The sequence below is a fragment of the Elgaria multicarinata genome, chromosome 12 (genome assembly GCF_023053635.1).
Source record: "Elgaria multicarinata webbii isolate HBS135686 ecotype San Diego chromosome 12, rElgMul1.1.pri, whole genome shotgun sequence".
In the NCBI taxonomy this organism is placed as follows: Eukaryota; Metazoa; Chordata; class Lepidosauria; order Squamata; family Anguidae; genus Elgaria; species Elgaria multicarinata.
In genome coordinates, this window is record NC_086182.1 from 25,024,756 (window position 1) to 25,313,113 (window position 288,358).

Sequence of the window (288,358 nt, forward strand, 5' to 3'; positions counted from 1 at the left end):
CTAAAATAACCCCTGCCTCTCTGTCCATTCATAATGGATCACAAATCCATTAAGGATGCAATCTTATCACAGAATAGTTGAATTGGAAGAGGCCTTTAAGTCCATCTAGTCCAATGCCCTGCTCAATGCAGGAATCCACATTAAAGCAAACCAGACAGATGGCCGATATATATATCAGGGGCGAGTAACATGTGGCCCTCCAGGTGTTGTTGAACTCTGACTCCTATTAGCCTGAGGCCAGCATGGCCAGCTGTTGGGGATTATTAGGGTTGTAGTTTGAATCCAATACCTGGGGGGGAGAAGGGCCCCACCCAAGTCAACACAGATTTCCCAGCATTTCGTACACACTTAACTGGAAATTGTGACTCATTGAATGTAATGGGACTTACTTCCGCATAAACATGCATAGGGTTGTGCCGTTTTACAGCACTCTCTCTCGCCTTTTATTGTACCATAATTACCAGTGCAACTCTTGATATGATTTTTATGGCTTTTTTCACATGAGGGTGAGAGTAAAATCTTGAGTATAGTAGACAGAATTGCAGGGTCATTAGGCTGTGTTCTCACCCCACTCTAGCAGTGTGTGGGGGGGGGGTTGTTTCCTCTGCAGCACCATTCCCTCTCTGGGTAATGTGGGGAGGTCCTGGCCCCATGAGATGCACCTATGCTATGATTCCTATCCCACACCAATATCAACTGTTTGGAAACTGGATTATCACTCCTGAAGGGAAGAGCCAGAGAAGTTTTCCAACCTGGTGCTCTCCAGATTTCCTGGGCTACAATCCTGCTTTTCTCAGGCAGAGAGAGAGAGAGAGAGAGAGAGAGAGAGAGAGAGAGAGAGAGAGACTCACCTAAGGACTTACCAGGTGATGGCAGAAGTGAGATTCAAACTGTGAACTTCTTGATTCATAGCTCAGTCTCTAACTTATATGCTACAGTAGACTCTAAGGATCAGATTCAGGATACAGAATATGGTCTCATGGATGGACAGAGGCAGATAGATTTAAAAAAAGTATTCTCTGGGGAAATGGCTCCCCAAGGGTACTTCATTTCTAGGCAATACCTGTTCTCTTTCTTTTGTTTAAACTTGAATGTTTGGGGAATAGACTCAGAAAGACTGCAGTGCACCATTGCTGATCTATCAGAAACTTGCCAGCGTATACTTTATAGTACCCAATCATTGCACTACATTGAAAGCTATTCCTATACCAGGTAAGCACTCAGTTCAAAACAGGCTTGTGATGCCCCTCTCTTTCATCACATTCAGGTAGCACCTACAGCAATGTCCCAAATAGTTCTTAAGTTTATGCACACATAAATTCTTCACTAGCACATGCACGAAGAGTACCTTCAGGATCCAGAGGGGAGGGTTAATAGTCTAAGGCCTTTGCTAGACCTACCGGTAAGTCCGCAACAGAGGAGGGGAGATCCCACGATGTGCGTATCACAGGATGTCGCCCTCGTTTATTTGTCAAGCGCAGCGACCTCCGGAGGAGAGGCATTGCGCCCGCCATTTTAATTTTTTTTTAAAGGAATGGAGCACACAAACGCTCGTGCGCAAAGGTAAGTTTTTTAAAAAAATTAACTTCATTTCCCTGCTCCCATCCCCAATGGACACAGCACTCCTGAGGAGCACTGCACCCTGTGCCCGGCTCCCGGCTCCACGCGAGTAATCGCGCGGAGCTGGGTAAACCCGCGGAAACGGGCCACATGCTCTGTGGTCTCGGGCTTAGCCCGAGGCTACGGAAAAAGTGGGGCCAAAGGGTAGGGCTATATCCCGGGGCCAGGGAGGGTTGATCCCTGCCTGATCCTGGGATCCCCTGTGCATCATCTGGATGCAAAGGGACGATCCCAGGTATCACCTCGGGATGTAGCCTGGTCTAGCTAAGGCCTAACACTGCAACCTTCCACTTAGGAGAGAGCTGCCAAATTGTCCCGTCCCGTTGAGAACACCAGTAAGGAATATGCTCTTTCAAAGCCTAGCTCAGGGCCATTTTGACATCAGCAGTGACTAAACCAGTGAAGGCTGGTGGCTCCAATTTCAGTGGGGTTGTGAATCCATTCTGGGTTTTAGTCAGAACAGGAAGAACTCTAAAGGAACTATCCAAAATTCTAAATAAAACCCAGAATGGATTAGCAGCCCCACTAAAAGCGGAAGCACCAGCCTCCAAATGCACCAAACCAATCTTCACATATTTGAATGTTTGACAATTCCAAGCTCCACTAGAAAAGGGCAGTTTCAGCTAGCTCTGGCCTAGCCCATTTATCTAAGGCCCATCCTTATGGCCACATTTCAATCCACATCACCACCACAGTGTTATATAGCATTTTGTTCTGTGTAAAAGTGTTGCTGTTTCTTCTGTTTATTTGTTAAGGGGTCAGTAACATCTTGAGAATATGTTTGTGCAAAGGCTACAGGTTGGATTGAGCTGCAAGATAAAAACGTAAGAACGTAAGAAGAGCCCTGCTGGATCAGACTGAGGGTCCATCTAGTCCAGCACTCTGTTCACACAGTGGCCAACCAGCTGTCCACCAGGGACCAACAAAGCAGGACACGGGGCAACAGCACCCTCCCACCAATGTTCCCCAGCAACTCGTGCATATAGGCTTACTGTCTTGGATACTGGAGGTAGCACATAGCCATTAGGGCCAGATACTGTGATGTGAGATGGACAACTGCAAAATACAGTTGTAATGAGTCTCGAGGTGGAAGCTTAGCAGAGATTAGCAATTTTAGACCTGACAGAACAGCTCATTGCAAAGTCAGCACTGCATAAAAGGGGTCACGAAACTGCTGATAAAAGTGAAGAGATGCCCCCAACTTAAACGGATGATGCCTCAGCTTTTAAGACGCATCAGAGCATATAGGTTTGTTAAGATGTGCTTAGCCTGCAGGAGATGACTGAATAGTTTTATTTAGAATTTAAAGATGAATTGTGGCTGGATGATAAAGTGGAATCTTCAGTTCTCCATTAACTCTAGTGGTCTATATTTCGGTAATACAAGAAAATGACCCCATCCCTAAAGACCTCTAGACTTTATAATTAGAAGAAGTGTGTTAAACTAGAGACAGCCAAATCCCTTCAGAAAGCTAGCAGACCTTCTGACAATTTTACCATGTATTAACCATGTATTTTACCATGTATTTATTTCTTTTATATTTATATCCTGCCTTACCTCACAACAAGCCTAAGGCAGCTAACAGCACATACAACACATGGACACCATTAAAATCATGTCTAAAATTACAAATGCAACATAAAATACAATGAAACCATCACTACAACGCCTGAAAATGGATAAAACAGTTGCCTACACTCCAAAAGTATTGTAAGGAGAAATGTTGGCCATCACCCAAACAAAACTGGTGAAGAGAAAATTCTGCAAGTGCTTTTCTTTTCCCGGGGGGTGGGAATAAATGGGGGGGAGTAAGAAAAGGAAATTCAATTCAGCTCTGCTTTTTACCAGTTTGTGCCTAGTTTCTTGTTTCCAGATTTGGGGTAGGGGAAAGCTTTCTTGTTGTATGGTCATTTGAAGAAATCTGGGCAAGTGATAGCAGCATGCTCAAAGTGACAAGGTAATCTATGGCTGAGTTGATACTAAAACTCTGGTCTATGCCCAACATCCCATTCAGTGTTACCTTGGGAGGGCTGACCCTTGTGTATACAGTTGGCAGTAAAATGTCAAAGTAGCTCTTGGCATAGCTGTTGGATGTAAGGAGTCTCCTTATGGATTGCCATCAAAGTTTAAACATTTCACCAAAAAAGAGGACAAAAGAGGACACTGATCTGCATAAAATTTACATAGGTTAATGTATGTGCGTAGATTGTCATTCAGAAATAATTATTGTAATTTAAATAGAAGTACAGGACATCTCACCATAGTGCAAAAGCTGTGATCAGGTGACCCATGTGCCTTGCTCAGTCTCCAGGGGAATCTACACGTCGTACTGAAGGCGCTTCCATGCGCCCCCAGTACGCCCTCAAAACGATGGTGTGTTCCTGCCTACCTGCAGCCCAGAAGAGACAGAGGAGGAGGCGGTTGGGGAATCCGGCCACGTCCTTGCCGCCGCCTCCCCGCCGGCCTCCTGCTGCCGGGGTAAGAGCGACCCAGGTCGGAGAGCTCGGCGGAAGCTGAGCTCTCCGACCTGGGTCGCTCTTATCCCAGCAGCAGGAGGCCGGCGGGGAGGCGGCAGCAAGGACGTGGCCGGATTCCCCAGCCGCTACCTCCTCCATCTCTTCTGGGCTGCAGGTAGGCAGGCACACACCACCGTTTTGGGGGCGTACTGGGGGCGCATGGAAGCGCCTTCTGTACGACGTGTAGAATCACAGGTGCTGTTGATGGGCAACTTCTTTGTCTTTTAACTGGACTTGGACTGGTCAGTCCGTCAAAAACAAGACACCTTTGAAACAGAGACAGTTCTCTAGTATCTTTTCAAATAGAGAACGAAAAAAGAGGGTGCATGGCCACCCTAGCTGGAAGCTGGAGAAAGCTGTCTTTTGCCTGACAGGGATGTCAAAATGGCAGCCTGTGACTCAGTCACTGCTGGTAACATCTCTGTCCTTTGCTGTTGCCCAATGTCAGACAGAGCGGAAGGTTCCAATTGCCTGACAAATGCAGATATTAACCGAGGGAAGCAAGAGATGTGAGATAAAGGAGAAACATATGTTTGCATCAAGAAAAAGAAAAAAGAAACGCCACAGTGCCCAGGTCATAAAACATTGTCCTGTGCGGATGTCAGTTGCAGACTTATAATACTTCCTAAGACAGTGTGCTCCGAAGGGAAGAAGTATGGAGCAGTTTGAGGATGACAGAACATGATGCCAGAAACATCTTAGACAGAACGGAAGGCTTCCAGCCAACTTGATGATGGGAAAAGATTCCATTTCTGCCAGCCGGTCAGCTGGCTAAAGGCATAGAACCCTGCCAGGATAAAATCTGTCAAACCGTGTGGCAAGATGTGGATTAGAGAAGGCCATTTAATACCAAGTATTTGCTTTACCCTGCAGTAAAAGAAACAAAGAGGCTACAACTATATTGAAGCAACATGGCATAAGGAATCAGCTAAAACCAGTGTGGAGAAGGTAATATTAACCCCTCCTGATGACATGCTTAGGGAAAGTGGCACAGATAGCCAGCTAGCACAACTAAAGTCAGGCTTAAGCTATGCCTGATGGGTTGTCACCCTATGCAGAGAGAGGCAGACATGAAACCCTCTACCAGTGTCTTCTCTCTTTTCAGGATTGGGGAGGACAAAACCAAAACAGAGAACAAACAAAAATAACACCACTTTAAAAAATAATAATCATAGTATATTTGCTTTACAAAATGCTTCTGATAAAGATATGCACACAGCTCTTTAAAAAAAAAAGCTGTTTGGAATGTCAGCTACTTTCAATAGATTTCTCACAGAACTAAGCTCTATTTTTTCCCTCTCTGACCCTTTCGTCACCACCACAGGGAAAAGGTAGCTGTAGCAAGAAATGAACAATGGGAGATGCAGCAGTGTGTTGACAAGCAATTCTTGTTACCTCTCAGACCAACCCAGCAGCAGCAGCTCAGGAAGGTGCTTGACTGCTGATGATAGAGTGTGTGTGTGGAGAGAGAGAGAGAGAGAGAGAGAGAGAGAGAGAGAGAGAGAGAGAGAGAGAGAGAGAGAGAGACTCAAATGTACAAAGCCAAACACACACAGGAGCTCTGGGGAGGTTGTGTATCCATTTGGGCTAGCTCTGCAGTCTGTTTATTTGTGGAAGAAGCAGCTGAGCTTTGATCCCAGGTGAACAGGCTCTGGGAATTCATTTCTTTCTGGTTTCCAGGGATACTGAGTGAGTTTGACAGCTCTAAACCAAGAAAACTTTTGTTTAATATATAGACAGGGCCGTGCATTGGGTGATCTGTGTAGCACAGAGTGTAATGAGATCAATGATGCATTTAACCCATTCTGTCAGCAGCCCTCTGGGGTTTAAGGTCAAGATCTTCCACAACCCGTCTGCCTAGGATCCTTTAACTGAAGATGTCAGAGAGTCAATCTGGCAGCGAAGACATGAAAAAGCACAGCCAGACCTATCATTAAACAGAATGTGGTGGCCATCTTAAGTGGATGGTGACTGCCGGTGAGACAAAACTGTACGTGTGGACGTGCCACTCTCTCAGCCCTGTGCACCTTAAGCTAGGATAACCATGTGTCCTCTTCTACGGAGGACCATCCTCTGTTTGAAAATCTGTCCTGTCCAATTCTGTTTTAAAGATAAAGAAATGTAAGAAATGTTGCCCATCAACAGTTAGCACCTGGATAACAGACTGGTCAGCCAGACGCACAGGTGAAAGGTACTATATTCCTGTTTAAATTATAATAACTATTTTGAAATTTGTATCCATGCATATAAATTCACATATGCAATTTTCAAGGAAATTACTGCCGTCTTTTTAGGGTGAAGCAGTAAATGAAGCTTCAAACTACTCCCCACCACCAAAACACTATTTCGCCTCACCACCACCAAACAGGAGTGTTGGCTGTCTTGTGACATTTGCTACCGCTGAAGCAAAATTTAGATGCTGAAAATTTACCTCAGAATTTGAAGTTGCAAACCAAAACATCACCTCAAGATTTGAAAGTCTCTGGTTTAGTTTCGACTGGTTTGAGGAAAAATCAGCTTTCAAATACCAAACATGGTTATAAGTCTGTTATCAGCTGCAGTCAAATAACAAAATCCCTCCAACATCCCAGGCACGCCTGATGGGTACGTGGGAGAAGGCCTTCTCAGTGGCTGCTCCAAGGCTCTGGAACTCCCTTCCCAGGGAGGCTAGGCTGGAACTCCCTTCCCAGGAACTTCCCAGGGAGGCTAGGCTGGAACTCCCTTCCCAGGGAGGCTAGGCTCCCTCTGTGCTACAGTTCAGGCAAAAACTTTTTTTGTTTCAGCAGGCTTTTGGAACTATCCTGGACCTGTGTTAATGTATTGGATTCCCCTCTTTTAATCTGTTACAGTTTTTTAATGTTTTAACATGTTTTTAATTTTACTGTAGGTTTAATTCTATTTTAACTTTTGTAATTTATATTTATATGTTTTAATTGCACATGTTTTAATCTTGTAAATTGCCTTGAGTCCCAGTACTGGGGAAAAGGTGGGACATCAACATCATCATCATCATCATCATCATCATCATCATCTAAAATGAAAACCATAGAGGAATATGCCTTTGGTGTTTACCTGAGGAGGGAACTAGAAGAACTGCTTTTGTTTCAGAAGAGCAGCTGTAGGAGTCTGAATAGAAAATGGAGGTTATTGTGAAGAGAGTATTCAGAGCTGAGGGGAAAACAAAACTTCCAGCTGTAGTGGGAGATGTGAGGGGAGAAGCCAGCAAAGGCCTTTGGCCAGCAGTCAAATGTTTGTACTGAGCAGGTGTTGGGGTTAAAATTGTTGCTGAACAGCTGGAATATAAATACAGATAGTCCAATATGTTACATTGTTATCAATTTAACATATTAATAAAATGTAATTTTGGGGGGGCATACTTGAGTGTCTTAGCAAATCATACAAAATGAGCCTTTGAATAGAATATTATCTCCACAAATGGTCAGAGAGAATCATAGAATAGTAGAGTTGGAAGGGGCCTACAAGGCCATCGAGTCCAACCCCCTGCTCAATGCAGGAATCCACCTTAAACCATCCCTGACAGATGGTTGTCCAGCTGCCTCTTGAATGCCTCTAGTGTGGGAGAGTTGCTTGTTTGTTTTGTTAATTGGAACCGGAACATTCAAAATATTGGAAATAATTAACAACCTTATCAAGCAACAAATGCCTTAAAAATAACAACAAATATTGGCCATGTAAAGGCAGCCAGCCAAAATATGGACATCTTCTATCAAAATTGGCAAGCATTTACCGTTTCATTTTGAGAGTTGTTGTTTTTTTTTCTGTAAAAGAAAATGTGTTTGATGTGTGGGAGAGAAACGTTTTTCTTACTTTTAAAATGTTAGTTGAAAGAAAAGCTGGAAAATTAGGAAGGGGAATTGGAATATCCTTGAGAAGGCCCTTATATCTGCCTCCCACACTTCAGCACTGATTGGCTATAGCCTCTCAAAACTGTTTCTGCAGGGGAACACAAGTGCTATTTTTGCTCATGTGCTATTGCAGCCATGTCTTGCTTTTCAGTCTCCCATTAGGGCAGCCTTCCTCAACCTGGGGCGCTCCAGATGTGTTGGACTGCATCTCCCAGAATGCCCCAGCCAGCTGGCTGGGGCATTCTGGGAGTTGTAGTCCAACACATCTGGAGCGCCCCAGGTTGAGGAAGGCTGCATTAGGGCATTGTGAGCACAGAATGCTAGACTGGATAGGCCTTTCATCTGATCCAACATGGATCATCTTTAATTATGCTCTTCTGTTTAGAGAAGGCCATATTACTATTTAGTAGTATTAGTTAAATTTTGTAGCTCGGCTTTCTTCTAAGGAGACCAAGGTGGCATGCATCTATCCTCACAACTCTGTGAGGTAGGTTAGGCTGAGAGTCAGTGACTGGCCTAAAGTAACCCAGAGAGGTTGCATGGCTGAATGGGGACTAGAACCCAGATCTTCCAGGTCCCAGTTCAGCACTCTAACCACTACATGACAAAATTAAATACCCTTGGATGTTATACTGAAGTCAAATAACAAATATTCATGAACTGGTCACACATTTAAAGAATGTTTGAGAGAACGTTCACCAAAAATTTCACAGATGATTATTTTTGGAAGCAAATTCATTTTAGCTCCAATATTTGATAGCTAGACTCAGTACTTCTTTCAGCTATTTCTCCCTGGAGTTTAATCCCAGGACTCCGTAATTTGAAGAGGTAGCATTCTCTTGTACGTGATCTCAAGCACCTCCAGTTCCCCTATTTCTTTCTCATTGGCAATTATTTCCGCTTCTCCATCTGTCTTTAGCATTAAATACAAGAACCTCCCTTTATTGAAAAAAAAAAGACCAGGCATCTGGGGAATTTTCAGCCTGGCTAAGTCACTAACTTTCTTACCTTCGTGGTATTTACAGAGCACTACGGTAGATAAGAGCTTTTTTGAAAGAAATGATTTTTTAAAAAGACACACATGTAGCATTTGCAAAAAGCAAACACCTTCAGTTCATTATACAGGCACTGCCTACCAAATCCAAAATCAAATCCTTCCCCTTTAGCTGGAGGAAATGGCTTTAGACCCACCTGTTATTATTTGCTTAAAGGTTTCTTAAACATATACCAAATCTGCCATAATTCTACTCCAAAAGGCAGAGTTCTTGGATTAGATCTTTAAGTAAAGTTAAGTCCATAATGGTATGATGCCATTCCCAATCATAAATAAAGAAAATAATCAGACAAGACAACTGTAGAAGGAGAGAAGAGAGTGTAGATCGGGGTGAGTTCAAAGGAAGTTGTAGATAAGGGTCTCTTTTTTTATTTTCCTTTTTTAACCATTAGCCTTTAACATGTACACGTTAATCAGACCATAGGGGTGTGTGCTCCACACCAAAAATCCGACGGTGATCCGATGGAGCTCTGAACTTTTGGTATGGTTAGGGGACAGTTTTAAAACTGTTGGATACCCGTGGTGTGGAGCGAAGGTCATTTGGAGCTCCAAAGTTATCCACTTCATTGTAGTCTATGGCAATTAACAAAAATGCTTACATCTCCATCATTTTTAAAGGTAATGAGATAAAACTTGGCAGCATGAATAGCTCTTAAGTAGGGCTTTTGGCATGCCAAGTTTGAAGCAGATCTGTTTATCCCTTGATTTTTAGGGGGAGATTTAAAAATCCTCCTCAAACCATCCGCCCATGCACGCACGCATGCGCGCACACACAAAACTGTGCAGGACCTTTTATCCTTTACTTTGCTGATGCACAGTTGTACATCTCCAGTATATAAAAATAGAGATTTGCTGTATGCCCAGATCATTTGCTTGAATGGGGTGAAATGGGATGTGTGTGTGCTCTCCCTATGAGAGCACCCTCACCCTCTCTTCTTTAGAGGACAGGGGGGAACATTGATTAAGAATAACCCTGCTGGGTCAGTTGACCAGAGCAAATATATATATATATATATATATATATATATATATATATATATATATAAACATAAGAAGAGCCATACTGGCCTATTTTAGCTTTTCACAACATGATGCCTTCCAGATGTGTTTGGCTACAAGTCTGGATGTGATGGAAGTTGTAGTCCAACACATCAGGAAAGCATGAGATTAGGCAAACCTGGCCTATCTAATCCAGCATTCTCATTCATGATTCCCAGCAATGGTATCGAGAGGCATCCTGCCTCTGATATTGAAGGTAATATATAGCCATCTTGACTAGTAGCCATTGATATCCTCCATGAATTTATCTAATCTATACTTGGGGTGAACGGGGCAATGACCCTCTGCCTCTCTTCAATCTGCTTTGGCAGAAATCCCCCCACAACCAGGTACATTTGCTCCAATGCATGGTATGCAGCTGCAACTTGTCATATATGATCTTCTCTAGCTTCCTCCAACAATCTCAGTAGATTACGGAATATCTGCCCTGCCCTCAGCCACACCAGCTCCACTGAATCCCCTTTTAAAGGCATCCAAGTTGGTAGACATTACTAAATCTTACAGCAGCAACTAAGTCCTCCCTTTCATCTGTCCTGAATCTCCCACAAATCACTATTGTGGGATGACCCTTGGTTCCAATATTAGGCGAGAGGGGAAAGTTTCTCCCCTTTGCACTTTCTCCCTACCATATATAATTTTACACACCTCTATCAAGTTTGTCCTTCTCTTTGGAAGAAGTAAGTCCCATTGGGTTTAATGGAACTTAGTCCCAGGTGTGTATAAGATTACAGTCTAACTGACAATCTAGTCAAACATCCTGTTCCCTGAAGGGATCAGCAGATGTTTCTGTCCTCCGGCAGCTATTATTGTAGTTCATTCTGGACCATCGTCAGTGTGGAAATGTTAGAAGGTTGTGGTAGAAGGGGACGTTAGTGAAGATGTATTAAAAATGAGTCACTACAAACTAGTTCATTGGACAGTGATTTATGCTGAATGGTAAAATGGCTCCTAAACTGGGTTAAATGCAGACTTTCTGAAAGTACCAAAAATACATTGTTACCTAGACTGTGTGATGTGTCTCTTAGGGTGACCATATGAAAAGGAGGACAGGGCTCCTGTATCTTTAACAGTTGTATTGAAAAGGAAATTTCAGCAGGTGTCATTTGTATATATGGGGAACCTGGTGAAATTTCCTCTTCAACACCACAGTTAAAGCTGCAGGTGTCCTGCCCTCTTTGAAATCTGGACACTCTAGTATAGTTCCTGCAGCTTTAACTGTTGTGATGGAGAGGGAATTTCACCAGGTTCTCTATATATACAAATGACACCTGCTGAAATTCCCTTTTCTATGCAACTGTTAAGGATACAGGAGCCCTGTCCTCCTTTTCATATGGCCACCCTAGGGACTCTGCCTTTAAAGAAATCAATAGTGTAGTGTGCATTCTTATCAATCTAGAGTGGCCTGGATCCAGCTTTAGTCAAAGCAGTTTCATTTAAATGAATGGGACCAACTTAAATCTCTTTGATGTCTAGGAAAGAAAATCACAGGCCAGATGGGGACTTCATTTTGATCTGTAGTATATGTGTGGGTTTTTGCATCTCACCCCCCTCCAGTTGAAAAGGCAGCTCCTTGCATATACACTTTTTCATGTGCTGAGTTATAGCCTGCACATATTGTGCAGGCTATAAGGACATGAAGATACCCATGTGGATACAAGAATTCCATGTGACAATATGCATCTATTGTGCTCAACTTCCATTAACCAATCTTTAAGTGAAGTGAGAGATTTTTAAATTGAGTGTTTTCAGAGACAGCTAACTCAAGCTTTTAAAGATTTCATGGGTTCCTTGTTGTGTTAATTTAGCTATAGTTAATTTATGAATTAATAATTTGCCACTGCTGGGATTGTTGTGGATCAAAATGACATTTTCTGAATGTAACTTTTAATAATTTATAACGTTAAATGAGCTGCTTTCCTGTTCAGAGCATGCTTACCTGCTGTGAATACAGATCTCCATCTCGTTTCTTGGTACAGTTAAATATGCTCAGAAACATGGGAGTCTGTGGCTGTTCAGATTAGAGTGTCATCAGCCATTAAGGAATAATTTCGGTTTTGACCTTATGGTTTTGCAATAACGTCATTGGATGTACTTGAGCACAACAATCTATCTTTCTCAGCCTCATTTCCTCATCGTGGGCTATAATGAAATTTATATGCAATGAATGTTTTTTTTTAAGTGTTCATCAAATTTAGATTTCAGATTGTGTACAATAAAACAACACGTTAGGGTCAACAGGATAAGAACATAAGAAGAGCCATGCTGGATCAGACCAAGGGTTGGCTGGGGAATGCTGGGAGTTATTGGATGTTTTTCTGTCTAAACATCCATAGGATTATGCCCTTAAAACATCCAAGCATGTTTTCTCTTTATCTGGGCCTATAGGAACATACCTATAAAAGCCTGTTTCATAAAATGCTGTTTCTTTCATAAGTAACCAATAAACTTTCTTCTTCTTCTTCCCCTCCTCCTCCTCATTATTATTACCCTATTTCTTCAATTCTAAGACACACTTTCCCCCCCATATAAACATCTCTAAAAATGGGATGCGTCTTAGAATCGTGTTGTGTCTTAGGGTTTTTTTTCCCTGTTGGTGGTACTGAAATTAGTGTGCATCTTACAATCGATGGCATCTTACAATCAAAGAAATACGGTATTATTATTGCACTCTCTACATCAGTCTCATTATCTCTATTGTCCTGGAGGTGATCTTCCACAGCAGAAAGAAAGGAACATTTTCATGTATTTCTGTCAGTAAGCATTTTGTTCAATTCTATCCCACCTCACATATAAGGCAAAAGTCAAAATGGTAGATTATTTTGTTTTCAGGTTCATTCACACATATTTAAAAGTAAATGTGCCTCATGGGAGAAGTTACTACAATAGTATATTACTTCGTTCATAGATTGCTGGGGATTGGTGGCATAGAGGTTTACATCGCACTTTAAACATGGCCTCTGAATTTCTCAACTGCAGTGAAATTTGTGACTGGCTGTGAACCTTTGCTTCAGACTTTCAATTAAAACAATTCTGCAAGTCCCATACCTGATTAACATTGGAATCACCCCTTAAATTATGTATGAATGATATATGCCAAGGCTGTGTGATTCAGTTAGCAAAAGACTGCATAATAGATTTGCCCGGAGACACAATTTTCTGTGTAACGTGCCCATCCAGTTTTCATAGTGAATAATCCCCTGATTATTATTTTAAATATCAATCAAAATGTTATGGTTTAGCTACAGGCTATTCCTAATTTTAAATACATACATGAAAATTAGAAGAGAGCCCATATTTCCCAGGGGGAATATTCCTGGAATATTAATAGTTATTACTTTAATATTAACCCTAAAAGAGCCCAAGTTTTCCTGAAAGACTGTCTGTCTGTGGTGTGTCTTGAGAGAACAGACTTGCACCATCAACGAATGGAATATTGTTTAAAAATGAACACTGACTTTTTTCAGTATGCCCATAAATTGTCTCCTGAAGTATTCACACACATTTGGGCCAAATCACATATAACATGGGGATAGGTGGGTCTGGAAGCTGGTTTCATGAACTTTTCCAACTTTAAAGCCATCCGGTGGGGAGGGACATGCTGATTTTGATTGGTGTGGTGACTCTAAGGAAGGAAGGATTCAAATTTCCTCCTCCTCTCTCTCACACACTAGGTTCAAGTTGCTGTTAGACCAGAAGCATAATAAATTAAAACCTACAAACAGGTAATTGCATTTTCCAGGGTGAAGCTAATAGCAGTTGGGCAAGGCTTAATTCAGAAAACAGCACTGGGCATGAAGGGTTAAATGGTCCTTCTGCATCAGAAGATTTGCTTATAGATCTCTCATATTATATATGGTTTGACATGTGGTTAGGGTGCAATTCTCTGTAGGTTGGCTTTCCTCAGACTGACAAGAAAATGTGGCGAATAAGAAAAAGGGATGTGATATACAAACAAACATTTTTTTTACTGTAATGATAACCAAACACATAAATTTTGGAATATTGTTGGTGATATTTCTATAATGGCATTATTTACATGATTACATGAATTATTTGATAACTGTGGTCAGTTATGCAGATTTATATTATACCTCAGTATAATGTTAGTGTGTGTGTGTGTGTGTGTGTGTGTGTGTGTGTGTGTGTGTGTGTGTGTGTGTTCAGCTATTTTTCTTTCTTTCTAATGAATTAGTGAACCTTTGTCGGTCTCCATTTTTTACTAGGTTCACAATATTGTTCTATTTCAGCTTTGTTTAACTATAGGAGTAATCAAGAGGGGAAAAGGATGGTTTATATCTTTGAGGGAGATGTTTGCAAAAAAAAAAAGCTAGAAGAATATAAGACCTGTTCACATGTTTCTGTTGTAGATCCAAATCAAGTTGACTTTTTAAGCCGGTTTGCACATAATGAACAGGTCTTGCAAAGGCTAATTACAAAGAATAAAGCATTAAGGGTTAGATCCAGAGATACTCAAATGGAAAAAAAATATCTGGCAATGGTGGTATTCTGCAAACTGTTGCATGAAAGCTAGCAGAAGATTTTGCACAACCTGGAATTAGCTTAAGTATGCATCTTGAGACCTTGTACAAGACTGTGATGCCACCACCTCACTCACCAGGCTTTGACGTGCACACCTCCCTCAGTCTAAAATACTTAAATACCTGAGGAAGGGGTAAAAAGAAACCCACAACTTTTCCCTTATAGCAGAGGGAAAAGGTAAGGAGGTTTGGGCAAGGCTTTTCTGTGAATATAGCAGGCTGAAAGTTTAATGTAATGTGTTTATTTATTAACCGATAGAGCAGGAGACATAGCCAAACTGACACGTGGTTTTGCGGTAGCAAAATAAAGAAAATGTTTATTGTTGTTTACAGTTCTTAGTTCCTTCAAATTCTATTTAACTCCTGCCTATTCTTAAGAATATTGGTAGTAACAAACCTAATAATAACAATCCTTAGTCCCTAGGATCTTATTTCCACTCACTCCTCACACAACTCCTGACAAGAACACACACAACTAAACACCCTCCAAACCCAACCACCAATCGAACACCTCAGACCACTCAGCTCCCCCATATATATGCTCCTCCCCCATTTCCACAGCATCACCAGCCACACCCACTCAGTCCAACATTCCGTACTCTCTAGACATACTCATCAGACATACCTAAGGGAATAGAAATGTGGGTAATGCCACAAAGACTATTGTTCAAAACACTGCTTTGTCTTTGCATGCATCTACAGACCTCACGAGAAAAGGCTTTGCAACACCTTGGGATTTCCATTCTCTTTTCTCATACAAAGATTGCACTGCTCTGCATCTGGCCCTGAAAATATACAAAACCTGCAGATAAAATTATTTTAAATTCCTTTTTCCCAGCCCCAAGAAGCCTATTTCAGAATTTGACGAGCTGTGTTTGCACTGCTTTCCTTCAAAGTTTTAAATAGCTCACTTCAATTGTAGACAGATATTCATGTATGCATGTTTGTTGTTCCTTTCTAATTGTGTTTGTAGGTATTTGCAGGTTTTGTAGTCACAAGGTTTCTTAAAAAAGTTTTTATCGCACAGGAGTGTTTCATGTGTTCAGATGGCTTACATGAAAGGTATAAAACATCATTAGAAGACAGATGGTTTGGTACCCAAAAAATGATATATAAATTGAGAGTATGAAGAAAATATGTAATGTTCATTCATGCAAATATGACTTGATAAAATCATGGCAGATACTGGATGAGCCAACCAGATTTATTTTTTTTTATCAGGATTCAGAATTGGCGGGACTGTCTTATTCAACCTGAATATTGAAGCTTTTAATGAATTTTACTGACAAGTCTAGTAAACATGCCCTTCTTTCACCCCCTTTCAAAACATTTTTTTCCACTTCATGTTGAATCACAATGTTGGCACATGTTGAATCACTCATAAGTTGAGTTCATCAAGGACAAATCCACTAAAATGTCAGACTGTATTGACTTTACATCAAAACTAGTAGCGCTAACTAGACTTTGGTCAAGCCATTTTGGGGATTGCATAATCTTGGTGGTGTCATTAATCATTACTACTACTATATATTTACTGTCTTGCAAGTGAGCAAGATGAAGGTCCCTCAGAACATATGCTCACAAAATACCATATACATCAGATGTTCATACTGAGAGATAGAACACTGGTAAAAAGCAGGTTATACTTTAAAGTAAACTTTATACATTTAAAGTTTATACTTTAAATGAACATTTAAAGTAGTGGTAAGTGGGATAATGAGATAAGAACATAAGAACAGCCATGCTGGATCAGACCTAGGGTCCATCTCATCCAGCATTCGGTTCACACAGTGGCCAACCAGCTGTGAAATAGCACCCTCCCAATTGTTTTCCCCAGTAACATGTCTACATAGGCCTCTCTGTCTTTTCAGCTCCCATCCTCCCTCCCTCTTCTAGTATGGGACTTAGCCAGTCACTCCCTTTGTGGGGAGGGCTGAGTAGGAATTTTTCCTTTATAAGGTTTTGCCTACTCCATACTGGAGGTTTTAAGAAGGGCAGATAAATAGGTCAATTTGTCAGCAGGATGTGCAGGAATCTGTTATCCCAGAATAGGGACAGTGACAACTCTGGCACCTTTTAGGTGATTGGCATAGCCAGAGCTCCTGCTCCTCGTGAGTTTCACGTCTCATGTGTCTGGATATGGTATTCCTTTGGAGATCCTCCTGCCTCATCTAATTAGGGTTTTATGGCTCTGTGTGGGGATGACGTGGGGTGGTCTACCCACACTCTCAAAGTGTTGTATAAGAAAGGAGCCAGGTTACCTGACTCCTGGCTTAAGAGAGTGGCTCGCCCTTAAACCAGGCGAGTAGCCTGAGATTAGTACATATTTATTCCCACACTTTTCACATGCAGTTCCAGGGAGGGGTTGAATCTCCTTTGTTGTTAAATAAAGAGGCCCTAGTTTATCCCAAGCTCTGGGGTCTGTGTCTTTATTCCATACTTCCATTTGCAATAGGATAGGGGGTTGCTCTCCATGGTGCTGACAGGCCAGAGCAGCTGTTCAAGTCATTTACTCAGATTTTATAATTGCTACAATTCTACTCAGATCCAATTAATCATTCATAAAATACTGCATTTGGTGAAGTAGCCATCTCCCTAGGGAACCCTGGAAATTGTAGTTTCAAAGAGGATGGGGAAGAGATCTACAACAGGATGTTTGGCAACTACACTGAACTACAATTCCCAGGATCCTTGGAGAGAAGCTGTGAGAGCAATATGGACCTGTAGAGTAGACATACTCTGCCTTAGTTCAGGCTGTGGCTCACTTTCAGCTCACGAGTTGAAGAACAGTACTCTAGGAGGTATTACTAATTTTGAAATATTACTTAGACAAATTACTTGCACCCTCTTTTCTCCATTCCTACTCCCAAAACCCATAATCATATATGTGTGTATTCTACACTTAAATAAAGTCAAATTCTGCTCAAAGATAAAGCTGAATTGTGTAGCTAGGATAAGTTATGGAAATTGGTAGATTGCATCATTTAGTCCGCAATTTTTTGTCATTTGTTCTTGTTCTGCTGTGAATGGCAATGTATAATACTCCCCTATGTGGATGATGTGTACATGGAGCAATGTGCATAGCTAAACAGAGTTCCATTTCTCCCCTTCTGCTTTCAATATGTCCTGCGTATATGTGTGCCCATGCACAACTTCAGTGGTCTGCAGCATGAGTGATCTATACATGCTTTTCATATCTCCATCCAGCCCTCAGTCAATCTCCAAAATCCACATCATTTGTCTGAGCAGAGAGGAAGGCTGAGTGGCAATTTGAAAGCATGCCAATATCCTGCAACAGGCTATCATGCTGCCTGTGTGAACCAAAGGGTGGTATCAGAGAAACACGGTTTCTTTAAAAGTACATTTGCCTCTTTTTTCATCTTAAAAGAAACAGCTCTTACTTGTTCTTCAAAACAAGCCCTTTAAAGAGGGGACTAAAAGGAAAGGTGTGTGATTTTACTTGAATGGCAAATGCAAATTTCATTCTAACTTATCATTGCAGGGAGCAAAATGGGTCTGCATGAATTGTTAAAGAGAAGGAATGCCAGGGTTTCTCTTGAAGCACAGAGCTGTGATGTGGCTGCACCCAGGGGAGCAAGTTCAGAACTCCATGAATTGTTCACAGCCGTTCTTTTTACAGACTTGGCTGTTTGGTTAGAACCCTTAAAGTAATCTCTAAATATATTCTTCACAGGTATATTTCCTCAAATTACATCTGGAGTAGTTGAGCCTGCAACACTTCAGGCTTAAGTGGCAGAATCTACAACAATTTATATGAATCACAAAAAGGTAGGCACCTTGTGCTTTTGGCTTAGGGATAGAGGAGTGGAGGGGGGAGATAGTTCCACCTCAGGTTGAAAGGCATTATGGAGACAGCCCACAGAATTAACACACTGACTTCAATCCCTGAGCAATTATTTCTTTATTTTAAATATTTACACCCCATCATTTGTCTGGCAATGGGCTTCCAAGGTGGCCCAAAATTAATCCATAATAAATGCAGCAGGATTTTTTCAAGGCAATGGCAGCTTATGAAAGGTTGGGGAGGGAGTGCTGATAGTAGAGAATATCCACTCCCCAGCCCAGATGTTCCTGCTTCTGTTGACCCTGTTCCAGCTGTTGCTCTATGAAGGCTCCAAGGTGTCTTCAAGGGAGAATAGTTCTCCCATGTGTGCTAGTTAACAACTAGATTCAGACAAAATGAGAAGTTGACCATTTATTTATTTATTTATTACATTTTTATACCGCCCAATAGCCGAAGCTCTCTGGGCGGTTCACAAAAAATTAAAACCATAATAAAACAACCAACAGGTTAAAAGCACAAATACAAAATACAGTATAAAAAGCACAACCAGGATAAGACCACGCAGCAAAATTGATATAAGATTAAAATACAGAGTTAAAACAGTAAAATTTAAGTTTAAGTTAAAATTAAGTGTTAAAATACTGAGTGAATAAAAAGGTCTTCAGCTGGCGACGAAAGGAGTACAGTGTAGGCGCCAGGCGGACCTCTCTGGGACCAAACTTGTTCCAACAACAGTAGGACAAGTTCATGCACAAATAGCAGTGATGTTTCATCGAGGGCAGCCTTATAGTGGGGTCAGACTATTTCTTCATCTGGTCCAATACTTTCTACTAGTCTCGGGCAGAGAATAGTCTCTCCCATCACCCCTGATCCACTTAACTGGAAATGCCTGGGCTTCTACCTGTTCCTTTCTGCATGCAAGGCACAAACTCTATCACTAAGCTATGGCTTCTTCTTTTTTTAAAAAAAACAACAACTCTTCAACACTCCGGAAAACTAATATGCTCTACCTCCAGCTCCAGATAGATCCATCACAGCTACTTCAATTCAGCAGAACTCAGAATGTGGCATGCCAGAATGGGTGCAAAAATCAAATCAGCTCCAACTACCCTATTGCCTTGCATTTTGCCATCACAATGAGCAAGCCCACACATGTTGCTAAACTCTAGCTGACACCACGTTCAGCTGGAGTGGGAGGAATCTGTTGTTGTTTCCATAAATTAGTCCTCCTGGGTTGCAAGTGTTTTGAAAACCTTTTATTGTCATGCTGAGTCAAGTTCAACCATCTAATCCCAGAAGAAGTGACATAGGTAGAAAACTCAAATCTGGTTATTCCTGATGCCCAAGCCATGCCACTGAGGACTGAACTCAGCCTGAGTGGCATTCAGCTGTGCTCCCACTCCTTTGTTTCTCCCACTGAGAAGCTGCAAGCAGAGGCAACATCTTTTTGCCGCATATTATTCTAGCATTAGCAGCAAGGTGAAATCCACTTCCTCTCAGTCCCTATTTGTTTCCTTGGTTACTGATCTCCAGCTACTCACCTGTGCTCTCCTGGTCTGTGCATGAAAATTGCCTTGTGCACACACAGATGCATGATATCAGAATGTCAGGGGGATGTGGTTCATTTGGATTTGGGTTTTTTAATGCTCTCAAATGAAAAGGCAACACTAGGTACTAGACAAAGCCTGGGGAAGGATGTGGAAGCATAAAACATACCACGAACCAAACTTCAGAGGACACATCATTTGCTTAATTGCTAGTGAGAAGGTCTGTGAAAAGAATAGTTTGTCTTCTTGGCCATACACTTCTGTCAAAGGGAAAAGCGTTACCAGTTCCAACTAGATATGACACTAGCATTTGGAATGATTGGACTTGCAAGACACCTTGTCTCGGCTTATAATATTCAGAGGTATTCTGAGGACTGTCACCTACATTCTACTGGCCAAGTAGTCAAAGAAATCCTCCTCAAATGACTCTCCAGCCAGACTCCTCCTGATAGATTCAAATTCCCCTTGTCAGACTTTCCATATCTCCTTATATTTGTTCTAGTCAGAACCTTCCAGCCAATCAGCTTTGGGGTGGGCAACATTCCCATGCCAGTTGCTGGGGAACATGGGCAGGAGGGTGCTGTTACACTCATATCCTACTTGGTTGCTCACTGTGTGAACAGAATGCTGGACTAGATGGACCCTTGGTCTGATCCAGCAGGGCCCTTCCTATGTTCTTAACTTCCATCACACCATCTCTGTATAAACATTCAACCATCTTTACAATGCTCAGTTATTCCCCAGTTAGGTGGTACCAATTTCAATCCAACTTTCCCAAATAAATAGAGAGAACCTGGTTCATTTTCACCTAGCGGTAACAGTTACTGCCAATTGCCAGAATACTATACTTACAATATCACACACACACACACACACACACACACACACACACACACACACACACACACACATATGCACACACACCTCAGACACATGTATTTTTCTTCAGTGTTAATCCCTTCAGAGTTTCAGTGGTTGAAATAAACAGAGCAGTAAAATGTTTTCCTCGGTTTTACCTCAGTTTCTTCATCAGGGAGATTTATTTAATTAGTTTATTTTAAATTACTTTTAGGCCACCTTTAAAGGGTAGAACCCACTCAAGGTAGCCCTGTGAGTATCCTTCTAATACAATACCCTCAGTGGGATCATACTGTAGCCAAATCTGGCTATGTAATATTGTGTTATCATCCCATTGACTATGTGATCACTGATTAGGTAGGGAAAGGGAAGAAAAACAGTGAGTAGTCTTGGGGTGGGAAGTAGAAACTGTGAGGAAAAAATGAACAGAGAGTGCAAGTCACAGGAAAAACTGAGGATCTTGTATTCATGCATGTATCAGTCAGAAATATTATTTCTTCCCCTTCTGCTGCTACAAAAGGAAAATTGCATAAGGAAACTAGATTTTCATAAAGACTTTTTGTTAATGAAGAAGGATTATTCAAGACAGTAGCTTGTGCTTCAGCTTTATCTAACTTTCAAGCTGTTTTGGCTGAGCCAATGTTTGCTCATTATATCAATTTATGAGATAGGAGTGTTATATTGTACCCAGTAACTTATGTTACAGCCTATGGCCAATATGGAAATACAACCGAATTGAGATTGTGATTCTCACTCCAACAGAGAACTGATTTGGAGGGAAAGTGCATAGTGTGTTTTCATCATTCTTGGCCTTAAGGAACAGGCACACACAGACACACACCCCAAAAAAGACTCCAAAAATTGGCACAGAAATGATGCCACCTTTTCACTAAAAAGAGGAAAAGGGAAAAGTGCAGGCTTTTTCATTGCAGTAACAACCAACTCATTATTTTTCTATTTAATTGTAAATTATGAAGGAAATGCAAACAATGACTCACAATGATAAGCAATGACTCTGAATCAGATGTTCTTCACTAATCCCACCAATCCCTAACACATTCCCTAGGTCTATGCCTTGTTCATAGACCACTTCCATCAGTCCACCAAACTGTAGCAAACACAAGAAAGTCCTGTTGTTTGAACTTTGAAAGCAAACACCAGGGTGGACCCTTTGTGATACTCCTTAATTTCTTCTATCATGTTTTATAATGAGAAAGGAACCCACAGTCCGTGTTGAGAGACCTTGATTCATGCACTGAAATCTTTGTAATTTTTAATTGCATAAACCAAAGTCTCTCAACAGGGCCTCTATGGATTTTTTTCTCATTATAAAACCTGATGAAAGAAATTAAGGTGTAACACTAAGATGAAGATTCCACCAAGGCATTTGCTTTTAAAAATCAGTTAACTGCCCTTCTATGTGGCTGCTTAATCCACTTCAGCATGAGAAGATATGGACTGTAGCCTACAAAAAAACTAGAATTTTAAAATAAAATTAATTTTTAAAATGTTACATCTCCAAAGTGTTACCAAGACTGAGTTATTTTCATTTTTGATAAACTATCACGGATTAACATGGTTCTGAATTTAAATCTCCTTTTAATGAAACTCATTCTGCCAAAAGATTTCCAAGACTTCAGCAAGTGAGGAAAATTATCAAGGGGATGGAGCAGCTCCCTTATGAGGAAAGATCACAATGTTTGGGCATCTTCAGCTTAGAAAGAAAAGGTTTATAGAAGTATGGAAAAAGTGAGGTGGAGAAAGTGGATAGGGGAACATTTTGCTCCTGGTCTCTTAATTTTAGAACCTGGTGCCATCCCATGAAGTGAATGGTGGGAGATTCAAGACAGATAAAAGGAAGTTCTTCTTTATGCAGTGCATAGTTAAACTGTGGAAGTCCCTGCCACAAGATGTAGTGATGGCCACCAACTTGCATGGCTTTGGACAGGGGTTCGAGAAATTCTTGGCATATAAGGTTATCAGTGGCAACTAGTTCTGATGGCTACATGTTACCTGCAATATCAGAGACATTATGCCTCTGAATAGAAGTTGCTGGGGGACATCAGTTGGAAAGTGTTGTTGCATTCATGTTCTGCTTGCAGGCTTCCCTTTGGGCACTGTGGGGATTGAATGTTGGACTACATATGCTTTCAATCTAATCCACCCCAGTTTTTTCTTATGCTCTTATAATGACTGCAAGATAGAACCATGGCTTGCATGTGTGCAGGAACACACACAGATTTAACAGGACAAACAGAATTTCTGTATGGCCTTGCACATGCAAGTGCTTTGTCTGTAGTTAGCATCTCACACAGCTCAGCTCATGCACACACCTTATGGCCCACACCAGAGCAAACGTTGAAATAAAGAAGTTCAGCTTTTGGAACGCTCAGGATTTATGAATCCCAGGCTAGTGTGGCTTGCATAATTGATTGCTCATGAGCAATTTGTCTAAAGCAAGTTAGCAAACCTTGCAAACATTTCTTAATGAATAAGTGGAAGAAAATTACAAGATGCCCTTGAGCTGAAAGGGGCAAGGCACGTTGAATACATTAGCCAGTTTGTTCTGATGCAAGGAGACCATACAACTCTGTAGTTCAGAGGTCCTGCCTCCATTTCACATGCCACTAACTTTGCACCAACTCAAGCTTACAAAAGTGGCACCTGAGATGATTTCATGATGAGCAAAAGCATTCAAGTATTTAAACAGATTTATAGTTTATCACACACCACAAAGACTCCACATGAGTACCATCAATCTTATTCAGGACACTTCCTCAGAGGTGGGGGGGGGAACTTCTGTCTTTCCAGATATTGCTGGGCTCCATGTCCCATCAACCCCAGCTGGCTTGGCCAATGTTCAGGGATGCTTTCTTTTTGTGGCAGCAATAGTTGACGGCAGCAATGGACAACTTCCTATTGTGGAAGGGATGTTCTGAACCCTTCCCAGTTTATATATTTATTAAATGTATATCCTGCTTTTCCATAAAAAAGAAATGGCACTCAAGGGGCTGGAGACTCTTCCTGCCTCAAGTAATTGTTAGCAAAAGTGGCTGATTAAATTGAATCCATGTAGTGAAAGCGTGGCGAAACAAACTTTACTTGGTTGCAAAAGGGATGCAAAAAAATATACCGACACAAGGACTGGGTTTTTTACTCTGTACAGAAAGAAATCCTGGTTAAACCAGAAGAAGAAAAAAACTTCTTTAGATCCGCTTTGCAGGTAGGCAGTGTTCTCTGCATGTATTCATGGAAGCTGTTTAGCTCTGTGACCTGGATGACCCTTGCTATTCCATCTTTAAAGGGTGAATTAACCTTTTGGTAAAACTTTCTTCTACGGTGCCATTGCTATTCCAACAGCAATCTGAGTCCTGCCTCCAAAATGGGGACTTGGCAGGTGCAACATCAGTGGCCTGTACTTCATTCTTTCATTATGTACATGGAGAGGAACCTGTCATGTCAGAACTGGCACAATGCACAGCTTGAAGTCTCTGCAGCACTGCTCTCTGAGCATCTGAACATCCTGGATGAGACCATTCATATATATTTTTGCAATGTGATGTATTTCATAAACATTGCCACAAAAGTCTGCTTGTATTTTTTTAAACAAATATTTCCTTGAAAATATTCTGCACTTCTTCCTTTCCACCACAAAACATTCCTCCTAGATACTGGTCTCCACAATCCTTTTCAATTTTGCAGCTACTTGCCCAAAAGCCAAGCACAAGTGATAATAGACAATCAAGCCATATTGTGAACGAGTGATCACATATGAAAATGCTCACTTGCCTTTAATTCAGTTGGCTTTCCCTCTTCATCCATCATTGTTTCACTAGAGCACCGGGATCTATTCCAGCTCTTTCTCCCTTTTGTTTCCTTTGTGTGTCTGTCAGCCAACCCTACATCCTGCAAAATTGATAACAGGGCTCTGACAACTCAATCCCATTTGCAGGTTTTCCCAGGTATTTTCAGCTGATTTCTCTGGAGAGGTAAGAACTAAAAACCTGAATAACCCAGCCCCTGATTCTGATCTCCTTAGCCAAACCAAAAACAATAGCCCCCACTTTGGAAAAGCTCTCAGCACAAATGTTGATTTGTTCCTACAATCAAGCAGGGCAGCCGGGTGTGTGTGTGTGTGTGTGTGTGTGTATGGGGCAATTCATTTGTCAAGCCCTAATATTATTGCTTCCTTTCAGCTCCAAAGGAACTGAAAGTGGATTATCACTACTTTGCACAGGGAGCTAATCCAGTATGCCTGATTATGGTTGGAATGAGCCCAAGGTACTCATGTTCAGGTTTAGTGCATCGATCGTGTAAAGTAGGACTTAGAGCATTTTCAGATCTGGGGTGGGGGTGGGGGTGGGGGTGGGGGCTGAATCACATTTCCCTACCCTTGCTTTGCCTCCTGCTTCTCTCCCACAATGGGGACAAACAGCTTCCTCTTTCTTCATACGGGAAAGAGGAAGCAAGCAGCGACCACATGGCCCATTCAATGGGTGTCTTTATATTGCAGCTTCTCCTGCACACAGCAGGAAATGGTGCCATTTATTTATTTATTTATTTATATTTATATCCCGCCCTATATCACTAAGATCTCAGGGAAGCGTACAAATAAAAACATACAGTATAAAACAATAAATATACACAGTTAAAAACAAATTAAACCATGATCCAAATTAAAACAATATATAATTTAAAAACAATAGATACAGTTAAAACAGTTAAAACAATGTGCCAGTGAGTTTCACCATCAAAGGCTTTGTTAAAAAGCCATGTTTTTACTTGGCGTCGAAATGAAATCAATGTTGGTGCCAATCGGGCCTCCAAGGGGAGGGCATTGCACAGTCGGGGTGCCACCACAGAGAACGCCCTCCCCTTTGTCCCATCATAATGTATATGTTGCATTGGTGGGATGCGGAGAAGGGCTCCTCCAACAGATCTAAGGTCTCGGGCAGGCATATATAAGGAGAGGCGCTTTCTCAAGTATCGAGGTCCCAAGCCGTTTAGGGCTTTAAACATCATTACCAGCATCTTGAATTCCGACCGGAAGTGTATAGGCAGCCAGTGCAGTTCCTTTAAGACTGGTGTTATGTGGGCTCTATAAGATGTACCCACCAGCAGTCTAGCTGCTGCGTTTTGCACTAGCTGCAACTTCCGCGTCGTCTTCAAGGGCAGCCCCACATAGAGTGCATTGCAGTAGTCTAATCGGGAAGTTACCAGTGCATGCACTACTGTGGCTAGGTTGTCCCTGTCCAAGAAAGGCCGTAGCTGGTGGATCTAATTATGGTTAGAGCCAAGAAGAAATGGATTTTCCGGTTCTTATTTTGTAGCGCAAAAAACAACAGAAGAAGTAGGACGGCTGTGTCATCAAAATGACCTGTGAAGATCTGTGAATGGCCAGTCGTGAGAATGTGATAAAACCCTTGTCTAAAGACACTCTTAAATTCAATATTTGCCCACCAAAACATGGAAAGGTTTTCATCAGCATCTCTATTGAACCCACACTTTACATCTTACAAGTAGAGTTTGCATCCTACTTGCAACTGTTGCTTTCTTCCATCCACATGTCCAGGATGCAGGAATATTAATTTCTTCATCTTAAATCATCTACAGTACTTCTGAGGACAGGCAATATTATCAGACAGTCTGTCATCTTACCGCTAACATTCTTCCTTTAGGCATTTTCTGAATTATTGTTAAAACAAAGAAATATGTAATGACATAATGCAATTGTAAAAAAAAAAAAAAAAAAAATTAAAAGCAAAAGCAAAAAACTCTCCGAAAGCTGGGGGTATCATTGTTAGAATTCTTCTGTTGGTAAATTATACTGGACTAGGTGACATAGTAATTAATCAAAATGGGAGAAGGGAGGCTGGTAGTTTTTGTTTGGATGCAAATGAGACAGGCATAAATGGGGGACATAAAGGCATGAGAGTGAATGGAACTTACACCACCTTCCGTTGGAGAAAAGCTGCAAAATTTCAGAGACCTTCTTTAAACTGACGCGATTATGTAACATAGCTGCCTCTTTCTTTCTTCACAAAAACAAACAAAGCCCCTTTCCTTTTTTTGAAAGAAACCCACTGTCATTTTCAAAGCAACAAGCAACTGTAAGTTCCCAAGATATCTGAGATGAGATTTTGTCTATCCTGCATGATGTGCAACAATCTCACTTTGTAAATCTCATTGAAAAGGTAATAGAGGCTGCATGAAAAGGCGGCCCATGGCCCAATACAGCTACAGTAGCTTTTTAACATAAATATGCATCAATGGAATGAAAGAAATAATGTCTTAGAGTCACTGGTAACCTTGTGTGTCTGTTCCCACGAAGGCGACACAAGATCACTGATGGTGTTATCTGTCACAAAATTCAGTTTGTTCGCCATCCTCCGCGTTCTTTTTTAAAAGTGGTTCTTTGCTTTATATCTGGGGTGGGGATATAAGTTGGAAAGATGGTGCTTGAAGACATGTAAGCAATTTCTGGTGAAATTCCAGTAAGCAGATGGGGTTGGACCATCACTTGTAGTGTTTGGACCAGTGCCTGTCCTGTAACTCCTCCTCTTATAGCCCGTGGTTGTAAATATTCTGCTCTCCTCTTTTTCTCCACACCTACCATCTGCAAAACTTTGGTATGCACACACACATTTCCATCGTTTCCTCAGTATTTGCCAGTGCCAAATTCTCTGACATCTGGGATGCAGGTTTTACAGATCCCTTCCTGATGGTGCAGCCTCAAGCATTTTAACATCTCTACAAAATAGACCATTCATTCGTTCATCTAAATATGTTGTGAGGAAGCTGTTGCATTATAAAACATGGGGTACCTCCAAAGAAAGTTTACATGTGTGAACCAGTTGCTGGGGAACATGGGTGGGAGCCTGCTGTTGCACTATGTCCTGCTTTGTTGGTTCCTGGTCAACAGCTGGTTGGCCACTGTGTGAACAGAGTGCTGGACTGGATGGACCCTTGGACTGATCAAGCATGGCTCTTATGTTCTTATGTCCTGCCTGGCCCCAGCACACGTATATAGATCTTCCAGTTTGAGATGCTTCTGATGAAGTGGGCAGCATCCACAGAATAAATTTGTTAGTCTTTTGTGGTGCCACAAGTTTCCTTGTTCCTTTTGGTCCTGAGAAAGATGCACATTGTTGAAATGAAAACAGTGCACCATTAGTCCCATTTTTATTAGCTCTCTCCTTCGTAGGATATTTAGAATAATGATTAATCCAGCCCTATGAATTAAACAAAGGACAAGGAAGAGGACTAAATCTAAAGCAGATTATTATTGTTATTATTATTATTATTATTATTATTATTATTATTATTATTATTATTTTGTTAGTCTTTCCATTTGCGTCAAAAACTAGTAATTCCCCAGTTTCTTCCATCAGTCTAAAAATACCTCCTGAATCTCAGTGGTATGTTTCAGCTCTGATAACAAAAGTGCTACAGCATTCCCTGGCCATCAGCCATTTTGCTGAAGCCTTGCAGAGAAGGTTGCTGCCCTGCGCACTCTGGAGGCTGATTTAATGAAACATGAAAGATGCCAAGCAGCTAGTGAAAGACTCCACTACTGCACCCTCTCTAGGGAGAGAGGTAGGATGTTATTTCATCCCTTCTCTATGCACACCCTCGGTGTTAATTGCCTTCTCCCACCCAGAATTGCCCCAATTTCCAGATTCAGGTGTTCTATACTGGGGGTAGCATCCTGTCATTTGGAAAGTAGTTCATCAGATTTGTACAAAGCGGTGAAATTCTAAGTGCAGGTTGTGCAAAATGTGTTCCAGATGAACTGTGGAGTTGGGAAGTAATGCTGCAATGTAGGCCAGTTCTCACAACTCCTTCAGGCATGTCAACATCACCACAAGTATTCTAGTCCATGCAGTTTGGAGGTGATCTTCAAAATGCCCCCATCCCAGGGTAAGACAGCAACTCAAGGCTTCAGTACATTTGTCAGCACTGAAGGAACTAATAAAAAATAAACTTGATGGAGATATGTGAATATGATTAATAGGAAAACTCAAAGTATTTAGGAGAGGTCACCTACATCTTTCTGGTATTTCTTCCTAATGATGTCTAGAACCTTCCTAGTTTTTAATAGAGCATTCACTATTGGCAATTTACTGAACCCCTGGTAAAACTGACTTTGTGGAGCACAAGTTGTGCAGTTGTGGACATTCACAGATTTGGATGTTATCCTAAATTACTCCACCTCCCCCACCCCCCGCACATAAAAAGAAAGAAACACACAAACACATTAAAAGTTGAGGAATTGTTATAGATGTTGAAAAACACAGAAAAATGAAAAGGAGTGCATCCCACCTTTTAAATTAGGTGTGTATTTGCAGCCAGTGATCAATGTGTGCTACAGTCATAGGGGCATTGAAAGCTGCCTTCAGAATATTTATTCCATTGATCCCAGTAGGCACTCTGGCTGGCAGCATTTCTCCGCTGTCTCAGGAAGAAGGTATTTCCTGTTCCCTGCTAACTGATCATTTTTACTAACTAGAGTTGTCGGGGACAATCTGGATGCAAGTCAGTTGGTCAACCACTCAACTATATCTCTTCAAATTCCAATAACTCCTGCTTTGTAATCTTCCAGGTAAGGATATCATAGAAATTTCCTACAAAACCAAAGGAGTTCAGATTTTTATGACTCTGATCCATGGATTCCACAGTGGACCAGCTTTCCCCCTGCTGGGTGGATTCCACAGATTTGCAGACTGTTTCTTTAACCTTTGGGGATTTTGTGCAAAATTTGTTGTATAAAAATATACAAAAAATATGCATTTTCTCCCCATAGGCTGTGTGAAAATGTGCATTTTGGGAGAAACTTTTGCATTTGGGGGGATTTGTGCATTTTTGCATGTGCAAATATCTTCAAATGTGGATGTGCAAATTTGCGCAAATTTGCATTTGCACAAATTTGGAAACTAAATAAAAAAACAAAAAACGAGATTCCATTGGTGGGAATGGTGCCTAACAATAATAATAATAATAAAAAACTCAGACAGAATAGATATTATGCAATTTGTACATCCTACCTTCCAAGTCACATTTACATGTCCTGAACACAGGCGCGGAAAACAGCTGACGCAGCAGCAAAGTTCAGTTGCATTTTGGTGACTCAGTAATTCATGGCAGATTCAGTTGGTACTTCACTGAACTCTGGCAGACAGGCCCTGATGCTGAATAATCCTAACGGGTTTACATGACAAGCAGGTAGGCATAAGAACAGCAGCAACTACAAAGCGGCATGGAGTGAAACCTGTTGCATGAATGTACTTGAGGGTAAGCAGGTGTAAAACTGTAAAAAGAAGACAAAGAAAGAGGGAAAGCATAACTGGCAGGCTGCGTGGACTTCCATTTATTGACTTGAATGCTGGCACTCTGGGAAATATCTATAATTTATTTTGCTGCACAGAAAACACTTGCTGCCAGCTTCCCCCATGAAAGAACAGAGTAGATAATGCAATTGAACCAGCAAATCATTACCAGTACGGTCCAGTGTTTAGAGCAGGAGTAAAATGAGGGGTAATGGAGGTGGGGGGACTCCAGGGTCCCATTCTTTGTCCTCTTGGAGGCTCCAGCTCAACATTTTTCACATTTATTTGCTGCTGCGGGCATCGTTATTTGGTTGGGCCAAACACTTGAAAGACACAGATGTAATTTCTGTTCTTGTTCAGTGATCTCTTTGCTGAAACGTTAGTAAAATTTGATGCTTTAACAGAAGTGGGCAGAAGCGGTTAAAGTTTGCCAACAGCAGTTTTGCGGTCTCCCTAGACCAGAGCATGAGGAAAAGGAGCAACTTACTCTTTCTTTCTTTCTTTCTTTCTTTCTTTCTTTCTTTCTTTCTTTAATACAAGTTTCTGGCCTTCATGATGGAAGTGAACACACATGCACACACAAAGGTAAATGATGCCGATTGATCAGAAGCAAAGATGACAGCACGTCTAAGATTTGGACAAATGGATACTATGAGTGAGGGAGGAAGCAGCAGCCAGGCACCTCTCCACCGTGCCTGGGTCCAGCCCCAGCTGAGAGCCCCCTCCCTCCTGCTGCCAACTGTCTCTGCAGAGGCCACCAGTGAGGGAGGAAGCAGCAGCCAGGCACCTCTCCACCGTGCCTGGGTCCAGCTCCAGCTGAGAGCCCCCTCCCTCCTGCTGCCAACTGTAACTGCTGAACTTTCCAACTAAGATTGTAGTGCCTGAATTTCCTTTCCTTTCCCCCCTCCTCCTCCTCCCTCCCAATCCCCTTTCCTTTTGTGTCATGTCTTTTAGATTGTAAGCCTGTGGGCAGGGACTGTCAAGAAAGACTTTTGTAAGCCGCCGTGAGAGCCTTTTTTGGCTAAATGGCGGCATAAAAATCCTTAAATAAATAAATAAAAATAATAAATAAATTTATTTATTTATTTATTTATTTAGAATATTTATATACCGCTCCTCATTGAAAAAATTTCGGAGCGGTGTACAAGGTAAAATGAAAATAAAAACAGAATAAAACAGTTAAAACAAAATTTAAAAAGAAGCAAAAAAAACCTCAACAACACAGAAATCCAAGGCTGCATGTTAAAGAAAGGCTTCTTGAAATAAAGATGTTTTCAGGAGGCGCCGAAAAGAGTACAAGGTTGGAGCCTGTCTGACCTCCAGAGGCAGGGAATTCCACAGGAGGGGCGCCACCACACTGAAGGCTCTTCCCCTGGTGGATTCCAATCGGAGGATGGATCTAGGTGGAACCACCAGGAGCAGGCCCTCGGATGACCTCAGTGACCGGGCAGGTTGGTGAGGGAGAAGGCGCTCTCTCAGGTATCCTGGTCCCAAGTTGTTTAGGGCTTTGTACACAAGTACAAGAACCTTAAACCTTATACTATGATGAAATGAGGGAGATTCCATGGCATACCAGTAGAAGACAGGTTGTGTGTTTGTGGAGAGCCAATCATTGGAGCCTTTTTTTAAAAAAAAAGAAAAGAAAGTGAAACATATGGGTGCTAAGGAGAAATTGAGTTATTTATTATATTCCACCCACCCATATGTGATACAGAGGGTTGCATTATTTGCAGCAAAAGCTAACAGATGTAAAGTTTTTGGACAGTAATGATGTGAGGTGTTATAAAGATTCAGAGATATAAACAAATTGTGATTGAGAAGTAATTAAAGGTTTCTGTATGGATCAACAAGGGATTTCCAAAACAGGTTGGGAGGGAGATGAAAGGGACCTTTCCCAACTCTCTCAGGTTCTCCATTTAATTATTCCATATTTTGTTTTTAGACAACTTTTCCAAACAACTTTATTTTGGCAAAAATGTTGGTCATGAAACTCTTTCATACATGCACCTAATTCCCAGGTATGCCTGATGCAGCCACCTTCGTGGAGTGAAGCAGTGCTGGTTAATGTTTGGTTTCTAGTCTAGGAATCCTATGCATGCCACTTTGAGCTCTGTGGAAGAAAGGCAAGAGATATAAATGTCAAATACATGCATTTGCACCCTCCCTTTCTCCCAAAGAGCTGGGAGGTATCTATATGGTGCCCGTCCCCCACCATACTGTTATCCTAACAACATTATAGTTACAGTTTAGTCTGACTCACCCAAAGTTAGTTGGTGGACTTTATGGCTGACTGGGGATTTGATGATCGCGAGATCATCCCCCTTGCCTGCACACAATGTCCCAGGAGGAAGAGGACGTCACGCCTGCCATTTTTTTTTTTTTAAGAAACAGGAGATGGAGCACACCAGTGCAAAGATAGGGGGGTGTTTCAAAAAGCCTCAACCCTGCTCCCCCCCAACCCCAATGGGCATGTAGTGCTTGCAAAGCTCTGTGCCCTGTTCCCCGTGTTTACTCACGAGGAGCCAGGACTATACAGGGATTGCTGCCTACACATCCCACAGTCTTGGGATCATCCCAGGACTGCAGGAAAAAGCGAGAAAAATATGTAGGGGCATATCCCAGGGAAAGGGAGGGATGATTCCTCCCTACTCCAGGGATCCCATGCGTCATGTGGACACACAGGGACGATCCTGGGGATATCGCCCCATCTAGACGATCCCGGGGATATCGCCCCATCTAGACGATCCCGGGGATATCGCCCCATCTAGACGATCCCGGGGATATCACCCCGTCTAGGCGATCCCGGGGATATCGCCCCATCTAGACATGCCCAAGGTCTCTTCTATGAGATGGTTTTATAAAGTTCCCCATTTGATCCTTACCCCCACCCTATCAGATGATTTTGTAAAGTTCACACTTAATGCAGTTCTAAAGTTATGATCTATTTTTGATGTAGTTTTGTGCTGAACAAGGTGTCTACCTCTGCTTTAGGCAGCATCTTCCACTATTGTTTTGCTGGGAAGGCAAGGTCAAATCCTGAACCATTCTGCAAGTTGTTTTTAATTAGCCTGGCTGCACACTCCAGGTCTGCAGATGTAGAGTGCCGGACGCTGGTGCCCCTCCCCCTTTTACGCTGGAGTGGAATTTGACACCCAGCCAGATCGATCCCTTCCCTTGGCTCATTGTGCTCCATCTTATTGCTGGTAATGAATGTTTGTTTATATACCAACCAGGTGCAGAACAAATCCTTGCCCTTCTTATCAACCGCTGCTGCTGGCTGTCTTTGCAGGCAAGACAGTTCATGGGTATCACAACCTCGTAGCCTGTGTTGCAGAGAAGGAGCTACAACAAATCATTGTCAGGGTCAGGCCAGCATTCACTCCCAGCTGCCTACCTGCACTGCCGACGTCAGAGCAGTGCTAATCATAGCGGAGATAGGGCCATGTAATGAGAAAACACATCAACGCAGAGATGATCTTTGGAACTTTTAATTAACATTTACCAGTTTAGAAGTAGAAATCTTGTAATTGGGCATGATTGAAAAGAAAGGGCAGAGGAAGGGTGATGAAGGGGGGTGATGCTAAGCAGCATGGTAGTTAGTTTGGAAAGTGGGAGAAGACTACCCTGTTTGTGCCTCTGGCTTTTCAAAGCAGAGATGTGACTCTTTCCATAGAATGGCAACATTTTTGTGGCCGTTGAGAGTTGGAAGATGGAGTGCCACAGCTCAATAGAAAAGAGAGCCTCTGGTTTAGGGGTCCATGATAATTACTGTTGATTCATACTTGTCTCTCTTTAGTCCTAGGAGACATTGACCTGGTTTACATCCCAACCAACCACCTTCACTGACTTCAGACATCACAACAAGCCACATCTGGTGAGGGTAATTATGTACATCGGCCCAGAGTGTACCTGGCATGGGCAGGGTGGTTAACAAGCGACTGTGGCTTATTAACCACTCTGTGATCAAGCGAACTGGCCCATTTGATGCAGATGGTAGCTCATAGGACTAACCAGAAGGAACCTGCACCCCAAGCACCAAGAGAAATGGTGTCTCCTCTGGAATACTGTGTACAGCTCTGGTTGTCACATTTCAAAAAGGATATTGTAGATCTTGAAAAGAAGTAGAAAAAGGCAACCAAAACCAACAGGCAACTGGAACAATTCTCTTACAGGGAAAGAGTACAATATTGGGAATTATTTTAGTGTAGGAAAAAAATGGGTGATGGGAGGGAGAGGAGACATGGTGTCAGAGAAAGCACAAAAGAATGTAACACTAGAACACGGCATCACCTAATTAGCAGGAGATCCAGGGAAGAATAAAGGACGTACTACTTTCACACAAAATGTAATTAATTTAGGGAATTCACTGCCACAGGGTATGGTGATGGAAACTAACTAATTTATTTCTTTATTTATTAATTACACTTATATACCACCCCCATAGCCAGAGCTCTCTGGGGGGTTTACAGAAATTCTAAAATTGAGATTAAAAACGAGTATACAAAATTTAAAATTCTAAAACACACAACATACACACATAAAGATTAAAAACTGTTTAAAATAAACATGTGGGTGATTAAGATGTGCTGCCATATGCCCGGGCAAAGAGGAAAGCCTTAACCTGGCACCGGAAAGATAGCAGCGTTGGTGCCAGGCGAGCCTCGTCAGGGAGATCGTTCCATAGTCTGGGGGCCACCACCGAAAAGGCCCTGTCCCTCGTTGCCACACTCTGAGCCTCTCTTGGAGTAGGCACCCGGAGGAGGACCTTAGATGTTGAATGTAGTGACCGGGTATATTCACGTTGGGAGAGGCGTTCCGTCAGGTATTGTGGTCCCAAGCCATGCAAGGTTTTATAGGTCAAAACCAGCACCTTGAATTGGGCTCGGAAACATACAGGCAGCCAGTACAAGCGGACCAGAGCAGGTGTTATATGGTCGAACCTTCTGGTTCCCGAAATCAATCTGGCTGCCGCATTTTGCATGAGCTGCATCTTCCGAACAGTCTTCAAAGGCAGTCCTACGTAGAGTGCATTGCAGTAATCTAACTTATATGGTTTCCGCCGGAAAGGTAAGTGGGGTTTACTGGGCCCTGCCGCTGTCGCTGTCGCCCATGCGGCGACGGCGGCAGGGCCCAGTAACCCCCCCCCCGCGCCCTCCTCTCCCTTACCTGGCTCCGTCCGCGGTCCGTCGGCTTCTTCAATTGAGCCCGCGGTTCAACCAGGAAGTCTGGGCCGCACGGCCCAGACTTCCTGGTTGAACCGCGGGCTCAATTGAAGAAGCCGACGGACCGCAGATGGAGGCAGGTAAGGCCCCCCTCCCCTTTGGTCCCTTACCGGGCTCTGCCGCCGTCGCCGCACAGGCAGTGACAGCGGCAGGGCCCGGTAAACCCCCCCGCCCTCCTCTCCCGGCCTTACCTGGCGCCACTCCCCTCCACTACGGAGCTCTGATTCAGAGCCGGAGCTCCGCAGCGAAGAGGAGCGGAGTATGGGCGGAGCGGTGTGGAGTGGGCCGATACGAAATTTTCGGATCGGCCCACGGGGCGGAGCGGGGGATCCGTGCACCCCCCTAATTATCTATTTCTAGCCCACCTTGGTCCAAAGGTTTGGGATGGGACTAAAATATGCATATAAAGTGGTAACTCTGTGCATATTTACCTGATAACTCCCATTCCGGGGTGTGTGTGCTTCACAATAAAGATGCTTAGGATTGGGCTTCAAAACATAGGGATAAACTGTATGCAATGATTGAATCCATTCACAGCAACTCTCACTTAAAAGAGAGAGTTAAAAGCAGTCTCATTTGGGGGGGGGTGGAATTAGGACCAATGCAAGAGCTCTCTCACCACTTTATCAACATGGAACCTTTGGAGGAAGATACCCATCTTCATGTGACAGAGAAGCTCCTCATATCTATCAGACACCAATTACCTCTTTGTAAACTGTCCTGTTGCACTCATCACCATCATCAGCCTGGTAGCACCACCTCAGCTGAGATGCTTATTAATAGCAAGAACAAATTCTGCATTCTGACAGCACCTTTCATCATAGCACCCGCGAAGTGACACCATTCTTCGGCGGCTTGAAACGCCGGCCCTAATCCTCAAAAATCCACTCCCTTGCAAAATTGGTCCCCTGTATCATCAATGCGTTTTGAGGACGTGATGGTTTGGATTAACTTCTGGTGAAAGACAAATGACCGTATGTGGTCAAGATTGCTTTTCCACGTTAGCACATCACAATAGCAGACAGCATTCTTTGTCAGGAATAGAACCACCAACACTTTTAGGGCCAGGGGCTTCTGTATGTTGGGAGACGCCCCTGATTCATGTGACCACTTTACTATTGGAATTGTGTGTGGTTCCCACCCCCCTCCCCAGCCAGATGGCACAGATTAATGAGGTTATGATGTGAAACACTTGAAATGCACCAAGTACTAATACAGGTATTCTCTTTGACTCTGAGCCACACTGCTTTTGCAAAGGGTGGTACCATGCCCAGCCTCCATCAATTCATCTTTATCCTCACACTTGCCATCTATACAGAGGCTCTTGCAAGTTTTCCTCCGTCTCCTCCTGCAGTCAGTTTTCCCACCCACCCTCTCTCAGCCCTGCCCTGGCTTGAGCTGTTTTACTGCATCTCGGTGGCACCCCAATTGTGGATTACCCTCTCCTTGGAGGCCTGACAGGCACTGATGCTGGCTTCATTTCGGCACCAAGTAAAACATGGCTGTTTATTAAAGCCTTTGAAGGCTAAAATCCTCCAAAATTGCACATAATTTTCATTGCCCTTATTGATTTTAAACTTTTCTACTGGTTTTAATTAATGATTTAATACATTTTTAGCAGTGTGTATTTGTTTTACATTGTTGATTTTATTTATTATAATTTCATTTATTATTTTAAATAAAATATTTTATTTTATACTGCCCAGGGAGCTTCGGCTATTGGGCGGTATAAAAATGCAATAAATAATCTGTACGCTCCCCTGAGATCCCAGTGATATAGGGTGGGATACAAATGTCTTAATAATAAATAAATGTGTACAAACAATACATTTTGGTGAGGATTTGGGGATGTTGTACTGAATCGGCTGGAAAAAGGGTAATTGGACTGTTAAAAATCAACCCAAAATGTAGAGTGTAGAATCATTTTAACCAATAATTCTCTATGGTTTGTAGACGAAAATCTAAACATGGCTTATGCCCCCCTGGGAAGGAGGGACATAAGAGATAATGGATTAAAAAGAGCACACAATTAAAATTGCAAGAATACTTTTCTGCATTTAATATGCTGCTGCAACCCTACATTTGGGTTGTACATGCCTGAGTCTGTATTCTCCACGCAGTCTCCTAAATTTCTAAAAGTAATTGCACCCTCCAGTGGGCAATAATGGGTAAAGCTGCAGGTTTTCTGGAAGACTTAAATGCTGGCAGCAAGCTTTTCACCAAGCTATGTCAACTGCTAATCTTATGTGTTGCATCAAATCTATTATGCTAGGCAAGAGTTTATGTTGCTCTATTTTAGTCAACTTCAGTGCAGTCTGTCCAATGGCTTTTTAATGAAATCCGTGTTTAAGTGGCTACCGAAGTATCTGCTTGCTAATGCACATTCCCTTCAGAAATAAATGCCCCTGAAGTGCAAGTAACTGAATGTTGTGGATGACTACTACATTAGAAAGTGTGATGCGCTTGGATGGCTTACCCACCTGTCTTAGCTGGGAAAACCCCATCTGTTGTCATTTCATTCTTCCATCACGGCTGGCTCTGAGGTCCATGCTCCATCACAATGATCTCATAATTAATATAGATTTTAGCAGAATGGGCAGAGATTGGGTTCAGATGCAACACTAAACTACGTGCACAAGCCTTGAGCCCGCAGTGATTGTGAAGGCAACAGAACTTTTCGCTTCCTTTCTCAATGAACCCTCACTTACTTTGTGTGATCCCAAAACTATGGTTAGTCTCGCCTATGGTTAACTTTTAGGGAAACAAACAGTCTGAAGTTGGCTTGTTTCCCTAACCATGGTTAAGTAACTTGGTTAGTCGGGGTTTGCACATGACAAACCAAGGAGTTGAAAAGAGAAGCAAAAGCTTCTGATCTCCTCATGGCTGCAGGAGAGGAGAGAGCTCACAAGCCACAAGTGCATTTACATAATGCTGAACTATGATTTAGGTGCAAGGTCTGAACAGTCAGTGGCTTTCCTAGACCAAATATCCAAGTATAGATACAGCCAACGAGCAATGTTTCACTACTTAAAAAATCTGGACATGCGAATTTCTGCTTCCATGAAGAGGTGTGAGACCAGACAACATATACCCACCTCCTTCCCTTGTGTTTCTATGCCCCCCCCCCCGCCCCAAGAGAATATATGGTGACAAATCTTCTATTTCACAACCTATCCTCCCTTTTCCCTTGTGTCAATGCGGGACTGTAAGGTACTCAGGGCAGGAACGTGTCATTAAACTTTGTACAGCACATATCAAGGATTCCAGGACAGCAAAGCAGGAGAATGAAGACCACAGTAGGGCCCTGCTCGTTATACTGCCCACTCCTTCAAGTGCCTTGTGGGATGGATCTGCCTTGTTCTGAATATTGTTCAGAGTGTTTTCATTCATGTATCTTGCCTTAGAAGGATTTATAAATAATTGCAATAAATAAATGAGCAATAGTTTATTACATGTGCATTGAAAATGCACACCAAAATAAATGGCTACCCCATCATATGTCCCCACTGTAGGAATCAGTCCAGCTGAAAATGAGCAGACTCCAGTATTTCATCCACATGAGATGTGCTAATTTTCGGAGTAATCACTTTGTGACAATGCTATTTTTGGCAACAAGAGGGGCAAAATGTAAGATCGTCGTCCAGCAGGAAATATGAAAAGTGTGTCCTCTCTTTCACAAGATGTGGTGACGGCCACCAATTTGGATGGCTTTCAAAGGGGGGTTGGATAAATTCCCGGAGAAGGCTTTCAATGGCTACTAGTCCTGATGGCTAAGTGTGCAACCTCCAGTGTCAGAGGCATTATGTCTATGTACATCAGTTGCTGGGGAACATTGGCAGAAGGCTGCTGTTGCACTTGTATCCTGCTTGTGGGTTCCTGGTTCACAGCTGGTTGGCCACTATGTGAAGAGACTGCTGGACTAGATGGACCCTTGGTCTGATCCAGCATAGCTTTTCTAATGTTCTAAATCGGGCTGTATGACTGGCCCCGAGACTTGCCTTTCAACAACTCCAGGCAGAAATACTTTGGCACCTGATGCACGATACCATTGTATATACAGAGTGGGAAATGTTGCCATAAAGTCTTCCTAGGAGAAGAAAACTAATGAGATTGTTTCAATGATCGTTATGGAGAACCTCTAATCACCTCACCTTTGAAGGCCAAAACTTTGTGGTAAATTCCTTAAGCACAACATTCCTTACATGAAAATTCTTGTTAAGAAAAAGTGTGACAAACATAATGGACATGTTATTGGAAGGTGTTCTTTTCTGAGATCGCTTATGTTATGTGTGTAGAACAGATAACTTCTAGGGTCAGGCAATCGACCATCCATCTTGAAGGACTTTGCACCATACTGGCATTATCTGTTGTTTAATTGTGAATGTCAAGTTCTCCTACCTGTGTAAATGCAGAGGAACAGAAACATAGAAAACAACAAAGTAGGTTTTAACCTGGCTTCATTAATTGTTGAGTTGTACATCTGAGTTTTGTGGGGCTGTTAGGTTGTTGTTTTTTAATAGCACAAGACACCTCAAGTCTGATCATAGCATTACAGTACAAATTAAAAAACAAAAAAACAAAAAACAAAACAAAATTAAACCAAACACGTCCGCCCCGTACAGTGTGGAGAAAATGAGAATCTAAATATTTACAAGGGATGGGTGGGAGTGAAAAGTCACAAAAATATTTACATTAAAAAGAACATGAGCTCATCGGCATATACATTTTACACCAGTTCTCACACACAAAAGTAAAAAATAAAGAATAAAAAATAAGACACTATATAAATTAAAGAGAAGAAAACACCTAGAGATCACCCAAGTCTTTCTGGGGTGGTTCTCTGATGTGGCTCAAAAAGGACGACTTGTGTTTCCCACAGTAGGAAAATAAACTGCACAACAACCATTTCTTGTTCGTTTTGCACTGAAACTATACAATATAAAACTTACTGGAGACACTGACGTTACTGAGCACATGTTGAACGGTAACATGCCCATTACATCAGTTTCCATAGCACAAGGTTCTGGAGAAAGTGTCATGCCAAAGCCACCTTTAAAAAGTAAAACAGAAAACCTAGAACTCTACAATTCCATTCCCTTAACACATAATTCCACGCTGCAGTCAACCAACACTTTGTAATCAACGTACCAAATGAGATGAATGGGGGGGGGGGAGAACCCGAGTACACAAGGGTCAAAATATTCTAGCTGAAAGCGAGCAACATTATTTCAAGCAAATTTTGGCTGTTTGTGGCAATTTCTGCCACGACTGTGCAAATTCTCGTTGTAATCTCCTCCAAGTAATAAGCCCCCTCCCTGGATCATGTCAGCAAAGACATAGGCACAATGTTTTCACTGTCGTCTGCATAAAACTGCGACAAGATTAAAACATGTAAAAGTTATGAACAACCATACAGTTTAACGCTGCTATAATGAAAGGGTCCCAATTTTTCTCCGAGCAGACATGAAAACTTGGATTTGAATGTGAGTACATCAAGTACAGCCGAAATATGAATCGGGGGGGGGGGGGGCTCCGTTGAAAGATCAGCAAATGGCAATTAAGATAAAGGCAGTGAGCAGCAAGAAAAGTTAAGAATTCATGTTCTCATCAGAATCTTTAGACTATAGATCAAATTACTACCGCTGATAAAGGCTAGGATTTATGGCCAATAGTTACATTCTTCACTCAGTTTGTCTTCCCTTGTGGAGGGGTGTGTGTGTTCCCTACTCTACCAACTCATGGGATTATACCTAACCACTTCGTCCTCAGTGTACTTTGTACCATTTAGCAATCTTTAGATTAGTGGAGATTACTGTTCCTTCACTTGTGGGAGTAGAGTTGTGGCTGGATTCCAACAACAAACACAAAAAATGGAGAAAGAGGCTCATCTCGAAAGGTTAGAGAGCTTCAAAATTAACCACAGTACATGAGCAAGACTGCATAGTTAATTTTATGGCTTACTTAGGTGAGAGAAATACGATTTTAAAAAAGTGATCAGCTGCTCAGGGCAGGCCACTGGCAAAATGTACAGAACAGGGTGATTGTCACGGCTCCTTCAAGCTTAGGAAACCTTTCTTAGTTTAATTGCTTCTTTTTATGGTCAAGGTTGTACTGCTACACAGAAGGTTCCGGACCAATGGCCCCAAAAATCATATTGGTGGCTTGACATGAACAAAGCATTTGAGCATGCATTAAGCAAGGGAAGACTGAATTCAAGGTCTGGTTTTGAAACTGCTTTGGTGGGATACACTGACCAGAAGGACTCAAGTGTGTAGTTGTTGCTATGTTTGAAAGAAGTGAGCACTCAAAAGCCAACCTTTGTGGGCCCTTTCTCTCCACAGGGAGATGAGATCTGAGACGAGAAAAAGCTTTCAATTTCAGGGTTTTGTTCAGTTCTGTTAGGCATACAATCTGCAGAAATTACAGATTCGTTACCTTGGTTCTGATCGTACCTGGAGGGTAGACATCACAAGGCTGACGTATGGAGAGGATACAAGGAAAATTAAGGCTTTTATGAAGACAAAGGTTTGCCCTGCAGTCCTCACTACCTGAACCTTAAATATCCTAAACTCTATGGTATGTCTCTGCTTTAACCCTAGAGGGAACCAATATAAGCTAGAGCTACACAGCTATTGTTGAGAGGGTGAAGAACTCAAAATGGCTGGATGCCAAAATTAAGGGGCTACTGGCGGGGGGAGCCTATGTGGGCCAGTTGGACTTCACTTGTTAGTATCTGCCAAGGAATGACTGTCCCAGATAGCAAAACTAGCTTGCTTCTTCACACAACTGGCAGGTTGGAATGGCCCTATCTAAACATTTCTCATTTTCATAGCAAAACAAACAATGCATAACTTCCTCACAAGGGGAAGGGGAGGCTGAGGTAAACCTGGTTCACAGTGAGTTTTCTGGCCACTAAATTTACACTTAGCACATTCAGGAACAATACTACTAAAATAAAAATAATTCAATGTTTAAGACAATGTAGATCACCACAAGAAGAGTCACCCTATTCTTATTGGAACAAACCTGGTCACGGTTGGGAAATCCAAAGAGCCAAATGACATGTTGCCTTTGAGAAGTGCTTTGTGCCCCTGTAAAAAGTATTTTATTACTTAAAAGCATGGAATGTCAGTGAACAAAACTTTCGTTCCGAGACGATTTGACACAGGTTCCTTCCTTGCAGCAACCTTCGCCGCCCGTGTTCGCAGCAGGAGCCTAGGTTACAGAGAGATGCTCCAGTTGCTTCCTGCGGATTCCAATTCAGCTAAGCTGCTATGGCGATCCAGAAGAAGAAAGCACCCTGTACATGGAATGGATTCTAGCCGTTTTGTAACTTTTTTCAAGTTCATGAAATCAAGTAAAATCTCTATATCTTGCCTAGTGGAATGTTGTATGTTTTTTGTGTTGTTGTTTTTGACAAGGCGGCTGCATAGCTAGAGCCTCTGCTGTTCAAAGTGGGAGCCTTGAGGCTTCTACCGGCTTCTGCTCCAGTAAGGACATTATGTGTAAAAGCACTGCATATTTATAACTTCACCAGAAAAGCAAACTAATATGCAATTGTGTTTCCACAGCTATCTAAAAAAATGTGGAAAATAATGATGCAGCAGAGGGTATACACAGCATCATCAATCTAAATGTATAGCACAGGGTTTACCTTAGTGCAGGGGTGAGGAACGTGAGGAATTTATGACTCTCCAAATCAGGTATTACTATAGAATTTCTTTGTGAACCGATGATGGAGTTTAGGTCCAATGTAAAGACTTAAAACAGTTTGTCCCCTTCTCACAGAGAATGCACCATGGCTCTCCTGTAGGCCTACTGAAATTACTGGGCGTTACACCAGAGCGCACCTCTTCTGCAACTCCTGATATTTCAGCGAGACTCACCCAGCAGAAAGACCCCTGGATAATCTAATGTTTAGAGGACTGTGCAGGAAAAGCATTTGCCATAAAAATTTTTGCTTTAAAAAGGATGGTTGCCTTTTAAAATAAAAGAATCTGCTAGGCTTGTCAAAACACAGCTCCATTTACAACAATAGTAATGCTGTGAAGCAGCCTGTTATGTATTTCTTAAGAGAAAATACTTAACTGGAAAACACCTCTTTGTCTTCCTTCCCCACCTCCGGGGATCACATCCTGTTCTTACTGATATCAATTTTTTGATTGACCAATTTCTGATTGGGCTGGATCTTAACAAGCAATGAAAATACATTTTAGGGGAAAGGTGTCAAGTGTTTAAAAAAGAAAAGAAAAGTAGAAAGGAACGAATAGTGGGAAATCATCTTTTCCCCAGAGTTTGATACGTTAAGCCTGAAGGGACCAAGTTAAAAGTATTTACCAAAGCTTGTCACTTCATAAATCTTTCTCTAGTGATCACATACAAGGGACGTTTATCTGGAGAAGAAATGTCTGCATCGACCTATCAATACATACATCATGCACAGGGCTCTGAAGGAGAGTGACAAAGGTATGAGAATTGCCGTTGTTCGAATTCGAAGGGAAGTGAGAACCATTCACAGCCCAACCCCTGTGTCTCGCTTTTCTCTTCTTCCCGGAGACTGGCTTTGTTTTCAAGTTTAACGAAAAGGAAAACCTACATGATTTCTGCAACCTACTTTTAAACGACGTGAGAGAAAACTATACATTTACTATATAAAAAACAGGAAGCAGCATGGGGGGGGCAGGAGCTGAGTGGGGGCGCAGGGTAGTAGTTTGCTTCGATGGGTGTGGGGAGGACGGGGGGGTTGTGTGTCATTGAAAAAATAAACCAGTCCACTGTCCAGCAGAGGCTGCTTACACTCTATCCCTTCTGACCCCGAGCTCACTCTGCATGGATCTCTGTCTCAGGCCTCTGTAGGCAGAGCTCTGTGGGAACGAACGCTCCCTGGCCCAAGGCTGTGGCGTAAGTCCTACTATGTGGATGAGCAAAAGGGGGCACAAACCCCCCTCCTCCGGCATAGCCCCCTCCTCTTTGGTGCTGAGGCATGGTATGGTAATCATCCAAATTATCGTACTGGGACACCACAGTCATAGTGCTTTGGCGTTTGCCAAGGGTTTGGTAAGGGTAAAGGAGGCCAGCGTCCCGCTCTACGCTCTCAGGATGTTGGAGTCGGAGGCTGTGGCTCCGTTCTGGCTTCGGGGGTGGTGCCGTGGGCTGTCCGTAGTGCTCCCCCTCTTTATAGCAGTCTCTGGAGTGCTTTTCAGCAGCAGCAGCAGCAGCAGCAGATGGCCTGGGTCGAGGTCGCTCTACTTCAGGCCTGTCCTCCGCCAGCTTCACCTCTTTATGATTCAGTCTCAAGGCATCATGGCAGGCTGGGGCATACTTCCCACTGGTGTGCTGATACCCAATGGAGTCTGGTAGTTCCTGGTGGCCCTTTGGTCGGTAATCAGGATAAGGGGCCCCGTTTTTAGAATCCAGAGGCTGCCTATGGCTCGCTTCATGCGCCAGGTGCGTTCTGTGCTCAGCCGAATTACAACCGACGTCATGTTGCTTCCTGCTCCGGAGGCTGCTTTGCTTTTGAGGGAGGGAAGGCTTCTCTGACTGCCCATTGCCATAGGTGCCATGGTAATGAGCTCTGTCTACATCAGGTTCCGGATGGGACGTGTAGTAGCGCTCCTCCCCCTCGGCAGTCCCTACCTTGCCTGGGTATCTCCCTTCTTTCCCATCAGCCACAGTGAGGAGTCCAGTTTTCCCAGGATCGGATTTGCTGCGCAAGTGAACGACGTCCACAGTCCGTAAGTCGTCCTGCAACAAAGGGGCTACGTTGTCGTACTGGGACATGACGGGACCTTTCACTTTTTGCCGTGCGCGGCTCTCTCGGCGGATGGACTGCAGGCGGTATTTTTCCATGTCTTCCAAATCCCAGGAGACATACATAGGTTTGACATCTGGGGCAGGTGGCACATCCCTGCTGATGAAACTGTGTTCCTTTCCTGCCAGGTGTCCAACGAGTCCTCCCCGAGGGTACGGTGGCAGGCCAGGGTAGCGATACAGACTCTTGGTCTGCAGCCTGGAGTACGATGCGAAATCTCTGCCTGGGAGAGGATGGAACTGCCTCAGCCTCATAGTCCCATAGGGGTCCAGGTCATAATATCCACCGTCTGCCGCAGTGCAGCAGGAAGAGCTCGAGGAGTTTGAGTAGGGGCTATACCGGTAATGGACCCGCCCGTTCTCAAAGTAAGGCTGCAACTGAGTGACATGATAATCTGCATGGGGCTGATATGGCTTATACTGATACAGAGGCCTTGGGCAGTACAGGGGCTCATCGTCAGGGGGCACCTCGGTCCGGGAGATGGGGACTGATCGGATGGTGGAGGGAGCAGTCACGTGCAGGGAGTGCACCCTTCGAATGGTGGGGTAGGGCGGAGTCTCCTCTGCGTAACTAGTGCTCCTCATTGTTGGGCTCATGGAGGACACGTACTCCACCCGGCTGCGAGGCTTGGAGTGATGGACAGATGAGCTCTTCCCTTGGGCGGCATACGTGTTATACCTGGGACCCATGGAAGTAGGGGTCTCCGACAGAGAAGGGTAGCCCGGATGTTGCTCAGACTTGCTGTGATAGAGGTGCGCAGGGATGCTTTCAGCCCTGTACTGGTGGATGGACGCAGGTTTGTGATGAACGTAGTTCTCAGGCGCCGGGGGCTCAGAGGAGCTCTCCGACTTGGAATGAGAGAAATAGGCAGACTGAAGAGAGGCTTGTTTAGGTGGCGGAGGTGGAGGCAGAGCATCTTCTACTGACGGCTGCAGCGCGGAGGAAGCCATGAAGGAATGGTAACCGGCAGGATTCATTGCATCGACGTTGTTCGAATGCATCGCAGCTGCAATTTTACTCTCCATCGTTCTCACAGGCGGGATTGGAGGGGTAAATCCATACGAGGATTGAGCTGGGACAGATTCAGACCTCGGGTGCAAAGGGGGAGCCCTGGCATTCTCTCGGGGCTTTTCCAAATGCCCTGGGTGGAACGTGGCTACAGGAGTGGCTGAAGTACACTGGATTGCGGCGCTGCCCTCTGCGACGAAAACGGGAGCTGGCTCAGCTGATCTAGGCTCCAGCACTTTCTCCGGAGTTGCCTCCCCGCGAACCTGGTATGAGAAAGCACACCAAAGATTAGTTCTGAGTTCAAACACACTCTGCAGCGAACAAAGGCATTAGTGACGAGCTGAACTGGCTTCTCTAGAGGGAGACAGGGACCTTGACACAGCCGATTCCTCTCTGAACCCACTGGGGGGGAAAGTGCAATGGCCTCATCCACCAGTACACCTAGATGGCAAACAGGCTGCTTATTTTTATTTATTTCGGAATGAGATTTTGATTTTCAGCGGACACTCCCAAAGCAGCCTTCACCCTTATCAGCCTGCCCGCAATTTTAAGATCAGAAAGAGAGGCCCTTCTCATTTGCCCACCTGTGAGAGCAATTCGGTGGGTGTCCACACGGGAGAGGGCCCTCTCTGCAGTGGCCCCAAACCTCGCCCAGGTTCCCCAGCAACTGGTGTACATATCTCTAGCATATAGCCATCAGGACTAGTAGCCATTGATAAGCCCTCGCCTCTTCCATGAATTTGTCCAATCCCATTTTAAAGCCATCCGCAGTTATGGCTGTCATTACATCTTGTGGTAGCAAATTCCATAGTTTAACTATATGCTGTGTGAAAAACTTGCCTTATCCCACAGCTTATTATTATTATTTATTTATATAGCACCATCAATGTACATGGTGCTGTACAGAGTAAAACAGTAAATAGCAAGACCCTGCCGCATAGGCTTACAGCTTGAAGGGATGACTCCCTCGGGTTCTAGTATTATGAGAGAGGGAGAAAAATACCTCCCTAACCACTTTCTGTGCATCATGGAGAACGTTGTAAGGCTTTAGGGTGGGACAGAGAGTATGGAACACTTGTGTAACATTTACCTGGCTGAAGCCACTTGAAATTTTAGCAGCGGTAGCTGGAGCTTGTCCCACAGCCGGCTGATGATCGCCCGGTCTCTGTACTGCAACTTGGTGATTGCCGGCAAGAGCAGGATGAGCAGTCATGAGATCCATTTCACCCCACGCGTTGCTGTTGGCGACTGTGGTAGGTTGAGGAGGCATATTCTGGCTGGACATGCCAAGATCAGCTTCAGCTGTTGCTGTCTGGTTCTTTATTATGTATGCCAGAACTGCTGTAGCTGTTTTCTCTCCAGTAGTTGTAGAAGGAAACGGGAGTTTGTCGTCTGCGGTGCAGACTGGAAAATGAAGCTTGTTGGAATGGATTTGGTTCTTATCCAAAGGGAGACAAGTGTGGTGGTGTGGGTTTTCTACAGGTATCGCTGTCGTGGGTGGTTCTGATTGAACGAATCCTCTAGCGCAGGGATGAGCTTGGTTCTGATCCTCCGTTACAACAGAATGAGCAAGAGGCTGTGCATCTCCCATCATGCATGGGTGGAAGTGGGAGTGGTCCCAGCCCATGTTAGTGCCACTGTGAAGGTCTCCAGACATGTCGGTATGGGGAAGAGGATGGTCCCGGTGTCCAAGGGTGCTAACAAGTAGGTGATTGCTGCCCTCAGGCATGCCACTGCGTTGGAGGCCCTGATCCAATGGTAATTCACTTCTGTGGTGATCTCCAGGTGCAGCAGCCTGAAAACTGAGCTGGTTCTCTGGCAGGGCAGCATAGAGGTGGAGTTTTTCTGTAGCAACACTAGAATATGGATGGAACTTTTCTATAGTTCCTCCGCTCTCCGTCTCTGCAAAGCTGATATAATCAGAATGAACATCTGGTTTCTTCTGGGACTGAACAGAGGCTTGTTGGGCAGACTCTGCTAGGGCTAAGGCTAGTATGCGTGCTGCATTTTTCGGAGGAGGAGGAGGAGGGACAACAGAGACAGAATTGACTGGAACAGGATCCTGGGGGGAGTCGAGGGCAACTGCTCCTAGTGGGAGGAAGAGTAGAAAAACAAACAAAAAAAGAGAATGATTTACGTTATCCTGTAAGGAGAGCGAGCAATCCCTACAGACCATTATAAAAAAAAATAGATCCTCCAACATTTCACAGTGGCAACTCCTTGACGTGGCAAAGTGCATCTTCTGCCATACATGCAAACAGGACAGCAGTTCGGCGTGAAAAGCGCAAGAGATTGTCTAAGGGTTCCTGTTGCATTCCTAGAGAGCTACGCAGTAGACAATGCGGAAAGGAAAGATCAGATCCTTTGATGGGATCTTTTGTACCATTTAATCACAGGTTACTTTTGGACAAAAAGGTCCCTTCTTCAAGTGTAGCCAGATTTATTCTATTTACTTTAGTTAAAAATAGAAAGTTTATCAGGCGGTATACTGATTTGCAAGGATTGCAAGAGATCATTTCACGTTATGAAAGAGTGAAAAGATACAGGGATATATAAAATATTCAAGCATTTTTGCGATGCAAGGAGGCCGCAGAGAAGCTTTGGGTTCCTTTAATGATCTCTATTAGGACCCGAGCAGCCTCCACACGCTCTGGAAGACACACACTCTGGCTTTTTATTGCCAGATCTTTTCCCCCTCTTTTAAAGGCACGCAGAGAAGCGAGAGAGCTGGTCGCTTGTGAACTTAAAGAAAGAATGGAGGAAAACACACTGTACCTGGCTGTGTCTGTCCAGAAGGTACAGGCTTACTCTGGCTGCTGCTGGGCATGGGTGGATCCACCTCTTCTTGAAGCTCTGACTTCTTAGCATCTCCCTGGTTCTGGAACTCTTGTGGGTACCCTTCACTTGGTCTCACCTCATTAGCTTTCAAAGGTGATACTATCAACTGGGGTAGGGGCATGCTTGTGGCTTCAGTGGTGCCAGCATTTCCTTTAGTCCAGTCAGAAGGGTCTGCACTCCCTCCGATGACAACATCTGGCATCCGGCTGGGTAGAGTAAAGGAGACTGGCTCTGATATATTCAGTGGAGGAGATCTGACCGGCTTTCGTCCCAACTTGGGAGAGAAGGCATGGGCAACCTTCTCAGAGAAAGACTGGGGCTTGGATGGTTTCTCTTCAGTTGGGCTCAAGTCTAGAGCGAAGAAGGGACTCATGGTCTTCTCTTGATAGGGGGAAACTGGCTCAGAGCTGGTGGCACTGCAAGGAGTCTGACACTGGCTGCCTGAGTCTAGCTCCTTCTTGAAGATGTTTTGTTTGTCTTTATTAAAGTCTACTGACTCCAACAGGGAGGTGCTGCTGTCGAGACACTCAGACTCTGCTTTTGGTGGGCTGCACTGAAAAGACATGGGATCAAAATCCAGGCTGGCTACACCAATCTCAGGTGGGCTCAGGTCAACATCTTCGGCTGACCTTGGAGAGATGAGAGCCGGAACATGGATATGCCCCTCATCTCCATCACTCTCATGGTCATGGGGCAGGTTATCATAGGAGTTGCAGCGGTTCATGTTCCCCAAGAGCTCCCCATTAAAAGAAGCCGACAAAGCGTCACTACTAGATCTTGGTCTTCGGGGCCGAAACAGTTTAGATTCGCCTAGTAGGAAAGAGAGCAGATATTCTATTAATATCTCCATCTGTTCAATTACGTAAAATTGTATTTTGCTGCTCGTGTTACCAGATTATAAATTACAGACAGGGTTGTATTTTCTTTCCTTGAGTGAATTTAGCATACATTTTCTGCTTAAAGTTTGGTCCAACCTGGATTTTCTATTCCTCCTCCTCCTCCGCCCACTCTGGGTACCTTTCTGCTACAATTGGGAAATGCATGTGGATTTTTTTTCGTGGATTTTAATGGTGGTGGAACTAAATGGCGGTGGAACTAAATAAAGGCTCAGTTCAGACAATGTGTTTCTCAATGGTGGTTTTAGAACTCCACAGTGGAGTTTTCCGTTGAGTTGAGTTGACTTTTCCCACTGGCTACAGAGTTCTCTGGCAAGGGCAGCGAAAGGAGGGAGCACTGCTCTAGGAGAGCACCAGGATAGTTTTTTTGCAGCAATGGCTGATGGGATAGTATTGGGAGAACCGGGAGAGGAGAAAGGGTGGAGCAATTGTCAATCAAACATCAAGAGTCCATGGTAGCATACATTCACACAATGGTGGAGTTAGAACATGCCCCCTAAAAACTCAGCCGTTAAGTGGAGTTTTCACACTGTGTTGACTAACATGTTGTCTGAACTGAGCAAAACTCACATTTAGACTATTTTGGCTTATTAAGGTATAGAAACTACAGCTTCCTTCCCATTCACAATTGGAATGCACCCAAGATCCCCGCCCCCCATCTTACCATCTATAGCATGCAAAGATGAGAGGGACTCTTCACTTTTAGCTGAGCGTAAGGTCCCACTGTCCCCTCGCCCTCCTGGACAGCAAAAAAACAGATTAATTGAATGGATTTAATAAACGCCCAAATATTCTCATAGACAGACTTTTTTTATTCAATAGAAGATACTATATTCTTCATAAATGTGGTAATAGTTTGAAAAATCTTTACAACATACAGGTTATCATTTGACCTGGTTATATTTACTGTTATATTTACAGGTTATATTTACTGTTTTACTCTGTACAGCACCATGTACATTGATGGTGCTATATAAATAAATAAATAAATAAATAATAATAATAATAATAATAATAATAATAATAATAATAATAATTGACTCAAACAAGGTGATAAGTTTGGTCCCAGAAATGCAGACTTTGGAACCACATAACAGACTGATCAGCAAAACAGACTTCTATTCGCTTTAGACTATCCAAAAGGCTATTTTGCAACAATAATCAATTAATTCAGCAGAGATCCAGTTTATTATTTATTTTATTTATGACATTTATATACTGCTGAATATAATAAAATCTCTCAGTGGTTCACAATTATTAAAATACAATATTAAAACGCAATATTAAAACACAGCATTAAAAATGCTTCCAACTACAGTAAAAAGGAAAGAAAGAAAGAGGAGTGGTGTAATTAATTTACTTACAGCCCAGGGAAAGCCTGGGTGTGTTTTCAAGGGGAATTTAAAAGAAGCCAGATTTTCTGCCTCCTGAACTACACAAGGGAAGGTTTTCCAGATGGTGGTTGCTGCTATGAGTTGGTCTTGTGAAGGATGGGTGCCACGTTGCAAGAAACACTATTCTATTATCCACAAATCTTCCAAAGACATTATTGATAAACACAGTATAAAAAACACACTCAAACTGTTCTAAATTACATGTCCATTCCATGATTTAAAAACCAACGAACAACGTAAGGCAAACTGGGGGAATCCAAAGTAAAATTCAGCCCTGAGATATACTCCTTGCTGCCATGGAAAAGGGGAATGCTTACCTGCTAGGGCTATTGCTTTCATTTCGGAGGGCTCGCTTGGGTTGCGTTGCAGTTTCCTTTTGGAGAGAGAAGATGATTTCCCCAGGTTAAAGAAAGAGCGCCAGCTGCCAACGGGGGATTTCTTCATCTTACTGGGTGGTCTCTTTCTGTAGTAAGATAGCAGGAAGGAGTTTGCATTTAGACCAGCGGTTCTCAACCTGTGGGTCGGGACCCCTTTGGGGGTCGAACGACCCTTTCACAGGGGTCGCCTAAGACCATTGGAAAACACATATTTCCGATGGTCTTAGGAAACTGTGAACTATGTCATGTATCATCTTTTGTATTATTAAAGCTATTGTTATGTATTATTTTCATTAGCAAACCATCCCATTACAATGGATTGTGTAGAAAAGAACGAAAATAATTTTATGGTTGGGGGTCACCACAACATGAGGAACTGTATTAAAGGGTCACGGCATTAGGAAGGTTGAGAACCACTGATTTAGACTATCAGAACGTTCCACACTGCACAAAAAACACCTTCCCAGGAGGAGGAGGAGGAGGAGGAGGAGGAGGAGGAGACAATAGTAGAATAATACTGAAAATAACTCTCTACCTTTCAGATGGAAAATCTATGATAGTATGGAATTTTCCTTGTAGAGCAGCAGGCCCTTCACCCACTTCGATGTACTTGCTGTCTGCCACTATAGGGGAATTTATCTGGGCCTGAGTCCTCGCCTGTGCTTCTTCCAAGGTGAGCAGCTTTGTGGAGGGAGAAGATACCAGCAGGGATTTAGGACGTGACAAGGAACTGTGACCTGCCAGAGAAACATAAGACAAAGAAAAGATGAAGATATGGGGGGACGGGGACGTGGGGGGGGGGGGGGCAATGACCATACTGGAAAGCAAATTGGGAGACATTTTCACAGTCACTACACCACATCCAGACTACAGCAGAGAATCATTTTCAACATATAATGTTCAATATTCCGAAGGTAGAAAAATGGGAACAAAATGGATACAGGGCCATATTTTCCACAAAGGAACTATCTTTCATAGTGAAAATTGAGTTTATAGAAAGATGTACATTTTGTCAAATTCTTTTCCTGGCTTTCAGATCACATTTTGGTAGGGGTGGAGGGGAAAGCTGGATTTTGCTTTGCAATTTGTTTTTAACACCCCAGAAAATTAGACGTTAGAATAAAAGCTCTCCCTTGCCTACAAATGTTTTAAGGAAGGCAGCCTAGGCGCCACACAGAGCTGCCTAATTGGTGTAGAATGTTCCTCATCACGCCACGCAGCATAAAAGTGTTTGGATTTTACCCACAAATTGAATGTACACCAGTGCAATGATTAGGACAATTACATGAATTCCCACAGCCCAATTTACATGCTGACTACTTTTCTTGTAGCACAGAGTTAGCTTGGAGATGGCACAACTGAGTGAGCCCTGGTAGAAATACGTTAGAGCAGTTCATGTACAGTTTAAGCTACGTTGGCTGCCTATTCGTTTCCAAGCCCAATTCAAGGTGCTGGTTTTAACCTATAAAGCCCTACATGGCTTGGGACCGCAATACCTGATGGAACGCATGAACCTACCCATACACTGCGCTCAACATCTAAGGTCCTCCTCCAAGTGCCTACTCTGAGGGAAGCTCGGAGGATGGCAACAAGGGAGAGAGCCTTTTCGGTGATGGCCCCCCCCAACTGTGGAATGATCTCCCTGATGAGGCCCGCCTGATGCCAACACTGTTATCTTTCAGGCGCCAGGTCAAGACTTTTCTCTTCTCCCAGCCATTTAACAGCATTTAACAATGCTAAGTTTGTTTTCTAACGGACCCCAGAACTGTTGTTTTTTAAATGGATACTGTTGTTTTTATGTCTCTGATGGTTTAAAAATTTTGTATACTTTTTAATGTTTACTGTTTAAACTTTTGTGAACCGCCCAGAGAGCTTCGGCTGTGGGCCAGTATATAAATGTAATAAATAAATAAACAAAGCAGAACACCTCATCCTTACAGACTTTTACACATCTGGGGGAGTGAATCAGTTGTGAATCAGAAGAACTGGACAATTATTAAGTCAACTACTTTGAGGAGCAGAGCAACATACTTCCTGGCAGTCCAAAGATGGAGCCCATGACCTCAAAAAAAGCTTTGTTTCAGAACCTGGCGATTTTAAGAGCTCAGTTAAAATGCTGGATAGAGAGGTGTAAAACAAATTCCTTTATGCGAAGTAGCAGGAAGCACAGCAGGGTTTATGGCAGCACGTCTCTATAAACCAAGCAGTTACAACTGCACATAGAGTGTTGTAAATCCATATTCTAAACTAAACAGGTCAAACTCCATCACCCTTTGCTTACAGGGCAAGGTCTTGCGATTATCTGTAGTTATGCTTCTTTGTCTATACACCTGCCTGAGCTGAGGGAGCAAGATCTAGATTCAGCACATCATGCAACATGCAAAATCAGAAGTGGTCACTGGGCTTTACTGGGCAACCATTTGTCCTTATCAACCTATCCTTCCCTTCTCCAGATTAATAACCAACATGCTGACTAAAACAGGCTCCACATTTTATTTATGCCACCTACTTGTAAAGGGCCTATTTATTTATTTAGCTATTTATTTATTTTATTTAATTTCTATGCTGCCCAATAGCCAAAGCTCTTTGGGAGGTTCATAAAGTTCAACAGGAAAGAACATTCATTGCATACAGAGGGCCTGTTCAGAAGACACCTTAAACCCTGCTGGTTAAAGCTTTTAGTTAACCCTGAGTAAACCCTGCTCACTCACTGACCACAGTCGGACCATCTGCAGCAGGGTTAGAAGCTCTAACCATGGCTTAAAGTGTTGCATGCGACAGCACAGCTTGTGGTTAGTGCTAACTCCAGAGAACCACAGTTTCACTAACCACAGGGCCTGAAGTATCGTCTGAACAGGCCCAAAAAGTCCCTGGTTCAAGCCTTCAAACAAACAAACAAACAAACATCTCTGGATAAAAATATATATTAGGTACTAGGACTAGAAAAATACTCTGCCACAGACCCTCGAGAATTTGTTTCCAGTCAGGGAAGACTCTACTGAGTTCTATGACCATTGGCTCAACTAAAGTCTAAAGCAGGCTACCCCATCTCAACTTGGTGCCCTCCAGGTGTTTTGGACTTCAACTCCCAGGATTCCTGAAAATTGGCTGGGTAGAGGTGGTGGGATTTGAAGTTCAAAAGAGCTGGAGGGCATCAGGTTTGGGACAGCTGGTCTAAAGCAACTTCACAGAATTCCACTGAACACTTTTCTTACACTTCAAATTTTGCTTTTTATTAAAGAATACTTCATGCTGGAACAAAAACGTGGTACGAAAGCTGCAGCCATTAACAATTCTTTTAAAATGAAATTGCTATGAGTAGAGAAATCAATGTGAATTAACAGAGGTTACCTTCTGATGTACCAAATAATTGCCTCTGCTTTATGAAATTGCTAGGCATAAATCCTGAAGGGAAGGGAAGGATTGCAAATCCAGCACTGGAAAGGTTTAAAGGATACTGTCAAATGACCTCAAATGACAAATCGTTGGTTTGGTCTTGAAATTGTTGCAACGTCTGATCGGGATTGTGGGGGAAACCTTCAAAAAGTTCCTCTAAAGGAGAGCAGACTTTTGAGAGGACCCCTGTGGACCAATTAATGTGATGGCTTTCAACTCCCCAGCACTGAAGGCTGCGACAATTATTTAAATGTCAATCAAGACTAAAAACACTCCGATGGGAAAATTTAGGAGGATTTTCAATAAAGTTAAAATTAACCCTTTAAAGAATATGTTGGAAATTCATGGATATAAAACGTGTGATAGTTGGGAAATACTTTTGATGGGTGAATGACTAGTTCCACCACCCATGAATCTAATTTTTCACTAGAAGACACTTGTTTCAACATCCACTGAGCCCCCCGGCTATGACCAGAGCAGGTATGTAAAGGCTTTCTTCACTTTTTCTTCATTTCTCTTCATTTCACTCTTCCACCTCTAATCTTCAGTGAACTTCTGTACAGGATTTGGGTAACTTAGGTTCTCAGATAATTCTAAGTCTTTGGGTTTTTTGTAGAATTAGGTCTTTTAAAAAAAACTGAAGATGGGTCTTAACTTCATTTCTCATTATGGGCCTTAGTCTAGAGATGGGACCGAATTATTTCAAACTTATTTACCTTAGAACCGAACTTAGTTAACCCTTTTAGCTTTGAATTAAATGAGCCATTTACGCACCATTAGCCACATAGGTACTAACTTTAATCCTTCATATGCCCAAAAGAACTTTTACATTCAAGTAGTGTGCAGGAGGACTTCAAGGAGAACTTAGAAAATTTAGCATGTTTTAGTTTAGCTTTAAGATACAAGTACAGTGAAGGATGATGCTATGGAGGAGTTGAATAGCAGTGTCAGTTTTGCAATCCTGCAATCCCTTACAAAAGGTTTAAAGTATACATTAAGTGCTAGACTAAAGGAGAATTTTTATAAATGTATAGATGATGTATAGATGGCATATGTCTCCTTCAAAGTTAGCGAAAATGTGCAGCGGTTGTTTGGGGGACTGTTGGAAATGTGAAGAACAAGAAGGAACCTTTTACCACATGTGGTTGTCTTGTAAAAGAGCAAAAGCTTACTGGGTTAAAATACATGCATTAATGCAAAAAATTTTTTAAAGATAAATAAAGAAATGAAACCAGAAATATTTTTGCTTGGACTTTTGGATGATCAACTAAAAGAAAAAGGATTGTTTTTCCATTATATGGTGACAGCAGCAAGACTACTATATGCGCAATACTGGGGAAAAAAAACAAGTACCATCAATGGAAGAATGGCTCCTCAAGGTATTGGAATTGGCGGAGATGGCGAAATTAACGGCGTTAGTAAAAGAAGGAACAATAGCTTCATACGTAATGGACTGGAAACCTTTTATTGAGTATGTACAAGAACTGCAAAAAGAGGATATATTTGTATGCGGATTTTATATATAACTTGTTATCTTTGCCTTTGCTATATACATTTGCTTGCTTTTATGTAATCTGGACCTGTCTAACTAGAAATAATTGATATTTGCCGTCTGACATGGAGATCGCTTTAAATGGAATATAGCCCTATGTATTTGCGTTTATTTTAGTAGATGTCTGCGTTGTGATTTAGTTTGTATAGTTTGTATTTTATTTTTAACCTTTCCTTATGTGTCTTGTCTTTGTGGAAAATAAGTAAAAGTATTAATTTTTTTAAAAAATAAAAAAAATCCTGCAATCCCTTTAGTTAATCCCAAATTTATATCATATTTCTTTTCAGTGCTGATAAAGAAATCACAAGGAAGCCAGCAAATTATGCTTATGTAACCATCAAGTTAAAGTGTGTGTGTGTGTGTGTTGGGGGGTGTTCCTTAAATCAAGCATTTAATGCATTTCAGTTTTCTTCTGAATTTAACCTGACTTGGTTACCCACCAGGGTGCCTTGAACCCAATTGGTGTAGGTCCTGAAACCGAACAGGACCAAATTAACATTAACAATGCTTTCAAAATGAAGGTGCTATGATTATGGATCATGACAATTAGAAGAGGTCACTTTCTGATGCACTAATTTCTGATGCATTTTATAAATTTGCTAAGCATCATTAACCTGAAGTGAAAGGGGGGAGGATTACTAACAACAACAAAAATTAAAATGACATTCTTTGATTATGTTCTGTATATTTTTCTCATGCTACTGGAACCCTTTGAATTTTAACCTCTTCTCTCTGCCCCTGCAAAACATACCTGCACTCTCTCGAATAACAGAGCTTAGTTTGGAGCTGAAAAGGACATCCACGTGATTGAGGATGAATTCCACAACTACTGACTGAATTCGCACTTCCATAAAAGCTGCCGTTCCACTGAAGCAAGCAGATTCTATCTGCTTTGATCTAAGGAAAGGGAAGAGAAGTTAATAATCACAAAAGGCAGGAGTAACTGTCAAGAAATATTTTTGTAAGTTGCCATGAGAGCCTTTTTTGGCTGAATGGCGGCATAAAAATCCTTAAATAAATAAATTAAAAAAAAAAACTCTGGATCAACACATTCATCAAGTTAAATGTTGTTACACACAATGACCTGGTTTACATGACACAACAATCCACTATGGATAATCACGCATGGTGGATTGTTGTGATGTCTAAACCTGGCAGGATTTTCTCAAGGCAGCTTTTTTTTTTTTTTTTGCAGACAAAGCACCCTGAGAATGCAATCACCTGTTGGATTAGTGAGCTAGCAAACATCCCGTGGTGTTTTAGCATGACGTGCAAGGTTGCCTATTACCTTCCATTTATTTATTTATTTATTACATTTTTATACCACCCAATAGCCAAAGCTCTCTGGGCGGTTCACAAAAATTAAAACCATGAAGAGCATAAAGACAACCAAAATAAAAAGCACAACCAGAATAAAACCATGCAGCAAAAATTAATATAGATTAAAATATGAGATTAAAACAGCAAAGTTTAAATTTAAGTTAAATTAGGTGTTAAAATAATGAGAAAATAAAAAGGTCTTCAGCTGGCGACAGAAGGAAAACAATGTAGGCGCCAAGCGAACCTCTCTGGGGAGCTCATTCCACAACCGGGGTGCCACAACAGAGAAAGCCCTCCTCCTAGTAGCCACCTGCTTCACTTCCTTCGGCAGGGGCTCACAGAGAAGGACCTCTGTGGATGATCTTAAGGTCTGGGCAGGCACATATGGGAGGAGGCGTTCCTTCAACTAACCTGGCCCCAAGCCATTTAGGGCTTTGAATGTTAATACCAGCACTTTGAATGCAGTCGGCTACACAAGTACAACATTAGTTTAGCAGCTCCAATTTATTCTTAAGAAGTTTTGCTTTCCTGGAAATGTCTATTTGCTTTCTTGGAAATGTCTTTCTAAACTAGTTTGCTTTCATTAGACTTGCTTGTCTTAGACTTACAGGGGCTGTTTTGAAGATCACGGAGGTAAAAAAACCCACATCGTGGCTTCTCCCACAACTTTCCTGTGTGCTGCACAAGTGCCCGTTATTTGCATTATCACCCCTTCAGCAGCATGGGTTGGTGTGTCATCTCAACCCAGCGCATGGCGTGGGTAGCTTTGTACCCATCCTTCAACCCCAACTGCAAGGCATGGGTTGTAGGGTGGGTACAACGCTATCCCCAGGCACATGTGCCAGGGTTGGATGACCCACCGACCTGCGCTGCAGTGCAGGTAATTATGCAAATGACGGGAGCATGCGCGGGCAGGAGGAGGGGGGAAGCAACAATGACGTCTTTTACCCCCGTGATTTTCTGAACCTGGAATCAGTGTTTCAACCTGCTCCACAAGGCAACTTAACCAATGGAGATGGAAAATGTTATTGCATATAAAAATACCATCCTTAAGTAATTGCTCAGATGAGAATGAGAAGATGTTCAGGGACTCAAGAATTCTCTGGTTGCGAACAAGGTAGCTAACTCGTAATAGCAATGAAAGATTGAAAGGAATATCAATCTTCATAAAGGAGCTTTTCTTGACAGAAATGAGAAATTATACACAGCTAGAGGACAGTCTCAGTGTGTAGGATGTGCACACAATGGTACTGACTGAGACATAAGCCTCTGTCTAGCACATTTCCTCTCTCTCCCATTGTGTGCACGCACTATAATGTGAGGCGGTACTTTCTACATGACTGAGGTAAACTCCACTTGTGCTCTGTCCCTTGCAAAAGAGGGGTGAATGGGTTCTACTTGCATGGACATTTGAAAAAGTATCACTGCTAGCTCACCTTAAAGGCTCAACATCCAGCAGGAGCAGGCAAGCAAGCCTGAGTCCACATGCGGAGTTCATATGTAAACCAGCTCTCAGCAATAGACTATTATAATGTAGGCCTGTTGTGGGGCTGACAGAGTCAGGCTTCATAGTACAACAGAAGGAGTGGCCAAGTTCTCAAGGTCACTCGGCCTTAAAGTCCACGCAGGTGAATCTTTGATCAAGCTTGATCACAAGTTGGGCCATTCCCTGAACACTTTTTTTAAAAAAATATAAAAACAATATAATTCTGCCTAGCTGCTACCTCACAAGATTAGAGGTCAGGTTTACTAGGGGCTGAACTGGCTGGAGACCATTCTCCTTGCAGGTTATCTGAAGGAACGTCTCCTCCCATATGCATCTGCCCGGACCTTAAGATCATCCAGAGGGATCCTTCTCCATGAGCTCCAGTGAGCTCCAGTGAGGCAGGTAGCTACTACGAGGAGAGCTTTCTCTGCTGTGGCAACCCGGCTGTGGAACGAGCTCCCCAGAGAGGCTCACCTGGCACCTACACTGTAAACCGCTCAGAGAGCTTCAGGTATGGGGCAGTATTATTTATTTATTTATTACATTTTTATACCACCCAATAACCAAAGCTCTCTGGGCAGTTCACAAAACTTAAAACCGTGAGGAACATAATAAAACAACCAACAATCTAAAAACCCAACTACAAAATACAATATAAAAAGCACAACCAGGATAAAACCACACAGCAGAAATTGATATAGGATTAAACTACAGAATTAAAATGCAATTATAAATGTAATAAATAAATAAATAAAAATAAATACTCCTTCAGACGCCAGCTGAAGACCTTTTTTTATTTTCTCAGTATTTTAACACCTAATTTAACTTAAATTTAAACTTTTCTGTTTTAATTCCGTATTTTAATCTATATCAATTTCTGCTGTGTGGTTTTATCCTGGTTGTGCTTTATATATTGTATTTTGTATTTGTGTTTTTAGACTGTTGGTTGTTTTATTATGCTTTTCGTGGTTTTAATTTTTGTGAATCGCCCAGAGAGCTTTGGCTATTGGGCGGTATAAAAATGTAATAAATAAATAAGCTGCTGTTCTGCCATCCTTGTCAACCAGTTTATCAGGTTAGAGGTGGCTGTGTGTCTGTCCCACTGTGTACTGCCACCCCCCACACCTTTCATCTCTGAGGCCTTAGCCGCTGCACGTTCTGTACAGTGCAGTCCACCAGGGAGAAGGCACATCTTCCCAAGACCAGGCAAATGCCACCTTGGGTGTGACACCCACTGGTTTCAACTAAGGCTGTGACACAAATGTCTTATAAAGAAACGATCAGATTTACAGTTTTATCTAAAAATCCATTGGGATGTTCAGTGTTCATCACATCTTGTGAAGAAAACATAAAACCGTCCTGGCTACGACAGCACATCTTCAATCTGATAATACAAAAAGGTACCTCAGCAGGTTTGGTGCCCAGACAATTGCTAAGTTCTTAGTGTGCATGTTTGTGATGGTACAATAATCGGCCAGGTGAGCCAAGTGCCTCATTAGGAATTCCAGTGTCCTGGAAAATAAAGGAGTGTATTAGTTCTAAGAACAAGTGCATATAAGTTAACTTACCACACTACAATTTACAAAACAGAAAAAGTAACGATAATATGAATGGGGTAGTCTAAAAATATGTCCTATGCAAAGACAAAAATTTTGCTTTTTGAAAAATAATTATTATTATTATTATTTATTTATATAGCACCATCAATGTACATGGTGCTGTACAGAGTAAAACAGTAAATAGCAAGACTCTGCCGCATAGGCTTACAATCTAATAAAATCATAGTAAAACAATAAGGAGGGGAAGAGAATGCAAACAGGCACAGGGTAGGGTAAGCAGGCACAGGGTAGGGTAAAACTAACAGTATAAAGTCTGCACAACATCAAGTTTTAAAAGCTTTAGGAAAAAGAAAAGTTTTTAGTTGAGCTTTAAAAGCTGCGATTGAACTTGTAGTTCTCAAATGTTCTGGAAGAGCGTTCCAGGCGTAAGGGGCAGCAGAAGAAAATGGACGGAGCCGAGCAAGGGAAGTAGAGGCCCTTGGGCAGGCGAGAAACATGGCATCAGAGGAGCGAAGAGCACGAGCGGGGCAATAGTGTGAGATGAGAGAGGAGAGATAGGAAGGAGCTAGACCGTGAAAAGCTTTGAAGGTTAACAGGAGAAGTTTATATTGGATTCTGAAGTGAATTGGAAGCCAATGAAGAGATTTCAGAAGCGGAGTAACATGGTCAGAGCGGCGAGCCAAGAAGATGATCTTTGCGGCAGAGTGGTGAACAGAAACCAAGGGACTGATGTGAGAAGAAGGAAGGCCAGAGAGAAGAAGGTTGCTTCCTTATTACATCACAAATGAAGGCAGCAACACATGCTTTTATTCAAGTTCCAAAATGCAAGGCAAGGCAGACAAAACACAGTATGGGGGAAAGCACTGCAATACATCTCTAACTGTCAGGCTCCTGAAGATCTATATATATATGAACATTACCTGATCACATTACTAGATTCATGGGAAGCAAGACTAAGAAGAAGTTGACTAATTCTGAAAACATAATGGCCGTTTACTTGTGCACTGAAAAATTCAAGATACCTGCCTTTGAAAATCCTATTCTAATGCATCAAAATCCGTAAGTACTTTTTATGAGGTGCATTTTTGTTTAAAGAATGCATAAATTGTACAGGCCCATATTAATACAAAATCCACTAGATCTTCAGTTGCTCGGGTAGCAGCAGCAAAAAACACATAGGTTCTAGTGAAACATCATCCCTCTTTGGTGGCCACAAGAGGGAGCGTTTGCAACATGTATCCAGCTAGAGAATTGCAAATGTAGTACTGGCCAACACAATTTTTTCTTCAGATTCTTATGTGCAAGGGAAAAAATCAAGACTGATCAACTTAGATGAAAACATCAGCAAGAGCTTACACAATGAAGCAGGTGGGATATTCAATATTCTTTTAAAAAACTCATTAGGCTTTGTAGGCAGATTTTGCTTATAGGACCAGTACGTACTGCTTTCAAGCAATTCTGGAGCTAGCGATCCTTTTCGAAACAGGTTCTAAGATGCTTTAGGACAAAGCGGAGTTAAAACTCTTTTGATTCTGCTTCCTGATTCAAGATTACATCCAGTAACTGAAGCTGTGATGTTTTGGCCTGCGAGTAAATCCTCAAGGTCTGAGCACGGTCCCACTGAATGTGGACATTTCGTTCATAGTACTTTGATTACAACACAGTGCGATATGGCTGCAAGAAAGGCAAATGCTATTTTGGGCTGCATTAATAGAAGTATAGCTTCCAAATCGCGTGAGCTACTGGTTCCTCTCTATTCGGCCCTGGTTAGGCCTCATCTAGAGTACTGTGTCCAGTTCTGGGAACCACACTTCAAGAAGGACGCAGACAAGCTGGAGTCTGTTCAGAGGAGGGCAACCAGGATGATCAGGGGTCTGGAAACAAAGCCCTATGAAGAGAGACTGAAAGAACTGGGCATGTTTAGCCTGGAGAAGAGAAGATTGAGGGGAGACATGATAGCACTCTTCAAATACTTGAAAGGTTGTCACACAGAGAAGGGCCAGGATCTCTTCTCCATCATCCCAGAGTGCAGGACACAGAATAACGGGCTCAAGTTACAGGAAGCCAGATTCCAGCTGGCCCTCAGGAAAAAAATCCTAACTGTTAGAGCAGTACGACAATGGAACCAATTACCTAGGAAGGTTGTGGGCTCTCCCACACTAGAGGCATTCAAGAGGCAGCTGGACAACCATCTGTCAAGTATGCTGTAGGCTGGATTCCTGCATTGAGCAGGGGGTTGGACTCGATGGCCTTTTAGGCCCTTTTCAACTCTACTATTCTATGATTCTATGACAATGCTTCTTTTTCCTTGGTAGTAATGATATATAGATATAAAGGTACAACCCAATGTTGGTGTTTGATGAACCCTACACACCTAGGGAAGACTCTGCAGTGCACTGTGTAGAAAATGAGAAGATACAGCTGGACTGAGGCGGAAAACATAATAAACAGAAATATTTAACTAGGAATTTGAAGACCTATCATACACCTATCATTCATGGTAGGATGCAGGCACAGGAACACACATAGCTGTGGCCAGTATGACTAAATAATCCAACATCTGCATAAAACAAATATAGTCCACATTAACCAAAGGCACAAGGCCAGGTCATGTCAAACTGTGCCCAGGGCAGAACTTAGGTATTCCAAGTTATTGATTATATGCTTCCTATAATGGGTGATATGAATGCTGGTGGTGGTGAGTGTGACAGTGCATTCTGTGCTTCCTAATTCCAACAGAAGCAAAGCAACTAGCCTGGTAGCATGAATCAGCCGCAGCAACCACCAATCCCTGCTTGTTCTAGATGGGCTTCCACATGCCAAAAAAGTAGCAAGAACAACCACAGGCTCTAGTAAGACTTGCCTCTTCTCCTAGTCATAAACCATGCTCTTAAAGAACACAGAGCTGCCTTCTACAGAACACACACTGCCTCCTATAATCTACCAAGGAGCCAAATTCTATATTTTACTATATTTCCACCACCACCACCACAGCTGATCCTGGATGCCCACACATGCTAGAAGCAGCCAAGTGCGGCAAACCTAGTTAGGCAAAGTCTTGAAAAGTTTGCCAGATCCCCAAACCACTTTTCTGACTCATGTTTGCCAGCATTCCTTACTTGTCCTTAATGTGGGCAGTACTGAAGCTCCACTCGGGTGAGCTGTCCTAGTTCCCTGCTGACAATTAAGCACATCTGCTGTCCCTGCTACAGTCAGGCATATTTATGCTTGCATTAGCGTTTTATTCAGTTCACCTTAATTGACAATCCCATTTGCAGAATCCTGCCTAAAAGGCAAGACGAGAGCCCTACATTCCTTGCAATTTCTTTCCATTTCACACCCTGGATTTTTAGATTTCTACAGCTTGTCCCTCGTGCCTCCATGAAAATACTATGCAGATCTTATGACCTCTCTTTTTCTTAACAAAATTAGGTAGTTCTAATTTTCTTCACCGCCTTCATACTCTATCGAACGTCAGCTAAGATTATGCATAAGATATATATTTTTGTCTTGTTACTGGTCTAATTAAAATAGAAGTCAACTTTACGCAGCTATACATCCTTCAGTGTGCACTCAACCAAGAATAATGCTGCCTCAGTAAGCCAGCCATCTTGGGAGGGGGGTGGGCAGAAATTGTAAAGCGAACAGAAAACGTCAGCCTTGCTTTTAAGAACAATTACATAATTGCATACTGACATCGAGGAAGTCATGAACTCAGGACCCTACACATAAATACAGTGTGAATTTATATTAGTGTAAATAGTCTTGGCCTATATCTGCATCCCAGGAGACAAGAAGGGCACTGCCAAGTCTGCTGGGAAAAGGGACATAGGCCTTAGCTAGACCAGGCTATATCCCAGGGCAAACCCCGGAATCGTCCCTGTGCGTCCTCATGACCATCTCTCCCTTGCCCCGGGATAGAGCCCTCCCCTTTGGGCCCGCTTTTTCCGTGGCCTCGGGCTCACGTGTTTGCACGGCGCCGGGAGCTGCGCCCATAGAAGGTAGGGTGGGGGGATTGGGGAAATTAATTTATTTTTTAAAAAAAAACCACTTACCTTTGCGCACGACCGTTCGTGCGCAGCTGTCATTTTAAGAAAAAAATGGCGGGCGCGACGCCTCTCTTCCTGAGGTCGTCGCGCCTTATGTGTAAATGGGGGAGAGATCTCACGTTAATCCCAATGCGAGATCTCCCCTCCTCTCTCCCGGAACAAAAGGTAGGTCTAGCTAAGGCCATAGTCTTATGGAATTAAAGGCATCAAGGATTATTATTTTTTTTAAAAATGGATCTGCAGGGGTGTGTGTGTTAAGATAACAAAATAATTTGTGTATTTAGCAATAGCTGTGTATGCTGACCTGTAGTGAGGTGGGGGTAACTGCTGGATGACATCATGAATTTTAACTAATCGTTCTTCATCTGTGGCAGCAGACACCGCATCCTGGAAACAAACAAACACACAAACCTCAATGTTACACATTTGTCACGTATCTTATTATTATTATTATTATTTATTTATATAGCACCATCGATGTACATGGTGCTGCACAGACCACACAGTAAATAGCAAGACCCTGCCGCATAGGCTTACAATCTATGGGTGCTTTTTTCGCAGTTATCCTGCGAATAACAGTAGTTATCCTGTAGACAATTAGTATGGAAATCACAATTCAATTAGGCTGAGAAAACATGAACACTTCAGCAAGCTTTGGGTTGCCATGGATTTACCCTAAATTAGGTCACAAGGATATTATTTATTACTGTGGCATTCCATTCTGATTGAAAATGGCTGGAGCAGCATATGTGGGGTTTCCTCGCTCCTATTTTATTCTCACCATGTTGCAATGAGATAGATTAGGGTGAGAAATTTTGACTTGCTCAAGGTCACAACACCGAGCTGCATAATTAAGTGGGGATTTCAACCTTGGTCTCTAAGTCCACCCAGTGCAGCACGCTGGCATTGACAAGTCTGCATATTTCCCTTGTAGGTGGAAGAAATTCACAGAATTCATTAAGAACCTCCAGTTAGCCTTGAGGCTTCTCCACTGGATCTTTCCCAAGATCACATTGAGCGCAAATACTCATGCAATGTGATGCATAAGAATGGCTTTTCATATAAATATAAAGCAAATTGGCACTCAAGGGGGGAATTTCTAAAATCTGACTTTAATCATTCTATTTTTTAAAAAAAATCTTAAAAGGTGAGATATTTCTAGAACATGATTTACACTAATGCTGCCCATACAGTAAAAATAAGGATCCCATCTTGCACTTACTGAAAATTTCTCATAGAGTTGGTAGGTGAGCAGAGGATTTGGGAGTTCTCGGAAATAGAGCTTACACAGTGAACCCACACAGTGTATATCCTGAATATATACATCTTTTGTCAAGTCAGGGATTTGCTCCGAGTCAAATTCATGCCTAGAGACAAAAGAAAAACAGAGGGGGTACAAGGAGAGAAAAATAGGAAAATATATAACAAAAAGACAAGGATTCTATTTACAGAAAGAAGAAAATGATCAACCACCAAGCCACATTTTTGCAAGTTCACATTTTTTTTCTAGCTGAAATGGCTTCTTGGGAGGCAGTTGTGGTGGTTTTATAGCTAACTATTGCTCAAAAATCATATTGTCTGTAATGGTGAAAACAGCATTACGAAAGTGATTTCATGATATTTACTCCATGTAGATGCAGTGCAAACATGGACAATTCCAATTATTATAAGTAAAGGTACACTTCCCCAACTGTCAGAATGAAAATAGTATTTTCGTTCAATCTTATCCACCTAGAAAGCAAAATTATGAACACAATAGGATGTCCAGAGACACTCCCAGTCCTATACATCCAAATTAGTGTGTGCAGGTATTCAGCAAACCTATGCAAGCCACAGAACTAAGAAGCCTAGGAGGAATATCTCGTGCATCGGTCTTCGTTGTCCAAAGAAAAAACAGAGAGCTATAAAGCAAAAGTTATCTTGCTTATTCCATGTCAAATAACATGCCTGGAAATTTCTGCTTGAGATTAGCCAGGCTTAAACACATAAGAACTAATAAGGCGAGTCAGACAGCTGGGATCAGAGAAGAGGCAACTGTCATTTCTGAAGCTCTCACTCACATGAGCCATAAAATAAACTGCAAATTATTTGCTATGCCAGAGATGCTCTATGTTCTGAAAGAAGCATAACTGCTTTCCATCCCAGCCAATAACATACTTTCTGTTTCTATGACACATGAAAAAATGGGTTACACTTCAAAATTGTTACACATATTACCCTTCAAGATGCAACTGCTTTAGGAATGAACTAGATTCTAGATCATTCCTAAATCAACTACATTTTGAAGTTTAACAAGTTACTAGTAAGTCAGTTTCCATGAGTGCTCTTCAGAACAGGAATGATCAAACAGAGAATGAACTTGTAGTTAGCATGTCCTAGATTTGAAAAAAAAACCAAACCCATACCGTAGCTTCTGGATATTGGATGCAATCCCAGATAGACGGTATATGCCATCGACAATGCCATGCTTTTCAATGAATTCAGTGCAGCTCTTGAGGACCTGTGGGACTTAAAAGCAAAAGCAACTATGTTAATTGACCATGAGATGTTTTCATTTGTGACCTTGGTAGGAACCTTCTATGCTAGACACGCAGCAGCCCCTTCAGAAATGATCTGGATGAGAGGTTTCTGAGATTTCTTCAGGGTAGCTGCAAAATGAAAGTTCTAGTTCAGCAGGTGCATTAATCAGGATTGAAACCAAACCATTTCTAAGGGCGGCTTCAGATAACCAAGCATCACATGGGAGCTGCCTCCAATGCTGGTCATCTCTAGCAACCATCTAAGTGGTGCTTTAGTGAGGCTTCAAACGTGGACATGTGGTAATGTCCCTGGCCCCTTGGAGGAGGGAAGTTTTTGGTTGTCTACCAAGGTTAGCACCACTCCAACCCAGCAGGCTTTGCTCTCCAAACTGTGACTATCTCTGCCCTTCAAACCACCATTCTATGGTTGATTCCTTCTAGAAGACTCCTATAGTTTATATCATGCAGATCTGAAGTCTGTCCACTCTTGTCCCACCCTATTGCAGATTAATAAAGACAGACAGCAAGATAGGTTTAGCTTTACAGACTGTTTGCATTTCTACACTGGAATAAAATTAGGTAAATCACAGCAAGAATTTCCAGGAAGAAGTATGTGCAATTAATCTGTAACTGAAAAAGCAGGAACTCAGATTAGCATCCACTGACAGAAAGGCAGCATTAGGCAAACATTAACATTCAGGCCATTCAGACCCCCCAGCTAGCTACTCAAAACAAATAGTTTCCTTCTACATACTCTTATCCTACATAAAGGAGCAAATCAGATTTCCCAGGCAGAACATAGCATGTATTGCCCTTGTTTAAATAACAACAACACATACCGCCCATCCATATTATTCCTATGTAACTTTGGCAGAACCCTTATGACTGTTTAAATCTACTTTTATCTTTTCAATTTTTTATCTTTAAATCTGCTTTTAGGAAAAGAGATGGTGAACAAAGCAAATACTTTCTGTATTGGGTAGTAAATGACATCTACTAGCCTGTTTTTCCTGAATGGGGCAGCTCTTAGATGCTATTTTCTGCCTAGTTGTAGAACCCCCACCCCCACACCTGCGAAGATTATACAGAGTTGCACTGACGCTGCGAGAGTCAGGATATAGTGTCATGTCTCAATGATATCCACTGCTTTACACAATTCCGTAGAACATGCTTGGCAAGGAAAATGCGCTGTCAAAATGAAGATTCTTTAAAAACTGGGTAACGTAAGTGCTCAATTGAGGAAGGAAACATTGTTCACTGTGGATAAAGAAGCCACGTGGCGGCTGCTCCCCAAAATGAGCACCCTGTGGAGACCACTGGAGCAGCTACCCCCCCTTCCAGCCAGATAGAAATTCACCTCTCCAATTGCCTTGGGACTGGAGTGGTGAAAGGTAGCACACCCCGGCCTTATCTATCATCCAGGTGACCTAGGGCCAAGCGGAGCCTGCACCCCCTGCCTTTTCATTGCAAGGGGGAGAAGAGCCTGGCCCATCCAAAGGTTGACCTGTCTCAAACAATGGCCAGACAGATGCCCCTGGGAAGCTCAAACAGGGAAAGATGAAAAATGTTATCCCTCAAGGCTCATCCATAGAATCGAGTGTCAAATTATACAATGTGTCGAGGTTGAATTTTGATTATTTTTATTTATTTATATAGCACCATCAGTGTCCATGGTGCTTTTTAGAGAGATCTCTCTCTCTCTTTCTCTCTCTCTCTCTTTCTCTTATAATTCTGGAATTCAGGATCACCCAATGAAACTGATTAGCAGCTAACAAAAGAAAGTATTTTCCAGACCAAATAATTAAGTCATGTCACTGTCATAAGTAGAGGGGACGTCACTCGCTTAAATGGTTTTAAGAGACCATCTTGTGGCAATCTCCTCTGTAAATAATTACAGATTCTATGAAGAATGAATTATCATTATCATTATTATTATTATTTATTACATTTATATACCACCCCATAGCCGAAGCTCTCTGGGCGGTTTAAAAAATTGGTTTATGTTTGTCCTGAATCTACTGCAAATTATGTTTATCAGAAGCTCCTTCAGGATGCTAAAATTTTTACATCTATTATGGCCAAACGACTAAATAAATTTTTGGCAGAATATATAGGAGCAGATCAATGTGGGTTTGTGGTAGGAAGACATATGCATAATTTAGTGGGTAGAGTTTTAAATGTAATAAATGTAATAAAAAAAGCAAATATTAAGGCAGGTATTATGGCATTAGATATTTTTAAAGCTTTTGATTGTGTGAGCTGGCAGGCACTAAAGAGTATTATAGATAAATTGGGATTTGGAAATAAATTTAAAAATGTAATAGAACAGCTATATTCCCAAAATACGGCGGTAGTGGTGGTAAATGACGGACTTACTGAAAAGATACGACTAGCCAGAGGAACAAGACAAGGATGTCCGCTCTCGCCGGTCCTTTTTGTAATGGTTATGGAAGTTTTGGCGAAGGCACTAAGGGAGGATAAAGAATTAGAAGGAATTGGAGAGGTAAGGGAAATAAAGCTAAACATGTTTGCGGATGATACTTTATTGACCATTAAGAATCCATTAAGAAAATTAGAAAGAATTAAATATCAGTTGAGGGAATTTGAGGAAATTACAGGGTTAAAAATAAATTGGTCTAAATCAGAGATGATGTTGTTTAACTATACTAAGAAGGAAGAAAAGGATTGGGAATTTAAGGGAATGGAATTGAAAGTTAAGAATGAGATTAAATATTTGGGAATTAAAATTACAAAAAATCTAGAGAATCTAGAAAGGGAAAATTTAACGAGGTTAAAGAAGGAGGTACTAGAGAAATTGGAGAAATATAAAAGATTAAATTTATCTTGGTTTGGGAGAATAGCTTTGATAAAAATGAAGATATTAGCTAAAATTAATTTTGTATTTAGGATGCTACCTATAAAAATATCAGAAACCGAGATAAAAAGTTGGCAAAATATTATTAATAAATATTGTAATGGAGAAAAGAGAGCAAGAGTGAATAAAAATAATTGGTACCTAAGCCAAAAAAAGGGGGGAATGGGTCTCCCAAACATAAAATTATACTACGTAGCAAATAGATTAAGACATGTTGTAGAAGCAATTATGGGAGTAGGAGATTTATATTGGATGGAAGAAAAAATCATAAGTAAGGTAGAGATGAATCTGGAGAATGTTTTTTTTAAAGATGGAGGAGGAAAGTGGGTTGGAAGTATAGATAATCCACTCCTGAGGACTCAATGGGAAATTTGGAGTAAATTTAAAGGGAAGCTGCTTCCGAGCAACTCTCCCTTAGCACCGATAATAATGTTAAAGAATTTCCCAGAGGATCTAAAGGGCAGATTATGTAAAATATTAAAAGAGAAAAATAAAATAAAATTAAAGGATTGGGTAAGAGATATTAAAACAAGAGAGGATATGGAAAATTTGTTAAAGGAGAAGAAGCTATCTTGGTTAGAATATGGTCAATTAGAACAATGGAATAAAAAGTGGATTAAAGATAATAGAATGTGCAGAAAGATGACGAGGTTTGAAGAATTAGTAGTAAGTAAGGAGAAAGGAAAAGGAGGTAGTATAGTTTCAAAAGGATTAATGAGTGAAATATATAAAATATTGTTAGAGAAGGAGTTTAGAGAGAATACAGAGAAAATGATTTGGGAATCAGATTTGAAGATACAAATAGGGCGACAGAGCTGGGAGGGACTATGGAAACAAAGAGTGTTGAGAAGTTTATCAGTAAGAATAAAGGAGAATTATTTTAAAATTTTATGGAGGTGGTACCTAACCCCGGTTAGATTGAATAAGATAAGTGATCAACATTCAGCAAATTGTTGGAGAGGATGTGGGGAAAAAGGAACGTATTTACATATGTGGTGGCAATGCAAATATGTACAAAGATTATGGAAGATGGTGTTCTCAGAAATTGAAGAAATAGTGGGAATGAAAATAGAACAAACACCAAAAATAGCATTGCTGTCACTATTTGAAGATATAAAGTGTGGAAAAGGAATTATAGAGCTGATATCGAGTTTGTTGGTTGCAGCACGATTGATGATAGCTAGGAACTGGAAGATCCAAGGGGAATATTCTATTGAGGAATGGTATAAAGTAGTATGGGACATAGCCATTAATGATAAACTGACATGCAATATTAAGTGGAGAAAAGGCGTAACTAAAATAAATGAGTTCGAAGGAATCTGGAAACAGTTCCTAGTGTTCGTGTTTACTAAGGGAAGTGGGAAACCACCAGCAGAAGAAATGATTAGATTTTGGACTCAAGAATGATCCCGAGGTGGGGGGTGCACTTTTATGTTAAGAATGAAGATGTTGTAGTGTGATAAGGCATATGTAATAGTTTTTGATATTTGTACTCAACAATTATTCAATATGTATGCAGCAGATATTTGATGTATTTTTTTTTCTTATTGTGTTTGTTTCAGTTATATTTTGGAAATGTTTATCTATGTTTATATAGTGTTGAAAATGAATAAAAATTATTATAAAAAAAAAAAAAAGAAGCTCCTCTATTCTAGATATTTCAGAAAGAAAACAATCTCTCTAATCACTAGGGCCGTTGCTAGACCACGGGTTAGCGTGGTGCAAGGCCCCTGCTCGTCCCTGTGCGTCCAGATGACGCACAGGGGATCCCGGCCTCAGCCAGGACTCGAGCTGCCCTGGCACCGCACTAACCAGAACCGTTTGTAGTGCGGTTCTTCCTGCGGTCCCGGCCTCAGGTCGTGCTGAGGTGGGGACCGCGGGCATGTGGACTGGTCCGCTGCTTTTCCCGGCTACCACACTTACGCGCGAGTAGCCAGGAAAAGCAGCGGACGGGCCACAGCGCTCCATAGGAGCGCTGTGCCCATCAGGCTGGGGGGGGGATCACGGGAGGGAGATGGGGGCCGGGGGGGGGAAGAGCAGACCTGGCGGGAGAGATGGGGGAAGGAGAACGGGGACAGGGCGACGAGATCAAGGTCGGGGGTAAGGAGAAGGGGGACAGGGCGACGAGATCAGGGATGGGGGGAAGGAGAAGGGGGACAGGGCGACGAGATCAGGGATGGGGGGAAGGAGAAGGGGGACAGGGTGACGAGATCAGGGACGGGGGGAAGGAGAAGGGGGACAGGGCGACGAGATCAGGGACGGGGGGAAGGAGAAGGGGGGCAGGGCGATGAGATCAGGGACGGGGGGAAGGAGAAGGGGGACAGGGCGACGAGATCAGGGACGGGGGGAAGGGGAAAGAGAAGGGGGACAGGGCGACGAGATCGGGGACCGGGGGTGGGGGGGAGAATATTTTTTTAGAAAATCAAAACCCCTACTTACCTTTCCTGGCTGCTGCCACTTTAAAAAAAAATGGCGGCCGCGACGGCTCTCCTCCAGAGCTCGTTGCGGCTCACATGTGCATAAGGGCGAGATCTCGCATTAGTCATAATGCGAATTCTTCCCTCCTCTCCCCCGGATTTTCGACTGGGTCTGGCAAGGACCTAGGAGTCCACACTAATTACATATGATAAATGCCTTAAAAATAAGCATATATAAAAGTACTTCCAAGAGAGCATATTACAGCTTTTTAATTCTACACTATGAACTCTGTGCTTCATCATACTTCAAAAGTATAAAAATGATTTTAATTTCTAAATCCATTCCTTGTCTGAGACAGTTTGAATTTAAGATCCTTATCCTTTCAATTCTCACTGAATTCAGACTCCTGAGTAATAGACTGGAGTAAGATAATGACATAAAATAGATCTGAGAAAGAAGAGGAAGGCAATAATAAAAGCTATGTGCACATCTGTGTTGGCAAATGGTTTTAATCTATAAGTAGTGCATTTGAAAAGGAAGTAGCGGTTTGGAGCTGTAAAACTGGCCAATGCATTAGAATCTGATCTTAAAGGACAGAGCACAAATAACCACCACGATTCTCCTCTAGGAGGAGTCTGGGTCCCCGTACCAAAATGGTCACGCACAGCATGAGTTCCCAATGGTCTCTGACATTGCCAACACCACCTGCCTGAATTGCCTAATTGAAGCACTGTGTCACAGATAACAAACTCAGCCCGTTTCCATGGCTTTTGCACCCTGGAGCTTTCTAGCCTTATAAACAAACAGCATGGCAGAGTGCTGTATTTGTCATAATTAAATTTCAGAAGCACCCTACTGTGACATTTAACAACAAGCCAAAGTAGGAAACAGAAAGGGAATAGGGTGCAGACATTGCAAGACGTTCAATTCACTGGCTCATTTGCTATATAGCAAGAAGAGTAGGAATGAACACTGAACGGACAATGCCTACAAGAGCCTCCTTTGCCCTGCAGATACCACTGGTTTAGAATTAATTCTCTAGTCTGATCGCCACAATAGATGAGAAGCTTCTCACCATTCATCTTTGCCAGAAACTGGCCAACTCAAAAACCTTTCAAAATATGAGGACATGGTTAAAGACATTGTTTGAATTAAGTGGATTGTACTGAGCCAACTACTGATAATTAGGAGATCCAAAAATATGCACGACTGCTTGCATAAGACTAAATGAGCTATTTGCTTACTTCATCCTCCCTACTTTTCCTGATCACTAATGGTTGTCTCTCCACATCTCTATGAAGGATGGATGAACAGGCATCACCAGTTTGAGTCCATTGTTTCTATGGCTTCTCACATGACATTAAAGTCCAATCCTGGACTAGAAAATGGGATTGCATGTATTGCAAACTTACATATTGGCGTTAGGGTGATGAGCTCATACTACTAATTTTATGGCGCAGAGCAGTAAAGCAGCAGTTTCTGCAGCTGAAACTCTCCCCACGGCCTGAGTTCGATCCCAGCGGAAGCTGGTTTCAGGCAGCCGGCTCGGGTCGACTCAGCCTTCCATCCTCCCAAGGTCGGTAAAATGAGTACCCAGTTAGCTGGGGGAAAGGTAATCATGGCCGGGGAAGGCAACGGCAAACCACCCCGCTATAAGGCCTGCCAAGAAAACGACTCAGTGCTTGCACGAGAGGTTCCTTTCCTTTCCTTACTTTTAAAAGGTTTTAAAATATTATTATCATTTTATGAGCAAACCAAGTTATACATCATTATAACTTTAGGAACAGAAAGGGTGATTTATATTCCTAAAACAGCCCTGCCCAACCTGGTATCCTCCAGATGTTTTGGACTACAGTGCCTGCCATTCCTGACCGTTGGCCATGGTGTCTGAGGCTGATGGAAGCGGAAGTCAAAAATATCTGGAGGGCATCAGGTTAGGAAAGGCAGTCCTAAAGCAACAAATTGATTTTAGATCTGTAAAGAGCACTAAAAAAAATGGCTTAATTTTTGTTTTCCCACAGAATTTCCATTTTTTCCCCATGGCCTCAAAATTTCCAGAAATTTTACATCTCTAGACCTAACACATACACTCTTGATCAAACACTTGTATCAGTTATTTAATCTATTTCTGATATCAATAAAATTAGCAGGGCAGCTCACAAAATTTAAAAACACAATATACCTGAGTTAGGAATCCTGTGTTACAATCTATTTGCAAATTAAACAATATGTGGAAAACATGGAAGCCTGCCAACTGATTAAGTAAAAAGCCATAAAACAAGGCAGGGACAAAACGACCGTAGATTTCAAAGTATGTTCAAAGGTGCACCTGTACTCCTTTCATACGATAGGTGTGCTACCTAGGTAACAGAATTCCCATACTAGATGAAGTGATGTATCATCAATTACAATGTAACTGTGATCTCTATTCTGATAGCCTGAAGTTGTTTGGAGTGTGATTTTGTCTTCTTCAGCCTGATTATAGAGTTGAAGCATTTTGGTTACATATACAGAAATCCATGAAATTGCCATTAATAATGCTCAAATCAACTCAGAAGCTTGGGTTACTATTTTCAGTTCTTCCGTTTCTAGGCAACACGCCATCCGTGTTTCCCAGATACTTCCCTATTTGCAGAAACCCTGATAAATTTAAACGCCATGAGCCTGTGGGATGCTGAACACCACAAACATCTCCTGTTGAGAGATAAAGCAAGCAGTTTGTGTTTCCTTTCCCTAATGCCAAAATTACTGCTCTGAATTCTAGAAATAGAAGTGCAAATTCAGGAATAAAGAATTAAGAAGGAGACGCTATATAGTTCTTTAACTTAAGGTGCAAGTAGAACATAACACCGAAGAGGTAATATCCCAGATGTTTCAAAGGTTTACTGCATTTCATTAGCCCTCTTCAGGCTTTTGCCTGAATGCATGAGGTCTTAAAGTAGGTAAACGGTAAAAGGTAGAGGCCATGCATGCTGGCCTTGCCCCTATATCTCTCCAGACGCTGGCCTGCCCGCTCAGTTCAACTCTTTCTGTGTTCAACTTGAAAGGGAGTGCTACTCGTGTTCACTTCAACGTGAGTAAAGCTCTCAAACACCTGAATAGGGCTATAGTGTTTAAGGCCTGAGTCCAATATGGATCCTGGAACTTAGATCTGATTAATATCAGGTGTGGACTCAGCCTACGTGCCACAACCAAGCTCTGGCTGCAGGAGGAAACTATGAGGTAATCATTAAGGAAGACTGAATGACAACACACCAAAATGGGTCTGCCTGAGCTCCACCTAATAAAACCCTCTAGCTCAGTGGCCTACTAGTCGGAATAAGTGGTGACTGCTATTGTGTGCCTTGTGACAGCTCACTGTTGACTTGACCCAACAATTCTACTGCTTTCTTCTAATGCCAAACAGTCAAGCACTGACCTGGAGTGACCCAGCCTCAGTTGCAAGCTAGGGAATTTGGTCCAACACACTGAACACAGAACACACATTGGAGCAACATGATTCAATGGTAGACACTTCTGAAGGTCACTCCAAGGTGAATACCATTGACAGAAATTCAAGGTAACCCATGGGCTGTTTTTGTGTTATGCGAGGATTGTTTAACCTTTGCATAAGCCACCCTCGCCAGGTTCGCACAACATGATAAGCCATGGTAGCTACTCACTGTAGCTTAAATATTCAAATTGGCCACCGGCACATGCTGCAACCATGGCTTAAATAAGGCACAATTGGGCTGCAGTGATTGTACAAACTCAGTCACTGTGTGAGGCACGGCCATTTATAATGGATAGCAATTTTTAACACAAAATTCAAGCTAAGACTTTAAAGATGTGTTGCCCTTGGCAGTATGTCATCTTGCATGTTTGGAATGGTGAGTCCTGTACTCATGCTCTAAAGCAGGGGTGGACAATTTGTGGCTTTCCAGATGTTTTTACCTATAACTCCCATCTTTCTCTGCCATTGACTATGCTGGCTAAGGCTGATGGGAGTTGTAGGCCAAAACAACTGCTCTAAAGTTTAAGAAAGCCAACAGGAATTACAAATAAGGGCACAATTAAGCATGTTATGAGTAGACTTAGTCTGAAATCTGTCAGATCAATTTCATACTAAACAAAGATGTTGTAGACAAGAAAAGTAGCACTGGTTCTTTTATAAGCAGTATCCAACACACCACCAACTCAGCACATCAATTGGTTCTACGACAGAACATTACTTTGAAATCTTCAGACTGTTTCCCTTGTCTTAAAGGTTCTAGAAAGTCAACGCCATGATGATGACAGCTTGAGGTTACAAAAACCTGGGGTACTTAAAAATGAGCACATTCCCACTGAAATCAATAATAACTGTTTTTAAGTCCCAACGATCTGTTGTATTTTAAGTTCCATTGATTTCAATTAGATTTAGGAATGCTTAACCTTCTCTGGATTTACCCACCTTTTCTTTCTAACAGAAGAGAAAGAAATGTAATTATTCCTAGTACATACTATTCCTAGTATATTACTTAATAAAAATTCTTCTCAGTCCTGCTTTTAGAATTTAAATTCACAACTGTGTACTTAACAAGCAATGAGCTAATGAGTATAAGCAATGAGTATAACAATGACTGTTGAGATAGGAAAACAATATTACAAGTTCCAAGCAATTTTATTTTGCAAGAAAAAAGGTTGAAATGAGCTTGTAAAATCCAAATTGAGTTACTGGTTTGTCATGTATATTTGAGACACAAGGGATTTCTAAAGCAGACTGTTCAGCCTAGCTAATATTAGTATAAGTAAAATCAATTCAAATACTGGAATGATTTGTAAATAGACTGTCGGCCTTTTGAAGAAACATGTCTTGGTGTTGCTTAAATCTATTTAATACTACTTATCCTAATTGCACACAAATGTGTATATTATGTGTCTTAATTACGTATTCTACATCAGTTACTAGAAATAAAGGTTAGAAATAATAGAAATAAAGACTGCCCCAAATAATACTTTTCTTCAGAGTCGTTAATGATACACTTCCCTGCAAACTGTGAAACATTTCTAAAGGAATTTTACAGATATATGGGGCATAAGCAGGTAGAGAACTACAGAATATTAAAGAACCAGATTTCCCTGTCAAGTATCTAATCCACAGCACCGTCCCACCCTCCCTGCTTATTAAAAACATACATCAACTGTTTATATTAATTAATTACAGAATAAATTAACAGAAGAGAAAGTATTGCGTCTAATTCTCAAGCAGCAGCCAATGAATATGCAAAAAAGTGTTGCAATTCAAAATTAGTACCATGAAAAGCAATAACCAATGAAGCTGAATGCTGATGACACTTCTTTCCATTTATGGCCGAATGTTAAAAGATTCTTATCCGTTTCCTTTGAGCAGGGCTGTTTATTTGGGCCAGTGGAACCAGTACGGTTGAACTCAGCTGCCACTAACCCCAGCTAATATTGGGAGGGTACATAGATGCCTCCCCAGTCAGACATGACAATATGCTGACACAGCTAGGTTGCATCACTATAAAACCATCCAGTATGACAGGTGCCAGCAAAGCAGAACAAATTGTGAGCCTCTCCTGGATGATGAACAGCTACTCCTTTAGAAAGCTTGGTTTGGTTCCAAATGTTTGTTCAGCACATTAAAATGGTGTTCAAAGCCAAAGAAACTGAAATACTTCAATTATTCCAATTAACAATAGGTCAATACAATTAAAGAGGGCAGCTAACACTGAGCTTAGTCACCAAGTTGGGTTGAAGGGAAAAGTTGGAACCTAGTACCCAGAAATGTACTGAGGGACTGTTCTTCCCATACAAGGTGGCCCAAAAGTAGGTATACAGTTGTTTAGAATGTTGATGGGAGTGGTATACAAAAGTAGGTATACAGTACAGTTTATTTGCATTTTATTACATTGTTTATTACATTTGTTTAACACTGTTTAATCTCTTAAGTGCTCGAAATGTATTCTATCAACAGTGCAACATTCCTCGAACCTGTCCAGAACACTGTGACACACAGTACAACACAAATTCCGGTCCGCATCAATGTCCGTAAATGCTTCCAAGATGAACTCTTTTAATTCGTTCACTGTCTGAGGATTCCTCTCAAAAACCTTATTCTTTACTATGCCCCCAAAAAGAAGTCTATTGGTGTTAAGTCGGGTGAACATGGCAGCCATTCAATGCTGCCACGTTGTCCGATCCAATGCTGTGGGAAGGTGTTGTCAAGATAGCCCCTTACTGCAAAAGCATAATGAGGAGGTGCCCCATCTTGTTGGAAGAGCAGTTCGGCAAAGTTAGCCCTGGTTCTGAGTTGTGGCACTACCACGTCGCATAACATGTTTAGGTAATTGTTACTATCCACAGTTGTATCGAAGAAAATCGGTCCTACAACATCTTCGCTGGACAGTGCACCCCACACTGTGACGCCTGGCTGGTTCAGTTGAAATGTGATAGTCAAATGAGGATTTTCATCTGCCCAATACACACAGTTATGCCTGATCACGTGGCCTGACAACTTGAAAGAAGCCTCATCTGACCAGGTGATCTTATCAAGAAGGTCTGGTTCGTTAGAGATTTGGTTACGCATCATCTCACAGAATTGCAACCAACGGTCTGGGTCGTCCTCCAGAAGACCATGTAACAGTCTTGGACGGAACGGCTTCAATGTCAATTTATGCATTAAGTGTTGCAAGGACGTTCTAGGTGCACATCATGTGGACTTTTTCGGACTGTTCACAAATGTCAGAGCAACTCTCATCTCATTTTCCTCTGTCATAGACATCCTAGGACGTCCAGATTTCAGTGCATTAGCCACTGCACCTGTTGCTTCAAATTTATCTCTAAGACGATAAATTGTCAGACGTGTTGGTGGAGGAGTGTCAGATGGTTCTTGCCACGCTGTGCCTCTCGGCATTTTCAGTCTTCCAGTACTGTTTTAGAATCCACTTTCTTTGTTCTTGACTTAAGTTCACTGCCATCATTCACAATATCAGTTTTAAAAAATAACTAAACAACTGTATACCTACTTTTGGGCCTCACTCTCCACACCTGTCACCACCTGTCACTCTTCCCAACTGTCATTCTGACTCCACCCACACATCTTCTACTCACACATTCTCTCCCCCCTCCCATCAACATTCTAAACAATTGTATACTTACTTTTGGGCCACCTGGTATACGCTCCATCCTCAGATGAGAATAAAGGAAAGCCTATACCACAGGTATCTCATAACACAATTTTAGACTACACCCATAGTTGCTGGCACAGAAAGCCAAGGTGTTCCCCAGCCAAGGACATATCATGCCATCCTGTAATGGTACTGGGGTTATGGTAAAGTTCACTACCCATGCCAAGAGCAGTCTGGCCACATTTAAATCACATTTAGACCTGCTGGTCTTAGTTATCTGGGCCTGTTTGCTCCAATCTTGATTGGCCTCTATTTACATAATATTTCACAGGGCAGTGTCAACAAAGCTACCAAGCCAGCATAATAGAATAATTTCTCAGCTCTCCTTCTTCCCTTTCAACCCTCCAATCCATTAAAACGAAAATAACTAGCAGAGATCAGATGCATTAGTTCCATCAAGAGTAATGCACAGTGGCCTTCTCTGAAAGAGACAAATAATAATTTGACCTGAAAAACTGTCTTTTGTTCTAAAACCCAGTTCTTTCTAAATGTTGCAGATGTTTAATATGTAATTCATTATTCTTCTCCAAAAATGGAGCTCCAAAAGTCAAATAAGGAACTCTAAGACAAGCACACTTGTCATGTTGTATTACATTTGCTTCTCCGACCATCTTAGAAGAAATTTTATTACAGTGCCTATTCACACATGCTTTCTCCTGGAACAGGGGGCTTTGATTTTATGGTGTTACAGAATCCATGCTGAAATTAAGGCATTGCATCCATGCCCAGCTGAATCAATATGACTATCCTCCCTGCAATAGAAACCTTAAGGAGCATATGAATTATATCTTAAAACATCAACACAGTATCTGACAAAACACAAAGTGCAATCTATTTGCAATTTTACAGTGTGCCCTGCCTTTTAAGGTTCAACAAGAATATCTTTGCTGATTTCAGCAGCTGTCATGGTGCAGGTCTTCATCCAATCAAGCACTTAAAGTACATGTTGGAAAAGAAGCTGGTACTGAGCCACAAGAAAGGCACAAGGAGTGTGAAACACATCTTAAAGCTCCCTGAGGCATAAGATCACGAAGCAGCAGTGGAACACACTAATTGCATAAATATTGACACCACGATGAATACTCAGGACTGAGACAAAGGGCATGTTTCGATGCGATGATGTAAGGTCTAAGTAGGCAATTTACATTGAACTGCCTAGCTATAAAAGGAAGAAATAATGAACAAACGCACCATTGGGATATTATAGAAGTCACATCTAAAGCTGCAACACACAATGCCTGTTCACATGAACAATTCCCTGCAGAATACACCTGGATGCGTATTTTGATAACGTTTGACTTGTGAGCATGCAAGATTGTCCAGCCTCAGTATTCGCATTACAGTTAATTGACATTCCACTAGACTATGGAACCTCAACACACTTCTGAATTTATACCGGGAATGTAATCTGTTATATTCCTCCCCACCCAACCCCACCCCTTGGGGTGAGTGACAAGTATCCCAAGGAAAGTTATTGGATGACAAACTGTAGATTGTACATACTTCTCCCCCAGCTATGTACTGGAACCAAGCATTCGTCCGTGGTGTAGCAGTTCAAATCAGTTGGCCTTTTGGTCCCTTTTGAGTCTTTAATTCTATCCCTCTATGACTCTTATGGCTTTAGACTCCTTCTTTATACAAATGCCAAAATACAACTAGAGTAAACTCAGATTTTTGCACTATAGCCTTCGCCCCTGTGGCAAAAGTTGGAAGATACAACAACTTGGACTTTTGTCATGTTGCCCAGAATAGTATTTATTATTTTCAAGACATTTTCTTGCAGCAAAGGCAAGAAAAACAAACAAACCCAAAAAGCAATGTATCAGGGAGGTGACACTTCATCTTTGGCTATATTCCAGATGACCTTAACTTCTGGGGAAACTGATTAGCCTGATTCTTTCTTAAATAATCACAGCCAAGACAGCTTGTTTATGCAAATGGTCTCTGACTGGTGTCAAAACAGAGTTCAAGAGATGCAATACAGAAAATTGTGATGTGACAAGAGTGCTTGATGCCAAGACAGGACATTTCTGAAAAACTCATGCCTTAAATGAATGGAAATCCTGGGCACCTGGGTTCATATCCAATGTTCCCCAAGTGGGCTTTTACTCCTGCAACAGAACTTTCCCTTCCTCTCCTCCCCATGTAGCCCTCCATGTTCTCCCCAAATGTGCTTGGTGGGTCCCCCAACACTTTGGAGCAGATCTGGGAGGGGCACAGGGAGGCAGACAGGAAGGGGAATTGCCCCCTCCCCATTCCAGTGATTTCACCCCTGAGCTTCACTTCTTTAGCAAGCACAAATGGTTAGATTTGGAGTTGGAGTATTCTAATGAGTTGAAGTAATACCAGTTCAGCCCAATTAGTTCTGTAGACTTTGCATTGTGAGAAAACCTTGGCTAAACCATAACATCTTTCTTTCTTACCATCATGGCCAGAGTTGAGAAGATGTTCTCCGAGGTCGCAGCCAAACACCCTCTCCTTTAAGATCCCACGTTGCTTCAGTTTCTGTTTCGTTGGCCGAGACTTCATGAATGTGCGCAGGAAAGTAATGAGCTTGCCGTGTTTTTTTGACACTGTCAAATTAAAATAAAAATCTCATTTTTGTGGGCAGATAACCAGACAGGAACATACATAATATATTCTACTAAAACACAGCTGATTCTAGTCAATTTCAATCACATTTATTTATCTATTGCATTTCCTATTGGCACCCACACAGCGTTTTAGTTTTCTAAAATAGCCTCCCCACATTCCCTTATTCTCAATACCATTAAATACAACTGATACAGGTGGGAAATGTGTCATGAAGGATATAATTAAGATATTATTATTATTATTATTATTATTATTATTATTATTTACATTTATATACTGTTCCATAGCCAAAGCTCTCTGAGTGGTTCACAAAGATTAAAACTGTGAACATTAAAAACAAATATACACAATTTTAAACTATAAAAAGCATAAAAACAGACAATATACATTTAAAACAACTATTCTGGGGTCAGTTAAAAGCCTGGGAGAAGAGAAAAATCTTGACCAGGCGCTGAAAAGATAACAATGTTGGCACTACCACTGAAAAGGCCCTCTCCCTTGTTGCCATCCTCCAAGCTTCCCTCGGAGTAGGCATCTGAAGGAGGACCTCAGATGTTGAGAATAGTGTATGGGTAGGTTCATGTCGGGAGCGGCGTTCCATCTGTTATTGTGGTCCCAAGCCGTGTAAGGCTTTATAGGTTAGAACCAACACCTTGAATTGGGCTCAGAAATGTACACGCAGCCAATGCAAGTGGGCCAGAGTCGGTCTTATATGTTCGAACCTTCTGGTTCTGGTTATCAATCTGGTCGCTGCATTTTGCACAAGCTGCAGCTTCCAAATCATCTTCAAAGGCAGCCCCATGTAGAAGGCATTGCAGTAATCTAACTTGGAGGTTGATAAATGTTAGACAGCAGTTGAAAATTCCATGCATTTGTAATGTAGCAGGAAGGACTGGTGGAAAGAGGAGGGAAGGTAGAAATTCTACATAAAAGTGACGTGGTCCATGTTTTTCTGCATAGTTTCCTTTCAGGCTGGTTGATTTCTGGGGTTAATCATTTCAATGTCAACCACGTATGAATGAGAAAAGGAAAGGAGCAGCCAGGGGCTGATTTCTTTATCCTGTGCTCAGCCATAGTGCAGCTCACTAGCCAATCCAGTTGCTGTCAAGCACTGGATCACAGCTCATGCCCAAATCCATTCTTTCAAGAGCACTAAAACCCCACAACTCCTTTAGAAACATCACACAATTTTAACCTTTATATAACTTTAGAATACGAAGTATTGTTCTCAGTATCTTGTGTTTTTATAGTATTAATGGATAGTTTAACGTCCTTTTTTTATCATGCTCCTGGCCCATAGTTGATTTGTGTTTGATTCTAAAGGTTTGTTCAGTTTGGACCTGATCATTGATATTGATACTATCTATAATGCCGTACCTTTTTAGCCCCTGAGTGTACTCTGTGATTTTAGATGGATTTATTGATATAACTGTTATGAACTCTGACTCTCTAGAAGTTGGTAGTTTTAATGTGTTAATGTATTTTGTATAGAGTGTTTGTTAAATGTACTGTTGGTATTGGTCAATGACCGTAATAAAATATATTCATTCATACTATCTATAGATTCTTTGGGTATTTATGGAGACTAAAGTTAGACTTTTCTGGACTCATTTCAGACACACAATGATAAAGGATTGTGTGACAGCCTGGTCCTCCTCTTTCGACCACCACTCATTCTAGGATGGATGTGTTTGTTTTAATGGTATGTCTCAGTATATTGGTTGCTGCAGTGACGTGTATAAAAGTATATATTATTGACTCAAGTACCTGTCGTGTGTTTTTATTATCTTCTTGTTTATTGAATTGTTTTATTTACAAATTTTGTATTGTTTATTAATCGAATTATGTTTTTTTCTTTTATTGATAAATTGTAGCATTTTTATTGTTAGGAGTGTTCATATCATTTGCTTTGCTTTGATTGTATTATATTTGTTTTGGTATACTATTGTTAGACACTTTGGGCTTCCTTTGTTAGGAAATACGTTAAAATGAAACAATGAAATGAATGCATACATTACAACTTCGGCCTTTAAAAGGCAAACCAAACAGTACTTTTGACAGGGATTTTTACATTTCTGGATCAATACCGAAGGCATTAATTTCTACTAGCCAGCAATGCCAGGAGTACTTAGAAGAATATCCATGAAAGCAAAATACATTCAGTGACAAAGCAACAAAAGGAAATTTAGTGCTGAATTGCGGCTGCTATACTGCCAATAGTATTAACTCCAGATTTCTTATTACCACCTTTAAAAGCAGGGATGAATTGATTGTTCACACAAAAAACTATATCCTGAATATAGTCCCCCAATAGAATGTGCTGCTTTTCTTGACCTTTAATGTAAACTGGAGTACAAGTTCTCAGTTGTGTTAAGATTTTCCAAGCTCCACTGAACTAGAGACAATGCAATGGAGATTTATACATGTAGCAATTACCCCATGATGGGAAGGAAATGGTCCTATGTCAAAAGGGGAATAAACTTAGCATGCATTTCAATCAGCAAGCAGGACAAAGATGTTCGAAGCCATGAAGTGGTGTACAAAAGAGGCCTCCTTATCTTACTGAATTGCTTTTGTTTGCAAGCAATTCCCTACAGACATTCTACTCAAATAAAAAGCCACAACATGAAGCAAGTTGCAAAAGGATTTCCTTTGTCTTCAGCTTTTTCTGTTATCAGGAAGTTATAAAGGCTCACTAAGGAGTAATATTAGCAATCAGGCTCCCTGTGCTTTTGCTCCTCAAAGGCCAAAAGCCTATATCTCATGAATACTAAAATAAATAAATAAATAAATAAATACTCTGGCAATTGAAGTACAGCAGAATAATATCCTTATAAGAAAACAGCTGTGATTTCTTTATTTCAAGTAGAAAAATAAAGTGGCCCCTACATCTGCGAGTACTCTGCATTATTGGGCAACTAACCTAAGGATCCAAAACTGGATTGGATGCTGGCAGTTCCAAAGCAATGATACTTATAATTGAAAAAGAGAATTCTTAATCTAATCAATAGCCAATTAGAAATTTTCTCATAGTATAATACACAAGCTTTGGGGGGTAAGGGTTGGCAGCAAAAGAGGGCAAAGCCATCTCTTATCTTTTGATATATTTTTTGGGGGGGTAGGGGGTTAGGGAGTCAATACTCAATGGCACTTCCTGCAGCTCTCTGCTGCGGTAGGCAGCCATTTTTAAGCCGTGAGGAATGTGGACATGTTTCACGCTCCCACTCTCAATATCCCCTCTCTGGCTGCTTTTAAATGCAGCTTTGAAAGGGTTTGTGTGGGGGTGCCTTATCGGCAAAGTATCTTTAAGTGTCACAAAAATAAAACAACTCTGTTGTGAATACTGCAGGACCAATGTGGTTGCCTGTTTTTTCAGTTGGTCACACAGACAGGCCTGAAATGCTCTTTTATCCTTTCGCCTCAGCAGAGAGACTGAATATAGGTTTCCTGTCTCACCTTAAAATGGGTCTTTAATCTCATTAGTTGATTGCATGGGGAAATGGAGAGTTTTACTATGAGAACTGCTTTAGTTTATAGTCTGGCTATATGTGAACAAGGTTAGGGGAGCTTTAAGCTCATGCATTCCTCCTTCTTCCTTTGGCACAAGCATGAAGAAATTGGAAGGTTCTATTTCCTGGTTTAAACTAAGCAGTTTATTGTTATGTCTGCACTAAGGTTTACTGAAACAAGCCAGAATCGGAAACCACTGTTTATTGTAGCTTGTTTCAGTAAACCATGTTTATTTATTTATTTACAATTTATATATAATGCTCCCCATTTTGGCTGATGTGAGGGCGTCACAATGTCATTCCTATGACAAACTTGCAATTTCGCAGCATCATTTCTGCAACATCATCAAACAGGCCATGACTGAGAGAGCACAGGTAGTGTTGCCATGGTTGCTAGATGTGTAGCTATTACCATTGCTCTGTTCTATGTTTTTAGGAGAACTGCTCTGTGCTTGTTCTGGGTTGGGTGAGTGCATGATATGATGGCCACTATGCCTGAGTAGTGACTGTATACCTTACCCTTTAGTTTATTGGAACATAGGACAGCTCCGTACAGGTGCTAAGTGCCTGCAAAAATAATATTCACACATCTTCCTCTTCAGGAAAAACATACACCAACTAAAAGCTCCTTAAAGCACATGGAAGCAAGCATGCATTTTCAATCCACTTATCGGATCTAGTGACAGTTTTGCAAGAGTTCACGGATGAACTGAAACCACTCATATCATACAGTTGCCTATTCGACACACATTTAAAATGTGCTCATTCCTGGTTTGGACGCCTGATGACAGTAGGATTGCTAATACAGGATTAGCAGCCTAGAAAAGAAAATCTTTCCACATACAGAATGACCCACATTTCCAGCTCATGGCCAGTATACTAGTTGCCTTTCCGGTTAACAAATGATTTTTACCCCCTGCTGAGAGGAAAATGTTGTGCTGGGGTCAAAAACTAGAACACATGCAGTTGCATGGATTTAAACAGATAACTACAGTTTGTTTGGTAGCAAAATAAAATGAAAAAAAGGCAGGAGGATTCAAAGAACCAAGCTGTTGAGTTAGCTTTTTGTTTGAAAAGAATCTGAAAACCCAGAGATTCTTCCAAAACTAATTCAAGGGATAAGGGGGACTGTAGACCACCATATACAAGGAAGTTTACTTTAAACAGTGCTGAAGAGGTACATTAAATTTCTGTACCAAAGAAATATGAAGTCTATGAAAGGTATAATTTATTTTAATTAAGCAAACATACATACACATTTTAAACTATTTTTTTCTGCTTCTGCTGTTTGTAATGAGGGTCAAGGAACCAATATCCCAACTCCATGGCAACTGCAAATTGTACCAGCTCAGCTATGGCTTTGGAGCTAAAGGATGGAATATGTATGCACGTATGCACGTATACACACACACACACACACACACACACACTATTCTTACATATATTTTATATTTTCTCATCATGTAATGCAAGTTGTACTTAAGCTGGATGACTTATACCATACAGAGGAAGTCATGCCATTGGAATTATGCATACACGAATTAACATGCCAGCAGTTAAAACCAGTCATGACTGAAGTTGCACATGTCTATCAATGTGGAGTTTAGCATTTGACAAGGAACAAGATTAGCCATGTAATGCAAGTTGTTTTTAATCTTGTTCCTGTGTCAAATGCTGAATGCTGCACTGATTTGCTTGTGCGGTTTCAGTCAAAACTAGTCTATAAGTGCTCCAAGATTAATATGTGCAAGCATCATTGCATTGAACATGTTCAAAGGTATATCTTACTATGAAAATGTCATTGTTCCAGGAAGCCTTTCCTTAATGAGCAGCCACGGTTCAGTTTTCATTTTGCTTCTTTTAAAAATCTATTTTGAGGTGTTTTATTCTGTTTTTATTTTATCTTGTACACCGCTCTGAAATTTTAAATGAGGAGCGGCATATAAATATTGTAAATATTTGTTTTAAATTTGTATTTCTGCACTGCTGCTGCTTTTATCCTGGTTGTGCTTTTATAGTGTATTTTAAATCATGCTTTTATACTGTTTTACTATGAATGGTTTTAATTTTTGTGAACCACCCACAGAGCTTCAGCTGTTGGGTGGTATAAAAATGCAATCAATCAATCAATCAATCTTCATGGAAATAACCATTTTTTATTTCTGAAAGTGATATCATACAACTATTTCTTAAAGGAGCAACTATGTCCTTCATAATAGAATGCAATTTACTCTCCTCTCCTTGGTCCTGCCAGGTCCCAAATCCCAAAGAGAGACATTTTATCAGTTCAGACATAAACCTCTCAGGCAGCTTCAATGTCCACCTCATAATCCTACAAACAGAATATTGATCTAAATTACCTAGATGAGTAGCTAAGACTAAAGCACATGTACCTTGGAATTCTCTTCCCTAACTTATATCTGAAAATAGTGAGGAATGTGCGAGTGTATACTAGGATCAAAACACAGCCCTCCAACGTGTAGGGCACTAACTAGCAAAAGCCACAAACAGATAAGGTAGCAAATACCAGATGACTTTTTGACTGCAAGCTTGTATGACTGAATGGTCCTCCACACAAATGAATCCTCATGTATAAAGTACTATCATGTTAGGGAAACTAACTGAATTTCCTTGACATGCTAGTTTTCTTTGTGTGGATTTAAAAAAAGGGGGGGGGGGAGAGAGAGAGAGAGAGAGAGAGAGAGACCATTTGAACACCAGGAACTGAGTTTTTACATCTGCTCTTTCTCTTTGCCACCTGTCTTTCGGAAGCTAAAGAAACTGTCCTGATGGCTACGGAAGGGACTGCACCAAAGGGAAAGTGGCATTTAGTTTTCAGAGGAGTAAGCCGTGTTAGTCCATTGCAGTAAAAACAACAACTATCTTGAGGCACCTTAAAGATTAACAAAACTATTACAACGTAAGCTTTCCTGACTTCACGCATCTGATGATATGGATTGTAGTCCATGAAAATATGTCTTAGTTAATCTTAAAAAGTGCCTCAAGATTCCTTGTTGACTTTTGAGAGCCAATTTGGTGTAGTGGTTAGAGTGATGGACCGGGACTCAGAAGAACCGGGTTCTAGACCCCACTTGACCACAAAGCCAACCGGTTAACTTTTGACCAGTCACTGACTCTCAGCCTAATCTACCTCACAGGGTTGTTGTGAAGATAAAATGGAGACGAGGAAGAAGAAAGGTGGGATAGAAATACAGTAAATACATAAATAAACAAATCAATGCTACCCTTTGTGAAGAGAGAGACTGCTTAGCTGGACAGAACACAGCTGAAGTCATGGGGAGGTAAGGCCAGTCAATCCTCCATGAGATTGATCTACCTGCCCTGGATCTGGAGTCAAGTGAGCTGGGTCCTTCAACCACTGCTGGCCCAAGAAGCCAACATATAGGAGTCCTGCTAGGGGCTTCTTGGTTCTGGTCAGCTACCTTTCCAATGAGAGCAGCAGCTAGAGGAAATTGTGGCATAGTATTGCTGCTATTTAAGCACATGGAAAAGAAACCTGTGATGTCAAAGTTCATCGGCCTCATACTACTGGCTTTTAAATATCACACTGCTAAATTACTGCAATGTCTGAATACTGACAAAACCCAGAAGTACGCACATCTTTTCATAAATGAATGAAGAATAGGTCAGGGGGCAGCTTCAGTTATTCCCCCCCCCTTTAAAAGATATATATGGAGTAAATAATAAAGCTACTACTGCTAAAAGGGGAGTTTATTCATCGCTCAGTGACAAGGTTCTAAATATTTCAAGAAAATAAAAATCTGAGGTACAATTTCAAAGCTAGAAGTAAAAGCATATGACAGTATATAAAATAAATGGAGATCCAGCTTAAGAGAGCAATCCTATGATCCCAGACAGTGTCAGGGGCGGGGCAAGAGGACGGCAACCTTGGAGCCATAGGATTGGGTCCGAAGAGTTACATAGGAAAGAAAACTGCCAGAGAACATAATAATAAATTCAATTTAAGTAGATAACAGGCATTTTCCAATATGAACTATAGTTCTTGGGGCGGGGGAGATGAAAAGAATCCAGTCCTAGTTTCTCTTACCCTGGCAGCAGTTTTCTCTACACATTATAATCAAGCTTAATTAAGCCCTCTTGCTGTGTTATTTCATAGCTTGGCAATCTAATGTTCTGTTTGAAAGTGTGTACTAGATCTCTGGTATCTGATTAAGCAGAGCTAAATGCATCAGCCATCAGTAAAGTAGTACTGTTCTATTATCAATATTCACTTTAGGAAATGCATCAGTATTTGATGAAACATAATCCAGCAAGCATACCGCTAATGTCTAAGTTCCTCAGAAAATGCTAGTTGGAGCCTTGGTTCAACAATTAAGTTATTTTCATTACAAATGAGCACCAAGTTAAAACAAAACGTCAATCGATATATAGATCAGCAGGCAGAATGTGCTAGGAGGTAAGGAAAAGACAAGTATCATTAAAGCAGTTTTTATTCTAGTGTCTACCTTAGTGTTTGAAAAACTTCTCATGAGGTCATTTCTACAAGGTGCTAAAGAAGAGCGAAGACAAAGGGCTTTGCTAGACCTACCTTAAAATCCGGGCGTGTGGAGGGGCGAGCCCACGCTGCAACTAGCGCAGGCTGTTGCTCTAATCCACATGTCAGACGCGACAGGCTAAAGGAAAACCCCGTCGCGTCCGCCATTCTTTTTATTTTTAAAGGGCCGGGTGCGCAGGAGTGCACAAGCGCCAAAGGTAAGTTGTTGTTTTTTAAAAAAGGTTTCCCCGCTCCCCCTGCCCCTGATCTCCCCCCCTGGCCCCGTGTGCGGCTTCTCCCAGCTACGCGCAGAAGACTGCGGAAATACTGGGCCAAAAGTGAAGCCCATTAACCCAGGGCAAAGGAGGGTTGACCCCTACCTGACCCCAGGATTCCCTTTGCGTCATCTGGACACACAGGGGCAAGCCCGGGTATCAGCCCGGGCTAAACCCTGGTCTAGCAAAGCCCAAAGTCTTCGCTGTTCAAACCAATCAGCTTATATTTTATTAAACCTAAACTTGTTAGTTAATACAATGAATTAAATTCAACAATATGAACCAGATAATCCAACTAAGCATGGAACATTTGATCTGTTTTACAAAACCACTTAATAGCCATGCCTGTTGAGATGATGGGAGTTGCAGTCCAACTTATCTGGAAGGTGACTATCGGCAAAGGCTGATTTAGTCTAGCATCTTCTTCCCAACAGAGGACAAACATAAATTTAGGGGGATTGCACAAGCAGAGCATATAGACAACAACCCTCCTTCATAGCTTGCCCCCAAACCTGATAAATTCATCTGGTGTAGCTAATAGCCATTGATAGATGTATCTTCCATGAATTTGTTCTATCTCCTTTTAAAGCCATATAATCCAGTGTCCCTCACCATGCCTTGTGTCAGTGAATCCCGAAAGCTCATTATGTCTTGCGTGAAGCAGCACTTCCCCATTATCACCTTCATTACAGTGTGTCATATGGCCAATTCCAACCAAACAGAACGCCCATGAAAAACATTAATATCCAACATCCTCATAAATTGTGAGAGTAAGATCTGCCAGCAGGAATCTGGTCTTCACAGGCCTTTCCTACAAAATCTGTGTGATACCATGGCTAGAGATCGTGGAGTTTGGATTTGACAAATTGCACTTGGGAGACTAAAAAATGCTTGGATTTCTCCACTATGAAATAAAATATGACCAGCATAAAGAGCAAAACTACATTTGAGGCACAGCCCTCCACTTTATGACACATTTCCATGACAATTTCAATATTATAAAACTGTCCATTCTTGCTAGTATGGCGGTGTCACGAGGTCTGTGCCAAACAAACAATACATTCTCCATTAAATGTGCAACTTGTATTATATTTTCACATATGTTTTGTTTTTGTGTTTGGAGAATTTAGTCAGTTCCCAAAAGAAGTCAGGAAGGGAAGAGAGTGGACATAAGAGTATATGGAAAACAACCACGGAAAAAGGTAAGTAGCTGCTGGACTGGTCTGCAAATAACACTATGGTTTAGCACAGTGGTTCTCAACCTTCCTAATGCCACGACCCTTTAATACAGTTCCTCATGTTGTGGTGACCCCCAACCATAAAATTATTTTCGTTGCTACTTCATAACTGTAATTTTGCTACTGTTATGAATCGTAATGTAAATATCTGATATGCAGGATGTATTTTCATTTTTACAAATTGAACATAATTAAAGCATAGTGATTAATCACAAAAACAATATGTAATTATATATTGTGAAATATTTATTTCTAATTACAAATAAATGACCATCGGAAATATGTGTTTTCCGATGGTCTCAGGCGACCCCTGTGAAAGGGTCGTTCGACCCCCAAAGGGGTCGCGACCCAAAGGTTGAGAACCGCTGGTTTAGCAGTATGTGCACAAGCCTTTGGCTTATGCGCTCCCCTCCATCCCCATCCTCCTCTGGCACAGTCACCCGAAGACTGGAAACTTTCACTTCCATTTTTAACCATTTTCAATGATGGTCCATTGTCTCAATCCAGACAAAATGTGGTTAGTGTTAACCGCCCAGAGAGCTTTGTGAACCGCCCAGAGAGCTCCGGCTATTGGGTGGTATAAATGTAATTAATTAATTAATTAATTAAGCCTCAGAGCAGCCTTCTCCAACTAGGTGCCCTCCAGTTGTTTTGGACTGCAAATTCCAGCATTCCTGACCATGGGCTATGCTAGCAAAGGCCGATGGGAATTGAAATTATTTATTGTATTTTTAATCCACCCAATAACAAATGACATGTAAAACATCTAGAGAGGACCAGGTTGGGGAAGACTGGTTATAGAAACAAGTCAATTTCAAACAGTGGATAATTATCCTGACTTGTTTCCCTAAACCAGTCTTCCCTAACCTGGGGTCCTCCAGATGTTTTGAACTATATCTCTGAGCATTCATGACTACTGACTATGTTGGCTGGGGTGATGGAAACTGAAGTCCAAAGCATGTGGAGGGCCCCAGGAAGACTGCCCTTAACACTAGCCACCATGTTGCTTTGAACAAAATAAGTAACTAGTTGTAAATGCAAGCAAAAAGCTTCTAATTTTCCCCTTGTAGCCACTGGATGACAGGAAAGTGGAGTGAGTAGTATGGCATCCCAAAGAGTACCCAGGCTCACCCCCATAGCACTAAGTTATGGGTTAGCATTATGTGTGAATGCAACCAATGTGTGATTGAAACTTTAACAGATACTACACTAGCTGTTCGCCTTAATTCCTAAATGTTCATATCCATTATTTATTTTCATCTCCAAAAAAACCCCAATTGAAGGTCAGGTAAATTTACCTATACAGGTTGCACTTAGCTATGGATATATAGGCATATAGGAGTCATCCCAATTTAGCATTTCTTCATACAGAAATGACGACCTTGGATGTTGCAGAGGAACAGAAAAACATCTTAGAAGTCTAGAGAATAATCTTATCCAAGTATACAGCTTGGTGTTTTTTTTATTAATCGATTAGGCCTTTCATTATATTAATGTATCATTTGTAAAAGGTATTTTCAGTCATCACTAGAATCATCTGGCCATGGCTGTTAAATAGTATGCTATTTTAAGCTTTTAGTTCCTTGGATGACTTAATGTGTTGGATGACATTCTCAATTAAACATCATCACAGTGTGCATACTGTCTACAAACTGCTTTTTGTCTACTGGCTACCAGTAAGGAAGATGGGGTTTGCAGAGGATTTCATTACAGGAAATATTAGATTGTAAGCCTATGCGGCAGAGTCTTGCTATTTACTGTTTTACTCTGTACAGCACCATGTACATTGATGGTGCTATATAAATAAATAATAATAAATAATAATAATAATAATAATAATAATAAATATTGAAATAATGAGATTTTTATATAAGTAAGCTCTTGTGTGGACACTGACATAGGCATGCCTCAGTTCAATAGTAATTTCTCTCTCTCTCACACACACACACACACGCACATTGTAAAAATGCTATTCAACTGACATATTTAAAAACTAATATTGAGACACTCCACTGTGCTTAGGTAGTCACTAATATAAGCTGCTGACTCAACAGCGCAAAGAAGCCATGACCTGAGATTTCAGAATTCCCCACAAGAGCCACAGTGGAGAATCAAGGAAGGCGTGGGAGAATGAAGTATTGGTTTCCTTTTTTGTGGTTTTTTACTCTAAGCCTTTTAACATATGCATAGGAAGTGTGTTTAAGCAGTTTCCTGTATCCATAACTTCTCCATTAGTTTGCTGTGAGCTCATGTCTACTTTAATAAAGTTTTGTTTTACCACTACAGAGTTAAAAAGTACAAACAATTAACACAGACTCAAGGCCAGACGTTTATGAAACGGCAAACAACTACAACAACTTCTACAATTAATGCAGATCAGGGGAAACAGTACTTCTTAAAAATATTTTATTGGCTTAAGAAGGGAGGCTCAGAGCCAAGCAAATGGCCTCAGGGCACAGATCCAACAATCCTACTGCTCTTAAAACAAGAAAACTAGTTTGTCTAGATAAAACAGTTATGGCCCCATAGGACAAAGCGTCATTCACTATTCTTGAGTAACAGGTTTTTTTTCCTCCCTGTAGCAGCAAGGGAAAAAATGATTGGGATCAGCATGGTGAAATGGCTGCTGTCCATAAAACAAACTTCAGTCTTCTGTAGTTTCTCAAGGTTGGCAGACCAGATCATATTGGCACACTGTACTGTGCTCTCTGGGGTGAATCAGAAAAACAACCTCTACCAGTTGCCCCATAACCATACGCCGCAGGAGAGGCATAGTTCTAATCTGTGGCCGCATCAGACAAATGCTTCAAACATTCTAAGACATCCGTGTTGGTTAACAGATACAAACCAACAAGTGAACAAAGAGAATGTACAGATGTGCCTGTCTCCCCACCCCTCACACACACCCCCAAAGGCAAGAAAGCAAACCAGCAGCATTCTCTTACCTTTGTCTTCCTCTATGTCAGACCCAAAGTAAAAAGTTCAGCCTCACTACTACCTGGTGAGACTAGAGTATCGCTGTACAAAGAAAGCAATCTTTCTAATCAGCTCAGCTTGCATTCCAGCCGCAGAGGATTACACACGGCAGATTGAAAGGTCAGTTGCACAGAAGAATTTCTTCACTGCAAACATCCACAAAGGAGCGATTTATCCCCTCCTTCCTTTGGCTCAGCCTTCCTCGTCCAGTTAAGAGCCTCTGGCTGCCTCTCCTGGTTAGCTATGCAACTGGAGGTGAGCTCCCAGTGACATCCACTCACTCTCTCAGGCTCTTCCTCCGTTTTGCCTGCCACGGAGGAGGCCCCTCCCAAAGATCTCACCCTTGTGGAACAAGCTACACTGGTCTAGCTCCACCCCACGGAGCCACTCCTCTGCTCCGGTGACTCTCAGACCCTGAGCAGCTCAGCAGCCCTAGCTCTTTTGCAGGAGCCTTGTCTGGAGTAATCTACGCACAGGACCACATTCCTGGTCCATACGCAAAGTGACTGAATCAACAGGAAGGGGGAAGGCGTGAAAGGAGCGGGGGGGGGGGAGAGAGACACAATTAAAGAGAATGACTCACTACATATATGGCAGTTTGAATGCAAAGACGACACACAAGAGAGTTATAATGAAAAATCATTTCTGTCCACATAGTCTTGAGTGGGAAGGGGAGGGAGTCCAGTAAAAGACATTCAATTGCTTTTCGATTTTAAACTGCAAGTTCCTTGAGATTCTTGAGCTCCCCTGATCTTCCGTGTATGACAGTGAAATATATATAAACGTTACTGCTAACAATGATGGGCAGGGAAAGGATAAAATAATCAAAATATTTTCATGTCTTAATACCTCTGATTAAGTCACTTGGAAAATTGATTTAAGTTAAATGGATTTAAGTAAGGTTAACTAGCTTTGGGGTACCTGCTTAAACAGGTCTGGTAAACATAACTCGATCTAGTTAAAATGATTTAAACTATACTAATACAGCCTTTCCGCTTATGCGAAGAGGTATCTGGAGTTGCCTAGAGTCCCGTGAAATGGTGCTTCAGCTGTTTGGACATCCTCCTTGTAAACATCAATGCTGCTTGGCAGTTAATTCTGGCTAAAATCTACTGCAATTGCTGAGGAATGCCAAAATTTGCAGATGGTTAAAAGAAGGGAAGTGATGCTATTAAAAAGGAATATTCATCTCATTCCATCAATTTTGAAATCATATACCCACTATTATTTCGAATAAGTATTTGAATTCATTTAATAAAATTGACCTACTTTGCTTAAACTGTCTAATTGTATCAGCTTATCTTAATGCCCATCTGTGTAACTCAGCAGCACCCACGGGCAATAGTGTTATATTAATAATGATGATAATAATTAGATTTAGAAAATCGTCTAGCAGGTGCTCAGGGCAAAGTACAATTAAAACTTCACATAAAATCCAAGGAACAAATGAACTAAGCCATATAATAATATTTGTGAGCAGCATTAAAATTAAAGAGCGGCAAAACTTTAGAAGTCTAATGAAACAGGACATTCTTTACTACCTGTCTAAAGCATTACAAGGAAGGAGCCAATCTCGGGAATTGGGTGCTACTATCAAAAAGGCCCTGTCTTGAGTAAACCCCCCCCCCCCCACACACAAATAATATATGATTGTACATATATGCAAGATAGATGTTTTGCCTAATCCCAACACTCAGAATATATCTACGTAATATAATCACTGTCAGTGGATATACAGTAATGAGAAAAAGAGGATTGTACCCTACATTTCTAATAAAGCTGTCTATTTGTGCTCCCTTTGTAAACTTGCTAGTTGTAATTTTAACAATTTGGACACGAGTAGTAATCTCTTTTCTACAACCAAAGTGGGAACACTATCACACGTTGCATACTCTGCCAACATTTATACTGTAAATGAGAATACTAAACATCTGGAATGATTAATTGTGAGGAGGAAGGTGTCGATACAAGAACATCTCAATTACACACACACACACACACACACACACACACACACACGAGAGAGAGAGAGAGAGAGAGAGAGAGAGAGAGAGAGAGAGAGAGAGAGAGAGAGACTTCAAAATGGACACAATATTGCTGCTCATCAGGCAATTCCACCTCCAGCCCTCCTAGACCAGCGTGAGCTATAAAGATGTCTTGGTACTGAAGGATATCTAAAATTAGTGAGGGACACCTCTGATTTTGTTCTTTATGATTATGAAGTTGAATTTTTTTTAAAAATCCCGTTTTTGTGCAAAATTGATAAAAACAGTCTACTGACCAAAGAAAATACTTTTTTGTAACAATTTTGAGGAGGAGGAGGAGGAGGAGGAGGAGGAGGATTTCTTACCCGCCTCTCCATTTGGATCGAGGCGGGGAACAACAGAAAGTATAAAAAACATGAAGAAGGTTACAAAAGAAGCTATGAGAAATGAATAACTGGCGTTGAACCTTAAAATCCTTCCCATTCATTCACACTTCTCTGGGGGTGGGAGGAATCTTTCAGTATTGAATTAGTTTCACAAATTGCGAGCATGTTTCCCAGCTGCCAATATGAAATGCTGTCAAATCAAATTAACTGTGGTGCATATACAATTTGTATCACTTGACATTCATATAAATGAACATGACAACAAGTGAGGTTTAAGGAATTATTCTATGCATCTAGTAAATACAAAGATCAATAGTTCTACAACCTAAAAAAAAAATGTGTGTGGAGTGCAGGGGGGACACGGTTAAAGCCTGTTCAGACACACTGAGATATATGTTCCCCAGGCAAACAAAGGCTGCAGAGTTCAGCACATAATGTATATGAGCTTAACCCCCATTGATTTCAGAAGATATGAAGTGTACAAAAATGCAGTGGATCTTGAGCATATACTGGTGGGTCTGTGCACCCCAAAAATGTTTCTGGTAAATATTTTTATTTATTTATTTATTACATTTTTATACCGCCCAATAGCTGAAGCTCTCTGGGCGGTTCACAAAAATTAAAACCACAGTAAAACACCCAACAGTTTAAAACACAATTACGAAATACAGTATAAAAAGCGCAACCAGGATAAAACCACACAGCAAAGTTGATATAGGATTAAAATACAGAGTTAAAACAGTAAAATTTAAATTTAAGTTAAAATTAAGTGTTAAAATACTGAGTGAATAAAAAGGTCTTCAGCTGGCGACGAAAGCAGTACAGTGTAGGCGCCAAGCGGACCTCTCTGGTATTCTAGTAAAGTATTATTTCATGATATGTACAATATCCTGTGAACCCTACTAAATATTTATATATAAAAACAATGACCTCAATGCTTTAAAAACTTGTTTCCCAACAATGTCTAAACTTTATGATTACTACAGCTGGAAAACATCTGCATTATTGATGGATTAGAAGATCAGCAAGGAAAAGAATGTGTTGACCTAACACAGTAAATTCTTGAGTTTATGTGAAACATTTTACATTCTTTCTTGTTTAGTTAAATAAACACCATTCAGTATAGAAATATGTTCAGAGAGCCACATTCATGGGCAAATACTATGACATTTTAAGTTACTGTGACGATGCTGTCGTGTTATCCAAGCACCTCTGGATTTTATATACCTGGCCACTAATCTTCCCTTTGTATAAAAAGCCAATTTACGTGGGAGTAAGACACATATTTCCCACGTCAGGGATGAAAACCACTTTGGGCTGAGGGCGAAGTGTGAGAAAAAAGTTGAAAGGAACATATAAGTTTGGGATTGGCTGAAAAAGTCACTAAGTGACATCTGAAGAAAACTTGTTTTGTAGGGAGGGACTTGCTTGATATTGTGCATTTAGTATGCAATTATGTACGCCTGCAGTCTGTACACCTATTATACAAAGTCATTCTCCTTCAAAAGAAAACTATCTCTACAAAGGCTGCTTAGAACTTTCCAACACTTGGGGAAAACACAAAATATAACTTTTCTAAGCCTTACTTCACATCAATAATCAGCTCTTAAGTCGTCTTCCAAGCTGGCAAAAACATCATCAATGCTGATTCCCTTTATTGGGATTTTATCTGGGCCTTGAAGCCAGATAAATAAACTGGCATTTGCCAACCTCCATTGGAGAAGCCCAACAGCTCTGTACTTCCACCTATCCCTCTGCTATAGCCCGATGGAATAGAAGGGAACACAATATAATTATCTTCCTTGTATGCCTCACTGTGCTTTGAGAGTCAAGAAATGTCTCAGAAATGGAAGGCTAGAAACTGCAACACAGGGGTACATGAAGGAAAAGTTGTTTCCTGTTCATATTTATCTTTAACACCCTCCAACCAAGAAACTGCGCAAGACAGGAGCCGTATGTGACAGAAAGAGGCTATGTCCATCCTTGGTCTAGACTGCTGTTCTCCCCATATATATGTCCTTTTTAATCCCACCTTCCAGGGCAGCCTAGATCCCCTCTTTTATCCTCACAACATCCCTGAAAGCAATTGTCCAAGGTTACCCAATACACTTTGTAGCTGAGCAGGGACCTGAACACAGGTTTCCCCAATCGAAGACAAGCATTTTAACAACTACATCACATTGGATTTTGTTTTCAAGGTCATAGCAATATTTTGGCACATTTGGGGGGCAGGCTGACGAATGTTTTTTGTGTACAGACTGGAATTACATGGTTTGCAATGCTATTACAAGCTTTATCATGTTGTGTTATTGTTATTGTCCAAGGCTGCAATTAAACAACTAGTTGCTCACCTGTGGTCAGTGGCTAAAAAGAAGTTTTGTGATGGTAGCACTGATATACCACTAAATTTCAGCAATGAGTTATGGCTGCAATGTTCTGCATCAAGGCCAGAAATTACAGCTTTCTACATGTGTTAGTGATGGCAGTTGATAAGGTAAAAAAAAGCATAGCTTCTGATACATGCTAAATAACGTATATCTTCAAAGCACTGTTAAGGTAATTAATTAGCAAATGGGAAAGAAAAGAAGGATGATGTCAACACTGGCGGCAGTGCAGAGTAAAAGTTTAAATGAATGCCTGCAAGGTAGTTGGTGTGTGACAACGTAATTACACTTAAAAGAAACATATCTACCAGAAAGCAGAGGTTGTGTGTAAAGAGTTGTGTCATAAAGCGAATTTTGGTTTTGTTTAAAAATAATCTACTTAGATTTTTACAGATCTGACACACACTGTGGTATCATGACTCATCGCAAGTTCCTGCGATGGAAAAACAAAACAAAAACAGTCAATACTGCAAGGAAGTGATCCCACATGCTGACACATTACATTGGTTGTTCAGCTTTATTTGTTAAACTCAAAACATGGGATAATGTTCAAAAGTAACCATAGCACCCAGCATTTAAAACAGAGGCATGGAACCCAGGAGACACTGCCTAATTTTATGTGGTCAGCGGCATCCCCTGATAATCAGAGAGGAAAGGGGAACTTAGCTGCAGAGTTTCACCGCTCCACAGCTCCGTTCTCAGCTTACTGTTGAGCAGCATGGGGTGCGTGCGAAGACTATTTTCACCAGGAAAATGGCGGCATAAAGGCTGAAGTCTCCAGGCCACAACCCCGATGAATATCACAGCATCCCACGTGGGGAACACCTGGGCTGCAGGGTTCATGTTTTCAAAAGGAGACTACCTGTTGTGCTGTGCATGCATACGGGAAAAAATATGAATGGACCTGGGGTTACAAGGAGAAGTAGGTCGGTGTGTGCGTTTTATGTGAGACACCGTATGTGGGTTCCTGTGCTATAGTTACTCCCAAATATGGCTGAGTGGATGGGCACAGCACAGAAGGTGACGAGAAGCCTTTAACATCCTATTTTCTGCTGTCAAAGAAGTGGATTCTGGTTATTAGAAGCTAGGCATACAGTTCTTTCATTTCACTGCAGCACTTGAACGGGACTTTAAAAGACATTTATCTGACAAAAGGGACAGATTTAATTCTAAATCAACACAAGGTTTCCTGTCCCATTACAGCTCTGCTGGCTTCCCTACATCTTCCCCACAGCTTTTATAAACAAACAGTATGAGTTGCAAAATGGAAAAAGAGTGTTTTAGTGAATGGTGCTAAATAATAATTTAAATAACTGTTTTAATACAGGCAGGTTATCCAGCCAGCATACATTGGTCACGTAACACTGTTTGGGTTATTTTTATTCCAATAGATGTTCCTCTTCACAAACTCTTGCAACGTAACCATGACAACTATAGCATACCAGTTTCTAGTTATAGCCTTGCAGCTGTGTACATAATATGGTCATTTGAGCTGCTGTTAAACAACAACGTTTCAACAATATTTCTCCTCTTCTCCCTTTCTATACTTCCCACCCCCATCCCCTAATTCTAAGCCAGAGTCCCCTGTGGTTGGCAAAATGTCTGTTTCGGATATATATGCATAAGCTCAAACAGCCTACGAACCTTTCTGGAAAAAACCTTGACGCTAGTGATCTCATTGATTTCCATGGCATTATATGCCTACTGAGACAAATATTCCACACACACACACACACAATGGAAGTAAGATTATTTTTTCAAGCATCTAGAAAACAAGCATTTGGACATGACTAGAACTATATTCTACCTTCTAACACCAAACCTATAACTATTAGTAGGTATTACTGCTAGAACACACAATGTTAGACTCTGGGTTAGTACACTTAGACACTGTAGTTAACTAAAGGTGTTCTACCTGAACTCAGCTGGGATTGGTTCAGAGGCTCTGAAACACATGCTGAACCTGGCTTTACACTATCCATCTCCAAATCTGCATGTGGTTTTGGGGAGGTGGAGAATGAGGCAAGAAAACGACAAACAAGTTTAATGCAAAAATTAAATTAAATTTTAAAATGCTAGACACTAGCATCTTGATTTGCCAAGACAGTATTCATGCAGTAGTACGTCAAATCGCTGTTTATCTTAGGTTTCAGAAGGAATTGGTTTGCAATTTCTTGCTGATATGGGTGTAAAACAGATATGCATCTGTAACACAGATGTGAGTGTAAAATAGGAATGTGACTCCTGTATCACCATTTACTATCTAATACCTCTAAATATAGTAAGTGCCACCAGATCAAAACTGATTTTGACCAATGTACATTAGAAATTTCTTCCATGAGGAAAAAATGTTTGTAGCCTTTTCTTACTACTTAGAAATAGATATACGACATGCACCTGCAGCAGACTTGTTAAGATGCAGCTGTTCCTATGGTCAAAAAGTACTGTAGAGTATCTCTACCTCGCAGAGAATGTGACATGAAGAATTTTTATTTAAGGCCTGCTAGGGCCTTTAGAGAAACCTCAGGATTCTCAGCTTCCATGGAGCATTTGACAAAAAGGTTTTATTAAATACAGTATATTCAACCAAAATGGAACAACTAGATGCTGCATGGAGGAAGAGGCCGGGTCTTCACCTTTCTCTTTCACAATTGCAATTTCAAGGAAGCCCATTCAAACTTGCTGGCTGGTTAGTTTGCGCCAAAGAACCATTTCACATCCCTAGCAATAATTTGATCAGCCAGTGAAAAGGAGAAAAGGAAGTATGTATGTATATCCTTAATTCGAAAGATGCTATGTGGAATGGCATCTGGGGATCCCCTTCGTTCTCTTGCTCTATTACTTCTTCCTATAATTTTGGAGCACAACACAGCTTCATTGTAATTAACAATGGCGACAAAAGAAAGCGCTCGCTTACTCCACAGTTAAGCTGAAAACATGAACACCTTGCTAATTTGGGATACCCCTTCTTTGTGTCTATGAGCCTTCTAGAACAAAAAATTATGGACGTCCACAATCGCTACAGCCTCTAAGCCAGCATTATGAGTCTCCATGAAATCCATCAGTACTATAAAGCTGTTTTCCTAAACTACTTTTAAAAAATATGTTCCTTTTTATTTGACGTATATGAACTATGTATAAGAACATATTAGTAGCACATCCCTTCTAACAGCATAAAATATGCTATTCAAAGGCCTGTGAAATACATCTCTTCCACTGCTGCTCAATTGTGTGTGTGTGTCTGTGTCTGTGTGTGTAGCAACCAAACATTACTTCTGAAGTTGAAGCTGAAGGAGATGCTTCCACCTCTCATTTTAAAGATTACAGGGGGGATCAAAATCCCTATTACAGAAAACACTAAAAAATAATTATTATATTTTAATGATGGAGCTTGATTTTTAAAAACGCCATTTTTTTTCAAGGCATGCACATTTAAGATTATCTCTCTCTGTTTTTGTGATATGGTTTCACAGTTGCTGGTTTTTATGTTGGCTCCAACTGAAATCGAAGTTATCTCTAAGAATCTGAGATTTTTTTCTGAGAGCTGGAACAAGAATAAATTAAAATTATTGCCATTCTTGTTCTACCCCCCTGTGCACCGTTTCTATTTTATGCTCAAAACTGTAATGGAATTCGGGTGAAATAAGGAAGAAAGTGCCATAAATTCCACTTTAACGTCCTTGTAAATTCCTAAAACAAGTACTGACTAAGTTGTATATGAAAGATGATGAGATAGAGAAAAAAAGAATAAATAAAAACGTACAAGGGGGGAAGTAGCTCCAGGACGCTGGACGGGCTCCATGGGCCGGGGAGACTGGGAAAGTACAATTCAAAAGAAAAATATATATATTATAATGAGCATCCATTTTAAAAACAGGACATTTTCATTTTAAAAGACTGGAAAGTTTCGCAATCATTTCTTGGAACTCAAGCATTAGACAATGGATACGGAACTAATTCTGCATGTGCTGGGTGCTCCCACAGTTGCACATACATGCTTCCCATCCCCTGAGATTCAACATTATATGGGAATTAGGGATGCATCAGCACAATACATTTAGTTCCACAGCACTTAAACAAAATAATTCAGTGATGTAATGACACAAGATTGGCCATTCCAACTCGAAGTGCAACATCTCTACACAAAGAGTTAAAATGCTAAACATTCAAGAAGATCCCAGCATTTATAAGCAAGTTCAATGATCTGCACACTTGAGTGTTTTTCCCACCAAACTAGATTTAATGAAACAAAAGTCAACACAGCTGCTTTTATTTATTTCTCTGTGTGCAGCTCTGTCCTTCTTGAGAAATGAGAAGAAAAATGCTGGAAATGAAGTCGGCCGTGTAACTTACTGCTACATACCATGAGAAAACAGGAGTTGTTTTTGACATGTTACTATAATCTGTGGGATTACAAATCTGCATGAAAACTTCCTTTCCGAGGGAAAGTGGCACAAATGGTTATGGTTGGACGGATCCAGGAGCTCCTAGATGAAACAAACTACCTTGACCCATTTCAATCTGGCTTCCAGCTGGGGGTAAGAGCTGAAACTGCTTTGGTACCCTTCTGGTTGATGACCTTAATCAGAGGAGGTGTGAGCCTCTTGATCATCCTCTATCTCTCTACAGCTTTTTATACCATTAACTATCCTTTCTGGACCAAAAGCACAGCATGGCGGGAGTAGAACCATTGGGTTACAGTGGTTCTACTCCTATCTGACCAGAAGGTTACAAAACTGTTGCTCTGAGATTGCTCCTCAGCTTGTCCTAAATATAAACTGGCGTTTTCAAGTGTTCAGTCTTTCAAAAAGCTTCAAGCAAGAGTTCAATGAGAACAGCTGAAAATTCCAATGTAGCTTCTACACTCCCTTCCCTGCTAACCCCTCCTTCCAAGCCAAAGAAGCCTTACCTTGGGGAAGTGGGTAGCAGGCAATGGAGTTATTGGCTACCCTGAACACAAATGATGTGCAAAGCTTATCACAAACTCCACATTTCCCTGCAGGAAAAGACTCTCCATGTGTCACTTCCCACCAAGGAGAAGCCCATCAGGACATTTTCTGTAAGGGTTTTTTTTCTTCTAGGAAGAATGTGGGAGAAAACTGAAATAAAGATGAACTGCAAGGCCTCAATGTAGCGAGATCCTCCTTGAATTGAATTTGGGTTACACAAATTGAGTGAAGGGGTGTGTTCACATTTCCTTTTTTGAGTGGTCACACCATCCCTACTGAGAGTAGTGTTTCTCTCTGTGTGAATTTTCTTGTGAGGTTCCACAGGTTTGTATTTCATCTCCTATAAAAGCTTTTCAATCAGGCTTTTGGCCTACATCATTTGTGAGATGTATCACCTGTTTTTGTGTCTCTAAGGCCATAGCTAGACCTACCTGCTATCCCCTGACAGAGGAGGGAAGATCTCACATTGTGTTTAACGTGAGATCCCTCCTCTGTCTACACATAACACACGACGACCTCAGCAGGAGAAGTGTCGCTTCCACCATTTTAATTTTTTTTTAAACGACCAGCAGCGCACGAACACACGTTTGCTAAAGATAAGTGTTTTTTAAAATTTAAATTATTTTCCCTATTCCCACTATACAATATACAAAACCCATTAGACATTTTACCCCAGATGACTGTTAGCAACCATTCCTAATCCAGAAATAATCTCTTACTGAATTATTGCATTTTAGATCTCATTAAGCCACCATCCCTTTAAAACAACCTGTTCAGTCTCCCAGCCAATTTCTGAGTAATACTCATAACAGATGACAAAAAGACAAAAAAAGTGTCTAAAGGATTTGACAGATGTGCAATTTAGGATCAAAGTCATACATAGAGCGAGAGAGTGAAGTAATCCCATAAAGTGATAGATGCATTTCGTCTTAATGGATTCAACAGGAGCTGAATAAATATGAACAAATATGGTGTCCTGCAAGACAGGCCACCATATTTGTTCATATCAAGGTTTTTTTTTGGTCTATTTTGCAAAGGAAAGCTTTTACATGTTTACTGGCTTCAGGAATGACACTAGAGTACAGAGTTTTGCAGTAATGGGTGATAACAGTAAGTCAGGAAGAGAACTAGTGTTTTCGTTCTAGCCCAACACTCTACACCAGAGATGGGGAAGGTGTGGTTATCCAGGTGCTGTTGGATTCTAACTCCCATCATCTCTGAGCAGTGGCTATGCTGGCTGGGGCTGACTGGAATTGGAGTCCAACATCTGGAGTCCACAGGTCCCCTTCCTGCATCCACCATCTCCCTGCTAATAGTCTGCTTATCATGTGCACACCTAGGATTAAACTTTGTGAACAACACTTTCGGGCATTTGTAAGGTGTGCCTCACAGGTAGCTGAGTACAACCAACTGGTCACAGCAGGGAGCCCAGTCATGCAATGATTCTCAGTCCAACAGCCTTGTAAAAGTCTTCGTAAGAAAACTTGGGTAAATCAACTTCTTGTTTAGATCAATTTAACGAGATGTTAAGACTCTGCATGTTTTAAAAGATTTATCAAAAAGTATGCTCAAAACATGAGCCCTACAGCCACATAAAGAGTAACAAATTTGTGACCCTTTATACACAAAAATATACTTGTATCAGGCACAATATGTTAGCATTTTACCATTCCTTACGAAGGATGAATTTCATAATATAAAGTAATTTTCGTAATATAAAGAAGCAACACTTAATTCAAGGACTACAATATCCACATGGAATATAGTAAAGTTAAAAGCTTTTAAACAGAATGATTAATTCTCTGCTTTGCTGTACTAGGAATCCTGAAGTGCCTTTTATTAACTTTACGCTGTTTCTAGAATCTCCCAACTCCATAAAAACAGTATCTAGGCAATATCTGATGTGCAGATGTAGAATAACATGATCAGCATACTTGATGTTAACAACACATGCAGAACATCCATATGAAGTTGCTCTTAGAAAATCCTCTACTAGTATGGCTGACAAACAAAGTAATGGTGGGAAAGGAACAGAAGAGACAAACAGAAAAGGCATGATACCTGTTTGCACAATAGTAGTGTAACAGAACAGACAAGCTGAGAAAGACAGAAACACCTGCCCAATCCTTATCTCTCACACCACCAGTCAAAAGCCTGACAAACCTGGTTTAAATACAACTAGATATGGAATTATATACCAAAAAGGAACACACAGTTCATGCAAGCAAGCATCAAAGTTGCATTAAGGAACCAGTATCTGTGGCCTTAGCTAGACCTAAGGATTATCCCAGGCAAATGGAGGGGTCGGCCCTGCCTGCGCCTGGGATCCCCTGTGTGTCATTTGGATGCACAGGGATGATCCCGGGACAATCCGGGGATATAGGCTTGGTCTAGCCATGGCCTGTGTTTCTATTTCCTCTGCCATTTTCAAACTCCATTGATAGAAAGCATTACAGACATTTCTTATCATAAGGAATAAATTCAGTACTCTCAGCAGCAGGATTAATTGGACTTGCAGTGCTGACTTTAATATGGCTGTCTGCGTGTGAAGAAATTTTCCTTTCCAGAGTTTTGTGTCTGGAATAATTAGTCACTATCAACAGTTTTAATTATTATTTCCATCTGATTTTGTTTTTACCCTTAGCACAAAGAACATCTCCTTCCCCATAAAAAATATAGAACAGTAGCTGGGATCAAAGGGTTGGGTATGGTGCAAGCACTTCTCCCTTCCTATTGCAGCCCATCTCCTCTCCACAGGGCGGGGAAATGCTTCTGGAGGTCAAGGAACCTATGGAGTAGGATTTGATACACTGTGGGGGCAGTGGCTAGTATAAGAAAACGATAGCATTCCTCTCCTCTCCCCCATGTGCAAGCCGAATAATTTTCTGCTGAGGGTTGGCGGGGGGAGAGAGGAAGAGAAGAAGGTGGATGAGAGGAAGATGCCGGTGGGGGACACGATCCCTTTATACCACATTCATAATTTCATTCTTACATTTTCCCTTTGAAAACAAAGAGGTAATGGCTATCGGACAATCTTTCACTCAAATGAACAGAAAAGAGAAAAGGGCTGAAACCCAAAGGGGAAATTTAACTTTTTAAAAAACCAAGGAAGAGAGAATACAATAAATACAGCTGATTACACTACAGAGAATGTCTTATGTAACTTGAGTGTTAAATGTTCCACCATTATCTGACACTCATTTAAGAAGTAACTGTCAATAGGGAACAAGGATGATACAGTGGTAGGTGCTATACAGATGCCTTATGTCTACACACAAGAACACATGTGCACATGTTTGCCTACACCTCTGCCAGACACTGATGAATCTGGCTGTGTTGTGGGCTGGAATAATCAGTTACACACTTCAGGCGAGGCTCAGAGGAAACGCTGCCTCCACACTGACTCACCATTTCCATTTCTTGAAGCACCTAGTTTTTCCTTGGATTGTTATCCAAGTATGGAATGGGTCTTTCTGCTGAGCTATAGGCTCTTGCTAGACCATACCCCAAGATCAAAGGGTTGTGGAATCGAACCTAAAACACATGGGACTTGAAAGCAAAGTTTGGCATTTATGAGCTTTTCTGCATTTTTTTAATTTTTTTTTTTTTTTTTTGCTTGTTATCTTAAAAAGCTATCAAACTTTTAGCCATTTTCAAGCAAAATGGGAGATCACTGTTTTTGGCAGAAATTGAATTAGGAATAATGCCTAATATACTGATGAATAAACCAGCATTTATATACAGTTATATAATCTGATAGCTGCTGTAAACCCTCAGTGCTGTGTGGAATATATATATATATAAGCTTCTTTGGAATCCTCTTCAGTTTCCAAACTGGTTCGTCATGCAGTCCAGGTGGGGACTATTCAAGCAATTAAAGCCCAATCTTCTATTGAGGGCAACTTTAAAAAGCATTTTGCAGGGGACTGCCTCTGAGGACTGCTCAAAAAGTACAGTTAGAGAAGCTAAGCTGTATGTGGTTGATCGTGTCGTGTACCCATGACATGCCCAATTTTTCTTTCAGAAAAACTGCAGGCATAGGTGACATGTGATCCACATCGGATCCACAGCAAGACAAGATCCCAAACGGTGACCCACCCTGGCTGTTTCTGAATTAAAAATCATGTACACAAGGGCAAACCTTGTGATCACATGTAGTTTGAACCTTAATTCAAAACAGAGTTGCTTGGCTGATAACTAGAACAGTATAATGAGACCCCAATTCACCAGGTTAAACAACTGCATTGGTTTCCAGTCCATTTCCAGGCACAATTCAAGGCATTAGTGCTTACCTTTAAAGCCCGTTACAGTTTGAGGTATGAGTATCTGAAGGATCATCTACTCTAAAATTAGCCTAGCATGTGGCAAACGAAAGAAAGGTTCTCTCTGATATGGCACACCGTTTATGGAATGCTTCCTCCAGGGGAGGTCACCTGGCACAGACTCTAATCTCCGTTCAGCACCAGAGAAAGGTCATTTTATTTTCCCATGCTTTTTATTCTTCATGTTTTTCCATCTGCGGTTTCATTGTGTGTTCGCTTTGTATCTGCTAGTTAAATGGCTGATCCCATTACTCTTCTTACCGTGATTTCAGTAAATAACTCTGGGAATGTTTTTTACGCTTGAAGGCAGGCTACATACATTCACAGACGCTAACAAAAAAGCCACTATCTAGCAACAAGAAGATGGTATTAAATTGGGCAAGGGACAGGATAAGAGTGGGGGTTAGTTTCTGAGTTTTGACTGGAAAGCCAAGCATTATTAGGAGCCAAGGTGAAGAGGATGAGAAGCTGTTAAATCCCTGTTCATTTTTTACAAGGCAGGTTATCAACTTCCCTCCATATGGTAACTTGAAAAGACACAACGACAGAAGAAATACCTTCTCACACGAACTACCACTTTTAAGGATATTGAGAAAGCTTACAAAACATATATGGCAATCATAATCAAAAGGCAAATTAAAATATTTAAACAGCACAAACTGTGCACTGAAAAATACTTATATGGATTTATACAGTGAAATAAATTTTATGTGGATGTTCAGCATGTAAGAACACATCAAAGCTATACCAAATTGGCTGAAAACAATGGTGTGGGGAAGAGGGATTTTCAACATTCTACCCTATTATACACATTCAATTAAAATGCACATACACGTACCTGGCTTTGGCACGGAATTGGTTACAGACTGAGGAACTTTGTCATTAATTAGTTCAACACATTCACTAGGAAAGAATCCCACCTGTGAAAAAGAGAAATAGATGGTTGTTCATGTCTGCAGCATATATAAAATGGTATCTGAACAGAACCACGTGTGAAGCCATGTTCTAATAGTTTTGCAGTAAAGGGGCTATTTCCATAACACCACAATATTCAAACTATATGTGGCCGGGGAGGGGAGGGAAGTAGTGGGTAGGGATGACAAATGGCTTAGCCCTGCAAACTATATCCTTGGCTGATTGCAAACTGCTATACTATATTATTTTAAGACTTAAAATAAGCAGATTATGGTCTGGGGATTCCTGGTGTTTAATGCTCTTGAATTCCTTGAAGGAAGGTTGTGACGTGGCTAACGAATTCTTATTCTTTAATCCCATCCAATTCTCCACTCAAACATCTGCTAAAAGGCACTTCTTTTGGAGGAAAGAAGATCATATAAATGTATGGTTAAAAGATTTTCCAAGACGTTATTTTCCTCCTGAGAAAGAGACAAGCTGAAAATGTGCAAGGCACTTAATTCCCTAATAAATGGGAACACTTGCAGCTTCTGCCATCCCCTCTTAAAATTATATCAGATACTATTTCACAAGTCATCATCTGCTGAAGAACAACACTACACCTATACCTTTTGAGTTACAAGAATGTAGTCGTGGTTGCTGAAGAACTGTAATCCCTGTGCCCATTAGTGATATGAAGATCTAGGTTTGCTAAGTGACATACAGTAATGGCGTTGTCTGCACGTAACAACAAGCCACCATGGGTGAATTGCCATTCTGCATTTGAAAAATTCAAGCTGCAGTGGGCCAGGTGGGTCACCCAAATCCAGTCGGATGGGCCACCCAGAACCCATGGTGTGTTTAAGGTTTGTGGGTCTCTTGTTAATCGTACTAACAACCCACCCTGGCTGGGTTCACACATAATAAGTTGTAGTGCACCACACCGCAACTTGAATTTTCAAAACGGTGGCCAACAGCACAACGACAAGCCCAGAAGGGAATTTCACCTACGGTTGCTTCCTATTATATGCGAACCGACTCAATGAACTCTCACCGGATCCCAGCAGAACAAGGATTCTATATGCAGGCTATCAAAGACTAATTTTCCCTAAATGGTATTTTAATGCCACCAGTTTACTGGTATTTCTTGGCTGCAGCAGTCAAAAAGCATTTAAAGCCACTTCCAAACTGTAAAACTACTGCTACTTTTAAACTGTCCAAAAAAGAAATATATTATTTGAGAAAGAAAGATAAGCAGTTTTCAGTTCCGTCAAGTAAGAGAACATGTCATATTTCAGCCTGGTTGAAACCAACATTGGATTCCCGTTACACCTAAACAATGGAACAATGCTAGTTATAAACCACTTTCCTTTTGCTTGATCTGACTGAATATCTCATTTCAAAACAGATAACGTTCATATTTTCTCCCCCATCACCCACCCACACACCCAGCCTTTCATACAAGCTACATTATAATAAGCAGCTCTTATTGTATGTCTGGAAAATAAATTCAAGAACACAGTTTCACAGAATTATGTGTTGGACCCAGACTTAGTCATTCTTGGGCTAGTCCCACTAAAATCAGTGGGGCAAAGTCTAAGCATGACTAAGTCTAGATCTAACCTTTAAACCTGCCAATGTTTGCACATTCCTTGTTACCTGTATTTACATGAGTTTGTGCAGCACAAGAAAGAAGGAAGTGAGTCTTAATCTCAGAGCAGTAACAGAAAATGATGCTTACTGTCGTGGACAGGTTAAGGCTATCCCTGAAACGTCATGTATTCTATATAATTTCCATCCCTAACTTATTAATTTTGCTTTCTATCTTGTTGAGGTCTGCAGATGTCTAAGTACATTCTATTTTAAGGTCTTTCCTCTTTCATAACTCCTCTAATTTCCCTTCCTGAAGGTCCTTGGGGCTGCATGTCATCACTGATCATTTCTGCTATTTTGCATTTAGAGGCCCTAATCTCTTTTCCTGTGTACATCACACTTTCTCCTTAAAATCCTCAAGCCTAAACTATTCCCACATAGTTTATTATACTTCACACTTTTCATGATACAGAGAGGAAAGCAATATTTTTTTTAAAAAAAAAAACCTGTGTATGTTTGTGTTTATGAAACATAAAGAACAAACCAACCAACTAGATACAGTGATTAGTCAGTGCAGATGTTAACTCTCTAGGAGCTCATCTACACCAAGCAGGATATTCCACCATGAAAGCAGTATGAATGGAGTATATAAAAGGCAGGAGCCACACTACTGCTTTATACCACTATTGAAGTGCACTGACAACTGTTGCGGCCCATTGACATGTACCATATACTGCTTTCATACCGCTATATCCTGCTTGATGCGGCTTCTGCCTTTTATATACCACTTTCATACCGATTTCATAGTGGAATATCCTGCTTGGTGTAGATGCATCCTAGGAAGGGCAACTGTACTTGAAGCTGCCTCGACCTAATAAATACCCACACACAATTATATGGACCAGGTTACCTTAAGGATTGTCTCCCCCTATATCACCCTCCTAGGCCAATATGATGTAGAGCATCACGGATGAAATAAAATAGCACAATTCAGCTGTTCTCATCTTCAGCTTTATGGTGCCCAGACTTTTCACAGGATTACAAGGAAAAATTAATGTCTTTCGCAGATTCATGGAAATCCACAGAGTATATCCCATGAGAGGTTTTTGAGGTTTCACAATATTAACTAATCTAACAATTGGCCATACCTGAAATCCATGCTTTCCCCTCCACCATGTGGTCAGTTCTTTTGGAGGCATGTCGATAACTGATACAATATCTCCTACCTGAAAATGAACAATATAAATTGTTGTCTCACTATGTTTTGAAAGGCAGCTTTGTTAATAAAAGCTACTGGGCTGTGGAAAAAAAATTCCAATGCTCTTATAAATAAACAGCACTATGAAATCTACACTTATAAAATCTGTCACTGAAGTATGAGCTAATGCATTATAAATGCTACATGGTGTACATTTTAATACATTCATAAGGAGCGGGCACTTGATCATAGCTAAAAAGCCAAAAGCTTTCTGATTAAAATTAGGAGTCTGGATTAACGGAAATATATCTTGGAAGCACAACATCCTTTGGGAAGGGTTCTTGAGCAAATGCACTCACTCGGTCATCTTTTAATCTTATACACATTGGTATATTAGTTTCTCTGCTCTGCTTTTTCTTTTTCTAATGAAGTTCAGAGTGACCTGACAAAGACATGTTCCTTGAAGTTAAAGCTAACAATGCAGTAAGGAAATGTGATGTTATATCAGCAGGATGGAAAGACGAAAGGAGACGTTGAAAAATTCCTTTGAGACCACTTGCCTAACATCAAACATTTAAAATAGTGTGCACGAGTCACTGAGTGCTTGCAAATGACACCAGCAAAGCTCAATCTATGCATATGAGACACTTTACTATTTCCCCTTGAAGTCTTTCAGTTTATCTCTGCTACCAGGAGGTCTTGCAAATCATTTTTTTAAAATGAAAACCAAAAAAATCCAGGGTTTTAATAGGAATTTGTGGACTACACCAAGTGCTTTACAGCACACATTTTATCTAGACCAGTCATGTGTTCCCCACAAAGAAAGTGGACATTTGTCAAAAATATATATTAAATACACCCCCACCCCCACACCACTACGTTCTAATTTTGTTAATAGAATTAGGAGATAGGGATTTTCATGTGAATAGGTTGTTTTAATTTGCTACTTCTTTACAATCTCCTTAGGAACTGATTTAACTTCCTGTATAATAAAATTAATAAACAAGGGAAATGTAAGTCACAAGACTTGGGACTGGGGCAGTTATTTAATAATTATGTGTAACAGATTGGAGAAGATCACATACTCTCTCCCTGCCCCCAACAGCCATTCTCTGACAGTGGGACCATTGTTAAAGGATTGGTAGCGGGATAACTTGCTCTCATGCTGGAATATTTTCACCTGTGAATTCTTAAACCCAATTAAGCATTACATCAGACGCAACTTTTTTTTTTTTTTTTTTTTAAAAAAAGGGCCGATGATCACCAGTGCTCCCTCTTATCCAGGATTTGAAGCCAGAGTCTCATTGTATAGCTGACTAGCTAATCTGGGTTTAGGAAAACCCTGGTTATTATTAACCTCATTTAATGTTGATATCAATATAATTCTGTTGTAGGGTTCCAGGTAGTGGTAGAAGGGATGGGCAAACTCACACTGAAAAAGAAGAATTAGATTCCACTGCCCACATCTGAACTGATTAAGAGATAATTAGCATTACATTTGGGAGAGGCTGATAAATACTCACACCATATCTTAAGGTGGACAATAATAGCAGAATTATTATACATTTATCTAGTGCTAAAAAATGAAACACTATGATCTGAATCATACCAGAAATAGCAACTTGATTGTTTTCCTTAAAATACTGCCCCAAAGCATCAGATACTAGCAGTGCAGGCAAGCAAACAATATAAACCTACATATAGCACCTAATGGGCATTCGCTGGAAAGAATAAAGTATTCAAAAACAGCCAGAAGCATATTTTCATTCCAGTACTCATTACTCAGCTACCAGCATGAGTCTAGGGTTCGAAAGAAGCACAAACATAAAATAAGCTTTCTGGGAGTGGGTAAAAATGGTTCACTTATTTTCATGCCCAGCTGCAGGAAAAGGGCTTTTACAACTCTGTACTCACATGTCCATTTTCTTAGCAGATGTACTCTAATGACCATGGTACCACACATACCGGGGGAAATCTTCCTGCTTATAATATATATGCAAGGAGAATTGCTAAAGTATTCCTCAAAACTAAAATTTCAGAGGCCCTGTTCAGAAGACACCCTTAACCCATGGCTTTAACCACGGTGAATAAGGGAAAAAGCCTTATTCACCGTGGTTAAACCCATGGTTTAAAGCGTCTTCTGAACACGGCTAGAATGTTGGCAATTGCTTAAGGAATGTTGCTTGACTGTTAGATTTTGGGTCTGATATATTTAAAGACCACCAAACAGATTTTCACTGAATATATGGCTGATTTCGTACATTCACTCTCATTTCCTGCAGATATTTAAAACACTAAGAATCCATATTTAATACATGCACAACTAGTACAAGATAGTTTCTTCCTCCTTCATTTGATAAGTAATATATATCCCTTCAATCATTTACCTCAAAGGACAGTTCGTCTGCTGCTTGAGCAATATATCTTTTAATAACGTGGGCAGCTGCAATAGCAGGAACATTAATGGACGATTCCTCGTGTACTAGGAGATGATTCCCCTTGTTATCAATCTGTAATAAAATATATGGCAGACTGTGAGGCAGTTGAGGACATGTGGCTCTGTGAATTGTTGTATTAACAGTTCGCACGGAGGAGGGATTTTATGGTAATTTATAGTGACAGCAGAACTTGAAGGGCTCCCTGTAAAAAAGAGAGCAAAAATACAATGTAGGTGCTATATACCAAGAACTGAATAGGAATGGTAGCAAATAAAACTGCAGGACAACATGCTTTAATAAACATCTACATTACCATTCTTGGGAACAAAGACAGCTCAATAACAGACCAACAGAATTTATGGTAGTATAGAAAGGTCATTCACAAGAATTTGTATTCTGGCAATTACAGTATTTCACTGTGCTCCAAACTTTCTATCATTTCTCTCTACTGCCTGAATGCAATAATCTTAGTGGACAATCTGCATATACATCCACCCCAGCCAGATAAGAGGAACAGTGTGTATATTATTATTATTATTATTATTATTATTATTATTATTATTATTATTATTATCATCATCATCATCATCATCATCATCATCTTGGTTTTTATGTTTTACCTTATTCCAAAAAGGGCTGGATTTACTCACGACAGATATCCCTATATATAATACAATGCTGTACACACTATAGTACCTCCATCCATGTGAGGGCAGGACCACAGTTTATCTTGTTGCCAGCAATGGTTGAGAGTCGTGACAGGTAAGCCATCAGCATCTGGGTGACAAGCTGCAGCGAGTAAAAAAAGGAACAGCGAAATTCATATGATGTAGGGTTTCCAAGCTTCAAACTTCAGGATGAGGTAGTAGAAGCCAACTATTTGCTGCAGAAAGCGTAAACATATTTTTCCTGCTCTATTAAACCAGAGACATCAGTGAAACATATTCAGTGAAAATGTTAGTAGATGATAGGATTTTTCTACCTCAAAAAAAACCCCAAAACTATTTAAGGTACCTTTTGCTAGATATCTTAAAACCTAAAGTATTCCATTTGGCATGAATTTCACGTACAAAATATTATAGCTATAATCCCAATTGTGCTTTCCTTATATCTGGAACGCCAGCTTTGAACAAAGCCGCTCACCAACGTGCTTGGGGTAAAAAAAAAAGAAAAAGTATTTGAACTTGGACAGTAGGGGCCAGATGTCCAGAGAGAAGTTGCATTATAGCAGCTAAATTACTCTGGTCTGGATTTTTGGACGAGGGAATCTCCGTTCTCTAATACTATTTTATCCTGTGCATGCACTCTGTGCTCAGAATTAAGTTCAGTCTTTTTCTCTCCTCAGTCCATGTGCAAAGCTATTTCCCCCATGCAATATTCATTTGCTCTCCTTCCTCAGCAATGTCCTCTGCCTCCTGGACATCATCAGCAGTCCATGGAGAACATTTGCAGCCCAGGTCTCAACCTGCCATCATTGCCCTTCGCTTCAGGTAGCACATTTGGGCCAGCCCTACTGTTAGGCAGCATTGTTCCCATAATTACAACTAAGAACTTTCCCTTATAGTTCAGAGACCAATCAAATAATCATGTTCAAAGGCAAGTTCTTTGAACAAGCAACCTCCTTCTGCCTGCTCACAGGCAGCTAGTCTTCTTTCAACTAATGACAAACTTAATATTTTACCTCCGGACTGTCCTTCAAGGCATCAGAACGAGGTAGCTCTGAGAGCTGAGAGAAGCGCCGGTCATAAATACATAGGTGAAGATGTTTATCAAGCACTCTGAAATCCTCATAACTCCGCTTCACAATCCAGCTCTTCCCCTGTAGAAAGAAGAACACAGTATTAAAGCATTATATATTTGCTGCAAATTCATTCTATTGTGACCAGCATCATAAACAGCAGTTTTAGCAGAAACACGGGGGAGACAGCTCCGCAGTGCTATCAACTCTCCTAAGAAAATTACCCAAGAGTTGAAACTCGGATGATCAGGCCAATGTCAAAGTTAACTAATATGAAATGGAACACGTTTGCTCTTAGTTTTATTTTGCCCATTTCTGTATTTATACTTCATCAAAAGACTGGTCCATCTAGCTCTATACGATCAATTCCAAATGGTATAATCCCTACAAAGTTTTCAGGTAGAGATCTTTCTTGGATCTTATATATTTTTAACTGGAATGCCAGCAACTGAACCTGGGCTTTTCAGCATGCAAACCATGTGTTCTGCAAGTGTGCTAGGGTCCCTCTACGTGCAAAATCACCTGTTTACACAATTCCGTGGATTTGCCTAAGTTTGTTATGCTATAGAAGCACTAACTGGGGAAGCTCAGGTAAGGCGGTAAGGAAGGTCAGGTGGCCGTTGGTGTTAGTATGGGCCTTTAAAGTCCTAAATGGTTTGGATCCAGGTTACCTGAAAGACTGCCTTTACAAATCCAAGCTACCAGCTCTCTGTTTGTGTACCTGCCTATAAGAGGAATTGGACTAACATAAGGAATAGGGCCTCTTTATACCAATTTCTTGGAAACACAAGCAGACAGTGTCCTGCTTGCATGTTTCCTATAGGTATCTGCTTGGACATTGTACAAACAGAATGTTAGGATAGAAAAGCTTTTGGTCTGGTCCAACATGGCTACTCTTATGTTCTTATAAAGAGATATGGCTGGCAGGCACAATCCCATTCCTCCCTCACACATTCATGAATGAATGACACGGGTCATGTGCCACCCCCACACATTAGCATCATCATTCACTACGGTTGAGAATAACCAGGTTTCAATTTAGCTAGGCTTTGCTAACTAGTTTCAACTCTTGATTAATACTCCTTAGCTTATTTGTAACACTGCAAATCAGCTCAACCATGATATATTGAAATGCGATATGAACACAAGTACACATCAACATCTCAAGCTTGACTAACAACAGCTCGATTCTCAACAACTATTTTCAAACAAGGAAGAATGCAGCAGATTGAAACATTTCTGCATTTCAAGTTGAACTCCAGTTCAGCCATAACACATATGTTCAATGGGGGCAACAGAAGACACATGATGCAATGCAATCCAGTATCTTCCTTGAGACAACAAAATTAGAATTAAAGCAATTACGCATGTTCAAGACAACATTGTACATTTCAAATGTGAATACCAGTATGATCACCACAACTATTCTCAAAAAAGCCAGGAAAGATGCAACACATAACAGAAAATCTCCCTTGAAGATTGGGCTATCGACAATCAAAACGAGTGTATGATTTCAGAGAAACACTGTGTATTTCAGTTTCAAAACCAGCTCAACTCCAAGCTCATTTTTAAGTGTGGGGTGAGGGGGAGGGCAGTCTGCAAAATAGATTGTAAAAAGACATCTGAAACAAGGCCTCTTTACTCACTCTAATTACTATTTATCCAAGAATTTGTATATGTATTACACAGTTATTAGAATACTCAAAACAAGTAATTTCTAGAATTTTGAATACAGAGGTAAAACAAAGTAATTGATATGTACAGTGACACATGAAGCACATTAATAATCCCACTAATTATGGAGCAAAGAGTATCTGAAGTTTTCCAAAAGATGTTTGCTGTGTAACACTGAGATTCAATGTAGATACATAACAACTCTGCAGTGTGCATAGAGCTAAAACCAGTTTGCCTTTTTCCGCTCAACCCAAATTTCCAAAGCAATCCTCGCCAGATATAGACACCCATTAGATAAATATACAACCAGTATGTTCACTGAGGGAAATTATTTTATGAAGCTGAAGAGGAACAAGAGCACATAAACATGCAATAATACAAAGCATAAAAAGCTGTAATGCTCAACTGTTTTCCTTGAATAAATTGGTTTCTGAATGGCAGGATGAAAAATATACAGCCTAAGTCTCTTGCTATTTGAAAGGGGATTTGCTTCTTTCAACACTTTATTAAATTCACTTCTTCTTTTACAGCTTGCAATTTAAACGATTTGTTATCAGTCACATATCCCATGTACAGTATAAGATAAGATCAATAGGTCAGAGAGAGGAGGGAGAAAAGAGGAGACTGGGTTTTGTCGTGATTACTAAATGTCAGAAAATTGAGTGCAATAACCTAACATAAATCTGTAGCATGCAGCAATCTTTTACCACTATGAACACTAGGTAGTGAAATGTCAACCAAAGAAAAGTGAGAAGGAAATGAATTTGTAGCTATTTGTAGGTCATTTTTAATCACCTACCTCATAAATTAATGCCCTTAGCCTATCTCTGTTACTGCATCATGTGTTCAATGTGCCACTTAGGGCTTTAATAGCATCTTCCATCTAGATATTGTAAAATTATATATAATGCATCAATGCCAACAACTTTTATTTTATTATTGACATGTCTCCGTGTCAGAGAAACAAAGAGGCTTACTCAATGCGATTGAAAAAGATGCAGTGGCAAAGTTGTGAATTGGCCTCCTGGATAAGAAGGTATCACGTTTCTGGCTAGTAGATATGCTTCATTGTGTGTGCATGGCCAGACTTGGTTCAAGAGGTCTATATTAAAAAGTAAATCCTTCCACTTACAAATGAATACATTGTTTTGTGATGACTTATCACACGCCCCTGAGCAGGAAGAGGGAAAATGAAGTTTTGTTCAAAGATTCACATCATTCATGGAAGAATCCTCCAGCAAGATCTGAGAGGGAGCTCTTTCTAAGCTCATTCTTGATAGTCTTTGGTTCTGCAACAGCAGGATCTTCTCCCCAAAAGTAAACTGCTTAGGTGAATAAAGAATTGCTAACCTGTGTCCATCCTAATGCCTCACCTCACCCCAGTCTGCTTTTTGGAGCTACTTCTATCATCTTGTTACAGGAATCCTTGGGGGACCCATCTCGACCATCTAGCATGATGACCACCACAGACATAAAGCTTGAAGGAAAAACAGATCCACTCCCTTGGGATAGAGAGCCAAATGTTCTTCTTCCCTGCTTCCTTCTCCTTTGAAAACTCCAGAACACAGTATCTTTTTGAGGTGAGTCTAAGGATTTTTTGGAGTGCACAGGTGATGAAACCCTTAGAGAGCGAAGTGCCTCCCTTGCAGATCAAAGGAGGCTGCATAAGGCCTCTCAGGTAGAATCAAATTAAGCCTGAGAAGGGTTAGGTTGGGGTGAGTGAGTGTATTCTGCTGGAGCAGATGGGCAGTCTCCATAGGATTTAATTTTGTTTTATTGATTATTCGGGAATTTTTTACCTCTATTTCTAAACCAAGACCTAAAAGAATATGTTCTACAGATTTTTGAGCAATTTAAAAGCTGTCTGCAATAACACAAGCTACAACTAACTTGGCTGTTTTCACTATTCTGTGCATTTACATCCCCTACCTATCTTCCAGTGCTTTGGAACAGCCTATTTGTATTGATAGATTGACTAATGCACAAAAATAAACCTATTCTACTTTGCCAGTCAATGAATCCTAACATTCTGACAACTTTCTAAAATTCACCAAGGCAAAAATTATGATTTCTTTTCTAGGAATTGCAGTCCAGCCGAACAAGTACTAAAAATACAGATGCCATTTTGACCAATACACCAAATTTCTTACACCAAACGTAATGCTAACCTCCTCTCGCCAATCCCCTATTCCATGTCCATATATCATTTCATAATATGTACCTATACTAAGTGCAGTCACCTGATTTAATAATGAAACTGAATATGTAAGGACCATGCACCAAATCAAATCTGCCATAGTCAAACATACTTAAAAGACATGCCATAATATTAGACTGGTATATGCCAGAGAGAAAAGGCAGACTCAAACTATGTAAAATGTATGAAAAAAGGAGGAAATTCGGTGAAACCAACCAATGGATTTTTGAGATTTGAGATAAAAGTGAAGTCCCATTTACTTTATCTATGCTATTTCAATTACTTTAGTGCACTGTATATTTTGAACATTTTCTCTATTCTTTCTAGCATTATGCAGTTCTTTTGTTATTAAAAATATATATTAAAAGATGTCTTGTTCAGCCTAGAAACTAGGCTTTTAGCAGCTTCGCTACTGATAAACTATTTAAACTCTCACATTAAAAATACTGTATTTCAACATTCAACAGCTCAAGCCAAGCTTATTTTATTTAGCTTCAAATGAGCTTATTTTGCTGCCGGCCAGCTTTTACTGTACAGCAAACATCCCAGCAGACATGCAGCCATTCCAAGTCAGAGAGACATTCCTGTTAAGCTACACAGCTACTCAATCAGCTATGCTCTCTTAGTTGTATGTTAGCAAACTCACATGTAAAAGACATGCTTATGCATTATTCTGGAATCCACCTGTGCTGATTTGGACAGATGAGTTCACACCCATGTAGCAGTGGGCAAAACCAAACAAAAAATACAGACTACCGTGCCACCCATGGCATTCCACATTTAAAATGACTCATTTGTGTTGAACACAAGGAGTTTTCAATAGAAGCAATTGATTTCATAAACGTTATTCCAGCAGCCAACATGGCACTGTCTGAGTGCATTATATTTTTCATGGCATACACTAATGCTGCAGAGATCTTCAAAATAAATGAACCTTAAATAATGGACTAGCTAACAACTAAATAACGTATATACATGTTTCGCTTTTAGCAGTAATACTTTAACAAATGCAAAGTAGTTTTAAGAGAATACTACACCAGGAGCAATTATTCCAGAAACGACGAGATTTTCATTTAAGTATTTCATTGAAATATTTTTGCAGAAGTTAGCAGCGTCTCAGCCTGGCCATTTGAAGTAGAATAAATTGTAAGAGGTCTTTCATTCATTTCACATTTTCCACTGTGTCAACTTGTAATTTTGTATGACTTTCAGACATTTTAATCCTGTCCTTCCAGCTGCTTTCCTCATTATAGGCAGGTAGGAAAATCTTGCTACCAACCAGGTGAAAAGAAATGGAAGCCGACATGATTAAAAGATCCTCTTTCATTTATGAACTTAAGAGTAACTCTGCTGGTTCAGACCAAAAGCTTATCTAGTCCAGCATCTTGTTTTCCATATTTTACTGTATTTCTATTTTGATCCTATTGTAAGCTGCCTTGAAAATTCTTTCTGTTGAAGGCCACATAGATTTTTTCTAAAATAATCCCCTAAAATATCTCCCCCAAATATTAACATATGGATAATATTTTGGCATACACTTCAAAGACGTATGAAGACAGGCAGTCTTCCCATTACAGATTTTCACTAAACCCAAACCTTACAATAGCTGCTACACAAAGAAACTGCTGAGATTACAATTAGGTCTGCAATAAATTTACACTTGTTTAGCGATGCAGCAGAAAATCTAGGTCTGCTTAGATTGCTTAAAGTAATACAGTGCTTTAAAACGTTCAAACTGCTTGATACGCATACTATCCCAGCCTTCCAAATCCCATCAGCCCAAGCTAACATGGCCAATTGTCAGGAATGCAGGGAGGTGGAGTCCAAAGCATCTCAAGCATCAGGTTGGGGAAGGCATCTTGTCATGGACCTTACAATAACCCTATCAGGGAGTGCAGTATTTATTTATTTATTTATTTATTTATTACACTTATATACCGCCCCCATAGCCAGAGCTCTCTGGACGCTTTACAGAAATTCTAAAATTGAGATAAAAAACAAGTATACAAAATTTAAAATTTTAAAACACACAACATACACACATAAAGCATTAAAAACTGTTAAAAAAACTAAACATGTGGGTGATTAAAATGTGCCGCTATATGCCTGGGCAAAGAGGAAAGTCTTAACCTGGCACCGGAAAGATAGGCGAGCCTCGTCAGGGAGATCGTTCCACAGTCTGGGGGCCACCACCGAAAAGGCACTATCCCTCGTTGCCACACTCCGAGCCTCTCTCGGAGTAGGCACCCAGGGGAGGACCTTAGATATTGAACGTAGTGACCGGGTATATTCACGTCGGGAGAGACGTTCCGTCAGGTATTGTGGTCCCAAGCTGTGTAAGGCTTTATACATACTGGAGATGGGGATTGTCACTTGTTTAAGGCCCACTGACCAAGTTCATGACAGAGCTAAGACTGGAACTGGGGACTGATTCATAGCCTAGTTGAAGCCGCTATGCTACATCAGCTTCTCAATTAAAGACAATTGTTCTCTTCAATTTGTGGTTGAATACAGCCTATATGACAACCAGGAACCCTGCCAAGCTGCATCAATAACTGAATTGGTAGCTTGTCCTCTTAGATTTCAACAGAAATTTCCAATTTCTCTTCAGATTTAAATGTAATACATTTGGATCGAAGTTAATTGATTTAATTCTAAGTTTTCTCTAGGCACACAATGAACTGGAATTAACCACTATCCATCTACAATACTAAAGCTACCCCATCACAGGAAAGCATATTCATATGATCTTTACATTTTAACTTATAATTTAACTTCAGTTAATTGACGGGTGGGACGATAAAGACAAACAACAAAATGACTGTCATCTATAAGCTGGTAATAAATGTATTTTAGAACAATACCGGTCTTATGAATTCATTCCCTCCAGCAGCCAGCACCAGTCTTCAGTAAATTAGTACAAGAAGCAACGTCAACTTTCCTAAAGTCCCGTCACAGACTCCAAGGTCAGTTGACAGAGGTCCTTCAACAACCTACAAGCCTCAAGTCTGAACAGCAAGAGCAGAGAAAATGAATTCCTGATGACACCCCATTTTTGAACCAGAATATTTTCTGAGAGAGATACACTGATTATGACATAGGGACTGCTTTACATGGGTTCAATTCCAAATCAGAACATTTCATATGAATGGAGCCATAACTATTTGCACTGTACTGAACTGGAACTATGCACATGAAATCTAAAATTACAAACTCTCCTAGCAATAAAGTCAAAGTAAAGGATTTTTATTTATTTATTTGCAACAGGCGGTGGTGTGGATTTTCCAGAAAATTGTCAATTTGATTTTTTTTCTGGTATTCCCCCCCCCCCCCCAAGCAAATTAGGTTAATTTGCATAGGGTCATTTGTATAGGAACATTTTCAGTTTGCACTGGTAAAGGTTCTGATGCCCTAGAGAGACCTTGTATTAGTAAACAAAGAAGCTTTTAAAAGCAGCCCATGTTAATTTCCAGCTCAATACACCACAAGGTGTATTGAGGGGGAAAATAAAGCATACTTAATATAATTTGTGAACCTCCCAGGGAGCTTCGGCTATTGGGGGGTATAAAAATGCAATAAAAAATAAAAAAAATAAAAAAATAAAATTTAAATGTCATGTTAATGTGTATTTCTTATTACTGAAATACTAGTAATAATTTAAAGACAATAGCATGTACTTCCTTTGCAATGTTTAGATGTAAGAAAAAAGGACGTACAGAAAACTGTTGACACAATAATTTTAGCAACTCAAAGAAATTTGCATGATATGTTGACACCCTCTCGTCTATTTCAACACTAAGGTTCTTGGGTACCTTCAGCATCACTGACACTACTTCCTAGTTCCATTTCTCTTTGAGACATCTATGTATTTCAATTCTCTCACATACTTGCTAGGGATGATCATTAGAAAAATAGTAATTAGAATTTTAAAATTGCCAAACTTGCTTAATATTGCATTTGCAGTTGGGAAACATTCATTTTTATTAATGAATATATGAAATGGAAATTTCTCTGTGGAAATTTTCCCGAGAAATATTCCATTTGGTAAAATTTTCCACCCAACATAACTGGTTGCAGGGAATAAATACTTTTGTATTTCTTTATTTCAGTTATGAAAACATTGAAAACAACTGACATGCAACAGCCAGAAAACCCCAAAATATACTTCCTATTCTCTCCTCTTAATTCAGCCCCAAACTCTAAGCAAGAAAAAGTGGTTAGTGCATTCTCCTTTCTTTAAAAGGCTGCTGTATGTGTCAATTTCTACAACTCATCTTTTATACACCATACTGAACCACAGTATCATTCCTCAAACAAAATGGTACAAGAGTAGATCAGGCATTTTGTTTTACCAGCATATATTCAAAACAAGATTAGTACAAAGTCCAGTTTGAAGGGGGGGGGGGGAATAACCACAAGTCATTTAGGAAAAATAAATAAAGAGAGAACAAGTGTGCATGCCAACAGAATTGTAGCAATGAATCAAAAACAAGATGTGAGAAGTGTCATTCTTTTTCTAGCCTTTTTCATATATAGCTTCCTTCATTCTGAAAACAAGACAGATGCTATGGTAGCCACATTGCAAACTTGCTACAAAATGTTAATGTGCTCTCCCTTGACACAATCAAGCACCATAGCTAATTACAATAAATGTCTATTATCGAGAAGCAGTTATTCTGTCAAGTAAGGGAGATTAAATCAATCATTTAATTAAATGATGCTTAATAGTGACAATAGAGCCTAGTGTACCTCTGTGATAGTTTGAGGCATACTGGTGCAGCGGTGTAACATCTTTGGCATTACAACAGTGTGAAAACTCTTTAAACCAGCCTTCCTAAACCTGGGACGCTCCAGATGTGTTGGACTGCGTCTCCCAGAATGCCCCAGTCAGCTGGCTGGGGCATTCTGGGAGTTGTAGTCCAACACATCTGGAGCACCCCAGGTTGAGGAAGGCTGCGTGGGCTGGATTCAGGATAACTTAGTCTAGTTCTAATCAATGCTGTCCTGATTTCTGTGTTTTGCACCATTCATCATCTTGCAGAATAGAGTGTTCACGATTAATACTCCAGGCATTTAACAATCATAAAACTCTCACAGTAACAACTTTTCTCCCAGCTATATGATAGCTCCTTAGTATCCGCAGGAGGACCAGCTATGCTACCTTGGCTTCTCTGATGGAAGAGGACTCACAGCATGGCTATGACTGTCTTTTAGATGGATGTCTCCTAATAGCATTGGACTGTAACCTGACATGCTGTACTGAGGATATTATCTGAGTACCCTAAGATTCCAAGCCTCTGCCAAGCTATTGCTTGTTCAACATTTCCAACAAGGCTGATGGGTAACACATTTGACATTTTGAGAAATGCACAAATATCACTGCAGTTCATTTTTTATTACTTCTTGGGGATAGTGGTATTGAGTTGCCTGTCAAGCACAGATTGTTTGCCTCATTTGGCCACCATATAGGTCTTCCCTGTTTCAATAATGGTATTTTATATTAAAGCTAAATGAGTAACCCTTCTCCTATGCATAAAACAAAACGTGCACAAAACAAAATTATTATTTTTTTAAAAAAAAACCCGGCCACATTATCAGAAGATGGATATACTTGCTGGGGGGAAATGTGATCTACAGGCTGCATTCACACAAAACGTGATGCAAAAATTCTCGCTTATCAGTAACAAGCAGGTGGCACGCTGCCCAATCACTCCAAGTTGGCTTCTGCTATAAGGAGCAGCTAAAATAAACAGGAACTAATCAGGGCAGAAAAGCCTAGTGTTACGTACAACCTGGGCTCCCTAGCTTTCTCTCTTCTAATAACCCAGAGTTTGAAGCCAGGTTTTTCAGTTAGCTTATGGACTATTCAGAGTGACAAGCCAGAATCCCACCCTAGTAATCTCCTAGTTACTTTAGCCTCTCTTGCTCTCAGAAGGAGCCAAGCAGAAGTGTTTGGGTAGTTCGCAGCAGCACACTTGCTTGTGAACAATAAGCCAGGATTCTGAAGAATTATGACCTAGCACTTTATGCAAATGCAACCTGACTCCGCTGAAGGAATACTACAAAGGTGTGTTCAACCATGAACAAAGCTAATTGAAGAAAGGTGAAATGACAGTAGGCACATAGCCTAAAGCATTACTCAGAGTCCTGAAGACAAAACCAAGAAGACTATACTCAATGGTTGAGTCTAACCTAAAAGAAAGAGGGTCACTACATGTGCAGCAACTAAAAGCACAATATGAGTTACATGAAAGAGAAAATGCTGATGATGTTTGTCCATACCCACACACTGCAAATTCATCTTTGGGAAAATGGGAAACGAGGGAGCAAATACATATAAATAACTAGCCAATTAATTACTGGAACAATTTGCCTCCAGACTTTTAGATCACCTTAGCAAAATTTGTCTTTCTGTTCATTTTGGCTTTACACACACATTTCCAACCCTATTCAGTCTACCAAAGCAGAATTCAGTCATTATTATCCACCAGGGTTTGTACCTGGGGAGATATCAGAAGCAGGCCTCTGATTCATGTACTTCCTCTGCTATTTCTCTCACCAAAGAAAAAGCAAGCAACTGAAAAGGGAGATCTCATATTAATTTGACAATAGAATCAACCCAAGTAAGATGGGGGGATGGGGGGGAAGTAGAACGCATGATGGAATCTCTCCCCAGATATAATCTTTTGGTGCCGGGAAGACTCTGGCTCAGTTCAGACAACACGCTTCTCAATGGTGGTTTTAGAACTCCATGGAGGAGTTTTTACACCATTATTGAGAAATGCGTTGTCTGGCAGGAAAACTCCACTCCACAGTGGAGGCTTGTTGTTTTTTGGAAAACACTCCACGCTGAATATCCATGCTGTGCAGAAGAGAGTTCCTGCACAACCATTGTGTTGCATGTTGTGTGGAGTTTCCGTTGCGTTGAGTTGACTTTTCCCACTGGCTACAGAGTTCCCTGGCAAGAGAGGCGAAAGGAGCAAGTGCCACTCTAGGAGAGCTGTCGGGATTTTGAATTATTATTTTTTTGCAGCAATGGCTGATGGGATACCATTGGGAGGACCAGGGGAGGAGATAGGGCATTGGAACTGTCAATAAACTGTTGCTGTGTATTTTACTCAACTCCACGGTAGCCCACAGTCACACAACGGTGGAGTTAGAACATGATGTGTGGGGAGTACCCCCTAAAAACTCAACTGTTGAGTGGAGTTTTCATACTGCGTTGACTAACATGTTGTCTGAACTGAGCCACTATCTGACTAACCCCAAGACGTTCTCATCTTACTCAAGCAACTCTCCAATTACTTATAATGTAATATTTCAACAAGGAAAAATCTTGTCTTAAAAACTCATTATGCCTCCCCCACCCTTGCAAATAAAAGTTTCCAGACTAGACTATAAAAGTTTAATGGGATTCAGCCAAGTTGCAGAGTTTGAGTTGGCCACATTGAAGGTGCAGTGCTTGAAAGTTTTTTGTCTGATTATCTGCTGCAGATTGAGTTGACAAACTAAAGTGCTTTCAACAGCTACTCAGTGAAGAGAACGTAACAGATTTTCCAGCCCAGGAGTTTTAAACGGCAGTTGCTGGGATGACTCATTTCTTTTGCTTTCCACAATGCTACTCTCATTTGCAACAAAATGCTCCTAAACATCTAGAATGTCTAAAAAGTACATGGATTTACGCCAAGCTAATAAGCTAACCACTGGACCCAATTTAAACAATGACATTCTTGCACTGGCTTACTTTGGTTTTATGCAAGTTTCATTAACTGTTGCAACAAGACCAATATCTTTACTCATTTAAAGTTATTTAAAGTTATCCCATATTGATTTGCTTTCATAGCTGTTCAAGTTATTTGATCTGATACAGAAGATTGCTTTAAAAACAACAACAACAGGCCGTGCATATTCACACAGCAGCCAACAGATCACCAATTTGACTCTGTGGCACAGAATTGGGAACAGTGGTGCGGGGGGCAGGCATTAAATCATCCATACAGAATGGCTGTATAGATTGCACAGACTGTTCTTAACAGTACCTTGTGGGCATGCACCAGCCAGGTCAACCAGCTTTATGTACATTAGCACAGAGGTGGGCAGAAAGTATATCTCCAGATACTTTGGAATTCACCTCCCATAAGCCCATAACTCATAAAACATCGACGGAGGCTCCTTATCCACTGAACAATGGAAGCTGCTGCATATCAAATCAGTTCTTTGATGATCTGAGGCAACAGTGAGGTAGCTGAATTACTGTTGATAATACATAGCAAGGATATTGACTCCCATGCCCAAGATGACCCAGCTGCTGATTTTCAGCTGATGCTTCACTTGGTCCTGCTCTTCATTTTGTGGAACATGTCTCTCCAGTGAGTGCTACTGACTTCCTCCCTGTGTACTTGCTTCACCTGTCTACCCTCTACTCTATACCTGTGCTCTGTAGTCCACCTCTTTTTAACCTGCCCTTTTTCTTCTGATGATGATAATATCCCCATTTCTCATCACTAGGAATAGCAACAGTTGCTTAGAGCCTGACTGCCTGTCACCCCTGGCAAGTAGAGATTGACTATGTTAAAGTTCTTAATAGGGTTTTCTAAACCTGAAGTGTGCAGATGGGATGGACGATATTTCTAAGTTTGCAGCAAACCATGCAGAGCAGAACTGTGTTGTGCTCTGCATTATAAATATCAACATTCTGTACAACAAAACGCTTTTCTGCTTCCAACAAGAATTCTGCAAAATTAACAGATTTACATGTTTTTGCCTAATTTAATTTCCACTCCACTTTTCTAAAACCAAGACCTCTTCTGCTTCTTCTAGCCACAGAGAGGGGGAGCAAGGAGCTATATCCCAGCCCCTAACGAAGGGAAACTGTGTCCCCTTCTTTAACTTTTAGATTTCACTTAATGTACACCACACAATTTGGAAGGTCATCTGGGTATAGAAATGAGCTTACTTACTTTTTCTTATTTCTTTTCTTTTTAAAGTGAAAGTCAAAATACTCAGGATTCTGAATTCAGCGCTAATATCAAATTCCACGCATGACATGATTGTGGAAGATCACAGCACAGATTACTGGGTTTGCTGAGCTCAAAATATCTTCATATTTACTAAAGAACTATATGTGAGTGTCCCTAAGTATCATGTTAGTTTAGGAAGGAAGTTTCATTTCATTCTTTTAAAAGCTCTAGGAAATCAGATGTTTCCAAAAGCAGTTTCTTTCACATTGTTAAATGCAGTCAGTTGGCTAGAGCAGCTGCATGTAAACTCAATTAGTTGCAATACTACTTTGTTATAAAATGCTTTTTAAAATGCATCATCCTATCTGCAGCTGACAAAACTGACAAAACATCTGTGAGGTAGTCATGAACATGCAAATTTTCCAGTTAACCACACAAGAATGGAATATCAGCTTTTTCCTTTCTGCTCTGTATTTCTGACAATGTATATACTATTTTTAAGAAACTTGTTCATGTCATATATACAAACAAAAACATACTAATTATAAATATAGTGGACTTTACAAATAAGTATGAATACAGTGTGTAAAAACCGTTATAGCTCAATAGAACAGAAGCCGACAGAGCCTAGCATGGAGTGAACTGTTTCCATTGCTGCCCATTTCACAGACCGTAGAAAGTAAAAATTGTCTACATTTCAGTTATATCCTCTCAAACGATTGTGCCATAGGACAGTAAATGATTAGTAGCATTCTACTTTATTCATAGATCTATAGAGGAGATATGACACACTCATTCACTGCTATTTAGCTGAGACTTTTCCATTGTTACAGAGATCATGGGAAGTACAATTCCCCCAGTTTTTCAAGATGGCAACACAAGTTAACAGATTGTATACTCATTGGAACTAAGAAAATAACAGAAAATACACAAAGATTAATCTACATTTTGACTTGGATATTCAAGAGTACTTTTCTAGGCCTAGAAACAATTGCTTCAATAGGTTAATTTAGGGTGACCATATGAAAAGGAGGACAGGGCTCCTGTATCTTTAACAGTTGCATAGAAAAGGGAATTTCAGCAGGTGTCATTTGTATATATGGAGAACCTCGTGAAATTCCCTCTTCATCACAACAGTTAAAGCTGCAGGAGCTATACTAGAGTAAACAGATTTCAAAGACGGCAGGACACCTGCAGTTTTAACTGTTGTGATAAAGAGGAAATTTCACCAGGTTCCCCATATATACAAATGACACCTGCTGAAATTTCCTTTTCAATACAACTGTTAAAGATACAGGAGCCCTGTCCTCCTTTTCATATGGTCACCCTAGCTAATTTACTTGTACCATCAACATAACTTCTAACTTGTAAATCAAGTTGCAAGTCAAACAACAACAGCTAGTGCTTTACAAACTCCAAAACAACAATTCAGCCACTGGTTTCACATTTAAAAACACATTTGTTTTTCCAGTACAAAGGTGTGTTTGCCGAGGTGATTCAATTATGGAGTTCTAGTTAGCTTAAGGATTCATCCATAAGCTTTAGTTTCTGTCAAGAAAACTACACATTTCAGCTCATCAGGTAGCTTTACTCAGCACCCACCTCTGAATAATTAATAAAACAGCATTCATGTTTCTACAACCCACTGCTAAGAGTTTAACCATCATTTCATTAGCTGGTTTAGGAATGCAAATAAGCCCACTACATCTGCAATATATACAAAGATGCAAGCGCACACATATAGATGAATTTGCAGTTCCAGGATAAATGTTATTACAACCAATATAGTACTTCTTCAGATATTTCTCTCATTAAGACTCCAGAACTTTTCTCATTCACCTTAATTTTTCTCTCATCCCAAAACATAAACAGTGGAAAACGTGACAGAGAAAGGGAGAAATAAAATATCATCCAGCTCACACAGTGTTTTGTAAGGTGTGTGTGTGTGGGGGAGAGAATGTCGTACAACTTACCTGACAATAAATTTGCACAAGGTAGACAAGTTCCTTGGATTCACAGCCATTCCTTGTTACTTCATTCTGTTCTTCTGGGAGTGAAAGCTACTCCAATAAGTAGGTGGGGGCAGGGGGAGAAAGAGAGAGAGAGAGATCAGGTCAGTGAATAGGGATAAGCCAGGAATGCAAAATGCAGCATATACAAATCCAAATTGCTTTAAGATACATTGCATCGCAAGGAACCTAAATGTCTGTTACCAGATTGAAACATTAAACACACTCGATTATAAAAGATTGTATACAGCAGCTGTTATGTCAGACTTAAGTCAGTACAGCATAACAATAAGACAATCCCAGGTATCAAAGAGTTCAAAGCTAAAGTTAAACCTGTAGGGCAGTATCCAACACAGCTGCAGCACTAGCAGAAATGAACTAGCGCAAGGGGGATTTAGAACTTCTAATGCAACTGGAAAATAGCCCCAATTAATCCTTCCAGAATGGGACAAGTCAGAACTAGTGAAGGACCTCTGCAGACTTGTCATAGGGACATAAGAAGAGCCATGCTGGATCAGACCAAGAGTCCATCTAAAACAGCTGTTGACCAGGAACCCACAAGCAGTACACGGGGGCAACAGCACCCCTCTGGCCCATGTTCCCCAGCAACTGATGTATATAGTCCCATTCTGGAAATGGTAATTTGGGCGGTTTCCAGGGTTATGGTAGCAAGCACTAACTCCCCGTTGTGCTAGCATTCGTTTCTGGTAGCACTATGGACTACCAACAACTGGATACTGCAAATGCTGTAAAATTAATTTTCATCAAAAGATTCCCACGGTCTGCTATGAATATTCATGAGGACCTTGTCATATCTAACCACTTTACTATATTTTAAGATAATTTGGAAGGTCCTTCCAATAATAAAACCTGCCTAAATAAAGAAATAATCTCTGTCTAAGTTTCAATGTCATTGAATACATTTACCATAACATGAGAGCTTATACCATAATTCATCAGATTCAAACAAGGACTTTGAGATGTTATATAACAAGTTTTTATAGGAAGATAGAGCAACTAGAAATCTCTAATCTTGCATGAAAACAGCATCAAAATGGCATGAGATGTGAATGGGAGATTTCTGTGAGGCAAACCTTTCCATTTTATTACCCGAGATGAATGCAAGATCCATTGAGGAAGAAATACAAGAAGATTAAGACTAGACCATAACGGAACCAAAAGAGGTAGTGAATGTCTCATCACAGTCTCGCTCTGCAGACCATCTTTGGAGATAGTTTACGTAATTAGTGAAAAGTCAAGTGTGATCAATGGCTTCTATTTTATTCAACTTTTTCAAATCCATGTGACCAGTATTATATCGAAGCCAGGAGGACCCCCAGTAGGAAGCAGGTTCTCTTATCTCTGCTCTTAACATATGGCGCTACTGCGCCTTTTCATTCTCTACCAGCCTCACTTCCTCAGAACACAATCTGGCACGCATCAAGATTTTTAAAAGCTCATTTTCAATAGAAACACTGAGGCACAAAGAAGCACACATCAGGGTTTTCTTGTGGCCTGCTTATATCAAGTGTCACATGGTATGCCAATACATGCCACTCCTATAACAGTAATGGCACTTTCAGACGTGTATGTGAAGTACATGGCATATCATTATCTCAATGTAGGCACACATAGTTACCAGAAACGAGTGCAAATAAAATGTAATGCTAAAATTCTAAATGTTCTTCAATTTGCTTCCAATTGCTTTTAAGTTCTTTGCAATATAAGGAGGAAGATTACTTTATGCACTGACTTTACCCGTATATTAAATTATCAAAAGGTTAAACTTCAAAGTGAAGAGGGGGGAAATTTCATCCCTCGGTTTTGCTGCCTGAAATGGTTTAATACAAATACTCTTCCTACTACATTTTGAGAACTGTACACATTGAAGTTAATCAAACACATTTATTTATTTAATAGTCACCTTCAAATGCTGCCACACACTCACAATATTTTCCAGCTATTTGTACAGTTAAGACCTTATATGTTTCAATATATATTTTTTAAAAACGATGTCTTTAAAAACAACCCCTGCCCATCCAGACTGCACTTACTTACCCTTGCTACAATGACCGATTCTTTCCATGGCTGGAATCCCTAGTCAAGGCCTAAGAGTTCCAAAACTGTCCTTAAGTTTCCCAGCAGCTAATTGGAAAAACCTTCCAGGCATCAGCTCCGAGACGCAAGAACTCCAGCCTAGCAAAATCAAATTAAAATCTCTACATTCCGCTTGGTCGCCCCTTTTTCCGATTCTACTGCCTCTTTGGATGAACGTGCCTATGAATAGGGATGGAGATCTCCCTCGGTAGCCCTGTTAGCCTTTTCCACACTGCCCATTTCATGCTCAATTTGTGCTGCAGAGAAATCAGTGCTGTTCCTTTCAGTCGTTCACTCTCACTCTCCCTGGAAAGGTCCCACAAGACAAACCATGGAGCTTGCCGAATGCCAAGAGAAACAAGGGAGGGAGGGAGGGAATGCACACAGGGATGGTGTTCAAGCTAGGCACTAGTTGGCTGCTAGAATTCAGAAGACAAAAAAATGACAGTGAACTGCCATCAGACGTTGGGAATAAAAGCACCACCTCACTGAATTTAGTATTCAATTCCTGCTTCTTTTCCACTAATATTATCCTCCCTGATCTTACAAGCCAGTGAAATCCTCTTGAAGTCATGAGTGCTGAAGAGAATGCAATTGAGGCCAATATTCAGAGTCTTAACATCTAACCAAAAATCGAGCACTGCTGTTGCATGCTTCACAGATTACTGGAAGAGAAACTAACAAAATGTGAAGGTCAATTTTTTTTCTGCTGCTGAGATCCAAAGAGCTGCCAGAAACAGGCCCTTGCACAGCATTACTCAAACGTGCTAAGACTGCAGTGTCAGTTCATACAAAAGATTTGTTAGAAGCGCATAATTAAAAATAAGTGTTGAAAAAGAAATTTAGGAAGAGAAAAATTAGAAAAATCCACAGCTTTTACATAACTCAGCACCTAAATCAGGGTACCTTTTTAAATTAATATTTCTTATTTAGATATGAAAGATTTATTTCCCATCAGGAACACAATTGGACTCTTAATTTTATGGTATGCATGCCACCAGTTAAAAAACTGGCTTTAAAACTACAATTAACTGTTGACTTTTTTTATTGTAAGCACCTATTCCCCGCTCTTCAATCTAACAAAATTCTTAAGAGTACCTGATGGCAGGAACTAGCATAAAAAAGAATAAGAATAATGTCTTAATGAACAGAATAAGCATCACAGAACAGTATTCAAACTAACAGATCTAACAGGCCTGGGAGAATTAAAAGGGTTTCACAATGGACCAAAAAGATACAGGACTTGACACCAGGTAAATATCCTTGCGGAGAGAATTCCATAACTGTATGTGCCACCACTGGAAAGGCCTTGCCTATGGTCACAAATCCACTTTACTTCGAACAGTGGTAGAACCAGACAGGCCACTTCCAAGGCAGATTTTCATACGCACATTTTTAATATTTTATTCTCGTAAGTTAACAACTAATAAAAAACAATTTACATAATGAAATTATCAAATTAACAAATCAAATATATCTGAAGAGCATAAGCAATAATTCACAAAGCTCCCTCTCTCTGTACCTTTAAACACCCATTGAACACATTGTTTTTATTTATTGAGGAAGGCCACCCTCTTTAAAAAAAAATAGTTGTGTTATAATTCAGTTTATCATTGTTTTACTGTTATTTTTCAATTGTCTTGTAAGCCACTGTGTAAGGTATTTTTCCCTAAAATTTGTGATATACATCTATCACACAATCTCGGCAGAAGAATAAAACCAGTTCATATGGCATTTTAAAAGGCTAGGGAAAATTAAGTAAGCCTTGGCTGGGTGTCAGAAAGGCTTAAAATTAGATGCCAAGCAAGGATCCTTCAGGAGAACATTCCAAAGACAGTCTGCTACACCTGAGTAGGCCCTCTCTCTGATCAACACTCACCAAACATCTGAAGGTAGGGACATTCAGAGACAATCCTTTGCACATGAGCTCAGTGACTGTACATTGTTTTTTCCAGGTGCTCGCCACCGCAGAAGGTGGTGTGAACTTCTGGACGGTCCAGCGAGCATCCGACAAGTGCTGTGGGTTGTCCATTCTCTTACGGAGTTTCCATATTGCGCAAAAGTGCCAGCTCGGGCTTTGCTAGGAAGGTAATGTTACATAAACGGCAGCCATACAGCATTACAGGCTTGGCAAGTGGGGTCCGGGAGGCCGAGCTGGGGGTGGGGGAGTCCATTGGACTCCACCCCCCACCCTCCGTGGAGTCTCGCAACATCCCTATTGTGGAGTTGTTCAGACAATCAGTAGGGGAAACAACCCAGTGTGCCAGTCACATGACTGGGATTACCCTAATTACTTTTTCACCTACTGTACAACCAATACTGCAAAACTACTCACAAACCCTGCCCATCCAGGGTATTTATTGGGGTGCACTGAGGTGTTTGTTGCGGGTGCATGTAGTTGCATTTTTTTAGGGGGGAAATGATTGGTGGAAAATACACAGCTAGCTGCTTTTTTGCATTGTTGCTCTTACCTCACAAATCAGAAGCCTACAGGGTAAAATAAGATGCTGACAAACATTTAAAAATAAAACACTAACACTCTACTCCCCCTCTCATTACAGAAGTCAAACTTCATACGCCCCAATCAAATCAAAATGTGAATTGTTTGGGGGTATAAACAAGGATTCAGCATTAATACCCAAGAAAGAGTTAAATCAGCCCTGAAGTGGTTGCTAGGTTACAATGTCATCTTTGTAAGAATCCAGTCTTCTATCTAATGCATCATTTGAAGATCTCACTCCATACTATTATGGATCTGTGGCAAAAAGTGCTCAAAAACTAACAAAATAATGATAGAAGTCCATTTGTGTGTTTTTAAGTAGTTAGCAATGCAAATTCAGCGACAAGATGGAAGGGGAGGTCAGCTTTAAATAACTAGATTATTCAGGAGATTCTCCAAACATCTAAACACAATAATTGTACACGTCCTCATACTCTGAAATGTTTTATGCTGCTTTGCTAAGGGTACATTCCTTTATTCTCTGCTAAATTAACATGACTCAGAGCTGCCATTTCAGCCCAAAACCTAACCTTAGCCACATCAAATCCAACCAGAATATTTCAGAATATAACTTCAGAGGGGGGAGGGGATCCTCATTCCTCCCACTTTCAGTGCTCAAACAACCCACCATAATTAAAATGAACTATTAATTTTGCCCACATGGTATCGCAACAAGCTGAAATCCTATATACACGTACTCAGAAGTGAGTTTTATGGAAAGCAGTATTTGCTTCCAAAAAGTATTGTATTTCAAATTGGATGCTATTTTTTAAAGAATATTAGCAGCTGGTCTCTTAGTAGCTCTGGGGTACATTTCGGTGAATATTTACCTGTTAGTAAGCCCCAGAGAACTCAGACAACTTGCTTCTAAGTAAACATGCATAGGATCAAGCTGTTGACTTACTAAACATTTTATTTTTGTGACTATGACATTTATTAGATTCATTTGAACCTCTAAAAACAAGCAAGTTTCACATAATTAGAAGATTCTGAAAATACCATTGCATCATAGGCAGTAAGATGTTTCCAGCTTTTTTCTTTCCTTCCTTCCGTCTTTTCAGATGCACCAATTTCAGTTTTGAGGGCTCAAGCTCCTACAAAACCATGTTCCAGCAAAACCTATTACCATACCCTAAACAGCAAGTAGATCCCTCCTTTCCCCATGTGTGGAGAACAGTAAGCATCCAAACCCTAGCAGAAATGCTGAAGGAAAGATAATTCATTAACCCTTCTTCATTTTTTTGGTTACAAGATATAAATGGCTATTGGTTAGCAACCAGTTACATCTTGGGAGTGATTATACCCTCCACAGATTTCTGTTCGAGGTAACCGTGACCCTATGCTCTCTCATTAAGTAGCAATTGTTGACTACTAAGAGACACAATCCTCACAAGTCAGAGAAACAGAAGAGATGGCATATACAAATCCTGCCACCAAAGCATCAGCTAGCTACAGCTAGTTCAAATCAGTCTGTGAAAGTCTACCTTTCTGGTCCTCTTTGCCTCCTTTGCATTGACAGGACACAACACTGCAGCGACAGCTGAGGCCACATGGCACAGTTTCAGGGCCGAGTTTATCTAGGGCAGCCTTCCCCAACCTGTGCCCTCCAGATGTTTTGTACTGCAAGTCACATCAGCCAGCATGTTCAATGGTCAGAAATTTAGTTAGTTAGTTAGTTTTTCACAGAAAATGCATTCACGTTCTGGAATTCAAACGGGGCATTTTTGAATGATTTTCGAACTGAAACAGAATTCTCATACATCCCTACTTCTGAGGAGGTTGAAAAGCACCCCCTAAAAACATGACCTTCTTCATTACTGCACTGCCCCCTACTGCACTGGTTTTTCATGGCTGTGCGCAGTCACTACTAAGAGACCAGCTGCTAATATTGTTAAAAAAAAATAGCATCCAATTTGAAATACAATACTATTTGGAAGCAAATATTGCTTTCCATAAAACTCACTTCTGAGTACATGCATATAGGATTTCAGCTTGTTGTGATTCCATGTGGGCAAAATTAATAGTTCCCCTTGCTGAAGGTGTGTTGTGGTTTGAAAGGGGCCTGGTGTTTAAGTGGGAAAAGTGATTTCCCAGCTTTTGTGTATTCAGTTCAACCCTAGCTCATGAACCACAGTAGGCTTTGCCACTGGTACACACATAACATATAATGCAGATAAAACAATGCCTGCACTCAGATGCCCATCTGGGCCAACACACTTTTGCCAAACTATGATGGTTTAATTTCCAAACCAATGGGGACATGTTCCCTCTTTCTCATGAATACTTCTGTACCCTTCAGACTTTCCAATTCAGCTCAAGTGGATGAATTTGTTTCATAAACAATGTCATCAACACTAGGAGCCAGACACACCTGTATATCCCTGGTCTTGTAACTTTGTGAATGATTGTGAGCGGCTCTGGGAGCCAATTGTGCTGAAAAGCAGGAGATATATATATATATATATATATATATATATATATATATATGAGCCTCGTGTGGCGCAGAGTGGTAAAGCAGCAGTTTCTGCAGCTGAAACTCTCCCCACGGCCTGAGTTCGATCCCAGCGGAAGCTGGTTTCAGGCAGCTGGCTCAGGTCGACTCAGCCTTCCATCCTCCCGAGGTCGGTAAAATGAGTACCCAGTTAGCTGGGGGGAAGGTAATAAAGGCCGGGGAAGGCAATGGCAAACCACCCCGCTATAAGGCCTGCCAAGAAAACGTCAGCGAAAGCAGGCGTCCCTCCAAGAGTCAGTAATGACTCAGTACTTGCACACACACACACACACACACACACACACACATATATATATATATATATATATATATATATACACACACACCCACACAAACCAATATCAATAAGGCTGTGTCAAAAATCATCCACCCAGCTGCACCACATGGAGTGAATTCAAGCTTCTGAATGAGCTCTTTTTCATCTAGTTAAATTGCACGATTTCATTGGCCACCCATACAGAACCCCATATGGAGCAAGTTCATCTGAAAGGCATTTTTGTGCTAGTATGGCCAAAATACATGCTCAACAACAGTTCCTCGCACTTCAGAAACATTTGAGCGGGGACGGTCTACCACAGTGACTGTTCATAGTCCCTAGATTTGAGTGGCAAATGGCAAATCATGATGACTGGAAGCTAAGAACCTAATGGACTTGAGAACAGACTTACTGAAAATAAAGCAAAATGAAGAATTAAGAAGCATGCATGACCTGCTTATCACCATGGTAACTGTGCCTACCTAGAGCTATTTCATCCATAATGCTTCACACACATACACACACATGCACACACGTACGTAAATTGAGTTCCGGAGTACAGAGGTTATTTGGCTATTCCTCTGACAACTGTCTGTATAATAAGCAACTTGAGGACATTGGCTTTGCTTCCTATCAAGATATAAGCTGCAGCTCCAATAATTAATAGGCTCCAAAGCCTCTTTCCAACAAACCAACCAACGGCCTACTGGCTCCTTCCTAGAGTGACAGCAGTCCTGCATCACAGGGTCTAGCAGGATCAACACAAACACTCTCTTAAGCTTGCTTTAGGTCAATTACCTACCTCATCGCTATGGTAACCAAATTTCAAGCAGTGCCATCAGAATCCTATAAGCCTCCAAACTCAACCCCAAAGACTACAAAATATGCAGAGGCAACTTCAAGATCAGAAATTGAATTGTCCCTGTGAGCCAAAGGGATATAATTAGGAACAAATTAATCTAAATTCATTTCTCAAGTTCAACCAAAGGGACTGTTTGATGCCCTTCTATGAGATAAAGGAACGCAGTTGGGAACTTAAGAACATAAGACGTGCCATGCTGGATCAGACCGAGGGTCCATCTAGTCAAGCACTCTGTTCAACCAGCTATCAGCTAGGGACCAACAACGCATGGTGCAACAGCATCCTCTAACTCATGTTCCCCAGCATCTGGTGCACATAGGCTTACTGCCTTGGATACTGGAAGTAGCACATTACTGTAAAAAGAAAAAAAGAAAAGATACGCGGGGGGTGGGGGGGGATTACTACTTTTGGCCACCTCAAATCCACAGTAAATATAACACAAATTTTCAAGGTGAATTTATGTATTGCCTTTGCATGTCATGCAATTAAACTTGCATCAGCCAAAGTTGGCTCAAAAAACACGTCAAACATTTGTCCACCCACCCTTCCAGAAATCATAGATCACCAGAACTACAGCACAACAGCCACAACCTTCACAGTCTACTGAAAACAGATGCTGATGTCAAAATAATACCACACCAGTTTGGTGTGCAACAACTTTTCCCTGAGCAAAAAAAATAAGCTGACTTGTCCATCTCCTAACTTGAACAGCTTCCGATGAGAGGCTGAATATGCAAAATGGCCACGGAAGATGTCCTAAGCCACAACTGGCCTCCATTACGTGTGAACCGACTCTTAGTCTGCAGTAGATGTGCCTTGATGGCAACGCAGGGTTTGATCTTTGCTGGGCAGTGAAAAGCAAAAAAAGAATAGGCAAGTGGTGTCAAAAAGTGTCGCCTCTCTCACCTCTTTCATTGATTTCCAATAGGAAGGACCCTGTTCAACAGCCAGTTATCCATACTCTGATAACCTCTCATTTGGATTACTGCAATGCGTTATACATGGGGCTGCCTTTGAAAACGGTCCGGAAACTTCAACTGGTACAAAACAGGGCAGCACGGTTACTAACCGGGACTGGCCGACAAGAACACATCACGCCAGTCCTTTTCCAGCTTCATTGGCTGCCAGTCCAGGTCCGATTAAAATGCTGGTATTAGCATTTAAAGCCCTTAAACGGCTTGGGGCCAGGCTATCTGAAGGAACGCCTCCTCACATATGTACCTGCCTGGACCCTAAGGTCATCCTCAGGGGTCCTTCTCCGTGAGCCCCAGCCAAAAGAAGTGAGGCAGGTGGCTACCAGGAGGAGGGCCTTCTCTGCTGTGGCACCCCGGCTGTGAAATGAGCTCCCTAAGGAGGTTCGCTTGGCACCTACATTATATGCTTTTAAATGTCAGGTGAAGACCTTTTTATTCTCCCAGCATTTTAACAGTCTATAAATAAATTTTAACTCGCTGTTTTAAATTTGTAATTTTGCATTGCTGCTGTTTTTATCTGGTTGAGCTTTTATATTGTATTTTATATTATGGTTTTATACTGTTGTTTTATACTTTGAATGGTTTTAATTTTTGTGAACTGCCCAGAGAGCTCAAGCTATTGGGCGGTATAGAAATGTAATAAATAAATAAATAAAATAAAATGTGTGCTCTTAAGATGGATATATACAGTCTAGGCTCGGAAAAGCTTAACAATAGCTTAACAATATAATTTAGTTCCTTTCCAATAAACGTTACTTCTGGATTCTTGCCCCTTACTGTGTGATGTTTTTATCTCGCCGTAAGAAACAGGTTTTACACAACTGTTCTCTGAACACCAGGTGGCAGCGTACTACAAAGAATAGTATGAATACTTTTTGCAACATGCAAAAAACGAAAAACATGTATTTTAATTTCCTAACCATACATGTGCTGAGAAAAATGAACATCAACAACCTAACAAAAAATTATACACTGCACTGTAAGGATACAGTAGAGGTTAACTTCTTTATGTGGGGAGCACACCTTTGATTCTCTTAGAAATCAGGTTCGTAGCTTGGGGGTTCTTTTAGACCCATCATTGTCACTTGAGGCTCAGGTGACCTCAGTGGCACGGAGTGCCTTCTACAAACTCCGGTTGGTGGCCCAGCAACGCCCCTATCTAGACAGGGATAACCTGGCTTCAGTTGTCCATGCTCTGGTAACCTCCAAGTTAGATTACTGCAATGCGCTCTACGTAGGGCTGCCTTTGAAGGCGGTTCGGAAGCTGCAGCTCGTGCAAAATGCAGCGGCCAGACTGATTTTGGGAACCAGAAGGTTTGACCATATAACACCTGTTCTGGTCTGCTTGCACTGGCTGCCTGTATATTTCCGAGCCCAATTCAAGGTGCTGGTTTTGACCTATAAAGCCTTACACGGCTTGGGACCACAATACCTGACGGAACGCCTCTCCCGACGTGAATATACCCAGTCACTACGTTCAACATCTAAGGTCCTCCTCCGGGTGCCTACTCCGAGAGAGGCTCGGAGTGTGGCAACGAGGGACAGGGCCTTTTCGGTGGTGGCCCCCAGACTGTGGAATGCTCTCCCTGATGAGGCTCACCTGGCACCAACACTATCTTTCCGGCGCCAGGTTAAGACTTTCCTCTTTGCCCGGGCATATGGCGGCACATCCTAATTACCCACATGTTTAGTTTTTAATTGGTTTTTAATGCTCTATGTGTGTATGTACTGTGTTTTAGAGTTTTAAATTTTGTATTCTTGTTTTTATCTCAATTTTAGAATTTCTGTAAACTGCCCAGAGAGCCCTGGCTATGGGAGCGGTATATAAGTATAATAAATAAATAAATGAATGAACAAGAATGTACATAATAAACTGCATCTCTCCATTCGTATCTGGGTATTTTAATATTTTAGAATACAAATGGAGAGATGCAGTTTATTATGGAAACTGGAAAGGAGCAATTTCCCATGCCACCACGTGGTTAGAGCACTTTTTCATATATATATATATATATATATATATATATATATATATATATATATTTTAAAAGTCTCAAACCCTTGTGGAACCAGAAACGCAAGGCAAAATGTATAGGCATTACTCTGCGCATTCATTTTGTGAGAAACTAGACTGCTTGCACCTGCCTTTCAGTATTTTCAGCCAGTGAGTGATTGACCTTTAGAGAAGCAATGTTAATGACATACACCAACAACAGAAAGAAGAAAAAACATGTGCGCGTGCACACACACACACACACACACACACTTGTTTGGAGAAAGGATTTCCTGGTTCATTTTGACAGGGTGTGTCTTCTTGTTGGAGAAGTGATTGCTTCTCATAGAAAATAATTGAGAACTCCAGGATTTTAGTGTAACTGGGCAATAGCACATCTACCCATATGTGGCAAACCAGTATGTTTGCACCTCCACCCAGCAAGATAGGATCGATTGCAAGACATCCTGTTGTCTATACTCCACAGAGGTAGCGTCACCATGACTCCACAGGAAAAGACAGACTATAGGGCTTTTATATATGGAAAAGCAAAGGACAGTTTTTTCTGAGCTTGCCTGAGAAGTGGTTCAAAGCATGGGTAAGCCAACTTCCAAGTTTCAACTCACTGACTGGGTCCTGATAACACGCTAACCCATGATGATTTATTTTTCCCACTAACCCATGCATGGTGAATTAGTGTGTCATTTGTGAGCAGTTTTCTTACCCATGGTGGCTTATTTAAGAGTGGGTTATGAAGATCGCCTAAAAATGCCACCGCTGCTCTGCTCCTCTCAAGTTACTTGATTTTCATGAACAAGCCATCCTGAGAAGCCATGGCTTGTTGTTGGGTTGTTTGGGGTGGCTTATTTTCAGGGTGGCTTGTTGTGACATCTGAACCCAGCACAGTGGCTTCACCACAACTCAAGGTGGCTTAGCATGACGGGTGAACTCACCCAGTAGGCAGAAAATTGGATTTGAGTATGAGACCCCTATCAGTCAAAGCTCAAGACCAATCACAATAACACAGCAACAAGCTTGCCACTTGTTCTACGCAAACCTCCTTATGAACAGAACACACATAACATTTGGAGGGAGTAATAGACATGTCAGAGAACCACAACCAACTGTGATTTCCAGGCCACCCAGGCTCAATATGTTAATAACTATTACTGTTAATTGGGAGACATGAAGTAAGTAGACAAGTGACAAACTTGCTAAGTGAAGTGTGAATCAGTCCTTACTGATGGCCTTGGGCAAGCCAGTATTCTCACATACTAAGGCTGCAATCCTATAAATATTTACCTAGCTGTAAGCCCCCTTGAATTCACAGGATTGCACTGTGAGGTGGCTATACTGCGAAAGGGATTATAAATCACTAATTTTCATGAGGGTGGGGGCATGTAGTAAACTGATACAGCAATAAGAATCAGATAAGAGATATAAAATTATAACATGCAATTTACAGTTATATTTGAGGATAAACCAGCATATACAGTTAAAGTTTAGAGCAATGCTAATACCGTAGATAACATTCATTTTTTAAAACCACAAATTCCCTAAAGCTTTAGATATGTTGCATTCTCTCTCTCTCTCTCTCTCTCTCTCTCTCTCTCTCTCTCACACACATACACACACACACACACACACACGGGAGTGGGGGTCTTCTTCCAAGAGACCTATCAAGAAAATACTTAGATTGGCTCCCACTCTCTCCCACACAACCTGCGTGGGTGGGTCAGGAAACTTCAACACTCTTTTCTATAAATAGTTTTGTTAGGAATTACATTCCTATATATAAACACACAGATGCACACCCCTTCTGACAAAGTCATGGCTTTGTCAGCCACAGAGACCACTGTCCAAATACCATACGATCATGTAGTTGCTGGGAATGCACAGAAGCTGGAAAAGGGCAAATTCTTGATCAACCAAGATGAAAGCCCCTCTTCTAGCTGAGCAGTAAGATGTGCACTGGAAATACAGGAAATTGCTTTCTGGGAAAACGTCCCTGGGCGAGAAAATGAAGAAGGATTTCAATGTAGACACATGCAAGATGAATGAGTCCAATGAGATTAAACTGCCTAGCTTTACTACGCTTTTTCTGCAATATCATCAAGTGTGGATTTTCTCATCCTTTTACACCACAGTTTGCTTCAACAGCAATTCTCTCTGTCTCTCATTATTGGACCGATGATGCTGTTCCACTTTTCAATCGTCTATCATCGAACTCAACTACATATGGGGTAGGAATAAAAGCTCAATTCTTTCTTATAATGTGACATTATCTTAAATAATGGATGGGCATTATCTTAAATAATGGAGGAGGATGTGTGTTTCAACAGAGGCTTTTTGCCTTTCCAGAACAATATATCTGTTCAGAAATGAGAAAATAAGACAGATGACACTAGAAAGAAATTATTTTCCCTTGTCAACCATTACATTTCAGAAGACCTGTTATGGACTGTTATGCAGAAAAGTCATTATTGGTTACAAATGCTCCAGTCCTCTGCCATGATGACTCTTTACTTTCCCATAAAGAATGATTATTTAAATTCCCAACTATCCTCATATGTGTGAAAGGGAGATCATGTATTACATAGCAGGGGACTCTGAAGCATGACCAACATGAACTTCTTTAAAGCAAGACTCGTTTTATTCACAAGAATAAGAGAAATTTGGTCAGCTGAAAGCTATAAAGCCATGTCAACAATTTTTTTCTCAGGGCCTCTGAAAAAATGCCAACAATTGTTATTGCAGTTGTGATGAAGATATATCAACCACATAACAAAACTGGTCCATAGAACACAGAATGCAAAAATGTGCCCATTCACTAACTTAAAAAAACCCAAAAACCCTCTACTCTCTACATGATTTTTAATTTTCTTACTGCCTAAATTTGTCTACTGCTCTCAACCCATGATAAGTTAGCATTTGGTCTGTGGGATGTCCCCCACCTCCACCCACATGGTGGATTATTTCCCCCAAATATGACAGTCTGCAGTCATAGTTATTTTACCTGTGCTGAGTTAGTGGGTTGTCTGTCTTGCAGTGTGGGTTATGGAGTTCACCTATAGAGCTGCATGGCAAGAGCGGCCAAAACCAGTGCTGGTCTTCTGTTCCTCTCAAGCAATCTCTATTCCCGCCACAAAGGAAGCTGAGATACCTACCTGACTGGGCAGGAGGACTACAGGAGGAGGAGCAGGTGAAATAAACTACTATGTGTAACTTGTTTGCCTGGTTATCTAACTGAAGCACAGTAGGTTGTTGCATAACCACCTATGTAGTTTGCCGCCCACCATAGGTTAAGCATGATCTGTGAACCCAGAAAGTCAAACCTTTTCTTTGATTCCCTAGTTAACTACACTCTTTTACCTTGTAGAATTGAAAGATGACTCGCTGCACTTTAACTTTCCATGATCCTGGTATTGTTTGCATCAACTATCACAATTTGTGTTTTTTTTTTTTATATATAATTTTTATTCATTTTCAACACTATATAAACATAGATAAACATTACCAAAATATAACTGAAACAAACACAATAAGAAAAAAAAACATCAAATATCTGCTGCATACATATTGAATAATTGTTGAGTACAAATATCAAAAACTATTACATATACCTTATCATACTACAACATCTTCGTTCTTAACATAAAAGTGCACCCCCCACCTCGGGATCATTCTTGAGTCCAAAATCTAATCGTTTCTTCTGCTGGTGGTTTCCCACTTCCCTTAGTAAACACAAACACTAGGAACTGTTTCCAGATTCCTTCGAACTCATTTATTTTAGTTACGCCTTTTCTCCACTTAATATTACATGTCAGTTTATCATTAATGGCTATGTCCCATACTTCTTTATACCATTCCTCAATAGAATATTCTCCTTGGATCTTCCAGTTCCTAGCTACCATCAGTCGTGCTGCAACCAACAAACTCGATATCAGCTCTATAGTTCCTTTTCCACACTTTATATCTTCAAATAGTGACAGCAATGCTATTTTTGGTGTTTGTTCTATTTTCATTCCCACTATTTCTTCAATTTCTGAGAACACCATCTTCCATAATCTTTGTACATATTTGCATTGCCACCACATATGTAAATACGTTCCTTTTTCCCCACAACCTCTCCAACAATTTGCTGAATGTTGATCACTTATCTTATTCAATCTAACCGGGGTTAGGTACCACCTCCATAAAATTTTAAAATAATTCTCCTTTATTCTTACTGATAAACTTCTCAACACTCTTTGTTTCCATAGTCCCTCCCAGCTCTGTCGTCCTATTTGTATCTTCAAATCTGATTCCCAAACCATTTTCTCTGTATTCTCTCTAAACTCCTTCTCTAACAATATTTTATATATTTCACTCATTAATCCTTTTGAGACTATACTACCTCCTTTTCCTTTCTCCTTACTTACTACTAATTCTTCAAACCTCGTCATCTTTCTACACTTTCTATTATCTTTAATCCACTTTTTATTCCATTGTTCTAATTGACCATATTCTAGCCACGATAGCTTCTTCTCCTTTAACAAATTTTCCATATCCTCTCTTGTTTTAATATCTCTTAACCAATCCTTTAATCTTATTTTATTTTTCTCTTTTAATATTTTACACAATCTACCCTTTAGATCCTCTGGGAAATTCTTTAACATTATTATCGGTGCTAAGGGAGAGTTGCTCGGAAGCAGCTTCCCTTTAAATTTACTCCAAATTTCCCATTGAGTCCTCAGGAGTGGATTATCTATACTTCCAACCCACTTTCTTCCTCCGTCTTTAAAAAAAACATTCTCCAAATTCATCTCTACCTTACTTATGGTTTTTTCTTCCATCCAATACAAATCTCCTACTTCCATAATTGCTTCTACAACATGTCTTAATCTATTTGCTACGTAGTATAATTTTATGTTTGGGAGACCCATTCCCCCCTTTTTTTGGCTTAGGTACCAATTATTTTTATTCACTCTTACTCTTTTTTCTCCATTACAATATTTATTAATAATATTTTGCCAACTTTTTATCTCGGTTTCTGATATTTTTATAGGTAACATCCTAAATACAAAATTAATTTTAGCTAATATCTTCATTTTTATCAAAGCTATTCTCCCAAACCAAGATAAATTTAATCTTTTATATTTCTCCAATTTCTCTAATACCTCCTTCTTTAACCTCGTAAAATTTTCCCTTTCTAAATTCTCTAAATTTTTTGTAATTTTAATTCCCAAATATTTAATCTCGTCCTTGACTTTCACTTCCATTCCCTTAAATGCCAAATCCTTTTCTTCCTTCTTAGTATAGTTAAACAGCATCATCTCTGATTTAGACCAATTTATTTTTAACCCTGTAATTTCCTCAAATTCCCTCAACTGATATTTAATTCTTTCTAATTTTCTTAATGGGTTCTTAATGGTCAATAAAGTATCATCCGCAAACATGTTTAACTTTATTTCCCTTACCTCTCCAATTCCTTCTAACTCTTCATCCTCCCTTAGTGCCTTCGCCAAAACTTCCATAACCATTACAAACAGGACCGGCGAGAGCGGACATCCTTGTCTTGTTCCTCTGGCTAGTCGTATCTTTTCAGTAAGTCCGTCATTTACCACCACTACCGCCGTATTTTGGGAATATAGCTGTTCTATTACATTTTTAAATTTATTTCCAAATCCCAGTTTATCTATAATACTCTTTAGTGCCTGCCAGCTCACACAATCAAAAGCTTTAAAAATATCCAATGCCATAATACCTGCCTTAATATTTGCTTTTTTTATTACATTTATTACATTTAAAACTCTGCCCACTAAATTATGCATATGCCTTCCTACCACAAACCCACATTGATCTGCTCCTATGTATTCTGCCAAAAATTTATTTAGCCGTTTGGCCATAATAGATGTAAAAATTTTGGCATCTTGATTTATTAAAGAAATAGGTCTATAAGAATCGGGATTAGTCAAATCTTTATCTGGTTTTGGGATCAGAATTATCACTGAATGTTCCCATGATTCGGGTATCTTCTCTCCTGATAATATCCTATTATAAAGTTCCATTAATTTTGGAACCAAATAGTCTTTGAAGACCTTATAATATTCTGGCCCCAGACCATCTGCTCCCGGTGATTTACCAGCTTTTAACTTATCAATAACCTCTTCAACTTCTCTTTGAGTTATTACTGACTCCATTAACTCCTTATATTCTAATTTTATTCCCTTCTTTATAAACCTTCCAATATACTCCTCCACCTTTTCTTGTTGAATTTCTTTACCCTTATACAATTCCTGATAAAATTCCTGAAAAATTTTTATTTTGGCTTTCATTGCATGACAATAATTCCCTCGGCTATCTTTCAACGTTTCTATCCCATTCCTCCCTTTTTCTTTTTGTGTGAGCTTGGCAAGCAACCTCGAATTCTTATTGCTGTTTTCAAAATATTCCCTCTTCATATACATTAAATTCTTTTGAACCTCCTCTATATTTAAGTTTTCTAATTGTTTCTTCTTAGCTTGTATTTCCACTAATTTATATTTATCTTTGTCTCGCCAATATCTTTCCTCCAAATTTTTAATTTCTATCTCTAACTTTTCCTGCTCTACACGTTGTTGTCTTTTTAAAGTACAAGTTTCTCTAATACAGATTCCTCTTGCTACGGCCTTCATGGTGTCCCAAATGACTGACCCAGCTGTTCCTCCTTTTTCGTTAATTTCCCATGACTCCGACAATTCCTTCTGAATTTTCTCTACTACTTTATTGTATTTCAATATCTTTGTGTTCAGCTTCCATCTATATGCCTCTTTATAATCTTTCTTAACTGTAAATTCTAAACTTAGCAAGGCATGATCAGTTACTTTTATTACCCCCATTTCCATCTTACAAATCTTCGTTGCAAAATCTTTTGAAACAAATATATAATCTATCCTGGAGTATGTATGATGAACTGGGGAGAAATATGAAAATCCAGGCCTATTCCTGTTAAGTAAGCGCCACGAATCTAGGTAATCATTTTCTTTTACTAATTTATTCAGTATAGTCATATTATTCCTCTTTTCAGCATTAGTGGGATTTGACCTGTCCCATTTATTATCCATAACAGAATGCAGATCCATGTGCCAAATGTAAGCCTTGTTTTCTAAACAATCTTATTCTTGATCCTTCAATGTAGAAAGATGCAAGGTGTGAATGTTGGGTGAGTGGTTTTATTTACAGGAAGAGGCCTTGGATGGTGGTGGGGTGCATGTAAAGATGGTAATTACGTTTCAACTTAAGAAGATGTAACAATAACAGACATTTTATGGACATCAGAAAGAACCTTGAGAGCAAATAACACCAAGCCCTTAACGTTATATCCCTTGAGCATTTTCAAAGGTACAGAAGTTTCCTCCTGAGAAAAGCAGGGCAACAGTGGACATTCGGACCCCAAAGTGCACACTTCGTTAACTTAACATGATCCAAACAACTATACGATACTATTACCTGGCCAGTAAAGCTTCATGAGTGCATGAACTGCGTAAACATGAGGAAAAAGTCTCTATCACTCAGTGCTTAGGTATAGGGATAATATCTATTGTAGTGACATACTTGCATTTTGGGGCAGCATAGCCAAACTTAGGGCTGTATAGTCAACTCATTGGAGCTGCATAGCCAAACTTGTGTCCACTGTTAACTTGGGACTGGAAGTTCAATTTTGGGTCTTTCAATAAATCCTTAACTTTCCTTCTAAATGTTGTGTAACCACACCAACACACCAACTCCAAATGTGTTCCAATGACCTATTTTTATGATACACAATCATGCTTTCTTGCTCATACAGACACAGATCTGTTCTGGCTGAAGTACTAATTTCTGTCAAATAAAAAATTGTGTGCGTGAATATTCATAACCTTTGATTGCATTATGCCCGTATGCAACTTTTAATCACATTTTAGACTGCTAAAGAAACAAAACCCCGGGCAAGAAAGGTTATTCGGGGATATGGACTGAAGTGTTACCATTATGTGGATGACACCTCTGTAACTCTACCTTTTCTTTTCATCTAATAAAGGTGAGGTGAGGCAGTTGATGTTCTGAGCCACTGTTTGCTCAGGGCAATCGACTGGATGAGGGCCATTATTCAATCCAGACTTGTTATGAGTGGTCCATTTGTCGAGTTCAGTGGTATTTAACCTGTTCTAGAGAGGGTTGCACTCCCCCTCAAGGTTCTGCATCCCCATTTGCCTCAGAAGCTGAGCTCTCTGCTTCCCGTAGATCTCAGGCCCTTACTCCTGGGAGCCCAGGATCATATTGGGCAGTGTCAGAGTCCTCTGAGGCAACTTGTTCCCTGGAGACATTTAGCTCTGAAAGTTTGAGCTCTTCCGCTGAAAGGGAATCCCCTATGGGAGTCATGACATCAGCTCCTATCGGGCTATACAGTACAAAGGAAATGGGAAGCAACCTGGGATACAGTCGAGATGGTGTAAAACCTGTCTGATTCCAGAGTTTGAGATCACCAGGGGCAGGTTTAGCTGAAGCCCATCAATACTAGAGGCCTTTCTCAACACATGCGCAACTGTCATAAAAAATGACATTTTGCTAGTAGATAATAACTTAACTTGGATATAAAGTTCACAGTGATGTGGTAATCCTGCGGTGTGTGTGTTTTAAAAAAAAATACATTAGCCTGTTCACACTGGTAAGGTTGTGCGTAGTTTGCTCACAGTTTCAACAATGCTGAGCAGTTTCCAAATAGCTGAGTATTGCAGAATTCCCCTTATTACAGCTACATAACAGTTTTTCTCAAGCAAAGGTGGTACTTGATTCATAAAACAACTCTCTTCTATTTGGACAGTGACTCAACTGACTAACTAGTATGGTTTTCTAATCCTTGTTTAAAGTTATAAATGGATTGATTACACTGATTAATCAAGTCAACCCTACTGATGGCAATATTTGGTAAAGTGTGCATTCCAGTTGTGTGCAAATATTATTTTAGCAAGATCAATTCTAGGTCATTTTGTTTCTTCTCTCAATATTCTCAAGTGGAAGAAACACGCACATACACACACAGAAAGAGACAGCCAAACAATCAGGAAGAATGGCAGACATTTTTCCATTACCTATAATAGGATTACCTGACACTCACCATTTGTGCTACTGCAACTTCCTGTGATATTAGAACGTTGATGTAACATTATTTCTGACCTTGCTACACCCCACTGTAAGCATCTATTTGCTGGCACAGCAAGTATTTGGATCAAGTCCTATCATAATTTAAAATGAACTAGTACTAAGACAAGAATATATTCAGCAGCTACTCAGTACAAAAGCTATAAGACAGACACATTTACATAAAATTGCTGTGTAGATTTTAAAAAATACTGTAATCATTGCTAGGCATTAAATGACAATATAATTAAGGTATAGATAAGTTCCAAGCAGAGAGGGGGAGGAAGGACACTAAATCAGTCTTATAGTTGATTTGCAATATTGATACCTATTGCTTGGAATGGGTTTAACTCCTCTTTTTTCCTATCAAGACCAGAGCTGCAGACATCACCAATATAGCAAAATAAAATTTATCATGCAAAGAATGACCTTTCAACATACACTTTAAAACGCACTAGCTCAGTCTTGGAAGGATTAATACAATAACAAATACAATTTACCTTCTTAGTACACTGGTGAATTCTAACAAAGCACATGCTATTTCTGAAGGGCAGATAGCGTAATAAATCCAGTGATTTGCACAGCTAGCTAATGTTTAGGTCCTCAGTATTTCTGAAAGAACTGCAGCATTTTTCATGGAAGAAGAACTTCATTTCAAAACATTAAACTAAAGCTGAATGAACATACACACACAAACACATTTTATTGATGGTAAAATTAAGTTTCTCAGAAGATCAAATAACACTGTTTTTCTCTGACATTCAGATCTTATTTGCCATTCAAAGGTAAACCAAGTTTTAAAAGTGTCAAGAATTAGCATTCCTGATTCAAGGAGGAAACGCAGAGGTTCTTCAACACATACCCTGTATTTTACATTTTATTTTTGCCCTTAATGCTGTGCAACTAATTACAAACAGGAAAGTGTCTCCTAATTTCTGCCTTCAAATTTCTGCCTTGCAGAGTTGCTTTCAATTCAGATGTCATACCCCAAACATAGCGCAACTGACCATGCAGCTAATCAAAACAAGCAACACAGCTAAGCCTATATAGCCAGTTATATATTTAATAACACAGTTTCCATGTTCTAATACTTAATAATCAAAATTGACACCCAAATATCAAATTGTGTATTGGTTCGTAACATCACTATTCTGAAATTCAGGAAGCAATGCTCTAACTAAGAAGTAATGACTAAATTTACATTTTCCCCCATCCTCCCTCAGAGTCTCTTTTCCTTTTGCCTTTCACATTACAGTCATGAGGGCAGGGAGTGTTTTTTATTAATCTTGATAAGCTACTCTGGGAACCTTTTCTGGCTGAAGAGCAGGATAAAAACACATCAAATAAATAAAAAAATAAATTGTAACAAATACATTTTTTCTCTGATGAAACTCCAAACTTAAGACAATAAAATGCATCTTTGGGAGAAAGCAAAGATGAGAAGCTGTTTCAGTCGCTCTCATGCGCAAATAATCTACAAGACTTGTGCCCAATGAAGTCTATACTTCTTTAAATTACGTAAAAAAAAATTAGATTTGATAGCCTATAATGATATAGAAGCTTTGTATCTAGATCCAATTTAGCCAGTCGCTTAAAGTAACTTTAGGAACAAGAGAGCAAAGCTAGTGGTAACTGGGAATCTAATTCAACAAAGCTTTTATTATTATTGTTTATTACATTTATATACCGCCCCATAGCTGAAGCTCTCTGGGCGGTTTTAACACAGGCCTGTTTAAACCATGTGGGTAGTGTTATTATGTTAAGCTAAGGAAGTATTTAAAAGCTTTGATAAACAAGGATCAAGTTCACAATTAAAGATTCATTATCATAAATGAACAGAGATATTTTCAAGACTGCTTTTATAATCTCTCAGATTCAGTTCTCCTTTATACAAGCCATTTAATCAGTCTGGCTTCAATTAGGATACAAAATCTTAACACTTACAACAATAATTTTACTGTGGAAATCGGTATGAAGCAGTGGGCAGATTCAGTATTAGTGTCACATTTAATGATAGAAGAAAAATCTCAGAGGAATATGCAACCAAGAATCTAAATTTGAGGTGCATTTAGCATTAAGACCTATATATAGAGAGAGAGAGAACTCATTTCATTTAAAATACAGGGTAAATAAAAAATGATGCAGAGTTCAGTAGGGAACAGAACAGGTCACATTCATTCTAAAGGATTCAAAACAGGATTGCCCATGTACCAGGAAGATTGGGAGAATGCAAAGTCAGTCAATAGCATCAAGTTAGTCAGGCAGGTTAGAAATTAAAGAGAAGATTACAAAAGACTTGGAAGACAACAATGTAGGACCACTTGAGAGATTAGACCACATTCACAGCTTGTGAATAACTGCTTGTGAATAATAACGCAACATGTGAAACAATATTATAACGGAGCTCTTCAAACTATGTTTAAATAAATAAATAATAAATAGAGTTACCTAATCTAAATTCAACAGAGAAAACTCACCTGAATATTTCCAAAGTCCACATTTTCATAATGGAAGTGTGCGCATTCAGCCATCTTTGGAAAGTGGCCCTTGGTAAAAGATAACCTGAAACACAAGTAATAGATTAGATGCAAGTCATTTTAGTGACCAGAGCTGATCGCACTAGTAAAACTTAAAGTGTGATTCAGATACCTAATAATCCCAAATCCAAGAAAACATGGTGTTGTTTATGTGACATAAGAAAGCAGTGAGAAAAAGAATTCTATGATGAATGCAATACATTAAAAGTTATTTATCATAGGAGTTTAACAGGACAAAGAGTACATTACAGCCCAACGAAGACTGGTGCCTAAAGTGAGAATGCAGGGAGAAGGTGTTCATCTTCAAATGTGGGGCAGACAGGGGAGAGAACCAAGCAGCATGAATAACCTCACACAAATAAAACCAAAATTTTACCTGTTAAAGGAATCATAGTCCATCAGACCTGGTTTGGTAGATCTGGGGACAGAACATTTTTTTTTAAATTCCTTTGTCTAGTTTAAATCTGGTTATGTACCATAATTTCCATTCCAAACTACAGACACTGGTAGAGGCTATACTTCAGCAGTTGCTGAAGCTGTTTTGGACTCCTGGAGCAGATATTTTTGGTTGTAAAACAAGGAGACTACTTTCAGCACTCACTCTTCCCATGGGTATTTAAGAGGGAAATGAGATTTAGCATCTGGCCTTCCCCACTAAAAAAAAAAACAGGGTCATCAGCTTTTCTAGCAAAATCAGCAGATGATAGATGGGTGCCCTGTATAAATCCATCTCTGCTGGACAGCCCTCTGAACCTTAAATCAACATTATAGCTAAAGATGGGTCAAACACAAATCCAGCTAGCAGATTATATGGGAGTGCATTTTGCTTAGGACAGGAAACAGAGAGAACGAGAAAAGAGAACAAAACAGGGCACGGAAGGACAGTTAAAGATATAGTCAGAATGACATTTGGAAGAAAGTCAATTTCCCCCAAAGTCATGACTGCTGAGACACACTCTTTGGCACACATCTTTCTTTCTAAATTAAATTAAGAGGCTGGCAGCTTTGCATTTGCACCAATTCCAAAATGTTCCCAAACTGTTGGGAATAAAAGATGCTTTGAAAGAATAGTGCAGAAGCTGGGATGTTTTTGTGAATTACCTTCTGTTGTACTTTCCTGATTTCCAAGCACAATCAGTTGAGGAGTACTGAAAATGTGGGTGGGTTCTAAACTCATTTGAATGTATTTCCTGACATTTGCAACACTAGTTTGTTTGCTGTCATTTTAAGTGCTCATCGGTAACAAATCTACCAGTATCTTAAAAGTCAACAACTGAGAGCCCAGGGGCAGTAACTGAAGCTGGAAAAGTAACAATGATGAGATCAAGCAGCTTACTTTTTCACATTCTTTACTTTCATGCTAGCTGTGCTGCCACATGTCCGCAATGGTAGCTCTCCAGAAATTTCAGGAATGTCTGCTCCTCTTGCCTAGGGGAAAGAAAATACAATTGGAAGAAAGTTTTGATACTTTTAACAGCACTGTCAATTCCAAATACTTAGAAGACTCTTCAAGATCTTACAGATTACGTATATAGTTTTTTTTAAAAAATGCAGAGGGTTCATGCTAGGCTTCTAAATCCACATTTAAAGTTCTAAAATGGTTCCAAAGAAAACAGTAGACACACAACCTGCCAGAAGGATAATCATGAATTATCTCTTCATTTGGTATACTCAGGAGTGAGGTGTAGCTAAGCGAGCAATGAATCTGAACCAGAGAAGAACAAAGTTCAAATCCTGAGAAAACACTGGTGCCCACTGAGGAATTCTGCAGTTTCCACACATTCTTAGCTCAAATTCCTTTAAAGGGGGATAGAGCAAAATTTGCAGATTTGACTTCTTCAACAAAGGAGAAATACAAATCGCTGTATTAACGTAAGAGGTCATCAAGCCTTTCATTTACAGGGGGATTTAAAGGGTTCAACATTACAATTAAGCATACACTGCCTATTACCATGTAGAATCTGAACTAGTTACTCTTATTTTGTAGAACATTGACCTACATTAATAAACCTTAAAGGGTTTATCACTACAGCATTCAGGTGTGACAAAATAGGTTTTACTGTATTTCGCAAAACCAAGCAATGCAGATTAAATGCTCATTTGTCATGTAACACTTCAGCTTTCTCATGTGGATAGCAGTGCTTCTAGATTTCCTGCACCACTCAAACACAGGATCCAAAATATCATGAAAACTGTTCAAGCCTTTCATACATAAATCACCGTACCCTTAATTTATTCAGTGTCTCTATTATTGGATGTGGGAAGCACAACAAAATTGTGTGTGACAAATATTTAAACAATACATGAAATATGGCATGAATCAAGGCACTCTTAAGAAATTTGCATATTGCTCAGCAGCTTTTCAGGCATACGTAAAATACTGAACCACAGAACTTTTGCACAGTGCCACCAAACCAAGTGTGAAATATATTTTAAATGTAATTGATTTTCTAATGGGCACTGCATTATAATCTCTACTGTTGTCAATCTTATCTAGACCCATTCCAGTTGGGTTTCGACATGGTTACGGGACCAAATCAGCCTTGGTTGCCCTGATGGATGACCTTTATCAAGAGGCGGACAAGGGGAGTGCAGTCCTATTCATTCTCTCAGCACCTTTTGATGCCATTGACCATGGTATCCTTCTGGATCCGTCTATGGTCATAGCACTTGCATGGTCCTAGATTGTGGGTAGTGGGTAAAATGAATGGTAAGAGTGGAGGGAGAGATGCAGAAACAACATTGTCCTTATATTATTATATCCCTACAGAAGACAGCCAACTCTAGAAGCAAGTTAGCAAGCACAAAAACTGCCTGTTTTACTCCAAAACATCCAAGAGACACTCACCTATGATTAGACACTTCCTCAAATACAAACAGAATCCGCTAAGAATTACATTTGTCATCCTTTTGTACTTCTTGCAACAGTAATTTGATTTTTAAAAATTAGTTTGAAACAGCTGAATTATTTAGATCTAAAAATTGGCTGGAAAACATCTGAAGTAGCTGCTTTTCACCTCCTATATTTTATGCATCAACATTCTGTAAAAACCAAGTAATTGCATAACCAATCTGCTTATGCAAATGATTTACTTCAACCTTTCTGCCTTGACATTACTGCACTTTCAAGCTATCATTCAAAATTTTGATAGAAGAGTTTGAGCATGATCAAAGTCTGGATGCTAACAAACAGTTGGATTCAACTTTAAAAACAAACGAATTGCTTTTGGGGGAACTGAATCCTATATTAACGAGAAGTGTTTATTGGAACACTCTAAATACACTGTAAATAGACAAACACAGGTTTCTCTAGAGGACTAAAATTAAGCCTTATTTTCTGGCACAGAAGCATTCTTAAGGAATGTTTCTACGGTTGTAAAAATGCATTTTAATATGTGCAGGCAATGTGTACAAATTTCTCTAGAATTCTGTAAATTATCTAGTACCCTGAATAGCATTCATTGTTATTTATTACAGTCGCAGACCAGCAAAATCAACACCAAAACATGCAAAGGATAGATAAAAAATGACATAAAAACAAAATACAGTAAGTACAGTAAGTAAATGAGTTGCTGAATAGCTGCCTCACTTATCCTCTGTCACGTGCCTTTACCCAAACAGAAAATTCTAACTATTAAAAATAGCAAGCTCACATTAAAAGAGGTCAATAAAGCATGTTTATGCAAAATAAGGGCACAATCCTATGCATGTTTATACAGAAATAAGTCTTACAACTCTCAACAAATGGGATTTGTAGTGCTTATTTCTCTATAAACATGCATAGGATTGCACCCAAAGTATATTTGCAAATTCAAAGTAAGACTAGAGCTATTTTATCATGTTTCAGTAGTGGATTTAAGATTGAGCTTGAACAAAATTGCTGACCCACATAGTCCCATAAACTAGGCACAAAGTTTAGTATGATTTTATATTTATAATTAATCTACATGTTGGAGCTATATACTCACTCCCATTTTCCCCAAATCATAGAAACCTATGCTAAAATCATGTTGGAGCTACATCTTCGCTCCCATTCCCCCCCACCCCAAATCATAGATAGCTATACTAAAATAAGCCTACCCCATCCCACCTCACCCCCAGGACAACCTTCCCATGCCATCCTTATATAGATCTGATTTATCGAGTGAACAGGGCAAGTTCCATGACTCTTGAAAAGCTGCTCTGGAAAGCCAGGCAAATCCTCTGGAGCAAGTTCTGATGCAACATAAGGAGCAGCAATCTTTTTGATAGAAATCAAAGGTTTTTAAAAGTAGTGTTGGCCATCATACTAAAAGACTGAAGATGTGACCTAAATCTCTTGCCTGAGGGCAAATCTTGATGAAGGGAAAAGAAAACTAAGATAGCCGCTGTACTTAAGTACACAGAACGTTAGTGCAACACAAGCCAAGTTGCAGTCCCAAGCTGGTGTATGGTATCTACAGCAATTGACACTCTGACAGCTCAGACTTGCTTTGGGGGTTGTGCAGAGAATCAAAGTGTGGAGACTGTACAGCCGTTTTCTCTACGACTACAAGAACATAAAAGTATTGATTTCAAAATGTAATATTGAATGTTTTATCACAAAATAACAATTCTGAACTATCAAAAATTGAACCTCTTAGCGTTTTCTGTGTTTCCTCTCTTGTTTGTCTCATTAAAGGTGTGATCCTATGTATATTAGATAGGGAGGAATCTTACAACTTCCAGCAAATGTTGTCTGGGGAATGCTGGGAGTTGTAGGCCTTTCTTCTGTCTGAACATGCATAGGATTCTGCCCTAACAGCCTTTAAATTTCATTTTCTGAACTTTGAATTATGAAGTAGCCTAGTTCAGAGGATTCTGCACTTTCAACTTTAAATACCAAACAGTACTTTTAAGATCTTCCTACACCCAACCCAATCACTGCACCATTTCCTATTTGTTTGACATGACAGACAACTATTAAACCCTTTTAGTTGCGCTCATCAGGGCTGATCATGAAGCCATGGTTATAGACATAAACCTGGCAACAAAAGCAACTTATGTACTGTATGTTCTTCAAAGACCAATTAGTGATGCAAACTGAGGGATTTATTCCCTGTTTCTACAGACACCATAATGGTGTAACTGGGAAAGCTGCAGCGCTTTCTAGAGCAAAGATCTAAAGTGAAGCAACAGTTGCTAAATCCAACACCATTTTTTAAGAAGTTCTTCACTTTGGAACACAGAGCAAAATGTAAGGAGAAAACATACAAAACACAATTCCATCTCCAAAGCTTTGAAAGCCTGGGGGCCTTGGCCATTATCCAGATGGAAAACCGTTAGAATCTGCATTACTGACTTCATTTCTAGTACTTATATCTATAATATATATCCAACCAGGGCAGCTTTAAAATTTCCCACCATCTCTTCTATGAAAAGGGGCATAATGTTCTTGAATCTTCAAATAGTTGACAAAGTAAATCATCTGAAAGGTTCTATTGGAGACAGTAGCTGACAATTTGTTCTAAGCAACTCCAGCACACATCTTGAGGGAAACCCTTCAGCACTAACTGAAGATCTTTCATTCTACGTGATGATAACGGGCCAAGAACAGACAGACAGACGGCAAAATTGATGTGTTAGTGCGTACTGCCAGAAAATGGTGCCTACTGTATATTACTGGGAGAATCAAGCACCCACTATTCTTATGACTGGATTACATCTTCCTGAGGCTGCTTCTCCAGCCATGGTACTGAGCCAATTATGGAGGCTCAATCCAGTGGAGTCAGTGGATTTCCAATCCTTTCTGTCGATTTCTCTCCTGTCTTTGGCAGTTAGTGGAGTACAATGTGGAACTGCAGGTTGACCTTGGTCATAAACAAGGTTTCTTCTGAATGCATTTTCTTGCTGTTTTTATGTTTCCTAAGACCGCAAGGAAGCTAAAAGTGGATAAAGTGAAAAATTAGGCCACTGGAGCACAGCTGTTGCTTGACTCACGCCAAAGCTAAGGAATTGTGGTGGCCAAGAGTAAAGGAATCCATATTTGCTGCTATTATATTTGCAAATTGCCAAACACAGCTATCCTGCGCAGTTTCTGACCAGAGATTCAGCTGTGTTTTCTGTGCCATAACAAATGTACCAATTACTTGGCTAATACAATTGCTTATATTCTGTGTAACTTGGAGACTTCACATATGACTACTGATTTAAATTTTAAATATAAGGATTTGGACTTAAGAGTATTTAACCTGATACTGTTTATTTCAGTCAGCTTCAATTGGCAGCAATTGCTTTTGCTGCATTTTTTTAAATGATGTAATTAAGAGATGTTTGTAGGCTATGAACTCATTCATATGACACCACAAGCACATTGGGGATTGTTTAACGATGATGAACGATGGCACATACCCTTGATGAACGATAACACATACCCTTGGTTTGTTGTAGGGCTATGTGAGGGTTGTTTAACCCTCAAATAACCCTTGGTGGCCAGGTTTGCACAGCACAGCAATCCCCGGCTCACCATGGGTTAAATAACCCGTAGTGAGCCAGCCATATCATGAGAACTGGCTGTATGTGCATTTCTGTTTATTTTTAAGTTCACAATGAGGTTTGTTTTCTCTAGTTAATTTGCAGTGATTTACAAACTAAAATGCATCATTTTTAGGTTAATAGCTCTGTACTCCCAATAGCATCAAGATTACAATTTAAGAAGCAGAGAACTACCTTGCTCCATTAGACTAGCATTCAGGGGTGAGGGGGCACAATAATGCTGTGTGTGTTCTTGTTGTTTTCTTAATATCAGACATTGCTAACAAAGTCATCCTATAGACAACATCTTTTTTAGAAACTTGGTATGAACAATAAATTGAAAGGCTATCATTTTAAAATATTAGTCACTCAAATAAGGACAACAGAATAAAACCATTTGTTCTGAATGAAAACTATACACATAAAATGGGGCAATAAATCACTGCATGCATTACTATAATGTCACTGGCAAACTAATTCTATTATGGGAATTCTGTATTATTGATTGACATTGGTTCAGAGAAAATATGTGTGTGCACTGTAGGTCTACGGGTAGCTTCAATACAGAAATCTAAAGGTCATGCACTATAGGCACATTTTAGTACCACTGGAGAATCTTCATTTTTCAAAGAGGTTGAACTTTCAGCAGAGAAGAATGGCAACTGATAATCAGTGAGCTCTGCCATGAATGCAAGGAAGAGTTTAGAAGCTTTCACTTCCATTTTTGATTAACCACGGTTCATCCAGTTAGCTTCAGTTAAGCGTTTGATTAGCTACAGCCATCTTCAAGTCATGGTTTATTAAACCAGCTTGTTTCAACAAACCATATTGCAGATTAACAACAGTTTAGTGCAAAGATGGGCCATTTGTAGACCTCCAGATCTATTAGCATACAACTCCCATGATTCATCACCATTCACTACACTGGCTAAGACTGATGGAATTTGTAGATCAAACCATCCATAACTTGCCCACCTCTAGTTGAATGTATTGTCTGAACCCTAAACTGTAATTAATCTAAAATGGAGGCAGACATTTCGAATCGTCTCCTCACAATTGTGCTGTTGGGGGGGGGGGGGAGTGCAAGACTGTGAGAAAGCCACCCTCATTCTCATAATGCTAAATCATAGTTTAATATTATATCTCAATGCAGCTATTGTGACTTAGGGCTATTGGTAAAGAAAATCTCACACGGAAGTGTTGAATATCGGCATAATCATTACACATTTGATTCTTTTACTAAGGATAAAATGGACTTTAACTGCCTTGCTTCATCAAAGGTGTTAGTTATTTTATATGCCCTGTAGCCGATTTTCAGTGGGAGGCTGCTGCACTCTGCTGATCAGATTGTGAATAGTTTCTAAATCAACAAACTGTGAGGTCCCTACTGACTGCTTAGATACCTAAGTGCTTTATAGAAATAGATCTCCTGTCTCATGTAAGACTGTGGCTCCAAGTTATACAATGAAAAGATTGAAATATTTCTTGGATTTAAATTTCAGAAACCTTTTATTTTCTAATGATTTTATAACTATAAATACTATATTATAATTTAATAATCAGTGTATATAATGTTTTACACAGTAATCCAACAACAAACCATGGGTTCTTAGGAATAATAAGCCACACTGCATGGTTAACAAGCTAACCAGTGGAAAATGTCCCAGGTTCAGACATCATGCTAACCCATAGTTCGACAAACAACCCACACTCAATCACTGAGTGTGGGTTAGCATGTTGTTCAAACCCAGTCATAAAATACAGTCCATGGTCAAAGTTGCCACATCGAATCCTATGATCTTAGAGTAGAAGGAACTGCAAAAGGTCATCGAGACCAATACCTTGCAAGGTAGAAAATCCACTCCTACAGCACTCCCAACAACCTCTAACAATGGACTATCCACTTCTTTCCAAGGTCATCTCTTCATGTATAACAACGGGTGTATCATGTTACTCTACATTCAACAGAAGTGTGGGATAGAAATATTTAATTCATTAGGAGAGCCAGCTGGTAAAACACAGTCCTGGAAACAGAACTCACCTGATCACCTGGATGTAATGCTGCATTGAGAACCATATTCTAATGGTGAACCAGCTCTTTCAGTGTGGAGTGCAACCACCAGAACAAGCATTACTCCTAGATCAACTATACTGCCATCAACAGTTCAATCTTGTCTTGCTAAGCTGAAGCTTGTTCACCCTCCACCCAACCAATTACCAGCTCCAGACACTAGATCAGAAAAAACAATGCAAGACCCGGATCAGTAAAACATGAGAAACGAGAACTAGGTGTCATCAGCATAGTGATGAAACCTTACCCCAAATCCCCTCACAATTTCACGTATTTGCAACAAGCCATTCTAGAAGAATCAATAGGGTCACACTTCATCTCCTTCCACCTCCCCAATCTTCTGGCATACGTACAGAGAAAACTGCAGCTATCAAATGACAATAATAAACATGTCACCCCACATTAAATACCACGTGTAAATACCCCCACATTATGTGTACCTCTGACAAGTCATGACTGGTAGCTGTTCTTAACTGCTTAGTGAATAAAATGATCCTTGATGGCTAAACACTACAGGAGTTCAAGAAAACATTTTGTACTAGGTCATCTTTACCTGATTCCTTTCAAGTACGGCCAAGGTACTTGAAATGCTGGTTTCGATAAAGGGATTAGGATTCTGAGTCATGAAAACAGGAATCTTTTCTTAGCTTTCCTGAATCTGAAAGAACTTCAGAAACTTGTTCTGTCCCAACTTAAAACAAATTCCAGACATATACTCATGTTAGCAGCAAGAATGAAGACTAACATGTTTATTGTGGCAAGAGCTTTATAGGCCTTCTGATAACTATTGGTATAGGGGGTATATTTCATACACAGCTAGAATGATTTCCAATCTGAGTTTCCAAAGCTTGGGCTTGCTTTAGAGAGCAATAAAAATAAATTGCCAGATATTGAAAATAAATATTATAAAATGCAATGGCCACTGTGTTTATCCTTTCTCAAAGGTCACAGTAATATGAGGTAAAATTCTGGAGTACATCCCCAATCTTACTGTACTTTAAAGAACACCATTTGTAATATAGTTTGAAGAATGTATGTGAACAACAGCCAGTAACAAAAGTCTGTGGAATATTAGAAGCAGTGTACAATGGCTGATGTGCTATTTCAATTCCTTTAGTGATTTTCTTTACAAAGGCATTTTATAGAAAAGGGCCACATTAGTTTGGGTTGCAACACTGAAATAAAATGGCTTTAGTTGTACAAGGATAACAAAAATTACTGGCTGAAATCAGCCAGGGATAAAAAAATAAAAAAGCAGGGTTGGCATTATTCAGAATTCTTTAGATTTATATAAACACATACACCCCTGTATATAATACTGAATATATTTTTTAAAGTGCCTACAAAAAGCAGTGAGCGTGCAATCCTTTTGAGTAACTTTGTGGAGCAGGAATAACAGACTATACTCTAAGTTTGGCTTTGCCTAGTTAACAATATGTTACATTATCACACTGGATTGGTTCACATGATCAAAATAAGAATGGTGTGCCAGGCACAATTTATATAATCACCGCACCGCCGCTACTTACCATGTTGCCCAAACCCAGGCACCATGGGTTGTTGGGAGGGTTAAACAACCCCCATGGGGTATTTAAGGGTTGTTTAACACACACACACCCAGCAAGTCATGTCGCCCTGGTCCCAACGACATGACAATCTGCAACCAGGTGGTGATTATGCAATGTGTGCTCAGCCCGCACCAGGGCTCACCAGAAGTGTTGTGGCTTGTTCTGATCATGCAAACCAAGTCACTGCACTGCATGATGCAGAAGTTCATATAGAGCAGGAATTACTTCGTGTGGAATAGAAAAGTATGACTACCAGAAGTTGCTCCCTGTCTCCTCTTACCCCCACATACAGAAAAGGTTCTTTGACTTTCACGTTCCTTTAGAAATTTTAACCTACTTCCAAAATTAGCAATGAATGTTGATTCTAGACATGTATCCTTTTACTACGTTTTGAATTACTTAAGCTTCAGCAACACTACATTTTTAAAAGGCCAACGGACTCTATCCTATAGGATTTGCACTGTGACAAAAGCTTTTAGAAAGGTCATACAAGAACTTTTTTTTTAGCACCAAACTGGTCTGAACAACAAGGAGAATTGCTGAAACTTAACCAACTGCAGCATATCAACATTGGCAGAAGCATACGGGAACGCATGGCTTCTCACAACCATTTGCTGAACAAGATGTTTTTGGTGGAGGAGGCTAAACAGACTGCGACCATTAGCAGCAAAGCGCAAACCCTTCACTAGTTAAGCTGAATAACAAGATATCCCCTTGTATTTTAGAAATGCTTTTTTTTTAAAAAAAGTTAAACACTAGCTCTGGGTGAGCTGTCAGAAGATGTCAATTACAAGTCTCATTTAAGAGGGAAAAAAGCCCTCTGCAAATATGGTTTTATTTTTAGGCAGCCTAGTGATGGCAAAATTTGACAGCAGCTGAAGCAAGATCTTAATTATTGTGCACGAGTCTTGCTTTTTTTAAAAAAAGCTACCTCTTCTATGCTACATCACCACTGTTTATTTTAAGGGTAAACCCTCTCCTTTTGACAAGAATATTCAGTTTCTAAACCTCCTCCTGTTGCTGTTCATCAACTGGGATGCTTCCCACAGAGGCAGCTATGGAAGATTGTTGCAGCAAATACAAAAAAGAGTCTCGTATCACCTTAAATATTAACACCTTTATTATTGCATGAGCTTTTCATCAGAAACATGAACTGTAACCCTCAGTTGGTAAGTATATATGCATGTTGCTGTGTAGGGGGATTTAAATAGCAAGTAAATTTGGAGTTAAATGGCAAAAAAAGCATAGTCTGTAAGATCACTAGAGATGGTAATACCTTTGACATCGTCATCAAAGACAAACCAGAAGAGTTTGTAAACAGAGTATGATTAGAACAGAAATGCAGGTTGCTTACCTGTAACTGTAGTTCTTCGAGTGGTCATCTATGCATTCACACATATGGGCTCTGCGCCTGCGCTGAGACCTAGATCGGAACCTCCAATAGCTAAGCGACACGCTTTTGGGCGGGAACCCCTCCCCCACGCCACTGCGCATGTACCGTGGGTTCCCGCCCTTACCTCAGTTCATAGGAGTCTGACATCGTGCTCCCATAAACATGAATATAATTAATCAGTTTCAGATGTATCATAACACATGTGTACAGTGTACAGTGCTCTAATAAAGAATAACATATGCCACCAAGCGGGGTTGGTGGGTGGGTTGTGTGAATGCATAGATGACCACTCGAAGAACTACAGTTACAGGTAAGCAACCTGCATTTCTTCATCGTGGTCTCTATGCATCACACATATGGGCGAGTAGCAAGCTGACATACCTTTGGAGGTGGGTTGGTGCATCATGTCCCAGCCTCAGAGCTCTTTAGGTTAGCTGTCATCTCAGGACTTCCGAGAGCACTGCTCTCCTGAAGGTGCAGTCCTGACGGGCTCGAGTGTCCACGTTGTAGTGCCTGACAAACGTGGATGGAGTAGACCACGTTGCAGCCTTGCAGACATCTGTCAGGGAGACTCCCCTGCTGAATGCAACTGATGTTGCTACAGCTCTAGTGGAATGAGCCTTAACTGACTGTTGCAGTTCCAATTTTGACAGAGAGTAGGCAAGATTAATTGTCTCTACAATCCACCTTGATAGTCTCTGGCAAGAGACGGCCAAGCCCTTAGATGGCTCTCCATAACAAACAAATAACTGCTTAGTTTTCCTAAAACTTTCAGTCCTAGCTTTGTAGAAGGCTAGGGCTCTCCGTACATCGAGCGTATGGAGAGAAGTCTCGATTGCCGTCGTTGGGCTCGGGAAGAACGCTGGGAGAATAATGTCCTGGGAAGCATGAAAGTTCGACACCACCTTAGGTAGAAATGAAGGGTCAGTGCGCAAAACGACCTTGTCCCTATGAAACACTGTAAAAGGTGGGTCAATTCTGAGAGCTCTAAGCTCGCTTGCACGTCTCGCAGAGGTGATGGCTATCAGGAAAACTGTCTTAAACGATAAAAGTCTAAGGTCGGCTGTAGCCATGGGCTCGAAGGGTTTAGCAGTCAGTGACTGTAAGACCACAGATAAGCTCCATGAAGGTACGACGTTCTTGATGGTCGGTATCGTATTCTTTAACCCCTTCAAGAATGTTTTCGAGAGGGGGTGTGAGAAGGGCGAATACCCTTCGACACCGTCATGGAACGCTGCTATCGAAGCTAGGTGAACCCTGATCGAGGACAGTCTTAGACCTTGTCGGTAAAGCGACAGCAAATATTCTAGTATTGTAGAAATAGGACATGAGATTGCTGGCTGATTGCTCTTTGAAGCAAAAATTAGGAATCTTTGCCACTTCTTGGCGTAAGATTTCCTCGTCGACGGTTTCCTCGATGCCATCAGTATTTGATCAACTGTTAAGTTTACGGTACCGAGAGAGGCGTTGGGATTATCCTCCACGCCGTCATCTTCAGTGTGGATAAATCTGGATGCCGAACCTTGCCCCGGTGTCGAGACAAGAGGTTCGGTATCGACGGGAGCCTGATGTAAATTTGTCTCGATAGACGAAGAGCATGCGGAAACCAGGCCTGTCTTGGCCACCACGGTGTTACTAGGATGCAGTCCGAATTGTCCATCCTGATCTTCGCTAGAACCCTTGTTAGGAGAGGGAACGGAGGGAAGATGTATAGGAGATTTCCTTTCCACGTTCTTGTGAATGCGTCTCCTAGTGAATTTTCTCCTTTTCCAGCTCTGCTGCAGAACCTGGAGCAGGCTGCGTTTCCCTCGGTGGCGAAGACGTCGACGGCTGGATACCCCCAGCATCGAAAGAGGTGTTCCCTGGTATCGACGTCGAGCTCCCACTCGTGGTCGGTGTGGAAGGACCTGCTGAGTGAGTCTGCGATGACATTGTCCTTCCCTGCAACATGAACCGCCACAAGGTAAGTATCCCTCTTTATACACCAATTCCATATTCTGGTTGCAGATCGAGTCAACGGGTACGACCTGGTTCCACCCTGTCTGTTGATATAACAGACTACCGTGGTGTTGTCTGTGGCTATCAGGACATTTCTGCCCTCGATGATCTGGGCAAAAGTCTTTATCGCATACTCCACTGCCAAGAGTTCTAGGTGGTTGATATGCTCTTCCTTCAAGAAGGGGGGCCATCGCCCTTGTGCAGTAAGGTTGTTGCAATGGGCTCCCCAGCCTTCCATGGAGGCATCGGTAGCGATCGTTACCGAAGGCGATGGTCGTTGAAACGGAACGCCCTCCAACAAATTCCCCATCGAGCGCCACCATTTCAGCGACGCCCGTACTTGTTTCGGGATGGAGAGAAAAGTTCTGTGGGCGTTGAGGCGAAGGTCGAACGTTCTCAGAAACCATCCTTGTAAAACTCTCATGCGAAGCCTCGCAAACGTGATGACGGCCGTAGTGGCTGCCATCAAGCCCAGTAGCCTTTGAACTGTCCAGGCTGAGTGTCTTGTTCGCTTCTCGATATCGACGATGGAGTCGTGAAGCGTCTTTGCTCTGGCCAGAGGAAGGAAAGCTTTGCCATCCAGGGATGATAAGGTCACCCCTATAAAGTCTATCTTCCTTTGAGGCGTTAGAATGGACTTCTCTTCGTTGACCCAGAGGCCTAACGAGTTCAATAAATTGAGGGTCGTAGATATATTGTCTCGTAGCGTGGATTTGTTCTCCGCTACCAGCAGCCAGTCGTCCAGGTATGGATAGATGAAAATTTGTTTTTGTCTTAGGTGGGCGCAGACGACTGCCATCGTCTTCGTGAAGACCCTGGGCGCCGTCGAAAGTCCGAAAGGAAGAACGGAAAATTGGAATTGTTGAGTTCCAATGGCGAATCGCAGGTAAGGTTGATGTGATTCCCTGATCGCTATATGGAAATAAGCATCCCTCAAATCTACCACCGCGAACCAAAGGCCTGCGTGAAGGAGTTGGAGTACCGAAGAAACCGTTGTCATACGGAACTTCTTGGGGCTGATATAGTTGTTCAGATTTCTTAGGTCCATGATAGGTCGAAGACCGCCATCCTTCTTCGGGACCGTGAAGTAGCGGGAGAAGAATCCCTGGTTGATTTGATGTGGTGGCACCGGGGAGATAGCTCCCTTCGATAGTAGGGTTTGGACTTCTAGGAGAAGAGGTGCGGACGGTGCTGTTACTTTCGGTCCCGAAGGAGGAGGAAGGACATCGAATTCGATGGCGTAGCCCTGCTTGATGATAGTGAGCACCCAGGAGTCGGTTGTTATTAACTCCCACTGATGGAAATGGGGTGCTAGGCGGTTCAAAAATGGTGGTAGATTTGGGGCACGGGAGTCAAACCCGCTGTTTTTTGCTAAAGTCAGGTTGACGTTTATCCCCTTGGAATCGACTTTGGAAGGGTCTCTTCTTCTGCAATTGCTGTTGTTGTTGCCTAGGATTGGGTTGATAATATGGCCTGTTTTGGTATTGTTGGGCAGGTGGTTTTGTCCAACGACGCGGTTTGTATTGTTGGGATGGTGCATTGAAACCCATCCTTCTAGCTGTCGTACGGGCCTTATAGATGGTATCTAGTGCCTCGTCCGTCTTGGAGTTGAAAAGTCCTTCCCCGTCAAAGGGTAGGCTTTCAATTCTGGTTTTAGTCTCCGTTGTTAAATTAGCAGATCTGAGCCAAGCGTGTCTTCTTAAGGCTACGGCGCCCATCATAGCCTTGGAATGGCAATCCGTCTGGTGTCTCGCTGTGGACAGTTGCTGCCTGGCTATGGCAGTAGCTTCAGATTGAAATACCCTGGCTAATTCCCTCTTATCTTCTGGAAGGTGATCACACAGTGACCCTATCTTCTGCCAAAGAAATAGTTGATACCGGGCCATTGTTGCCTCATAAGTGGCTGCTCTGATGCCAAGTGATGAGGAAGAATAGATTTTCCTCCCAGTTACATCGAGCTTCCTGCCCTCTTTGTCGGTAGGTGCCGAGTGGGTTCTTTGTGATCGGCCTTGTGCCGATTCCACAACTATGGAGTTGGGTTTTGGGTGTTGTAATAGAAAACCCGCGTCCTTGTCTTGAATTCTGTACATAGACTCTAATTTCCTAGAATTAGGCTGATTAGATGTAGGAGTCTTCCATGCTAGCTGGGCAGTTTGTATTAACGTTTGAGGCAATGGGATGGCCACCGGTGCATTATCTTCGGTATGGAAGACATCATAGATCTTGTCTTGCACCTGATCTTCTGGTTTTTGAATATCTAAACCTAGGGATTGAGCCATTCTTAGGACGTGTTCAGCAAATCTCCCAGAGTCATCAGACGGCGAAGCTGGGTCAGTTGAGTAGACCGCGTCTTCTGGTGATGGGATTGATGGAGCGATAGAGAGTGCAGATTCCGAATCCGAAGGGTAGTCATTGTCTGGTGAAGAGGGCGCCTCAATTTGCTGTTGAATAGGCTGCAGCGCTTGATCTTGTTGTGGTGCTGGTCGATGCGGAGACGCATCGGCTCGACGTCGAAGGGTTGATGCTGGCGATGAATGGTGAGACAACGGAGGAGCCACCGGCATTCGACAGACCCTTGTTGGAGGCGGCGGATAAGCAAAATATGCTTCCGGAGGGTATTGTAGCCTCCTTCCCTCGGGAAGGTAGTCGTGTGGCCGATAGCCTTCCCAGTCATAGTACCTATTTTCAGGTCTATAGTAAGCAACTTGGGAAGATCGATCCCAATCCGGCCTAGGAGACTGCTGCACTTCCACTGGAGCAGGTCTAGGGGTTCCAAGTCTAGGCACTTCGGCTGCCTCATCTGTTGTTGTGAGGCGTGCCGGGTCTCGTGTTGAGGCCGCTGAGGCCGAATCTCTGATTTCCCCCTCTGAAAGGCTCGGGGGCTCATGTTGTCTTTTCCTAGCGGGTGTCGATACCATAGACGGTATCGATGGCTGGTTCGGTACCGAAGAAGTTGCCGTCGCTGTCGGTAGCGAGGTCGGCACGGTACTGCTGGATTTTGATTTTCCAGAATGCCTCGGTGAGGACTTTTCCAGCCTTTTCTTCTTTTTCTTCTTCTTCTCCATTTCGGAGGATCTAGGAGTCCGGGCTTTTATTGAAAGTTTTTTAGCCGCGGAGCTCGCTAGCGACCGTCCTGGCGTGAGGGGTATCTCAGCCCTATAGTGCGCCACGGTCTCATCTCCTACTACGAACGAGGATATTTCAAGTTCAGTATCGGAGGTTTTTGTAGGTGGTTTGTCCATTTTGGCCTTCTTTGGCTCGGTAGCTCGAAGCGCCTTCTCCCACAAGATAGAGCGAAGTCTGTCTGCTCTATTTTTGCGCGTCTGCTTTGTGAACGCCATACAGTGGTGGCACGATTGAACTTTGTGGCTCTCTCCTAAGCAGAGTACACACAAAGAATGCCCGTCCGTAGGCGGGAGTTTAGCCCCACAGGACACGCATTTACGAAATGGGGCCTTCACTGCCATTCGCCTCAGCCGAAGCGTTGAAAGTTTGTACTATATCTACTAACTAATTTTTTTTTTTTTTTTTTTTTTTTTAGGAGAAAAAGATAGAAGAAGAAAAGGTAAGTATTAATAAGTAATAAAGTATTAAGTAGAAGAGGTTGAAATAGTTCTTTTCTGGAGGTATAGAAACTAGCGTCTAGCACGATGGCGGACGGAAAAAAACTGAGGTAAGGGCGGGAACCCACGGTACATGCGCAGTGGCGTGGGGGAGGGGTTCCCGCCCAAAAGCGTGTCGCTTAGCTATTGGAGGTTCCGATCTAGGTCTCAGCGCAGGCGCAGAGCCCATATGTGTGATGCATAGAGACCACGATGAAGAACTGCTTTGAAGAGAACTCTACTACAGCTTGCAGTGTTCAAAGTTACCTGGGTGTGTTACTTTGGTTTCTGGACTTATGTGCGGTTGTTGTTGTTTACTTGAACATTTGTGTGGTTGTTTTGTCTTGCTGATCAGCAGAACTTTAATTAGTTTGCATACAATGATCACTTATCAGGTTAGGGACAATCATAACTGGCATTTACAGGACTAATATCCTAGTTATTCGTGGTAACTTCTTTTAAAAAGTTCTTGGTACATCACTTTGGGAACCCTATGGGGTAGAAAGTCAGTTGGCATCTGAAAAATAAAATAATCGTTCCCTTCCAGTTAAAAGGTGATCTTCCCTTCAGATCATATAGTCTTTAGTGAAACACAACAGAAGTGTGGGAAGAGAATTTCAAACTAATTTATACCCTATAATTTTTTTTCCTGTGGTGTTAAAGACTTCCTCAATCTGATCCCTTTCATAATGACCCAACTAAAGCCTTTCATTTGATTGTGCTTGATCTTGGCAGCAATACCAGGAAGACCTGTCTTATTCAAGAGAACAAACAGCTTTGGATTTTTTTTCCCCTGTAAGAGCGCATTTTGTTACTGCAGTAAACTTCCCCGATGTCCCCCTGTCGTAAGCATTAACCCAATTAACAAAGTAGCTATAGTAAAATCCATTTCTGTGTTCTGATTCAGCAAGGCAATTCTTATGTTCAACAATTACATTGACTTGAAAGCAAAAATAATCATTCCTCAACAACACATTTCTCCTTTTTAGTTCTCCTTTTCTCTAAGCACAACCAGTACAAGATGTAGAAGTTTACCTCTGCCGCTAGGACTTGGCAAATAGAGCCTAGCAACCAATATTTGGAATACAAAGACATTATAATGCAATGCGTGCAGGTAACCTGTGCCAATATTAATTTTCCATTTTCCAAATTAAACGAAGGTTAAAACTCATTAGCTGAATTGTTCAAAACTACTGAAAATGGCTGAATAAAAGTAAAGACAGATAGGTAATATACACTGCATTACAACCACTCTTTTATCCCTAAATGACTTGCACAAACCTCTACGCCTCTCCTTCAGTTGCTTTGACAAACATGATTTCAAATGCAAAGTGTTCTGCTTGCTTTTTCTGTCTGATTCCCATATGACTGAATAATATGGTGTTTCCTTTGGACTGAATCTCAATGAGGGTTATTTGCTCTGTGAAACAAACTCACAGCCTTCCTGTCTTACTTTAGAACTTCATTGATGTGGTATGCTCAAATGGCACTTGGAAAAACAATTCTATCTAAAACACTGAATATTGGACAAGACAGAAATGCCTCACTTTTTCCTCACATCTACTGCAGTGATTTTGTTGCAAAACTATAATTACTTGATTTAATTTCTGAATCTTGAAGCTTTTAACTACAAAGCCATAGTTCCCTGAGTAACATGGGAAGTGTTGTGGCGTGTTTCTAGTTTCATGTGTATAATTAAGGAGCATGTAAGATAAAGTAATTATTCCCTAATTTACCATTGCTCCATCTAGCAGCACTAGCATAAGTATATAAATTCATCCCACATGTTCACAATGTACTTGTCAAAGTTAAGGTTTTAATTGGACCATAGATATGTAACCACAGATTTATCACATCATGTCCTGCTCTTCTTCTAAGAAACTCAAAATAACATACAATTGGGGGTGGGCATCCATTTCATCAAACATAGACCTATGAGGTAACAAAACAATGTGATCCTGTAGCACCTTAATACATTCAACATGGAATAAGGTTTCATGAACTATAATCCATTTAATCAAACGAAGTATCTTATGTTGTAGGTTGGCATAAGAAAGAAGGACTTGCCCATGGCCACCCAGTAAACTCTGGTCTACTTGGTCCAACTCCAACACTCTATCCATGACACCACAATGTGGTGGACCAATATAAGATTGATTTACATCTTTACATTTATTCATTTAGGGACACAGAAACATTAGTTCAAATCAGTTTCTCTCCTTCAAGTAGCATTCCCATGATGTTTACCACAGATACAGCTCTTTAACATACGTAGGTAGGGGCTGACCCAGTGGGTTTCTGGGGGAGGGAGGGGGAGATATATAGTATTAAAGGCCTATCTAGAGAACTAGAACAGAAGAAGGACTCCTCCGTTAGAGAAGAACTTGCTTCAGCAATTAGCAAGTCAGGTCCTTTTGTCATAAGGTTCAAGGAGAAAGCTGCAGCAGCTACTCCTATGGGAAGCAGGTAGAGCTCAGTATTTTCAGCACTCCTATCATTTTTGTCTTCTTGACAGAGCAGAAACGAAGTAAAAGTATAAAAAATGAATTAGAGAAACTTCACTTCTCTTGTTATTCAACTGCTGCTTGTGAAATTAAGCAGATGAAGTAGAAATTGTTCCAGTTCGTTTGTTTAAAAAAATAAAAATACAAAATTGACAGAACAATTGAAAGTCCTTGAAGAAAAGTGGGGAGAAACCATACTAAAATTAAAATGTTCCGCTTTTTTCAGACTGGATTAATATTGTACTATAATATTATACTAGTATTATTTGTTACATAATATAACAAGCATTTTCCACTACAGGGTGAAGGATCACATACATTATGGCTCCAAGCTGAAAGAAAGGTTAATGCAGATTTAAAATCACTTCAATATTATGGAGCATTTAAATATTCGCAGGGCATGCTTCAAGGCATATATTCATGGGACAGAATCACCAGGCAGCATCAATTCCTTCTCTCTATTGGTATACGTCCAAAGAATGGAATGCTTTCTCACAATGCTCAAGCCTATAAAGAAATTAGTGTAATGATCTGGAAACAATATAACAAATCAAACTCTTATCAGCATTTTAAGGATCACAAACAACAATGCCTAAAAGAAAGTAATGCCTTACCATTGCACTGAGCGTCTCTTCCCAATCTGGTCTTTCACGAGGATGAATGCTTCTCTGAAGCTCTGGTACAAAATCATCTTCTTCTGCATGTAAAGAGGACTTCATCATCCTAGAGGGAAAATATGGACTCATTAGAAGATTTACTAATTTTAAAGTTCTGATCATTTTGAACATTCTAATACTTTTAAAAACAACCCAACCTCAATATCATTGTGCAATCTTGGTCTTCTTTTCTGGTTGTTGTTGTATAAAATTTATAAGCCCGTCTGTAAGTAATCTGTAGGCTCACAGTACAGAACAGTTATCCTAATAGTAGCATTCCATTTATAAATGAACGTTTTACTTAATTTTTCTTCTGTAAATGCACAAATTGCGTGATGGAATAAAACTGTGAGGCAATTGAAATATGATTTAAATGCTAAGGAACACAGATTTTCAAGCTGTGTCCCAGGAAAGCCTGGAATTCTTCAGTGACATCATCCGACATATCAAATAAAGTTTCCTTGGAAGACAGACGACGTCCTCACCACCATGTGCTGGGTACATTCCACAGGTTATTTGAAGCAACACTGATGCTCAACAGCCTTGACTAATGGCCAGCTCTTTCTTCTCCCAGAACACACCTCTCTCTCTCTAACATGCCTGGAAGTCAGGGTGGAAGCTTAACAGACATGTTCAGGCAAAAAGAAAAGGTTCCTTAGCAGAAAAATGCAGAAAACAGCAGCCTTGTTTTGTAAAACACAAGCACCACAATGTTATTTCTTCCAATGAACTTTCCTTCTGATAGCACATCTCCGCAAAATATATATATATATATATATATATATATATATATATATATTGCATCTCTTAATGTCTGCTTGCATCTCCTTTGTGCAAGCTTGAGCTCTGTTTTGTTTTCCTCATTTGGGCGAGGACATTCATTTTCTGAAGGAAGCCCTCTTTTGTATAATACCTTCCTTGACCCTGCTTGCTATCCATGCTGGTGACCTCTTGGACTTGGTGCTACCTTTCCTAATCTGTGGTATACAATTTACCTGAGCTTCTAGTATTGTGGTTTTGAATAACCGCCAAGCATTTTGAAGAGATTTAACCCTCTTGATTAATTTTCATCTTTTGTGTTACCAATTCCCTCATTTTGAAAAGTTTCTTCTTTTGAAGTCAAATATGACTGCAGACAAGGTAACTGAACAACATGAAGACTATACAGCTGTATCAAAGTTAGTTATTAGGATAGGCTTTGTATGATGGATTTGCACTTGTAATTGCTAGTAAAAATGGTACTTGCAATCCAGTAGCCAATATACTCTTTAATTGATCACCATTACAGACACTTTGGCCTTAGCTAGACCTACCTGCTATCCCGTGACGGAGGAGGGAAGATCTTGCGTTGTGTTTAACGCGAGATCCTTCCTCTGTCTACATGTGACACGCAACGACCTCAGCAGGAGACGCGTCATGTCCACCATTTTTTAAACAAATGTAAAGGACCAGCAGCGCACAAACCCTCGTGCGCTAAAAGTAAGTCCTTTTTAAAATTAAAGTTATTTTCCCCGCTCCCCCCACCCTACCCCCGATGGGTGCAGCACTCCTGAGGAGCGCTGCGCCCAGTGTGCGGCTCCCGGCTCCTCACAAGGAATCACATGGAACCAGGTCAACCCATGGCACCTGGCCACACGTTCCGCAGTCTCGGGCTCAGCCCAGGACTGTGGAAAAACCGGGGCCAAAGGGAAGGGCTATATCCTGGGGCAAGGGAGGGATGATCCCTTCCTGATTCCCGGGATGAAGCCCCGTCTAGCTAAGGCCTATATCTCTAGAACAATCTAAATAGTTACAGAGTCAAATACATTGCAAATTAAAATGGGACACTGCAGAGTCCAGCACTACAAATTCCATTTTCTACAAAACTGACATTTCTACATGAGTTACAAAGATGATTTGTCTATAGAATCAATACATACAATATGACTGGACAATGAAAAATAAGAGAGAGGCAGACAACATGCTGAAATTCTACAACAATATACCATGCAGGATGCACAAAAGGCAAACTAGTTCTACAAACTATGGAAGTACTGCCTAAATTTATCTTGCAGATTCATATACTATTATCATTTCTGGAGATGACACTACATGACAGATTTACAAATAAATCCATAGGTTACTAAGCTATGGATATTTTTTCTAACTTGCCTACTCACACAGTGGCCCCCACAAATGATACATAGTCCTACTTATGATTAGACCCACTGAAATCAAAGAGACATAAACTTGTCATTAAGTCCTACTGATTTCAGTAGTCTACTCTAAGAATGACTAAGTCAACATCAAAACCATTACCATTTCTAAAACATCCTTGCTAGTCACCTAGAGGATTTTTTTACATCAAGCAAGTGGCTGTTTAAATTCCATTCATATGTTGTTTTTTAGCAAGTTTTACTCCCTGTTCTGTATTAAACCAGAGTCTGAGACTACTGAAGATGAGAAATTATACAAAATCTCCTTGCATTATACACTTATATTTATTTATGTAAGATGTTTATATGTATGAATATTCTGTTTTATTACACAATTATTATTATTATTATTAATAATAATAATAATAATAATTTATATAGCGCCATCAACATTCATGGTGCTGTACTGCTGTGAGGTAAAGCATAATAACGAATGTACATATTTTTACTGTGAATACTGGGAGTCCCAATCTGATTATTTATTATTTCTTGTCTTTACAAATAGTGTCACTCCACTTCAGGAAGGAGAGGTAGAGAGTTAGTTGAAGTGAAGGGGAGTCTAGACAACTTGTTGAGCAGTAAATCAAAATATTAAATCCTGGCAAAATCACATGTTCATGCTTCTAAAGATGAACATACAAAAGGTGTGAATCATAAATAGCCTGCATTAACATCAAGTAATAAGGCTTCCCAAAAAGTCCTTTTTGCGAAGGAAAAAAAAATCATTTTATGTTTTTTGGGGTTGTTTGTTTTTTAATATCACTCTCTCATACAAAGTCTTCCATGCTGTGTCCAATATTTGGGAGTTGTGAAAAATGGTGGTACATCCATCGTTGCCACACATGACAATCATCCCCATTCTCGAAGTGCTCAGACTTAAGTCCCCTCTGGGTTCATTATGTGTTGTTGACAGACTGCCCTCATAATGGCTCTTGATAGTTTGGAAGCATAGCATGGATTCAAAGATATGCATTTGGTGATCCACAATCCTCATATCAGAAAGTTAACTGTCCATTTGTCAAGTAGCCCATTATTTGATGCCTATTACAGCAGCCACGGTAGTGGCTGCTGTATGTTAAGGCCCGTCAGTAATCTGAGCATTCTACCATTATAATTTATTAGCGGGGGGGGGAGGGGAATTTAGGGTCCTAAAATGAAAAATATTTCAGGAGTCTTTCTGAAACGCGGTACTGCCAGAAAGAAATGCTGGCTTTACATTCCCTGCGCGTTTCAGGGAGATTCCTGAAATATTGAGGTCTGGGTGGGAGTTTAAAGGAGAGAAAGGGAGAGAAAGTCTGTCCGTCACAATCTGCTTTGGTTCTCCTGGGGGTGGCGACTTTTTTTTTGCGCACTCACAGCGCAAAAGGGGAAGCCTCCCGGAGCAATCTATAATCAGGATTAAATTCCCCTATCCATCCGATTGATGGAATGGCCTTTCTTTTTTCGAAAGACCGTTCCATCAATTTTTAATTAATTTTTTAAAATCCCATGTTTCTCAATGGGGAATCTGATAAGCTCACGCATGCGCGTGAGCTTCAGAATCCCCAGAGAGAGGAGGGAGAAGCAGGGAGAGCGCGGCCGGCGCTCATCCCCGACGGGTCAGGTAAGTGGGGTGAGGGGAGCTTGCCTGGAGCCGCTGCTGCATTCGTGCAGCGGCGGGCCCAGGCGTAGCGGGAGGGGGGAAATCGGGGGGGGAGTCGCCCCCCACCCACCCCCGTTTCACCTTGTCCGTCGGCTGCAGGCTGAGGTTTCAATTGAGCGCTCGGCTCCACCCGAAAGCAAGCCGGGCGCTCAGTTGAAACCCAGGCTTGCAGCTGACTTGGGCGGAGGGGGGGAGGGGGGGAGGAGGGGGCCCCGCGCCGCGCGTGTGTGTGTGTGTGTGTGATTGATTCCCTGGTCTCTGCTGCTGCCAACTGCGGCAGCAGCCGGAGGCTAGGGAAACAATCAATCACACACACACACACACACAGAGACACACACACGCGGCGCAGGCCTTCCCGGCTGCAAGCCGGGCTTTTAGCCGACTTGGGCGGGGGAGGCTAGGAGAGGAGAGGAGAGGAGAGGAGGGACTTACCTTTTACATCCTTCCTCCTTGCTGGTCTGGCGGGAAATGGTTCCTTGCCGGAAACGAAAGTGTCGCAATAGGCCTTTGCGACACTTTCGCTTACGTCAGAGAACTCCATTTCCCACCAGATCTGCAATGAGGAAGGAGGTAAGAGAAGTCCCTCCTCTCCCCCGGGGTACGTGTGTGTGTGGGGATGAGGTGGGGGCGGCGGCTGTAGGTCGGGCCGCGCCGACCTCCTCTCCCCCGGGTACATGTGTGTGTGTGTGTGTGTGTGTGTGTGTGTGTGGGGATGAGGTGGGGGCGGCGGCTGTAGGTCGGGCCGCGCCGACCTCCTCTCCCCCGGCGTACGCGCGTGTGTGTGTGTGTGTGTGTGTATGAGGTGGGGGCGGCGGCTGTAGGTCGGGCCGTGCCGACATCCTCTCCCCCGGGTACGTGTGTGGGGGGGGGATGAGGTGGGGGCGGCGGCTGTAGGTCAGGCCGCGCCGACCTCCTCTCCCCCGGGTACGCGTGTGTGGGGAGAGGGGGATGAGGTGGGGGCGGCGGCTGTAGGTCGGGCCGCGCCGACCTCCTCCCCCCCCGGCGTACGTGTGTGTGTGTGTGGATGAGGTGGGGGCGGCAGCTGTAGGTCGGGCCGCGCCGACCTCCTCCCCCCCCCCCGGCGTACGTGTGTGGGGATGAGGTGGGGGCGGCGGCTGTAGGTCGGGCCGCGCCGACCTCCTCTCCCCCGGCGTACGCGTGTGTGTGTGTGTGTGTGTGTGTATGTGTATGAGGTGGGGGCGGCGGCTGTAGGTCGGGCCGCGCCGACCTCCTCTCCCCCGGCGTACGCGTGTGTGTGTGTGTGTGTGGATGAGGTGGGGGCGGCGGCTGTAGGTCGGGCCGCGCCGACCTCCTCTCCCCCGGCGTACGCGCGTGTGTGTGTGTGTGTGTGTATGTGTATGAGGTGGGGGCGGCGGCTGTAGGTCGGGCCGCGCCGACCTCCTCTCCCCCGGCGTACGCGTGTGTGTGTGTGTGTGTGTGTGTGGATGAGGTGGGGGCGGCGGCTGTAGGTCGGGCCGCGCCGACCTCCTCTCCCCCGGCGTACGCGTGTGTGTGTGTGTGTGTGTGTGTGTGTGGATGAGGTGGGGGCGGCGGCTGTAGGTCGGGCCGCGCCGACCTCCTCTCCCCCGGGTACGTGTGTGTGTGTGTGTGTGTGGATGAGGTGGGGGCGGCGGCTGTAGGTCGGGCCGCGCCGACCTCCTCTCCCCCGGCGTACGCGTGTGTGTGTGTGGGGATGAGGTGGGGGCGGCGGCTGTAGGTCGGGCCGCGCCGACCTCCTCTCCCCCGGCGTACGTGGGGGGGGGATGAGGTGGGGACAGCGGCTGTAGGTCGGGCTGCGCCGACCTCCTTGTGTGTGTGAGAGAAAGAGAGAGAGATGCTGTTCAGATGACATTTTAGGAAACGTTATGCTAACCACATCTTGTTGTGGTTACCACTGGCCACACATAGTTCTGTTTCACAGAACCATGGAACTACGGTGAAAATAGTTAGAATGGCCTGGTTCAGACTACACGCTAAACCATGCTGCTTAACTGCAAAATGGTTAAGGGAATGCATGCATTCCCTTAACCATTTTGTGGTTAAGCATCATCATCATCATCATCAATTTATTTCTTATTTCCCGCCTCTCCCTTTGGATCGCATGGTTTAGCGTGTTGTTTGAACCAGGCCAATGTGGTTATACAGCAACCATGGTTAGGCAAATGTCTTGCACACAACATGCTAAGCCCTCATGGTTAGCTCAAATTGGTTAACCAGCATGATTTCGTGTGTCATCTGAACAGGGTCACTGAGAGAGAGAGATGTGTGATGGGGGTGGATTTGAGAGAGTGAGAATGAGAGGTGTTCTGTAGAAACAGGTGTGTGATGTGCGTATGACATAGTCATGTGTGTGTAAGTTTTAAATGGCATGTGAGTGGCTCCTGTGAATGTGTGCATGTTTACGTACTTGTATATGTGCATGTGTATGTGTTTTGCATGAACACACACACACACAACTGCCATATCCCCAGAAGACAGCTGATGTAGCCCTCATGGCACCGTGACGTAGGAACCGGAGATGTGCTGATGGGTATGTGCTACCTCCAGCATCTGAGGCAGTAAGCCTATATACAGTTACTGGGGAACATGGGTGGTAGGGTGCTGTGGCACTGTGTCCTGCTTGTGGGTCCCTGGTTGACAGCTAGTTGGCCACTGTGTGAACAGAGTGCTAGACTAGATGGACCCTCAGATCCAGCATGGTCTGATCCAGCAGGGCTCTTCTTATGTACTTACGTGTTGTTTCAGATTTAAAGCCTATATCTGCCTGTCGAGGCATGTCTGAGGAGCCTTTCTTGGTGCCCTACCAACACCAGATATATGCTATGGTGGAACATGGGACAGGGCCTTCTCTGTTGTGGCACCCCGGCTGTGGAATTCCCTCCCCCTGGAGGCCCAACTGGTGCCAGCCCTGGCTTCATTTCGGTGCCAGGTTAAGCATGGCTTTTTAAAAAAGCCTTTGATGGCTAAATCCACTGTTTCGTTTTAATTGGATTTTACTCTTTTAAAATTTCATATTGGTTTTAACTAGGGTGACCATATGAAAAGGAGGACAGGGCTCCTGTATCTTTAACAGTTGTATTGAAAAGGAAATTTCAGTAGGTGTCATTTGTATATATGGGGAATCTAGTGAAATTCCCTCTTCATCACTGCAGTTAAAGCTGCAGGTGCCCTGCCCTCTTTTAAATCTGGTCACTCTAGGATAGCTCCTGCACCTTTAACTGTTGTGATGAAGAGGAAATTTCACCAGGTTCTCCATATATACAAATGACACCTGCTGAAATTCCCTTTTCTAGGCAACTGTTAAAAATGCAGGAGCCCTGTCTTCCTTTCCATGTGGCTAGGGAGACCGTATGCAAAAGAGTACAGGGCTCCTGTATCTTTAATAGTTGCATAGAAAAGGGAATTTCAGCAGGTGTCATTTGTATGCATGTAGCACCTGCTGAAGTTCCCTCTTCATCACAACAGTGAAAGCTGCAGGAGCCTTGCCTCTTTTGTATCTGGTCAAGATGGCAGGGTTCCTGCAGCTTTAACTGTTAAGACGAAGAGGGAATTTCACCAGGTGCTGCATGAATACAAGTGACACCTGCTGAAATTCCCTTTTTATGCAATTTTTAAAAATGCAGGAGCCCTGTTTTCCTTTCCATGTGGCTAGGGAGACCATATGCAAAAGAGTACAGGCCTCCTGTATCTTTAATAGTTGCCTAGAAAAGGGAATTTCAGCAGGTGTCATTTGTATGCATGTATGTAGCACCTGGTGAAATTCTCTCTTCATCACAACATTTAAAGTCGCAGGAGCCTTGCCTCTTTTGTAACTGGTCAAGATGGCAGGGTTCTTGCAGCTTTAACTGTTGTGACGAAGAGGGAATATCACCAGGTGCTGCATGAATACAACTGACACCTGCTGAAATGTACTTTTCTATACAACTGTTAAATATGCAGGAGCCCTGTACTCTTTTGCATATGGTCACCCTAGCCACATGGAAAGGAAGACAGGGCTCCTGCATCTTTAAAAATTGCATAGAAAAGGGAATTTCAGCAGGTGTCATTTGTATATATGGAGAACCTGGTGAAATCTCCTCTTCATCACAACAGTGCAAGCTGCAGAAGCCCTGACCTCTTTTGTATCTGATTACTCTAGTATAGCTCTTGCAGCTTGCACTGTTCTGATGAAAAGGGAATTTCACCAGGTGTCATTTGTATATATGGAGAACCTGGTGAAATCTCCTTTTCATCACAACAGTGAAAGCTGCAGGAGCTATACTACAGTAACTGCATTTAAAAGAGGGAAGGGCTCGTTATCCTTTACAAAAAGCCATGAAATTCAATGAACAAAAAACCTACGGTTTATAAAACAACGTTAAGGCCCTACACTTTTCCACCAAGCTCCAAAAAGCGGGGAAATTGGGAGTTAAGGCTCGCCAGCCTTAACGCCACATCCTCCCTAAGGAGGCAGAAAGTACCAGTGAAATTCTCATTCTGCCAAAGCAGATAAACCATGAGGACAGGATGGAGAATAGGATATGCAGAGGTGACTGTGGGGTTGTGGAAAACTGATGACGAACAACTTAGAGCCACCTACTTCTTTTTTTGTTTAGAGCAGCCCTTCCCCAACCTGGTGCCCTCCAAAGGTGTTGGACTGCGACAACGGAGCAGGTAAGAAACCCCACCCCCTCCTGCCTGGCCCTGCTGCCAGGTAAGCCCCAACCCACTTACATCTTCCATCGTCACTGGGCCCGGGCTTGAACTGAGCACCCTGGTCCATCCGGAAGCTCAATTCAAGCCTGGGCCCAGGGACGACGGGGCAGGTAAGCACCCCCCCTCCCGCCTGGGCCCTTACCTAGACCCACTGCCACTGCTGTGCAAACTGCGGCACCTGCTCCAGGCAAGCCCCCACCCCAGCCCACCCCACTTACCTGCTCTGTTGTTGCTGGGCCCCGGCTTGAATCGAGTGCCGTGGTCCACCCAGAAGCAAGTCCGCACCTGCAGCCTTGCTTCTGGGTGGACTCAGGGGCTCAATTCAAGCACGGGTCAGGCCATGACGGAGAAGGTAAGTGGGGTGGGCTGGGGTGGGGGCTTGCCTGGAGCTGCCACCGCAACAGTTTGTGCAGTGGCAGCTCCAGGTAAGGGGCCAGGCAGGAGGGGGGTTGGCTGGAGCTGCCACACTTTGTGCAGCGGTGGCAGCAGGTCCAGGTAAGGGGCCAGGTGGGGGGTGTTCTTACCTGCTCTGTCATCGCCTGGCCCTGACTTGAATTGAGCCCCTGGGTCCACCCAGAAGCAAGGCTGCAAGTGTGGCCTTGCTTCCGGGTGCACCAGGGCGCTCAGTTCAAGCCCGGGCCCAACAACGACAGAGCAGGTAAGCGGGGTGGGTGGGTAGGGGGGGCTTGCCTGGAGGCGCCGCCCTACGTTTCCCATCCTGCTGTCCCAGCATTCCTGACCACGGGACATACTGACTTGCAATGATGGATCATCACAGTCTAACACCTTTGGAGGGCACCAGGTTGGGGAAGGGCTGCTCTAAACAAAAAAAGAAGTAGGTGGCTCTAAGTTGTTCGTCATCAGTTTTCCACAACCCCACAGTCACCTCTGCATATCCTATTCTCCATCCTGTCCTCATGGTTTATCTGCTTTGGCAGAATGAGAATTTCACTGGTACTTTCTGCCTCCTTAGGGAGGATGTGGCGTTAAGGCTGGCGAGCCTTAACTCCCAATTTCCCCGCTTTTTGGAGCTTGGTGGAAAAGTGTAGGGCCTTAACGTTGTTTTATAAACCGTAGGTTTTTTGTTCATTGAATATAATATATTGAATGCTACACTTGACCCTTGGGTTGTACTCCCCAAAGAAGTGTACAAAGGAGGTTTTGTGCTTGTATCTTTCTAAACAGCAGACCACCATGCAACATCAAAAATTGCTTTTGAAACTGAGAGGAAGTTCAAAATCAGTTACGTCCATGGACCTATTCTCTGAGAAACACAAGTTCAACATAAATCTTCACAACGTAACTGTATGATGAGTTGAGTTGGTATTTTCAGTATTGTACTCACAATGTCACTCATTATTTTACCCCAAAGTTATTTTACCCCAGGTATTTCACTATCAACAACTGAAACATACTGACAAGCAAAAACGGTTACTTCATAATTAAATATCCAACTTGAAGAGATATTAGGTGTGCTTTACTTCATCCAACACATTTTGTTCTTTAAACAGCTATTTTGGTAGACCCAAGGTCAATCCCACACAGATGCTTTACAGAGGAGATAGCTAGATAACATGGTGGTGGGGAGAGGCCTCCCTAGTCCCAGTCTGACACGCTAACCACTATGCAACACTGTTCTCAGTAACAAGAATACATAAGATGAATCTATTTAAAAGCCACATTGATAGCTATGTAGCTATTACATGGGAACAATGCATTGATGTTCAAATTTGTAAACAGTGGAAGGTATTTTCAGGAGATATACAAATACCCCTGAGCCCAGCCAATTATCTCTCCAAGGCCTAAGGGTTTGTTCATTAAAATGGAAAAGCTACAGAAAAGGGACATTCCTACTGAAAGTCATTCTAACTATCATCTAGTCATTGCTTATTTTCAGACTGCCATTAGTCCAGGTAGGAAAAGAATTAATATTAATTACTGTATTTCCTTGACAGATTTCTAAAGACTTATGTCATGAATGACATCAGGTACTAAAGAACTTTAAATTAAATTTAATAGTTGAGGAGGATGAAACAATACTCCAGTAACAAATCAGTGGCTTAGTTTTAAAAGTGTACAAGTCATAATGCACATTTTCCTCCTATTGAATCTAAATTAAAGCAACCTACTTTCCAGAGGATTTGACTATTAGCAATATGCTTAACTGCAAGCTACTAACTGATTGCCCACTAGAGCAGACTTGACACAAATGCAGAACTTCAAATTTCCCCTGAGCTGTCTTCCCACACAACATAGTAAACAAACAGAGCTACTTAGAAGGTCTACTTAGAAGAAACTTGGAAGGTCACAATCTAATGGGTCACTTCATTGGCTTCCAATTCACTTCAGAATCCAATATAAACTTCTCCTGTTAACCTTCAAAGCTTTTCACGGTCTAGCTCCTTCCTATCTCTCCTCTCTCATCTCACACTATTGCCCCGCTCGTGCTCTTCGCTCCTCTGATGCCATGTTTCTCGCCTGCCCAAGGGCCTCTACTTCCCTTGCTCGGCTTCGTCCATTTTCGTCTGCTGCCCCTTACGCCTGGAACGCTCTTCCAGAACATTTGAGAACTACAAGTTCAACCACAGCTTTTAAAGCTCAACTAAAAACTTTTCTTTTTCCTAAAGCTTTTAAAACTTGATGTTGTGCAGACTTCTACTGTTACTTTCTACTGTTAGTTTTTCCCTACCCTGTGCCTGCTTACCCTACCCTGTACCTGTTTGCATTCTCTTCCCCTCCTTATTGTTTTACTATGATTTTATTAGATTGTAAGCCTATGCGGCAGGGTCTTGCTATTTACTGTTTTACTCTGTACAGCACCATGTACATTGATGGTGCTATATAAATAAATAAATAATAATAATAATAATAATAATAGTGCATTTTTTCCTCTGTGCGTACGTTCCATTTGTTATTCAATTTGTAATATGAATACAAAAACTACACCAGCCACAAATTGTACACTATTTTTAAATGGCTCTTCTGCTTTCTATTTGTCCCACATTAACACCATACATGGCACAAATAGAGCAAATTAAATTCAAAGGCATCTCTCTTGTGACATGTGCTGGAACTCCCTAGATTTGTTTCCCTAGCAAAGAAGAGCGGGTACAATCATCAGTGCAATGTCAGAAGGCATGACGTTATGCCTGTATTGCTAGCAGATATGCTAGCACAAATGTTTGAGATCAAGATGCCAGTTACATTAATATTTCTCTCCAGTGCACACTGCCTTGTGCTAGAGGCAGAAGTATTTCAATATGACCTTTTTAATTATCCTGAGTTACACTGTGGGTAATGAAATGTTTTCATGAGCGAAGAATAAAAAGAACTTCAAAGCCTTGGCACTGCATATTACGGGCGCAATTCAGGATGCTTTTTCTTAAAATAAAAATAAAAATGCAAGGATATAAAATGGTCCATGGATACTTAAAATAATTTCACTTGAAAGGGTAGTATGATGCATAGAATGGAAGCTGTCATGGTTGGCCATGGTTTAAGCCTTGAAAAAATCCATCTCAGAACCCATTAAAAAGTGCTGGAAGAACAATGACTAATGCCAGTTATGCTGATGCTAGTGAAGGAAAGTAGAATAATGAAGTGACCGTAATATCAGCCTTACACAAGAAATGAGGCATTTCAGTCAAAAGCAAGCTGAGGCAGTCTTCATTACTTAGAGAAACCAAGGAAACCGGCAGAACCAATTTGTTTCAAGGTCTGGGATGATGATGGTGATTTTAATTGCATCAGGGAAGTTTGAAAATCAACAAGAACAAACTGTTGCACAAAAGGTATGGCTAACAAGAACTTAAGCAATGTAAATATACATTTTTAATGATAATTCCTGTAGCCGCCTTGTCAGTGCTTGATATCTCATAGCTACATAAAATTTGAACCATGAGCAAGTCAAAAACGGAAGCTTTACTCAATACAAGTAACTATCTAATTCTAATTACATACTAACTAGTGAACTAGTACATGTACATCAAAAGTGAGTTATTTGGGGCCTGAACAAAAATTGCACGATGGATCGCTGTTTCTAAGGGTTACTCTTCCTTGCTAGATTGAGGTAATTTTCTTCCCCAAAGCCAGAATTGAGATCATTCCAACAGTTTTTATCAAATGTCTTTTCAAAATTACTGAAATTATCTATTGCAACTTCCCACTAAGGCAGAAAAGATAAAGAGTGATTTAATTAGTATCAGAGGTATATTATGTTAATTAGATATTTACCCAACAAACTCTTAAAAGCAGAGATTTACTGACAAATTCTGCAGATTTTTCAGACACACACACACACACACGCACACACACACACACACAGAGAGCATTAGTTAAGAGTTTTATCAAAATGGCATAATTAAACATCTTTAAACAAAACAAAAATGTTAAATATCTGCCATTGCCCTGGCAATCTTCCTTTGTTACTTGGAATTTTACTCTTATTATCATTCCTGTGAGATTTTCTTTAAATGTCTATCCAAAAGTCAAAGGGCTTTTGACTATGTCTGAAGGATTTTCAGTGAATTACTTTAGCACCTTACCTAGGAGTATTAGTTGACTCAAATAAAATACTTCTCATCTATCTTACAAGAATATAAATTCATCCTGCCTCACCAGTTGATGAGCTTTTTCTGCTTTTGTTTTATTATAAATTTAGGAAGCACCAAATGAGCCAAATATAATGGCCTCAGTTTGATTTTCATCATTTCGTCAAAACCATGTTTCAGAAGATCACTATTAAGGTGAACCAAAGAATTAACAACTTCTTGTGAATTGTAGCATTTCTGACTATTCTCAGTGAGATTTCTCCTTCTCTAAGATCTTTCTCACCCAGCCGGAAACACCTTCCCCTATAGACACTTGATTCTGCTGCTACCAGGGCCTTTAGGCTCAGGTTTAACCTACACTCTATCCTCTATCTGATTGGACGCACAGGCTTTTATTATCACCTACAATTTTGCCCTCTTATGTAGCCAAGAGCAAAATGCATAGGATTTTTTTTTATAAACAAAGGAATATTTACTAATTAAATCAAATTGTTCAACAGTACATATACTCTCTCATACGCAATAAATCTAATCAGTCTCTCAATCAAACATTTCACAATCAGCACAGACCTTTCTTTCCTCTCTCAGTTCTCAGTCTTACCTTATCTAAACCTTTTAACATCAATTCCCTATCTCTATCCTATCTCACTTGCACAGCACAGGAACAATTATATAGCACACACTATATAATTGTTCCACCGTTCTTCCAGACACTCATCTCCCCCTGGAAAAACCATAAAACACAGAGACATAGCAGAACCATAACGGTAGACTTATAATAAGAACACATTACTATACTTACAGATTCCATAAATACAGACATGTAGCATCACATAGTTTCTTCCATCCATATGTTGATACGCTACTACTTTCTTCTTCCATTATATTTTTATTATTAGGTTCAGTTCATTAACATTGTAAGCCATTTTGGGAGCCTTCATCAGATGTTTTATAAACACGTTGTTTAAATATAAATGTATATTAGCTACTTAGATTTATTCTAGTGTCATGCTGCCTACTCAAGTAAACTCCATGGTAGATGTTTATAACTCAGTACAAATTCTATGCTATTTCAACAATGCCAGTCACACAACCAGGGAGGAAGAACACTATCAGAGGTACGGGGAGGGGGGGGGAGTTGAGGACAATTCACGAAAACTGCTAGTCCTCTAAAGATTTGCTTCTGCAGTTAGTTGCCTAGGTATAGTTCTACTGTTTGTATGAAAACATGCTAAAATATTATTTTCACAAATATATACACACTCACCGAAAGACTACTCATGCTTTAAAAGAAACAGAGGTCACAATGGTAGCTGAACTTCAGATACAACATACTGGAAGCAATGAAACCCCCTATATTAGAATGATCATTTCTGCCATGCTTGGAGGCAAACAGCTTGCATTAGATAAACACAACATGTGCTGAACCATTTTTTACCTGCTTCCTTTCAAGATTAGCAATGTAATTACTGTTCCAAGTAATGATTCTGCATAAATCATTATGAAATGCACATTGTGTGTTAAAGGCATAATTGCAGGCAACTCTTCTAGGAAAGTAATTAGAAAAGACTAGAGCCTTTGGCTCCTATATATTGAATTCCCTATTCTAGAAGGGGGGGGATATATAAAATGACTCCCTCCCAACAACTATCTAAAATGTTGATATTAAACTATTACTCTGCTGTAATCTATAGGTGCAAGTTGTACTATGAAGTTCCAGGAATAAAGCAACATTTTTATTGGGCATAATTGTCATCAGGGATTTTATTGATACGCTTCCTTTATTTATTGACATTTATTTAAAATGAAAGATTAAAACGAGCTTGTAGTGCCACTAGTGGACAGCAGGGATCCATGCAGTTTAGCGTACCTGTGTCTTTAAATCATAGTCAAGTTATCTGCATACTGCATTTGCCACAATACATTCCTGTTAAACAGCCCTCACATGACACATAGTCTGGAGGGGTTGCATTCTCTCTTAAGGAACAGTCTGGGAATGTTCCTTGATCCATCATTGTCACCAGCAGCCCAACTGACCTCAGTGGCTCAGAACGCCCATTCTGAAATTCGGCTGGAGCACCAACTTCACTCATTCCTGGACAGGGATAGCCTACCTACTGTAATCTATGAATTGGTGACCGTACAGTTAGAATACTGCAGTGCACTCTATTTGGGGCTGCTCTGGCACCTGGTTCAGAAGCTGAGGCTAATGCAAAATGCAGGTGCCAGGATGTTCATTGGAACACCTAACTAAACACATATTGTACCTGTATTAAAAGAACTGCACTGGCTACCTACTAGCTACCAAGCCACATTCAAGGTTTTGCTGTTGACATGCAAATCCCTACATGACATGGGACCAGGATACCTAGCTGACCATCTTCCCTTCTGTATACACAGTCAACCCCCGAGATCTTCCAAAAAAGCCACATTGGTCATTATAAGGCTAATGGAGTGCATATAAGGGCTCTCTCAGTGGTGGCTCTCACCCTTAGTAACGTGTGACTCGAGGAGCAGAAACAGTGGCAAGTTTTAAATTCCTCTTGAAAACACACCTATTCAGATAAGCTTTCCCTGACCTGTGAGTGATCCTGTTACTACTCCGTTGAAATTGATATGGAATTGTAAAGTGTTTAATATTTTGATTAAGTATTATTATCTGGGCTGTTATACTGTTATGATGTATTTTACTGTGTATTTTAATGTAAACTACTTAGGGATTTTAAATGAGATAGCAGCATATTAATTAATAAGTAAATAAACATTATCTCAGGCCTTAGCTAGACCTACTGGTTAGCCCGCGATGGAGGAGAGAAGATCTCGCAATGTGTTTATCACAAGATCCCTCCTCTGTTAACACGCGATGCACAACGACCTCAGAAGGAGAGGCGTCGCACCCGCCATTTGGGGGGGGGGGATTAAAGGGGCAGCAGCACACGAACGCTCATGTGCAAAAGGGAAGGTTTTTTTTTTAAAAAAAATATTATTTTCCCCATTCCCCACAACCTACCTCTGTTGGGCACAGCGCTCCTGAGGAGCATTGCACCCTGTGTGCAGCTCCCGGCAAGGAATCGCAAGGAGCTGGGTCACCCAGCCACACGTTCTGCTCGGGCTCAGCCCGAGACGGGGGGAAAACCAGGGTTAAATGGGAGGGTGAGATCCCGGGGCAAGGGAGGGATCATTCCTCCCTGATCCCGGGATCCCCTGGACGTCATGTGGACGCACAGGGATCACCCCGGGATTTCACCCCATCTAGCTATGGCCTCTGTTATAGTTCCTTTAATAAGTACAAGACACAGAAGAAAGAATTTCAGCAATTTCCCCATTTTAGTGGTTCAGATGAGCCTCTCACAGGAGGGAAGAGCACTGAAAAAACTCAGTCCCTCAATGGAGTCACACCACAAGCACTTTCAGAAATTCCATTTTCATCCCTGATACCTTATATTCAATTCGTTATGTTCAACTCATTATGACTTGGAATTGCACTAGAGTAAATATTAATCTCAGGCTTTTAATAAAATGTCAAGCAAAGTATCCAAGAACTTCAGTTTAAAAGCCTCAAGAAATTCTCACATACCCCCCAAATTAAAGGTTATGCATGCAATAACCCTCCTCCCTAATGTAACTTACTTTAAAGTCTTCACCAGAATCAAACACTCCATCTTTCTAATGCATCATCTGGAATAATTAAGACTGTATGCCTATAATCAATGTCTGAGAGTGTTTTCTAAATAGAACCATTAACAGGTAGCTATTTTAGACAAACCATCAACCACCAGCAGCACTCAGTGCCTTTTGAATCCAGAGATTTACAAGTACTTTTTAAATAAGAGCCTTTTCACTCTTAAAAAAAGATATCCCATAAAGCTCCTTAAACTAAAAACTAAAAAGAAGAATAAATGATACAGATCACTTATTAGACAGATGTGTTAGCCACAACTCCTTGCTGGACATAGACTCCATGTCAAAACCAGGGTTGCCTGTTCAGAAAAAAAAATACCAGAGTAAAGTCTTCACTTAAATTTCTCTCCTCTGAATCTCACTTGATCAATATTATATTGCTCTGCACTATAAGAATGAATTACTAGATTTAAGAAGCAGCTGCTTTTCAGCTGACACATCCATCCATATTTTACCACACACAGCAAGCAGCTAAGGATACTCAAATTACCCCATCCTCAACTTATTTTCTTATTATGGTGAACTATATATTCTGTCATCAGGCCTCCAGTTTTGTCGCCTGTAAAAATAGCGTTGGGAATCTGTAATTTTCTATGCTTCTAAATTTAGTGGAAAGAACGAAACTGTCAAAATTATATCATAAAAGTTAAGTTCCACGGCTTTATTCTTTTTCAAATATATGTCACAGAGAAAATTTCTGTACACAAATAAAGGTGGCTTTGAAATCAAGCTAAGGCATCTCAGAGAAATCAGACTCCATTCCTGTATCTGCCATTCAAATGTCAGTCTTGACTTCAGTCACTTTGACTGCCTCAGTCCATCTTCCTTAAAACAGAAACATTATTAATTTATTTAATCCATTCTTTGCCTCATGTTACAATATTGTGGTAAATTATTGTTGTGCTGCTCCTATGAATGAATAATGAATTTTAAAAGGGATAGTTTATCAAAGCACCTTTTGTTTGTGAACATGCAACCTATGGCCCTCCAGATGTTACTGGATTCCAACTTCCATAATCCCCAGCAAGAACGGCCAATGGCCAATTATTACAGGAGCTGCAGTCCAGCAACATCTGGAAATCCCCATATTCCCCACCCCTGATATAAAATGTTTGTGGCTTCAGAAGCTCTCTTGCCTTAAGTGTAAGCTTTTGGAACACCAAAATCTTGCACGCATTAACCTTTTATTGAAACAGCCTCTGTTATCTCAATCTATCGGCCACATTTACATATCACGTTAAACCATGACTTAATATGATGTACATGAGCTGGAATGAGCCCACATGAGCCTTTGGCTCACATGCTCCCACACACAAACACACCTACAGGAATTGTGGTTTACCACAAACTGACCAGTTTAAAACAAGTTAAATTAGTTTAAATCGCAGTCTCAGGTTTGTACACATCCAATGTGTCTTTTAGTGCATGTCGGTGTCAAAGTAGATGTGGCCTCTAGACCACCATTCCATTTAATTGAATACCTGTATCTTTAGGCAGGAAAGAAATAGAACAAGCATGAACATGTAAGTGACCGTTACTTCATGCAGCTGAAGTAGGAAAGATTATCATTTTTTCATGGGATTAATAATTCTATTTCCATGATGGATTGCAAATTAGTGCTGACAAAGCTGGATACAAATAAAATCGTTCAGTGTTATACATAATGTTAAGTCAATCACAATGAAATACGGAAAATGTCTGAGATGTACAAGAGAGCATACTGGTGGAAATTAAACTTGAAGTGATTAAATATTATTAACAGCTATTGGGGAAGAGATGAATTTGAGGCAGAAAGAAACAAAAAAAAATATCAAGGTAATTCCCACTGAGATACGATATTGCTTCCCAAAGTTCTTTATTTGGAGGAAAAGTTCAAAAGTTGTTGCAAACATGACTTGATAACACTTGATGGTTGCTATGCATGACTTTTAATAGGTAACTGCTGAATTATTCTAAATAGTCATAAACCCCTGTATATTGGGAAAGCACTATCCATAATTTTAGATGGGTCACAGCACAAACCCTCGAGCGCACTGAATGAAAATTTGGCCTGCCTTATTGGCTGATCCTTTAAAAGAAACCTTTTTTAAAAAATATCCAAGCGCAGTTTTGTTTTATTTATCTCAGAGACTGCTTTCACTCCTTTGGATTTCTATGGCTGTTAAGGTCAACTAAGAGCCATCTTGCCATAATTATCCGTGTGTCACTTTACAGCAGCATATATCTATGTGCCTTTGCTGCTCATGGTGGATGTCCCTATAATGTGCAACTCCGTTTCCTTTCCTTTACTGGAAAGTCAGTAAAGTCAAAAGGCTGAACGCATTCTGAAATGCATTCTTAATCTTTGTATACCACCCAGAGAACTTTGATGGTATAGCAATGTGATGAATAAAATATCTATAAACCTGTCATTGGGCTGGCATTCAACAGCTAGGATTAAACAGGGGTGTGTGAATTTAAAAAGTAATTTGGTATACTGATTTTGTTCAAATAGTATTTCAATTTTAACTGATGATACTTGCCCACATCCTTTGGGAAAGGTTGGAGCAACTCCTAAACAAAAGAGCAAGAAGCAATGGTTTGAAGATTGGCCTAGATACAAAGAACCAAGAGGAAGAAAGAAGAGAAAAAAGTTAAAGGATACTTTCTACGGCTCCTTCCCCACAAACACACACTCCAGCATAACTGCTCAGTGGGATGAAAGGCATATTTGCCTACTTTACAATTAGAAGCATTGGTGAATCTAGGTAATGAGTACCTAGATTCTAAATTCTAAATCCTTTTAAAGCTGCTTTCAGAGAAAATGCTCTGGAAAGTAAACAATGCTATAATAATTGACCATGGCCTAATCTACACCAAGCAGGATATTGCACTATGAAAGCGGTGTGAAAGTGGTATATAAAAGGCAGGAGCCACACTACTGCTTTATAGTGGTATTGAAGTGCACTGACAACTGCTGGGGCCCACTGACACATACCATATACTGCTTTCATACCACTGTATCTTGCTTGGTGTGGCTCCTGCCTTTTATATACCATTTTCTTAGTGCAATATCCTGCTTGGTGTAGATGAGGCCCATAATCCAGCCACTTCCAATGTTAATTTTTTTCCAATTACTGTTCTTAATATATAGAGAGGGGGAGAAGCAAACCAGGTGCTTCTGCCACCTGAAGTGGTGTGCTCTGCTGGTGGAACTCTTTCCCTAAGAAAGCTCATCTGACACCTCATCAAATTCTCATTTCCTCTCATTCTCCTACTACTGCGTGAGATTTTGCCTTTAATTCCTCTAAAAACTCTACTTGTGCTCTAGATCCAATTCCCACTCGGATTTTTGGCTTTTGCAGTTCTTCCTGTTGTAATATATTTAGCCTCTATCTTTCTATCAGTTTCTTTTTTTCTTTTTGTCCTTTACAGGCAGATCTATCACCTTTTAAAAAAAGAAAAGAAGCAACACCGTTGATACAGTTCTTCTGTCAAATTATCAATCTCCTTTCTTTTCACTGTTTCTTGAACATTCTGCCTACCCTTGCTATACTTTTTGCACCTATCTCTCTCCAGATACTTATCAGACTGTCATCCATGTTCTTCAAAAACTGCACTAGTTTGTATTTCTACTTATCTTCTCTCTAATAAAAAGTAAAGGCCTTTACCCTGTTCCTGTTTGCTCAATCTTACTTCAGCTCTTGATACTGTCAAGTCATTCCTTTCTTGGTGAATCTCTTTCCAATTTAGGGTTTTGTTACTATCTGAACATTCTTTTTGTAGCTCTGTTTATGGCACTCTCTCAATCCATTTCACTCTTTCATATCCACCAGCATCTGATCCCTGATCTTATTTTCTATATTTATTGCTGATCTTGGTACCTTTATATAGCCTCTTGAGTTCAAGAACCATTTTTAGGCTAATATCTAGTTCCTTTGTCACAGTCCACTACCTGGTGGTGGTTTAGACTTACTAGAACTTGGGAGCCTCTACAGGAATGGGGAATCCACTATGATGGTCCACCAGAGGAGGCCAATGGATCAAAATGTTTTCCTGATAGCTCTTGAGGATATTCCTGTCATTTTTGCAGGAAATTCTGTCAAAGCCGTAGTTGACCTCCAGAGTGGTGAACTGGTCCAAACAACTGACCCAACTGCTCCTGAGCACCCTCTCCTGCTCAGTAAAGCCCCATGGTTTTCAAGGAACTGAGGGCAATGAAAAAGTGAGACAATGGCTAAAGTGGCATTGGTGAAAGAATGAGTCCAACAAAACACGGGTTAGACCATATTTGAAAGACAGTGGTAGTGATGGCAGCCAAATTATTCTTCTCTGCCACTATTGCAATTGTAGAGTCATCCAACAGACCTTTCTAGGGTGGTTAAATGACATGGACCTACATTCTAGACCACGAGAAAAACACAGCAACCTCTTGATAGCCTTTGTGACCAATCTGCACAGTATTTTGCAGATATACCTGTATCTGCTGGGTGAGGTTGTCCAGTCTAGGAGTTCAGTGCACCATGTGGAAGGGCTGTGGCTCAGTGGTAGTATGTGCATGCATAAGGTCTTCTAAATTACCGGACACATTTTTACAGTCAAGAAAATCATATTGGCCATGTTTTAAAGGTGAGCGAACATTGTCCCAACACTATTTTAAGCTGTGAGTAGGCACATTTAAAACAGTCAGTCTACCCCCTCTCGTAATGTATCCATTTTCCTGGCAGCTACTCTTCCACATGCATATCAAATCTCACAGCCCCACCTCCCTCTAGCATCTTTCCCACCCTGTTTTCTTTTCCCTTTTCTCAATCCACACCATGCCTTTACTTGAACTTTTTATCAAGTCCAATCTTGTCTGTTCCACACTGTAAGCTCTGCCAAGCCAGAATACTTCCTACTCTATATTGCAAGCATTGTCTACTACAGAAATCATTAAATAATAATTAGAGAATCTAAATCAGATATTGAACAGCTTCTGTTCATGACTTCAAAACATAATCATGAGGGCATCTGATATTTAGAAGCAGGTAGAAGACCAAATTATTTAATGACAAACTCTCTCACCATGGCAGGATATTTACAAAGTCAAACAGAGAGTAATATTGTCTTTAAAAAGTTTCATGATAAAAGAATCAAAGCTGTAAGAAACAAATGTACCAGCTCAAATTAAACTAAAAGTTCTAGGAGTCTTTGTGGCTAGAAGGATGTGCATGCATTTGTTTAGGTAAAAACGGTTCAGTTCAGACAACACGTTAGTCAATGCAGTGTGAAAACTCCACTCAACCATTGAGTTTTGAAGAAGGTACTCTCCACACAACATGTTCTAACTCCACTGCTGGGTGACTGTGGGCTACCATGCAGTTGAATAAAATCCATTGCAACAGTTCCTCTACCCTATCTCCTCCCCTGGTCCTCCCGATGGTATCCCATCAGCCACTGTTGCAAAAAAACCCACCCAACTATCCCAGTGGCTCTCCTAGAGCGGCATTCGCTCTTTTCACCACTCTTGCCAGGAAACTCTGTAGCCATTGGGAAAAGTCAATGCAATGCAAAGGAAAACTCCACGGAGATCACCCCACAACACACCAATAGTTGTGCATGAACTCTCCTCTGCAGTGTGGATATTCTGCATGGAGTGTTTTCAAAATTCCACCATCGCATGGAGTTTTCCTGCCAGACAACACATTTCTCAATTGTGGTGAAAAACTCCACTGTGGAGTTCTAAATCCACTGTTGAGAAAAATGTGTTGTCTGAACTGAGCCAATATGTACTATCACCACCTTACTACCTTTCACAGTAGATGTCCCTTAGCAGAACAAGTTTTGACGTTGGTGAACTGGGTTTCAATTCCTGCATACTTACTAGGTAGCATTATGCACACCTCTCTCTAGCCTTCTATACTGAAGTCACTGAAAAATTATAAAGGCTTTCATATCTGATAAAAATGATTTAATCAATTCAGCAGTGATAATGAATTAGAGCTTGCAGTCCTATTGAAAGAAACTTTACTTACTTTCATTCTTGAATCTTATCTAGGAGTAAAAACGCTGATACCTATTTTTAGCAATTTTAGAGTACATTTTGCCATTACACACCACTGCAGCAGAACAGAAGGCCAGGAAAATAAAAGGAATTGTGTAGTAAAGGACATACTTGGAAATATGCAATGCATTCTGAAAAGAAAGACAACTACCAATTATTTCACTAATAAAGACTTCTACTATATACTCTCATAGCTACAAGCATGCATATGACAATTCTGTGCACAAATTATGTAGTCAACACAGATATTTGAATTCTGTGGTTTCAAATTCGTGGTTTTCATTCACAGAAGCCTTTCATTCTTACTTGCACAAGAGCAAACTGTTTTGTAATATCAATAATCATTCAAAAGCACAGGCACTTTAGTACTGGTATAAAATGTTTTGATTGATACGTTTTCCAACAGCATCAGAAAATGAAAATCTGTATGAGATGCAACACATCCAGTATTTCATAGCATGACGTTATTCTGGACATAGCACAGCTATTCCGAGGGGAGGGGTGGGAATCACTAGGGAAAACACTCTGTGCTTCTTTTCAGTCCTCTGTAGACTACCAGTAGCTTGCTACTGAGTGCATCAAGTGGGTGGAGTCCACGTTACAAAATATCTGAACTTTGTATATTTGTATGTAAACTGAAACAGGAGAGCAAGGAACCACCTACTTCCTGCTCATAAATAACTTTTGGTCTTGCAAAACAACCTTGGTTTAGAAAAAAATCAGGTAGGAGGTTGCAGTTGTTCCAGTCAAGGTAAGTTTTCAGTTTAACGACCTCTCCGCCCTCTGTACGCTCTCTACAAGCAAACATTTATTCCATTTTTGCTCAGAAGAAAATCCCAACTTAACTGAAACAATAACAGTCTTATTTCAAATCAGTCAAGACATAAACCTAAGGAAAAAGTGAAGCTATCACCTGAAGTTATCAACACTATTTCATTCCAGAAGAATTTTAACTAAACAACCAAGGCTCAAATTAGTTTTTAAGGACTGCAGTGCTAGATTCACCCCTTGAAAAATAATTACGAAATGCAGACACATACATTGAACAATTCCTTGTAATTCACCTCATATTGTATATTATCCAATTTAACTCAGTATTAAGCATCAGATTATATATTTAGACATTAACATTGCAGCATTATTCTACACAGATCATAAAGTGTTAAAGATCACGACACAAAAATGGGGGAGGAGAAAAAGCCTACTTTTTAATACATCAGTATAATTAAATAAAGGACAATGAAGGACAGGCTTTCTTTTCTTCCTTTTTTTGCTCATTCCCAGTAGCTATGATTTTTCTTAGTTTTTGTTTTATTATTATTTTCATCTTCGTACTATGTATGTGTTAAAAGGCATTTACAATTATGGAAAAAATACTTGATTCATAATACCGTGGTTTGTATTTTCATTACAAAATTACTGGCTTAATCAGAGCATGGAACAAATATTCCTCCTTAGAGACAGCAGATAGTGGGCTAAAACGTCTCTCAAATACCTTTCTGTGGGTGATTTATTGATAGTACTGACCTTTTGGATTCATCAAGATTGCCTCCAGCTCTTATCGCCCCTGCAGTGGAAGCTACTGAATAGATATTGGTAAAAGCAGCAGCATCTCTTTGAGTCACTCCCTCCATGTTGCACACACATACACACACTGCAGAAGCAGCTGGCTAAAGGCAGCGAGAGGAGTCGAATGCACAAGAAGCCAAAGAAACAGAAGTTGCTTTTCTTGTATTCCTTCCCCAGCCCCCCAGCAATCACACAGTACACAGGCTGCTTTTCACCTCTATCAGGCTCAAAAAATGTCAGAAATTAACCGAACCTCCTCAAACGTGTGTGGTGAAAATCCTAACCAAGAACCATAAAGCAGCTTGCAACGCCAGGTTCCCATTCTGTCTTCACTCAATGATTCACAATTTTCTCCAGACTGCTACAGGCATTTCAACTGTAACCCTTTCCAGGCTGAAGCACAAAAAAAGATAATGTGTTTCCTACATGGTAAAATGCCAGCATATATTCATATATGCATTCATCTGCTGTGGAGTCTTTTTGTGGTTAACTCTGTAGATACTGTCTAATTAGAATAAGATATTTAGAACTGAATTTGCACACGGTGTGCAACCTAACCTTGAGCAGGTCACTTAATCTCTTTGAAATTCAGCTCTTCTTCTATGAAGGTTCGATGCTGCATCGGAAAGACTATTAATATTTATGGTGCACTCAGACACCTTTGTGTTTATGTCACTTTCCAAATTTGCTGCAGTATATAAAACTTGGACTGCAAGCTTTAATTGATGAATCAACGAACAATATATAATAGGACACTAAATTTAGATTCATTCTTAAGTGAACATCCAAGAAGTTGTTGTATTTATTTTTTAATAAACAACAACCACAGCAATTTAGGGAGTAGCTTACATGGTTAGTTAGCATGGACTGGTAATCCCATCGCATGGTGGGTTAAATAATTTGATAAAAGGAATAATGTTATCCTTTGCATATGTCAAAGGAATATTAGATGTGCAGTGGAAATTCAAACTGATTAGAAAATTCTAGGACTCTGAAAACATAATATTGACCAATGGGGCAGGAAAAATGCATCCTATTAGAAACTTTATCCATGGACAAGAGGAGGCTCTTGCATAAAGGGATATGTAATCTGCGTTAAAAAGAAGGTCCCCCCCCACCTAAATTATAAGCAATTCATTTAATCCATGTAAATGATTTTAAGTACAAAGTCATGAGTATTCTGGAATAACATTCTTATAACTATCGAGGGGGGGGCAAGTGGATACAAACCACTATTTTTCTGTAGTTGTATTACAATGATAAACAGACATTTTAATCAAGATGGAACACAGATTGTGAAAGTGTTGTCAACGAGGCAAGGTCATCAATGCATGGATTCTGCTCAATATAACGGCCAGGTGGGTCTGTCACAATTTGTTCATTTTAAACAATGGCTCATGGGCTATCAAAACAAAACAAAAAATTGAAGTAGTAACAGCTAAACATTGCGCTGAACAGTCATCACTATGCATGCTGTGTGATCACAGAGCTAAAACACATCATAATGCATTTTTTAAGAAAAATGCTATGAGTTCTAAACAGCAAAATCTTAGACAATGCCTGCCTAGGTTTATAATGCAAAAACTTAATGCACAAATATTTCCTTTTCAGCAGACAGCTGCACATTGCACCAGAAAGTTGTAAGCATGTGGAAGTTTGCCAGTCACTCCAGGATACAAGGTTTCTCAGTGTATCAGAGACTTTCTTACAAGTAATTTTGCATGGAATTGTGTCTTTGATGGGTGGAAGGCCCATCAAACTTGGAATATTAATCTTACATACCTTCCCAAAGAATCTTCACCATAAGGGATAGACAGCTGCCATGACTCAAGACATTTTCACAGGCCCAAATGACATTCTGAAGCCCAAACTCTTGCCTAACCATTTTCCTCAGTGACTTGGGTTGAAACTGTTCTTATAGACAGGCACTGTTGATGTCTTCAAATCCAAATTCATTAAGTTTATGAAGAGGTTCTTCAAGATGTTGTCCTTCTATTGGAAAGCAATGTCCAGAATGCAAAACACTATGACTGTGAAATAGCTCCATTAGTAGGATCTGCTCTAATTTGTGCAGCAAAGTTCCTTTTGGGAGATATATTTGATGAATATCTAACTTTTGATGGGTCTTATACTACATAAGGCTCAATCTTCTGCAAAATTACTTGCAAGAAAACACCAGTGATTTCCATGGGGTTTACCAGCTCCATCTGCTGTGCATGAAAACCATCTCCTGAGGGATTTGCAAACATCCACCTGCATACATTTCCAGTGTAATAATTGACCCTATCTTGTGCTAATCTTCTGCAATATTAACTAGAGTGCCTTTCCCAACTCGCCCACCCTGGATCCCAATGTAACCACCTTAAAAAATGTCAAACATCATGTCCCAGATTCTGGGCTATCCATCTCAAAAGCATATATATGCTAGAAACTGGTGACGGGGTTGTTTGAATGTACTTTATAAAAAGCTACAATCCCAAGAGTTGCTATAATCTACAGAATAGCATAGGGAATCAAAGAATGGGGATCAACACTTTGATACAGAGCCAGACAAACTCATACGACTGATTGCACATCAAAGTAAGCCAGAATGGCTGAGAGTTCTGGCTTATTGTGAACAAGGAAGCATCCTCAATCGCTACCAGTCACTGGCCTGGTTCAGACAACACGCTAAACCATGCTGCTTAACCACAGAATGGTTAATGGAATGCATGCATTCCCTTAATCATTTTGTGGTTAAGCAGCATGGTTTAGCATGTTGTCTGAACCAGGCCAGTGCCTTCTACCTGAGGAAGCAGTAAAAAAACCATAAACAGGAGGCCTCCGTCCATAGTTCATTTAGTGTTACATCTGAACTGGGATCTCTGCCTTGCTGCTTCCCTAACGGGTCAGAATTATAAGCCAACCACAAACCCTGGCTTTACAAGATTACAAGGTTGCCTTACTTGGCAGTAGTACATAAAACGTATAGCACCAATCAACATATAATCTATCTATAGTTAATTTCAGGCAGTTCAGACCTCAGGCTCCATGGAAGATTGACTGGATCACTAAATATTTAGATACAGGCATTCATAATGAGCTGTAGGATAGACGGAAATAGATTACCACTTGCAATGATAGCATGTCCATTATATTAGCATACCAATAAATGTTTCTATACAAAAACACTGTGAAGTTCTGGGTATTCTCAATAGCCATTTCTGGGAAATTCCCAAAGGAACATCATCTGTTTTCATTTGAGGAGACACTTATAGAAGCCTTAAAGTAGGTCAAGATTAGTTCTGCTTCCTAAATTCAAACAATGCACTAAAACTACCAGCATTCAAGCATTCTTCTTGTTGGTGGCAAGATGAACGAAGGATGATTTGAATGCTTACTCATACTCAGAAATACATAAATGTCCCCATTAGGTTGGGGTGGGTGTGTGGAAATTATTTTTACATTTTGTTCACCCTATTCAATATTAAGTAGAGTTCGTATACAGTCTGACAACTACTAACAGTGCTGTTGTCTCATCTGTGGTTAACAGTGCTTTTTTTTCTAGGCAATGAAAGCCAGGGGGAAAATACTGATCAACTACAAGGGACATCCAAATGAGATGTCCCTTTCTCTAGTCTCAAGTAACAGCAGAAAATTTATTTTCTTTTTGCCTCTTCTCCTCACATCAGGTGGGAACAGCGATGTGTAGCACCTGTGCACAGCTGTAACCTGTCCTGGAAGTTGCACATTTGCAACCTGTCCTAGAAGTGTATAGCATTATGTGGACCTTATAATCAACCACGGTGGGAAGCCAATAGCTGCTGCCCCAAGTCAGCAAGCAAGTAGAAGCAGCTATGATTGATGGGCAGTCAGGCAAGCGAGCAGTTAGCAGTGACTGGGAATGGGAGGATGGATAGAAAAGACATGATGGCAGCAGGAAGAAGAGGGGGGCAATAGTTGGAGCTATCCAATCCTCCGCCTTTATCAAACCCACTTGCCAATGAACTATGGGTGAGAAAAGTTTTGATTTAAATGAGCAAGAATGCTTAGAGAGGCCCAACTGGCGCCAACATTGAGTTCATTTCGACTCCAAGTAAAAACATGGCTTTTTAATAAAGCCTTTGATGGTTAAATTCACTAAGATGGCACATTGTTTTAACTGTTTTTACTGCTTTTAAATTATATATTGTTTTAACTTGGTTCAAGGTTTAATTTGTTTTTAACTGTGCATATTTATTGTTTCATATTGTATGCTTTTATCTGTATGCCACCCTGAGATCTTAATGATACAGGGTGGGATACAAATGTTTTAAATAAATAAATAGGCAAAATTAGGCTGCCAGAAAAAGCTAAAGTAATTTTTGAGGGAGTATTTCTACTTCTGAACGGCATCACAAGGGTTACTTTCCTTTCCCTTTTCCCTTTCTGAAAATAGAAGGGTTGTTGGGGGGTACACAACTTTCATTTTTTCCTCTGGTGTTGTTCAGTTCATTTCCCTCCCTCTCCTTGTGCAAAACTGCTTCCCCACACCTGTTTTGCTGCCTTCTCCAAGGACTAGTCTCTTTCTGGAACCCAGCAGCTTCTGATGTACAACTGAAACAACAGAGTTGAGCTTTTTGTTGATAATTGAATAATACTTTACACTTGCATGGTGCTTTCAAGTGTTCAAAGCATTTTACATGTATTATCTGGGCAGTATTATCACCAATATTGCAAATGAGGGACTGGGGCAGAGAGAGAGGCTGTTTCTACACCTGCCTTTTTTCCAGGGATTGTCCTGGGATCATCCCTGTGCATGCAAATGACACACAGGGGATCCCGGGAGCAGGCAGGGTTGATCCCTTCATTTTCCTGGGATAATCCTTAGGTGTAGAAAGGGCCAGAGAGGGGTGGGGGCTTGCCTAAAACTACATAGTGGGTTTATAACAGAGTTTAGTTTAAAACTACCGTATTTCTTCGATTCTAAGACGCACTTTTCCCCCAATATAAACATCTCTAAAAACGGGCTGCGTCTTAGAATCTATGGCGTCTTAGAATCGCCTGCAAAGTGCGCTGTTATCCCTCCACCCTGCTCTCAATGCCCAGGCGGCTCAAGGGCTTGTTGAGCACCTAAGCAGCTCTGCACTCACCATGTAGGCTGGGGAATGTGCTTGGCCTGATTGGGGGCCTCAGCGACGATCCGCAGCTGCCCTGGGCCTATTTGTGCTCCCCAGAGCTAACCGGGCTCACACACACACCAACAGAGCTCTGAGCCCTAAGCGGGCCCCGCCCACCACACCATGAGCACAGCCGGCCCGGTTAGGTCTAGTGGGCATGGCTATGCGGCTCCGTTCAGGTCGGGCCTGGCGCACGCCTCGCCTTGCGCATGGGGCCGGGGCGGGCGGACGGGCGGGCGCTGCAGGGTTCGCGGAGGGTTGTGCGAGGCGGGCGGGCGCCGCCGGCTTCTTGCAGCTGCTGGTTCTGTGCAGCAGAGGAGGAGCAGCAGCAGCGGCCGGGAAGACGGAGGCGACGCCTGGGAGGTGAGTTGCTGGAACGGGGTGTGGGCAGGACGTGCAGCTGCGCCTCGCGAACGACCCCCTCCCGCTCCCTGAAAGAAGTGGTGGCAGCTGGTAAAGCCTCCGGGCCCTTGCACGTGCTCCCCGGTTGGCCCCCACCCACATCTCTTCCCTTACCTGCCTGCAATCCGCTCCCCATGCATGGCAGAATATTTCCCCCCCCCATATACACATCTCTAAAATGGGGTGCGCCTTAGAATCGATGGCGTCTTAGAATCGAAGAAATACGGTAGAGACGTCCTGATATGTAGCTAGCTCTTAGCCACTATGATACAGGAACTCATTCTTTAGCACCCCAGTCATATTGTCAGAAAGGTGGTTAAAGATGGAAAGAGGGGAGATTTCCCCCATCTGCTCATTCAATACATGATTATTGGAGAAATTCAATACATGACTATTGAAGAAGTATGAACTAGAATCCATATTAGCAATTATGTAACCAATAATGTGCAAGGCAATAGAGCTGTCTGAGCCAGTTCTTTTGAGTCCAAACTAGTTGTGTTTTTACACAGGTTATGATCTTATGTATAAAGGAAATAAACTTTGGAAAGAGTGTGAGGGGGAGGGATGCTTTTGAATACAGTTCTGGTGTGTTGACCATTATATCCCAAGATATTTGGGGGGAGGGATGCAAAATGCGACTTTGCCTAAAGTGGCAAAACACATTGAGCTCACTCTGGAGAAGAATTTTCAGTATCTGGTTCCAGAATTTCCAGGCTTGTTCCTCCGAAGACTGCAACCTTATCATCTTCCAGAATAAGATGAGGTAAGAGAGTTGTAGCGCTAGTATTTAGCAGACGAGTGCAGGTGTTTCTTTTAGTGGTATGTTTAATACATTTGATATTGCAAATATTCTTTTCAAATGTTCCCTTCTTTAAGCATTTGGGAATTTGGATGAATTAAAATTCCAAAATTTAGAAGAGACTGCCTCATGGTAGGCATGGGCACTTGTCTACTTATGTATTTTTAATGCACCCACCATCACTGAAATCAGGGTGCCAGGATTTTAAAAGCAATGAAAGTATCGTGCATAAGTAGAATAAGCAAAACACTCTTGAGGACTGCAAGTGTAAGTTACATCAATTATTTATCTTTCAAACGCATTACTCTAAAAATAAACATGGGTCTATGAGAACCTCCAATAAAAACTGAATAAAATTATTTGTATGAGTCCTTTTCTTCAGATTCTTAACATTTTGAAATAAATTCCTTGATGATCAATACAGGTTATGGGTCCATTCTTCTCTAACTAACCAAATGTCAGCTTTGCTATTGACTTTAGTATAAAGTAAAGCGTAATTCGAATAAACAATCCTTGCCACAGATGCTTTCCCACAGCAGTACTTTTACAGGGCTATTCAGACACTATATTTTGTTATAAAGGAACAGCATCTAGATGGAAAAAGTGTAGGATCAGTGAATAATACTTTTCTTTAATGGAATGGCCCATCAAGAATCTGACAAAGCCTGGCAACAGTGACTAACCACAAGGATAGGTTTTCAACATAAAGCAGAATAAGCACTTCAATTCAATTGCAGGTTCAAAACAAAGAACAGCTTGAAAATTATTCTTGTAAGGTATGAAGTATTATTCCTGAGAAAATAAAAAAAAATGATGAACCATTATGGGATAAATGCTCCATTTTAAGATCAGACCTTTCAACCCCAACCAAAACATTTCCATAGTTCTTCAAGAAAAGGAACTTAAGTGCCATGCTGGATTGGGTCCATCTAGTCCAGCACTCTGTTCACACAGTGGTCAACCTGCTGTCAGTCAGGGACCAACAAAGCAGGACATGGTTCAACAGCACCCTCCCACCCAAGTTCCACAGCAACTGGTGCATATAGGCTTACTTAGGGTGACCATATGAAAAGAAGGACAGGGCTCCTGTATCTTCAACAGTTGTATAGAAAAGGGAATTTCAGCAAGTGCTATTTGTATGCATACAGCACCTCGTGAAATTCCCTGTTGTGAAAGGGGCGTCAGAGAGCTCTGACATTTCAGAAAATCCAAAAACGTTGCTTCTAATTGATTTAAACCAAGTCATCATTGAAAACTCCGCGTCTGACTCATTTTTTTCTCTCATCTAGAACACTCCCAATGTGCTCCTAGCTTCCTGTGTCTCCTCATCATAACAAGTTGGACTATAGTTTTGAATAAATTCCATTCTCAAAAACAAAAGTAACTGAAATGTACTATTATTGCTTTACGTAAATAAAGTTTCAGACACTATCATGAAAGCCAGTAGAGTTGTCAAAGACCTGCAAATCTGATTCAAGCTTTAGCTTGATTTTCTACGTGGCTCAATTTCTGATCCCTATCTCTAAAATGGGAGAGGGGAGGGTAAGTAAGCACTCACTGGATTTTGTGAGAGAACACACCTATACTCTGAATGGAAAACAATGGATACACCTAAGAATGTGTAAGCAATATATTCAAAACCACTTCCAAGATAGATGATGCATGTTTCCGGTTCTCTGGTCTTGCAGCATAAGAAGAATTATACTTACAGCATTAGTCATAATAAAACGTTTGTGTCATCATTAGACACCTCAGCAATCAATCATCTTCACATGTTATTTACTGCTTGAACTCAATGACAATTATCTTCTTGGTAGAGCCTTCTGCACCAATCCTTACATTTAATACAGAATGCACTCAAATAAACTTCTGTTTTCCTTTTTCTCTCTCCCATGCACACCCACAAACAAACAACACAAATTGTCTGCTGTGATTAGCAGAGAATGAATAATAAGAAGGACATCAGGGGACATCTCTTGTATTTGAGCTTTACAGAATGTATCCATACATGGCACAGTTGAATAACAAGGCATTATCTTCCTCAGAACAAACTAAACTGCAAAGTCCATAGAATACATTTATTAAGACCAAAGAAATATGCACAAAATTGTGACCAAGTTATCCATTTCAATTTATCGGGCAAGATCTCACAAAAGCAAAGGGGTGGTGGATAGGGATGAAGGCTGACGATGCGGAGGTCATGAATACCTGACTCAAAAGGAAAGAAGTACTCAAAAGATCAACTAGTTCCAAACACCAACTCAAATAGACTAGAAGAATTCTTAATTTTTTGCGCACTCACTATTCAAACTGACAGCCAGCTATATTGCAAGAAATTTAGTGGCAGGTGTTAGACAGCGCCTTCTCAGTGCAAGTCCCAACCCTAGGGATTTCCAGGGAATGGAAAGAAAATAGTTAAATTGATGTTTCTACAAAGAATAAGTGATACTTTGATTTAATTAAAAAGGCTTCCAAAAAGACACCTATTACCGAGAATTTCGTTATGCAAATTTACAGACAGGGATGACAGCCCTTAAAGTATATTCCAGCTAAACAGTAGATCTTCCCCCCTCCCAAACTGCATCATTACAAAACAAAACTTATACATACTAAATGAAGCTGGGCTTCATTTAAATGAAGCTGAGCTGCTTCTGAAATCTGAAGCTGGCATGTTAATTTAAGATTCAGCTTTCTGTCAACCACCGTTGGAGAAACAGACAGATTTTGTGAGATTCTGCTATTAACACACTATTCCTACATATGTAGAAACCAATTGTGAAGCTGACACTAACCAGATGACTAATTTTACTATTTCCATACTTGGCTGTTCTTCAAATAAAAGTCTTAACAACTGATTTTTACTGCAAACGTGTGGCGGAGGGGGGGAGTGTGTATGAATACACATACACACACACACGTATGTCTGTACAGCCGGTCTTCAAGGAGTGCCAATAGCAACACCTGCTTATTTCAATTCCTTCCAAAGCCACAACCCTTCAGCCTTTCCGGAAGTAAATACTGGCATTCATGTTTATATGTAATCTTCCCTCACAGAGGGAACAAATATAGCATAAGTTTAAATACCATTGCCAAATATATATTTCTAAACTTCAAAATTATGTATTATAAATAAAAATGAAGCTTTACTTCAGCTCTAAAAAAAGAAGTGACTAAAACCAGCTGTCCATGTCTACTGAAAGCTCTTGTTTATCTATCCTGCCTCACTCCTCCATCTCAGTATATAGATAAATGCAGGTTGCTTACCTGTAACTGTAGTTCTTCGAGTGGTCATCTATGCATTCACACATATGGGCTTTGCGCCTGCGCAGAGACCAGACCGGAATCTCCAATAGCTTAGGGAAACGCTTTTGGGCGGGAACCCCTCCCCCACGCTACCGCGCATGTCCACGGGGTTCCCGCCCTTCCCTCAGTTTACAGGAGTCCGACATCGTGCCCCCATAAACATGAGTGTAATTCAATAAATAAGATAAAATATAATGTATAGCCAATCATGTCATTATTAAATATCACACCACCAAGAGGGGATGGTGGGTGGGTTGTGTGAATGCATAGATGACCACTCGAAGAACTACAGTTACAGGTAAGCAACCTGCATTTCTTCATCGTGGTCTCTATGCATCACACATATGGGCGAGTAACAAGCTCACATACCTTTGGAGGTGGGTTGGTGTACTATTTCAACACTTCCGAGAGCACCGCCCTTCCAAATGAACAGTCATGTCTGGATCGAGTGTCCAAGCTATAATGCTTGACAAATGTAGAAGGGGTGGACCAAGTCGCAGCCTTACAAACGTCCTGAAGTGGAACACCCCTGCTGAAGGCCACCGACGTCGACATCGCTCTGGTTGAATGAGCTGTCACAGGTCGATGTATCTCTAGTTTAGAGATAGAGTAGGCAAGTTCAATTGTCTCTACTATCCAGCGTGACAATCGCTGGCATGACACCGGGAGTCCCTTATAAGGCTCCCCATAACATACGAATAGTTGTTTGGATTTTCTAAATCCTTCAGTTCTAGCTCTATAGAAAGAAAGAGCTCTTCTGACGTCCAGCATGTGGAGAGCAGTGTCTGCAGACGTTGTAGGGTTTGGAAAGAAGGCTGGCAAAATAATGTCCTGAGCCAAGTGAAAGGGTGTCACGACCTTGGGTAAAAAGGATGGGTCTGTTCGCAACACGACCTTGTCGTTATGGAAAATTGTATATGGCGCATCAATTCTTAGAGCTCTAAGCTCACTTGCACGCCTTGCTGAAGTTATGGCTACCAGAAACACAGTCTTGAGAGTCAAGAGTCTTAAGTCCGTTGTAGCCATGGGCTCAAAAGGTTTCTTTATCAATGCATGGAGCACCACCGACAAGCTCCATGATGGTACAATGTTTCTAGTAGTCGGTATGGTGTTTTTCAAACCCTTTAAAAATTCCTTGGATGTAGGATGGGTGAAAGGCGAGAACCCTTCTACACCTTCATGAAAAAACGTGATGGCAGCCAAATGGACTCTGATGGACGAAAGTCCTAAGCCTCCTTGGAACAGTGAGAGTAGGTATTCTAGAATCACAGACATGGGACAAGCCTCAGCGATGTGATTCATTTGCACCGCAAATTTAGAAAACCTCTGCCACTTAGCCGCATATGATTTCCTTGTCGAAGGTTTTCTCGATGCAGTCAAAACACTCTGTACCGTCAACTGTTCGATGCCGGAGGTTATGGCAGTATTCTCCATGCCGTCATCTTGAGAGTCGAAAGGTCTGGGTGTCGAACTCTGCCTTGGTGTCGAGACAGAAGGTTCGGTATCGATGGTAGCTCGATGTAATCCCCTTTCGACAGTCGAAGAGCATGAGGGAACCATGGTTGTCGAGGCCACCACGGCGCGATCAGAATACAGTTTGTGCCGTCTGTTCTTATCTTGGCCACGACTTTTGTCAGTAGTGGGAACGGTGGGAAAATGTATAGTAGTCCCCCTGTCCAGGTTCTTGCGAAGGCGTCTCCTAGCGAGTTCCTTCCGCTTCCTGCTCTGCTGCAGAAGTTGGTACAAACTGCGTTTTCTGCAGTGGCAAAGACATCGACAGACGGATCGCCCCAATATCGAAAGAGGTTGCTTCTTACTTCGATATCGAGCTCCCATTCGTGATCGACGTGGAAGGACCTGCTTAGGGAGTCCGCTACGATGTTCTCCTTCCCCGCTACATGGATCGCAGTCAGGTAAGTTTGTCTCTTTATGCACCAATTCCAAATCCTGAGTGCAGAGCGGGTTAAGGGGTATGACCTCGTTCCCCCTTGCCTGTTTATGTAACAGACAACAGTGGTGTTGTCTGTTGCAATCAGAACGTCCTTGCCCTCGATGATCTGGGCAAACGCTTTCAAAGCATTTTCCACAGCCAAGAGTTCCAGATGATTGATATGATCCCCTTTCTGCCGAGGGGACCATCGACCTTGGACGGTGAGCGAATTGCAGTGAGCTCCCCATCCATCGAGAGAAGCATCTGTCGTGATGGTAAGCGACGGTGCTCCTTGCTGAAAAGGAATCCCTTCCAGGAGGTTTCCCATCGAGAGCCACCATTTCAACGACGCCCGAACCTGACTCGGTATCGAAAGGTAAGTCCTGCGAGCGTTGCGTCGAAGATCGAAGGTCTTCAAGAACCACCCTTGAAGAATCCTCATTCGCAATCGGGCGAATCTGATGACAGCGGTAGTCGCCGCCATCAACCCCAGCAATCGTTGGATTGTCCATGCCGAAGGTCTTGCTTGGGTTTCGACATCGAGAATCAGGTCTCGAAGTGTTTTTGCCCTTGCTAACGGGAGGTAAGCTCTTCCATCTCGAGACGACAGAGTCACTCCTATGAAGTCTATCGTTCGCTGAGGAGTCAGTATAGATTTTTCCTGATTGACCCACAGGCCAAGGGATTCTAAAAGTTCTAGAGTCGTGGTTATATTCTCCTGGAGCGTGTGACTGTCCTCCGCAACCAGGAGCCAGTCGTCTATGTATGGATAAACATGTATTTCCTTCTTTCGCAGGTGGGCACACACAACAGCCATCACCTTCGTGAAGACCCTCGGTGCCGTCGCGAGGCCGAAAGGGAGGACGTTGAATTGGAACTGCTCGACGCCGATGGAGAAACGTAGGTAAGTTCGATGCGACTTCCTGATGGCGATGTGGAAATACGCATCCTTCAGGTCTACTACCGCGAACCAAACCCCTGTATGCAACAGTTGGAGAATAGAAGTGACTGTTGTCATACGAAACTTCCTTGGGGTGATATATTTGTTCAGTTGTCTTAAGTCCATGATCGGTCGAAGACCTCCATCTCTCTTCGGGACCGTGAAGTAACGGGAGAAAAATCCCTGGTTGAGCTCCTCTGTAGGTACGGGAGAGATGGCTCCCTTCGATAGTAAGGTCTGTACCTCGAGCAGCAGAGGAGGGGATGGTGCTGTTATCTTCACTCCCGAAGAGAAAGGAAGGGCATCGAATTCGATGGCGTAACCCGTCTTGATGATAGTGAGCACCCAGGAGTCGGATGTTATGAACTCCCATTGATGGTACTTGGGTGCTAGACGGTCTGTAAAGGGTAGTAGGCCTGGTACGGAGAAGTCAAAGCCGCTGCCTCTTTGAGAAATCCGGCTGATGTCTGCTTTGCTGGTATCGACCTTGATAAGGTCTCTTTCTCTGCATCTGTTGTTGTTGTTTTGGAGGTTGCTTGTCAAACTGAGGACGCTGTTGGATCTGCTGGTACGGTTGTCTAGTCCAGCGCCTTTGCTTAAATTGTGGTTGGGGTTGTGAGAAACCCATCTTCTTGGCAGTCGTGCGAGCCTTGTATATCGAATCTAAGGACTCGTCGGTCTTATTGTTGAATAGCCCCTCTCCGTCGAACGGCAGACTTTCTATTCTAGTCTTCGTCTCATTTGTCAAGTTGGCTGATCTCAGCCAAGCATGACGTCGAAGGGCTATAGAACCCATCATCGACTTGGAGTGGGAATCCGTCTGATGTTTTGCAGAATTGAGCTGCAGATGGGCTATTGCAGTTGCCTCGGTATGGAAAATCCTCGCCAACTCCCTCTTATCTTCGGGCAGATGGTCAGAGAGAGAGTTTAATTTTTCTAGAATGAATATTTGGTACCTGGCCATAGTTGCCTCGTACGCAGAGGTTCTTATTCCTAAAGAAGACGAGGCATACACCTTTCTGCCGAGGTAGTCTAATTTTCTGCCTTCTCTATCGGTAGGAGCTGAATGCACTTTCTGAGATCTTCCCTGGGCAGATTCCACAATTATCGAATTAGGTTTCGGGTGCTGGAATAGAAACTCGGCATTGGCCTCCTTGACTTTATACATTGACTCCAATCTTTTTGATGTCGACTGTGCTGCACACGGGTTTTTCCAGGAGATCTGTGCAGTCCTCCGTAGTGTAGGAGGGAAGGGAATCGCGATGGTCGAGCTAGATTCCGTTCGAGTCACATCGTAGATTGGGTCATCATCGATCTCTGTTGGTTGATCGATGTCGAGACCTAGGGACTTGGCCATTCGGAGTACCTGGTCAGAGAATTTCCCCACATCTTCTGAGGCGGAGACCGGTTCATTACTATTTACAATATCGTCAGGTGAAGGCATAGATGGGGTTACGGACACAATAGAGTCTGAATCAGACCTATAGTCCTCATCAGGAGACTCTTGAACCGCCCGCACCGTTTGATGCACTGGCTGCAGAGCTTGTTGAGGTGAGGGCGCAACGACAGTTGCAGTCGGTATCGATCGGTGTTCAATACGCTCAGTCCTGCTATCACGGCTGCGAGGTGTATAGGATCGAGGATCTGGAGGAATTTGCAAGACTCTTGAATTCGGAGGAGGCTGTGCAAAATGCTCAATACGTCTGCGCTCAGAAGGATAATAGTCCTGAGGCCGATAATACTCCCAATCATAAGGGTAGTCCCGTTGATATTCAGAGTATTGAGACACTCGATCGAAGTCCGGGCCAGGAGATCGGTGCCGCCGATGTGGAACAAGCCTAGTCGGCTCTTCCAACTCAGTCGTGCACGGTACCTGAGCCGATGGTATGGACGCAACCGATACGGAGTCCCGAATTTCACCCTCCGACATCGAACTCCTCGCAGTCGGTAAAGGTGTTGGTATCGGCAATTGCGTCGGCAATTGCGTCGATACCGAGGTCGGCGCCGACCTGGCAGGCTCGGTGGGTATCGAAGATAGGGTATCGACCCTCGAGGTGGAGCATTTTTCTGCGTCCTTCCTCTTTTTCTTCTTTTCCTTTAGCTGTTCCGCCGATTTAGGGGTCCGAGCCTTTTTTGAAATCTTCTTGGCTGCGGAAACCGCTAGGGATCGGCCTGGCGTCAGGGGTATGGCCCTGTTATCCGCCATCAACTCCTCACCAATAACGACTGATTGGACTTCTGGGCTAAGAGGTTTTTCCATTGCCCTTGAGGAGTGTTGCTCCTTACGCTTATGAGGCGAAGGTTCAGTTGCTCGCAGAGCTTTTTCCCACAGTATAGACCGCAGTCTATCTGATCTATTTTTCCGTGTTTGTTTGGTAAATGCCATACAGTGGTGGCACTGTTGAACCTTGTGCGCTTCACCCAAACACAACACACACAGGGAATGGCCGTCCTTAGGTGGCAATTTAGCGCCACATTTAACGCACTTCCTGAAGGGGGCCCTTACGGCCATGCGCCTCAGGCGCCGAAAGCGATCAAAGATCGCTGGAAAAAGAGTATGAAACAACAATAATATATATATTATTTTTTTTTTTTCAGATAGACAAGAAAAAGAAGAACAGCGCAGAAAAAAGAGTCAGATAGCGAAGCAAAAAAAGGTAAGTACTACACAAGTTGGAGAGAACACGGTTTCTACGTCTGTGCACGATGGCGGACGACGAAAAAACTGAGGGAAGGGCGGGAACCCCGTGGACATGCGCGGTAGCGTGGGGGAGGGGTTCCCGCCCAAAAGCGTTTCCCTAAGCTATTGGAGATTCCGGTCTGGTCTCTGCGCAGGCGCAAAGCCCATATGTGTGATGCATAGAGACCACGATGAAGAACTGGAGAATCCTGGTTTTCTGGATTAACTGTTTCCACTTGCAATAAACCACAGGAACATGAGTCACGTCAGTGTGATAGCATACATTTAATGTTGATTTTGGCTATACTTTCACTTTTTAAAGAGGAGTAGATACCATGGAGCATTAAGTAGAAGCAACAGCATTAAACATGCTCTAGAAAAGATCCATCTTATAGGAATGGGTAGCGAGTCAGACTAAGAGTGGAGAAATCCAGGGCCTTGCTAGACCTACCAGGTAATCTGGTGGGGAGTAGGGGCAAGGCCGCCCTTAGCTAGACGTAACACGCGACGGGGTAAGGGAAAGCCCCTTCGCTTCGGCCATTTTTTTAAAAAAAATTAAAGGGCCATGTGCGAAGGAGAAGGTAAGGCTTTTTTTTTTTTAAAAAAAAAGAAAGGGTTCCCCACTCCCCCCTGCCCCCGATTCCCCCCAATGTCTGATGCCCCCCGCTCGCCCATCCGCTCACGCCCGTCCACTCACCCCCCGCCCCATCTCTCTCCCCCCCCGCGATTCCCTTGCCCCCGACCCGATGGGCACAGCGCTCCATAGGAGTGCTGCGCCCAGTGCACAGCTTCTCCCAGCTACTCGCAAGTAAGCTGCGTAGCTGGGAAAAGCCGCGGAACCTGCTAGACTTTTCGCAGCCCCAGGCCAAAAGTGGATCCGGTTATCCCAGGTCAAGGGAGGGTTTAGCCCGGCCTGACCCTGAGATCCCCTGTGCGTCATCTGCACGCACAGGGGTGAGCCTGGGTTTCAGCCCAGGCTAAACCCTCGTCTAGCAACGGCCCCAGATTCAAATCCCCCACACAGCTATGAAGCTCTATGAGTGACATTGGGCTCTTCACAAAGCAGACAAATAGATACGGGTGCATTTTTTCTCCTGGAATGGGCAGAAAGTTATGAGAATAAAAGATGTTCAGCAACATAATGTAACTAAAAATGTCAACGGCCTTGTTGATATGAATGTTCATATTTCTAAAATATTTGCAACAGAACTTGCCACTTTTCTTTCTTTAATTTCATGGAGTATGATTCCACCTATATTTACAGGGGCTGGAAACCACATGTGTAAGCATGTTTTATTGAAATCACTGGCTTGATACACAGAAATATACACAAAGAGAGAAACAGACAGACATAGACTTATAAGGAGAGGTTTGCAAGGAAGCCTAGCTAGCTTCCTGAGCACGAAGGGAAGTTCTAGCTAAAAAAGGACCATGGTAGTAAGAAATTAAGAACAAAGGAGAGTTAAGAACCTGAGGGTTTTCACTACAGGGCAGTCAAGTGAGTCAAATTCCTCCAGAACGCTTGGCGGTTACTCGAAACCACAGCTAGAATGTATATTAAAGATCAGGAAACATACCCCAAAATTCAAGGGGTCATCAGCAGTGAAGCTATAAGAGAAAATAAAGTTTCCTTCAGAAGGTGGAAGTTTTGCCCAAGCAAATAGAGAACAAAACAAACAAAGAACAAAAGAAATGCAAATAGGCGATGAGAGGTGCAAAGAAAGGGGGGTTAAGAATATTACAAACAACATTAAGACCAAGAATTTTAAAAAAATAATTAAAATGTGTGAAAAGCAAGAAACTTTTGGGGTCCCTCATCAAAGAGTCTTGAGTAAACTTAACACTCTTGAGCAAACTTAACAGTGTTGGGGTAAGAGGAAAAGTCCTCTTATAGATGAGTAACTGGTTAAAGGACAGAAGGCAGGGTGCAGGAATCTCTGGACAGTTCTCACAATGGAGAAATGTAAACACTGGGGTCCCGCAATGTTCTGTATTGGGACAAGTGTTTCTTCATTTATTCATTATGAACAAATGAAGTTATGGTTATGGGTGTGCAGTGATGACACCAAATTATTAATGGTGATAAAAGAGTGACAGTCAAGAACTCTAAAAAGATCTGACCTAACTGGAGAATGGGCATTAGAGCACATGTAAAGTGATGCACATTGGCGGGAATTCTAAGATCCAAAATAAGGGAGTGGAGTCCGAGCTAGTAGTGATTGACCAGGAAAGCGATCTTGGGGTTGTTCAGGATAAGGTAATGAAAATTTCATTCCAGTGTTCAGCTGCTGTGAAAAAAGCAAATTCCATGTTGTGGATCATTAGGAAAAGAATTGAAAATAAAACTACCAACATCATAATATACCTTTATACAAATGTATGGTGTAACCACACTTGGAATACTATACATTTCTGGTCAACTCAAAAAGGGTATTACAGGGCAACAAAAGGTGCAAAATATGGCAACCTCCCTATTGGGAGGAATCATAGAATCATAGAATAGTAGAGTTGGAAGGTGCCTATAAGGCCATCAAGTCCAACCTCCTGTTCAATGCAGAAAAGCCTCCACAGGCTAGATGTGGAATCTCTGTGGGCTGCAGGTTCCCCATCCCTGCTCTTTTGTTTCAGAAACAACTTTTTCCCTTCTCTGCAACAGTATTTGACTTATTCCACATTCTTAACTACTCTGTTTATGTAAGACTAACTTAACTTAATGTTACTCAGTCAATGTTCTTTAAAAAGAATGATTCAAAATTGGGAACAGCATTGTTTCTTACATTCATCTCAGTTCTCAGAAGGCTATTGAAGTTAATTGAAAGTTATAAAACTACAATTCCGTTTAGCTCATTTTTAAATGCAATACAATGGATGTTCTTAATAGGAGTTTAACAAACCTCCAGGTTGCCAACATACCAAATGTGCATGTCTCCTCAGCATGGAAGTAAAGGATGCATGTCAAAGAATGGTCGGTCAATAACATTTATAGGTGCTTCACAATTCAACACAAATCTTGATTTTTCTAGATGAAAATTAGAAAGCTTGCTATCCCAAGGGAATAGACTCAGTATAATTCACAAGAACAAAGCACATTTTGAAGACAGATGAGAGCTGTCTTTGAAAAGCAGCAGCTGAAACACCTCAGAATAATATTTCAAATCCAACCAAGCAAACAAAATATTGTCTCAGTGTGTTTTATTTGATAAGACATGTGACCTACTTTAGGCTTTGCTTTGATTATAATTAACAGTAATTTGTACAGATTCTAATTTAATTCATGAACTCACTCATTGAGAAAGAAAACTGGCTGATTTAAAGATAAAATGCACACAATTAAATAGGCTTCCTAATGTTTAATTTAAAACAATGAAAAAATTGCTTATCAGGCTTCTTGAAATCTTTATGACATAAAATTGGGATAACAGTGAAGAACAGCTAAGTTTCTTATGGGCAAACCTTAAAACACAGATCTAAGAAGAAATCCATGTTCCCGTTAATTGACGTATTTGATTATTATGAGTTTTGATAAGGCTTATTGGTTCTACAGCTTGATGATGAACTATAGTGATAGCACAGTATCTGTTTTGTTTTTTATTCTTATTAAAGATCTACATGTAATAGTATGTATGAAGATATTAGACTGAATCCAAACTTGGTGCAAATGGAAGACCACTTGCTGAAGAGTCTTTCCCATCCCCTCCTCTGTCACCTGAAAAGCATTTCCCACAGGGTTGTGGGACCTTCCTGAACAACGTAAGCCATGGATTGGGAGGCTGTAGTGGGAGGGGAGAATCAATCAAAATCAAGGAAGCTCTGGGGATAGTAGAAGAGATGGGAAAGATATTTTTCAGATATAAAAGAAAGTGAATATTGATGGACTTTATTCAGGCAAAAAGAAAACAATACACACATGACCAAACCAAGGAGCAGGTTGGTAGGAAGAGACACCAGGACACCAGGAGTAGAGATGAAACTATAGCAGAAACATCAGAAAATATTTTACTTGTTGCTCAGTTTTACTATGCAATAATGTGTGAACTGAATTTCTCTGGGAGCACTTTGAGGCTGATGAGTGGCTCATAAATTTATGCAAAAAATACATTATGTTTTCAAGATATGGATTGATACATATGACAGATGGTTTAGGGATCATTGGTGCAGAAAAATAAGTCAATGTGGCTGTAGTTTTATATTCTATAGCTGTATAGCTCATAAATGAAGGGACTTTTGTTCAAAGCTTTTAATGTCTTAATTCTGTTCTTGAAAATTAGTGAGGTCTCAATGGACCACTTAAACTTTATTTGTTCTACAAATTAAAGCACATACTTTTCACATTTTCATAACCTTTTTTTCGCTTCTGTACTGACATCATCATCATCAACAACATCAACATAAAAACCAGTGTTGTATTATGAAAATCAAAGGTCCTGAGACAGGTTGCTGAGAAACGCTCCATTAACTAGTCATTAATTAGTAGAAATTAGCAGACCACACCACTACCACATTATGAAAACCACAGGCCCTGTTCAATAATCTGGCACTGGTCAAAACTGCCTCAATCTCAGTCATCAGAAAAAATAAATCAGTTGTGAGCCAAGTAAAGGTACTCTTCATTGTTCTACAACCTTTCCACAAACCATCTGAATGGAGTTTGCAGCCAATAATTAACCAATTCATCAGCCCCAGGATTATTCTACTGCAATGCATTCATTAAAAAAAAGTGCAAATATTTACACTTGGGCTGGGAGCTAAATCTTTAAAGAGAAAGAAATGTGGCGGGGGAGCACTAAACACAAATCAGCTTCCTGCATTACACTGAATGCTTCAAATTGACTAAAATGTTCCATTTCAAGCTTTTGAGGCACAAGATATTGTACAATTTCATAAAGAAGAATTGTTTGGTCTCCATTCTGCAATTACTATTATACAGGAGGGGTTTTTTTCAACACCATAAGGGGTAAAAGGAAGCCAATAAAAAGTCAAATATCTACTTCAGGTTATTTTCATGGAGTAAACTGACTGAAGTAATCCAGTTCTCAGAAAACACCCACATAAAAACCATGATTCACCACAAATCCGAATTATCAGCCAGAACTGCAGTTCTAGTTACTATGACAATGTCAATATCTCTGAGATGTATAGTCTTACCCTACAAGGTAATCCATTCAAAATAAATCATGAACCAGAAAACCTGAGCGAAGAAATTCAAAGGAAACTATTTATCATAGTCACTTTATGGAAAGGCGACAACTTCAGAAAGTTATGGTAATTCAATCATTCAATGTTGCTATTTCTAGACATGAATACCAACTGATTTGCCTGAATGTGTCTTGTGTGTCACCTCAAAAAGCAATGTTTTGTTCCATACACTGTTTAGAAGCTGCAGCTTTTCAAAATGCGTAGGATGGAACGGCTGTGTTTGTACATCTGCTTACTATTACCTTGAAGGATGCAAAATATATCTTTGTAAGTCATGTTAGCTCCTGATCTTGCTGTGGTTTAAGTCAATGCCAAGCTGACGGTGCTAAATATATAAGGTTGTTCATTTGGATCAGATGGAGTTAAAACTACATTCAGTATTTGCTTATAAATCATTTACACTTATTAAAAGGCATCTACAGGTGCGCACGGGTTTAGTTTCTGCTTCTACCATTAACTTCTCTAAAGATAAGGATCTCTTTTTGACAGTTCCAGTTTACCAAAAACTAGAAATAGCATGAGCAGGTTAGAGAACTTTACAAAGATAAATTAAGGCCAACCATTCACCAATTACAGGATATATAAAATCATCCTATATCAATTTTTACACACAGTTGACAGACTCTTTTTTCCAGAAATCAATCCAGCCTCAAAGAGCTGCCCTAACAATTGAAATGCACTGAACATCTATGGATCTATTCTACAGTGATGGCTCAGAATGAACTTTTCAATATTTAATGGCCCTTAAAAGCATTTTGGTTTTTGGCAAGCTGCAAGTGCCAGTGATCTGACTTTAAAACTGCAATTCAGAAAAAGTATGTGCTTAACAGCACATTAAGAAGCTCCAATGACTTTAGGAAGTGCAATATATTTATTAATACTTACTTTTCTTGTCTCTTATTAAATTTCTTACATTTGCTCTTTGGGAGATACCACAAACCCCATAACGGTTAACTGTGTACTATATTTTTCTGAATGCAAAGCATCACTTCATTTTATGTAAGGGAAACCATTTAAGGAAACCTGAAGATGAGAAAATGCCAAAAGAACTGTAGCTACAAAAATGTATAGATTATTTTAAAGTGGCATACATCCATTATGTGTGTTCTGTTATGGGTCATTGATATTATCCTTCCGCTTTAATAAAGTAGCTGTATAGCTAAAGACAGAGCTTAAACAACAACATACTTAACTCATCTTTAGGTGGGACAGGCAAAAATACTTAAGACTCTGGAAGACTTGCAATATAAATGCACAGAAATCTCCAGTGTCCCCTTTTTTCCAGATCTTTTCCCAGGAAGTAATCTCAAAAAGATTATCAGTAAGGAATAGCAATCGGAATTAAGTCAGGTGTTGGAATTGATAGTGAAATCACAGCATTGTTCTGTTTTTCTTGCCACTTCCCTGGGGATTCATTATAAAAGGGCTGCACAACTACTACATCAGGCTGATGCAGCCTAGCTACCAACTATTTATTACGTCTTGCCTGGTATTTGATAAGTCTCTTTTTGCAATTCCAGAAACGCAGCAAACACAAAGGTTCCCCAAACTTCTGATGAGCTGCGGTTTGCTTGGGTCACAAGTGGTGCAGGTCTGCCGTATAAGACGCTTGCCTTTGGAACCCAGGAAATAATCAGAGCGAGTGGTTGTATTAATTCTAAACAGCCAAACATGAAGGACATGGTAAATTTTGTTTAGCTGGAGATAAATTTAGAATTCACTTCTCCATTGTGTTGGAGTGGTCTCACTCAAAATAAAAAGAAATATTTTCAAGAGGGTGATATAAAAAGGGGGGAATGGGCATTAAACATTTAAGAAAACAGAAGGCAATTCAAAGGTTTCTCTTCCACATCCTATTGAGATTCTGAAATTTCCAATTAAATCTGACAGTCTTATGCTGAACACATCTGATAAGCCTCCTTTAAAAAAAATCTCCCCGCCCCGCCCAGCATATATCTCATTTTCCCTCTTTTTAAAACTTATTTTCTTGTAGAATATATGCTGAAATGCAGCTAGCCATAAAATGACAGTTCAGTTTCACTAAAAGCTTACTTCCCTCCATATATTGAACTGTAATTGTCAGCCCAAAGCACCTGAGCCCAAATGCTACACTGCATATGCTAATTCATCTAAATATATGAACATTTAAATGGGTCTACTGAGTAGCTGTGAGAGTGAATCAAAAGAAAGACAGGTGGCCAAGCAAAACCTACTCACCTCTGATAAGATTTGTTTTAAAGTTTGTCTGCAAAGATAACAAACCCAGATATGCCCAACCAGCTAACTTATACAGAACCCTTCAACAATGGTTTTTGACAAGCTAGAAGTATTTCCAGAAAAGTATTTCAGCAAGGCGAACCGGTTCAATAAATAGCATTTCAACTACTACTGCTCGTTCCTTTGGGATTGTGAGGGGGAGGGAGGTTGGTAGTTGAGGCACTGCTGGGGACACACACAATAGGCAGGTGTCAATAAGCTGAGCAGAACTCAAAATCCTGTCTATACCAGATGTGATGGGGATGTTGTGAAAGAGTATTTTTGGTCTGATGTATTCAAAACAGTCAGCCTGTTCAGACAACATGCTAAGCCATGATTAGGTCGCTAACCCTTTTTCAGTAAGTGTTTAGTGAGCATGTTTAAAATGTGGTTAGTCATGGTTCATACAACACGCTAAGTCATGGTTGACATGACACACTAAGCCACAATATTTAGCTCAAAATGCTTAACCACTATGACGTAGTGTGCCTTCTGAACAGGCCTGATATCAAAAATAACAGAACTATGGGATGGATCCAGATTTAGCCATGCTTAGAGTAGATGCATTAAATTCAGTGTAATTTAAGTTAGCCGTGACTAATTTGCCCCATTGCTTTCAATGGTTCTACGCGAAGCATGACTAAGTTTGGATCCAATCCAATACGTACAAAAATAGCTAAATTGGCAATATTGAGAATATACATGGAGCAATATAGGGGAAACATTAAAGATCACTACATAAGTATCTAACAACATAATTGTAATATTAGAGAATTGCAAGAATTGAAATTGTAACTGTTAAACGTTTCTTGTTGCCAAAATTTCGGAAGCAGCCAATAATGGCTCATATAGGTTATGCAACAAGAAAGATTTGGTGACTTTAAAACTGACTGGAAATTGTTATGTACATATGAAATCTATATCAGAAGCGCCAATGCATTACTATGCTTTGTTGAGAGTACTTCAGAGTAATACTAACCAACAATGGACACCTGTCTGATGGGATGTAGGATGGGACAGTGGAGAGCCCCCGAGTTCACCCATGAAAACTCTGTGGGTACACAAACAAGGAATTCTGGGGGGCATCAAGAGCAGCCTTAGATCCACTGGTTCCAAACCCCCCTGGCCCTCCAAGAGACCCCAAGAATGGCTCCACTAATTACCACAACCTGGGGCTGGTATAGTCATATATATATTCTCTTTCATTACCTTTAAATAATTATAGTTGTTGCTATTTGTTTATATATGATATGGCTTTATTAAATGTTCTTCTAAAAATTATTTGCTCAAGTTAAAAAACCTCCCTAATTCTAATTCTAAAAAACCTACAAAGTGTCTCCACTCCTGTAATTGGAGTGTGATTACCTGGAATTGCAATGGGAAAAAGACATGCCATGGAAATCATTCATTTATACATCACTTGAGCATAGCCAAAATCTGTTGGGTACAACTGTAAAATGAAGGTTAACAGAATAAAAAAGCATGTGACTACAGATTATTATTAATTTATCCAAAATGGATTTTTCCCCAAGCCAGGCAGGTGTTAATAATTCTATAATGAGATCCTTCCATTTCTGCCCTACCTTCCACAAATATCCCTGGATAAAGAAAACTCTGAATGAGACACTGAAAATGGATAATGTTGCCTCTCTAGTTCTCTATGTTATTTTTAACTTCATCCGTACCCTGCTGACAATCAACCTAAAACATTTATCAGTGCATAGGAAATGCACTACTGACTGGAATCCATAAGGAATCCTGCTGACACAGATTTAGATAACCACTGGTTCACTGAATATTATGATGAAACATTCTTAAAACGCTGACTTCTAAGAGTCATTAAACTTCTGCTTCACTAGCCTTGCTAAAGAAAGAAGAACAAGAGACAAATAGCTTCTACGGTGCACTAAATTAAGAGCAGCTGCTGTGCTCCAGCTTTTTGACAGCTTTAAAAATTTCCCCAGTCAAATATTTTTCATCCTTGCATATAAATTTTAATATCATTTTTCATAACCACCACTAAAAATGTGTTTTATTTCTAACTAGTAGGCCATTTCTAACTAGAAGGACTACAGAAAACACCACTCCTAGCCATAATAGTGTGGGAGAGAACTAGAACTGGCACTATTGCCAGCAAATGAAAAATATAAAAATAAGTTATGCATAAAAATTTGACGTGAATCGTTATGTTGGGGTTTTCTTTCACTCAAGTTATTAACTGTGGTACTGGTCCATGAGAACAAATGAAGAAAAATCCCATTTCTTGGCAAACCAGTTGCTTCAGAATAACAAACATAATCAGTACATGTTAATCATCTGGAATAAATACATCTAATGAGATATAAAAGTGGGTCTTATTATATACCCAGGTTAAGGGCTGTGTATTTCTCAAAATGTTCCAGTTTTTGTTTGAACTTTGCCCTTATCTATTTCCATCACATAACACCTGCAGAAGCCAGAAAAGGAGGCACTATAATGAGTGACTTGGGCTGCCTGTATTAAAATTGGCAGAAAACGCCAACAAAAAGTACTATATAGCCTCAGTTAAAACTTGTAGCAGCCTTCCAACTCAAAATTTCCCTCCCTCACATTACTCCTTTGCTTGACACTCAAGGCTAGTGCTAGATCCAGCTCAAGCAAATAAGCAATTTTTGGTGCAAGGAATGTACTATAAGATACAAGGAAGTCATATAGCTGAATGATACTTCAAATATAGATCATTCATGACAAGGATAGAAGTAATACAACCAGAACATTAACTAGCATGATTCCAATGTGCTTCCTAATGTTCCTGCAAGTCCAAGAAGCAATAACGGACACAGAGACAAGCTTCCAGACAAGTTAAGCCCCTAACAGAAAGCTACTATAAGTATAAATTCACATCAAAAATGACAGCAGGCCAAAGGGTGGATTGTTCATGAAAACAATGACTATTAGAAACTTGGGAGGTTTGGCAAAACCAGGTTATAACTATCTTAAACAAAATCCCTTTGAATTTCAGCTTGCCTCATCAATGGAATCACCACCATTGTGAGTGACAACTACTCCCTCTTTCTCACTTCCACAAAAATAACTTCACAGCAGCAAAGTTCACCTAGAGTTTTGTCCTGGGAACTTCTTGTTTGTAATGTTTTAAGGGCTAATAAAAGCCATAAGCAGCTCTCTTCTTCCCCAAAGGAAGAAAAGCTGTGACTCAGAATATTTTCTCCCTTGGTTTTTCAAGAAGAATAAAGGTGCTTGGATTAGAGGTATCAAGTTAATTGGCTGCTTCAAAAGCAGAGCTTAATTTGGGGAAACTAAACCTTTCAAATTCCTTCAGGTGAGGGCTTTTGCTCATTATTGTGTATGTTTAAGGGCCAAATAACACATTATATATGACTGTAACCTCCAGCATAATTTTCTCCATGAAAAAGCAATCACAGGAGTGGAGGTAGAGACATGCTAGATGAGAATATGGGTTTAAACCTTTGTCCCATGCCAATTACATAATTTCAAATCCCCACCCCCACCCCGAAGCAGCTAACAGCAGCTCCAGGTCAATTTGGATCAAGCCTACAACATGGCAGGTGTGTGTGGTCTCAGCTGCCTTTTGACAAAGAAAATTAGACATTTCTATCACAGAACACCAACATAATTGTTTAATTTGGTAGTAAGAGAAAGGAATATGGACCTGGCTTCAGACAAAGATAATAATCCCTAATCCCTGTTGAAATAATTAGGACCAATACCGTATTTCTTTGATTGTAAGATGCCATCAATTGTAAGACGCACACTAATTTCAGTACCACCAACAGGGAAAAAAAAAACCTAAGACACACCCGCAATTCTAAGACGCACCCCATTTTTAGAGATGTTTATATGGGGAAAAAAGTGCATCTTACAATGGAAGAAATAGGGTAGTAAAATGAGCAGGGTGCCTTTCCTTTCTATACTCCAGTAGCAAAACCATTTTCACATTTCACAGATACCTCCACTTAGGACAGAATAAAACAATAAAAATGATGGTCTGAACAATAATCTAGATTGCAGGTACAAGATCTGCATAACAGGCTATACAACATGAGAAGCTATAGAGTAAGAAGGTAGTATATGCATCCCATGCATCTTTGAAGTTGGAGTAGCAAAGGTCTGCACAATGTTTGACACACCAAGACAAACCCAGCCTACCATCCATGTAGGCCCAATAACCCACCTGTGTTCACTACCTGCCTGGAGCTATACAAATAGTAGTGTATTGTCAAGCACCTGGCAGACAAATACATGGCTTGAGGACTATGCTTGGCTTGGTGGATCAAGTTGTGCTGGCCTGGAGTTTTCAAGAATACATACTGCTCATACGCTTAAAATTATGCTGGAGTGCTTTTATGATACTGCTGCACTACTGTTGTTAGTGCTCTACACTGAACCAAATGCAGGTACTATCTAACGAAGATCTGTGTGTTACCTAAAATAAAAACAGAATTGCAGCTTATTAAGTACCGAGTCCAAAAAGATAGCAGTCGCTTTATAAACTACCTAAGGAGTTACATTCGAATGCTTCTAGGATGAAAAGATTAACATTTTGTTTTAAAAAGTGAATATTAAGAGTTTGTTGACGTTTAATGGGATTAATTTAGAAGAGCCTAATCCACAAAGGCATTTAGGAGAAAAAAGAATGGTACACTTGCAAAAAAGGAGGGTTTACTTTCACAAAAGTACTCAAATGAGAAACAGATCATTCTATGTGCCTTGCTTTATAAACCTTTTCTCTGCACCTATCAGATAAATGGGGCGGGGGGAGCCCTATTCTGTGCAGGATTAATGCATCTAGAAATAGACAATAAAAAGTTACTTTTAAAAAAGTTTAATTCCTGCCACTGAAGTGAAGGATTTCACTCATGCTGTGAATCACTGTGAGATCTGAGTTTATGATGAACGAGTAAACAACTACAATACCTTAACCTTCTTACAAGAGTAGGCAACTTGTGTCCCTCCAGAAGTTCTCGCCTACAATTCCCATCAGCCTAAGCATAACCAATGGTGAGGGATGATGGCAGTTGCAAGACTAAACATCTGAAGTCACACAAGTTACCCACCCCTGTCCCACCAATAACAGCAGATACCAATAATTAGCAGATAGTGTATTGTATGCTGGTCTGGTCTATACAGGCCGCAGAATGAGATGGTAGCATGCCATGGTGCTAGAATGGCCTACCTCACTTCAGACTACAAGTGATCACATTTTTTTTAAGACAGGAGAATGCAGAGGCTGTGAGTGTTCCCAGAACCCAAGGGAAGAGGGAGGTGAGGGCAGTTCACAGGTAAGGGCATTAAACAGCCATATGAGCAGCCGTGCTTGAATGTTCACAACACCTCTACATACATGGAAGGAAATCTAATGAAGCAAAAAAGTAAATTGTCCTTGAGTATAACAAGCTATGCATTATCTCAAGTTGCAAGAAAAGGGCATGAGTGCGAACTGTAAATGCTAGAGAGAACAGCTTAAGTAAAATTGAGCAGAAATATCATATGCTTCTGTAAACACAACTAGAGTCACAGTGCTTTAATCCCTGTAGCTATTTTTATTTCATTAGAAAAGGCTGATTTTAAGTAACAGCTAAATCTCCTGTGGATAAAGCTCCCAAGCCAACCTGAAAGGGACACTGTTTGGCCATTTAGTATTATTCATACTGTACAAGACACGTGCATGTACACACAGCATTCAGATTCTGCTCTTATCAAAGAAAAGCTTAAATAATATTTGGAATAAAAGAGAATTGAAAATGTGAGAAATTTTATTTTTAACCTGGAATTTTAACGGAAACATGTTAAAAGGGCAGAGATCAACAATATAACTTTTTAAGGTAACAATTTGAAACAATGCCTAAAATGCAACACTTGTTCAGATGTTTAAACGCAAGACCACCTTGTTTTCAGAAGGAACATAGGTAGTTCATCATAGTGGAGACACTATAGACAAAACAGTCTGAAATTCAGGTTATTGCCATCAGATGAATACATTTTCAGGCTTAAGTTTTTCAAGGGCATAGGAGGCCATGGAATGGATCCAGCGTTAGGCACCCTTATATTAGATCCGTTTAAATCAATTGAGCAAGCTGACTAGCCTAAATTCCATGGGGTCAATGAGTCTATTTTAACATACTAAGTCTGGACCCAACACCACATACTTATTAACTCTGATCTTTTTCATATTTCTCCTTAATGAGGTGAAACCTGCATATGAGCCAAAGACCTAACCCTATCAAAAAGCCTATTTCTACCACAATTGTGAGTCACCAGAAGGAAAGGTTGCTTACCTATAACTGAAGTCCTTTGGTGCAGTCACATGTCTGGCTCTGCACCTATGCAGGAACCTTCTATAGGTGAGGAATTTTTGGTGGGAAGACTCCCCCACCGCCCCAGTGTGCAAGAAGTACCTGCTTATTCTCTCAGTTTCTTGAGACAGACTCAGAACCAAGAAAAAACTTGGTATCAACACAGAAGTGGGGATAGTGGATGGGTTGTGTGAATACACAGATGACCACTCAAAGATCATGAGTACATATCTAGAAGGCAAAAGCTGTACTGAGAACCAACTCATCTTACATTCTTCAAGTTGACAGGTCTCTTTCCTGACAAACATTATGCTCACCACCCTGTGGTTGTCTGCGACTAATGAAATTGAATAGAGCTCATTTTGTTCAATTATTAATATTAAAGACTTTAAAATAATGTGCACTGTACATGATAGACTGTAATTATCACTTCATTTATAGTACCATTAAAATCCAACTCTTGCTGTGAGAAAGCTATATTTCAATTCAATGGGACCTATTTCATCCTTGATCTTTAGGTATGCAAAAACTAGCAAACCAGAACCCATTTTCAGAAAAACAAATATAAAATCCCAACCAGAATGATAATGCTAGAGATAATGCTAGAGAAGGGAAAGCCTATATATTATTGCTTTATACCATGTCATTAAAAAATAATAATACATGCTAAAGCAAAACATATTTTAATTGTTAAAAAGTAACATTTGGCATTATATCCGAATCATCTCCTATGTTTCTTATTTGAAATAAATGAAAAAGAGGAGATTTAACACAATTTTTCTAGTCTCATCCTGAAGTATAATCATTATTAGTCATATTTACTGGTGTAAATGTATTATTCTCTTACTAAGTTATGTTCCCACTAAATAAACTTCCTACAATGACTTTTACTTATAAAAGATAATAGAGGGGACAGGTCTGACTTAGTTTACCTTTAAATATATACCAAATTAATAATAACCTTACTACAGATAAATGAAAGCATTCAGGGTTTACACTTCTGTTATGGTGTAATAATAATTTAGTAAGAGAAAAGCAGGGTTCTTCCTGTTCAGCCTGTGTTGTTTATTAAACCATTCTGCACTTACTGTCAATTAACTAAGCCAATGCATCTAAATACAAATCAAATACAGCTATCCTTAGAAAGTTTAGCTTGCCACAAATTTTAATTTCTGTCATTTCAAGTACATCATTATGTTTTCAAGAAAATTCATAAATAAAAACAAATTACCTTACTACAGATAAGTGAAAGCATTTCACCAGTTCAAAAACAATTTAGCCAACTGACCTCTCAAATATTGATCAAATAGTATCATGAATGTTTAAAGTACTAGCTGTTTTGGAACCAAAAGAACAAAGATATTGCCTTTCCTGGACTCCATATTTTAATGTCTTTCTTGCAGCAGTATCTCACGTATACCAGAATCTTCAGTTCTTTCAGCAGCTACTATTTGTCTAGACTTGAGCCCTAGCCTTCACAGGAGCTTTATACAGAGAACAACCAGAACACATGTATGCCAATTTGAGCTTCTTAAAGGAAAGGCAGTGAAGAGGGAATACATAGTGAAGAGGGAAATGATATATACACATGCAAGTTTGAAAGAAAATGTTAAACTCACCCCTAATACTGTAGACAAGAGGCATCCATATAGCATTCCTGTGTCATTAGAAGGAACAATTTTGAAAATATCCCCTTCAGCAGCAAATACAATACTGTTATCAAATTACATTTGTACTTGCCAAACGCATGGGGGCAGTTGACAACAGCACTATACATCATGTATAACTGTTCTCAAACGATTTCAAAGAGCCAAGTACACTCTTTTGCAATTCAATAGTCTTTTTCTCACGCTCAATTGGTGACCTCTTCTGAAATACACACACAAGTAGATACAGCCAAAACCAAAGAAACTCAGGTCTTAATCTACATTTCAAAGCCCATGAACAAAACGCTTACAGGTCTCACAATTTTAAACATGCTTAATATTTCTATCTATTCACATGGTTGAAGCTTTAATGCAAAAGAGAGGTCAAGAATAAAGGCTGATGCATATTAATATAAAACATAGCATGTTGAAATGACTGAATCAGCCACTTCTACCACTGCCTACACGCTGGAAGATGGAAGGAGTGGCTGACAGAAGAGGAAGTGAAGATTTTCTGAGGTCTAACAGGAAGCAGCCCTGGTCCAGTCCCCTTGCGAACAACTGTGGGAAGTAAAGGGCAGCTGGATTCATACAACACGCTAACCCACCTAGCGTGGGTTATTGTGTTGCGTGAACGCAGCTCTTTTTCCACAGGGTGGGTTGCTGTTTCGTTTGAATGTAGTGAGTTTTCTGAGAGATCGCTTGCAGTGTAGTTTGTTAACCACCCTGAACAACCCAATGGGTTCTCAAGGGGGCTAGTTCAAGAAAAATAAACCACACTGTATTGTTAACAAGCCATGCTGTGGAAACTGGACTGTGTTCAGACAACACAATAGCCCATGGTGGGTTTGTGAGTTGTGTGAACCTGACCGTTGAGAGGTGCTTCGCTAGAGACGGCAACTGAGCAGGAAATATGTGGTTAAAGAGGGACAGTCATGTAAGTCAGTTCCAGAAACCCAGGTATGTTTTTTTTTCAATTCTGCAAGCAAAAAAAAAGATATGTAAGGAAGGTTAATTAGCATAAATGCATTAGGGGTTGAAGTAAAACGAAAGCCATCATTTCAGCAAGATCCACTGTGGGAGTGAAATCCCCAAAAGAGGGGGAGGGGTTGCTTGGGTTCCCTCTTAATGATTCATTCTGGAGCTTAACAGGGTTTATTCGATTTAAAGCGCTTCTCTGAAGGACTCAATTTTAATGATTTAAACCACAATTTAAATCACTAGTGAGGATAAGTCTATTTAATCATCATTTTTTTAGTAGAAGTACATTACAGTTTAATATAACTGCTGGTCACAGCTTGCGAGCAGCCCCTACTGTTTGCGGCCATGATGTAGCACTTCCAGGTTCAATCCCTGAAATGACTGGAAACACTCATTTCTGGAATGGGCAGATCGAGCCTTGCAGAACTGAGCATTTCCACTCATTTCGGGACTTGCCCCTGAAAGCACTACACTGCGGCCACATGGAGTAGGGGCCACGCACAGACCATGACTAGAGTTCTGGGTGCACACAAACCCTGTCCGGTGGAGCTGGCTATGCATGCAAGGCCCCTATTGGATCCTGCCCCGTGTCTGAACTTTGGTCACAGATTTTGGAGAAATATCAAGAAGTGTTGTTAGACCCTAAGTTTTCATTGTTAAAAATGTCTGAAGATCAAAATAGGGACTTGCTACATAAAGTATTGATCACATTTTTAACAATTGCAGCATGGCAGGAAATTAGGCTGCACTGGAAAGCCATCTCTGCAATATTCTAGTGACACTGGGTACCAAAGAGTACGAGGAGTGGCATTAATGGAAAAACTTCACATATCAATCACGGCTTTAAAAGAATTTGATTAATTCAGACTCCTTCTATTTCATATGGTTTATATATCATTCTTATGCAAACAGTAGTGAACCCAAAAGACAACTGTCAGTCCATTCTGTGACTTTTTGGAAAGATCAAATGTGATAACTAGGCTATTCCAAACTCACCAGGATTAAAACTCACTTTCTTACTGCTGTACCTATGCCTGCCTACTGACTACTTAGTCTGTTAAGGTTGTGTCCAGTGATTTCTTCTATTCACTGTAATGATGAAAGATGTAAAGATTTTTTTAAAATCTGGGAAGCAATCAGGATCAAAAGGAGGACCTGAAACAAGGGTGGGCAATTTCAGGAGCTATGAAATAAATTGCCAAAAGGGTAGGGAGGGTATTTACCCTTTTTGGAAATCTTGCCATCACCACAAGGAGCAGAATCTTTCACAGAAGCTGCCACTCTCACCACCACTCAAATGGCCCAGATCACGTTATTATTACAAAAATAAAGTAAAAGAAAGAAGCTACTGCTTTGGCAACTTCCACATATAACCAAAAAATCATCAAAAGTTCCCTAAATTTGGCACCTGTGAATTCAGCAACAAATTTGGGTCCAGGCAGTTTTTGTTCAGTACTAGTGGGAACTACTGCAGTATTTATTTTATGAAGAAGGCCCATCACCTGTAAAAACAACACCTGAAGCAAAGGCTTTTAACCATTACAAAAGTGTTCTGGGATCGTTGATGAGGCGTCACTTACAAGCAATGAAAATGCAGTAGAATTTAATTTAAAAACAAAGATGCCTCGTGACAAATATAAATAGAATACATTACGCAATTGCTCCCACAGCCATTGGAAAAACAGGTTAAGGATTTCCACTAACATGCACAGCAGTTTCTATCTAACTTAGGAACACATAGTTATCAAGCACTGCAGACATCCAAAGAGAAGAATGTGTCTTAAAACCCAGAAAACAGGTTTGAAACTTTCCTCCTTACTTCCCATAATCCCAAGAAAGGTGTGACTAGTTTTATGTGCTCAAGGGAGCTTTAAGCTTCTGTTTTTTGAACACTACCCCTCCACACACACCACATAGCTTGCATCCAACAAAACCACTCGCCAACACACCAGGGGCAAGTAAGTCTTTGATCTTGGAGAGTAAGGGCTCATCTACACCAAGTAGATATTCCACTATGAGTGGTATGAAAGCGGTATATAAAATGTAGGAGCCACACTGCTGCTTTCTTGTGGTATTGAAGTGCACTGACAACTGTTGGGGCCCATTGACACCTACCATATACCGCTTTCATACCACTTTCATAGTGGAATATCCTGCTTCGTGTAGATGAGCCCTAAGAATGCCCAGGGGCCAGATGCCCAGTAGAAGTTAAATAACAGCAGATAATTCACACCAGGAAAACCTGAAGTGGATTTTTGGAAAAGGTATTCTTTAGTTATGAATGACATCACTAGGGTTCCCTCTCCCCTTCCTCCCCTTTCTGGGAATATTGTACATCTGATTTACTGGTGAGCTTAAGTTAGAGCTGTGCACGTAAAACAAATATCTGGTTTAGAATCCACTCTAGTACATTACATAGCAGGTTTCTGGTTCAGACCAGAAACAGAGCCTTGCTTTGATTCTTTATCTGAAGCTTGGGATGACTTCCCAGTTGACTAGAATGGAAAAACCACACACGTAATTTTTGCATCTTTGGGCAGAATTAGATGAAATTTTCAGATAAAATAGTCTCTTCTGGGGGATGAAACCTGTCAAATTTCAAACAAATAAATGCAGGGCACGTTATCATGGGTCTCCAATTTTTGACTGACCTTGCTGGCCAAACCAAAAGTGTAGTCACCATTAGGGTGACCCTATGAAAAGGAGGACAGGGCTCCTGTATCTTTTAAAAGTTGCATAGAAAAGGGAATTTTAGCAGGTATCATTTGTATATATGGAGAACCTGGTGAAATTCCCTCTGCATCACACCAGTTAAAGCTGCAGGAGCTATTCTAGAGTGACCAGATTTAACAGAGGGCAGGGCACCTGCAGCTTTAACTGTTGTGATGAAGAGGAAATTTCACCAGTTTCCCCATATATACAAATGACACCTGCTGAAATTTCCTTTTCAATACAACTGTTAAAGATACAGGAGCCCAGTCCTCCTTTTCATATGGTCACCCTGGTCACCATCCTCCATAGCATTTCCCAAGGGTAAGAAGAGGAAGCATTTGCTGTTGGACACCATGGGGTGCCTTCAGGTAGTGACATCCACATTTCCTGTTTCTGTATGCCGCCCTGAGATCTTAATGATATAGGATGGGATACAAATGTTTTAAATAATAAATAAATAAGACGAGCAGGGAGAAGTATTCCAAGACTGGCTCTTCTGGCACCTTCAACATAAAGGCTAAGGTGCCAAATAATGCCCAGTTTTCCTCCCAACTTCAGAACCTTGAGGATAACACGAGTTTTCCATGCTCCTGCTTCATCCTAGGAGCCGGGATGGATAAATTACAATTTATTGAAAATATATGAAAGTGAACACCAGCTTAGTGCTTGCTTAGTGCTTGCTTAGTGCACACTGCAAGACTCACTGTGGGTGTAGACAGCCATACAACACACACCCAAAACACAGACAGAGGGTCCAACAGTTACTAATTATTCAATCACAGACACACACATCTACAAGTAACGCTGAAACCCAATTAAATGCTAGTAGGGCCAGAACGGGTGGCAGTAGGGGGATGAAGAGAAGTAATAACTAACACTGAAGACACACAGAATAAACAGTGATGGTAATTTATTGTTTTTTAAAAAAAAATAGGATGCAAATGATTGGATTTTAGGAAAGGATTGGAATATCAGAAAGGTCTGAGTCACCCAAGCAAAGCACACAACTATCAACCACAAACTCTTTTAAGTGTTTCTGTTCCTTATAGCAAGGGTAGGCAGAAAATAGAACCTCAGATATTTTGGACTTCAACTCACAGCATTCCTGACCACTGACCATGCTGATAGGGGCTTCTGAGAGTTGAAGTTCAAAGCATCAAATATGTCCTTTCTTCCTACCCCTTACCTTAGAGAACTAGCTGAGCAATGAAACTTCTGAAATATTTCTTCCGTGTCCCTCCCAAAAGCGCTATGACCGTAGAGCCCTCGTAAAGTCATTCGCTGATCGGAAGCTAGACCTAACAGTCACAAAACTACCCTCCACTCCGCCTTACATTGCATTTTTGCTTTATGGAAAGTTTGGGGGACGTTTCAAAAACGTATCAAATTGGCCAGAAATAAACAAGGCAGTTTCAAAAACAGTTTTTAAGGTAAAAGTAAAAACAAACAAAAAAGTACTTTACTGTTTAAAGTAAAAATAAAAACAAATATGTCTACACAAACTCTTGGCTACATATGAAGTTCTGCTTGTGGGTTTCCCATGGGTAGCTGGTTGCTCACTGTGTGAACAGAATGCTGGACTAGATGGACCCTTGGTCTGATCCAGCATGGCTCTTATGTTCTTAAGTAGTTATTTGAATTCTACTCCAGTACTTCAAACAGACTTAGGCCTTAGCTAGACCCAAGGTTTATCCTGGGATCATCCTGGGGTCATCCCTGTTCATGTAAATGACACACAGGGGATCCCGGGAGCAGGCAGGGATGACCCCGGGACTATCCCGGGATAAACCTTAGGTCTAGCTAAGGCTTTAGAGCTTAACTCTATTTTCCACTGGGCACCTAAGCGCAAGTACAAACACTAAGCTTTTGGCACCGCTGAACAGATGTTTTGGGAAACACCACTTGTGATACAGTTATGACACCTCCTTAAGGAGCTGGGCTGTTCCTACAGTGTTTCATGTCTGCACAGTGTCACATTAACATGGACAGGAGGAGTTCATACTTTTTAAATGGCATGCAGGAAAGAGTTGCATGTAGGGTTGAATATTTGACCGGGTTAGAGAGATCTAGTCAATTAGCCAAATATTTTTAAAGCACTTATTATTTAAAAACATTTTAATCTTTAATCCGTTTGATACTTCTGCTAATTCCAAAAACAAGTCAGTTAACTTATTATTAAACGTTGAGAGAGCTCAGGCTTAAGCCAAGATATGAATGAGTCTTTTCCCATATACAGAGCTCCTTCATGTAAGCTGCCAAACAAGTCAGTAAGTCTTCAACTAACTGTGGTTTCCTGTTTCATTCAAACTGGGAAACTATGGTTAACAGTTTCAGAATAAACCCACTTCAAACCACGGTTTAATAAACAGGTTTGTTCTGAAGCTGTTTCCATAGTGTCTAGAACTGTCCAAGTATTAACTGAAGACTTCCCAATTTGTTTGCCAGCTCATATGAAGAGAGTGGTAGGTGATGAAGCTGGGGCACTGGCAGTACCTTAGACCCAATTTTAAAGACCTGAAAAAATATGCCTTTATGACCAGTGACACGGATAATGTTACATTTTAGGGGTTTTAAAAAGGCAAAGGGAGCAGGGTTTCATGGTTCTAAAGATATTTCAGCTGCTGTAGTACAAGCAAATACCCATTGCAGAAGCTACCGAATACAGGATAAGATTGTGCTACCCAAATACCGATAAGTGTGTTTCTCGGGTACACACATGCTGTGGATCTTCAGGAGGCTGAAAAACTGAGTATATATGCCTAAACCAATTCTGGGGGGAAACGTTCTACTACTTCACACAGCAGCTCCTGCTTAGAACATTTTACTTCTTCTGATGAATTGGATGTAGTTCCCAAAAGCTTATGCCATAATACAGTTGTTAGTCTTTAAGATGCCACCAAGGTCTTAGCTGTTTCATTTAATCTTGATATAACAATGCGCAACTGTTTTATGAGAGACTAGTGTCCAAGTTCAAAGGGACTCCAACTGCTAATGACAGTCAATTAACTTGTATCCATTCCAAATTTTAGACCATGTACACTACAGAAATACACTGCACAATAGCTAAGACACTTGCATAAATGGCAACTCAGAAACAGAGAATTGTTGTTGTGAGTCGAAGAGTGGATACATGAATGACCAAAAAGCACTCACTCTCTCATCTTTTATATTTCAACATGTGGCAGTACCACAGGGCAGAAGCTTAGAAAAGAGATGGGAAAATGCCTAGAGGTCAAATGCAGGGTGATGGGCTAACATTAATCTTTTTAAAGTGCCTTGTACACCCCTTGAGATCTTCAGTTTCAATGCTCCTGTACTGTCAATATACATTTTGATGTTCTAGTCAAGAATGTCTCCCCCTAGAAAAACCCTTTTATTTCCAAGACTATATTCTATTTCTTCAAAAGGATATCTCAAATTCTTAGTGTTTCAGTGCCACTGGTAAAACATGTCTGCATTTAAGGCAGTCCCAAATGAAAACCAAATAAAGATATGCATTGATGTAAGGAAAAATCAATGTCAAGTTATCTTTATGTTTTTGAGCACTGGTTCAAGAGCTTTTCACAGTATTCCTAATTTTCTGTTTTTTTAAGTCAGATCTTTGCAGGAATTTAATGCACAAAAATTTATACACAATGGGTCTCCAGTTCTTTTTATACTTGCATATCCCCTAGCACACTACCAAGCTCTTTATTTCCTTGATTCTTCTACCAAACCTCTTAAAAGCCAAATGCTGAACTTTTCACATTTATCATTATGAGATTAACCTTAAGATTTTGGCCAGATATAGAAAGAATGCCAGTGATTTCTATGGCATTAAATATATCAAATGACCTGAAACCTTCCAATCCGCATGTCTGGTTCACTTCCTAAAATACATAATGCAACCAGTTGTAGAATGCACATATATCCATATTTCACTATCATCCTATAGCTTCAACTACCACACTAGCATTGTTGATATTTTTATGAGTTTTTTCAGTCCATCAGTATTACTGCTGTTCAGGTTTTGCAAAAGTATGCAAACTAGCTCTTTCCATTATAGGAATCTTTCCCTGGTACAGTCAATAACCGCAGTGATATACAGAATCATGTTAGTCTGTTCCAGAAAAAAAACAGAAGAATCTGGTATTACCCTCCACTGATGCAGGGAACAATGAAAGCATATCACAAATAGCCACACAAACTTGCACTCTGTTTTTTGCAACTCTATAGTACCTAGATTATATGTATGTATTCATTTCTTCTATTGTTTCAATTACCTCATTTGCACTGGGTTACTATCTTTTTGTTACTGCTTTGGACAGAAGGCTATTGGTGGAGAGTTTGTTTGAAGACTGCTGACTCTCAAAATTGCACTTTGTTTGTACCTGCTGCCTAGAACCATACAACCTTGTGTGCAGGAAAACTTTAGTGTGGGAAGCATGCATGGACGTCTCTAGGCTGTCAGCACACAAACTTAGGTTGTTATACTAATTTAAAATATATTTATGCCACAGTTAAGTCCCAAGACCCTCAAGGTAGCTCACAGCATAAGCAAAAACACTACACTGAAAAATAATAAAATAAAACGTAAACAGACCTAAAACTTGACAAAATGAAGCAGAGGCATAAAACAACAGAGGGAGGGGAACTAAATGAAGATGCACCTCAACAAGAAGGCCTTCATAGACCATTTAGAGACCAATATTGAGGCATGAATTTGGCATCCTGGAGAAATTCCACAGCCTGGGCTCTGTTGCAAAAAAGGTCCTGTCCCAGCCTATCAGTCTTCCAATGGCAACAGGCCTCAGATTCGTGTGGAAGAAGATGTATCCTGGTCCCAAATTTGCTCCCTACTTAGAATCATAGAATAGCAGAGTTGGAAGGGGCCTACAAGGCCATCTAGTCCAACCCCCTGCTCAACGCAGGAATCCACCCTAAAGCATCCCTGACAGATGGTTGTCCAGCTGCCTCTTGAAGGCCTCTAGTGTGGGAGAGCCCACAACCTCCCTAGGTAACTGATTCCACCGTCGCACTGCTCTAACAGTCAGGAAGTTTTTCCTGATGTCCAGCCGGAATCTGGCTTCCTTTAACTTGAGCCCATTATTCCGTGTCCTGCACTCTGGGAGGATCGAGAAGAGATCCTGGCCCTCCTCTGTGTGACAACCTTTTAAGTATTTGAAGACTGCTATCATGTCTCCCCTCCATCTTCTCTTCTCCAGGCTAAACATGCCCAGTTCTTTCAGTCTCTCTTCTTAGGGCTTTGTTTCTAGACCCCTGATCATCCTGGTTGCCCTCCTCTGAACAGGCTCCAGCTTGTCTGCATCCTTCTTGAATTGTGGAGCCCAGAACTTGACTGCCTCATTCTGATTTGGCAGGGTGTTGTGAAGAATTCAGCTCTGGCAGAAAGTATATGCAACACACTTAGTATGCCGGCAACTTTCATGTGGAGAAAAGATTTCAACCCCAGCTTGGCAGTGATCTAGCTAAGAAGGGCAGAAAAATATTTGAACAGACCGTCAAGAAGAAAAAACATTTCTTACCTGAGCACAGGCCCTCAAAGCGCTTTAGCAACTCAAAGCAATTTTTTTATTGAAAATAGTCTGTGCTTTAAGGGGGGAAATCAAATCACAATATTGTTGATTAAAGGGGCATTCACTCTGTGCAAGTAAGAAGTGTATCCCATTAACATATTTTAATAAGGACATTAAAACAGGAATATGCAAAGAGATGGAAAAACAGATCTCCTGTCTCCTGGCAGTTATTCCAATTCTTTAGACAATTCATCCTTCAGAATACACAGCCACTAAGATTCAAAGGTCACTGGAGCCTTTGTATCCAGTTGTATGGTAGTTAACAAACAACCTTTTGTTCGCCTTTTCTCAATGGAATAAAGTTGCAGCCATTACAATAATTGAGTTCTACATCCGAGGCTTGCATATGCATCATTTAACTGGAAGACTCTGGAATCTCGTTTATGCTTATTGAGTCACCAGCTATAAGCAAATCTCATATATTGCATGAACATAAAAGAGAACAGGAACTCTGTGTGCTGGTCCCCTTGCTCAAAGAATTTCCCTATTTTCCTTCAGATTAATTGCTCTCATACTTATTCTCTGTATTCCATTTTTTAAATGTGAAGTGACAATGCCACCAAATGCTACCAGGGTACTTTAACTACTGCCTGCAATAATAAAGAAAGCAATAATTCTTTTGGGTAAAGTTGTCTCAATTATGTAAATAATATGAATTTTAAGGTAAGAAAAATCTAGGAAGATGGCAGACAAGTATGCAACAAGTTGCTACAGTATGATCAAATAATAATAATAATAATAATAATAATAATAATAATAAATAAAAATACCATCTATTGAAGATCTTAGTTATGATATTTGTAAAGTATGAAAGCTATTTCCTAAAGGCAGGATTGTTACCCATTTAGTCGAAAGACATGAAGTGGAACAGACCTGATAAGAAGATATTCTCCAGCAGAACAGTGAAATATCATTTCAACAGTGGCTGAGAGCTTTACTGGTTGAATATGAAGTCAAAACAAAGGCCTACGTATGTCAAAACAAGACATGTTACAGATTTCAACTAATGAATCGGAGAGGGGGTTGCAGTTGAGAAACTCTCTCAAATAACTCTCTCAAATGCGTGAACAAATATATGTGAGGAACTATCAAAAACTAACTGACAGGAATACTATTCTTTATTAGAAACATCATCATGCAATTTCTTTACAAAACAATATTTCATTTGCACAATTTTTAAGACTAAATGGTATTGTACAAAAATATATGCATATAATCAGTTGAGAACATGAGGCTTCCCCCTGAACATCATCACGGACACCAAATATACAGAAAGAGGCATCATAGGAATGAGCTTCTGTTAGATATTAAGAGAGTTGAACAGCAACAAACTGATTTGATCAATGAAATATAACAACTTATAGTTTTCCTATACTGGCACTTGGTTAGCGACATCCCAGGATGTCAAAATCCACGTATCAGAGGATATTATAGATCATTCAACATAAAACAAAATTGTGCATTCAGATTTAACTCATAACAGGATTAGACCTTCTGTTACAAGTGGACATTCTAAATGTGCAAAGTGTGTTTGTTGTACTCAGTCTTTGCAACTAGAACAATTCTGAGCACAGCCCATAGATCAGGGCCCTCTACCTATCCTATGCCTTGCTGGCAAGAGCCAGGCAGGGCAGGAAGAGGACAGAGGCGATTTTCACCATTCTGCCGTTTAAATCAGAAAAAGCAGGTAGACAAGCCTGTGAGCCCATCTAGCTGAATTATATATTAGTACATATTTCGGTGGGTGGGAAGGAAACTGCATAGACCATAGAATTCTGTGTATGTCAGCCTCTCCTCTCTGCTCTCCTCAATCCTCCCCTCTCACCAGCATATCCCCTTTTGTCCCTCACCAGCTTCGATCAGATCTCCTCTCCCATACTCGTAGCTGTCTACAGGCATGGAAGAAGAGATCTGCAGCATCCTATGGCATCCCAGACACTGTCTACAGGGCATAGGAATGCTCTCTTATCAATTTGAAGGATGGAAGGGTCTTTACACTAAGGGACTTCATAGGCCCTGTTCAGACAACACGCTAAACCATGCTGCTTAACCACAAAATGATTAACGGAATGCATGCATTGTGTACATGTCCTGTGATATATGCTAGCCAAATGAGCAGAGCCCTGGGATTAAGAATCAGCAAGCACAAAAGTAAAACTACAACTAAAATACCGGAGGCTCCATCAGTATCATACTTGGTAGAAAGTAATCATTCACTTGAGGATTTGAAAACTATTGCAATTGAACAAGTGCATATTTACACTCACAGAGGGCAAGATCCACAATATCTTACTTGTCAATGAAGAGGCGTTTTGGATTTTTACCTTATGGTAAGTCCTCCAGGATTCATGAAAAAATTGAATTGTCAATGTTTCTGTAAATATTAGAAGATAATATCTGTTTCCATTAGAAAAAAAGCTTGGCTCTTTAAGAAATAAAATTATTCTTCAAGTCTGGGAAAAATTAAGCAGAGTTTGGAGTTACATTCACTCTGTCCTGGGGCTGTGAAGAAGATGATGGCCTGGTCATGATAAAAAAAAAATTGCTTGGTATTCAGTTAGGAAGAGACATATGTTTTCTAAATAGCTATGTTTGTGATTAAGGGAAATAATGAAAAAAATGTATATTTTTGTAGAGGACTTTGATGAGTGGATGAATTCTTGTTATCACTGAATATACAAGAAGCTTTGGACTTGGCAACAACACATTCAAAATTAAGTAACAACAATTTTTCCCCAAGGATTTACAATTCTATCACACATGGACTTCAAAAAGACTTTTTTTTATAGTCAAGACAGGAGTCTACCAGTACTTGATAGCGCACACTGATATATATTTTCAAATGAGCATTGTTACTCAGTATATGGTTATTTATGTTGGTAAGTGTGTATTTTGAAATAGAGTAGATTTTAAGGGTATGTGTATGGGAGTTTGGCTGCAGTGATATTGTACTTGAGAAGATCCTTACTTGGAACTTGAAAACAAGAAACGTTGCACATTTCAGTGGAGAGGCGGATGTAGTTGCTCTAAGACCATGAGAAACTCTCAAACGGCAATGTGTGAGCAAACCTTTAATTTTAATACTAAACAGCTGCTTATATGCTTGGATGGAAAATTAACATTTATACAGTGCTCTCTATGTGTTCAAGGCGCTTCACATTCCATAAAATAGAGCAGCATAATCCCCATATAGCAGATGCAGGGCTGAAGCTGATGATTAATAACCACCCAGAGCATTCATGGAAGTAGTACAATGGGAACTGGAGATTCCCTGGTTCACCCTTTCAGCCATGAAACCAGCTTTTCCCAGATGTTTGGGGTTACAACTCTTATCATCCCTAACCATTGTCCATGATGGATGGGGGATGCTGGGAGTTGTAGTACAAAACATTTGGAGGGCACCACACTGGAGAAGGCTGCATTAAACTATACCAGGTCTCAGAGGAATTCATGGGCTTTAATTCTAATAGGTAAACTTGCATGAACTATTGAAACTTGTAAACCAAGTTCTTCGCTACTACTGTGTTCTTAATCCCAGTTCTTGACACGCAATCTCCTAACTGCTTTGCAAGTTACAACTGATTATGTTCTTGCAAGAGAACTGGCATTTGACAACTTTTCAAGAACCAAGACAGTTGCGGGGCGGGGGTAGTTCTGCAAAACCTACTGCAATTAAGGCAGCAAACTCTTCAACAGCACAATCCTAAGCATATTTATTCAGAAGAAAGCACCACTGAGCTCAAAAGGTACTTATTCTGCAGTAAGCATGTTTAGGATTGCAACCTATATGCACATCTGAAAGAGAAAGTCTCACTGACCACAGTGGGATTTATTTCAGCACATTCTATTTTCAAATTTATAACCTGCCCACTCTGCTTCAGAGCCCTCTCTCTGGCATAAAACAGGATCAAGCAGTAAGTGTTTTATCCTTTTCCTAGTAGGTTCCCATGCAAGTGCAGCAAAGATTTGAGGAGGCAACTTAAGTAAATTGATCTCTGCTGGAACCTGAAAGATAAGGGAATTTTTTTGACTGGGAATCCAAACTAGCCTCAGCCTCTCCATTGGCTTACAATAGACTATGTTTTTTGTTACCTGCATTTTTAGCAATAATAATAATAATAATAATAATAATAATAATAATAATAGACAGACCCTGCCATCAGGATTAAAAAACTAAATTACAAGACACTCAAGGGAAGTGGAGTGGAAAGAAAAGAGGAGGGAGATGATTTTTTTCCAGGCCAGAACAAGGTGGTGAGCTCTAAGTGGTATTTAAATGCACTTCAGGCCCAAATGATCTGCCTTTGCTGGTGTTCTTGCTTGAATGAAGCTCTTGTTCCTTAGGCCAATGCACTGGGCCAGAGCGTTCTTCCCCCTTACTTCTGCAGTCCCAAGGCAACTGTCACTTGGTGCTGAGCCTTCTTTCTGACAAGGAGGGGGAAGCGAGCTCCCTACAACCACTCTTTCGCTAGCTGATGGATGGGCCAGGTTGGTTTGATGTTATTCCTCGGAAGCATCTGGTGCAGCCGCCCAGCGGCCCTGGGTCCCGTGGCTGATGACAGAAGCCAGAGTGTGCTTTCTGGAATGTATCTGTGGAGTCTTAGAATTTCTAAGAACTGTTTCCGAATAGCTCCTGCTGTGGCCTATATTTCCCTGCCGGTTGCCTGCTGGAAGGAGGGTCAGGAGTGGAAAGATACCAATAGAAGAAGAAAAGGGACTATAGACTGGGAGCAGGTCTGTGAGGACTAGCTAAGCACCAATGGGGAACCAAAGACAAAAAAAGTTCCTTTTTGGTGGTTGTAAGCTACTGTCTCTCAGTGCTGCTCTCAAACCCTCTCAAGCCCAAGGGTTGTTGTATACTACACCCTCAGCCCATTCTGCAACATGGGGATAAAAAGAATTGATAACATTGCAGGTCTGTTGTCTGCTTTCAGCTTCACCTCAAGAACCACAACGGAATGTGAGTCTAAACTACAGGACAACACTACAGGATTGTTGCAAACTACACAGAGCCTGACCGCAGTATTCATTGGCCTGGTTCAGACAACACGCTAAACCATGCTGCTAAACCACAAAATGGTTAAGGGAATGCATTAAGCAGCATGATTTAGTGTGATGTCTGAACCAGGCCAGTGTGAACTATACTGAGGAGCTGTCATAAAGCCATTCTCTCCCAGCCACAGGCCATTCCAATCGGCACTATTGAGAATTAAGTGCATTTTCTTTGGAATTTGAGTTTTAAAATACAAGTTTTGCACTAAATAAGAACTGAATTAGAAAGCACAGCAACTCTTCTTTTTGCTGCTATTTTTGAGTGGGGGACAGATATACTGGTGCAGCTCTTACTTCTGTGCATGAGAACTTCGTGAAATAGCTTCTCAGTGTGAAACCGGAAATGACCTTTTTTAAAAATGAAAAGGTTCTCCCCCGTATCTTTCCTCCCATCTTCTCCATTTCCAGGCAATCCATCCGATTCCCACCCAGATGTGTGTGTGTTTTTCTCTTAGTCTCTCAATATTCCGCGCTACTTAGTCTTTATGGGGCTGTTTTGGGGCGTTCACCTTCCTTCAGAGTTTTTATTCCGCTACAGATTTTTTGTACTGATGCAAACCTCAGGCTTCCCCCAAGTCTGCCAATATCTTTTTCATGTGTGTAGATGCTACAGTTTGGTCACATAATGGCAGGCACTCCCCCCTGAAGTTTGGAAATAGAATATAAGTCCCACTGAACTCAATGGGACATACCTCTGAGTAGCCATGCACAGGATTGCACTGTAAATCACTTTGATTTAAAATCAATCCAGGGTACTAATCTCAGTTTCTGGCAAGACACACAAAAGACACTCTACCCTGTGGGAGGCTGCCTCACCATGTCCCAAGGTTAGGACTGAAACCCATAACTCCTGCTTCCCATTAATTTTCTCTTTTTTATTGAACAGCTCATGATGCTATCTCCTGTAGGCTGGCTGTTATCATTTCCATCATTTCCTACTGAGAAAGCAAGGCCACAAGCCTTGATATACCTGCTCTGTATGTAATTTGGTTCTTGCAAGTGAACTGCATGAAGGGATTGGAATGATGCATGTTCCTGAATGTGAGGTAATGCTGAAACTGCTTAATTGGAAAGAGGACTGACCATCCAGGTCAATCTGACATTGCTAGAAGAGTTATGGGCCACCTGTTGAGAAGGTAAACTTGAAGACATTTTCTTTCGATCTAACTTTGTTTTGCTTTAGAATTTTGCCAATTGATACTTGGTAAGTTGCTAATATGTACAAATATACCTGCTTTTCACATGGCTACTTGAGAAGTTCTGTAGGACTCTCTCCGTGCAGATGCTTTAAGCTCAATAAAACAGAGTTGCCTTACAACCAAAGTGGATTTTTTATCTTTGACACTACCCATGTTATCCCTGTACTCCTTGCAAAGCACTTGCTCCCACCCAGACACCAATGCAAATGCATTGTTTACACTGCTCTGAATACTGTCTGTGTGGAACTGCAGGCCCCACAGTAGAACGCATATCCTTCTCTGGGGAACCTACAGACCTTCTACCCAGTGACCTGATTCACACATAATGCCAATGCATTGGTTAAACAACTCCCAGAGCTTAACCCAACATCAACCATGGGTTTGTTGTTTAGTAAAAAAGAAACAGCAAGCACACAGGAAACACCAACAAGGCATAGGTGTGAACTGGGCTAGTGAATTATGAAGTTGGCTCATCCCTGTGATTTGAATGGCAGTCTCAGTAGCCCTTATGCCTTTGCTGGAAGAAGTGTTGTTTGCAAACTGCTTCTATTTGTCCTTCCTAATTTTCTACCACTGGCTACATTTGGGCTGTAAAGTGATTCCAATCCCTGTTTGAAGGCCAAAGTATACATTATGTAAAAGCTTCTGAAGAAAAAGCAACTGTGAGGCCCTGATCTGGACAAAGGCTACACATCCTTTTCCTGCTAAAAAATACATACACAAAATCTGCCCCTGAAGGTGCTATTACTGTGAACAACATTTCTGGGGCAAATAGGGGCCAAGGAGGTGACAATTCTCAGCAAGAAACTGGTGTGGGGGTCCTGATTCCATTCAGGAACACAATCCAGATTGGGATCTTACAGCAGCTTTTCCTTCAACAGCTTTTGAAAAGTGTCGCTAATGTAATGTGTTATTTGTCCCAGAGAGAAAACCTAGACAGCTTGTGACTGCAGCCATTAACTGCTGCCCTCCTACACACAGAGCCATGGAAGCCTGACAAGACAAAGCCTATGGACTCTTCTCAATATATTTGTGCATCGTACGTGGGACAGGGTGTGGACTAGATAGGGTGATGTCATGGTATATTCATGACATTGCCACATTTGATTCATGCCTCCTGTTCATGGCTAATGTGGAGGTGTCTCTGGTGTGTAACTTCTTGATTAGTGCATGGCAACAGAGTTGCCAAGGATGCTGACAGTGTATGGATGCTGAGAGTGTGTGTTGGTAAAGTTACGTTGTCTTTTGCTTTTACAGTATTCTGGTGCTTTCTACTTTGCTGTTGAGAGTACATAGGGCTGCAGCGATCTCATGCAGCATTAGTCCTCCCTAGGGATGCCAATATGAAGGAATTCTAGAAACAGCCTGCCCAAGAATTTATTAACTAGATTTTAAGGGATAATTTGTTTTTACTTTGCACTTGACCTTTGAAAGTCAATTACTGAAACAAAAGATATTCATACAAGAATAAACAGTACACATCCATCTAGAATTACACAGGCACATGCAGCATGGAAACTTAAGAAATAGCAAAGGAAATGTCAGTGCCAAAATAATGGCTGAATGCAGGTATTAATTTCTGAAGGGCAAAAGGAAAGGCATCCTTTTACCACCACATACTAGCCCAGATCCAGCAACAGTAGTTCGATCATTATATACATATATTACAGGGAAGTCACACTGCAAAAGGGAAAAAAGTATTTTTCCAACTCCTATATGAATCAATGAAACTGTAAAATTCATCCCACATGGCAAGCAGTTTCTATCCTAATCAATTTCTTCAGCAAAACTTTAAAAGATGTTCTTTAGTGTCTTGGGGACCAGCAGTACACCTTTCAAATACAGTCCTGGCTCATCACCAGCCATCTCTATTTACATAACCAGTGAAAATAGTATAATTAGTTCAAAGCTGCAAATCAACTCTTCATTACCAAAACAAACCAACCTCACACTGTTTACAAAAGGGATTCAGAACCCCATATACTAACATTGCTCCTGATTCTGTGAGAACTCTTTTCCCCCAGGACTACAGACAGAGAACTGGTGCAAGCTCACAATATAGCCCATGAGGCTTGGATGAAATGTTAAACATCTGTGGAAACACACAGTTTGATAAGGAGTCTTCCAATCAAACTTGGCTTGCTGAAGCATTGAACTATCAATTCATCTGAACTATTTTGCCCTATTTCAGTTCATTGCATAAATATATTGACACCACATTAAGAGCTTCAGTTAGATGACTGCCAATAGTATAGATGCTCAAGTATACTTGGAATGTTTTATAGTTTTTGGTATTCACATTCTTAAAATATTCTCAAAATTGAATGATATTCTTACCTCCAAATGGTTACCTATTCAAGAAGGAATGTATATGCAACTACACAGAACTCATTTAAATAGACTTGGCTCCCACTGTAATGTATAAAGATAATAAGACTAATTATCTTATTCTGGATAGTGTCCTAGTCTTATTATCTTTATACATAACTGAAGTGAATGTTTTATTTGCCATTCTATTTTTAACCACTATATTTAGAACAAATCAGATTTCTAGGTTCGGATTAAACCTGCTGAGTTTTAGTAAAACAGTGATGTTTTAGTAAGGTTGCAATCCTAAATTTATTTGGAAATCCTGAAATCAATCATATTTACCTGCTTCTGCATAAATATGTTTTAGGACTTTACTGAAAAGTACAGAAAGTAAAGTACAGGAGAGTAAGTTCTGTTCTTAACCCCCAAAGTTACTGCTGTATAGCTTTGGTTTCATCTAACACATTAGTGTTTCCAACACATTCCCAAAATACTAGATCTCCCAGCAAATCAGCCAATTTACCAACAGGGCAGGAAAAAGGAGCACAAAACAGAAAACTTAATGAATTTTACACCAGGAGTGGTCAACTTTGGGAGATTAGGGGGACATTTTCTCCCCTCCCATGGGCAACAACTCGCCACACCCCTGGCAGCAGTGCAGAAAAATAATTATCTGGAGCAGCTACAGAGTGCCAAAATTGGCTTCTTTACACTAATGGGCATGTAAGGTTGATTCAATCTCAAGCAAAACCAGTATCTGACTACTGGGATACTTAAATATTAAATTGAGCTTCAACATTTCTAGTGTTCCTCAGACATGAAAATTAGTTCAAAATTGATTAACAAATCAAAACCACTTGATCCACGCAGAAAAGACTGCACAGTGAGAGATCACAATGCCTTCAAGGTTTTGCACAATGCACAGTTACTTCTACAAATTATGGCTATCCAATTGAGGTAGAAATATCCTGGATAAAAAAGGAACCCAAGTCAATTTCAAAAATATCAAACACACCACTTTAAACATGAAAAGAAAAATCTATACTGAAAATAATGGAACTGAGCCTAAATTGTCCCTTCCCATGGATTATAATTGTCCCTCATCCTATAATCATCATCATTAGATATATTCCTCTCATATGGGTGGTTCAGAAGCACAAAATTAACAATAAACTACTTTTTAAAATGTAACTGAAATGTAAGGCACGTTTAACCCTCTCCCCAAAGAGAAAATGTTGGGAGTATCCAAATTTGTTAGAAACAAAAAGAAATGTTGTCATAACTTAAAGTAAACAGAGGTGTGTAGGCTAAACGCTTTAAGAAACAAAACAAAAAAGAAAGTCTGTTTCGAATGCAATGGAAATGTTCAATGAGTCATACTGATTTACACTGAAAATTATATTGGGAATCAAAGACCTTTTTTAGTTTCAGCTACAAAAGAATAAAGACTATGAAGAGAATAATAGTTTCAGAGCATTTCATTCTACGCACATAATTAGATCGCAATGAGCAGCAAATGCAGATGAAGGCATCATAGCACCCACAATCACACACAGCTTCCTCCCTATCAAGATACAAGTCAGGATTGCAATGAACATGCTACATGGCTAGAGATGTGAAGGACCAAGTAAAAACCCAGAAAAATTCAAGGGAAAACATGTGTGTGTTTTCTGGTTTTTCCAAGGACCGTTTTTCCTTTCTTTTTTCTGAAAATTTGAAAAAATTGAACCGTTTTGGATTATGAAATATTTTCTTTTAGAATTTAAGACAAATTATTTATATATTGTTACCCAGCTTTTACTCCACCCAAAATGATTCCTAAAAAAAAATATGTAATAACAACACTTTCATAGAAAAACTAGAGATGTAAAATGTCTGGAAATAATAAAGCCATGGGGGAAAAGTTTTTTAATCCACACTGTAAGATTGCTAGTATAGTTATTTTGTTCATTTCCAATTAAAATTATTGATATAAATATATTCTACTGAGAGACATTTATGCTCAGTTTCCCAACATGTGAGAAGAGTCACCATTGTGCATTCCTGACAATAAATGTGCATTCTTGACGGTTTGGATTTTGTTCTATAGAATCCTGTGTTTCTGATGCTATAGCAGTCATTTAATGTAGTTCTAATCTATTCAGACAATAATTACAAATTTACTGACTTTATTTTTAAAGGTTTTAAAATACAATGATAATTTAATGAGCAAACTAACTTATACATAAAATAACTTTAGGAACAGAAGGGCTGTTTTATATTTTAAAGAAGCTTTCCCCAACCTGGTGCCCCCTCCAGATGTTTTGGACTGTAGTGCCCAGCATTCCTGACAATTGGCCATGGTGCCCGAAGCTGATGGGAGCTGAAATCCAAAATATCTGGAGGTCACCTGTTTGGGGAAGGCTAACTTAAAGCACCAAAGTGACTTTAAATCTGTAAAAAGCACTAAAAAATATTGCTTATTTTTCAATTTTTCCAAAATTTTCATTTCTTTCCCCAAATTTTTTTCCCGTTGTCTAAAGATTTCCAGAAATTTTACATTTTTATACATGGCTGCACATGCACACTTTAGAATACATTCCCTTTCTTTCCCAATAATTCAGCCCTTGACTGCACTGCCTTAGAACAACTTTCCCAGCTGCACCTCTGAAAGATTTCCCAGCAGTTACCACAGCAGGCTATTGGCTGGATGCCCTTATAATTTTAAAAGCAACGCCCTTTATTTTAGGGCCTGATGGCTCTCCTGGGGCCTATAAAACCATTCATTAACCCCCAACAAAACTCTGGAGTGTCACCCCCAATTGCAGTGATCTCTGTCTCCACAATCCAGAGAGATCCATTCTCAAAAACCCACAGGGAAAGCTTTCATGCACTTTCATATGTCCACGGATTCCATATTTTGCCCTCTCCACTTTCCCAAAATTCAGCTCAGCAGGAATCCACCCACACTAACGCCTCCACAGCAACCCATATAAGCATCCTCATCTTCCCTATCCCATTCATAATGAGCTCTGGAACAGACATCTTAAATATACCCTGCGAGGTCCCACATCCAGGGAACCCCACAGAAGTGGCATTCCTACCCCAAAATGTACCAATGAAACAGACACAACCCAATGTAGGGATGCGGGAAGTAGCTGATTATGTATGTATGAATGGGGGTGGGGGGAGGTTAGTAAAGAAACTTAGAAGGTACCTCAAAGGTTATCTAGTCTAACCTCCTGCTAATGCAGGAAATTCATTATTGCAACATCCCTAATAGGTGTCCATCCACTCTGCTTTACACCACCTAACAAAAGAGTTGGTGGATAACAGATGTTTGTGTCATGGAACTCCAGTGCACAGGCAGCCAAATTCTAACTGCGTTTACTCAGAAGGCCCATACATTTGAATGGAACTTACTGCAGAATTAATCCTAAAGCTGAAAAATCTGATCCATGCTTAATTGGAAAAAAGCCTCATGCACGTTATGGAATTGCACAGCTATAATCTAATGCACACTACTTGGCCCTATTTCATTCGGTAGAACTTCAAAGTAAACACACTTTGGACCGGGCTGGATCCGGATCTCTGTCTGGAGTTTCTCAAGTCAAAAGTCCACTCAATGCCACCAACCTGAACTGAGATCCAGAAAAGCAGTAATTTAATCACACACACTAGACACAGGTCCCTACGGGAGACCCACCCCATGCCCCACTGCCCAACCTTGGACCTCTGCGGAGGTCTGTGGATAGCCTTAGAAGAAGGGACACCTTCACAAAGGGTCAGCACATGCAGGCCATCACATAGCCACATATCCTAAAGTCCACATCCACGATGCGTGATGTCCCAGCTACGTTGCATTAGCTCCACCACGATCAATGGCTCTTACTCCCAGGGAACCTTGCGCAGGACTGCAGGTGGGCAGCCCCATCCTAGGATACACATCCACTGGGAGGAAAGCCCCTCTGCGTGCAAGAGGGGCTCCCTCTTGCACGTGGGAAACGTGCACAGGGGTCGATGGGCATCACGCCCACCCCCTCCTGTCACCTCCACCCACCCCGATCCGTGCACGTTTTACACAGAAGTAACCCCCACTGGCCAGTTGAGAGCCCTGCTGCATCCGTCGAAAGGCCTGCCTCGTTCACAGGCAACCCTCCAGATGCTTGGGGGGAGTACAACTCCCACAACTCCCAACCCCTGCCGGCTGGGGATGATGGGAGCTGTAGCCCAGAAACATCTGGACTGCCCCCGGCCTCTACGCAGCCCCCCAGGTAGGGAAGCGTGCGCAGGCAGGCAGGCAGCCCCCGCGACGCGTCTCCTCGGAGGCAAGGCGGGATCGCAGCCTTCTCGTCCCAATCCGCGCAGCCCCGTTTTGACACCAGCCCCCGTGCGCGGAGGCAGGCGCGCTTACCTCCGGCCGCCGAGGACGCCGAGAGGCGGGGACGATGCCTCCCAGCCTCTCCCCGCCCGGCCAGGCAACGCGGCCGTTCGCGGCGGCGATGGCTCTTGCTCCCGCCGCAGCCGCCTTTCCGTGGTCCGCCTTCTCCTCCTCCTCCTTCAACGGGCCCGCGTCCTCACAGCGGCTGCCCGCAGGCAGCCCGCGCCGGGCCCGGCTCGCTTCATCCTCGAGGCGCCCGCTCGCCTTCACACGAGAGCGCTGGAAAGCTCGAGAGGGTCGGAGGCAGGGCAGGGCAGGGGAGGGGAGGGGAGTGGGGCGGCCGCACAACAAAAGCCGGGCGTGGAGGGAGGAGCGGGGCAGCCTGAGGCGGGGAGAAAGAGGCGGGAGCGCTACGAACCCAGCGCGGGAGGGACGGAGGGGATGCGGAGGTGCGACCGGGAATGGCGGGGGCGGGAGAGAGAAAGCTGAGGAGAAAGGCGGGCTGAGAGGAGACGCCGACGCTTTCTTCCTCTTTCTTTTTCTTCTTCTCTCTCTTTCTGGCGCCGCCGCAACGCCCCCTTTTCCCTCCCGGCCGCCTCAATATGGAAGGGAGGCAGGAGGAGGAGGAGGAGGAGGGAGAGGGAGATCCGTACAACGCGCCTGCCTGCCTGCCTGCCTGCCTGCGAGGGAGAAGCCGCAACGAGGCAGAGGCTGGCTCAAGGCCCATGCGCGCTCCCCAGGCCCCGCCCCGGCTCCCTTCCACGGCGGCGGCGGAGGAGGAGGAGGAGGACGGGGGTGTGGGGGCGGCTGGGCTGAGGGGAGAGGAAGAGCAAGGGGAGGGGGCGCCTCCGGCTTCCTCGCGCTGAAGTGAGGTGAGGGGGTATAAACGTGTGTGTGTAAGAAGGGGCTGTATAGATATGTGTGTATGTATATGCAAGATGCGGGCGATAGATAAATATATCTCGCCCCCTTCCCATATATATATACATATATCACCCCCTTCCCCGTATGTATATATATATATATATATCGCCCCCTATCCCATATATATATATATATATATATATATATCGCCCCTTCCCCATATATATAGCCCCCTCCCCGTATGTATATATATATCGCCCCTTCCCCATATATATATAGCCCCCTTCCCCATATATATATATATGTATATATATATAAAAAAACCCTTCCCTGTATGTATATATATCACCCCCTATCCCATATATATATATATATATATATATACATATATCACCCCCTAACCCATATGTATATATATCGCCCCCTATCCCATATATATATATATATATATATATATATCGCCCCTTCCCCATATATATAGCCCTCTTCCCCGTATGTATATATATATATATATATATATCACCCCCTATCCCATATATATATATATATATATATATCGCCCCTTCCCCATATATATATAGCCCCCTTCCCCATATATATATATATATATATATATATATATCACCCCCTTCCCTGTATGTATATATATCACCCCCTATTCCATATATATATATATATATATATATATCGCCCCTTCCCCATATATATATATATATATATATATAGCCCCTTTCCCCATATATATATCACCTCCTTCCCATATATATTGCCCCCTTCCCCATATATATATATATATACACACACACATATCACCTCCTTCCCATATATATTGCCCCCTTCCCCATGGAAGAAGGTACAGGGGAGTATCTAATAGAGTGCTTATGTGCGCTAGGTGCTGTAATGCGACCACAAAATAGGTGGAACAATTTGAAACCATTGAAACACGCAGAAATTTTGGAGTCTTAAGAGACACACTGGGACATGCACAAAGGGTTGTATTCAGTCTAACTGAAGCCCCATTCGTTTCAACAATTAAGTAAGGACATAAGAGCCATGCTCTAGCAGACTGAGGATCCATCTAGTCCAGCACTCTGTTCCCACAGTGCCCAACCAGCTGTCAAACAGGACCTACAAGCAGGACATGGTGTTACAGCACCCTCCCACCCATATTCCCCAGCAACTGCTGTATACAGGCTTGCTGCCTCTGATACTGGAGGACTGACATTGGAAAGAACCCAGATTTTATAGAGTAGACCTATTGAATTGAATGGGACATCGGTTAGTTCTGAATAACCGAAGTCTCATTCATTTCAATGCGTGTACTCTACCTAGGACCAAAGTTGGATGCTGCCCATACAGTATGGATGTTCATACATGCGTTTTGGACCCTTAAAACACATTCTGACACACACACACACACACACACATCAGTGTTGGTCTGTTGGCGGTGGAGAATCTAACAGTCATATGGGGTAAAATATTATGAGCGACCCAAACGGCACAAGATTGTGAGGCTCCAAAACATGACACAAAAGGAGGAGGGGGGAAAGGGAAGCTTTGCACAACTTGGGAGAAAGGAAGTTTTGACAGTGAAACTCTATGCATAATTAAGTTGCACTGTGTTCATTTGGGGTTTACTCCCAGACGAGTGTGCATAGGATTGCATCCTGTGTTGCAACCTCCATTGAACACAGTGGGACTTACTTCAGAGGAGAAATGTGCAGGACTGTAGTAATCATCTGCATGTTTGCTTGCAAGTCTCCTTGTGTTCATGGGGCATACTCACTAAAAAGTGTGTTTAGGAGTGCAGCCTCAAAAAACAAACAAACCCAGTAATTAACCTAGGAACTCGAAGCAATAGAAGTCAATTCGTGCATCAAGATAGAGCCTAGAGGTGAAGATAAAGTGCTATAAAGGACTTGATTTTGGCAGATATTAGGGAAAGAGGAGAGTCTAGAGGAAACTGGACTACTGACAGTGCAATTCTAATCCTGAAAATTTACCACTTTATTCTGGCATTCCCCTGATTGTTATCAGACTGGGTTGTTGCTACAAGTTGTTTGTTGTAGATTTTGTTTTATGCTGGTGTTTGTTGCTTTTTAGAATGTTTTCTGCTGTTGCTGTCTTACTGTTTTTGTTATTGCATCAGTGTTTATTATGTGACTGTTACTGTTGTACGCAGGGCTCCTGCTCCGAAAGGCGACTAAGAAACATTTTAAATTACTAAAAAATAAAGTGTTTTCTCAGAAGCATGAACCACTGTGCTCAACGGGACTTTATTTACAGGTAAGTAAAAACCATTTTACACATTATACTGCCCAGTTGTTCACTCAAGCTGCAATCCTGATTCAATTCCCACCCTCCAATAGGTCTGGTATTAACTTTTAAAGGAATATTGCAGATTGATCACAGATCTCCAACATCACATTTGGCTGAGGTTGGTTCCTTGTTCTTTATTCAACACAAGTTCATGACCAGCCTCAGTAAAGAACTGAAGTTTGCACACTTCTGCACCCCCAAATATACTTTTGCTACCAAGAACCAGCTTCACTCCCTGTGGGCCTCTTCAGATAATACGCTAAGCCATAGTTAGGCTGCTAATCCTTTTGCAGCAAATGGTTAGTGAGTGTGTTTAAACTATGGTTATGTAGCCACCATGGTTAGAAATAGTTCACACAACATGCTAAGGCACGGTTCACACGACACACTAAGCCATAATGTTTAGTTCAAAATGCTTAACCACCATGGCTTAGTGTGTCATGTGAATAGGCTCATTGTGTAAATGCAGCTGGTTTTACACCCCAGATCCTATTCAAACTTGGGTGTACTAGGGTGACCATATGAAAAGGAGGGCAGGGCTCCTGCATCTTTAACAGTTGTATTGGAAAGGGAATTTCCGCAGGTGTCATTTGTATATATGGGGAACCTGGTGAAATTTCCTCTTCACCACAACAGTTAAAGCTGCAGGTGCCCTGCCCTCTTTTAAATCTGGTCACTCTAGTATAGCTCCTGCAGCTTTAACTGCTGTGATGAAGAGGGAATTTCACCAGGTTCTCCATATATACAAATGACACCTGCTGAAATTCCCTTTTCTATGCAACTGTTAAAGATACAGGAGCCCTGACCTCCTTTCCATATGGTCACCCCAGGTGTACCCCTAAACATACTGATTTCTGCATAGGAGTGGGTCTGATACTATTCGTATCTATTTGGACTACAATGAGTCTAACTCGACATTCTTCCAAGAAAGTATTTGTTCCCAACAACTAGTTCCAGTTTGCATCCTGTAAAGCAACATCGGAATTTGTATTGAAGGGCAATATTTAAAAAATCATAAATAAATAAAACATTAAACTCACTGCACTTTCCAAGCCATCTTCAAATGCAACCCACATATTTCACATGGCAGGCTAGGGCACAATCCTATGCATCTTTAGACAGAAAAAAGTCCTCCAACTCCCAGCAGGGTTTTCTTAAGAGCCTTAAGTCATGCAAGCACCCACTAGCAATCTGAAGAGGTACAGATGAAACATATTTTCTGCCTTAGTGAGAAGTAGGCCTGAGAAACATTGTTGGGATGAGGTGGAAGGAAGTAATTGAGCAACCGCAGCATGTTTATAACTAGGACGTATACGTGACTTGGCAGAGTTGAGTGAAGGTTTCATTCATGGGTGTTTAGAGCTGGGCTGAGCATAATGGGTTGCCACAAATACTGCAATCTAAAAATGTTTCTTTGCATTTCCTCATGTCTTTCTGATTTCATATCTAAAGTGCAGGATCCAGAAATGGTTTTTCAAGAGTGTTGGTCCTAAATACATAAATAAGGTGTTCTAACAAGTCAGAGCCGCATTCCCTTGCAGACTTGTGGGACATTAAAAGGTCACTGTGTTTCATACAGAATCGAAAACAACACTCCAAATGCTATTGTTTATATGATCAGTCATCTTAAGAAAGGATCGCCTGATCTTGCAAAGGATCTCCTGACCTCTGATTCTCCCCTTGAACATGTAGATCAACCATAAACTAAAATGAGATAAGGGATTGTTATGCCATAACAACTAATTATGTAAAGCAATTCTTAAAAATGCCCTAGATGGAGCAGGAATTGTGTGCATGGTTGTATGAGGAGCTGAGCTGTTTACTGTTTCAGACATTAAAAAAAATAGCTTGTTTCATTAAGAAAACTGCACTGTGATCCTGACTTTTAAAATAGGGCACTATAGTGTTTTCCTCACACATGCAGATTCTTAGCATTTGAAAATCTCGTCATACATCTTTTTGAAAACTTTTTTTTCTTTTCCCTAGTAAAGATTTTTTAGAACTGTTCCAGCATGCCTCTGTTCTCACAGTGCCTCTAAATCAACTTGAACTCTACTTTGGTCCATGCCATTGCGTCACTGTGTGAGATCAGCCTCAAGATCAATACGTGGCTACTTGTGCCTTTCATGAATTATGGAACCATTGATCTCTGGTAATTCAATAGTTTGTGTCACAATTGCAATTAAGCATTAATATGTCAAAGATTCCTCCTGCCTAGAAATAAAACAACAGTTGACCATGCAGTCATAAAACTGAATTTTAATAGAAACTTTTTTTCTTTTTCTAAGACATTCTCCTGCAATGGGGGTGGGGGGAAACTTTCATATTATTGTACTCAGCACGCCACTACAGCGACTTAACGATATATTAGTGATGCTGTACTCAGCTAATCCTAAGAATTTGGCATAGAAGCATAACCATAGCTGTGCTGTGAACAGCAGGAAGGAATCAAAATAGTTTGAGATGCTACATTTTGTTGAACTGTGTTTGAAGGGTAGGTAGTTCTCATGTTGTGCTGAATGCTTGAGGCAAAAGAAAGAATGGGTGAGCTGAACAAATGAAGTACAAGAAAAAATAACCTTTTAAGTCTTACAAATCCTAACAACTGCAAGCAACTCATATTTAAATCAGTGGGATTTACTTCCAAGTAAACCTGTCTAGAATCAAAGTACATGGTTGTTAATTGCACTGAATGGTAGAGCTGTTTTCACTTTTCTTTTTCTGTTCACCGCAGTGAAGCCCATTGTTGCTGCTTCACTCTGCTCCTTCCACAGACTCTGCAAATAGGTCAAACATATTTTGGGGGAAGAAAGTACACAAGGGAGGCTTGTACTATGAGTGATAATCTATTTTTCACTGTTCCGACATAGAGATATGTCAGATCCATGTCTACAAAGATTGCTACCAAAGAAGCATTAGGAAATTAAGAAAAGGTGAAATTCCCTTTAAAATTATTTGCTACATGGTTTGGGTCCAGGTTACCTGCGGGATCGCCTTCTCCCATACAGTCCGCCCCACACACTCAGGTCCTCTGGGGAGAACTTACTTCAGTCAGCCAAAAGTAGGCTGACAACTGTTACCCAGAGGACCTTTTCTTCTGTCACCCCCATACTGTGGAATGGCCTGCCGGAGGAGATTCGTAAACTTAACTCTCTCTCTCTCTCTCGCTGTCTGAATTTAAGGCAGCTTTAAGGACTAGCCTTTTCTGGCAGGCCTACCCAGATGAATCTTAAACCAAGAATTTTTAAGATGTGTTGATTGTTATTTTGATGTTGTGTTGATTTTATATGCTCTTTAATTAATTTTATGTATCTGATTTATACTGTATTTTTGTACTAATGTTGTTATCCGCCTCGATCCAAAGGAGAGGCGGGTAAGAAATAAATTATTATTATTATTATTATTATTATTATTATTATTATTATTATTATTTGCATATGGAAAGGTTATTCCATCTGAACTGTTCCAGAACCCAGTTTCTCGACTCCAAGCTGTCTGGGTAAGACCAATAACCCTTCTGGGTACACACTCCATACAGTCAACTCTCTCATTCCCAGGCTGGACCCCTATCGCCAGTTCAAGTCCCTGCACTACAAGGCAGCTGGTGGTGGTGTGAAACAAGTCAAAGGCTGACATCCATGACCTCTGCAACTTGACCTTTCCTGACCCGGAACATCTTGGCAGGGATTTAAGACGCAAACAAAAGAAAACTCTTGTTTGCAGTTACCTTGCATGGTCAATCCTGCTTAGAAGTTGCAATTTGAATTTTCATATTTGTTATTTATTCCGCAATGAAAACTACAGAGATCTAAAAAATCTCACTACATGTCAAAAATTAGACACAAACTGCTATTTGAAGAATGCAAGTTTCTATTTTTTTTTTTAAAAAAAAAAATGTAATCGCTTCATACAATAAGATTGTTCAGGAAGTAGAGGCCATAAAGTCAGTCTCTCTTTCTCTCTCCAACTTCTTCTTCTTTTTTACATTTCCCATAGTCTCAGGTCACTTTCCCATGTGCAGTTTTGTGAAGAGTTCAGATGGCAATGGCAGCAAAAGCACCCAGCTATATTACTGAGATCATACTAAGTCAAATTATTATCATAGTCTTTGCATGAGAAAACTGCTTGTGGAAAAGTATAGCAGTTCTACAGTTGTTTATCAAGGGATGGACAACTTGTTCTGCATCGTTGGAACCATTGTTATTTTTGCATCCTTTACAAATGCATAGTTATGATATGCATTTGAGAAGCACACAGCGTAATCCTATACATATCTACTCAAAAGCAAGTCCTATTAAGTTCAATGTGACATTCCCAGGAAACATAAGGCTGCAATCCTATGCACCTCCAAGTCAACATGCATAGGACAGTTTATTCAAATCTGCTATAGGTTAGGAAAACAATCTCCATCTATGAAATATTAAAAGTGCTGGCATTTGAAATAGATTTTAATCAATTAATTCATTCTGAGTACAGTGTTGATGACTAGACTATAGCAAAAATAACTATTTTCCCCCCAAGAAATCGGAAAGAAAAGTAAATAAATACAGGCCTGTTTGTTTAACTTTAGTAGTAAAGGCCATGCAGCAAATATTTTGAGAGATATGGAATAAAAAAGAATATGAAAAACAAGGTAGTGTAAGTTAGCTACGCAGACTGATAACTTTTTTGAGAAGATGTGTAGGTTTGTAGACAAAGGAAATGGAGAACGTGAAAAGGTAGCCTATTCTTTTGAACCCAGAACATTCAACATAGGCTTTAGACACTAAACTCAATTTTATTCCTGTAAGTCACCCAGAGATCTTCTGTTATACAGTGGCCTATAAACTGATTTAAAATAATAATAGAAAATTACTTCAAATTTTTTTGAGGCAAGTGATGTTTTGCTGCTGTGACTAGACAGTTACCCTTTGCAATTCCGCACGAAAGGTCATTCAGCTTTGCTCTCTTCAGTTTCACATTAGAGGGTGATGTCAAAGACCTTCGTACAAAGGGCAGGAAAGAGGAATTTGTCAATCCCATTAGCCAAACAGACCTGTATTTCCAATACACAGTTACAGCAAAAGAAGAAAATCGTTTGCATTGGTCGGCTCCATCAATGAAGACTTCTTCCCATGTATGTTTAAAGGTTCTCTCAAGTGGCTTGACTATAAGCATAGCTTTCTTGGAAGCAATGAGTTGTATAAACTGTTCCTTTGTTTGGTCTTAAACATGAGAGTGATCTGTCATAGTACTCCCGTGACAAAATGTGTGATGTATCTCAGAGAGAAGGAGAAAGAGGACCTTTGTCAAGTGACGTTGCTGAAGATACTTTGGCTTGTTAATTTTTTTCTCCATGTACTATCATCTAAATTATTGTTCAAGTGTTCACATGGGAGAAAAAAGGGATGGGGTCACATCGGGGGAGTCACAACTGAATACATCTGAAGCTGTTTTTCTGCTAATAAAAGACAGCACATTTTCGTGACCAAAGTAGTAGGTTTATCAGTACCAAAACGTTATTGCAGAAACAGTATTTAATTCAGATCATTCCAGAGTTCCTGCTACTAGCTGTGAAAACAAATGTGGTACCTTCATCAGCTTCTGCAGATGATTGCTTTAAGTGGCTTAGGGAGCAATACTATCGCTCATACTATGGCTCATATTAGGGGTTATCGGATACTTTGGATTCCCAGTTCTGAGGTTGGAGACAGTGTTCTGACTTGGAGGGGGAACCTGTGCTCTGCACCCCTCCCCCTTGCAGCTGGCATGGAAATAACTGGTGATTGATCTCCAAGGTCGGAAAGTCTACCTCAGAGGATGAGGAAAGGGGGTGTTTCAGTGGGCAGGGATGGGAGGAGACAGGAGAGGCCAGGATACGAGCTATCCTTCCCTCCCTCTCCAAAACACCCCAGCTAGACCAGTGAAAATGCAGAGCAGGAGGACGGGGAAGTGAAGATTGCCTCTGCCATGTCTCCCACTCTGCATTTGGAGGCTTACAATCATCGAGGGCGGAAGCAATAGGATTGCACCCTTAGTGAAAAATCCTTTATCAACAGAGCTGGTTTAGAGTTCGCGTAGAGCAGGAGTAGGGGAATTGATGCCCTCCAGATGTTTTTGACTACAGCTCCCATATTTTCCTATTTCAGTATAGCACAGCATCACTTAGAGGTTACATAGTGGAAAAGCAGGAAAGGAAAAGCGCTTTGCTTAGAGGTTCTCAATTCTGCGAAGAAGCTGAAAGTGAATACAGTGATTAACAGCCTTGTTTAGAAAAGCTCAATAAGGAGGTCAAGGATTCTATATTTTTAATAGAAGAGTTCATTTCAGCAAGTACAAACTTGTCTGGTGGGGATTCAAAAACTTGTCCTTGCTGAAAGCCCTTCTTTCTTCTTCACAACTATAAAAAGTAGGGAACCCTGACCTCCTTTTACAATGGCTCAAGCAAATACAGGAAAAACTGCACCTGGGAATTGATATGTATGGCCTTAATTTGCCTAGTAATCAGCACAGGCCTTGGTTGCAAAAGGAATGTGCAAGTAGGTACAGCAGCAAACATTTTTGGTCTATCAGTTCCCAGTGCTATTTAATGCCATCCTAAAACCTGATCAGTATGAGGCTTCCTATTCACTGTTATATTATTCAGTGAAATTGATCTCCGCTAGAGGAGAACTGGACAGGGTCTACTTTCAGAGCTATTGTTACATTTGTTTATTATGCACAAACAGGCTGAGAAAGAAAAGTGTGTGTGTGTGTGTGAGAGAGAGAGAGAGAGAGAGAAGGGGGAGGGAGAGAGAAAGGGGAGGGGAGGGAGCAAGCCTACATGGGGATGGAATAGCAGCAAGGAGAATGATCTCAAAGTAGCTGGGGATAGCTTGAGTGATGCTTATGCCAAAGTTTTGCTTCCTGGACAAAACCCGTGTTCAAAGTCAGTAGAATTAAACTATCTTCAGTTATACCTTTATCGCTGCAAAGAGAGTTTGCTGCATTCAACATATATCAAAACTAAATGAAATGCAGCAAGTAATTAACACAGGAGACACCTTTACAGAAGATGCTACTACAGCCAAGAGCTAACCATGCTTCTAAAAAGAAAATATATACATTCCCTTTTGTGTGTGTGTGTTTCCCATAGTGAAGAATGCATTTTAAAAAAAAACTTCATTCTGTATGCGTGACCCCTAATCGCCGGAATAGAAATGAACATTTCATTCATGCGAAGTTGTTGTCCAACATGGATCATCCCCCACAAGCCCTTGCACTTCGTATAAAAGGCTTGTTGTTAACATGCTATATTTGGCCTCAGGATATTATTTGGTACACAAGCAATGTGGATTCATTAATCTTCAGCACTGTCTGCAGAGATGTTATTACTTAGACAGTGTTTTCGTACTTAATAGCAAGGTTGCAAGCAGAGTGATGTTTCTGCAGGTAGGATTGCAAAGTAATAACCCACTCACATAAACTTCTCTACATTTTCTAAACCATGGCACATTGTGCCACAAATTAGAATATGTGCACAAAGCTAGAATTGACTACCACAAGCTACTTTCACTTGCAAGGAATTCAACAGCATTTTAAGAGGCCTCTAATCTAGATTAGTTATTCAAGTTAAAGATCTCTAGATCTATGGGTGTTCTATGTGAATAATTTTATTCATCCTATATATAGTAATAGCAAGCTCATTTTCTGAAGGTCAACCCTTATGTACAGAGATAACAACAGGTTTGTGGGAACCTCCATAATTGAATTCAATTAACTGGTTGGGTTTTGTAATGAGTAACCTTTGTTTTTATTGAACTGTTAATAAATAAGTCGTTATTGAATGCTATTTTATCTGTTTGTATCTTTTCCCCCTCTTAGATTTTCTTGAGCGCATTTTACTATTAAAGGTGGCATAAAAATAACTAAATAAAAAGCAACCCCTCCATGGTTTGCAGAAGTATATAAAAAAAACTTTAGGGAAATTTGGGGCTCCCTTAATGGAGCAGGGGAGCCCCAAAACAATCAAATGAGGATTGAGTGTGAATGAATGCTGAGGTGGGGGAAGAAAAGAAAATGGCGGAGAGGGGAATGGAAAGGAATTCCCTGGAAATTCTGACTGCAACCCTGAACAGCATCCCTCTACACTACAACATTTTGTTGCAAGTCATACTTATACTGTTGTCATGAATCATGACTCTGAACCCTCATCCTCAGAGGATTCCAACCCCTTGTCCTCAGAAGAAGAGGCTCCAGAGTTAATGTTTCTGGGAGAGGGCTCAGCTACGGAATAGCGTCACAAGTAAGGGTGACCATATGAAAAGGAGGACAGGGCTCCTGTGTCTTTAACAGTTGCATAGAAATGGAAATTTCAGCAGGTGTCATTTGTATATATGGAGAACCTGGTGAAATTCCCTCTTCATCACAACAGTTAAAGCTGCAGGAGCTATACTAGAGAGACCAGATTTAAAAGAGGGCAGGGCACCTGCAGCTTTAACTGTTGTGATGAAGAGAGAATTTCACTAGGTTCCTCATATATACAAATGACTGAAATTTCCTTTTCAACACAACTGTTAAAGATAGAGGAGCCCTGTCCTCCTTTTCATATGGTCACCCTAGTCACAAGGCTTTCACTTCCCCAGGACCAGATCTCCAGAAAAACTCTAGGCGCAAGCTCCAATGGACCCAGAAGAGGTTGCATTACCATCTTCAGGCACTGAGGATTTTGAAGTAGCTCAGATTAGCTGTGGCTTGTGGAAATTTACATACGATGGCTACTTCCACATCATTGCAGCCTGAGATTGCTAAAACAGACCAGAGTGCTTTAACAGACAACGCTTCAGTCAGGGAGGTGAGGGCAACCAGCCTGAATGTAACCAAACTCTTATTTATGACTCAGTGTTACTCTACTCCTTCTTGGAGCAACATAAAGACCATTCTCTCTGGCTTTCTTCTAAAACCTGACCTATCCAGATCTTTGTTCAAGATCAGAACCCTCAACCCAGGCTGCAGTGCAAGGAATCAGCAACACCCATGGCCTGAAACAATACAGTTGTTAAATTGACATGCCCACGCTGCAAAATGCTATATACTAATAAATGTTTGAAAGGGGCAAATTCTTAAGTAGTTCTAAGCAGAGCAATGCATTTTTAAATACAATTCTCAGTAAAACTCTGGTTTGCAACAGAAATCTAAACAATACATTTCCCATCACATACCAATTGTCCTGTAAATGGAGAAAATGAGTTAAGAAAGATGAATTAAGAAAAAGAGTTTAGGCATTTTAGAAAATGTAAAAGAGGTTATAGAAACTTTCAGGCCTTTAAAAACCTAAAATTTCCTGAGAACATTTAAAACTGAAAGCTGCTTATCTAAACATAAATAAAACAATAACATTAATGCCATGCTTTATAAATCCTTTGAAATCTAATAATATTCCCATATACAGGCTGATTTTTCTGATTCTAGTGGAATTAAGGACAAAAACCCTCTTGATTTTAGTGGGGAGAAGATTTCAGCAACAATTGTTACTCGCACCTCTGCCTGCAGATATTAATGCACGTGGGAAATGTGTACATAAATAATAAGTCTGTAGACAGAAATAAAGCTTAACCCTGTAAACCTTACTACCAATTGCAGATTGAAGGCATGAGAGCAAGCAAGAAGGCTTAACCTTAGCTGAAAATGCTCTAGAGAAAGCCAGTAGCAAGTGTTGTAAATGAGAACTGAAAAGGTTGGGTAGAGATTTGTGCATTTCCTCAAGATTGGAGAAACAGCCAGAAGGCTGACAGAAAAACGTGCATTGACAAGACAGTAGCATAATGAGAGGAGAAAGTACAATATTTAGAATATCTTACAGGCCAAGATGGAGCCCAGAGAAGAATGAGGACAATGAAAGCAGAAACCAAGCTTCTTGTATCTGCATTTGTAGAGTTTTGTGCACTGCTGTGCCTATACAAGGACTGGTATAAAACCAAACCCATCAGATGCGTAAGAGATGTATCTTTCTGCATTTTTAGATGAAAAGCTCATGTTGATGAGCGAAGGCAGACAGGTCTTCTCAGTACATAAGCTGTCATTCATTATTCAAAGAAGAGGATATATAAGAGAACAAAGCGTAGGCACTTAGGAAAAGAAGGAAGACAATTACTGGGGGGAAAAATTGTGAAAAGGATAATTGGATGCTTTTGCCTAGACGTCTGAATCACCAGTCCTTTATGGGACAACTCAGACAAATAGTTTCCCCCTATTTGGTGTGTTGACAATAAGACAGAACTAATTTGTGTGAAGAGGTTCAACTCACATGTGATTGTTGCTAACTTTCACTATGAGCGTTGGCTGTGGAGCCCATCATAAATGGGGCTGTTTCAGAAGAACTGATTCCACTTGATTGCTATTGCTACTGCAAACAAATATATATATGGTAGGGGAATGCTTATTTGTATCTGCCTGTATAAATATCCACTTGTGCCTGTACCAGCAAAAGCAATCCATGGATAGAAGCAACAAGCTTCTCATATAGTTATCTGTGGAATCCATTGCCATAAAATGTAGTGATAGCCACCAATTTGGATGGCTTTAAAGGGGAATTGGACAGATTCACAGAGGATAAAGCTATCAGTGGCTACTACTCCTGAGGGCTGTATGCTACCTCCAATATCAGAGGCAGTATGCTGGGGAACATGGGCAGGAGAGTGCTGTTGCACTCATGTCCTGCTTGCGTTTCCCATGGGCAGCTGGTTGGACTAGATGGACTTTAGTGTGATCCAGAATGGCTCTACTTATTCATTATTACTTCACAGCATGTCTGGCTAAACTTTATCAGCTAAATTGTTTGTGCGTCAGGCTCCTGTGCAGAGTCAGTGAAAAGGGTGGCAAACCCCAAGAGGTGTATTTAAAAAATAATAATCCTACATCCATCAGCTAGGGTTATGTGCATGACATTTTTGCAGGATTGCTCCAGCTCTAACAGCAGTGTGTGTGTGCGTGTGCGTGTGCATTGTCCAAGCTGACAGCTCTCCCCCAGTGGATGTATATGGAAAGATCCTCACCCACAACAGCGCAAATGTGCTCTCCCCCTGCCATTCATGTAAATCAGTGGATGGGGACTGTGATTCTTATTGGGCATCTGCAAATGTAGGTACTACAGACAGTATTTCTTTCTTCCATCCACAACATATGATAGTGTAAAAAGTGAAGGATATAGGAGGCAGCTACCATATTTCTTTGATTGTAAGACGCCATCGATTGTAAGACGCACACTAATTTCAGTACCACCAACAGAAAAAAAGCTTTGATTCTAAGAATAATAATCATACCCGCGATTCTAAGACACACACTGTTTTTAGAGATCTTTATATGAGGGGGAAAGTGTGTCTTAGAATCGAAGAAATGCTGTATTTTTTGAGATATTGCTATGTAACACTGTGTCTACAGGCAGTAGGTGCAAGGAGAGCTGGGTACAAATCCCCACTCAGGTATGACAATTCCAGGTTCAATCCCAAAGTAGGGCTATGAGAAACCCTGGTGAGTTACTAGCTCGGTTCGCATGACTGTGGGGATAAAAGAAGCCATCATGGCTTCTCTCCCCCACTCACGGGTTGGTGTGTTGTGGATTGGTGGGTCATCCAAACCTAGCACACAGCACAGTGGGGGTGGCTTCATACCCACCTTACAAGCCATGTCATGCAGTAAGGGTTGTAGGGTGGTTAGCCACCCCGCCATGCTGCATGCCAGGTTCTTATGACATGCCAACCAGCACTGCAGTGCAGGTAATTATGTAAACAATGGGGGGTGGCACACTGGAGTGTGGGGAGAAGCTACAATGGCTGCTTATACTTCCGTGATCATGTGAATCCAGTACCTGCAGTACTGAGCTAGTTGAACCAATGGCCTAACTCAGAATAACACAGCTTCCTATATTCCACTATCTCACACTTCAACCATCTCACAGGATTGATGCATAGGGAGAGAAGGAACTATATATGCCGTCTTGAACCTGGAGGAATGGTAGGATAGAAATTAAAGAAGGACAGGATATTTATTCATTTTGGATTTCAGTATGTAAAGTGCCCTTTGGATATTCATTTTTGTAGGTCTTTCTTGCCTGCAATAAGCTTTTTAAATGGGTCAGTGTCAATCAGAAGTACAACCGGTGAACATCTGACATGCATTGTCAAGTAGTGTAAATGTCTGGGAATCTCTGTAGGTGCAGTGTTACTATGCTGAATGTTGTATTACTTTCAAGAGGAGTTTATTTCTCAACTGGATCACCCTGATTTAAAAAATAAATAAATCAATGAAGTACAAAAAATTTTTTTTAAATAAATCATTGCTGCTGTTGCCTATGGTTGGAGCCCCTTAATAACTTTCATGCATCTGTTCCCCCCTCCCTCCCTTGGTCAGTTCTTGGTATAACCCCTCCTTTGCCCCTGGTGTGTGTGTGTGTGTGTGTGTGTGTGAAGTAATAGTATTATTTATATGGGGCAACTGTATTAGGTGCAACTTGGACAGGCTTGTAAAATAACTTGAAAAGATAATGCACTATATTGGCACATTTCAGCATGAAATCACTCAGTACTCTTTCAAGAGGATAGATGAAAACCCAGATACCAATTTGCTTAGAGGCTTAGTGAGGGCACCAGGCCAGGCAGAGTTGCACAATAACAAGCTGTAATAGCTGCAGCCTTTACATGATGAAGCACTGATAGTGCAGGGAAAGAAAATGGGAGACATAGCATTGGACAGACACATCCAGACAGGGCCGGCCTTAGGGGTGGGCGAGCTGGGCGGTCCCCCGCGGCACAGCTGATGGGAGTGGGGTTGCCAAGCTAAGCTGAAGGGGTGCCAAACTGAGCTCAGTGGCTCTGTTATTATTATTATTATTATTTATTTATATAGCACCATCAATGTACATGGTGCTGTACAGAGTAAAACAGTAAATAGCAAGTAAATAACAAGTAAAACAGTAAATAGCAACAACACAATGTTGTTTTGTTGTTTTTTAATGTACTGTCTACAGTGAGCTAGGGTGGCAAAAAGCATCTGTAACCTTTTTTTTCAAGTTTCTACAGGTGGTTTGGTACAAACTGCAAACATGATCTTCTTTCAATTAGCTTTAAAGTAGGTTTCTTTTTGAATTTCCACTTTGATGTCATTTGTACTAGGTAAGAATCAGTGGAATGCACTTGGAGGCAACATTAGCATGCACTTAGCACTTCAAAAACAGTCCATGATGGAATAATTCTTGCACGTCACTCCCAGCTTTGTACACATATGCATGGACCCTTGTAGGGGGCAGCAGCAGTGCCCTGAACATCACACCCGCATGTGGCCCTATAAACCCTCTGGGTAACCCTGCAAAGCTGACCACCGGGCAGGGGTAGGGGACCCAAAACCCCTAGGGCCAGCCCTGCATCCAGATCCTTTGCATAGCAGTTTCTGAGTAGGAACAGTCTATCTGAGCGATGATGGTTTCAGCAGTGTACCATGCAGTGTTCATAACTGTTAGAGCTGTGCTCCGCTCCAATTCGGATCCCTGAATCGGGAGTGGAGCGACCCGATCCGCATCCGCTAAGGGCGGATCCAAATAGGTCAGGGGAGCTACAGATCGCGGCGAAGCAGCTCACTTCGCTGCGGATTGCTTCGCCTCGATCCGGAGCTCTGAATGCAGGTAAGTGGGGGGGAGGGGGCTTACCTGGCACCGGCCCTGCAACGCGCAGTCCGTGCGGCAACAGCGGCGGAGCCAGGTAAGGGGGAGGGGGGCTTACCTGCCTCTGTTGTGGTCTGGCAGTGGTTTCAACTGAGGCCCAGGCCTCAAAGTGGAAGCAGGCCTGCTACCAGCTTGAGGCCTGGGTCTCAGTTGAAGCTGCCACCGGACTGCAACGGATGCAGGTAAGTGGGGTGGAGGGGGGCTTACCTGGGTCCGCCACCCACCACCGCCACGGTCCATGCTGCGGTGGACAGTAGAGCCAGGTAAGGGGAGAGGGAGGCTTATTCGGCCCACATTTTGTTCCCCTTCCCCACTTACCTGCCTCCGCCGCCCGCCGTGGAGGCAAGTAAATGGGGAAGGGGAGCAAAAGAGGGGGGGAATCTCGATCTGACCCTTCGGATCTCGCTCTGGATCTGGTTCCAGAGCGGGTCGGGGGAGGGTCGGATCAACCGGAAGCGGTTAAGGGGGGCTGGTGCACAGCCCTAATAAACATTCTTTAATTTGCTTCAGTGATCCTGGTTTGTCTCTGGGTGCATGTGCGTGTGCACCTGTAACTGAGAAGTTATGCCACCGGTGTTAAATAGTGGTTTCAAATCCTGTCCTGCAAAATTTCTGGGATCTTCCACTGAGACCCATAGGCAGTATTAGGAACTAGAATTGCTCTGGGAAAACGCTCTGTGCTTTCTGCTCTGCAGGATCATGCAATCAACTTACTTTGCTTAAGAACAATGTTACAACTGCTTTCTGCTATTAAGCCAATGATCTTATAGGTTTTAAATAGGTGTTGCTGCCAAGAGCACACAACGGGATTAAGGAGTAACAAAAACAGCCTGATGAGAAATAACTCTGTTAAAATTGAGATTAGCATCTGATGCAATGAACAATGCAAGAGCCAGAACCTGTGAATGTTCTGTTAAGTGCTCCGTGTGCACGTACTTTGGGTAGGCGATTTTTACAGCTGAGGCGGAGAGCTAAAAATAAATTATGTGGGCTGCAAGCACTTCTCCCCTTCCAGTGGTCTTCCTTGCCTGCCCTTGTCTCCAAACTCCCGGTAGGATGAGGCAAGTGCCCCTGCTGTCTGGCACTAGCATGTTCTGGAATTTCACTCTGAGTTTTCCAAGCCTGGCTGTTACACCATATTGATGACTACAGAACGGCCCCACGGGATGCTGATATATGTGACATCCAAAATATAAAAGGATGCTGCTTTCTATCCAAGTCACTCTTTATTATCACAGCAGGCAATAGATTTCAGAGTGAAATTTGCACTGAATGTTTATTAGATGGTGTGTCTGCCAGAGGTGGGTATTTTTTTTTTTTTTTATCATTGGCCTATTATAATGATGAATCACGAATCTATTAATCATAGAACTGCAGGGAATAGGAGCTGTATCCCTCTGTTTGTCTGTTCTAGAAAACACTTTCCTTTGTATAGTTTTTTCATTGTTAACATTGTATTTATTAACAGTTGTGAAAAATAAAATCTCTCTCTTTGGAACGGGTGCAGCAATAGCACGCAGGCAAGGAAAGCTTCCCTCACAATATCAGCCAATGTAATTCAACGCTGACTTGTCAATGGCAACACGGTCATTGCCAAGAAAATGGCAAACAGTGCCTCTAATTGTGATGCAAATATGGCCTAGATTTAGGCTGGCTTCAGTCAGCAAAGCTGCTCTTGAAAACCCATGCTTGGATGGTGGAGCTCCATACTATAGTCGTAAATTTGCAAGTGGCGCCATCTTTAAGCCACAGTTAAGGGTTCCTGCTTAACCAGGGCTTCACAACTGAGGAGCACGTCTGTGCAGGCCTTACCTTTGCAGGAGGTCTGCTGTACGGTTGGCAGATGGCAACTGTACTGGTGTCATGAGACTTGATGATTACCAATGAGCTCTGAGCAGGGGGTTGGAGTTGATGGCCTAAATGGCCCCATCCAATCCTGTCATTCTAATGATTTGAGTTGTACTGAGGACATAGATGTGCTACGGATCTGCTGTAGAAATGTATGTTAATGTTTAAATGGATACTGTTGTTTTATACTGTTCTTTATATATTTTTGATGGTTTTAAATTTTGTATACTTTTTAATGTTCACTGTTTTTAACTTTTGTGAACTGCCCAGAGAGCTTCGGCTATGGGGCAGTATATAAATTTAATAAATAAATAAATTGGGCCTGTTCAGACAACACGCTAAGCCGTGCTTATGCTGCTAACACTTTTGCAACAAGTGATAAGTGGGCATATTTAAACCATGGTTATGTAGCCACCATGGTTAAGAATGGTTCACACGGCTACTGCTTTATAGTGGTATTGAAGTGTACTGATAACCGTGGTGGCACAATCCACGTTCCATATACCATTTTTATAGTGTTATATCCTGCTTTTTATTCCACTTTTGTAATGATTTGACACAAGGTGTAGATCTGGCCTAAGTCATGGTTCACTTGACCCTTGACTCAAAATGTTTAACCATCATGGCTTAGTGTGTTGTCTGAACAAGCCCACTGCCACCAGCAATTGTGGTACAGAGCTGGCTGTACCATGAGGCAGGAAGCAGATTATGGAGGCCATTCCTGTAGTTGCTTTGGTGATATCAAATATAACACTTTTTTATTCCCCTTCTCCTTTTCTTGTGTGGGCTAAAGAAAATTGCTGACCAAACCCCCTGGGGTACAATAATCCATTTGTCCTCAGATAAATCAAGAAATATAAGTTATCACAGGCTAATACTTAATTGGTCAGAGGGCTTAATTCACACATCACTTTTTGATGTTCTAAGTAGGGCTGCAATATTTAATTGATTCATTGGTTAGACTGACTTATTTTAAAACTTTTAATTGACAAAGAAGCTGTCCCCGTTTAATTGGGCAATAGGTTAAAAAAAAGTACAAGTCTTATAAGCGCTGCAGAGGACAAGCAGCAACTTAAAATGTGTACATAAACTAAACAAAAAGAAACCCTTCATAAATATTGTTTTGCTCATATGCAAATATAACCAATAGATCACTGAAACTTTTTCAATTAATCAATGGGCATTTCTTTAATTGGGTTGCAGCTCTTGTTTGAAGTATACACCTATACAGGTAAAATGAGAATGCAACAAATGTATATTTGCAAACGCTTGTGCACATCTTTGAACCTATTGAGTGTACACTTGGTGACAATGCATTTGTGTCAACGTGTGAAATGGTCCAGTTTCCATGACACTAGAACCGATCAATTTTCAGGATGCGTTATATTTAGTCCCAGCTCACAAAAGAACAATGCCTTAAATGTCAAGGTTCCCTGGACCAGCTTGTCCATTATTATCTGTTCTGTCCCTTTAAGATTGCAGTATTTTGCTCACACACTCCAAAGAAAGTAGTCTTGATAAATTCAATAGGAATTATTCCAAATAAACAATCTTAGGAGGAGAGGGCTGTTAGTTTCCTGGCTGAAGATGGTTCAGAACTGCTTCTCAGCAGAATGTAAGCCAAGAGCAACAGCATGATTTATTCCTTTTGGGTCTGAAAATTCAAACAACGAGTGGTAAAAGGAGGCAGCAGTGAAAGGAGTGCTTCTTTGTGGATACTTCTGCCAGTGGGAGGGTGCTTCAAACAGGGGACTTCCTGGTGCTGTGTGTATCCTACATGATCAGTGCTCTGTTTCCACTGTGGCTTGCCAGATTGAGCCTTGTGGCTTGATGGCTTCATCTAAACTGCTGCACTAGCCTGTCTGAGCATAGTCAGAGGGCAATCTTAATCCTCCGGGGCCCATCAGAGCTTGCTCTTCAGTCTAAGCAACTCATTTCCGGGGCTCAAGGAGGCTGCTTATTCCTGCTGCCTTTTCCTGGCTGCTGACTTGGATCTTGACTTCTGCTTGGTTTTGTCTGTGCATCATCCTCTGGCCTCTTGAATTTGACTTCTGTTTGTTTGGACCACATTGCTGGCATGCTTGGACTGACTGACAACGGCCTTGGGTGGCAGAACTCCTGGAGAGTCAGTGGCTATCATACTGAGCTAGATGGACCATTGGTCTGACTTGGTATAAGACAACTTCCTATGTTTCTGGATTCCTAACCGAGCCACATATTCATGGCCTGGTAGCCACAGGTGACAAAGGATAGCAAGTGAGCAGCTTGGCAGAAAAAGGATGGAGCACTCTGGAGCATCTGCACCCAGCATAGAAACCAAGTGGGTTGCTGGGTGAGCAAAGACCTTTTCCCAGCATAGAAATTCAGCAGGCTGCTGCAAGAAGGAGAGAGCTCTGTGTCCCTCCTCTGCCAGAACTCAGTAGGATAGCAGACATTTTGGCAGGCTAGTAACTTTTATCGGCTTATTTACAAGGCTGTCCTAACCTGATAGCCTGGAGGTTTACCCTAGTTGAATCCTGAAATAATTAGTGATGCTGCCAAATTTTGTATTTAGTTGGCTTATTGTTGAAAGTTGATCATTCGTAATGCTCGCCTTTGCAGTGAGCCCAGATCAATGTATTATGCGTTCGCTATTAAGTTTGGAATGACTGCAAAATTTGAAGCATGTGCAGTAAAGTAGTACACAGATCCATCCCATAATGTTTCAGTTGTCCTACTACCTAGACCCCTCAAAAGCTTACTTGAAAAGGTCTCCTTGCCTGCTTCCCTCATCGCTGCCACTGGTGCCACAGCAGCCCTGGCTCTAAGGAGGAAGAGGAGGAGGAGGAGGAGGACTCTGTGGGTGCATTTTCATACTCGTGGTCAGCAATAGTGAGGTGAGGAAACATCACATGATATCATCACATAATCAGGCCACATGAAAACTACCAATCAGAAAGGGGAACATAACATGGTGACACATGACAGCATGTCTTACTTTGCGATCCCAAATGACATCTCCCAAGATGTACTTCGATATTGCGCTTGTGCAAAAAGTCACATACACGGAACAAATTTTTGCATTAAGGAGAACTCTTGCCTGAGTTCACATGGTCGAATTTGTTACTTTCTCGGGAAATAACGAATTCACTTGGAATAAGTTCGTTCATCACTAGAAATAATGTGTTGCTCCAGTTAATATTAACAAGATTAAGAAAGAGGCAATCCACCTACCATTACTTCATTGGCATTCAACTTGTTCCTTTCCTGGTGAAAATCTCTATATTCTCCAAAGTTCTCCCTTTTTTCATGCACAATATTATATAATGTTCAAAACCCTGGTTGTTTCCTAGGACTCACAGGTCTACATAAAAAAAACCAACATATTGACCTAGCACTTTGACACATTCCGGGTGGATGAGCGCGAACTGCAGACTGGTTTAAGGTCAATGGCTCAGCCTCTCTGGAAGGAACAGTCTCTTTGCTCTAAGGTCTCACAAGTTGAATGCTGAAACAATGTTCTGGCTTTGTGTGAAGACTCCTGTGTGGTGTGTGTGTGTGTGTGTGTGTGTGTGTGTGTGTGTGTGTTGTTTCTTAATACTTTGATTTCCTTTCAAATGCAATAAATAAAAACAAAACAGAGACGTAATTGAGGGAGCACAAATTAAAAAGAGCAGGAGATTGCAAAGTCAGAAGCATGACAATTTTGTTTTAAAAAAGCATATTAGATAATGGTTTAGAGGAAGGATGGGGAGACTTCAGGCTTGCAGGACCTACCTCGCTTTGTATTAGAACCCCTAAAGACAAAACTGTTAGAATTAAAGACTTTGGAGCTCAAGAATTTGTTTCGAGTGCCGGAAGTGAATGGAGATGACCGTCCTTCATCAGAAAAACCCATGCATGGTTCCCCCACAGCCCTATATCAAGAACAAGGTATCATTGACTAGCGCTATGAGATGTGGAAATGTCTCGGTGCTCATTTTGTAATTGGACTAGGATTAGTGCCCTTGCATCAGCAAACCCTTTGCCAACAATGGTAATTTGTCCCCAAACCCCCATCTTACAGTGTGCGTTAACTGAAGCATCCCCTCCTACAAATATTAAGTCTTCACTCACTTAAATACTCTCACTTGCCATAACTACAAAGAAAGGGCTATGTTGTGAGACATCATATCCATATTAAAGGAATTTAGAATCCAAATAACATTACACATATTGGGTAGTTTTCATCAAAGGATGCTCATCCTTCATCTGACCCAGCTGTAAGGAATACAGATGTGTATTTCTCTTTTATCTTGCGTGCATAAATAAGTACCACAGTCTGGAATCTGGGGTTGAACTCTGAAAACTTCTGACTTTGGTTTCTTTTGAAAATCAGAACTTTAATATGTCAAAAGATGAGTCTTGAGCGTGTCATATGACTGCTCCACTCTACCACACACTCCACCACAGTGTGCTGTTTTCCAAATAGCTTAAACTGTCAGCCCTTGTATACCCAAGTGAACAACCCCAGTGATTTGACTGTGCAAACACTTGAACATAGTTATTTGTACTGGACGAGTGATTTATAGTTGTGGATTACTTTCGCTCTGATGAACTCCCTGTTGATTGTGGTTGCACATTCTATTTCCATGCTGAACACAGTGTGAAAATGCCTTTACAGAAAAGGAGATCATGCCTCCAATGTGTTTTCTTCATTCAAGGAACAAAACGTTCCTCCTTTAATGGCCTACTTACTATTAGAGACTCCAGTCATGCCATCTCACAGCTAGTATGTCAGGGTTCCCAGCTCACTAGATAGAGGAATGATGAGCTCCTGTAGGATCTCACGCACACAAGGTAAACAATCAAGGAACCATGTTTAAATATAGGCCCAATTCGTACATGTACTATGGGCAGGCTAGCAATCTTTACATATGCCTAGTCTGCGGAACCTTCCAAATGCCTCCTAGCAGACTCAGGCTCCCAGCACAGAACCATCTCACCCCCAGCTGCAAGATTTTTGGGGGACTGGGGGCTTAAGAGGTAGGCTCCTGCTACCTGGAATCGTGTCCATCTGATCCAGCCAGGAGAGGAAGCCTACAAAGCAAGGGGCCAATCAGTGACTGCTGTTGTCCTGCCTTGGGGGGTTGCCTAGTCTGCAGAACCTTCCAACTGCCTCATAGAGACTCAGGCTCCCAGCACAGAACCATTTCACCCCCAGCTCCAACATCTTTTTGGGACTGGGAGCTTAAGAGGCAGGCTCCTTTGGGGGCGGGTCTGCTACCAGCGGGGTCGCCTCCGAAGGGGGCGACACCAAGGCGAGGGCCTGTCCCCTTATCTGTTTGTTTCGTTTCCCCCCCCCTACTGACTTATAATTTTGTTGTGTATTTTAAACTCTTTTTTTTAACATTTCTTTTCCTATGTTGTATGTTTTAAACTTTGTAATACCGCCTTGAGGCCCAGTATTGGGCAAAAGGCGGGATACAAATAAATATAATAAACAATAAATATGCATGCCCTGTCATATCGATAAGTACAGGGAAGGGATTTGTTTTCACTTTGTCTACTATCTGTGCTTTCCTTTATGCCTCAACCCTTCAACAAAGGCCACACTATACAAAACAAAGGACTATGGCCTTAGCTAGACCTAAGGTTTATCCCTGCCTGCTCCTGGGATATCCTGTGTGTTATTTACATGAACAGGGATGACCCCGGGACGATCCCAGGATAAACCTTAGGTCTAGATAAGGCCTATGAGCTACTACTGCTACTTTCTTTGGCATTAGGCTAGGATCCAAAGAGCTGTTTAGACACACCCATGGGCTTGGGCATGTTTAGCAGGATTTTATTTTATTTTATTTTTTACTTTCTGCCTTCAAACAGCAGACCCCTCTCATCACATTCTTGCCATATCACAAAGTTCTTTTGAAAGTTGCCTCTGATTCAAAATTGGTTTGCTACGTGGCATTGCAGGCTTCTGACAAGGCTGTGTCATATCTCATTCACCATGCAAAAAGAATTTCCAGTCCAGTAAAGTTTCGCTTGCGTCCTTGACTGCTTTCCTTGCATGCATGGAAATTCGTCACTGATCTACCTGGGAGCCTAGAACATTGGGTGCAAGAGATGACCTGAATTTCTGACTACAAATAGGAAGTCAAGGGAAGCATGCTCTGTTTCGAAACAGTGCATTGGAGGAATAGTCTGTTTTTCTCTTGAGACATTTCTAGACTGTGTTCAGCAGAAAAACAGCATGTGTGACCAGTGCAATCAACAGGGAATTCATTAGTGTGAGAGACCTTTGGGACATGCACAAAACTAGTTGACAGATTCAGATTCAAGGACTCTTGGCTTTAAGATCAAATTTCATACCTTTCCCATCATCTGACTCCTGGTCCTCTTTGGTAGAGATCCTGGGAATGGAGCCTGGTAACTTCTGCATCAAAACATGTACTCTAGTGGGTTTCCCCCTCTATTTTTATCTTGGAAAAGTGTATTACTACTACTACTATTCCTGCATTGAGCAGGGGGTTGGACTAGGGTGACCATATTTGGGAAACCAAAAAAGAGGACACCTAGTGTGTGTGTGGGGAAGCAGCTTTCTGAGTCCTGCAGAAAGTACGTTATTCCCCCGCCACCTTAAAGAACCAATTGGAGTGGAAGAGGGGAAAGGATTTCATCCTGCACCACCACCATCCACTCCAATTGGGGCCTTTTCTATAATGTCCATGAATGACCCACTTTCCCCTTTAAGACCTCAATTGGAGCTCGGGGTGGGGAAATGATGTGCCTCAAGAAAGCATGTCATTCCCTCCTGCCATGCTAATGGCAGCCTTAAAGGGGAAGGTGTGTCATTCCAGGACATTATTGAAAATTATTGAAAATCCCCCCTGACACCATGGAAAGAACAAAAACCAGGACAAATCCGGGGAAATCCTGACAGTTGGTCACCCTAGGTTGGACTCGATGGCCTTATAGGCCCCTTCCAACTCTACTATTCTATGATTCTACTACTACTAACATACTGCCTTATCTGCTTAAAAATACTTTAAAAATCTTGCAGCAATAAAAAAAACAAGAACATTAAAAGTGTAAAAGCATTAAAACATTAAAAACTACATTTCAACTCAGGATGAAATGGACTACACCATTTTATTCTCATGGCAACATGCAAGGTAGTGGAACAGACTTATTAGGACTCATCAGGGCTTGCCCAGTGGACTTAATGGATTTGTGGACTGCTCTAAACCCAACTGTCACCTTCCCCTCCTTCTTTTTTTTGCCACTGGCACCCATAGAATTCTGTAGAGCGGTGGCAGGGGTGTGGCCCATGGCAGCAGTGGGGATGAAAATGGCCCCAGACCCCCCCTAAAAAAATTTCCCCACCCTTGTATTATCTCGGTCTCTATATGCAAACATTTGCCCTGACAGTTCAGTCCATTATTCCAGCACTAATGTCCTTTGCAGCAATAGCAACGGAGCTGTGGTTCCCGAAACTACACGCCCAGTTGAGGAATGCTGACATATTTTTGTCATCAGGTTGAAGCCCACCGTCTTTTGACAGCGACCGGGATCTCTGAGCCCTCTGGCTCTGCTTTGCTAGATGAAGTGTTTTTTCACACTTGCAGAGTTGTCTGATAAATTTAAACAAGATGTGGACATCTTTAAACAGAGGCTTTTAGTGTTGGCTCTGCGTCCCTCTAAATAACTGAACCGTGCAATCAGAAGCTGCCAACCCCCCTTTTGAAACAATTGTTCTAAGCTGAGTCTGATAGAACTGCTGACTAGAACTATTGGCAAAGTATAGAGCACGCTTGTCATATTGAAAAGCTTTGATTTAAAACATACTTTATATATTTATTTATCATCACTAGGTTGCTTAATATTCAGAAGGAATTCTCTATGTGTGTGTGTGTGTGTGTGTGTGTGTGTGTGTGTGTGCTCACATTCAGTTTAAAAACTTGTCCATCTCTTTTGTAGCTGGTAGTTTCATGGACTAGAATACTTCTTGGTTTTCTGTTCTGCTTTTCAGGCCCCAGTGCATTATTAAACATATGTCTGTTTATCTCTGTGGTTGTTTTCAGATGTCGCTTTAAGCCATGATGGGTTAATCAGGTACTCATAGTAGCTTATTTTGAAAGTAAGTTACTGTTATCCCACATACGATCAGAAAAATAAGCTACTGTATGTTACTTATTAAGCTAATAAGTGCGTAATCTGAGTCATCCCCCTGGTCCCTGTCCTGCTTCAGACCTCCCACACCAGCAGTGATGCTGTTTCCCATTGACAATATCACAGCAGCCTGTTTTAACCTTCTAGCGCTGGAAGTATTCAGGATTGGGACCAAATTTCATACACAGCCTCCCCTAGCCAGGAGGCACCCGACACACCAACAAAACCCTGCATGTCGGAACAAAAGCCCCAGGTGCACCAAAAAGAAGATGGTGCAAGGAAACCCTTGGAAGTTTGCAGGATTAATTCCAGACTTCATACACAGCTTCCCCTAGTAGGGATGCACACAAAGCATGTTGAAAACCCTGAGTGCTGACAAAGCCTTGTGACTGAAAGCACCTTTTCGTCAAAAATGGAGTGGCAGCGATAACTCCATGGACGTTTGCTGGAGTGGGACAAAACGTCATTCACAGCATTCCCTGGGAAGGATGTACACAAGGCAAAATGGCAAGCCTGTGCAGCTTCCACCATATGACCAAGATGATATTTGACACTTGGGGAGATTGCAGAACACACCACCAGTGGAAAGTGCGTTCTGCAAGCGCAATCAGTTGCTAGGCAGATCATGGAAACAGGATCGCTCATGACCAAGTTACTTTCTAGGTGATTAAAATAACCCACTGTGTCCACCACATGACATGATAAACCATGATGTGTTAAATAAACCACTCTGCAAACCATGGGTTATCGGAGTGGGTTATTTTGGTTAAATAAGCCATCATGGGTTAAAAAATTCCCAATAGACCACACAATAACCCACAATGGGTTAAATAAGCCATGGTTTATTTAATACCATGCTTTTTTTTGTTATTAATAGTTATTTAATTTTTAATTATTTTTTCCAATACACTCCAAACAGTAAACCATCCTGCCCCCCTTGTCCGCATTCCCTTCCCCTCAGGATGGACAGGTGTCCTACTTTACACAGGGCAGCATTTTGGAGAGATAACAAAAGACTGTCCTATGTTTGGCTAAGGTGTTGGACTGGGAGTTGTTAGATCCAAGTTCTAATCCCCACTCGGCCATGGAAGCCCACTGGGTGACTTTGGGCCAGTTACAGACTCTCAGCCCAACCTACCTCACAGGGTTGTTGTTGTGAGGATAAAATAGAGAGGAGGAGGATTATGTATGTTGTCTTGGGTTCCTTGGAGGAAAAAAAGGTGGGATATGAATTAAATAAAATAAACCAGAAGAAGGGAGAGCAGAGGCTTTGAAGTTGCCCATCAAAAGGTAGCAGGCCGAGCAGATACACAGGTCACTTAGTGAAGTCTTCTTCTCAATGATGAGATGTCTTGAATTTCTATTTAAATAACAATCATTCTTTCTATACCTAGGAATATGCACATGCTAATGGGTGTCCTCTTTTCTCCTCTGTTTTGGTGATGTATTTCCTCAATTTTGGCGATGCGTAAGAGGCCATCCTACCTCTTCATATTATCCTGTCTTTAAAGAGAAAAGGTTTCGTGTATTTAAGTAAAATCATGATGCAAAAAAGTGGATAATTACGAGTTATAAAGAAAGAATACATAAAATATAAAATAAAAGGGTGAAGTTTCATGCATGTCTGGTTTTTCAGTGGATCAGATTACTCTGCGTATAATTCAAGAGAATTTCCCCAGATTAATAAGAATTTATTTCCTGGTAGTAATTTGGTGAAGTATACTTTTTCATGGTGGGTAAGGTCGATGCAACTCCCTGGCATTCTTGTGGAAATACACAGCTCGGTTAGATGGATTTTGGTCTCTTCTGGCAAGGCAATTCTTATACTTGTACGTGCTTATGAAGAGAAATACAAGGAGCCCCACGGTCTCTTCCTTTCTTCTTGACAGCTGCAAAAGCAATATGGAATATTAAAACCAAACAAAAGAACCAATTGCAGGGGTAGTCATTCTCTGTCATTTTAATATCACAACAATAACATTCCCTTAAGAATTACTCTTGTCAGTTAGATGCCTCTTGTCCACAAAGCCGTTAACTCAAAGAAAAGAAGGCAGCATATTTCTCTGTGCCCCAGTTTTCCCCCTGGCAAACGGAGATAATTCTACTAACCTACAACAAGGAGCAACTATGAAGTGGATGATAAAAGAAATTGTGCAAACCCATAACGGTAGTGTTATTCCTCCACCTTTACAGTGTCAGAACCTGTTTTAATCCACACAGGTGCCTTAGGCACTCAGTACTGTTGAAAGCTCTTTAAAGGAACAAAGTCCTCTCTCCCCTCTCCCCCATAGCCTTGGAATAAAGTAACTTAATTATAGGGGAAAGCTAGCTACCTATTAGTGTCCAAGAAGGTATGAAAGAGAGGAGAAAGTAGCTAATGGAACTCTAAAAGAAGAGGGAAGTCAAGAGACAGCATTTCACACAAGCTGCCAAAATGAGTCCTAACCCAGACCATTAGGAAAGACTTGGCTAATAAATAATTCTACATCAAATGGGCATAATGGAATCTATTGTCTTGGGGTTCTGGAAAGGAAATTGAAATATCACTGGAGGAATGTAAAAATATCCCATCAGTTCTTTTCATCTGACCATGTCAAGCCCTTCCCCAGTATTAACCCAGCTTGCGCCTTGATTCTTCTGTTTTGGGATACATCCAGATGTCATTGATTCATGATGCCTGCAGTGTTTGTGGCCTAAGCATCATCTTTACAGGACACCACTGTTGTGCACTTATGCCAATGGTGAGAATTCTCCAGTGAGGCAGGGGGATTACTCAAGTTTGCTTTCCATTTGGTAAGTGGGAGCCCTGGAGACTTACGACACTTTTGTTGGAAGAAAAATAAGCTTTCCTTTTGCATAGGAACATAGGAAGTTGCCTTTCTGCGTCAGACCATTGCTCCATCGAACCCAGTATTGTCGACTCTGACTGGCAGCAGCTCTCCAAGGTTTCAGCAGGAGTTTTTCCTGTCTTACCTGGAGATGCGGGGGATTGAACCTACAACCTTCTGCAAGCGAAGCAGCTGCTCTACCTCTGAGCTATGGCAGATCCACTACCCTACATTAGATGCCCAAACAGAGCAAGAGCAAGGTGCTTCATCTTTAGCCGATTCACCACACCTCTCTAGACTGATTCAGAAGTCTCAGTTTCAGTCTGATAAACCATGGTGTAAGCCAGCAAGTTGCGTGCCTGCACACTCATTCTCTTTCACTCCTCACCCTCATGTACCTGACTTCAGTGCTTGTATCGTGGCTTGTTAAACCAGATGTCTGAAGTCTGAACTGGGAAGTTCTGGTTTAATATTTATTTATTTATCATATTTTTACCCTATTGCTCAGCTGAAAAAGGCTCCCAGAGCAGCTTACAATCAATCAGCAAAGAAGACAGTCTCTGCCCTCAGGCTTACAATCTAAAAAAAAAAAGACATGACACACAAGGAAAAGGAGATGGAGAGGAAAGACCGGGGGGGGGGGGGGGGGGAGAGAATTAAGTAGACCGGCCCTGCTCCCTCTTGTCATCTCCCAAAGGAGGGGCAGACCAACTATAGCAGGCCCTGATGTTCCTTCCACCTACTCTTGTCTCCCTCGCTTCTTCTAATAGCTGCTTACAAACCAGGTATGGAAGGATAAGCGGCTTCCCAGTTCAGACATCATGGGGAAACTTCCGATTTAAGCCAGGTTGGAAGTGGTGAAGGATATGTAAGGGAAAGGAGGAAATGTACAGACACATGGCTTGTTCTGCACATGGTGCAGGGACAGGGCTTGTCCAATCAACCATGGTTATGTCTGAACTGGGCCTCTCTTTCTCTCTGTATCTTCCAAGCAGTGATGGATATTGTCTTCAAAAACACATTGGGTGAAGAACCCCCAGCTATCTCCAAGCCATTGGCTCCCATTTGGAAATATCAACTAACTATCCTGGGATATTTTAACCATCAAACCAACCAGCAAAGGAATGGTCATCCGGTAGCATGACAACACTTTTCAGCTGGTTTTCCTATCAATATGCACCTTGGGGAAAATGCACAGCTATGCAAGCACCTAACTTCTTACACTACTATGTGCATCTTACCACATTTCCCTCCCATTTCCTATATCCTCCTTCAAGTAACCATAAACATGGGCCTAGAACTGCTCATATATTGAGTAATAGTTAGCTATCTTCTCAGGGAGACACACACACACACACACACAGAGAGAGAGAGAGAGAGAGAGGACTCTGGAGTATCATCCAGGAATCCATATATAAACGGAAAGGCTTCAGTTGCAAAACAATGGAGCCTTATTGATCACAATGGGACTTACTTCCAAGTAAACCTGCATAGGATTTTGTTGCAAATCCTATTGTATTGGACGGAATTTAGGCCTGCCTCCTCTAGATCACCATGACAAAATGTCTCTGTGAATGAATGGATAAAGCCACTGGAATATCACAGGGTGATTCACGGCTGTTTTTTGCCGCAAGGTAAACATGATGCTCGAAAGCCGTCTATGGAATATAATGAGCTGAGCGCACACTGAAACTAAATGCCACAGCAATCTAGCAACACGATCGCGAAGAGCAGGCTGGAGACTTGGCCCTTTGTACCCTTTCCTCTTAAAACCAACCACAGAACTGCCACAAAATGAAAAGCAAAGCCAAAGGGAGGGAGCAGGTGTGTGTGTGATGTTTGTAGCCTTGCCTTCCTGTGCTTTCAGCTCTGATAGGATAAGATGCATGCACTGGAATGGAAAAACAGAGCAGAGTGAACTAAAGGTTATGATGTACTGCTGACCTTTATATCGACGTGCTTTGATTCTTGGTGGTTAGATGCTGTCCTTTCCATCTCTTTAGCTCAGTGGAATTATTACTCTTTCCAGCATCTTCCCCATCTGATTATTTATTTGTTTTTCATCCAGCTTTACTCTAAATAACCACCTTGGAGGAATTTGCAAGTAAAAGGAGATAGGGCTTGAATTTATTTATGTATTATGCACAGTACTTTAATAGCAGATGTTTTAATAGAGTTGCATCTGGTTTTGGTGGGAGGCAGGGTGTTATAAAATTGGACTAATTGCTCCAGAAATGAATGCCTTGCTTTGTTAACTCATAAACATGTTCATCTGATTCTTTTTCCAGTTCTGCATCATCAAAACTATTAGGCCATGAGACTACATCCTGTGAAGTTCTTTGAACACTGAAAATCAAAACAAAGTAAAAACGTTCTGTAAATGCTTAGTATTATTTTATGTCCCACTTTGCAGCAGTGTCTGCATTGTGTTTGCCAAGAAGAAGAGACTCTTGGGAAAGTGAAATCTTGTTCGTTACTTCTTTTCAAAATCCATATCCTACCTACTAGCTCTTGAAGTGGTTTACAATGCAATTAAAATACAATTTTGTGTGGGTATATGGGGGTGTGCGTGCATGTGAGTGACAGAGTATAAACACACACACATGTGGTCTATGCAGTATTTGCTTGCAACCTAAGTAGAACTAGACCAGATAGGGGGATGTAGGTACCCTCCCCCCAAGATTCCCACACACCTGACTGCTTTATACAACTTCACACATATATCGCAAAATTGTGAAAAGCAATCTGTAAGCACATTCAGCTGAACATGCTTACAAAAGTCTTACTGGCAGAAAACTTGCCTTAGTGTTCTCTGTTTAACAAACCACAATTTATTAGAAAGCAAATGAGCACTGTGCCTCCCACCACTCTCTTCCTACCTTTCCCCTCTCCCCTCTCTCACATACCATAATTGAAAAGTTGTGGTATTTGTTAAACCATGTATCTGGGTTTTTTAATCCAAGATTAAGCCACAGTTCCCTGGTTCAGACCTAATAGGAAATAGTGGTTTCACAACCGCCAGACGTTTTCAACCGTGGCATGCGAGAGAAGGGAGAAAGGAAAAAGATGAAGGAATAGAGCATGTGGTCACAAAGTTCATTCTCAATTGAATAAATCATGGTTCGTTAGATCAAGATTGTTACATCTGAACTAAGCCACTATCCTTGGATCTTGGATTTAGGAGTTTTGCAGCTGTGTAATTGACCGGTAGTCAGGGCTGGCCCTTTTGTGAAGTGGCGTGAATCCCCCACCTCTGGCATTGGAGCAGCAGAGGTGGAGCAGGAGAGGACTGCGTGCTCCCCCTGCTACTAGAAGGACCAGCCACCCCCTCGCCCAACCCTCATTGTTGCCATGCCTCCCACCACCCTCTCTCCCCCATTGCTGCTGCTCCATTACTGCCACCACCATCCATTATGAGGATCCTCTCAGAGCAAGCAGCAGGTGGACAAGCTCTCTGAAGAAGGGGCTGTACCACGGGGAAAGACCCCTTGAGCCTGGCTGGGTCTCTGAAGAACTACACTGCTCGCCTTTCTGGCTAATGTGGTTCTTCACAGAGCAGCAATAAAGAGGAAGTTGCATCATCAAATGGGTGAGTGAGCTGGGCTGGGTGGGAGACAGATGGGGTAGATGGGGGTGGGTGGGAGATAGATGCAGCTGGCAAGGGGAGGGGGAAGGGGAGATGGGCCAGGTGGGGAGAGGGACGGGGTTCATGGGTGAAGGGAAGACAGACACAATGTGTGCTCTCCTACATCAGGCAGAAGGAGAGCAGGGGCCGATCTACACAAAGCAGGATATAACACTTTTAAAACAGCATGAAAACGGTATATGTAATGTGTCCTGGGCCTGAACAGTTGTCATAACCCTTATAAACCGTTATAAGTAGTAGTGTAGGTCCTGCCCAGGAGAGCTCCCATCAGCACTGGTTATAACATTTTGTAAAAATGCTTTGTTAAAAGAAAAATACTCATCATTCCACAAGAGACAGGCCTGCCAAAAAAGTGTGCATCGAGGAGAGAGGGGTCCTAATAAGAGGAGAAACGGGGAGGCTACTATTTATTCTAAGGCAAAATGCTTACAATTTCTTTTCCCTGTTCCAAATCATGATGGAACTGATCCTTTGCCTGCGGGAAAAGGCCATTGCACTTAGATTCCTACTTACACGTTTTGAATGGATATATAATATTTTTATGTCTTTACTGGATCTCCCTTTCCCCATCCTAGAAAGAAATCCTACAGTTGCCCTTGAGGGAGGATTAACAAATATGCGGGTTTCAAAGGGATGAGTGCATGCTAAGTGTGCAGTGAGATGGTTAAAAGAAAACAGTTAAAACGTGACAGAGCATTTCCCCAAACAGCTGTACATCCCTTGAGTTAATACAAATTTCAAAAATGTGGCCCTTGGAATGATTTGGGCTGTGCACCCTAGCTTGACAGTCACATCTCAGGCACAGTTTAAGCATAAAACAATTTAAGCTCCATGTGGGGAAATGCCCTTTCACCGATTTCTAGAAGCCAACAGCCTGATTCTAAGCAGCTGTCTCTAACTTTAAGGAAGGAAAGAAGTTCAGAACCACGCTTTTAAATGTTTACCCAATTGAGCATTTTTTCCAGCCATTCAGGAACATTTCAACAGAATACTTTGGATCACTTCTAGCCAGTTTCCAGTAGATTTACTGCCCATGCTAGTTCTAGCCAAGGTTTTCTTCCCCCAACCCACCCGCTGCCCGTTGTTCCTGCAGTTTCTGCCTTTAAGGCTTGGCTCATGTCCCCACGCAAATGGCAATTCAATAAATGGTGCATCTGGCAACTGATAATGTGCTTCTGGTATGTTTCTTCTTGTTATCCTAAAGGGTCCAATTCTCCAGGATTTGTAATCCAGGGAAACCGCAGAGTATTGGACTCTGTACTCCCTCATTCTGTATGGGCTGTTGGAGGTATTGTCAGAATCAACTGGTATTTGAACTGGAAGGAATGGGCGTGCAAAGGGGGGAAATGATGGTTTGTTTTCCCATTCAATTTCAGTGTTCCGTTTGTTCCGTTTTCCATTCATTTTTGGTTCATTTGCCCCTTCCCGTTGACTTCAGCGGGAGACCCAGCCAGCCTTCTGCTGCCTGTAATGTATGTGCTTTCCACCCAAATGGCATTCTATTACCATACTCACCTCCAGCAACAGACCTGCCAAATCTCAGACAACTTGGACAGAGGGACCCCACTTCACAGGCAACTAAAAGAGGTGCACACAGACACAGCCTAATTGCTATCTAAACCAAATAGAGTTTTGCGCTGACAATTTCCCCTGCTCTTTCTCTTTTCGCCTCATCTCAGTGAACTGTAGGGACAATGCATCTAATGGGAAAAGTGCCTCTAGTGCAAAACCATTAAGATGAATAGAAATGACTAGGAGGGCAGTGGCCTCAACTCTGAATGAACACATGCTTCAGCTTCTTTGTGTTGGCTGCTTATAGCCGAAACGTTGACAGGTATCCATGAGTTACTGGGCCTCACAAAAAGAACATGCGAGTTGTCCTGCCTTGATAAGGCATTGTAATCTAGAATTAATTAAAGATCTATAGAACTGATAAATGATAGAGTACACCCTCCCCTATGAAAAATATTTATTGCATTGCATTGCTGAAAATGCCACCTACCTGTGTTACGAAAATGGAAATGTGCAGGATCATCTAGAGTGATGGGGCGGGGTAAAGATCTCCCTAGAAACAAAATAACGCCTCCCATGGCAGCCATTTTGTGAGAGTGTCCATGACACTCTCTCAACATTCTGAGCGTGCCCACTAACCCCAGAAATTTGGGGGTGCCCAGTTTATAAAATTACATTTTATTTCATTGATATTTAATGAAACTAAATTACTTTATATCTGAGCTGTATTTAGATCTTGCATTGATTTCTCTCCCCCTCCCCCAACACAGACCAGTGCATCCTACATCCTCTGTAACCACAAAATGTCTGGCCATGGGTTCATGCCATTTTGAAACCCTTCACCCTCCTGCTCCTGCTCCAGCAACCCAACTGTTGTGCCGACAACCGCAAGATCTAAAATTTCTAGCTGGAAACCACAAAACTTAGTAACTCACTGTGTCCTGACATGAACTATTACAGCACTGTGGAGTTTGTTTCTTGAATTTTTTATGGCTCCATCCATTCTTCAGCCTCTTCTCTTCCCTCTCTGATGCTTTTAGCAGTAGAAGCAATTACTGTGAAGTTATTTTGTGGGCTCAGGACACATGCCTTTCCATGTTTCTTCACTCATTCCTTTGATACGTCTTAGGAGACAAGAACAAAGGGCCTTAAAGGGCCCTGTTTGGTCTTCGGATGCTCTGTGCTTTTCCGCAAATGAGTACCTGTCAGTAATAATCCACAGCAGATCTGTACTCCAGAATACAGCTTTAGCATTGCTGAGAGAGGAACAAAAGATGGATCCTTACAATAGTAGTAATAATAATAAAAAAAAGATGGG

General features: G+C 41.1%; 1 protein-coding gene across 2 annotated transcripts; it reads right to left on the reverse strand.

Annotated features, from left to right (window-relative positions):
- Positions 1–39,867: 39,867 nt before the first annotated feature.
- ARHGAP32 (Rho GTPase activating protein 32) lies at positions 39,868–199,635 on the reverse strand. Of its 2 annotated transcripts, XM_063139524.1 has the most exons (23): positions 199,386–199,635; positions 175,029–175,137; positions 156,123–156,214; positions 155,163–155,204; positions 154,727–154,811; positions 131,882–131,968; positions 117,021–117,158; positions 116,036–116,128; positions 115,289–115,411; positions 112,852–112,929; positions 110,055–110,136; positions 82,505–82,654; positions 67,503–67,605; positions 66,320–66,464; positions 65,402–65,484; positions 60,894–61,001; positions 57,435–57,580; positions 52,271–52,472; positions 51,676–51,821; positions 50,629–50,703; positions 49,006–49,878; positions 47,321–48,318; positions 39,868–46,493 (listed from the first exon to the last, which is right to left on the reverse strand). In XM_063139524.1, the coding sequence occupies exons 1-23, from the start codon at positions 199,490–199,492 to the stop codon at positions 44,232–44,234; spliced, it is 6,327 nt and encodes a 2,108-aa protein (XP_062995594.1). In that variant the 5' UTR covers positions 199,493–199,635; the 3' UTR covers positions 39,868–44,231. The 2 variants fall into 2 exon arrangements, with proteins under 2 accessions (XP_062995594.1, XP_062995595.1); XM_063139525.1 differs by lacking the exons at positions 110,055–110,136; positions 112,852–112,929; positions 115,289–115,411; ... (6 more) ...; positions 175,029–175,137; positions 199,386–199,635 and adding an exon at positions 95,160–95,362.
- Positions 199,636–288,358: the final 88,723 nt, after the last annotated feature.

Coding starts and splice junctions, on each gene's coding strand:
- ARHGAP32 (XM_063139524.1), bottom strand. CDS start 199,492: ATGGAGGGAGTGACTCAAAGAGATGCTGCTGCTTTTACCAATATCTAT. Junction 131,969..154,726: donor TGGACTTTGGAAATATTCAG/GTGAGTTTTCTC, acceptor TTATTGGAGTAG/CTTTCACTCCCAGAAGAACA. Junction 48,319..49,005: donor TTCTGGACAGACACAGCCAG/GTACAGTGTGTT, acceptor TCCTCCCACTAG/GAGCAGTTGCCCTCGACTCC.